Raw genomic sequence first — 276289 nt, forward strand, 5'->3', positions numbered from 1 at the left:
TAAAAACTTCCTGATAACAGTGTTGCCATCATGGCTCAAAGGAAGCAAATCTGACTAGCATCTGTGAGGACACAGGTTTGATTCCTGGCCTCGCTCAGTGGGTTAAGGATCTGGAGATGCTGTGAGCTGTGGTGTAGGTCATAGAGGTGGTTTGGATCTGGCTTTGCTGTGGCTGAGGCGTAGGCCGGCAGCTACAGCTCTGATTCGACCCCTAGCCTGAGAACTTTCATATGCTGTGTGTGAGGTCCTAAAAAGCAAAAAAAAAAAAAACCTTCCTAAAAAGATGTCAAGATGCTGTTGTTGAAAAAAAAAAAAAAAAAAGATGCTGTTGTTCTTCTACTCATCCATTAGTACATTAAACATACCAATGTTGGAGTTCCTATTGTGGCTCAGCAGGTTAAGCACCTGGCATTGTCTCTCTGAAAATGTGGGTTCGATCCCTGGCTTCACTCAGTGGATTAAGGAGTTGGTGTTGCTGCAAGCTGTGGCATAGTTCTCAGATGTGGCTTGGATCTGGTGTTGCCATGGCTGTGGCCTAAACTGCAGCTGCAGTTCCAATTGGACCCCTGGCCCTGGAACTTCCATATGCTGCAGGTATTGCCATAAAAAGAAAAAAAAAAAACAAAAAAAAACCTAGTTTTTCCAAAGTCCCCCAGTTCCTTGAAATATGTGTTCAGGGTGAAATAAATTTAGTAAAACACTATATTATATCCCTTTCTTGATTATGTTTATAATTTATGTTATGAAATATTATAAATTAATATTAAAGTCTGAGAACATCTGCAGTAAAAGAAATCTGCTTAATTTTGTTTAGACTGTTGTAAACAGTAAATACTATATGAATTGCAATTTTTTTTTCTTTTTTGTCTTTTCTAGGGCTGAAGCCATGGCATATGGAGGTTCCCAGACTAGGGGTCCAATCTGAACTGCAGCTGCTGGCCTACACCACAGCCACAGCAACAGGGAATCTGAGCCGAGTCTGAGACCTACACCACAGCTCCCAGCAATGCCAGATCCTTAACCTACTGACCGAGGCCAGGGATCGAACCCAAAACCTCATGGTTTCTAGTTGGATTCATTAACCACTGAGCCACAACGGGAACTCCTGCAAATTGTAATTTGAATGTTGCTTTATACATGAAACCTTTCAGGACTCCTATGGGCAATAGCCAGTGTGCTCACCACTGAATTCACATAGCTTGAAGCTACACTCTAAAAGCACTGTAGGAGTTCCCATTGTGTCTCAGCAGTTAACGAATCCGACTAGGAACCATGAGGTTGTGGGTTCAATCCCTGGCCTCGCTCAGTGGTTTGGGGATCCGGCGTTGCCCGTGAGCTGTGGTGTAGGTCGCAGACATGGCTGGGATCCCATGTTGCTGTGGTTGTGGCGTAGGCTGGTGGCTACAGCTCAGATTGGACCCCTAGCCTGGGAACCTCCATATGCAGTGGGTGCAGCCCTAGAAAAGCCAACAAATAAAATAAAAATAAGAAAAATAAAAGCACTATAAAAATTTAGTTTCTCTTAGTATTATGATGAAATCTTTTGATTGTAAGCAATAGAAAATTCATCTCAAACTGGCTTAATTAAGGGAATTTACTAGTTAACTAAAAACTCAAAGCTTGGTCCTCAGTGTTGAGGCTCAGTGATGTTATTAAAGACTTGGTTTCTTTCCATTTCTTCTAAACTATTTGGTTTTCCAAAGTTTCCTCCTTCATGATCTCCATATGGCTGCAGCAGTTTCTAGGAGGGCTGCATGTGTTTCCCTCACTCTCATTGGAAGAGAACTTCTCTCACGGAAGCTACTTCAGAATAGCAAGGAAGAATCTTTCCCAGAAACCCCAGCAAAAGTCTTTTCATACCTCACTGGCCTGAATTTAGATCACTTGCCAATCGCTGACCAATGCCCATGGAGACGGGATGTGCTGTGCTTAAGCCAAATAGGGTCTATCTTGGTGTTGAGTGTTAAATCGGCTTCCTTGGAAGCTTCCAATGTGATTATACATAAGAGAATATGGGTACTTTTTCTAAAAGGAAGGAGGAATAGACACTGGTCAGCCAAAACCAGTAAAAATCTACTATATGATGCTTATCATATTCTGTTACTTCTGTATTAATTAATACATGTTAAGTAATCATTCTGTATGAACTTTCTTCACACAAAAGCTTGTATACAAATGTTCATAATATCAATATTCATAATAGCCAAAAAGTGGAAAGAACCTAAGTGTCCGTCAGCTAGTGAATGGATAAACACAATGTGGTATATCCATACAGTGGAATACTATTCAGAAATAAAAAAAGAGTGCAGGAGTTCCCGTCGTGGCACAGTGGTTAATGAATCCGACTAGGAACCATGAGGTTGCGGGTTCGGTCCCTGCCCTTGCTCAGCGGGTTAACGATCCGGCGTTGCCGTGAGATGTGGTGTAGGTTGCAGACGCGGCTCGGATCCCACGTTGCTGTGGCTCTGGTGTAGGCCGGTGGCTACAGCTCCGATTAGACCCCTAGCCTGGGAACCTCCATATGCCGTGGGAGCGGCCCAAAGAGATAGCAAAAAAAAAAAGAGTGCAGCACTGGTACTTGCTGAAACATGGATACAATTTGAAAACATTATGCTAAGTGTAAGAAGTCACAAAAGGCTACATATTGTATGATTCTATTTATATGAAATGTCCAAAAGAAGCAAAACCATGGAGACAGAAAGTAGAATACTGGCCGGAGGCTAGGGGGAGGGAGAAATAGGGTATGGTTGCTAATAGGTACAAGGTTTCTTTTGGGCATGATTAAAATGCTCCAGAATTAGATAATGGTTATTCTTGCATAACTTTCTGAATATACTCAAAACCACTGAATTCGGAGTTCCCATCACAGCTCAGCGGAAATGAATCTGACTAGTATCCATAAGGATGCAGTTTCCATCCTTGGTCTTGCTCAATGGGTTAAGGATCCAGCATTGCTGTGAGCTGTGGAATAGGATCTCAGATGCAGCTCGGATCTGGTGTTGCCGTAGCTATGGTATAGGCTGGCAGCTATAGCTCGGATTCCTGGGAACCTCCATAAGCCAAGGCTGTAGCCCTAAAAAGCCCTAAAAAAACAAACAAAACCCCACTGAATTATATACTTTAAATTTAAATGGCAAATTTTATGGTTTGTGAACTATATCAATTTAAAAATATATATTCAGAGGAGTTCCCTGGTGGCCTAGCAATTAAAGGATCCAGCCTTGTTACTGCTGTGACTTGGGTCACTACTGCGGTGCAGGTTTGATCCCTGGCCTGGGAACTTCTGCACGTCATGGTGTGGCAAAAAAAATTTTTTTAATAAATAAATAAATGAAATTTAAAAATATGTATTCATATATACCTTGAAGTTAGGAGCTCATTTTCCCCTTTGTTTTTTCTTTTTCTTTTCTTTTTTTAAAATTTCTACTTATTTTTGGCCACCCTTGAGGCATGTGGAAGTTCCCAGGCCAGGGGTTGATCCCACGCCACAGCAGCTACCTGAGCCACTGCAGTGACAACACTGTATCCTTAACATGATGCACCACAAGGGAACTCCTCTCCTTTGTATTTTCTTTTTTTTTTTTGTATTTTCAATAACTGCTTCCCACCAACCCTAGTGTCTTACACATAGCAAGTGCTCAAAAATATTTGAATGAATGAGAGGAATATTAAATTGAAATTATTGATTATCATTAGGATCCAGAAAGACAGCTGCTTAGTTCTCTCTTTAAATTAGCAATGCAATAAATTCATTTGAGTAATAAAAAAAAAAAAAGCAATGCATGTGAGTACAGGTCAACATCTTTGCAATTAAAAAGTCTCTTCAGGGAAGTTCCCGTCATGGCGCAGTGGTTAACGAATCCTACTAGGAACCATGAGGTTGTCGGTTCGATCCCTGGCCTTGCTCAGTGGGTTAAGGATCCAGCATTGCTGTGGATCTGGCGTAGGCCGGAGGCTATAGCTCTGATTCGACCCCTAGCCTGGGAACTTCCACATGCCACGGGAGTCACCCTAGAAAAGGCAAAAAAACAAAAAATAAAAATAAAATAAGTATTAAAAAAAATAAAAAGTCTCTTCAAAGATTATTCTTCACTTTTATTGATTTATCTTGCAATTTGTCACTTGTACAGATACCATTCGGTCATATACCTTACAGAATTGAGCTGGTGAGTCCACATTATCCTCAATTTCCACAGTATTTATTTTCCTGATTTACTCGTAAAAATTATTTTCATTTAACTTTCAACATTGAGAGCAAACAGTTTAACTAGATCTTTGAATTTTCGTATAATACTTGCACTGGGAGTTCCTTGGTGGCCTAGCAGTTACAGGTTTGACATAGTTACTGCCGTGCCTCAAGCTGGATCCCTGGCCTGGGAACCTCTGCATGCTGTGGATGTGACTATTGCATTATTTTATTTTATTTTTGTTGCTTTTTAGGGCTGCACCTGTGGAATATGGAAGTTGCCAGGCTAGTGGTCAAATTGGAGCTACAGCTGCCGGCCTACACTACAGCCACAGCAATGCCAGATCCGACCTCGTCTCCAATCTACACCACAGCTCATGGCAACACAGGATCCTTAACCCACTAATCGAGGCCACAGATTGGACCCACATCTTCATGGATACTAACTGGGTACGTCTCTGCTGAGCCACAATGGGAACTCCAATACTTGCATTATTTCAAAAAACTATTAAAGTGTGAATTCCCATTGTGGCACAGGGGAAATGAATCTGACTAGGAACCAGGAGGTTTTGGGTTCGATCTCTGGCCTCGCTCAGTGGCTTAAGGATCCAGAGTTGCTGTGGCTGTGCTGTTGGCCGGCAGCTGTAGCTCCGATTTGACCCCTAGCCTGGGAACCTCCATGTGTCTCCGTTTTGGCCCTAAAAAGCAAAACGAAACAAAACAAAAACTATTAACTTGGGTTTGTTTCCTGCTCACAGGGCTTTAGTCATATTAGCACTATCCAAGTTAATGATCTCCGTACTTAGCTCCATAAAGGCAGGATGTGGAGGAACACATATGTGCAGGTGGAATTATTAGTGATGCCAATGATCATAAGTCTGAAGAAAGGGAAGATCAAAATAAGTTTACCTTCTAGGTTCTTTCTGGTTTTACTTAAATTGGCCACTCTACCTTTTCCTTGCCCCTCCCAGTTTATAAGTAAGATATGGAGCTTGCAGCTCTGCTATTCAGAATCATTAGATAGTTTTCATAGCCCTTTGATCTCAAAGGGTGGATGAGGTATATAAGGCACCAATTTTTGTTGGTTTTGATTTGAGATGTCCAAGAAGTTTTCTGAAATTATGGTCCTTCTACCCATGGATGCTACTTTTAAGAACTGACAACACTGTGGCCAATAAATCTCTCTTTTTTGAAATTCCTTAGCTACAGAAGTCCTTTTTTATTCTTTTTTTGCAAACTTCTATATTTATTTTTTACAAATTTCAATTCTACATAAAAATGGAAAGAATAGTGCAGTGTCCATGCCACATACATTTCACCTAAATTTATCAATCGTTGGAGTTGTCGTTGTGGCGCAGTGGGAACAAATCCGACTAGGAACCACAAGGTTGCAGGCTCGATCCCTGGCCTCACTCAGTGGGTTAAGGATCTGGTGTTGCCGGGTGCAGCCCTAAAAAGACAAATATATAAATGAGTAAATAGATTTATCAATTGTTAACAATATTGTCTTATTTATTACATATATGTATATATATAACAATACTTTAGAAGTATATACATACATACCTAAATTTTTTTTTTTGTCTTTTTGCTATTTCTTGGGCCGCTCCTGCGGCATATGGAGGTTCCCAGGCTAGGGGTCTAATCGGAGCTGTAGCTGCCAGCCTACGCCAGAGCCACAGCAACTCGGGATCCGAGCGGCGTCTGCAACCTATACCACAGCTCATGGCAACGCCGGATCGTTACCCCACTGAGCAAGGCCAGGGACCGAACCCGCAACCTCATGGTTCCTAGTCGGATTCGTTAACCACTGCGCCACGACGGGAACTCCTAAAATTTTTATTTTATGGAGTTCCCTGTTGGCTCAGCAGATTAAGGATCCAGTATTGTCACTGCTGTGGCTCAGGTTGGATCCCAGGCCTGGGAACTTCCACATGTGGCACAAGGGAACTCCTGTTTGTTCATTTTTGAGATGAGGTAACAATATTTGAAGAGAAATGGTAGTTTGCCTACTGATCAGGAGGGGATGAAACCCCGGCTGACGAAATAGCATATGAAAAAGCACAGGAATAGAGCGTAAGAGGGTATATTAAGAGAACGGCAAGTAATTAGGTATATTAGAGATTCCAGTCGTTTCTCCTTTGCTCACATCCTCTTCTTAGGAATCTGCTCCCTCTCAAGGCTAATATTTATTGACTACTCTATATATTGAATGACCCCATACCTCTGGCCACATGACTAGGAATTGGCCCTTAAATGGAGCTAGTTAAATTTTCTATTTCAGGAATAAAGTAAACTGAATAGATTTCTTTGTTAGTAATGGTAGATTATATAGTTCAAGTGAATCCTTCTACTGAAGACAGCTGAACAAACTGGATAAAACCTAAAAAGCACCTTCTAGAAGCAATAAAATGACAAGACAGTGAGGAATCACTCAACCAAGATTATGGATAGGCAAGGAATTTGGAGTGATGAGCCTGGCACTCATATGCTTTTGTCTGGAGACATTTACTGATTCTGAAGTAACTGGGGGGATTTCCCGTTGTGGCTCAGCGGTTAATGAACGTGACTAGCATCCATGAGGACTTGGGTTCAATCCCTAGCCTTGCTCAGTAGGTTAAGGATCCAGCATTGCCATGAGCTGTGGTGAAGGCCACAGATAAGGCACGGATCCCATGTTGCTGTGGCTGTGGCATGTGCTGGCAGCTACAGCTCTGATTGGACCCCTAGCCTGGGAACCTCCATATGCTTCAGGTGTGGCCCTAAAAAAAAAATTTAAAAAAAAAGTGACTGGGATGCTAAGCTGTATTTTTGGCAGCCTTGTGAGTTTATGGGGACAAAAGTTGGAGTCTAGGAGCCATATAAGGGTAACCTGATATATCACCCTCTGCTTTGGCTCACAAATTTAAAACACTGCACTGTAGGCATAAGGGAGCACTAGAAGTAAACTAACACTTATACAGATTGCAGGCTGATTTCAATCATCTAAAGAACCCGGGAAAATATCAAGCCTTGAACTTGTATTAAATTAACACTAATTGGAGTTCCCGTCGTGGCTCAGCAGTTAGCAGACCTGACTAGCATCCATGAGGATGCGGGTTCAATCCCTAGTCTTTCTTGGTAAGTTAAGGATCCGGCATTGCCATGAGTTGTGGTGTAGGTTGCAGACATGGCACGGATCTGATGTTGCTTGTGGCTGTGGCATAGGCCGGCAGCTACAGCTCCAATTGGACCCCTAGCCTGGGAACCTCCATATGCCGTGGTGTGCCCCTGAAAAGACGAAAAGACAAAAAGTCAAAAATTAATTAATTAACACTAATTGCTAGTGGCAAGAGCAAATAAAAATCCTCTGTAGAGGAAAATATTATCATCCATGGCCTGACACTATATATATATATATATATATATATATATATATATATATATATATTTTTTTTTTAAATACAGTGTCCAACACAAAGATAACCAGGCACATGAGGAGACAAGTCACCATGAGGAAGGAGAGAAATAACGGATAATATAAACAGACCCACAGGGTCCCTGATGTTATAATGACTGGACACAGACTATAAAACAACTCTGTTTACTATGTTCCAGGAGATAAAATTTAAACTTGAAGAATTTGGCAGAGAATTAGAGACTATAAAAAGTGTCATTAAAAAATATAGATCTGTAAGTAAACAAAATAGAAACTCTAGACTGAGATAGTGGTAAGCACTGAAATTTGTAGGATCAGAGAAATTCAAGTCTGGTGACCTTGTTGGTCCAACTGCAAGTTCAGGAAGAAATACAGAGAGAAAGAGACATGAGAAAACATGTGACCCCAGAGAAAGAAAGATGCATGGAGAGAAAGCTACTTGCCTATTTTCAATTCAGCCTCTTCCCACTACAAATAATGCAACAGTCAATACCTTTGTACACATATGCATATGTACTGGTGCTTTTATTTCTATAGAAAAGATCCCATTAAAAGGATATATTGGAGGAGTTCCCGCTGTGGCTCAACGGGATCTAAAGCATCTTGGGAGTGCTGTGACACAGGTTTGATCCCTGGCCCAGCACAGAAGTTTAAGGATCCAGCATTGCGCACCTGCAGCTTGGGTCCTGATTGCGGCTTGGATCTGATCCCTGGCCCAGGTACTCCATGTGTGATGGGGAGGCCAAAAATGAAAAAAAATAAATAAATAAATAAGAGAGAGAGAGAGGGGGAAATATTGGAGTTCCTACTGTGGCATAGAGGGTTAAGAATCCAACTCCAGCATCTTGGGTCACTGCAGAGGTGTGGGTTTGATCCCTGGGTGGGCACACTGAGTTAAAGGATCCATAGGTCGCTACTGCCACTTGATTTCATCTCTTGCCTGGGAACTTCCATATGCCATTTGCAAGACTAGCCACAAAAATAAGACAAAACAACTCACTTTGGAGTTCCCTTCATGGCTCAGCAGTTAGCCTACCCGACTAGGATCCATGAGGGTGCTGGTTCAATCCCTGGCCTTGCTCAGAGGGTTAAGGATCCAGCATTGCCATTAGTTGTGGTGTAGGTCACAGATGCCACTTGGATCCCGTGTTGCTGTGGCTGTGGTGTAGGCTGGCAGCTGTAGCTCTGATTTGACCCCTAGCCTGGGAACTTCCATATGCCACAGGTGTGGCCCTGAAAAGCAAAACAAACAAACAAAAAACCAAAAAAAACCCCAACTCACTTTGCCATTATTCCGAGTTCTTCTGTGGCTCGGCAGTTTAAGGACCTGGCACAGATATGCAGCAGCTCCAATCACTGCTATGATACGAGTTCCTGGCCTGGGAGCTTCCACATGCCACAGGTGCGGCCAAAAATTTTAAAAAGAGGAGTTTCCGTCGTGGCGCAGTGGTTAACGAATCTGACTAGGAACCATGAGGTTGCGGGTTCAGTCCCTGCCCTTGCTCAGTGGGTTAACGATCCGGCGTTGCCGTGAGCTGTGGTGTAGGTTGCAGATGCAGCTCGGATCCCGCGTTGCTGTTGCTCTGGCGTAGGCCGGTGGCTGCAGCTCCGATTCAACCCCTAGCCTGGGAACCTCCATATGCCGCGGGAGCGGCCCAAGAAATGGCAAAAAGACCAAAAAAAAAAAATTTTTTTTAAAAGATATGTTACTTTTTTTTCTTTATTTTTTTTTACAGCCACACCCATGGCATATGAAATTTCCTATTCTAGGTGTTGAATTGGAGCTGCAGCTGAGCCACAATTCACAATTCTTGCACAGCCACAGCAATGCCAGATCCAAGCCACATCTGTGACCTATGGCAAAGCTTGCAGCAACTCCATACCCTTACTGAGTGAGGCCAGGGATTGAACCTGCATCTTCATAAATACTAGTTGGGTTCTCAACCTGGTGAGCCACAGTGGGCCTACAAGACAGGCTTTTTTTCTTTTCTTTCCTTTCTTTCTTTTTTATTTTTTTCCAACCCTGCAGCGTATGGAGTTCCTGTGCCAGGAATCAGATCTGAGCCACTGTTTCAACCTACTCTGCAGCTGGATCCTTAACCCACTATGCCAGGCTAGGGATTGAACCTACATCTGCATGGATACTAGTTTGGTTTGTTATCGCTGAGCCACAACAGGAACTCCAAATACCATCGAAATTTAAAAACTTTTTCCATCAAAGGACATTATAACAGGGTAAAAAATAGCCACTGATCCCATTATGCCACAACAGGAACTCCAATGTTTTGTATATTTTACCATGATTAAAATAAATCTATTTTGTATTTCCCTGACTACTCTTTTTTTTTTTTTTTTAACAAGTTTTGAGTTTATTTGAACAAAACTTAATTTGGGTTGGGCAGCACCAAACTGGAAAGGGGTAGGGGCTCTCCACCAACCAGAGCTGTGGAAAGACTTCTAGAAAAAATGTACAGAAGCAAAGAAAGGAATCTGTTTATTGGCTATAGTTTAGAACTTAGTTGGCTTAGAGCTTAGTTGCCCATCTGTGATTGGTTGTCCTTAGGTTTTAATTTCTTTTTAAAAATTACTCAATGAATTTTATTACATTTATAGTTGTACACTGATCATCACAATCAAATTTTATAGCATCTGCATCCCAAACCCCTAGCTCATCTCCCCACCCCCAAACCTGTCTCATTTGAAAACCATGAGTTTTTTAAAGTCTGTGAGTCAGTATCTGTTCTGCAAAGAATTTCACTGTGTCCTTTCTTTAGATTCCACATGTAAGTGATAGCATATGATGGTGTCTCACTGTCTGACTGACTTCACCTAGCATGTTAATTTCTAGGCCCATTCATTTTGCTAAAAATTCCAGTATTTCATTCCTTTTAATGGCTGAGTAATATTCCATTGTGTATATGTACCACATCTTCTTGATCCACTCCTTTGTTGATGGACATTTAGGTTGTTTCCTTGTCTTGGCTATTGTATAGAGTGCTGCAATGAACATTGGAGTACATATATATTTTCAAATTATGGTTTTCTCTGGATAAATGCCCAGGAGTGGGATTGCTAGATCATTTGGTAATTCTATTTTTAGTTTTCTGAGGAAACTCCATACTGTTTTCCACAGCGGCTGCACCAAATTACAATCCCACCAACAGTGTAATAGGGTTCCTTTTTCTCTACACCCTCTCCAGCACTTATTGTTTGTAGACTTTTTGATGATGGCCATTCTGGCTGGTATAAGGTGGTACCTCATAGTGGTTTTGATTTGCATTTCTCTAAAAATTAGTGATGTTGAGCATCTTTTCATTTGTTTTTAGCCATCTGTATGTCTTCTTTGGAGAATTGTCTGTTTAAATCTTCTGCCCATTTTTTGATGGGCTTGTTTGTTTTTTTGGTATTGAGCAGTATGAGGTGTTTATAAATTTTGGAGATTAATCCCTTGTCAGTTGCTTCATTTGCAAAGATTTTCTCCCATTCTGTGGGTTGTCTTTTCATTTGTTTAGGGTTTCCTTTGCTGTGCAGACTTTTAAGTTGAATTAAATCCCATTTGTTTATTTTTGTTTTTATTGTCATTACTCTAAGAGGTAGATCTGAGAAGATGTTGCTGTGGTTTTTGTTGGAGAGTGTTTGGCCTATGTTTTCCTCTAAGAGTTTTATAGTATCTGGTATTTTTTGGGGTTTTTTTTTGTCTTTTTGCCATTTTCTTGGGCCGCTCCCGTGGCATATGGAAGTTCCCAGGCTAGGTAGGGGTCGAATCAGAGCTGTAGCCACCAGCCTACGCCAGAGCCACAGCAACGCAGGATCCAAGCCACGTCTGCGACCTACACCACAGCCCACGGCAACGCCAGATCCTTAACCCACTGAGTGAGGCCAGGGATCAAACCCACAACCTCATGGTTCCTAGTCGGATTTGTTAACCACTGAGCCATGATGAGAACTCCTATAGTAACTGGTCTTATATCTAGGTCTTTAATCCATTTTGAGTTTATTTTTGTGTATGGTGTAGGTGTTCTAATTTCATTCTTTTACATGTGGCTGTCCAGTTTTCCCAGCACCACTTATTGAAGGGGCTGTCTTTTTTCTATTGTATATTCTTGCCTCCTTTGTCATAGATTAGTTGGCTGTAGGTGTGTGGGTTTAATTCTGGGCTTTCTATCCTGTCCCACTGATCTATATTTCTGTCTTCATGCCAGTACCATATGGTTTTGATGACTGTTGCTTTGTAGTATAGTCTGAAGTCAGAGAGCCTGATACCTCCAGCTCCATTTTTCTTTCTCAGGATGGCTTTGGTTATTCTGGGTCTTTTGTGCTTCCAAGAAAACTTTGAGAGATTTTGTTCTAGTTCTGTGAAAAATGTCCTTGGTAATTTGATAGGGATTGCATTGGATCTGTAGATTGCCTTGGGTAGTATAGTCATTTTGATAATATTGATTCTTCCAATCCAAGAGCATGGTATGTCTTTCCATCTGTTTGCGTCATCTTTGGTTTCTTTCATCAACGTCTTACAGTTTTCAGAGTACAGGGCTTTTGTCTCTTTAGGTAGATTTATTCCAAAGTATTTTATTATTTTTGATGTGATGGTAAATGAGGTTGTTTCCCTAATGTCTCTTTCTGATCTTTCATTGTTAGTATGTAGAAATGCAATTGATTTCTGTGTATCAATTTTGTTTCCTGTGACTTTACCAAATTCATTGATGAGCCCTAACAGTTTTCTGGTAGTGTCTTTAGGATTTTTCTAGGTATAGTATCATGTCATCCTTAAACAGTGATAGCTTTACTTCTTCCTTTCCAATTTGGATTCCTTTTATTTCTTTTTCTTCTCTGATTGCCATGGCTAGGACTTCCAAAACTATGTTGAATGGTAGTGGCGAGCATGGACATCCTTTCCGCCCCCCTGATTTTAGCAGGAATTCTTTCAGCTTTTCACCATTCAGAATGATGTTAGCTGTGGGTTTGTTATATTGTGGCCCAGAATGTGATCAATCCTAGAGAATGCTCTGTGTGCACTTGAGAAGAAGGTGTATTCTTTGGATGGAATGTCCTGTAAATATCTATTAAGTCCATCTGGTATAATGCTTCGTTCAGGGCCTGTGTTTCCTTGTTGATTTTCTGTCTGTATGATGTGTCCATTGCTGTAAGTGGAGTGTTAAAGTCCCCCACTATTATTGTGTTATTGCCAATTTCTCCTTTTAAGGTTGTTGGCAGTTGCCTTACATATTGAGGTGATCCTATGTTGGGTACATATATATTTACAACTGTTATATCTTCTTCTTGGATTGATCCTTTGATCATTATGTAGTGACCTTCCTTATCTCTTATAATATTCTTTATTTTAAGGTCTATTTTGTCTAATATGAGTATTGCTACTCCAGCTTTCTTTTGATTCCTGTTTGTATGGAATGTTTTCTTCCATCCCCTCATTTTTACTTTGTATGTGTCCCTAGAAGTGAAGTGGGTCTCTTGAAGACAGCATATATATGGATCTTGTTTTTGTATCCTTTCAGCCAGTTTATGTCTTTTGGTTGGGGCATTTAGTCCATTTACATTTAAGGTAATTATTGATATGTATGTTCTTACTGCCATTTTATTAACTGTTTTGGATTTGTTTTTGTGGCCCTTTTTTCTTCCCTTCTTTAGTGTTGTATTTGAGTCGATTTTTCTTATTTGTGTGTGTATCAATTGTAGATTTTTGGTTTGCAGTTACCCTGAAGTTTTGATGTAGGAGTCCATATATATATACGAGATTGTTTTAAGTTGTTGGCCTCTTAATTGAAAGTGCATCTCCAGTGTCCTGCATTTGTACACTCCTCTTCTCACGATTTCTGATTTTGGTAGCATATTTGTGTATGGATGACTTCTTACCTTTACTGTACATATACCTTTACTGGTGGGCCTTGTCATTTGTAGTATTTTTTTTTCTAGTTGTGGCCTTTTCTTTTCTGCCTAGAGAAGTTCCTTTAGTATTTGTTGTAAAGCTGTTTTAGTGTTGCTGAATTCTCTTAGATTTTGCTTATCTGTAAAGCTTTTGATTTTGCTTTCAAATCTGAATGACAGCCTTGCTGGGTAAAATAATCTTGGTTGGAGGTTTTTTCCTTTCAACACGTTAAGTATATTATGCCACTCCCTTCTGGCCTACAGAGTTTCCACTGAAAAATCTGATGATAACCTTTTGGGGTTCCCTTGTATGTTATTTGTTTCTTTTCCCTAGCTGCTTTCAATATTTTCTCTTTGTTTTTAATTTTGGTCAGTTTGATTAATATGTGTCTTGGGGTGTTCCTCCCTGGGTTTATTTTATATGGTACTCATTGTGCTTCCTGGATTTGAGTGAGTAGTTCCTTTCCCATGTTAGGGCAGTTTTCAGCTATTATCTCATCTAATATTTTTTCTGTCCCTTTCTCTCTCTTTTCTTTTTCTGGCACCCCTATAATATGGATGTTGGTGCATTTAATATTGTCCCAGAGTTCTCTTAGACTGTCTTAATTTCTTTTCAATCTTTTTTTTCTTTTCTGGTTCTGCATCAGTGATTTCCACTAGTCTGTGGAAATTCCACCTCACTTATTCATTCTTCTAACTCCTGTGTTCTGCTATTGGTTGCTTCTAATGAATATTTTATTTCAGTTATTGTATTTTGCATCTCTGCTTGCTTAAGTTTTAAATCTTGTGTTTCTTTGCTCAATGTTTGATGTAAATTATCAACCTTTGCCTCCAGTTTATTTCCAATGTCTTGCATCATCTTCAACATCATCAGTCTAAAGTCTTTTTCCTGGAGGCTGATAATCTCCAGATCACTTAGCTCTTTTTCTGGGGTTTTTTCTTGCTCCCTTATCTGAATTATAGTTCTCTGCCTTTGCATTTTTTTTTTTGGTCTTTTTGCCTTTTCTAGGGCTGCTCCCACGGCATATGGAGTTTTCCAGGCTAGGGGTTGGAGTGGAGCTGTAGCCACCAGCCTACACGAGAGCCACAGCAACACGGGATCTGAGTTGTGTCTGCAACCTACACCACAGCTCACAGCAATGCCAGATCCTTAACCCGCTGAGCAAGGGCGGGGACCAAACCCATCAACCTCATGGTTCCTAGTCGGATTTGTTAACCACTGCACCATGACGGGAACTCCTGCCTTTTCATTTTTATAGGTTTTTGGGGTGGTCTCCTTTTTGCAGACAATAGAATTGCAGTCTCTCTTACTTCTGATGTCTGCTCCCCTTGTGGCTGAAGTTGGTACAGGGGCTTGGTGTAGGCTTCCTAATAGGAGAGTGCCTGCCACTGGTAGGTGGGGCTGTTTCCTATTCCCCTGGTGGGAGGGGCTTTGTCTGTGGGTGAGATTAGAGGTGGCTGTGTGCCTGGAGGTCTTTAGGCAGCCTGTTTACTGATGGATGGGACTGTGATCCCACCTAGATTATTTGGCCTGGGGCTTCTCAGAGCTAATGGATGGGGCCAGGTTTTCCCAAAATGGCCACCTCTAGAGGAACACATGCTGCTTTGCCTCCAGTGTCCTTCCCCCACAATGAGCCACAGTCACCCCCTGTTTTCCCAGGAGATCCTCCAAGAACTGCAGTCAGGTCTGACCCAGATTCCTATGGAAGCTCTGATTTGCCCTGGGGCTCAATGCACATGAAAGTCTGTGTGCACCTTTCAGGAATGGGGGTCTCTGTTTCCCCCAGTCCCATGGAGCTCCTGTGCCCACCCCCACTGGCCTTCAATGTCAGATGCTCTGGGGGCTCTTTCTCCCAATGCCAGGTCCTCAGGTGTGGGGACCTGACATGGAGCTCAGAACTCTCACACTTATAGGTGTGTCTCTGTGATACAGTTACTTTCCAGTCTGTAGGCTTCCCACCTGGCAGGTATGGGGTTGCTTATATCTCATAATTTCCCCTCCTACATCTTGATGTGCCTCTTCTTTGTCTTCTGGAGTAGCATATCTTTTTTTTTTTTTTTTTTGCTTTTTAGGCCACACTCAAGGCATATGGAGGTTCCCAGGTTAGGGGTCTAATCAGAGCTACAGCTGCCGGCCTATGGCAGAGCCACAGCAACACCAGATCTGAGTTGCATCTGAGACCTTCACAACAGCTCACGGCAACGCCAGATCCTTAACCCACTGAGTGAGGCCAGGGATCAACCCGCAACCTCCTGATTTCTAGCTGGATTCATTTCTGCTGCTCCATGACATGAACCTTAAGTAGGATATCTTTTTGAAAGTCCATTTAGTTGAAGGTTGTTCAGCATTTGGTTGTAATTTTGTTGTTTTTATGAAAGAAGGTGATCTCTAGTCCTTCTATTCTGCCATCTTAATCCAATCTTCTCGGGTTTTTCCTCCTTGACTACTGCTAAAGTTGAGTATCTTCTGTTTTTTTGAACATTTGTATTTCATCTTTCTTTCTCTTTTTTTGCTTTTTTTTATGGCTGCACTCACAGCTTATGGAGGTTCCCAGGCTAGGGGTTGAATCAGAGCTGCAGCTGCCGGCCTATGCCACAGCCACAGCAACGCCAGATCCGAACTGGTCTGTGACCTACACCACAGCTCAAGGCAATGCCAGATCCTTAACTCACTTAGCGAAGCCAGGGATCGAAGCCAAAACCTCTTAGTTCCTAGTTGGATTTGTTTCCACCGTGCCACTATGAGAACTCCACATATTTCATCTTTCATAAATTGTTTGTTCTTATCCTTTGCCCAGGGTCTTTTTCCCTGCTGGATTGTTTATTGTTTTGTTATTAATTTTTAGAAGTTTTTTTTAATATTATTAACCCTTTGTCTACAAGGATTTTTCTTCCATTTGATTTAGTTTATGGTATCTTTTGGTATACAAAAATGGTACCAAGGGCCCACCACCATTATCACGTGAATTTTATGTAATGAGAGGTGGGCAAAGCAGGTCACAGAAGATAGGCTGCTGGATAGAAAACCTAACTGGTGGCTACTACATGAAATTTTATAAAGATGTGGCCTTTCCAGCAAAGAATTGCAAAGAACTGTCAGGAGGCAATGGATATGGGTGCTGTTAGCTACCTGAGTTATGGTTTACTTGTCACCATTCACTATTAATTACTCCAATCATTTATTTATTCATTTAACAAACATTTATTAAGCAGCTATAACATACCAAGCACTGTATTATAACAGACTACAAAAATAAGATGTAGTTCCTGTTTTTGAGAGGCTCACACTGTATTTGAGGAGGTAGAAATGTTAAATCACCAATAATAGCAACAAAATGAGTACCACACAAGAAAGTTGATGATGCCTCATGCTAGGAAGCTGTAGACCTAAGAAGTGCATGGAGGGAGTTCCCGTTGTGACTCAGTGGTTAACAAACCCAACTAGTATCTGTGAGGATACAGGTTTGATCCCTGGCCTTGCTTAGTGGGTAAAGGATCTGCCATTGCTATGAGCTGTGCTGTAGGTCGCAGACACAACTCAGATCTCTAGTTGCTATGGCAGAGGCCGGCAGCTGCAGCTCTGATTCAACCCATAGCCAGGGAACTTCCATATGCTGCAGTTTGGGCCCTAAAAAGCAAAAAAAAAAAAAAAAAAAAAAAAAGCCAAAGACAGCACCCAATCTTTAGAAATTAATTAGAGGAAGAAGAGGATCCGACCAAATTTGAGGGGTGGCCAAGGAAGCGAAAAAGAAAACTAGGAGGATGAAGTGTCCTAGAAGCCAAGAAAAAAAATTACTTGAAGCAGAGAGTAGTCAACAGTGTTGAGTACCATTAAGAGGCTGAGATGACGGTCGAGATGAAGGTTGTAATGACCTGCGTAAGGGAGTTTCAGTAGAATGCTGGGGACAAAGCCTAGGTTTGAACGGATTGAAGAGAGGCTAAAGATGAGAAAGTAGAAACAGCAAATACAGGCAAACCCCTTTGAGAGGTTCTGTAAAGAATTAGGATGATAGCTGGGAGGGGGTGGTAGGTCAGGGAAAACTTGAAAAAATTTTAATAGAAGCAAATGTTTGAATAGATTACATCACATGGTACAAAACTGTAAAGGTACAAAAGGGTATACAGTGAAAAGTCTCATTCCCACACCTTTCCCCCAGTCCAGGGTTTTCCTCCCTCAGTCCAGTGTTTCCAGTCTCTTATGAATCCTTCTGGAAATATCAGAAGGATATATATATATATATATATATATATATATATATATATATATCTAAGAATGTATATATTTGTCCACTTTCCCTCCTTTTAAACAAATACACAAATGGTAGCTCACTGTGCACACTGTTTCTGCCCCTTGCTTTTCTACTTATCAACATATTTGGAGACTGTTCCACATAGGTGTACGAGAAAGTCTTCTGCTTTCTCTATTTATGGTTGGATTGTTATAATTTATTTATTTAATTAATTTATTTAATACCCTAGTGATTCTTAGGTTGTTTTCAGTCTTTTGCTCTTACAAACAAAGCTGCAATTTTATATATAGGTCTTTTCACATGTGTGGCAATATATCTATAGGGTAAAATTATTCAGAAGAATTGTTGAGTCAAAATAAGACAGGGATCGAAGGATTTTTCAATATCTGCAAATCAATCATGTGATACGCCACATTAACAAACTGAAGAATGAAAACCATATGATCCCCCAATAGATGCAGAAAAAGCTTTTGACAAAATCCAACGCCCTCTGTTTCTTTTTCTTTCCTCTTTCTTTATTTCCTTCCTTTCTTCCTCCTTCCTTCCTTCTTTCCCTTCCTTCATTCCTTCCTTCGTTCCTTCGTTCGTTCCTTCCTTCCTTCTGAATGGTGAAAAGCTGAAAGAATTCCTGCTAAAATCAGGGGGGTGGAAAGGATGTCCATGCTTGCCACTACCATTCAACATAGTTTTGGAAGTCCTAGCCATGGCAATCAGAGAAGAAAAAGAAATAAAAGGAATCCAAATTGGAAAGGAAGAAGTAAAGCTATCACTGTTTGCAGATGACATGATACTACACCTAGAAAATCCTAAAGACACTACCAGAAAACTGTTAGAGTTCAAATTCATCAATGAATTTAGTAGTTACAGGATACAAAATTGATACACAGAAATCAATTGCATTTCTACATATTAACAATGGAAAGGGAGGGAGTTGATGATGCAGGAGAGATTGAGGAAAATTTCAGGAGCAAAGTCTATGACTAGGCTAGAGGGAAGGGGATACAAAGCCTAAATGGGATGATTGGCCTTTAATAGGAACAGGAACATTCCTCCCTTTGTTACAGGAGAGAAGACAGAGAATGTGGGTGCTGATGTAGGTAGGTTGGTGGATTTGGTGGTGAGAGGATGAGAAAGTTCTTATCTGATTACCTATTTTTTCCCAGGGGCATAAAGGCAATTTGTTAGCTGAGTGCAGGGCAGGAAGGGGTGGGAAGGCCTGAGGACGGATGAAAATTTAGACAGTTTAGAGGTCTTGTTGGGTTAATATTCTAGTTTCTGTTCATTTTCCCCACGTTGGGACAAAAGACAATTTATTAATTTTTTTTATTGATATAATGATTCAGTCTGATGGAATGATTTTGCTTCCCTTTAAAAACTCCTTTATTCTTGGAGAATGCTTCATAAAATTATAGTATAAGTGACTTTGGCCTCAATGTGCTATGCATGAGTTCCTAATAGAGTGAGTTTGTCTTCAAGAGGTGTTTGGGTTCACTCTGGGGGTTTTTTTGTTGTTGTTTTTTTTGTTTGTTTATTTATTTATTTATTTTGTCTTTTTGCCTTTTCTAGGGCTGCTCCTACGGCATATGGAGGTTCCCAGGCTAGGGGTCTAATTGGAGCTGTAGCCACCAGCCTACGCCAGAGCCACAGCAATGAGGGATCTGAGCCTCGTCTTTGACCTACACCACAGCTCACGGCAACGCCGGATCATTAACCCACTGAGCAAGGCCAGGGATCGAACCCGAAACCTTATGGTTCTTAGTCGGATTTGTTAACCACTGAGCCACGATGGGAACTCCTGGGTTCACTCTTTGGATAACAACTGAAAACTTCACAAATAATTCATTTTCTATACTTACCACACAGTTGCTAAAATCTTAACATCTTGGGCTTGAGTTATTTGCCTTCTCTTTGTTCCCCTGGCATGTGTCCCTAAAGAGAGAATTTGATTGGGTTGATTTACCATACTTAGTACTGAGTACTGCTTTTGAATGCTAAACTACTGCTACTGCCTTAGCAGTTGGCTAACCTATATGTAGTTGCCTTTGGCTAACCTGTATGTAGTTGCCTTTGGCTTATGTCTTAGCCACTGGTTAATCAGCTGTGATAACAGGGTTTGTTTCATTCAAAACAGGTTATATGAGTGATAGCCCTTGAGCAGGAGAGAACAGTTTGGATCACCTTGCTTAGAAGGGGTCCCTATACCTGGCAAGCCTAGATACAGAGCAGAAATCAATGAAATAGAAACCAAGAAAACCATAAAAAAGATCAATTAAACTAAAAGCTGGTTCTTTGAAAAGATCAGCAAAATTGATAAACCCTTAGCCAGACTCATCAAGAAAAAAAGAGGGGGGACTCAAATCAATAAAATTAGAAATGAAAAAGGAGAAGGTACAACGGACATCACAGAAATACAAAGAGCATAATAGACTACTACAAGCAACTATATACCAATAAAGTGAACAACCTAGAAAAAATGGACAAATTTTTAGAAAAGTGCAATCTTCCAAGACTAAACCAAGATGAAATAGAAGAGATGAATAGACCAATCACAAGCACTAAAATTGAAACTGTGATTTAAAAACTTCCAACAAACAAAATTCCAGGATCAGATGACTTCACAGGTGAATTCTATCAAAAATTTAGAGAAGAGTTAACACCTATCCTTCTGAAACTATTCCTAAAAATTGCAGAGGAAGGCACAATCCCAAACTCATTCTTTGAGGCCACCATCACCTTGATACCAAAACCAACGATACCACACAAAAAAAGAAAATAAAGGCCAATATTGCTGATGAACATGGGAAGCAAAAATCCTCAACAAAACACTAGCAAACTGGATCCAGCAATGCATTAAAAGGATTGTACACCATGATCAAGTGGGATTTATCCCAGGGATTGAAGGATTTTTTAATATCTGTAAATCAATCATGTGATACGCCACATTAACAAACTGAAGAATGAAAACCATATGATCCCCCAATAGATGCAGAAAAAGCTTTTGACAAAATTCAATGCCCTCTGTTTCTTTTTCTTTTTCTTTCTTTCTTTCCTTCCTTCCTTCCTTTCTTCCTCCTTCCTTCCTTCCCTTTCTTCCTTCTTACTTCTTTTTTCTTTCTTTGTCTTTTTAGGGCCTCACCTGTAGCATATGGAATTTCCCAGGCTGGGAGTCGAATTGGAGCTACAGCAGCTAGCCTACACCACAGCCAGAGAAATGCCAGATCCCAGCCATGTCTATGACCTACATCATAGCTCATAGCAAAGGTGGACCCTTAACCCACTGAGTGAGGCCAGGGATTGAACCCATATCCTCATGCATGCTAGTCAGGTTCATTACTGCTGAACCATTATGGGAACTCCCCAGCACCATTTCTGATAAAAACCCTCCAGAAAATGGGCATAGAGGAAACTACCTCAACATACTAAAGGCGAAATATAACAAACCCACAGCTAACATCATTCTGAATGGTGAAAAGCTGAAAGAATTCCTGCTAAAATCAGGGGGGTGGAAAGGATGTCCATGCTTGCCACTACCATTCAACATAGTTTTGGAAGTCCTAGCCATGGCAATCAGAGAAGAAAAAGAAATAAAAGGAATCCAAATTGGAAAGGAAGAAGTAAAGCTATCACTGTTTGCAGGTATCATGATACTACACCTAGAAAATCCTAAAGACACTACCAGAAAACTGTTAGAGTTCAAATTCATCAATGAATTTAGTAGTTACAGGATACAAAATTGATACACAGAAATCAATTGCATTTCTACATATTAACAATGAAAGATAAGAAAGAGAAATTAAGGAAACAATCCCATTTACCATTGCATCAAAAAAATAAAATACCTAGAAATAAATCTACCTAAAGAGACAAAAGATCTGTACTCTGCAAACTATAAGATGCTGATAATAAAAGAAATTATAGATGGCATAGACAAATGGGAAGATATACCACACTCTTGGACTGAAGGAATCAATACAGACAAAATGACTCTACTACCCAAGGCAATCTACAGATTCAATGCAATCTCTATCAAATTACCAACGGCATTTTCCCCAGAACTAGAACAAAATATTTTATTTATTTTCTATTATTCTTTTTATTTTTATATTTTTTGTCTTTTAGGGCTGCACTTGCAGCATATGGAGTTTCCCAGGCTAAGGGTCAAATTGGAGCTGCAGCCACTGGCCCTTGCCAGAGCCACAGCAACATGGGATCTGAGCTGCGTTTGTGACCTACACTACAGCTCACGGCAACGGCAGGTCCTCAACCCACTGAGCAAGGCCAGGGATACACCCACGTCCTCATGGATGCTAGTTGGGTTCATTAACTGCTGAGCCAACTACAGGAACTCGCTAGAACAAAATATTTTCAAGACCCAGAATAGCCAATGCCATCCTGAGAAAGAAAAGTAAAGCTGGAGGAATCAGACTCCCTAACTTCAGACTATTCTACAAAGATACAATCATCAAAACAGTATGGTACTGGCACAAAAACAGAAATATAGATCAGAGGAAAAGGATAGAAAGCCCAGAATTAAACCCACGCACCTTATGGTCAACTATGATAAAAGAGGAAAGAAAATGCAATGGAGAAAAAACAGTCCCTTCAATAAGTGGTGCTGGGAAAACTGGACAGTCATATGTAAAAGAATGAAATTAGAACACTCCCTAACACCTACACAAAAATAAACTCAAAATGACCTAAGTATAAGACCAGATACTATGAAAGTCTTAGAGGAAAATATAGGTTGAACATTATGACATAAAGCACAGCAATATCTTCTCAGATCCACACCTAGAGTAATGACAATAAAAACAAAAATAAACAAATGGGACCTAATTAAACTTAAAAGATTTTGGCACAGCAAAGGAAATCCTAACAAAATGAAAAGACAACCCACAGAACGGGAGAAAATATTTGCAAATGAAGCAACTGACAACGGATTAATCTTCAGAATACATAAACACCTTCTGCAGCTCAATACCAAAAACAAACAAACAAACAAAAACCATCAAAAAATGGGCAGAAGATTTAAACAGACAATTCTCCAAAGACATACAGATGGCCAAAAAACACATGAAAAGATGTTCAACATCACTAATTATTAGAGAAATGCAAACAAAACCACTATGCAGCACCACTCTCTACCAGCCAGAATGACCATCATAAAAAGTCTAAAAACAGCAAATGCTGGAGAGGGTGTGGAGAAAAGGGAATCCTCCTATACTGTTGGTGGGAATGTAAATTGGTGTACACTATGGAAAACTGTATGGAGATTCCTCAAAAAAACTAAAAATACAACTACCAAATGATCTAGCAATCCCACTCCTGGGCATCCATCCAGAGAAAACCATGACTTGAAAAGATACATGTACTCGAGGGTTCATTACAGCACTCTATACAATAGTCAAGACATGGAAACAACATAAATACCCATCAACAGAGGAGTAGATAAAGATGTGGTACATATTCGCAATGGAATATTACTCAGCCATAAAAAGAAATGAAAAAATAGCATTTACAGCAAAATGGATGGACCTAGAAACTATCATGCTGAGTGGAGTTAGACAGTGAGACACAAACATCATATACTATCACTTACATATGGAATCTAAAAAAAGGATACAGTGAATTTATTTGCAGAACAGAAACTGACTCACAGACTTTGAAAAACTTATGGTTACCAAAGCAGACAGGTTTAGGGGGAGAGATGGCCTGGGGGTTTGGTATGGAAATGTTGTAAAATTAGGTTGTGATGATGGTTGTACAATTATAAATATAGTTTTGTTTTGTTTTGTTTTGTCTTTTTGCCATTTCTTGGGCCACTCCCGCGGCATATGGAGGTTCCCAGGCTAGGGGTCGAATTGGAGCTGTAGCCGCCAGCCTACGCCAGAGCCACAGCAACTCGGGATCCGAGCCGCGTCTGCAACCTACACCACAGCTCACGGCAACGCCGGATCATTAACCCACTGAGCAAGGGCAGGGACCGAACCCGCAACCTCATAGTTCCTAGTCGGATTCGTTAACCACTGCGCTACGACAGGAACTCCATAAATATAGTTTTAAAAATAATAAAACAAGTTTCATTTGCAACAAATAAAAAAACCAATTTTGGAATATTTTCATCATCCCTAAAAGAACCCTCCTACCCATTAATCACACCCATCCTATCAATCCCTACACAACCACTAATCTTTTTGTCTCTACGGATTTGCCTATTCTGGACTTTTCACATAAAGGAATCATACACTATGTGATCTTTTGTGACTGCATTCTCTCACTTAGCACAATGTTTTGAAGTTCATATAAGTTGTAGCATGTATCCTTTTGATTGATGAATAATAATTTCATGGTTTGAATATACCATTTTCATTTATCCACACATCAGTTGATAAACATTTGGGTCGTTTTCACTTTTTTTTGTGTGTGGCCTTATTTTTTTCATGGGTGCGCTTGCAAGGCATGGGAAATTCCTGGGTTAGGGGTCAAATCGGAGCTGTAGCTGCCGGTCTTATCCACCCACAGCCATGGCAACTCAGGATCTGAGCTGTGTCTGTGACTTACACCCCAGCTCACAGCAATGCTGAATCCTTAACCCACTGAGTGGGACCAGGGATCAAACCCAAGTTCTCATGGATAATAGTTTGTTACTGCTGAGCCACAGTGGGATCTCCTGTGTGTGGATTTTTTAAAATTTTTTATTGGAATATAGGGAGTTCCCATCGTGGCTCAATGGTAATGAACCTGATTAGTATCCATGTGGACTCGGGTTTGGTCCCTGGCCTCACTCAGTGGGTCAATGATCCAGAATTGCTGTGAGCTGCAGTGTATGTCGAAGACATGGCTCGGATCCTGCATTGCTGTGGCTGTAGCATAGGCCAGCAGCTACATCTCTGATTCCACCCGTAGCCTGGGAACTTCCTTATGCTGCAGGTGCAGCCATAAAAAGACAAAGGACTCAGGTTCAATCCCTGGCCTTGCTCAGTGGGTTAAGGATCCCATCTTGCTGGGAACTGTGGTGTAGGTTGCAGACATGGCTTGGATCTGGGGTTGCTGTGGCTGTGGCCAAGGCCAGAGGCTACAGCTCCGATTCAACCCCTGGCCTGGGAACCTACATATGCAGTGGGTTCAGGCCTAAAAAGACACAGAAAAATTTTTTATTGAAATATGTAGTTGACTTACAAAGTTAGCAGGTGTACAGCAAAGTAAATCAGTTATATATATTCCTTTTCAGATTCTTTTCCCATATAGGTTATTAAAAAGGACTGATAAATTTCCCTGTGCTATACAGTAAGTCCTTGTTACCCATTTATTTTATATACAGCATTGTATATACATCAATCCCAACCCCTTAATTTATTCCTCCCTTTCCCCTTTGGTAAACGTAAGTTTGGTTTTGAAATCTTTGAGGTTGTTTCTGTTTTGTAAGTTCTATTGTACCATTTCTATTAGATTCCACATATTGATGATTTCATATGATATTTGTCTTTTTTTTTTTTTTTGTCTTTTTGCTATTTCTTTGGGCCGCTTCCTTGGCATATGGAGGCTCCCAGGCTAGGGGTCTAATCGGAGCTGTAGCCACAGGCCTACGCCAGAGCCACAGCAACGCGGGATCCGAGCCGCGTCTGCGACCTACACCACAGCTCATGGCAACGCCGGATCGTTAACCCACTGAGCAAGGGCAGGGACCAAACCCGCAACCTCACGGTTCCTAGTCAGATTCGTTAACCACTGCGCCATGACGGGAACTCCTGATATTTGTCTTTGTCTGACTTACTTCGCTTAGTATGAAAATTTCTAAGTTCATCCATGTTGCTGCAAATGGCATTATATCATGCTTTTTTACAGCTAAGTAATACTCCTTTTATGTGGATTGTTTTCGCTTTTTGACTATTATGAATTATGTTACTGTGAACACTCATGTACATCTTTTTGCATACAAGTTTTTGTGTGGACATAAATTTTTGTTTCTCTGGGATATATATCTGGAAATATCTGGAAGTGGAATTGCTAGGTCACAGGGTATGTTACTTTTTGAGGAACTGCCAAACTTGCCCAAGATGCTGGATCACTTTATATTCCCACCTACAATATATGAGGGTTCCAATTTCTCTGAAACTTCACCAACACTTTTTTTTAGGGCCACATCTGGGGCATTTGGAAGTTCCCAATCTAGGGGTTGGAGCAGAGCTGCAGCTGCTGGCCTACCCCACAGCACCACAGCTCATAGCAATGCCAGATCCTTAACCCACCTATCGAGGCCAGGGATGGAACCCCTGTGCTCATGGATGGATACTAGTTGGGTTCGTTACCACTGAGCCACGATGGGAACTTCTCACCAACACTTGCTATTATCTGTCTTTCTTTTTCTTTTTCTTTTTTGGCTGTTCCCGCAGTATATATGGAAGTTCTTAGGCCAGGGATCAAATCTGAGCAGTGGGTATGATCTATGCCACAGCTGTGGCAATGCCATATCTTTAACCCATTGTGCCGCAGTAGGAACTCACTGTTTGTCTTTTTCATTATAGGCATCCTAGTGAGTGTGAAGTGGTATCTTATTGTGGTTTTGATTTGCATTTCTCTAAAGGCTAGTGCTATTGACCACCGTTTCTTTCTTGTTGTCTATTTACCTATCTTCCTGGGAGAAATGTCTATTGAAGTCCTTTGCCCATTTGAAAAATTTGGATCATCTGTCAACATTGTCACTGCAGCAGCCTGGGTCACTGCTGTGGTTCAGGTTCGTTCCCTGGTCTGGAAAATTCCGCATGCTATGGGCACGACGAAAAAATTAAAAAACAAAAAACAAAAAAACAACAAAAATGGAGTTCCCATCGTGGCTCTGCAGTTAATGAATCCAACTAGCATCCATGAGGACACGGGTTTGATCCTTGACCTGAATCAGTGGGTTAAGGATCCAGCTTGCCATGAGCTGTGGTGTAGGTTGCAGACCAGCTCGGATCCTGATGGCTACAGCTCCGATTTGACCCCTGGCCTGGGTACGTTCATGTGCTGTGGGTGCAGCCCTAAAAAGACAAAAAAAGGAGTTCCCGTCGTGGCGCAGTGGTTAACGAATCCGACTGGGAACCATGAGGTTGAGGGTTCGGTCCCTGCCCTTGCTCAGTGGGTTAACAATCCGGCGTTGCCGTGAGCCGTGGTGTAGGTTGCAGACTCGGCTGGGATCCCGAGTTGCTGTGGCTCTGGCGTAGGCCGGTGGCTATAGCTCCAATTCAACCCCTAGCCTGGGAACCTCCATATGCCGCGGGAGTGGCCCAAGAAATAGCAACAACAACAACAACAACAATAACAACAACAACAAAAAGACAAAAAAAAAAGACCAAAAAAAAATTCTGGAAAAAAGTGCCTTATCAGATTAGTAAAAAAAAAAAACTGTCTCCCATATCATAGGTTGTCTTTTCATTTTCTTGATTGTGTCATTTGCAGCAAAAGGTTTTTCATTTTGATATAGTCCAATTTATCTATTTTTTTTGTTGTTGCTTATCTACTCAATGTTTTGAATTCCTCTCCTCTCAGTCTTTCTCGAACCTATTTCGACCAGGCTTTTGCCCTTACCACTTCACCATAATTACTCTTGGTAAGGTCATCAGTGACCTCTATGTTGTTAATCCAGTGGGCAAGACTCGGCCTTCTCTCTCTCTCTCTTTTTTTTTTTTTTTGCCAGGAGTGTGACAGCCTAATGTGAGCTTTCAGTTTCTAGACCAGAGAATGAACCCAGGCCTCAGCCGTGACAGTATCAGTCCTAACCATCAGACCACCAGGGAACTCCCTCAGCCTTCATTCTTATTTGACAAAGTTCTTACCTCCTCCTTCCTGAAATACTAGGCTTCTAGGATAGTACGCTCTCCTGGTTTTCCCCTGCCTCACTCACTGACTCCTCTCTTGCTGGTTCCTCCTCATCTCTCTGACTTACTAAATGTTGGAGTGCACCAGCCTTCGGCATTGGATCTGTTTCCCTTCCCAACTTTTTACTCTATTGGATTTTTCTTTTTTTCTTTTTTTTTTTTGTCGTTTCTAGGGCTGCTCCTGAGGCATATGGAGGTTCCCAGGCCAGGGGTTGAATCGGAGCTGTGGCCGCCAGCCTACGCCAGAGCCACAGCAATGCGGGATCCGCGTCTGCAATCCCTAACCCACTGAACAAAGCCAGGGACCGAACCCACAACCTCATGGTTCCTAGTTGGATTCGATAACCACTGAGCCACGACAGGAACTCCCTGTTGGTGATCTCATTCATCCTGGTGGCTTTAAATATCATCTACAGGCTGACAACTCCCTAACATATATCTTTGGCGCAAACTCTCTACCTAAAACATTCTTCGCCCAGATATCTGCATTATTCACCACCTGCTATGGACTGAATTTTGTCATTCCCCAGCCCCACGTCCTGCCAGTTCATATGGCGACACTCTAACCTGCAATCTATACTATTTGTAGATAGGGCCTTAATGAAGGTAATTAAGGTTGAATTGATCTAATAATAGGATGAATGCCCATATGAGATACCTGAGAGCCCTTCTTCTCTCTCTCCCTGTCTCTCTCCCTGTCTGTTTCTTGCTTCATGTGCATACATGGTGGAAAGGCTATGTGCACACAGAACAAGAAGGCTACCATCTGAAAGTCAGGAACCAGACCATGATGGAGTTCCCTTTGTGGCTCAGCGGTAACCAATCTGACCAGGATCCAAGAGGACTCAGGTTCAATCCCTGGCCTCGCTCAGTGGATTAAGGATCCTGCATTGCCATAGCTGTGGTGTAGGTTGCAGATGTGGCTTGGACCCCAAATTATTACATCATGGTCCGGCAGCTGCAGCTCTGATTTAGCCCCTAGCCCAGGAGCTTCCATATGCCACAGGTGTGGCCCTAAAAAGACAAGGAAAAAAAAAAAAAGAACAAGACCATGCCGACTCCCTGATCTCTGATTTCCAGCTTCCAAAACTCTGAGAAAATAAATATCTATTGTTGAAGCCACCCAGCCTGTATTATTTTGTTATGGCAGCCAGCCTGAACTGACTAATACACTCCACATTCTTAAGGTTTTTGCTTAGATGTTCCCTTCTCGCTAAGGTATTTCCTCAGTATCCTATTCAAAGTTGCAACCCCACCTAACCCTGGCATTGTCTTCCCCCCTTTCCTGCTTTATTTTTCTCTAATGAATCATCTGACATATTATATATATGTATGTATACATAAATTTTTTTGCCTTTTTTTTTTTTTTTTAGGGCCAAACCCACAGCATATGGCATTTCCCAGACTAGGGGTCCAATCAGAGCTACAGCTGCCGACCTATACCACAGCCACGGCAATGTGGGATCCGAGCTGCGTCTTTGACCTACACCACAGCTGACGACGCTGGATCCTTAACCCATTGAGCAAGGCCAGGGATTGAACCTACAACCTCATGGTTCCTAGTTGGATTTGCTTCCGCTACGCCATGACAGGAACTCCTACGTAAAAATTTTTATTGTCTGTCTCCTACCACTAAAATGTAAAATTTTAAGGCTAGAGACTTCTGTCCACCTTGTTTGCCTCTCTTGCCCTAACACCTAAAATAGTGCCAGGCAAATCACAGGCTTTTAAAAAAATGCATGAATGATTGCCATTGTAGTTTGAGGACATATAATGAAATTGGGTATATTAAATTCGGATGTGATCAAATTGGCTACTTAGACTTCAGGCTTTCATGGTTACTTCTTAGGAACTGTAAATTAAGTTTTGTTGGCTCTATCAGTTAACAAAATTCCTTTCCTCACGACCATTGCCATGAAAGACTCCCGGTGAGCAAGCCACAGTTGGAGCTGAGATGGTCTTTATATCAACATCATATAAACAGCATCCAATCCCAGAACATTGTGTTTTTATGTTCCATTCAACACCGTGTGTAAACTGGTGGCTCCTCTGATTTTGTTGGGAGCACCTCTAAAAAGCTGTGTAGTCGGGAGCTGTGTAGTTCCCATCCTGGCACAGCGGAAACAAATCCGACTAGGAACCGTGAGGTTGCGGGTTCAATCCCTGGTCTCACTCAGTGGGTTAAGGATCTGGCGCTGCCATGAGCTGTCGCAGACACGGCTCAGATCTGATGTTGCTGTGGCTGTGGTGTAGGCTGGCAGCTGTAGCTCCGATTGGACCCCTAGCCTGGGAATCTCCATGTGCCCAAGTGCAGCCCTAAAAAGCCAAAAAAAAAAAAAAAAAGCTGTGTAGTCCATTGCTGGCATTACTGTGCCCTTCTCTTTCTGGCTAGATTTGGTCTAAACAAAAATATTTGAACTTGAGAGTACTAGCTTAAAAGTTGTTTTTGCTTTTTTTATTTTTACCAAGGACTGTGTTTCATACTGGTCATTATATTTTGGCAATAAAATAGGCTTGTTTTTGTTATTTCTTTGTGGAAATTATTTGTATATGGAATAAGAACGTCATCAGCAGTCAGAAAGACCACCAGTGAAAGACACTATTTGGATGATAGAACTCTATATAGATACATCAGTACGAATAAGTTATACTAGTAGCCATTGCAATAGAAACTGTAAGCAACAGGAGAAAATTAATCCATTCAACCCTCAGTCAGCTCTAAATCAACTGATACTCTTGAATTAGTATGTATACTTATTATGTAATTTGTATAAGCAGCTTTGGTTTAAGTCAGGACAGATCATGTTTGATATGTTCTAGTATAACTTGATACTTTAGAAGTATTTTTCCCACTGAGAATGACTTTAAGAGTTCTCTTGTAAATTCCCACAGTAACATAAAATAAAAATTAATTTTAAAAATATCTGCTGACGTTGACATCATAATAATGGTATTTGCACCCAGAGTGGTTTATGAGTATTACTATAAATACAGTCTCAAGGCATTTTGCTCTGGACTTTACTATCCCACATGTCAAGAATCATCCTACTCCTCTGTTATTGGTTGTACTTTCTGTTATTTTTGAATGGCAAGCTCTCTCAAGGGAGCCCTTCCAATTGCAGAATCTGTACCTAGCTTTGCTGTTTCAGCATGAACATGAATTGATTAATCCATGGGTCCATGTTTTATGGAATGTGTATTTCCTGTGTTCTCCATCTACCAAATTGGAACAGCATTTGGACGAGAAGTTGATGCTACTATGCTTCCACTGATTTACTCTCTCTCTGAGTAGGAACTTTTATTTAAATTCGGTTTGGTCAAGCAGCATTATTAGAAGGCTGGGTTTTTTTGTTTAATTGTGTTTAGCTGTGCCCATGGCATATGGAAGTTCCCTGGGTCAGGTATAAAATCTGTACCACAGTCATTCCACAGCAGCGACCTGAGAGCCATGGCAGTGACAATGCTGATTCAGTATAGCTGATGATTCCATAACGAAGCAAAGAATCCCCAAAACTTCAATACTGAGTGAAATAGCATAACTTCATGTTTTTTGTTTTTGTTTTCAGGGCTGCAGGTGTGGCATGTGGAAGTTCCCAGGCTAGGGGTCGAGTCAGAGCTGCAGCTGCCAGCCTACGCCAGAGCCATGGCAAAGCCAGATCCAAGATGTCTGCGACCTACACCACAGCTCAAGGCAACACCGGATCCTTAACGCACTGAGTAAGGCCAGGGATCAAACCTACATTCTCATGGATACGACGCAATGGGAACTCCTTTAAGTCTTGAGTTCCTGTTAAGTCCACCCTTAGTTATACCACAGATTGATCACTTCTCTTAGTTTATCCTTCAGTAGCATTTACTGAATACCTTTGTGGCAGGCACTTGCAAATGCTGCAGATACAGAGGTGATAAGCTAAGATCGTTATCCTCATGGAGCTCACAGACTGCCAACTATTACTATGTGTGATAATGCTACAACAGAGGCACATAAATGTTTTAATCCTATGTAAAGGATGATTTGGGGAAAGACACTATTATAATATACTTTAGGGATACAAAACATTGGGAATCAATCATTTTTGGGATTCCTTAATTTGTTTGTTACTAGATATTTACTAAAAAAACATTTGAGGAGTTCCCATCATGGCTCAGCAGAAATGAATCTGAGTAGCATCCATGAGGATGCAGGTTTGATCCCTGGCCTAGCTCAGTGGGTTAAGGATCCAGCATTACTGTGAGCTGTGGTATAGGTTGCAGATGTGGCTCAGATCCCGAGTTGCTGTGGCTGTGGTGTAGGCCAGCAGCTACAGCTCCGATTTGACCCCTAGCCTGGGAACCTCCATATGCCTCAGGTGTGGCCCTAAAAAGAGAAAAAAAATTTGAATGCTTCCTGTGTGCTTGGAGAAGTTCTTGATGAAAAATTAGATGTGGTTTCTGCCCCAATGAAGGAGATAGTCTGACATTAAAAAAACATAAATTTAGATATTTTCAAAGCTAAGAAATTAAGTTCAAGGTTTTCTGCAAGACTACAGGGAATTTAGATGAAGGAAAGCCACTAAGAATATTGCATGTCATCTATTGGTGTATAACAATTTCCAAAATTAGAAGTTTCAGGCAACAATAAACATTTATTATCCCATATAGTTTCTCTGGGTCAGGAATACAAGAATGTCTAAGCAGTGTGGCTCAGAAACTCTCATGAGTTTATAATCAAAATGTCAGTCAAGGAGTTCCCTTGTGGCTCAGTATGTTAAGGACCTAGTGTTGTCACTACTGTGGCTCAGGTCACTTCTGAGGCATGGGCTGATCCCTTTATTTCCACACTATCCTACTGGTTATAGCAGGGATGTTCAGCATGGGAGGGGGCATGAATACTAGGAGGTAAGGACCATTGAAGGCCATCTTGAAGGCTGACTACCACATATATGAATCTCCAAATACAAGTGTGCTGAAATCAAACTTTTCAGAAGAACCCAATGCAGCCATTTTATAAACAGCATCTGTTCATGTTACTAGGGTCATATTCAACAGCATATCAGTAGAGGATCTGCATTGATCCTGTTTCCTGCTTAATTAGGAAGCCCACTTCTTCCTATCTTTCTTCCCCACTTTCTTCCAGAAATGTTTACGGAGTACCTACAATCATTAGGAGCTCAGTTATGCTCAGAGAGATGTGAAGACAGAATACCTGCCCTCAGCATCCCTGCTGTGGCTCAGTGAACCCAACTAGTATCCCTGAGGATCCCTGGCCTTGATAAGTGGGCTGAGGATCCAGTGTTGCCATGAGCTGTGGTGTAGGTTGCAGACTTGCCTGAGATCTGGCATTGCTGTGGCTGCGGAGTAGGCCAGCAGCTACAGCTCCGATTTAACCACCACTGGCCTGGGAACTTCCTCACCTGTTTAGGTGAGGTCCTAAACAGCAAAAATAAATAAATAAATAAATAAATAAAATTAAAATTAAAAAAAAAAAGAATGCTTTCTCTCAAAGTGCTTATGTTCTGGTGAAGATAAACTTACAGTACAAATGTAGCAATGGAGGCATGAACAATTAGGCTGGAGAAGAAATCTCTAAGTAGAGTAGGATTCAACAAACCATACCTCATGGGCCACATCTAGCCTATAGGCTATTTTTGTTAAGTAGAGTTTTGTTGTAGTACCTGCACTCCCCTTCAGCTATTGTCTATGGTGGTTTTTGCGCTACAACAGTAGAGGTGAATCACTGGGACAGAGACCTTATGTAGCACTTTCTTTGCTCTTGTTTTCTAAAATGTTTACTATCTGATTCTTTTTTTTTTTTTTGTCTTTTTAGGGCTTCACCCCCAGCATATGAAAGTTCCCGGGTTAGGGGTTGACTTGAAGCTACAGTTGCCAGTTTACACCACAGCCACAGCAACTCCAGAGCCCAGCCGTGTCTATAAACTACACTGCAGCTCTCAGCAATACCAGATCCTTCACCCACTGAGCAAGGTCAGGGATAGAACCTACATCCTCATGGATAATAGTTGGGTTTATTACTGCTGAGCCATGACAGGATCTCCCTACTATCTGACGTTTAGAGGAAATGTTTGCCAATCTCAGATTAGAGAAATTAGAGGCTGCTTCCCAAATAGGTGACATTTGAGATGAGACTTGGGAAAGCCATGGGGGTCTTTCTGCTGAAGGGAGCAGTGTGAAATAAAGAATGAAGGCATATGCCATAATACATTGGAGAGGAGACTTTATTGGTGCAAAACGACACTAGGTTAACCACGCTGTCAATCACTGCAGCTTACAATTATAGGAAGAGAAGGAACAAGACACTGACAGGAAAACATAAGACGCAGCATCAAGATGGCACCATAATTATGGCTCACATCCTCACTTCCCTCTCCTCCTCACATGAAGATCCAAAGCAAAGATTTCATTGGTGAATTTTGGCCTTTGTTAAGTTTTAGTTAAACTGAGTTTTGATCACAACTGAGTTTTGGCCCCAACTTTGATGTTGTAGAAGTTTTGAGGAAAGGAGAACCCCTAGAGTCCCAACCGTCTTTACCACAATGAGGATGAGACGCTTCATGTCTTCTAGGTAGAAAGGCAGTAGGTATAAAGAAGGTAAAGGAACTGACAAAACTTTAAATCTGAAAATCTGAAGGGAAAATAAATTCATAATAAAACCCACTCAAGGGAGTTCTCTGGCGCTGTGGGTTAAGGATCTGGTGTTCAGGGAAGTGGCTCCGGTTGCTGCTGTGGTGTGGGCTTGATCCCTGGCCCAGGAACTTCCACATGCCATGGGTATGGCCAAAAAAACCTTTTTAATAATTAAAAAAAAATTAAAAACCCACCCAGGGATGGAGTTGGCCAGACAACCATGGATCTCTGAAGCCAACTGGGTAGTAGCAATTTGGGCAGAAACTATAGTACAGTAGATACAGATATATAGATAATATATACAGATATATAGATAATTATAGCATGAAACTAACCTAAAGCAGAAGCAGAAAATGGAAGAAAGAACATGAGTTAATTGAGACACACTGAAATTGGTGTCTGTTGCAATTAAAGGGAGGAGTTCCTGCTGTGGTGCAGGAGGTTAAGGATCTGGTATTGTCTCTTCAGCGGTGCAGGTTCGATCCTTGGCCTGGTGTAGTGGTTTAAGAATCCAGCATTATCAGAGCTGTGGCACAGGTCACAGCTGTGGATTGGATTCTGTCACTGGCCTGGGGAACTTCCATATGCCATGGGTGCAGCAGAAAAAGAAAAAAAGAAAAAAAAATTGAAGGGAAAAAAGGAAGAAAAACTAGAGAATTAAAGACTTCAAAAGTTGCTGAAAATATTAAAGAACAGAGAAATGCACAATTCTCATTGCCATTTATTCATTAGGGGACTCTGCCGCGGACTGACTAACAGAGCTTGTGAATGGCTCCTGTGGTTCAAGTCCTCTCTTATATCATCACAGAAGACCTTGTTCCCTTTGAGCAAAGTTGACCCCTCTCTATATCTTTCAATAACAGATGTTTTAGGAAATTGCCTAAGATTTACTCTTATCCCACTACTCCTGTATTCATTCTCAACAAAGTCTCAACTCTGTATTGTATCAATACAACATTTGCCATTGCACCCTGAATGGGGTGTTCACATCCCTGATTGCCTAATATTTGGCTATTTGACTTTCAGCAGGTGGTTTTAGATCTGCTCTTATAGAACTCAATCCTGGCCTTTAAAGCATTTGGCCTTTGGTCCCAGCTGGGCTACTCTAGGTTACTCCTGGCCCCTCCTTCAGAGGGAGATTCTAGCAACTGGGAAGAACCACTTCCACTTTATCTTCTAATAATAATTGCTGATTACAGGCACAGCTGTTTGGTTACATTTATTACCAGCAGGACCATTGTCAAGTTGGCCACAAAAACCCTGCTGAATATACGCTGAATAATCTCTTATTACCTCTGAGCAATAGTACAAGGAAGATACCTAGACTTAACAGAAAGGATGCAGACTTTGAGATAGTTTTCTAGGTCTGGGTACCAGATGGAGGGAAGTGGGTAAGAGGTAGGAGATGGGCACCTCCAGTCCTTAACCTCCTCATTTATCCAGGGACATCCAGGTAGTCGAAGTTTCCCTTGCCCACTCCTGTCCAAACTCTGCTGCTCCAGAGCAACCTGGACCAGATGTGCCTGTGACTGAGCTTTGACCATGCAATTGAGGTGAAATCCTTAAGAGAGGGCAAAGCAGTGATATGAAAGGAACCAAGTCCCTGATTGACCAGGTGCAGCAGAGCTGCCTGCTGTTCAGCATCTTCCAGACAGCTGTTTGAGAAATAAACTTCTGTTTTCTTTTTTTTCTTTTTTTTTTTTTAGGGTTGCATCCGCGGCATATGGAGGTTTCCAGGCTGGGGGTCTAATCGGAAATACAGCTGCTGGCCCACTCCACAGCCACAGCAACGCCAAATCCAAGCCGTGTCTGGGAACTACACCACAGCTCATGGCAATGCCGGATCCTTAACCCACTCATCAAGGCCAGGGATTGAACCCAAAGCCTCATGGCTCCTAGTCAGATTTGTTTCTGCTGCACCATGACGGGAACTCCTGTTTTCTATTTTTTTAAAAAGAAAAAAGGATGGAGTTCCCATCATGGCTCAGTGGTTAACAAATCCTCCTAGGAACCATGAGGTCGCAGGTTCGATCCCTGGCCTTGCTCAGTGGGTTAAGGATCCAGAGTTGCCCATGAGCTGTGGTGTAGGTCGCAGACGCGGCTCAGATTTGGTGTTGCTGTGGCTCTGGTGTAGGTGGGTGGCTACAGCTCTGATTCGACCCCTAGCCTGGGAACCTCCACATGCTGGGGGTGCGGCCCTAGAAAAGACAGAAAGACAAAAAAAAAAAAAGAAAAGAAAGAAAGAAAGAAAAAGAAACAGAAAAAAGGATGCATTCTCTTGATTCAAGGTTGGATTTAAATATCAGCTCTTACACTTAATATTCCTGTGACCCTGGATAAGTCCCTTAATGTCTATTAGCTTCAGTTTTCCATAAATGTAAAGTAAGGTTGTTAGATACTTCACAGCACTGTTCCAAGTATAGGAAGGAAAATATGTACACCTGACACACAGTGGACACTCAATTTTAAAGGATAGCTCTTACATTTCTAAATTGAATACATTGATGTTAACTTAAAACTACAACTGAGGGAGTTCCCTTCGTGGAGCAGTGGTTAACGAATCTGACTAGGAACCATGAGGTTGCAGGTTCGGACCCTGGCCTTGCTCAGTGGGTTAACGATCCGGCGTTGCCATGAGCTGTGGTGTAGGTCGCAGACGCGGCTCAGATCCCGTGTTGCTGTGGCTGTGGTGTAGGCCGGCGGCTACAGCTCCAATTCGACCCCTAGCCTGGGAACCTCCACATGCTGTGGGAGTGTCCCTAGAAAAGACAAAAAAAAAACAAAAACAAAAAAACTACAACTGGGGCCTTTTTCCTATCATAAAAAAGCCACTGTCTTTGGAAGATTCCTTGCGGTCTATAAGAAGATCCTTAAATCCTACCAGGTTTTTAAGTTACTGAGGTTTTCTTTATGCCCATATTGGAGGGACTAGTGGTTTGAAATTAGGAGGAGCTAAAAAGTATAGAAACAAAGGAGAAACTTTCATGGAAAAAAATCTATCTGACTGAATTGTGTTAGCGGAAGAGTACTGTGATAACTCAGTTTCCCATAGAAGATAATTTATCCAACAATTTAGGGCACCTGTAGGGGAATTGAGGAAGCTGGAGCAAGTAAAAAGGAACAGTGAACTGCCGTTGAAAGCAACACTACCCACTTCCAGGAAAAACTCTCAGATTCAAAAACTATTTGCTCTTACTTTATACACAATGTTAATAAACGCAGTTATCTGGTTTCCTAGGGCACAGGATAGGAAGAAGACTGCAAAGCCAGGCACCTAGGAAGTAGCAAGTGGTACTAATAGCTGAACAAAGGAGGGGGAAAAAACAGAAAGAAAATTATTAGGTGTACAGAAAAGAACACAAAAACACACTAGCTTTCTGGATAGAGCAAAGAGCCTAGCTTATTTTACTGTTTCCCAAAGATGTAGTACTTTCCGCTCTATTTCCTAATGCTAATAATGACCAAGAAAGTGAGAAGAGCTTTGCTATACATTTCAAGAAGTCAGGGATCTATTTTATTTAAAGTAATATTTCAGGGAGTTCCTGTTGTGGCTCAGATGGTTTAGAACCTGACTAGTATCCATGAGGATGTAAGTTCCATCCCTGGCCTTGCTAAGTGGGTTAGGATCCAGCATTGCTGCAAGCTGCAGTATAGGTCACAGATGTGGCTCAAATTCTGTGTTGCTGTGGCTGTGGTATAGGCCAGCAGCTACAGCTCTGATTCGACCTCTAGCCTGGGAACTTCCAAATGTTGTGCATTGGACCCTAAAAATACACACACAAAAACTTTCAGAGTCCCTTGGTGGCTCAGCAGGTTTGGAATTCAGCATTGTCGCTACTGTGGCTTGTCTTGCTTCTATGGATTGGCATACTTCTGTGGCTCAGGCTCAGTCCCTGGCCCAGGAACTTCTATCTGCCTCCAGTGTGGGCCCCCCAAAAATTACATTAAAGGTAGATTTTTATTTTTATTTATTTTTTATCTAAAAATTATTATTATTATTTTTCTTTTAGGGTTGTACCCGCAGCATATGGAGGTTCCCAGACTAGGGCTCAAATCAGAGCTACAGCTGCTGGCTTACACCACAGCCACAGCCATGCCAGATCCAAGCTGTGTCTGCGACCTACACCACAGCTCATGGCAATGCTGGATCCTTAGCCCACTGAGCGAGGCCAGGGATCGAACCCACAACCTCATGGTTCCTAGTCGGATTTGTTTCCGCTGCACCACGACAGGAACTCCCTAAAAAAATTCTTTATTTATATACTAGATGTATAGGCTGGAAGCTTAAAGGTAAATTTTTAAACATCTTGTATTTAATGGGATTAGATTCAATTATTTAGAAAACTAATTCAGACTTGTCACATTCTCCAAAGGTGTTAGATAAATGAAACTTCTAAATTGTAATAGCAAAGTCAGAGTAAATACACACCTGTTTATGTTGACAGGTCTTCTAAGTGGGTCTTTAGATCTAGATGGGTGCTTTAACCCCCAAGCTAGAGAGAATAAATAATACATTCCTCTACAATCTGACTAACAGGAAAAGTGTGACAAGTTCTCATTGGTATGCCCAACTCCCTGGAAGAAAAAAAGAGTAGAAAATAGGAAAGGTATGTAACACCTTGTTCTGAGTTTCCAAGGGTTAAAGAATGACCATACAAACAAAATCTCAAGTAAATTATATACGTCTTAAAAAAATGAAACTATGTAAATTAGTGAAGATAGTATATAAGAACAATTTCTAAGCAATGCCTAATACATATAAGCTATTGTCTAAGAATCCAATAATGTCACTAAGTCCATTAATGCTTATTATTCTCACCCTTTGGGATACCTCTTTGGCTCTCAGGGGGTTATTCATTATTCAAAGGTCAAAGTTAGTGGAAAGCAGAAGGTTCTGCAAGGCTACCAGCCAGAAACACATGAGACTCTTGGCTTTTCTTCCTTGCTGTCCAAGACAGGAAGGTCTTTCTTGCCTGCTTCGCTCAGAGAGGGCAAGATTCTTCAAGACACACTAAGAGAATCAGCCAAGAACATGACAGTTCTGTTAGGGCTGCTGTCTACTGTTATATATCCTCCCTCCATCCCTTCTATAGCAAAACCCTATGAGGGCTGGAAACTTGTCTGCCTTATGTACAGCACAGGGCTGGCATGAGGCAGCATCCAAACATGTATTTATTTGCCTGCACCCATGGCATGTGGAAGTTCTCTGGCCAGGGACTGAACCTGCCTCACAGCTGTAACCAGAGCCACAGTAGTGACAATGTTGGATTCTTAGCCTGCTGAGCCAAGAGGGAACTGCCAAACATCATTTCTTCCTTCTCTCTTTCCTTCCTTCCTTTCTTTCTTTCCTTCTTTCTTCTTTAGGTTGAACCTATGGCATATGGGAGTTTCCGAGCTAGGCTTGAATTGGAGTCACATCTGCGATCTGCGCCACAGCTTGTGGCAATGCTGGATACTTAACCCACTGAGGGAGGCCAGGGATTGAACTTGCATCCTTATGGATACTAGGTCAGGTTCTTAACCTGCTAAGCCACAACGGGAACTCCTCCCATACATTTCTTGAATGAATATGATAGAGTGCCAGTGAGAGCTTGAGGAACTTGGAGCCTTAATTTGGAAAGCCTTTCCTAGGAATAAGGGCAGGACCTGGGTTATATAAGCTACTCATGGGGGTACAGGAGAGTGTACAACAATCTGTAATGGAATTTGTATGCCCCCAAATGAACTCAGGCAAGGTCCCAAATCCAGGCATGAAGGCATGAGCATCCAGGGAAAACGTTTTTGTTAGCGTGCTAGTTTCTCTTTGAGACTGATAATTAATGTTTCATAACAAAAATTTGGCTTTGGGCAGCTTCATTTATTAAGGAAGAACATCTTGATTTTGGAGAACAGAAAACCATTTTCCTTGTTTTGCTCTTCCGTAGGGCAGAATGTTTAGACTGACTCTCTTTTTTATAGAAGTAACTTAGCATACCCAAATGTCTAAGTACACAACTGTTAGTGCTGCTGGAAGTGGCGAGAGAAAACAATCCAGGTAGAAATGTGTGGGGAGAGATGTTTAGGTTCCTTATTCTGTGAAGAATCACGCAGGGAAATGAAAGTGAACTGAAGAGCGGAAGAGAAATGGGAGCTAAAGAAACAGCCAAGAATCAGGAAGAGAGATTGCAAAATTGAGCCCCCTTTAGCCCCAAATGCATTTGCACTGGTCTCTTCTCTGCCTTTGGGTTGTTCGGAGGTGCCAGGCATGCATTGCCACTTGGCACACACTCGACCTCTCCTGGTCACACTCTGTCATGAGCCACAACCTTGATTTCTGTGGAAACAGTAAAGAGATGGGCTCTCAGAGAGGAAGATAGTGCCTGACCCAGTGTCCACTACTTCAAGAAACGGGCATAAGGTGGCAGCACTGGTAGCACCTGCAGGTGCTGTGGAGAGAAACTTGGCCAAAGGCCAGCTCTACTTGAGCTGCTAAGTTCTAGGGAAAAGATGGAAAAGGGAACTCGGTTAAAGGGTTAAAGACCTCCTTACTAGGGTATTTATTGATGGGAGGTAAAAGGCTTCTCCTGGGGGAGCAGAGGCACCCAGGAGCTCTCTTGGGAGGAGTGGGTGATGCGGTCACATTGCCTGGCAGTCACACATCTTTAAAAGAATAACTGCCACTTATGAAGAAGGTTTGAGACAGATTGATGAACCACATGGATGAACCTTGACAACATGGTAAATGAAAGAAGCTAATCGCGAAACACGTATATTGCGCTTGTATGAAATGTCCACATAGGCACATCTATAGAGACAGAATATGTAGATTAGCAGTTGCTTGGGGCTTAGCCCTGGGGACAAGGTTGAGGGGGGACGGCTAAAGGGTATGAGGTTTCTTTTTAGGGTGATGAAATGTTCTAAAATTGACTGTGGTAATGCTTGCACAACTCTAAATAAGCTAAAAACCATCAGTGGACAATTGTAATTGAATCTCAATAAAGCTGTTACTTAAAAAAAATGAAAGTTTTGTTAAAAACAAGAGAGGAAAGGTTATAATGTGAGTGCATTCTTAAACTTTCTCTCCTTCTCTGGTCCTTTGATGACTTCAATAGGGGTAGGAGGTATTCCCTTTTCCAGAAATCACCCTTCTCTAAGCCAGTGCCTCCTAAACTTTTTTTTTTTTTTTTTTTTAGGGCCAATGGTGCGGCATATGGAGGTTCCCAGAGTAGGGGTCCAATTGGAGCTGTAGCTGCTGGCCACAGCCACAGCCACAGCAACACCAGATCTGAGCTGCGTCTGTGACCTACACCACAGGTCACAGCCATGGGCCGGGATCACCAACCCACTGAGCGAGGGCAGGAATAGAACACCCATCCTCATGGATTCTAGTTGGGTTCGTTTTCGCTGAGCCACCAAAGGAACTCCAGTGCCTCTTAAACTTTAATTTGCTTACAAATCACCTGGGGATCTTGTCAAAATGCAGGTTATGTTTCTGAAGGTCTGAAATGGGCCCTAAGATTGTGCCCCACTAGGAGTTTCTAAGAAGCTCCTAGGTGATCTGACGGCTGCTGGTCCTGGAATTGCGCTTGGAATAGAGACTCTAAGAGACTATGAAATTCTACTTTATTCTTCGATTTAGTTCAATATAATGTCAGCTCTGAAGTGAAGTTAAAATGTCAAGTAAATTTTTTTTTTCTTTTTTGTGGTCTTTTCTAGGGCCGCACCCACAGCATATGGAGGTTCCCAGGCTAGGGGTCTAATCCGAGCTGTAGTTGCCGGCCTATACTGGGGCCACAGCAACACGGGATCTGAGCCGTGTCTGCAACCTACAGCTCAGCTCACAGCAACACTAGATCCCCAACCCACTGGGTGAGGCCAGAGATCGAACCCGCAACCTCACGGTTCCTAGACGGATTCGTTAACCACTGAGCCATGATGGGAACTCCGCCAAGTAAATATTTTTACTCTGACCTTATTTTGACTTGCTAACATATATATGATGCTTCTAACAACAGTTAATACAGGTATCTTGAAAAAGCACTTTACTAACATTCTGAGATTTATTATCCATTTTTATTGAAAAGTTCAGGATTTGGAATTTGTGAGAGAGCTGAGTTTGAATCCTGGCTCTATCATTTAGCAGTGTCAAGGTCTTAGACTATTTGAGTTTCAATTTCTTTGTTTATAGAATGCAGATAATAATACTTATCTCAGTGGATTTTTTTGAGTACAAGAGACTGACTATATGAAATACACATAACAGTCACTTGAAAAAGAAATAGTATTATTGTCATTAGATCTGTTCGAGGTGGAAGATCTACTCCACTTTCCTTCTCACATCTTCATCACTCCATATTTTCTTTTAAATCTCCTAAATCTTGAAATTTTGGTTGTGTGGGAGATACTTCTCTAAGATTACTTTTCTTCATCTGCTTGAAGAAGACATTGTTTAGAGCTCTAGTAAAATCCATAGGGAATACAATTTTTTTTTTTGGCTCTTCCCATGTCCTGTGGAAGTTCCCGGGCCACGGATTGAACCCATGCACAGCAGCAACCCAACCCACTGCAGTGACGACGCCAGATCTTTAACCCACTGCGCCACAAGAGAACTCATGGAATACAATTTTAATACATAGATATGGGCTTTCTTTTTTGTATGTGGGGGGGAATTGGTTCTGATATTAAGGGATTCAAAGTAAAAGTTCAGGATTCTTTTTTTAGGGCCACAGCTTTGGCATATGGAAGTTTCAAGGCTAGCTATTGAATCGGAGCTGCAAGCTGCCAGCCTACACCACAGCTGCAGCAATGCAAGATCTGAGCCACATGTGCAATGTACGCTGCAGCTTACAGCAATGCCAGACATTTAATCCACTGATAGAGGCCAGGGATCAAACCCACCTCCTCATGGACACTATGTCAGGTTCTTAACCTGCTGAGCCACAACAGGAACCCCAAGTTCAGAATATTTAATAAGGAAATTTGGTCCCCCCGATTCTCTCTCTATCTTTTCTTTTCTTTTCTTTTTCTTTTTTTTTTTTTTTTTGGTCTTCTTAGGGCCACACCTGCAGCATATGGAAGTTCCCAGGCTAGGGTTCAAATCGGAGCTGCAGCTGCCAGCCTATACCAGAGCAATGCCAGATCCCAGGCACATCTGTGACCTACACCACAGTTCATGACAATGCTGGATCCTTAACCCACTGAACAAGGCCAGGAATGAATCCAAGTCTTCATGGATACTAGTCAGGTTTGTTACCACTGAGCCATGATGGGAACTCTGGTCTCCCCTGATTCTCAAGTGTGAAACTGAAATAATTCAATAGCAATGATTTTTATTTCTGTTGAAAAAAAAATTCAAACTGAGTTGTTTAATTTCACTTTAGGGCCTCAGTTGTTTTCCTTTTCCTTTACAGGTACAGCAGGCGAGTTCTCCTAATGCCTGGCCCTCAGGGAAGCTTACAGAGAGGCAATTTGGAAAACCCTGTTTTGGAATTGAGCTGATCCTCAATAGCTCCCTGTGGAAGAGGGATTCCTGCTGTAAATGATATGACATCACAGGCACACAGCATGGGCTGGAGTGAGGACCGCTTCTTCCTACTTGTGGATCTCTGACCTGAGAAGTTAGGTGAGTACCAGGTGCCGTGTCATAGAATCGCAAGAGGCTGCCCAATGTATTTGCTTCCTTTTGCTTTTATATACTTCACACTTTTCTTTCTGTTTTTTTTTTTTTTGTGTGTGTGTGTGTGTGTGCACCCACGGCATGTATAAGTTCCCAGGTCAGGGACTGAACATACACCACATGTCAGTGACAATGCTGGATCCTTAACCCACTGAGCCGCAAGAGAACTCCTATTTTTTCCACTCTTAGGCTGACTTTATCTCCTTGATTTTCCTGGTTTCCAAAAGAAAATGTGGCAAATACTAATTATTACTGGCAAGTTCCTGGCATGTAGCATTAGTGAAATTCATTTCTTCCTTTTTGTTATTCTTTTTCTTTTTGAACAGTTTTGTAAATTTAACCCCTGCCAACACATTTCCATCACTGTGTACTCAGCATCACCTATATGAAGGCCTAAGCAGTATGGAGACTTAAGAATTTGTTTCCTCCTCTATTTGTTTTTTAAATTATAAAAGACTCTAATGCTGTCAGCTGGTAAGTGTTTAGAGTTTAAGATAAACATCACTCTAAGATCCGTAAATACTGCAATAGAAAACTGGTTTTGGAGATGCTAAAAACAAATTTAAAAATTTGTTTTGTAGAGAATTCTGTTGAAGACATGTTTTCAAATTTAAAGGAGGAAACAAGGGCTTTTACCTCTTCAATGCAACTTTGAGCATTTAGAGCTTCTTTATTAATTGTTCTGCTTTGTGTCACTACTGCATGAGGGGCTCAGAAAGGCTGAACTAGAGACATCAACCCCCTGAAAGGGACAGCCACATGTTCATGGAGTGAGGAAGTGCTAGCTGCTGGCCAGGGACTTCCCAGGTCACTAATTTTGAAACCCCCTAAACATTGATCTTAAAGATCAAATTCTTTTCTTCAATAGCAAGGATCAAAAGGTTGGAAGGCTGTATCCTGTTTTCTCATCCAGCACTAGGATTCCAATGAAAAGTTCCAATTAAGTGGACTCTAAGTCGGCTTGTTCTTTCCTTTCTCATCTGGCCAATTAAGGACATGATTTGATTTGGTGTATCTTAGCCATCCATTTTGGTGGACAGTTGTTTCTCTTGCCATAAAGACCAAAGACCATTCTAAACCCAGAATCAGCCAAATAGGTAAAACAAATATCTCATTAATTCCTCATAGCTGCCTCAGGAGGTCTGGGTTCCAATGGACACAGGAATCCCTGGCATGAGCGCTGTTATGTACAGGAGTCTGAGCTTTGAGAGCCGCCAAGGTGGCACAGATTATGCCTTGTGGGCATTTTTATGCCATTTAGTCCAAGTACAATTATACATGAGCACCTATGTGACACTGAAACAAAAAGAGAGAGAATAGAGAGGAGAGGAGGAATGGGAGAAATTATCTTCTCTTCTCCTCTAAGGGAGAAAAATGACTAAAATATAACCTGAGTGTAAGAATATTAGTAACATTAATAATAATATCTTTGATAATTAGGCAAGTGATCTCAGAGCAGTTTTTTTAGTTTTTAAGTTTTTGGTTGTGCCCGTGGCATGTGGAAGTTCCCAGGCCAAGGATCAAACCCACAACACAGCAGCACTCAGAGGCGCTGCAGTGACAATGCTGGATCCTTAACCCACTGTGCCACAAGGCACTCTCTCAAAGCATTTTTTACATCCATCATTTCCTACTAGTCACCAAAATCTCTTTAAGGTCCCATATGATGCCATGTTTTAGGTTTTTCCCTGTTTCTCTTTTCTCTCTCTTTTCTGGCTACACCACAGCATATTGGAAGTTCCCGGGCCAGGGACTGAATCTGAGCCTCAGCTGCCACCTATACCACAGTTGTGGCAATGCCAGGCTGGGGATCAAAGCCTTGCCATCACAGAGACAGTGTTGGATGCTTAACCTGCTCTCTTTTCTCTTTATTCATCAGCTTTCTTGGAGAAATGAGGGATCTTGACCTAAATGCTAGGAACTTATAAATTTTGAAGGAAAAAGCCCTATGCTATTTTGCAGCTATGTCTTTCCTGTTAGCTAGACATCAATCGTACACTGTATTTTATGAGGGGTACAAAGGTAGTACCTATACACAGCAGAGTAATTGTCTGAGAAGCTTCCACATAATGAGAGGATTGACATCCAGAATCAAAAAGTGGAAACTTCTAGACTGGTTTCAAAGCATCAGTGAAAAGACAGTCATTTGACTCCTAGGAAACCTCTGCTCTGATGCTTCTGATCATACTCAGTCCATATGATTAGACTTTGCGAGTCTATTTGAAATCTTGATCATTATAGTTTATAAATGGATATAAATTGGAAATCTGACTTAGAATGAAAGTTTGGGCCTTTGTCTGAATTTTTTTTTTGTCTTTTTGCCTTTTCTAGGGCCACTCCCTCGGCATATGAAGATTTCCAGGCTAGGGGTCTCATCGGAGCTGTAGCCGCTGGCCTATGCCAGAGCCACAGCAATGCGGGATCCAGGCTGCGTCTGAGACCTACACGGCAGCTCATGGCAACGCCAGATCCTCAACCCACTGAGTAAGGCCAGGGATTGAACCCGCAACCTCATGATTCCTAGTTGGATTCGTTAACCACTGCGTCACAACGGAAACTCCTGAAATGTTGAGATACTCTCAGACTGTAGGCTTCCTGCCCTGAGTATTTGGTAGGTCATCTTCCTTTAACTCCTGTCTTCCCTTTCCTCGTCCTCTACCCCCAATCACTTCCAAGAACACCTGTAAGAGAGTTTTCATGGTCTTTGTAGTATGTCGTTCCTACAAATTCCCTCTCCTCCATGTTTTTGTTCTGTTTCATGTAGTTCGGAAAATGCCAGTGTAGAATATGTTTGGCATAACCCTAGGCCTGGCCAGCATCTGTAATCCTTTCAAAACACACACACACACACACACACACACGCACACACGTGTGCGTGTGCGTGCGTGCGTGTGTGTGTGTGTGTGTGTGTGTGTGTATTCTGGGGTTGAAAGGATAGAATTAAAAACCTTAAATAGAAATGTCCCATGCCCCTAATTATCCAGGTTCCTTCCATATTTTAATTGTTTAGAAAATGTTTCTCTTATTATTCCTGTTAAATATTTCTCATATTTTGGCATCACACACCAAAACATGATGTCAGAAGTGTGTATGTTGCGGGAGGTGGGCAGACAGGTGGAGGTGAAGGAGAGACTAGGTCAGGTAGTGTAATGTGTGCAATGGTGAAGAATTTACTAAATTAATTAATCTTTAATTAGCAGATCACTGAGGATATGAATCACTCACTGGCAGTCAAAAGGTGATGTCAGTGACTGGTTATGGCTCAGCATGAGTGCTTCCATTTGCTACTGTATTTCATCCTGGTGCTATTGCTACTGCAGGGCTCTCCTGTGAATTTTGTTTTATCTTTGGCTGTGCCCACAGCATATGGAAGTTCCTGGCCCAAGGATTGAACTCATGCCACAGAAGTGACCCAAGCCACAGTAGTGACAGCACCAGATCCTTAACATGCTGAACCACCAGGGAACTCCTCTCCTGTGAATTTTATTGTGGGATTTTAAAAATGTCTACTGCCAAGGATAGCATTAATAAGCATTCTAGGAGATAGTTGGAGAAAGGAACAAGGTACTTCATGAAGCTTATAAATATGGCTTTGGACTGATCTTATTGGCAAGAATCATACTCTTTATTTTTAGTTGAAAGAATAGCATGCTCACAAGAGTTCTGAGCCTAAACAGAAGACCCATTTGGTGGAAACTGGCTCAGAACAACACATGTAACTCAAGGATTGCTGAAGAAGGGTAGGTGCGTAGAATAAAGTTGCTTCATCTTGAAAGGTGATATTCAAGGCAGAGACTGTGTGACCTTGGTCAACAGTATCTGATTAAGTTTACAAAACGGTTTCTGCCCAACCTCATTGTAATAGTTATAAATTATAATAATGATGGGTTACTAAAATCCTCAGTAGCCACTCAGTCTCCAATCGCATCTCTAAGCTTTTTCTTAGAGAATATCTTATGAAGGCCATGCGGTACCTCAACTCTCCTGATTCCATCTTGGAAACACGGGTGGCTAGCTCATAAAAAACCAGAGTTAGGTGTAGAGTCAACTAGAATTCTTCTTTTCTAGACTGCTTTGGATTTCCAACTTCAGCTGGGATAAAGTGAAACACCATCAGCCGTGAGCTCCAGGTTTCGCTGAACAGTGTGCCATGTTTTTAGGTAACTGTGATTGACTGGGGAAAAAAATACTGAAATGAGCTCTTGGATTTTTTTCTGAGGTCAAAAGGGACTTCGTATTAAAAAATGTGTATTCTGTATCCTGATCTTGGTGTTTGGAGCAAAAATAGTACCTGATGTTGTGTGATATTGTGTACTCTTTTGTTTGAACATGGTTTGTGGATGTGCTCTATCAATGAAAACATATCGTGGTGGAGAGAAGAGTGTGTGTGTGTGCCTCAGTGCTGTTTTTAAATGGCCTGTTGGATAGGCTTGCTGAAGTGTGTTAGGTTATTTCTCCTTTGTCTCCTTCTCTCCCTCCACAGCAAGGCTGGGAGAACAACAACACACTTGTATGCGGGCTTCCAGTAGTCTCTCTGGAGGGGGTAGGCCAATAAGAACCAACCTGCTGGTCCCCACCCCCAGCCCCTCTGGTAGCTTCTGAATCCAGTTTCAATGTTGTTAAATTTCAGGGCAGAAAGTGATAATTTGGAAAAGTGCCAAAACTCACTGTAATTTTTCCTGGCATCTTTCCCTTGGTGTCACTGGTTAAGTTCTGCATTTCACTGAAGTACTATGCCACTACTACTACTGCACCCCACAACAGACTCTTTTTTTGGTCCACTTTTATCTTTGGAAGAAGTCTTTTTATCTAGGGGTAGATGGGTTTAAACTCTATTAAAGCTAGTCAGAATGCTTTCCCTTAAGGGCCATTCGCTTCCTGCCTTATGCCTAATAGGTTCCTTTGGATTTTCTTTGATTCTTACATAAAAAGCCTAGGATGATCAGGCTTGAGTATCCTCTGGAAGTGGCTGTGTTGCACACTCACTGTTTCAGCCTACTATCCTGTTTCACAGGACCGCATGCCTGTCTCCCTCCATTTTGTCAATGCTCACTGGGTTTTTCCTTCTCTTTTCAACTCTCTTCCATAGAACTTGTGTTGGAGCAAAAGACTCCATTCCAGATCCATTCCACAGTTGCTATGAGAAACTTCCCCACTCTCTGACTTTTTTCCTATCTCAGTAAAATGGCAGTGTAAGAATGCTTTATGCAATCAGGCTGAAAGAAATACCCACCTAGAATATTTGGTTTTCCTTCTGATTTTCTTCTGCACTCTCAACTTTCAAAAATTTCCCTTACAATCATTTTCCATGTGTGAAATTTGCCTAGACTGGTTTTAAAGAGTAAAGCAGAACAAAAGCAGTTTATACTGTCTTAATATGGGAAATCAAAGATAACAGACTTTTCCTGTTTCTGAGCAATACCTTCAGTATTAAGACTGGTGACGTTATTTTTCCTCGGTAATGTTGTCAGTGTGTTGTTAGTGTTTAGCTCTCCAAATCTAAAAACAGCTTTGTGTAATAAGTACCAAATACAGAATTGTCAAGTGTCTCCTCCGATGGACTATAAAGTGCTTTTCAAGCTTCATTGTAAGTAGGTTTTTCATATATGCACTATTTTTGTAACAGTTGGTGAATACAAACCTTCAGTGAGACTCAGCAGAAATACTCAAATTCCTGATCTGCCCAGTGGTTTTATAAAATTCCAGTCCAGGTCGGTTTGTCTTTAAAATATTAATAGTTTTACTCTGTCTTCTGCAAAAAAATAGTCGGCAAGCTCACTGATGAGATAAGTGGATAAGGAGAATGTATATATTAGAGCGTGAGAGAGTTGGTACATTTTCCCTTATGTTAAACTGACTCTGATGTTTGTTTAAAACCCCCCACCAACCCCAGGGCCAGCCTGGACCTTTATTTACTTTATTTTATTTTTAATTTCAGTTTTTGGGTAGGTGATGATGAGGGTAATTCTTATTTTGTACTGGTACCAAAAAAGCAAACTGACTTATGCCTAAGGGTGTTTTTGCAGAGCTACTCCTCTGACTGGGGGGGGGGGAAGCCTCATTCAGAAATTAACATTTCTCAAAATGGGTTCCTTATTATTCTAAAATGTAAATTCCTTCAAATTATTCATTTGAAAACTTTGAGATGAATGGAAAAAGATAAGCAGTTGTTGAGTGCCCACCATGCTTGATACCTCTGGGGTTTGGCTCCTTTGGAATCCTAGATGCCGGGCAGGCAAAATTTTACCAAAAGCTGTTGAGCGCCATTCGGACTCCATCCCATCTTTCTCCGTGGTGATCCAGTTCGTATCTTACAGCTCCCTCCTGGAAGCCGGTAACATAATGAATTGCCTTGACTCTTGCTTCAATCCACTTTCCTCGCTTAATATGCAGCCCAAAGTTTTGCAGCTCGCTGTCAGATGGTAGTGCTAGACTTTCACACTGCTCCCAAAGCCTCCGCTGGGGCTGTTTCGGAACACGGAGTTACAAACTTTAAGAAACAGACAGCTCCAGACGTGAATCCATGCCAGGCTTTGAACTCTGCTTCTGGCTTCCGTCAACTGACGTAGTTGCCCTTTTGCTCAAACTCGCAGCTCCAGTTCGCACTCTGGAGAGCTCCGCTGGGTGTCTGCTCTTTGCCGAGGCAGGGATGCGTGTGGGGGCAGAACCCTGCGCTCCACCAATTTCCCGCGCCTTAATTCAGAACCGAGGCAAACCCTCACTCGGATCCCCGGGCTTAGGCGTTTTCCTTCAAAAAGAGTGAGGAAAGGAAGGAGCCGAGCTCGATCTTTTGTTGGCTGAATTTTGTATTTCGGACACTTAGGGGAAGCAAATTGCAAGAGAGGAAGGGCTGTCCTCCCTGCAAACGTTTCCCTCTCTAAGCTAACCCTGCAGGCCTCGGTTCCACATTTTGCAGTTGACTGTTTGGATTTTAATAGGTTGTTCCCTTACCCTCAGGCCCAATCCACGCACACTGTGCAGCTGGATGAAATAAGTGCACAGCCTCTGCCATTTTCAGTCGGTCTGTCCTGGCAGCCCTGCCCCCTCCGCTGCGGCAGCCGCGGGAGTTAAAGCTGCGCACTGAGAACTTAGCCCGATCCTCCGGGCTGGAGATCCAGTCCGCGTTTGCCAACTGCCGTGTGGTTGGGGACGGCGATAAGAACTCTCTTGTGAGGGAGCGAGCGAGACTTTAGTCCGGTTTCCATGTCAACGATTCGGTCCATATTTGCCATCAGGCTGTTGGTGGCAGAGGCGCTTTCGTGCGGGTTGTGCTGTCCTAGTCCTAGTTCTTCAATCTGCGCCGGGATTCCTGAGCTGCCTGGGTGTGGGGTTAAAAGGCAGGGGCCGTGGGGGATAAAACTCCACCGAGGGGAGGACCCACAGCCCCAAACCCGAGACTCGCAGCTCGGGCCAGCCACGTGCCCAGCTCCTCCCCTCCCCCCTTGCCGCTGCCATGGCCCTTAGGGAAAGCTGATGGGCCAGTTTCTAAGAAAGTTCCCGTCAACTCGGCAGTCCCTGGAATAGTGGTGTGGGGCTCTAAAGGTAGAGGTGGAAGAGGACTATAAAGGATTTGCGATTTTTTTTTTTTAAGTGGGAAAGGAGAAACGTTACATTATCGCCTCCAACCCAGGTGCATAGATTTTTGTGCACTTCACTGCTAGATAAAAATGGTGGCTGTTTTCAAAACAGCGTGCCCACGTGTCGGAAAGAGATTTTGGCACTTTCCAAATTTCACAGCCATTGAAGAAAGGGGATGGGGGCTTCCTCTGGAGGCAGATTTATTCTGGCTTACAGATTTTCACTGGGCTCCAGGTTTCTCATTATACTCCAGCTCTGAAAATGGCAGGGTAATTGCATGTAAAAAATTCCTCATTTGTGTGCAGGACTCAAGACTGTTTGCCAGCTCAGAGGCAGTTTATTAAATAGCCAAGCTCTATTTATGAGGCAGCCTATAATTTGGTTTCTAGGACCTAATGCACCAGGAGAGTTGTTGCCCCTGAGGACTATGAGTGAAAGGAGGGCACTGGTCCATTCCAGTCAGTCAAAGCCTGGCAGGCCTGTTTGGCTCTTGGCTTGGGGGGTGGGGAAAACACCACTCTTAGAGTAATAAGAAGGTGTTGCCTTTTTAGTGTAAGATGCTCTTATGTTGAGTTTAGGTTTTGGAAATTATTCAGTGATCTGTGGCATGGCCAGTACTCTCGGGCCTGCAGAATCTGGAAGTTCTAAGATAATGGTTCTATGTCCATGAAGTCTCTATTTACAAAATCTGAGGGGGAAAAAGGCCCTGGCATCTAGTGACTAGCTGGTCTGGCTTCTTCCAAGGCAGGTTTGGGTTTGGTGAGGAGCTGGAATCCCCTCTGGCTTTTGTAGCCTGTCATGTCAGAGCATTCCAAGTCAGCCACAGGAGGAAAAGTCTGTTGCTGGTATTTTGTGGGGCCTGTGGATCTGGAGTTTTCTATGTACACCTCCGGTTCATCAGCATCTCTTAGAATGTAAACTCTGAAGACTCTTTACAGTGGAAGATAGAAAACAAGTTGGAGTTGCATCTGTTTAGACTGCCCATTTTCTGGAAGGAGAAAATGGTTTCCCTCCATTTGGCCATCCCTCTTCTGCAGTGGTTCCTTTTAACATTCAGGTTCTTCTAGTCCCTGGAGCTTCTTCTGTGGTCTGTTTACAGTCTTACAAGTACTTGTCTTTGGAGACTAGGGCTCAAGTCCCCCTTTGTGGAGCTTGTGTTCTCGTGCTAAAATGCTGTCATGTATCCCCAAAGTAGCTTCAGTGGTGACCATTTTAAGTCAGTGTTAAGATGCTCAGCTTTGATCTCAAACCCATTCTGATATTCTGATCTCATTGTTGGATATGGCACAGCTTGACTGCTTTTTTCCTTTTTAATGTTAAGTAAACGGGAAGCTTTGGGGACTCTGCTACGTTTTAAAGCCACCCTCCTCTGCCCTTTGACAGGGCAGTCTCAAGAAGTCTTAAGATTCTGTAAAATGGGGATAATGGACCTCATGCCCCCAGGGCCTTGTGAGGACCAGCTAATGAGGGCAGAGGAGTGGGAAAACTGAACGTCTGAAACAGTGATCTGTCATTTCATGCAGGTTGCAAAGGGGATAAAAATGTAAGGCTCAGCTGGGTCTTTGGAGCGGGTTTGCAAAAGGCTTTGAAGAAGCAAAGTGCTGTAGAGGTGCTAAGTAGCAGCCAAGAGACCAGGCTGGCTGCCAGGGGGTCAGGCCCGGGCCGAGGCGGCCGCGGTCTCGGGCTCAGGCCAATTTTGCAGCCGCGAGTAAAGTTCACACTGCCCGCTCACCTCCGCGCGGCCTGGAAGGGACCGACCCGGAGAAGAAGGAACGCCGGGAGGGAGGCGACACAGGCTCCGGAGAGGCATGAGCTCCGGGCCGGGTTTTCCCCGAAGCTTCGGCGGCGGCGCTGCCGAGCGAAAGCGGCAGAGGGCCTGCCGTCGCCGCGGCTGGTTCTCTCCCCTCCTCCTTTGTAAGGGGAAGGGAGCGAGTCCGTTCCACGGCCTGCGCCCGCTCCGCGCTCCGTTCCGGGTTTGCCAGGCGGCCGCGACGGCGCTGGGTAAAATGGCAGTGCTGAGCCTCGTGTCGGAGTGAGGGGGACTCGGAGGAGAGTGGGGCGCTCTAGCCGCTCACTCCGGCCGCCCGCCCGCTCGCTCGCCCGCTGCCGCGCAGCAGCCTCAGCCCGCGCCGAGGCCGGGGAGGGGAGGCAGGACGCCCGGCCCGGCCCACGCTCCGACTCTGCCTCCCGGCGCCGGGGCTGCTGCCGCGCGCCCTCAAGCCCGCCCGTCCCGGGTCCCCCTCCCCCCGCTCCCTCCCTCCCCGCCCCCCTCCCCCTCGCCTCCCTCCCTCCCCTCCCTCCCTCCTCCTTTCTCCGGCAGCAGAAAGCGGAGAGTCACAGCGGGGCCAGGCCCTGGGGAGCGGAGCCTCCACCGCCCCCCTCATTCCCAGGCAAGGGCTTGGGGGGAATGAGCCGGGAGAGCCGGGTCCCGAGCCTACAGAGCCGGGAGCAGCTGAGCCGCCGGCGCCTCGGCCGCCGCCGCCGCCGCCTCCTCCTCCTCCGCCGCCGCCAGCCCGGAGCCTGAGCCGGCGGGGCGGGGGGGAGAGGAGCGAGCGAGCGAGCGCAGCGCAGCAGCGGAGCCCCGCGAGGCCCGCCCGGGCGGGTGGGGAGGGCAGCCCGGGGGACTCGGCCCCGGGGCGGGGTGGGAGGGGGGGAGAAGACGAAGACAGGGCCGGGTCTCTCCGCGGACGAGACAGCGGGGATCATGGCCGCGCAGGTCGCCCCCGCCGCCGCCAGCAACCTGGGCAACCCGCCGCCGCCGCCCTCGGAGCTGAAGAAAGCGGAGCAGCAGCAGCGGGAGGAGGCGGGGGGCGAGGCGGCGGCGGCAGCGGCCGAGCGCGGGGAAATGAAGGCAGCCGCCGGGCAGGAAAGCGAGGGCCCCGCCGTGGGGCCGCCGCAGCCACTGGGAAAGGAGCTGCAGGACGGGGCCGAGAGCAATGGGGGTGGCGGCGGCGGCGGAGCCAGCGGTGGCGGCGGCGGGCCCGGTGCGGAGCCGGACCTGAAGAACTCGAACGGGAACGCGGGCCCTAGGCCCGCCCTGAACAATAACCTCACGGAGCCGCCCGGCGGCGGCGGTGGCGGCAGCAGCGATGGGGTGGGGGCGCCTCCTCACTCAGCGGCGGCCGCCTTGCCGCCCCCAGCCTACGGCTTCGGGCAACCCTACGGCCGGAGCCCGTCTGCCGTCGCCGCCGCGGCGGCCGCCGTCTTCCACCAACAACATGGCGGACAACAAAGCCCTGGCCTGGCAGCGCTGCAGAGCGGCGGCGGCGGGGGCCTGGAGCCCTACGCGGGGCCCCAGCAGAACTCGCACGACCACGGCTTCCCCAACCACCAGTACAACTCCTACTACCCCAACCGCAGCGCCTACCCCCCGCCCCCCCAGGCCTACGCGCTGAGCTCCCCGAGAGGTGGCACTCCGGGCTCCGGCGCGGCGGCGGCCGCCGGCTCCAAGCCGCCTCCCTCCTCCAGCGCCTCCGCCTCCTCGTCGTCTTCGTCCTTCGCTCAGCAGCGCTTCGGGGCCATGGGGGGAGGCGGCCCCTCAGCGGCCGGAGGGGGAACCCCCCAACCCACCGCCACCCCCACCCTCAACCAACTGCTCACGTCGCCCAGCTCGGCCCGGGGCTACCAGGGCTACCCTGGGGGCGACTACGGCGGCGGGCCCCAGGACGGAGGCGCGGGCAAGGGCCCGGCGGACATGGCCTCGCAGTGCTGGGGGGCTGCTGCTGCCGCGGCTGTGGCGGCCGCCTCGGGAGGGGCCCAACAAAGGAGCCACCACGCGCCCATGAGCCCTGGGAGCAGCGGCGGCGGGGGGCAGCCGCTCGCCCGGACCCCGCAGGTACATGGCTGAGTGGGGAGGGGGCTGGGGCGAACGGGGTCCTGGGAGTGGGTGGCAGCGGCGGGGAGCAGGCCCGAGCCGTGGTTTACCCCCAGTCCGAGGTCCCCACTGCTGGGGAGCTGCCATTGTCTGGCTCTTCTCTCTTAAAATGGCTGCCTGTCTGCCTTCCTCTCTTTCCCTCCCTTCAGCCTTTGTGTGGGGCTTTCCCTGAAGTGTCTGCTCCCCTTCTCCCTCTACCCTGGTCCCTTCCAGCTCCGGGGGTCTTCAAGGGGGTGCGGGGCAGAGTGTGCAGGAAAGGGCACAGCCCGAGGTGAGGGGGTGTTGGGGGGTCAGGATAGGGTGTAGGCAGTGCTAGGAGCTCGGGAGTTGAGTGAACAGTTTCTTGCTCACCTGCCGCTCTTCTCTGCCCGCCCCCCCACCTTCCTCTGGGCCGTCCCCTAAGTGTGCTTTCGAGGAGGGGCCCCTCGGGCTCGGGGGGACCTCGAGGTTGGGCAGGGGCCTGCTTGGGGGCAGCTAGAGGCCGGCTGCGGTTCACCCAGGGCAGCCCGGGCCGTCTCCTGTCTTAGTCTCTGTCCGCCCAGTGGCCTGGGCTTCTCCCTGGAAGTGCTGGTAAACAGCTGAGTGATTGGAGTAGTAAGTGCAGATTGCTTTGGTTTGGGATTTGAATTATGGAGGTAAAATCCTTCTGTCAAAGCCAGGAGACAGTTGGTCTTAGGTTGACATCCTATCTGTGATCTGATTGGCTCCCCATCTCCTGCTCTTGGCCATTTATAATTGCCTCTGATGTAATGGTACAACAATCCTGATGAGCTCATAAACTTTTACACTCTGCTTTTCTGCCAGTGATAACCCAAACCATCGCTGCCACTATCTGCTTTTTATTCCAGAGCTGAAATTGGCTGTGACCTTGAGGAGGGAGGTTTAAGCAGCAATACTGTATCAGCAGGAGCAGAGCCCCAGACAGGCTGCCCTTGTTACATTGTGCCTGAAACAAAAGAGGAGGCAGTGGCATTTTGCTTGTACCTTGGATTTATTTTGCTTGTTATGTTTTATGCAGCCTGAAATAGATTCTGTGTTGTCAGAACACTAGCTGAGTTTTTCTCTACAATGGGTTTGCTGTTTGTTTTGGTTTTGTGACTTTCCTGATGGTATAAATGACTTCTTTGATGGCTCTGAAGATGTGTTTGTCTTGAGTAATTTTGACCCTGTTCGCTTTGCAGAATTGAAATTATTTTACTGAGCTTCTTATTGAGTGGCAAATGTGGGATCTTTATCCAAGGGGGTAGGAGAAAACTTTCTGAGAACTGGAAGCTTTCTGAGAGAATTTCATATTCAAGTGTTGTGTTTTAAGGAAGGCTGGCCTCGTTCTTTGTTTACGTGTTGAATCTTGTTAACACTTTCTTTTGTTAATTGAACTTTGGGAGAGCAGCTCAATTTAAAGGGAAGCTGACATCTTTCCTTGATGAAGATGGTCTTGAGAAGAGGGACTATCTCCTAAAGGCTTGGTTTGGTGAGATTTATCATTTGTTCCTGGAATATCAAAAAGACTAGTTTTCTGTTTTGTCATCGGTCGTTTTAGAGTTTTGAAATAGAGGTTGACCAATTTTCTTCTCTGCATTTTAAGTTCCATTTATTTGTATCTTCCAAGAAGATAAAGATATGATCTACAGTGATATTTAAGATTTGCTTAGACATTACAACTTTTAGGTACATTTTTATGCATTCTCTTTTATTCCGTGCTTCTAACCTCTTCATCATGTTCTGTCTTCAAGGCTTTGGTCAGGCATATTTGATATTCTGTGGAGTTGTCTATCTTTTCAAAGAGACGGGGAAAAGCTCCCTTATGTCTGCCCTCCACCCCACCCCCCCAAGCAGTACCAAGTTGTACTTTGTGCTATGAGATGTTTTTTTCACTTGCACGGCCTAATTAGATGTATTCCCTCCCCATCCTAGAACTGGTTTTCTACTCTTTCGTTGAGCTGGGAATTTTGAAAATAGTTGTGTCAGATGGCAGGTTTAGAGCTCTGTGCCCTGACTCCATGTCTTTCATAATGTTCTACATCTGGGCAAGAAATAGGGGATTTTTAAATTGGATTTAGTGTCTGAGGCATAAATTTTGTCTTAGAAAACAGAACATTCTCTTGTCTCTGGGTCATATCTCTTTCTCCTCATTTCCCCCCCGCCCCCTTTTTTTTTTTTGCAGTGTTGAGGGGAGGCTGAGAAACTATCAAAAGAAATAAAATAGTTTGGGGTATGTCAGGCTCATTTAAACACAAAAGTTAATTTGAATTCTTTCGGCTTCGGAATATTCAAGCAAATGCTTTTTTTTTTTTTTTTTAAACCAACTTTTGCCATATAACGATTTGTTTTTCAATCATTAAATATCTGAGCATTTTTCCTATGTACTAGGTACTATGTTTTCTGCTGGGTAAATGGTAGGAAAGTAGATACAGTCCCTGTTTGGAAGCTTGTCTGTTCTGCCTTTGGGTGAATTTTCTGATTCCTTTTAATGTTACCAGGGCTGGCACTTACACAGTATACAGTCCTATTTTATTTCAGTTCAGTTACCTACTCCCCTGAGACCCAGAGCATAGGCTGGTGAGCATTCACTTGTAGAAGAGACAAGATGCAACTCAGGGTTTTGTGGGCTGCTTCAGGTATGTCATCTCGATGAGAGTTGTAAGTGGATAGATTTTGTTCTGAATTCCTTTTTGCTGCTTAAGGATAAACCTCTTGTCAGACTATTCCTAAGCAGTCTTAAATAATAAGGTCTTGCTCTGTCCTCTTCTTTCCCTACCTCAGTCTCGAATTAGGATTTTCTTTTGCAGAGATTTGATTGACACAGCTAAGGTAGTAATGTTCTCATTTGACTCTGCCTTTATGAAATAAAGATTAGGTAAGTGTGTGTGTTGAGGCTGTGTTTTTTTCACAGGTGCTAGGAAGATCCCAGAAAACAAAACTTTTCCTTTATGCCTTTCCATAATTGGTGTTGTCTCAAGGTGTTGAATCCTGTTAGCGATGAGATATTCTTGAGTTAGCTATGTGCTTAGACCTTGTGTGAAGCCTTTTACTTGGGATGCTGTATTACCTTGACGGTAGTACTAGCTCATCAAAGTAAAAACTGGAATAGAGTACGTAGTCTAGGATCAAGATGGATTTGATTGTGGAAGTTTGGCTGTTAGTTCCTGCTATGGAAATAACAAATGATGTTTCTGACTCCTAGGAAACAAATACAGGAATCCTGGGCTTATTATGGGAATGCCTACTGGCAGAAATTCTGGGCTGGCTGAAACACAGGACTCTTGGAGTGCTCTCAAGTAGGAGGTACCAGGAAAACCACACCGAGATGGCACTTAGTTGTGAGGGCTTCATGTTTCTCTGCTTTCCATGAGAGAACTGGGGGTGATGGGGGTTGGGATGGGGGTGAGAGAAGAAAGAAAACAGGACCAGGGTTGGCCTTTTTATATTGGTCCCTGTGAAGAACTTTTTTTAAGGTTCTTTTCTTTGTATATGACACAGAGTAACTATGACAAGTGGCACATGCTGTAACAGGATGTCTTGGATTGCATTAAACATTCATATATTAGATTGACTCCAGTAACTTCTGCAAAGTCAGTGAACCTTTTTTGAAATGTGGAAATAAATTAACAAAGTATTGGTCAGGGCACTTTCCCATTCCTGTCCCCCAAAAGATTGTATTGATTGGCTTTAGATTGCAAAATTCTAGGTGCAACTGAAGCATACAAATATGGATAAAATGTGGTATTCAGAGTAAATTGGCACTGAATAGTTCTTCCTGCCAGTGAGCTAGGATGATACCTCAGTGTCTGAAATGGAGTCCTGGTTCCCTTGGCTTTTGTCTCTGTGTTGTTCCTTGTTTAGGTTGATCATTATCATTACTGATGCGCATAGAGTTGTGTTTGGCATCAGGTAGTGAGAGGTAAAGAGCACAGGACTTGGGGAGAAGAGGCGCTTTGGTTCCACATGTAGCTCTGGGTTAAGATGTGTAACGTGGGGCAGGGCATTCGCCTCCTCTGTTTCATTTTCCCTTCATCAGTAAAGTGAAGTTGATGGACTGCATAACCTCTGATGCTGCACATCTGACTGTGCTTCCATTCCTGGCTTGTTAACAAGGGAGCTTCTTTCTGTACCTTTTTCTGATAGAAATCTTGAGACCATCTTTTTTCCCTAGGCCCAAGTTACTCAAGGCTGTTTTCTCTTGAGGATTTATAGGAACAAATTCTGAATAGTTGGGAGCCTGTGGTCTGTGGCCCTTCACAGAGAGAGCCCTACCAGACCGTTTTGCCTTGAAACTGTTACCTGTTTGTCATTAGTCATTGCATCTGGCTGGTGGTTTTAAAACACTAAACAGTAAATGAAAAATTAGGCGGGAGTTCCCATTGTGGCTCAGCAGTAATGAACCCAACTAGTATCCTTGAGGACTTGGGTTCGATCCCTGGCCTTGCTCAGTGGGTTAAGGATCTGGCATTGCCATGAGCTGTGGTGTGGGTTGCAGGCATGGTTTGGATCCCACGTGGCTGTGGCTGTGGTAGACAGCTGTAGCTCTAATTTGACCCCTAGCCTGGGAACTTCTATATGCTGTAGGTGTGGCCCTTAAAAAGCAAGAAAAGAAAAAAAGAAAATAGACTTCATTAAAGTAAGACTTGAAAAATAGTTCCTTCAAAATCTACATGACAGGATTAGAGTAGGAGTGGGGTAAGGAGTGGGTATTCATAAATTCAGCATTAACACTCAGTTTCTTTTGGGGGGATAGGAAGGTAATGAGAGATAGCATTAATCTTTCCAGACTCTTCTGGTGTTCAGGCAGGTCTAGGTCTGGTTTGGGCAGTTGGTTGTAATCTGAGTGCCTGAACTTGCCCTGTAAGTTTTGCTGAGAAAGGAGCAAGAGTTCCTGAGACTAGACCAGGAACAGGAAAAGCTAAGCATTTCAGGGTCAACTTCATAGGTGTATTGCCTTTTCTCATACCCCTATTTTTTGTTTGTTTGGTTTGGGTTTTGGTTTTTTAAACTATGTGGTGTGGTTTGCCGGTGGTCTTGAAAATGCTGTTCTTTCAGCTGTTCTCTAGCATACCTGAATTTCCAGTCTTTCTCCTCCTGGTTTAGTAGTTTAAAAGTGTAATTCTGGCATTTTAGAGGTGTGTGAGAAGGAAGCTTTCCTTTATGAAAGAGGGAAAAAGGTAGAGGGAAAGGTGTTTGATAATTCTCTGCTTGACACAGCAGCTTCTTCACTCTGAAGGAACCAAATGTTTCAGAGCGTTGTGTAAATACTTGCTGAGCTGTCAATATGTACCCAGGAGGTTTCTGTAGTAAGATGTAAACGGCTCTATAGAATGTTTGACAGGCAAATTAATAAACAGTTTTCAAGCAAAGATAGTGTGGTGGAATAAAATAACATTGAAGAAAAAGACTTGGGGATAAGGAAAAGAGGGTAATGCTGGGGGCTGGGGCTGTGGGTGGAGAGCATGAAGATAAGAAGAGATGATCTAAAAGAGATTTAAAGTGAAAAAGATGCTGCCCTGGAAGAGAAGCCTCCCCACCCCTGGCTCCATGCTAAGATCAGGACACAGGAATCCCTGTTCAAAATTGATTGCAATTTCAGAGTGAAAATAAACAGAAGTTTAGAAAGAAGGGTGAAGTAAATGCGCTCCTAAAACTTGGTTTATGAGACTGTGAGCTTTAAATTTAAAGCCTTGTCCTTTCAGAAAGGTCTTCTCGTTTAGTGAGGTTTTAAGGTTGGGTTTGAATTTTTGGAATGCCAAAAAGGAGAAGAAAAGATACTACAACTTCACTATTGTCCTCAGCCTCAGTTCTGCGTTGGCTCTCCGGGTTATAAGCCCACTCCAAGGGCCAGGTTTATTGATAAGGTTTTTACTGGACTCTTGTGTATCACTTATACATTAAAATTAATGCCCCAGGTTCCTGGGTCAGTACGAAGTCCAAATGTTTGGGGACTCACTAAATCCTGCCTAAAGGGTTATGTGGGTAGATTCAATCTTTGTTTTTGAAATTGCCTTTTTAGGATTAAAAATATTTCTGGGTTCCTTTAGTGAAACATCCTTTTTATGGAGGAGGAAGTATTCTAATATTTTAGCTGTCTGCCTATTGTACTCTGCTTTGGTTGCCTTGTGAGATGTTTTACTTTGTCAAAGTCCCTTTTTAAACTTAATCCACTGACTCTGACACCAGTTTTCTTCACAAGTAGTGAAGTGTTTTTTAGGCCAGAGTCCTGGAAATGCCTTTTGACTCAGTGTAGTAGTAGGGAATATGAATGTAATTATGGCTCTGACCATAATTTTTAGTTAGGTCCAGCTAATTTACTAAAGGCTATCAGTTTGTTTTAAAACAAAATACAAAAACTTGGGTTGACACGGACATTGGTTGCTTTTCCCAGTATAGTGTTGGGAAAGGGATTAGAACGTTAGGCTTATTGCTGAGAGCATGAGTCCTGTCTAGCTTAGGGAGATCTGGAGATTCAAATGGGAGTGGGAAATAGCTCTAAGCGAACACATTGATCAGAAAGTAGGGAGGGACTTAAAAGATAGAGGCACTATCTCCAAAGGAATTTACTTTTCTTGGAGAAGCATGCTTATGTGCACACATTTGGAAAGCGGGCACAGCAAGGTTTTATAAATGGATGTAGACCAAACTATAAGCTGAAGGAATCAGAGAATAAAGAGCAATCAGATTTGGTTAGGGTAAACCTGAGACAGCTTTTCAGAGGCAGTGATTTGTAAAGTTAAATGTCCAAGAAGGGAAAAGTTAAAATATTAATGTGCTTTTTCATAATGCTATTCTGAGTTCCCTGGGCTTTGCAGAATCCAAATTACACATCCATCCCCAGACCTGTAGTTGTCTCATTCTAGTGACTTTGAAAATTTGGACTGTAACCGTAAAATTCCATGAAGGAGTGGTTTCAGGGTCTTAGTGGTTCCTGTGGTTATGTGGGGGCTTTTAGTACAACCTGCCAAGTTCTCAGCAGTTCAGGGGCTCTTTTGTAGTAATTTTGGGATTGGAAAGTTGTGTCACCTTTAGAGTTGTGTGCCCTGGACAACTCTACAGTGACGGTGGTTCAGCTTTGGTTAGAGAGCCCAAGTTTTCTTTCTTTTTGTTTTTTTGGAAGTTAACTGGCCTTTCTTAAAACAGGAACCATGATGTACCTGTTGGGACTCTTAAGGCTGCTGTTATTTCTGAAGATTTGGGGGCTGTGCTCAGGTTGAGTTGCTCGGAATCACACATTATATTGAGGGTTATTGGGTGGGTAAGTCCGCACATCAGCAGTTTGCCCATCTGTTCACAGAAATGGCATTTAATACTGCTTTTGATTAGGTTGGCTATGGCCAAGAAGCTCATAAAGCTGCAAACACGTACTTACTCCTTATGGCAGCCTCTGAAATGTAGTGACTTTGGTTTCTCTTTACCTGTTGGTCCATGTGTGATTGGACCACCTGTGATTTCTGGCACTTTGAAAAAGGCTGTAAGTGGATGCTTAACAGCTGAAATGCATGGACTGTCCAGTGCCAAGCTACTACAGTGCTTCCACCTGGAAGAGGAGGGTTACACTGTTAAAAGTATGGAGTGCTGAATATAGATTCTAGGTTAGAAATATCCCTTCCAATATCTTTGCCTTGCTGTTCTGGCATTTTGCAGAAGTGAGTTTCCAGTAACTTAGAATTGGGCACCAGTGGTGTGGTGTGTAGGGGCTTGAGACGAATTCCTTTGTCAGTCACGTTTTATAGAAACCCAGGTGAGGTGAATGTTGACTTGATCACTAGGGGTATTCTTCTCTGAACTTGCTCTTCCCCCTGTTTAAATGGATAGCATTAGTTTTTATTGAATTTGAAGGGACATATGAGTGAACTTTTGTTTGTTTTTGTTAGTCATTTGTTCATACTAGAAGATGGTCTTGGGACAGGTTGAGTCTTTAGACCTATTTTATTTTATTATTTATTTATTTATTTTGTCTTTTTGCCATTTCTTGGGCCGCTCCCGCGTCATATGGAGTTTCCCAGGCTAGGGGTCTAATCCAAGCTGTAGCTGCCAGGCTACGCCAGAGCCACAGCAACGCGGGATCCGAGGTGCGTCTGCAACCTACACCACAGCTCACCGGCAACGCTGGATAGTTAACCCACTGAGAAGGCCAGGGATCGAACCCGCAACCTCATGGTTCCTAGTCGGATTCGTAAACCACTGCGCCACAGCGGGAACTACAGGTTGAGTCTTTATTTCTCAGTGGCTTCTGCATTTTCTAAGGGTGGACTGCAGTGGGAAGAAGCCTAGTGCCAAGAATGCATTCCAACATGCTGCATGGTAGGAAATTTGATCCCTAAAATGTTGACTTAGTGTTGGTTATGGTACATATTAGAAATCACTCAGTAATCCAGGACAGATTTTTGTTGCCCTCCAGGAAGTTAATGTTGATAGGAAATACTAAGGGGCTTTGGACACCAGGCTGTGTGCTCTTTAGGCCCAGAGTGCTGCTTGAATATGAAGAGGAAATGTGCCATGTGCTTTTTCCCTCTTTTGCACTTGGGCTTCCTTATGGCTTCATTGCTTCTGGGTTCCCAAATCTGCAGTGTTAGGTATTAGACTTCCTCCTCCCTTGGCACTAGCACATTCATAAATTTTTTTTTTGTGGCTTATCACAGCAGCCAAGATTTTTGTGTGCTTTTTCCTCTTAAACTTGCTATCTTTCAGCTTGCTTGTTTATAGACATCTCTGTTAAAAGGAACTCTCCTGTTCAGATCTAGCACCAGCATAATGGCAGCAGGGTAGTTTAGGGATTGGTGTGATATCAGTCATTTGAAAACCCATTTGCTTTGTGCTTAGTGTTTTTTATTTTGCCTCCTGTTTTCCTTGAGGTCACAACTTGCTTGCCAGGCATGAGTGCATCTGGGTCCAACTGTTTATTCAAAACTGACTGGTGCCTGGTGTACTTTGACTTTAAGAAGAGTGTGAGTTCAGCCACGTGGTAGAGGATTAAAGGCTACATCGTGCTGGGTGCTTCCTTTTAGAGGAAACAGATCTGTCTTTGAGCTCTTCTTGCCCAGTGATTTCCCCTCTCTCGGATAGACCTTATTACAGCTTTCTCTTATCCTTAAAGAACACGTTATCTGAGCAGAAATGCTGGAAACTGGTTGGCTGTTTGTTACTGTTGTCTTCTCTTGTGAATACAGATGGCTTACCCTTTTGCCTTTTGGATAAGATTCTCTTCAGGGCCTAAGGTGATGGAGTTTCATTAGTTGTACCAGCATTAGTTTAGGAGGATGAAACTTTTTTGTTTTTTCCTTTTTCAGCCGTACTTGTGGCATATGGAAGTTTCCAGGCTAGGGATCGAACCAGCAACACCACAGAGACAAGCCGGATCATTAACCCACTGCGCCACCACAGCAGGAACTCCAAGGAGTAAAAAACTTGATGATTCAGATTTGGATAACGTGCCTTTCATCTCTGGTCTTCCGATGTTTTACCTGTTTAGGAATCTGGACTGCCAAAGATAAAGGATTTGGGGATCAATTCTCTCTCTTTTTGAAAATCTTTGTTGTGACCTTTATTTATTTACTTATTTAGAATGATTATAGATTCATGGATTTTTTTTTTTTTTTTTTTTGGCAATGCCCACACATTTGAAAGTTCCCAGGTCACGGCTTGAATCTGTGCCAGAGCAACGACCCGAGCCACTGTAGTGGCAGTGCCAGATCCTTAACCCACCAAGCCATTAGGGAACTCCAAGGATGATCAGTTCTATAGGTAGTTTATCCACAACTTTGTCCTGGGCCAGGGATAGGCCAGGGAACCTCACTGAGTTCCCCGATTTGAAATGATGATATCTTGGGTGTGAATATTAGTGATAACTTCCCTGTATTTGAATATTTACTATGTGCCTGCCAGATGCTATGTTTGGGTCTCTCTGAATTTCTTCATTTAATCTTCAAGACCATGAAGTGGTTTCTGGTGTTACTCCTCCCACTTTACAGATGAGGAAGTAGAATAAGAATGAGAAATTTTCTCCAGGACAAAAAACAAGTAAAAGGTAGAATTTAGATTTGAATCAAGGTTTGTCTGATTCTCCAGAGCTATATAACATTATAAAATACTAAATTTGCTTCTCCAAAGTAAGTTACTCAAGCAGTAGAGCTTATTGAGACATTATTTTTGCAATAGTCTAGAACTCTTAAATGGAGTGAAAGACTGAAAAGACTTTAGTTACAATTTGACATTATGCCTAGATTTCTGTCCCATCTATCTCTTCCATTTAGAATTTTATTTGGGTTTTTAATGAATGGCCATATGATCCCAGTGGTAAGAACTGGCAGCATTTTGTCCTTAGGCCCTTTCCTCTTTGGGAGAGATCTTTGAGAGTGGGGGTGGAGCCCTTCACTTTGATCTAAGTGAGAGTAACTTGCAATATGAAAATATTTACGGAGTGATTTTACTTTCTAGAACTCAGAGCACTCACTAGAGAGATGAAGTTATTGTCTTAATTTTCCACTTGGGGAATGTGAACACATAAAAGGTTAAGTGCCTCATATGAAGTTTCACAGTAGTCAGCTCTAAAAGTGAGATTTAAAGGTCCCTTAAGCTGTGCGACTTCAGACAAGTCACTTAACTTCTCTGAATCTGTATCCTCAACTGTATAAAAAGGATAAATACCCACTTTGGGTTATAGTAAATGTTAAATAATGTATGTGAAAGTATTTATTATCAAATAAAATTTTGAACACAGCTACTAGTTGGTAGAGGCCTCTGCTTGAGAGGGGGATAGAGTTGAGTGGTTAAAGACAGCATTAGTCTTTGCTGAATTAAAAGCTATCCCCATAGTTCTTAGCTACATCTGAGTTGTTTTAACCCTTTAAAGAAAAAAAGAATAAAACCTAACATTTTATTAAGCACCTGTTCTAGTTGAGAGGTACATTAATTAGTGCAGTGGTTCTCAGTGCAGTCCCTAACCTTCAGCATCAGCATTACCTGGGCCCTGTTTAGAAATGTAAATACTCATTCAGACGTACTGAATCCAAAACAATGGCAGTATGTTTTAACAAGCCCTCCAGACCATTGTAATGTACGCTCAAATTTGAGAACTACTGGATTTATGCACTTATGTTCAGCTAGGCTGCAGAGTATATCTGAATTACCTGAGGGGTTTCTTCCAAATTAACCAAAAACTAATGTTTATGTATCTGCCCCTCCCATGATGCTGAAAGTGTTATTGGTTGGAGAAAAGGTTAAAAGTGTTAGCGGGAATTCCTCTTGTGGCTCATTGGGAAACGAACCTGACCAGGAGGATGGGGATTCAATCCCTGACCCTACTCTGCCGTTGCTGAGAGCTGTGGTGTAGGTCAAAGACAGTGGCTTGGATCTGGTGTGGCTATGGCTGTGGTATAGTCTGGCAGCTACAGCTCTGGTTCGACCCCTAGACTAGGAACTTCCATATGCCGTGGGTGCAGCCCTAAAGGGGAAAAAAAAAAGTGCTTGGGGATGGGAGTAAGAAAATACTTTTTTAAGGTATTTACCCCTTCTACTCAGGGGTAATGACAGACTCTTGTTTCATCACATATCTGTTTATAGGACTTGGGGACTCCTGCCTTCCATTTTTCTCTTTCTCTTAGTAATTTGGTGGCTCAGCATGAGGATAATCTGAATCCGTGGTCCTGGTTGTTTGATAAAAGTGGAAAAGCTCATTTTAGGATGGTGCCCTATAGTGGTCTCCAAGTATGACCAGTTGAGAAAACTGCCCAAAAAGTGATTCTTAAAAATGTTATGCAGAGGCCAGTGTTACAGCATTAATTAAATGTCATGATGTCCTTTCTGCTCATAATGGCCAGAAGATCTGAAAAGAGGGTCTTTGGTGATCTGGTGATCTCTCAGAAAACAATCCTTAATGGCTTTTCTCTGTCTCTCATCCTTCATCCCCCAGTGCCTCAGTGGCCAGCTTGAGTTTTGCTGTGGTTTCTTTCCTAGGGTCTTTGGTTGTGAAGTCCTAGTAAATAAACCCTCGACTCCTGACAAGTTATCTCATCTCTGAAGTGGATTGGGTCTCTTTGAGGAATGGACATTAGAGCCAAGACTTGTTTCTAGTTGTATGACTTAATAAATAAGGATTGTACTTGGCACAGAAATGAAAGTTACAGAAGTGGTTGGATAGTAAATATTAATGATGCAAAAAGACCAAGTGGAGAACCAGTGTTCTAATTAGTCCATGTCGGCTCTCTGAAAACTTGACGTGGTTTCTGAATCCTTCCCATTAAAAACAAGATTCCTGTACCAGACCTCTTTTCCCTTTTGCCTGAGAAGGGAAGCTGTGATCACCATGGCCCTGCTGCAGTGAAGGCAGAGTCTTCCAGGAGGCAATATGCTAACAGTTTGATCTATGACTTGTTATTTGTACAGATGAATACTCTAAAATAGTCTTATTGCATTAACCACTGAGCCACCTCAGTAGCAGTAGGGAGTTTTTTGTGTTTCTGGATTCTGGATTCACTTTATCATCCCTCTGCCATTTAGCTTTATTTTCTCTGTTCTTTTTTCATTTTTCATTCTCTCCTTTGGTGTCTAACTCTGTTAGTAGAATGCAAAACACACGGAGACCTTAGTAACTTTAACACACCAGAGCTGGGCTGTCTTTAAAAGAACTGGAGATGCAGTTTATACCACTTTGAGATCAGCATCATTTCAGTGAAGATTCCTGGTATCTGCTTACCTCTGTTGGAGTGGCCTGGCTAACTGGAGGCAGGGCGTGCCTTGTCTAATTAACTAATAAACAGAAGTTCCTTAAGTGGGATTTCTGCCTCTTCTCTTTTCCCACTTTATTGTCTTTGGTCTGGAGACTGTTTCTTAGCCTTCCTTAATCTGTTTTGGGGGTTCTGTTGGTCCAGGACAGATTTGTAACATTCTTGTTTTTCTTCCTAGTCTGTGATTTGAATCATCTGCTTTCCCAGTGCAGCTTTGAATTGGCTTCTTTAAAACCCCTACATAAAGCCTCAAGTGACCAATGTGTGGCCTCATTATGGCATTTTAGTTTAAAATAAAATGAGATTGAGATAGCTGGTTTCACCCACCCAGACACATCTACCAGAGGGAAATTCTGTTTGCCTTGAATAAGACAGTCTCAGAGTGTATAAGCCAAAACGGACATTGGGTGGGTTAGGGATAAATTTTAGCTAGATTTCCAATAGCTTAACATGCCAAGTATCCATCCCAATTTGATTATACTGGCCAGAGATAGCATATAAAGAGGAGAGACGAATAAGCTTCAGAAAAGACAGCTGGTAATTTTGGTCTGGTTTCATGTATTTCTGGTATAAATGATGAAGCCAGAGCTCTTCTGTACACATTTGTGTGGACAGTGGTGTAGAGGAGGTTGATACCAATGTGCTTGTGTTGCTCTGAAGAGAATTGGAGTATCTATAGGACTCTATAGCTTTTCATTTAGGGAACTGCTGACCTTAAAAATGCCTGAGGATTTAGGAGCCTCTGTAATCTTAATAAGATTGGCTGTGCCCTTGGCCATTCTTTAACATGTTTTATTGTGCCTATTATAGTTTAGAGTGGACTTGGGACCAAGTGAAAGGCTGGCATTTTTGGAAAGTGGTCCAAGGCAGTCCTACGAATTAATGAAATAAATAATGACACAGTTGCTGCTTCTCCGGTGTCTTTATCAAAATACAGGACTTGATTGGACTGGTGACAATCAAAGCATGATAAACAGAACCCCTATGACGCGTAAGTCAAGTTCTTATAGCTAAGTGACATGTTGCAGATAGCTTTTTTCGTATAGAAGGAAAAACTTTGGCAGAACGTAGAAATGTGTGCTTAGAGAAATTTAGGATGTTTTTATATAACCCATGCCAGACCAGTCCAAGTTTGGAGTTAGAAATAAATTAAAAGGAGTGGGGAAAAAGCTTTTTAAAGAGAGGGCAAAGAGGCTTTAAAGTTTTTTTGGCTAGGAGCAGTTTTTGCCTTTGCCTTTGCCTTTTTTGTTTGTTTTTGAGCAAGTTATCTGAAAAAGTTTAATATATGGAAGTGGGAGGAGCATTTTAGAAACCAGGTCAGAAAAACTAGGTGTGATTTAGAAGTGTGTCCTAATTGAAAAGTTTATATGTACTCTCCTGGGTAAAGCTCTGTTTGTAAGGTTACATGACTCTTACCTCTCCATGTATCCCTTAAGTGTACCTTATCAATTCATGATACACGACACAAGGGAGAAAATATCAAAAAATTATGACCCGCTCAGTTTGGCTTCACACTAAAGTCCTTTCCCTAGAAGCACCAAAGAATGGTTTATGGGAGGAAATACTTTTTTTCTGGTGTCAACTCATACCACCTCATGTGGGTAGCAGGGTCAAGTCTTGTGGCAAAGCTTTTTTCGAAAAACCCGTGAGTACCTGCCTACCATTTATCAGTTGCTTACAGTAATGCAACAAATACTGAATGAGCTTCTACAGTGTTTCAGGCACCAGGATTCATAATGCCTGCCTCTAATATAAATAATCACAAATAACTATATAATCATAGTTGTAATTAATGTACTGGGGAAGTGTACTACCTTCAGTAAACTATTTTCCAACTATTTTATAAAGTGAATTTTTATTTATGATTATCTTGGCTAGAGGGTGGCTTTGACTTTTGGGCTATTGGGCTGGGTACCAGTCAGTTCTGATTCCCTTTCCCTTCACTGCTCCAGGGTCAAGTGTTACAGGAAATTCTCCATCTCAGATTGGACTTGTAATGGGCTAGAGTCCATTGTTTCTCAGCGAGGCCCTTCTTTGTGTGGCGATACATTGCAGGACATTTGGCATCCTGCTCCCCAGGTAATAAATGCCAGTAGCACCACAGAATCTCTGATAACCTAAAAGGCACTTCCGTACATTTGTTTCCAAACACTTCTCCGGGGCTAGTATTGCCTTGGTTGAAAGCTATTGGGCTTTATTGTCAAGATTCTTGGAAGGAGCTATTGAACAAATTCCTTTGGGAGAAAGTAGGTGGAGATGGAGAAATGGAATTGGTCAACCCTTTAGGTGTCTGACTTGTGTGTTCTTGTTTTTTAAGTAGAGATTTTGAAACTGCTTTCAGCTCCATTCTGCTTTTTCTCCTATTGAGGGTAAAGAGAGGGAAGTAATTTGTTAGCTAACTTCCAGTTGACCATTTTGGGTTTCTGGTCCTGAGTGTATGGAACCAGAACTTAACTGTTCTGGTTTCTAAGCTTTATTGCTAGAAATTTTGGAGTTGTGTAGGGTGATAACATTTTTGGGTTCTAGAGTAGAACCCAAATTGTGCAGTCAATTAAACACAGACACATGCCTACCTTGTATAGCCTTGTAGCTTATATATTCTAATTTAGAATATAAACATTAAACAAGATAAATAAGTAAACTTTAGCATATAGCCTTAGTAACATGTGCTCAGGAGCAAATAGAAGTGTGCAGGATTGAAATTTTAAATGAGTTCATCAGGGGAGGCCACGCTGAAGTGAGATTTGATGTGAAAGAGAGCTATATTAATACCTGGGAGAAGAAAGAGTATCCCAGGTGGAGAGATCAGTGAATCCAAAGGCTCTGAGGCTGGAGTGTGTCCACCTGGCTTGAAGAACAGTATTTTGTGTTGTTTTGTTTTGTTTATAATGTATTAACTCATTTCACTCCATCCTGCTATCTCTGCTCTGTTGATGCAAACTGAGGGATAGAGAAGTTGAAAGCATTGTGGAGGTAGAGTTCTTAGAACTGACCATGTAGAGCCAAAGCATTTCCTTTCAGCATGAAGGAGCTTAGGAATTGCAAGACCTCTAGAATTTCACTTTCTCTTATACAGTTCCCTTTCCTTTCCTTTTTTAAAGTAGGAAAGTTTGTTTTACAAAGATCTCTACTTTCCCAGAGCTTCTGTTCTTAGTCTAAGATACAGACAGTGAACAAGGTAAATAAGTAAAGCATATAGTATTGCTAGTGATACATGCTCAGGTGAACAAGACAGTTAGGGATTGGATATAAGAATTTGGGAAGTCATGGCTTTGCGAATGCTGCTTATTTGAGAATATGAGGTCCGTTACCGGTTTTTCTCTATTGGCCAGTCACTGCCCTCTTCAGACCATTGTTTGGGTAAGGAAACTGAATGTGCATCTGAGTTCTAGAGTCACTCTGCGGGACATGGGAGGAGCTTTGGAAGTAGTCCGTGTAGCCCAAATGCTCCTGGACTGGATGTGAGAATTGCCCAAGGAGATTCTTGGCCCCATCCCAGAGCTGCTGATTCAGAACCTGGAGGGCAGATTTCAGGTGTGTAGCTGAGGAGATTAAGGTACAACCTGGTTAGTCCCCCCTGCCCTAGCTGGTCAGATAAGTGGGATCGGAAGCTAGGCATTCTCTCAGTCTAGGGAACTCTTTTCACCATGTTGTACTGCTGCCTTACTGTTGAGATCAAAAAGTTGTAAAGAAGAGTATGTTTAATTTTATCAAATGGCATTTTGTTCTCATTTGATCATTTTCTTGGGGTCCTACTGATATATTATATCCTTGGGTTTTAAATAGTACCTTAAGAAGAATTCTTTGTCAAGAAGGTGTGTTTTAGAGCCATTTGTAATTTCATTGGAAATTGAGAGAAATTGGTTAGCTAAGTTTGGTCTTCCAAAAAAGTGATCTTTATCATTTTTGGGTGAGTTCTTTCTCTTTGAAAGGTGGCTAATAAAAGTGCTGTGGATAAGGAGAAGAACTTTATCATTTATTGGGGAATTTATTAGTTTGATGCTTTAGTTGCTTTATTTGAAGAGCTCTGTCAGGAACCAAAGAAGAAATAAAGAAATATCAGCCACCTGGTTGTCGTTTTTCTGTCATGCCTCTTTTGGGTAGACAGCTGTCAGGTGGCTATTACAGTTGTCTCTCATAATCTGTTTGAGTTTTGTAGAAGATTCAATGACTCTTATTACTTTGGTCTCTTTTTTCCTACCCTTAGTGAGTTTTTTCCTGATCTTCTGGTTTGGAAGGATGGAACAGTAGGCTAAATATCTCTGAACCAGGGAGAGAGCCAGGCCTCTTTTCTTGATCTCTATCACTTTAGAGACAGAATGTGGGTTAGAGTGTCCTAAGTCTGTTGTCTGGTTGTAGCCCCTCCTAAGGGCTACATCAGGTTGGTGCTTTGGGTGATGTCTTTGAAATGGGTTCTTACTGAAAGGGAGAGCATGCCCTGATGTTCTAGAATCATTTCTATCAACAGAGTGAAGTAAGTAGAATGTTTCATTGATTATTATTTGTATTCAACTTTGTATTCAACTTGGACACTAACGGAACTTTTTTTTTTTTAATGGCTGCACCTACAGCATGTGGAAGGTCTTGGGCGAGGGACTGAATCTGAGCCACAGATCTGGCAACACCTAATCCTTTAACCTGCAGCACCTGGCTGGGGATCGAACCCATGCCTCTGCAGTGGCCTGAGCCAATGCAGTTAGATTCTTAACCCACTGTGCCACAGTGGGAACTCCACAAATGGAACTGATAAAAAGTTAAAAAACAAAAAAAACCCTATCTCTTCAGAGTGGTAGTTACGAACTAGTTGTTAGTAATTCCTCTCTCACTGTTGGCATATGATCAGTTTGTTTAGAACTGAAATGAAAGAATTGTTTTCTATCTCTTGTAAAGTAGAGAAATGGAATGTGATTCTCAGGTTGTGAATGATAAGAAACATAGGCTAAGTGGGTCTGATTTCCTGGATCAGGTGTTGGTATATCCAATGAGAGATTTTTACTTTCCTATCATTCCTTAAGCTTCAGGAAATCATTAGAGATATCTGGTGAGGCCAAGCAGGAGGCTAAAAATCTCTTATTGTCCTGGGTAACAAACAATGGGGAAACAACTGTTTAAATGAAGGGGGAAAAAAAAAGGAATTTTCTTATTTTAGGAGGGTCTGGGAATAGAACTAAACAAGCAGGTGTCTGGGAGAACCTCATTTGGGGTAGAACTCCTTAACCAGTCTTCAAAGCCATGAAGTACTGGAGGAGTAAGAAAAGACAGGATGAGGATACAGATGTCAGAGTGGCTAGGGAGGGGGGGCACAGTGAGAATGGCTTATGCTGGTCAACTCATGTGTACCAGGGTGCAACGGGCTGTTGTCTTTAGGGAGGTCTACTCCTAGGCCTTCCTCAGAGCTGAGTGGGGCCACGTGGAGCTTGCAGGAAGCGGATAGTGGGTTGGTTGCAAGAGGCCTTAACTTTTATATTTGTCCCTGCTTGAAATGCTCCTTAATAAGGGAGGGTCCCAAACGGGAACTGGATCAACAGCTGCCGCCTGTCCCTGTAATCACAGGAAGCCTAGCCGGGTGCCTTTGTATGGGAGCTCCACAGCCAGACAATAGTTTGTGCTGGCGGGGCCATGTGGCGGCGAGTCACGTGACCTGGGGCTGTTTTCTGCCGGGGTCCTTACCCATCTGTTCTCTCGGCTCTTTCTGGGTTATCAGGCGCCAGTCCAAGTCCTCCCAGGCAGCCAGCTTCATGGCCAGAGATTACGAGCACTAACCTTCCTGGCAGGGGCGGTGTGGCTTCGAGTTTATGCAGATTAGCCATGTGTTTCTCACTTCAAGGCGTTCCACAGGAAAAGCCTTTTCCTGTGTTTGGCTCTCAGTGGGCGGTTCCCAGCTTACTGTACTGGGACTCAGCAAGCAGCAGGCGTGCACGAGAGGGATCACAGTACACTGGCCCCCTCCCATTCCACCTCCAGTGCTACGTCACCACAACACAACCACTCGGCTCTCATACTGTTGGTGTCATTCATTCGGTGCCAAGATTGCTTTAAAAAATTCCCTTGGCCCCAGTTCAAACAGGAGTACAGCTGGGATGTGTTAGATTTTAGGCAGTCTGCCCTCAATTTGAGATGAGTTATAAATAGCAGTGCCGACTTCCTTAACTACCGCTCTCTGAGGTAAAATGCAGGTTAATTACTGTGGGAATCAATTAGGGGGTTCTTTCGGTTAAAGAGCCAGGGATGCTTTTTTTATTGTTATTATTAAAAGTCATACAACAAATCTGGCCAGGAATAAATTGGAAGCACAAGGAGTAAGAAATAATATTTTATTGTCCAAAATCCAAGATTATGGCCCTAGGTTTCTAATGGCCTTAGCTAGTTGGCATTTAGGGTGATAGGACAAGTGATAGTCGGGACTTCTGCTTTCTGATGGACACGTTTTTTTGGCAGTCCGCCCATCCCTCTAGTTGTGTACTTGCTGGTTCTTGGGTGCTAAATCTGGCTCCTCAGGTTTGCATCCTGGTTACTTCCTTTCTGCATCTTTGGATTGGGACTGAAGCCTTGAGCTTTCCCCATTCGGACTTTAAAGAAGATTAACTTTCTCTTTTCTGGTGCCACTGTTATGTGGTGTGGTGCATTTTGGTGAACAGAATCTTTCACTTGCAAGTTGAAGTCCCTGGCCCTGTCTTCTCTGCTCTCTTCTCAATCAGTTGTGATCAGAAGTTGGAGGATTTGAAGTTTAGGGTGTTGTATCTCAGCAGCCTTTATGGTCTTTATGGCTTTTGGTGCAGTAGGAGTTTGTGAGGGATTCCATTAACCCTCTTGTCTGGAGGGGCTTTTGATGCCATTTGCTTAGAGCAGGGGAACTCTGTGCAAGTAGTTAGTCTGTAAGCTGTTTGTTCTGAATATATTCGGAGGAACCAACCTACTAGGCATCCTTGCTTTGATGCCCTTAGACTGCTTTTTTTTTTTTTTTTTTTGGTCTTTTTGCCATTTTCTTGGGCAGCTCTTGGGCTGCTCTCGTGGCATATGGAGGTTCCCAGGCTAGGGGTCTAATCGGAGCTGTAGCCACCAGCCTACGTCAGAGCAACAGCAACGTGGGATCCAAGCCGCATCTGCAACCTACACCACAGCTCACGGCAATGCCGGATCCTTAACCCACTGAGCAAGGGCAGGGATCGAACCCGCAACCTCATGATTCCTAGTCAGATTCGTTAACCACTGCGCCACGACGGTAACTCCATAGACTGCATCTTTTGATGCATTTCATTTGGCAGGCAGTTTTGTAACACGTCCGATGATCTGGAAAGGGGTAAGTGGTGAGTAGAGATGGGAGTTTTCTTATGGCTTTTTTCTCCTTTTTTAATTTTATTTTTTATGAACACAGGAGAGTGTGTAGCAGGGGGCCCGACTTTCCTGATCAGGGAGGCAGCATTTTCCTCTCAATTATGTGTCTTCGTGGCAGAGCCTTTGCTTTTGAAGTGTAATCACAGTAATCTACTCCTGTGGTTTCCCATTGAAAGGATTTCCTCTCCATCTTTTCCAGAGTGGAATCTCTGGCTCTTTGGTGTTTGGTGTGTCCCATTCCCTGCCCCTTTCTTGGTGCTTGCAGACTGCTGATGCTGGCTTTTCTATCTTGCATGTCGCAGGAATTTTTCTGGTCTGAAATTGCTACTTTCCATTAAAACAGATTAGTGAAGATATAAAGTCCCTTTTTTTGTTGTGAAAGATTGGAAGATGGCATTGTATATATAATGCATCTATAACTGCAAATGACAAATCTTTCACAGTGGTTTTCAGTGTCAGAAGTGTGAGTTAAGGTCCCTGCCCACCTCCCTTTCTGATAATGAGCAGATGTTCAACTTTGACATGAGACCAGAGTAATTTGAACTGAGAATATATTTTGATTCGCTAAGCTGTATATTCTGTTGATTATAACCCTTTGGTGAAAGGAAGGAGTCAGAAATCTGATGTCCAGGAAAGAGAAGTGTCCTAATTTCATTTTTAGAATAAGAATTTCCTTATCATTTATATTTAGTCTGCAAGGAATTTCTAAAGTTAATGGCCTGTGTTAAACAAACAAAAAAGTTAATGAAAGAATCCTTGAACCCTTTATTAACTAGTGGCATTGTAATTGAGCAGTTCTCTATGGGGAGTATAGGCTCCCTGATATGAGAAAGGAAAAAGTAACTTGCCTTTAGCTTTTTGTTTTTGAGCTCTGTGTTTGGGGTTGCCTGTGTGGTTTAATGACCTTTTTGGTTATAGGATGGCACATGAGATTCTTCTCAGAAGTGTGTGCTCATTCTTCCTTAGCTATTTGTTCTACCCTTCCCTCTTCCTTTTCAGTCCAGTTTCCATTTTTTTCCTGCCCTGGAAGTCATGACCTGGTTTAGGAATGCCCCTGGATCCTTGAATGATTCTGCATTGGCTACATTGTTTGACCTGAGCTTTCTCTCATAGTATCTCCTACTCACTTGATACATCTAAGTTAATGAGCCCTAATTCTATGCTTGGGGCCTTTGGAGGGACTTTGAAAATAAAGTACCTGATTCCTGACTTGCCAGGACAAGTAAGTGCTAAACCTATAATTCTGGCGGATTTTACAATAGGACATTTAGAAATATGCTAAAGAAGTGTCTTCAAAGTGGCTTCATGTGAAGGGTTTCTGCTTGTGGAAGCCATCATGGACAGAAGGCCAGAGCAGGGTACCATGGCCGTAGAGCTGGACATGTGGGAAGTTTGGCATGAAGCTGAAGAATGTGTAGAATCAGAGCGCACTGTGGCAGACTTTAGAGCCAGGCAGAAGCCCTATTTATTTTTATTGATAATGGCAACTATTCATTGGGCATTTAAGTACCAGGCACTTTATAACGTATGTTATATGCATCTTAGATAAAGAACTGATGTATTTGAGGTCAGGCAATGATAGAGTTTGGATTTGAACCCAAGTCTTTTGGTTTGCTGTGTTATTTGCTCTTTCTATTTGATACTGTACATGATGTAGTAGGTAGGAATTTTGGAGCTATTGTTGAGCAGGGAGAGGAGAAAATGATTCAAGTATTGCTTTAGAACTATGTGGTCCAGTATGATAACCACTAGCTACAAGTGGAGTTAATTAAAAGTAAATAAAAATCAGTTTTTCAGTCACACTAGCCATATTTCAAGTACTTAATAGTCACACAACACAGAAAATGTTATTGGGCCAATGTTTTTCTAGATCACTGGTTCTCAGCTAGTAATGTATATTAGAATCATCCAAGGATCTGAAGGGGCTTGGTTGGAGGGAGCTGAAGTCTTTCCAGACCCACTAAATTGGAATATAGGGAGAGGGCCCGGTATTTGTAAAGCTTCACAGAAAATTTCAATCTGTAGCCCTAGCTAATAGCTATTGACTGTTCTAGAAGTTCCATAGTAACCATGGTAATGACTGTCCCTCATGTGCTGTGGGAGACATAGACAGACTGAGATACCCAGAGTGGCCTGGACTCTGTTCGGTAAATGTACTCTCTTCACCGGGGGCCACATGGACAGCTGCAGTCTAGAATGAGATGAGGATCTTGTGGTTATATGTGGCGTGATGTGGCCACGTGAGCCTCTGAACTCTGTAGGAGAGAATGGTGATGTTTTGGCTCCATTGCCAGGTGTATCTAAGGACGACTGCATGCTGTTTATTACTCACTAGTCTGGTTATTGAATTTGAACTTCCTAAATAGTCCGTGTAGTTCCAAAGCTACCATTGGGAACATTATGGGAGTTTCTGATACAGAGGCAGGGCTTGGGCAAAAATTGTTTAGTTATGTTTGTTGGAAACAGCACTTGAAATAATATTAATATGTAGTAGGAGCTCCTGTTGTGGTGCAGTGGGATCAGTAGCATCTTGGGAGCACTGGGACGTGAGTTCAATCCCTGACAGGCACAGTGGGTTAAAGATTTGGCATTGCTGCAACTGCAGCTCAGATCTGATCCCTGGCCTGGAAGCTCCATATGCCTCAGGATGGCCAAAAATGAAAATAATGATAATATTAATATGTAGTGGTGATTTGGGACGCCATTTTACTATGATTCTTACAGTTTAGAAACTTGGAAGGTGTTCTCATCATTGTTACCTTTTAATCTGAGGTTTCAGCTGCAGCGTAAGAGAGAACTTTGCTTCTGCTTTTTTTCTGTTGATATTTCAGAATAGTCTCTGTGGCTTTTTATCTTATCCATTTTCCTCATGACAGCTCAACTTCCTCTATCATAAAACACTTAGGTAGTACTCTGCCAAAAAAAGAGAGAAATACGTACAGACAACCAATTGATTCCCCCCCCCCCCCCCCCCCCCCGATTTTGGAGGGATTTGTGTTCTTTTGTAAGGTTGTAGAATAACAGGAGCTCTCGCTATGGTGCAATGGGATTGGTGGCGTCTTGGGAGTACTGAGACCTGGGTTCAGTCCCCAGCCTGGCACAGTGGGTTAAGGATCCGGCATTGCCACAGCTTCAGCTTAGGTTGAGACTGTGGCTGAGATCTGATCCCTGGCCCAGGAGCTCCTTATGCTGTGGGGCAGCCAAAAATGGGGGGGGGGGGGATTATAGAATAATAGAACAGAACTGGAAGGGACCCTAGGTGTAATCTAGACCAGTGCTGCTTCAAGTGTGGTGATCCCTGGACCAGCAACATCAACATCACCTGGGAGTTGTTATAAATGCATATCCTGGACCCAACCCTGGACCTACAGAATCAGATTTTGGGGTGGGTTGCAGCAGTGTGTGTTTTATCAAGCCCTCCGGGTGATTTAGATATATTCTGAGGTTTGAGAACCACTGAATTCCTTAATTTGAAAGTTTATGATATTTGGGTCCAGAGTATTAATATCCGCTCCCCATCCCCAATTTAAGATTCAGTTTTCAAGTTTTATGTTTTCCAGGCCTACTTTGCAACTTGGGTGTATCTATTTAAGATGCCTAGAGACAGTCCCCTCTCCCCTCCACGCCACCAATAGATGTAGGTAGGCATTTCTGGCAGGGGAAAGTGTGCTGGGGCTCTGTCTTGTGTAGCTCTAATAGGCTACAAAGTTAGGTCAAAAAGTGATATGAATTGGTTGATCCTGTTGCACCACAAAGAGCTGAGTGATACGTTTGTAGCCAAAACCTATGAATGGAACTTTGAGCTTTCATTATTCTGTCTTTTTTTTTTTTTTTTTCCTTTCCTTTTTAGGACTGCACCCACGGCATATGGAGGTTCCCGGGCGAGGGGGTCAAATCGGAGCTACAGCTGCTGGCCTACGCCAGAGCCACAGCAACACAGAATCTGAGCCATGTTTGCAGCCTACACTACAGCTCATGGCAACGCTGGATCCTTAACCTGCTGAGCGAGGCCAGGTATCAAACCCGAAACCTCATGGTTCCTAGTCGGATTTGTTTCCCTTGTGCCACAACGGGAACTCCTCTATGTCTTAGATGTAAGTTCTACCCTCCTTGCACCCTCAAGCTCTTGAAAATTAAAGGAGGTGATCTTTCCAGTTGATTTGTACAAGGCTCTAAGTAAATTCAGAGTCACAGTTTCCTTAATGGCTGTAACGTAGCTATGTTACCCATTTGGAAGAAAAAACAAATTTAGGTGCTTGTGCTGTGGTGCAAGTGGGCTATGGATGTGCAAGGAAATAAAAGATTCCACTATTTAAGAATAAAAACATCTAGATGCTTGAGTATTTAAATTCTCAACCACAGTATTGAAGCATCATTTTTCATGTTCTTGAACAAGATCATGGCAGAGTATAGCAGCACCATCCCCTCCCAGCTAAAGTGCCTTTGTTCTGATTTCCCGCACCATAGAGTACATCTATTCGTTTTTCCATACTTGGCCTGTCCCGTGGATCTCAAGTAGTACCACACTTACAAAATAGTATATAGCTACAAGATGCTTTCACAAACTGGTGGTATTTCCATGTTACATATGACAAAATCAAGGTTCTGAGGAAAGGTTAAATGATTTGCCCAAGGGGTTACTGGGTCTGTACCATTACTTTTTCATAGTAACTGTTTCTCTTTGTAGCATATAGACCTATATGCTTAGGTTTGTGTTCACATTGGTCGGAGGCCATCACAGCTTCAGGTTAATAAAATGCTCTTTATTTTGTAGCCATCCAGTCCAATGGATCAGATGGGCAAGATGAGACCTCAGCCATATGGCGGGACAAACCCATACTCGCAACAACAGGGACCTCCATCAGGACCGCAACAAGGACATGGGTACCCAGGGCAGCCGTATGGGTCCCAGACCCCACAGCGGTACCCAATGACCATGCAGGGCCGAGCGCAGAATACCATGGGCGGCCTCTCTTATGCACAGCAGGTAGATGGTGACTCCAATTTCCTTAATCCTTGTTGTTGTCCAGGATCTCATCTTGAGCTGTAGAATCAGAATGTGTCTTTGGTTTCCAAACGTCTTGAAAGGAACATAGGCCAGCTGAATCTTAGTTACAGTATGCTACTTAAAAGGCCAAGTTGTGGGCACCATTGCATGTATGCTCAAGGAAAACTGCTCCCTGGCAGGCTCTGCTTATCTGTCTTATTCTGTGACCTGGCTGGCCTCCTTGTACTCACTGAATGGTAATCTCTGAAGGAAGTGGGAGGCAAGAAAGGCAATGACTGAGCACCAGTCCACTGCTACAAAGAAAAGTCATTCCTACCATGTGCCCTGGGACAGAAGGCTTGCATGTTTCTCAAGGCTTTCAACATATAGCTGTGTGGTTTAAAACAAATGTTTAGGGGTTAAGGATCTGACATTACCGCGAGCTGTGGTGTACGTCTCAGATGCGGCTTGGATTTGGTGTGGCTGTGGCGTAGGCCAGCAGCTGCAGCTCCAATTCAACCCCTAGCCTGGGAAATTCCATGTGCTGCAGGTGTGGCTGTTTAAAAAGAAAAATAAATAAAATAATGTGAATGTTTAGGAGTGGTGGCTCAATGGGTTAAGGACTCAGCATTGTCACTGCTGTGGCATGAGTTGTTCAATCCCTAGCCTGGGAACTTTTGCATGCCACAGGTGTGGCCAGAAAAAAAATGCATGTTTAGAAGGGACTAGGACGACTAGGTAGCAGAAAAGGAAAGATTGAGGAGTAAAGATGCTAACAGTGCTGTTACGAATGTTAAGATTTTCCTCCCCTCCTTGTCTGGCCATCCACAGCATTATCTTTTTATTATCATTTTTTGTTTTGACAGCACTTTCTACAATTTATCCTTGAGTGATAATCACACTAAAAATGGTGACGGATAAATATAAAAACCTAAGATTTTAAAGTATGCCCTTAAATACAGTCACTTTTTTTTTCAATGAGAAAATGGAAGAGAGTTGGGGTGGTTATTATTGGTCTTTTCTTTTCCCCCTACTTGCCAAACATATCCACAGTACCTAGAGTGGTTCCTGGTACAAGCAAGCAAGTAGGCTCTCAAATACTTTTTCAAGGAAGACTAAATGAAAAAGAGAAGCACGGTAGTTTAGTCTTTGGCATACCACCTAGATTACTAAACTCTAGGTTTTCAGGTGGATGAGGCAGGTTGCTGTTGACTATTTGTTGTGGCTAGGATACAGATTTCTAGCACTTATAAAGACAGAATAGGCTATGATAAAAAAAAGAGTAGGCTCATTGGTGAAAACAGCTGCTCTTGAACTAAGCTGTCCAAATATTAAATAGTGTAAATTTTCTGTGGATGAGTATAGTCCTCTTGTACTGGTAACCAACTGGTAACCCAACTTGGCTGTCCTTTCTGGCTCAGTTTAACAGGGTGGGTAGAAAACCCTAGGCCTTCTAAATGTGAGGCTTGGCTTGCCTGCTTTCTGTATTCATCAGGTAAAGCTATATCAGGACATAGCTTCTGATAAACTACCAGAAGTATCAGTGCTAAAAGTATCCTTTTCTTTCCTACAGATTCCTCCTTATGGCCAACAAGGCCCCAGCGGGTATGGTCAGCAGGGCCAGACTCCATATTACAACCAGCAAAGTCCTCACCCCCAGCAGCAGCAGCCACCCTACTCTCAGCAACCACCATCCCAGACCCCTCATGCTCAACCTTCATATCAGCAGCAGCCTCAGTCTCAGCCACCACAGCTCCAGTCATCTCAGCCTCCATATTCCCAGCAGCCATCCCAGCCTCCCCATCAGCAGTCCCCGACTCCATACCCCTCCCAGCAGTCCACCACCCAGCAGCATCCCCAGAGCCAGCCCCCCTACTCACAGCCGCAGGCACAGTCTCCTTACCAGCAGCAGCAACCTCAGCAGCCAGCATCCTCGACGCTCTCCCAGCAGGCTGCGTACCCTCAGCCCCAGACTCAGCAGTCTCAGCAAACTGCCTATTCCCAGCAGCGCTTCCCTCCACCACAGGTAAGATGCCCCTTCCTCTTGCCCTTCCCTGTGTGTGACCACAGACGGTTTGGGGGTTGGTGTCATAAGAACTTTGCCATCCAGATTGGTACTCTAATGTGCACTTAAAAACCAATTAAAATCTGGGTAAACATGCTAACTGGATTGATTGAACTAATAAAGGCATAACTGCATAGAAACCTGTAGCTCTCCTTATTGATAAAGTAGGGCAATGGAAAGTTGCATAGACTAATAAAGATAAGGGGGCTGATTTTTTTTTTTTTTTTAAACTTAGCATTCAGAACTTGAGCATCCAAGTGAAGTTGGGTTTTTGGGGTTTTTTTTGCTTTTTAGGGCCGCACCTGTGGCATATGGAGGTTCCCAGGCTAGGGGTCGAATTGGAGCTACAGCTGCTGGCCTACACCTCAGCCACAGCAATGCCAGATCCAAGCCACATCTGCAACCCACACCACAGCTCACAGCAACACCGGATCCTTAACCCACTGAGCGAGGCCAGGGATCGAACCCACAACCTCATGGTTCCTAGTCGGATTTGTTTCCACTGTGCCACAGTGGAAACCCCTGGTCTTTTTAAAAAACAGACACTTTGGGATGCTGTATTATACATTCATTCCAACTGCTGTTCATTCTGCTATTGCTCAAAATATTCTGGACCCCTTCATTTGAAATTGCCATCAGAGCTGACATTACATCCTTTAGAATATTCTCAGTGGTGGTAGCAAATCCTTTTATTTTTTTGAGACTGGATTTGATTTTGGGAAATATCAGATTTCTAAAATTCATTTATTGCCATGTCTATGAACAAGGTAGGTGATAAAGTCTAAAAATAACAATTTGGGCTTTATTCTTTAAAGAGCAAAAAGAGGAGAAATTACTGAGTGATGATAAGTCCACTAAAGATTTTGTTCATTGGTGGCATTGTTGGAATAATTTTCTCATCCCCAGGTGTGTCTTTAAAGGAAGCAATATTCTTTTTTTTTCTTTTTCTTTTTTTTTGGTCTTTTTTTGTCTTTTCAGGGCTGCACTCATGGCATATGGAGGTTCCCAGGCTAGGGGTCAAATCAGAGCTGTAGCTGCAGGCCTTTGCCATAGCCACAGCACTGCTGGATCTGAGGCGTGTCTGAGACCTACACCAGAGCTCATGGCAACATGGGATCCTTAACCCACTGAGCAAGGCCCGGGATTGAACTGAATCTTCATGGATACTAGTTGGGTTCATTAACCACTGAGCCCACGACGGGAACTCTCCCGGAAGCAATACTCATTTTAATGCACAGGTTCTAATGCGAGGATTTTTTTTTTAATTAATTAGGCTCATTCCTTGATAAATATAATTTGTAGTTAGCCAGACTTTAGCATTTATCCCCAAGGAACAGCTTTCTGTGGGTGGTGATAAATGGTTAGCAGTGCCATCAGAAAGGGTTTTACGTCCACTTTTGATGCTCTTAAGAGCCACAGTTTGTATTTTTCTGCTTTTGGATAATATTGTGTGTGATTGGGCAGTCATTCACACCCAGCTTCCCCTGTGTAAGAAAGTCCCATAGCTGTTTCACCGTGAAGCAAGCTTGCCTGGTTTATTAATACCAGACTCTCACAACTTTTGTTTTTCTTATTTTAGGAGTTATCTCAAGATTCATTTGGGTCTCAGGCATCCTCAGCCCCCTCAATGACCTCCAGTAAGGGAGGGCAAGAAGATATGAATCTGAGTCTTCAGTCAAGACCCTCAAGCTTGCCTGTGAGTATTTCTGTCACCTTCTAAAAGATGATGGGGGGAGGGGGAGTTCCTGCTGTGGCACAGTGGGATCCCAGGTGTCTTGGGAGCCCGGCCTGGCACAGTGGGTTAAGGATCCGGCATTGCTGCAGCTGTGGCTCACATTGCAGCTGCAGCTTGGATCTGACCCCTCATCCCTGGCCCAAGAACTCCATATGCCATGGGGCAGCTGATAGATAGATAGATAGATAGATACACACATACATACATACATACATACATAGATACTTAGATAGATACATAGATAGATAGATAAAAGATGAGGGCAGAGAGGAAAGCAAAGAAAACCAGTTTCTGATTGGATGTTTTGATTATATTCAGCTAAATGAATTCCTTGAATTCAGGCTCAAAAATCTGAAAGGAATTTATAGACCGCCCTTATTATGGTTTTGGTTTCCTGCCCAGGGAAGAATATGTTTGTGATCTCTAGAGATCTAGACACTGTTTAAAGTTTGTTTTAAATCTTGGGCTCTTAGGTGTGGGCTCAGGTGAAGGACAGAGAAGATGGAGATGGTAGAAGCACTGTCTGCCCTCCATCAAAGTTGAAAGAAGCCTCACTTTTTTTTTTGTTTTGGGTTTGTTTGTTTGTTTGTTTTTTGTTTGTTTGTTTTTGCCACTCCCTAAGCATGCAGAAGTTCTGGGGCCAGGGATCAAACCATGCCACAGCTTTGGCTTGAGCCATAGCAGTGACAACACAGGATCCGTAACCCACTGCTCCACCAAGGGAACTCCTTTGGGTTTTTAATCCTACTTTTGAGGGCTTAATTTTTTAGTGTTTGTCTTAGTGTTTCGCTAGAAGACGTGCTTTCAGCATGGATTGTCACATTGAGCATGGGTGGAATAAAAGTGGATGTTCTAGTTGTTGTTTTATGTGAATAGGTGCTTTTGTCTAGTATAATGCTTGGTGCCTAGACGCTCCCTCGCTTGATTAGTGTTTATAGAATGGACTGACTATCCTGAGAAAGGCGATATGGTCCGCTGATTAAGAGCTTAGGCTCTAGAGTCAGAGTTCCTGGGTCTGCATTTTAACTCTGCCACTAACTCTCTAGCCTTGGGCAAGTCACTTAACCTCTCCATACCTTAGTTTTTGCATCTAAAGTAAAACCGAAAGTGGAGAGATTAGCATTAAATAAATTAGTATGAGGAGAGAGTTCTGGTGTTTGTAGGCATCCCATGAATGTCAGCTGTTATCATCATCATCTTAGAGGGCATGAGGCTTGTACTTGATACTCAAAGGCAGTTAACACCAACTATTTAATAGTAAGATGGTTCTGGAGACATTTATCTTTAGTCTTAGGTCTGCCACTGCTTGTGGGCAAGTTACTCAGGCTGGGCACAGGAATAAAACGGGCTGCTCTGAAATCTAGTAAGACTATAGGTAGCAAATGCTTCATTACAAATCTGGCTTCAGTTAGGAAGTGGAAATTCAGCCACACATGCCCAGATAAGATTCTTTTGAAATTTTGATTCTACTTGGATTTGAAGCTTGTCTCTTTAGTTATTCTGACTTCAGAGAAAATGGTTTTTTGAATCTCTAAGGAATAGATAGGAGGCAGGAACTCACTTCATCATGAAGCCTCCATGGCTTCCCCTGAAGATCTGTGCACCATAACTTTAGTAGGGCAAGGTCTGTGGAGTCCCTCAGCACCTGTAATTCAGGCTTCCCAGGCTGTGGGATGAATAGCCATTGTCAGACGGGATTTCTGAGACTGTAGACTTTGTCAGCTGAGGAATTGGGGGAGGAAGTGTCTGAATAAGACTGTCACTCTTTGTTCCCTTCTCATTAATGTCTGTTGCAATCCTCTTCTGCATCCTGAACTTCATTGGAATGTGCTTTTTAACCTGATTCAGTCAGAAATATATAACTACTACCTCATCATATATGGTCTATGGGTAAATCTAGGTGAGGTACTGTTGTAGCAAGAAACCTAATTGGTATATTTCTTTCAATGCTCTAAGTTGCTCCTCATAGTAAGTTTCTACTTATTCCTAGTGACCTTTTGATAGAACTGTATTTGATAGTTTCAGTCCTGAGAAGCCTAGTGTATGTATATTTGCATGTCTTCTAAGGGCTTGAAAGTCTTACACTGTTCAATCCAAGAGCTAGATCTGATCTACTGAGGTGAAGATGCTGGTAGCCTCTTAGGCCCAGGGGAGGGTTGTTCCTGGGTAGTCTGTCACAAGGAACATTCTCAAATTCAGGCTTCTACTATAGATTCATCCAGATGGGTCATTTGCTCTGTAGTAGAAGCTCCATGTGGGAGGTGGGCTGGCTGGGTTATTGGCATCTTGTTTGTTGAATTGCTTTTTATTCCTCTGCTACTTGGACCAAGAAACAAAAGGTGGTTTATTCTTTGGAATTTTGGTTTGATGCTAGATTTGCCTAGCCAGGTTGGGTCACACAGCTGATGAAAAGAGTCAGGATTCCCTGCAAGGAGCCCTCTCCTGCCTTGCACTGCTGTGTTAAGGGAGCCCTAGGTTTGCCAGTGTATCCCTCCACTCAGCATATGTTTGTGTTTGACTCTGGAGCAGATGCTGTGCTGACTGGAGGGCAGCTCCTCCAGTTTTCACATCCCCCTTTACCCATTTAGCCCTAAAGGCATTTTGATTGAGACCCTTGATTTAAAGACTCAGCAAGGCTTCTGATCCTTATTATTACAAAAATTAGATTTAGAGGAGTTTTTGCTCAGCTATTAATGCCAAACCATTTAGCTACTATTATCCTGATTATGTTAACCCTCTATTTAAAATCTCAGTTATTTTTCATTAATCTTAGAATAAAATCCAAAACCTTTAATATTACCAAAGCTATTCCCCCCTCCCGTTTCTGATTTAGTAGGTTTGGAGTGAGGCCTAAGAATGTGCGTTTCTAACAAATTCTTAATGCTACTGATGCTGTTAGACCAGGGGTGATACTTTGAAAGCCTCTGCTTCATCCTTTTTTGCTCTCTGCCTTCTCTCAGTTTCTTTTTTTTTTTCTCAGTTTCTATAAGACCACTTACCTTCCCTGCTTCCAGAAGCCCTTTGCACGCAGTCTTCCCTTTGCCTAATATACTTTTTCTCCTAACTTTTCCTGCTCATATTTCAGACTACATCAAGATCTTTTCTTCAGAAAACCCCTTTCTAATCAAACTTCAAAACTCAGCTTAGGAGTTCCCATTGTGGCTCAGCAGTTAGTGAATCCAACTAGCATCCATGAGGACGCAGATTTGATCCCCAGCCTCACTCAGTTGGTTAAGGATCTGGCGTTGCTGTGAGCTGTGGTATAGGTCACAGACATGGTTCATATCCTGTGTTGCTATGGCTGTGGCGTAGGCCATCTGCCACAACTCTGATTCGACCCCTAGCCTGGGAACCTCCATATGCCGAGGGTGCGCCCCTAAAAGAGGGGGAAAAAAAAAGACAAAAAACTCAGCTTAAGTGACTTCTGTGATGCCTTCACTGACTAAAGGCAGTTTTTATTTTATTTGCTTTTTTTTTAAGGATCACACCTGCAGCATGTGGAAATTCCCAGGCTAGGGGTTGAATCAGAGTGGTAGGTGCCGGCCTATACCACAGCAACGTAGGATCAGAGCTGAGTCTGTAACCTATACCACAGCTCACAGCATCATTGCTTCCTTAACCCACTGAGCAAGGCCAGGGATTGAACCCGAATCCTCATGGATTCTAGTTGGGTTCGTTTCTGCTGAGATACAGCAGGAACTCCTATTTTACTTTTTTAAAAGCCTACAATATTTAAGACACATGAAAAGGTATAAAGAATAATTAGATTTCTGGTACCCATCTTTTGAAACCAAACCTTGCTGACACAGGTAGAAGCACCTTATTTATATAGCCCTTTAGAATCACTTCCCTATCCTTGTACCTAGAGAGGCACAATCTTGCATCCGAGGTGTTTTCACTCCATGTTGCTAGAGCATTTTGTTGATACCTCTACCTAGTTGAGTCTTTTCCACTAGACAGAAAGCTCCTGGAGAATAGGCATTGTATTATTGACCTCTGTGCCCCTGACACCTATCACATGATGACCAAACCAGTGGTTGTCTACCTTTGCTGCATGTTAGAATTACCTGGGCAGCAAATAGTCTTTGAAACCAATGGCCAGGGTTCACAGAATTCTGATTTGTTTGATGTGGGGTGGGTTTGGGCTTTGGTACGGTTAGAAGCTGCCCAAGTTGATTGTGATTTACAGCCCCAATAGAGATCCACTAGTCCAAACTGTGTCAGGTTCCTTTCATTAATAATAGACTGTCTTAGCACTGATGCTTCTTGTCAATGCTTATCTCAAGTATAATTTCAGTCATTATTTAATGCAGGCTCAGTGAGGGCAGACTTGCTTTTGTCTTGTTCATTGCTGTCATACTCTGGCATGTACTAGGCTCCACCTCTTCGAACAAATAAACCGGAGCAGATTCATTGATTATCCACGAAGTGTATGGCTGACGGGACAGTTTGACCATGTTACCAGATTATTGTTTTCACTTGCCTTTAGAGCAAAGGGCACCACACATTGTTGTAGGACGACCCAAACTTCATTTTAGAGAATGGATTAGAGTTCCTACTGTGGCATAACAGGTTAAGGATCTGGCATTGTCTCAGTGACAGTGTGGGTTCTGTCCCCAGCGTGGTGCAGTGGGTTAAGGATCTATCGTTGCCACAGCTCTGCCCTAGGTCGCAGCTGTGGCTTGGATTTGATCCCTGGCCCAGGAACTTCGCTATGCCATGGGTGCAGATGAAAAAGAAAAATACAAATTTAAAAAAATTAGAGGTGTTCCTATTGTGTCTCAGTGGGTTAAGAGCCCGACATAGTGTCCCCAAGGATTCAGGTTCAACCCCTGGCCTTGGTCAGTGAGCTGAGGATCCGGGAATGCCACAAGTTGCAGAGTAGGTTGAGAATACAGCTTAGATCTGGTGTGGCTGTGGCATGGGCTCCAGCTGCAGCTTCGATTGGACCCCTAGCCTGGGAACTTCCATATGCAGCAGATGTGGCCCTAAAAAGAAAAAAAAAAAAATAGAGGGTGGGTTGATTTATCTGTGCTTACTGACAGGTGGTCTTAGGAAGAAATAGGGTTAGTATTTGTCATTATCTTGTAAAAAAATATCCACCATTTCACCTTATGTTGAGGTTCTTGTATGAGCAAATCTCTAGGCATGTTATTAAATCTTTAGTTTTCTTTATTTGGGAGCAAAAGCTGTAAGGGGCTCATCTGAAAATTGGTGTCTGACTTTTGATTATAGTCATTTTTGAGAGTGACTTGGAGTTGCATCTTGAAAAACTACTATTTAAATGATTCGTCCAAGTGTATGTGGTTTCCTTGGAGTAATGACTGCTGCCCAAACTTTTCTTACTAGGCACATTTGTAAATTTACATTTTAGTCTTGAAAGTGTACCTGGGATAGAGTTTCCATTTAGTGGTAGAAAATGGTTGTTGTATAGGATTGAAAGCCTTGACCTGGAGAGGTTAGCTAGATCACACTGCTTCTCAAACTTTAGCATGCATTAAGAATCATCTGGTGATTAATTAGTACACAGATTTCTTTTTTTTTCTTTGCTTTTTTTTAGGGCCACACCTGTAGCATATAGAAATTCCCAGGCTAGGGGTTGAATTAAAGCTGCAGCCACCAGCCTATGCCACAGTCTCAGCAACGTGGGATCTGAGCCACATCCACAGCTCATGGCAATGCTGAATCCTTAACCCACTGAGCAAGGCCATGAATCGAGCCCACATTCTCATGAATACTAGTTGGGTCTGTTACCACTGAGCCATAACAGCAATTCGCAGTATACAAATTTCTGGCCTCTGTCCAGGGAGATTTGATTCATTAGTTGTGAAGTAGGACCTAAGAACTTGCGTTTCTAAAAAGCTTTCTGGTGGTGCTGTAGTTCTAAAGACCACACTTGAATAACAATGAGCTTTGGTAGTCCTTAGAAAAAGGAAGGAAAAATTACTAGATTAGATAGCCACAGTAGCAACATTAGTGGTCGTGGTGACTTACACTATAGTTTGAATCTTGATGATCAAGGAGAGGGTTGCGGGTTGAAAATGGTTGAAGTAAAAGACTCTTAAGAGATGGACTGCCTGCAGCTGCGGCCCCCTGCAGTTTATTCCTGGGTTAGGGCAGCCCTTGAGTTGCCAGCACTACCTGAGCTCTCTGTTGTGTGGCACTCATCACTGGATCTCTTCTATAAGTTGGTCACCAAATTCTAGTCTACCTCAGTAATGGCTTTTTCTTTGTCTGTCTGTCTGTCTGTCTGTCTTTCTTTCTTTCTTTCTTTCTTTCTTTCTTTCTTTTTTTTTTTTTAAAGGCCACACCTGCAGCATGTGGAGGTTCCTAGGCTAGGGTTGAATTGGAGCTACAGCTGCCAGCTTACACCACAACCACAGCAACACCAGATCCAAGCTGCATCTAGGACCTACACCACAGCTCACAGCAACGCTGGATCCTTGGCCTACGCAAGGCCAGGGGGTCAAACCCGAAACCTCACGGTTCCTAGTCGGATTTGTTTCTGCTGTGCCACGACGGGAACTCCCGTAATGGCTTATGAATCCTGTCCTTCCTCATTGCCTTTCAGGCCCCCGTTATCTCTCACCTGGTGTTTTGCTACAGAGTCCTAACTGTTCTGTTTCTTTTCCCTCCAAGTCTATCCTCAACATAAACACAAAAGTGATCATCTTAAAAAAATCAAATTTGGAAAGTTACACTACTGCTTTGGGTTTTTTTGTTTGTTTGTTTTTTGTAGCTATTTCTTGGGCCGCTCCAGCGGCACTTGTCTTTTGTTGTTGTTGTTGTTGTTGTTGCTATTGTTGCTATTTCTTGGGCCGCTCCCGTGGCATATGGAGGTTCCCAGGCTAGGGGTCGAATCGGAGCTGTAGCCGCCGGCCTACGCCAGAGCCACAGCAACGCAGGATCCGAGCCGCGTCTGCAACCTACACCACAGCTCACGGCAACGCCGGATCGTTAACCCACTGAGCAAGGGCAGGGACCGAACCTGCAACCTCATGGTTCCTAGTCGGATTCGTTAACCACTGCGCCACAACGGGAACTCCCTGTTTTGTTTTTCAATGGTTACACCCACAGCATATGGAAGTTCCTGAGCCAGGAATTGAATCCAAGCCACACCTGGGAACTGTGCCCCAACTCCGACCATGCCAGATCCTTTAACCCACTGCGCTGGGCCAGGGATCGAACCTCCGCTTCTGCAGGGACCCAAGCCACTGCAATCAGATTCTTAACTCACTGCACCACAGCAGGAACTCCAAGCTACACTACCGCTTTAAAACTTCTGGCTACTCATTGCCTATAGATTCAGGCCCAGGGGTGACATGACAAGTTCCTTGTGATCTGGAGGATTGAGGGTATTTTAAGAAGAAAAAGAAAAAAAATATTCCCTGTCTCTGGAGTAAAACCTGGCACAGTTTGCTGTGTTGTTAGAAGGTGGATAGGCATGAGACAGAGGTTGAACTTTGATGACTTCTCAGGTAACCTGGATTCTTAAGTCAGTGGTTCTAAATATGGTTGCAACCCTCAAGAATCCTCCTTTGTTTCACTAGTAAAATGGACAGAAGAATGTACGCCTGTATGTTACAACAAGTGTTGTCAGAGTTTGGTGAGGTCAATGATGCATTTATGTCTAAATAATGGAAGACATCATGGCAGAAGTTTAGAATGAACTGGTTATGGGTGTATTGGGGTGGTTGGAAAGGAAAAGTACAGCCTGAGCAGAGGCTCAGTGGGGGTGGGATGCAGTATAGATGACAGTGGGTCAGGATCAGGCTTCCTGGGGTAGGGGGTAAGAGGAAGGAAAGGTAGATCACAGGGGCTGGAGCCCTTGTAGACTAAGTAAGCCATTTGGATCTGATCTTACAGGCCTGCAGATGTGTAATATAGGCAATAACATGATAAAATGAATGTTGTACAAAAAGGATCCATTGGTATATAGTATGGTTTGAAAAGAGGGATAGTCTGCAAGCAAGAGGATAAGTTAAACTGTTGAAATAATTGTACTGTTCAGTGGAGTTCTGCCTCTTTGTCTCATTTACATAGCTTCTTACCCCTAGTTGTGAGATGCAGAGTAAAGAATCTATAGAACTGAGAATAAGTGGCTTCTACTCGCCAGAAAATTTAAGTCTTGATTAACTGGAGGAGGGGGAAGGGAGAAAGAAATCTCATTGACAGAAATAGAAAGGTTAATAGGAAAACTCATTTTTGAGGAGAATTTAAGTTTCATATAAGTTTTAAGTTTCATTTAATGTCTAAAAACAAATGCATAGACGCTTGTTGGAGATAGGCTAAAACTTGGGTAAGAGTGAGTCTGAATAGAGTTTGAGAGTTGTCTGCATAGTGGTTAATAATTAAACCATGGAATGAAGTTAAACCATGGACTAGTTAAGCCTCACAGGCTATGCAACATGGAGAGAAGAGCCAAATGGAGCCCTGGACAATGCCTTTGGTCACTGAGCAGAAGTGCCCAACACGTAGGGGGGAGAGATAAGAAGAGGACCAGGATTATGTCATATATCTGGAAGATAAAGAAGGGACAGAGATGGTCTGCATAAAATTTATGTTTCAAGGAATATAAAGTTGGATGTGTCATGAAGTAGGTTATTGGGATCTTTCTGAGATAGGGAGAGGACCTGATTTCTGAAGGCCTGGGAGGAAGGAAATGAGCAAGCAAAGAAAAGGGATAAAGGTAAAGAGTGCTGTTGAAAAGCATGGAAGGAAGAGGCAGCTGAAATCAGCCTGAATTAATTCCTCAACTTCATCTCAAAACCCACATGTGTATAAACCATATAGATATATAATGATGAAGATTCTGGCAGAACATTAGCAGCGTACAAACAGGGACATCTTTCAGGAGTTGTGAGAGAAGGGAATCAAGGGCACTGAGTTAGCTTAAAAGGGGCACTATATCCATGAAAAAGTCTTAGAGGCTGCTGTTGAAGATCTGGACCATACTTGTTTGCTCTGGTTAGGTAGGAGCGGAAGTTCTTGATAATCAGGAATGAGGTGAACAGGAATAGGATTTTCAATGTCAAATTATCTAAAGATATTCTTTTATCACTTGGGTTTCCAAGCCCTTCTTTGGATTTCACTTAACGCCAAAGTAGCTATTAGCATTTATGCTTTACTGCTGTGATGTTCTCAAACTCTTGAGAGCTTGGGTTACAGTGATCTGGAAAGAGGAAATGGGAGGGAACTCTTATAGAATCTGAATCTTAGAGGGCAAGAGTGAGATCAGGAAAGGATCTACAGCCAAAACCAGTCCTCCTTGAAGGGCAGGAATTGATATGTACTGAGTTGAATAATCACTCCTATTTTACATAAGAAATCAAGAGTCAGAACTAGGATTTGAATCCAGTTTTCTCTGATGTCTCAGATGAAATATTTGCTTTAGCCTTCCGCTCAGCAGAGGAAAGACATGGAAAATGTGATTCTCTCTTAATGTTTAGCCAGAAGCTTCAACGCTTTATTTTAACATTGACTGGACTTGTCCTAAAAGAAAGAGTATATAGATGGATTTCCATTTCACTTTCGTCTCACCAGACTTCTCTGTGATGGAAACATAAGATGAGTTATGAACTGAGGGACAGGCAAGAGTGGGGGAAGAAAGATGGCCAAATCTATAGGTCAGGCCTTCTGAAGGAACTAACCAATTAGGGAATCACCTGCAACAGTGAAAAGTTGATGAGGAAGTTCCCACTGTGGCTCAGCAGTAACGAACCTGACTAGTATCCATGAAGATAGATGCGGGTTTGATCCCTGGCCTTGCTCAGTGGGTTGAGGATCTGGTTGTTGTTGCCAGCTGCAGCATAGGCCCCTGACACAGCTTGGGTCTAGCATTGCTATGGCTGTGGTTGTAGGCTGGAAGCTGTAGCTCCGATTGGACCTCTAGCCTGGAAGCTTCCATATGCCTCCAGTGTGGCCCTAAAAAAAAGTTGATGAGAGTGGTTCTTTGCTTCCCTTGTGTTGGATGGGAGCAAGCCTTGTTCTGTGCGCCCCCCCCCCCTTTTTTTTGTAAACAGTGTCCTGATTAATGCTAAAACTTTAACCAGTTAGATCCTTGATACCAAAAAATTGTGGTCCATCATCTAGCAACAACAAATATCACCTGGGATCTTGCTAGAAATGTAGATTCTTGGGCTCCACATCAGCTTTATTGAATCCAGTACTGTGTTTTTCCTTTTTTTTCTTTTTCTTTTTGGTCTTTTTGCCTTTTCTAGGGCCGCTCCCACGGCATATGGAGATTCTCAAGCTAGGAGTCTAATCGGAGCTGTAGCTGCTGGCCTATGCCAGAGCCACAGCAACATAGGATCCGAGCCACGTCTGCAACCTACACCACAAGCTCACGGCAACGCCAGATCCTTAACCCACTGAGCAAGGCCAGGGATCAAACCCACAACCTCATAGTTCCTAGTCGGATTTGTTAACCACTGAGCCATGACAGGAACTCCTGAATCCAGTACTGTTAACAAGATCTCCACATGATTCGTGTGTCTTACGGTTTAGAAGCAAGAAGGGGTTAGACCCTGAGATCTGAAAGGTAAAATTTTTCAAATGAACTATCATGCCAGAGACTTTGGAATACATTTTACCAACTGTGTCTAGTAAACCAGTTGGTTTGTGGGTGCTCTGGGGGCTCTGACTCCCCATGCTAAAGTCCAGACCCAATTGTGGAGCCACGCACAGCTCCCGGCATACCTCTGCAACCTCATCTTATCTGCTCAGGTACCTTAAGCTCCTCAAAACTCCTGGGTCTTGCTTAAAATGTGTGTGTCATGTCTGCTCCCCTGCCTTTTTAAATGCCCAGCAAACTTCTTCTTTCAAAACCTAGCTGTGAAATACCTCCTCTGGGCCTTCTTCCCCATTTTCTTCATGTTAGCCTAGCATTATGCTTGTACCTCTGCTTGAGCACGCTGGCCTGTGTCTGATGCCTATGTTAGGCAGATACTTAGCAAACCTTTGTTTTGTATCGCCTAGGGTCTTGCTACCTACCTGAGCCTAGGAGCCAGCTTTCTATCATCTAGGATCATTGGGGGGCACAGGGTGACAAATTCTTTAAAGGCTTAAAAAACTGGTGCATTTAAAAGATTTTAATTTTACACTGTTTGTGTTACCTTTTGTCACATTTCATGGTAAGAGGAGGCGGGGCCAACATTTTTTACCTAGGTTTTTGATGGCTTATTTTTAAAAGGCGAACAGAAATGCCGCTAGCATTCTGGTATCCAGAGAAGCTGGGCCATTCTGAGATTGGTGACCTGTTTTCTTTTATCTGTGTATCTGTGCTTGCTCCCCCTGAATTGTAACCCAGGTGCTCTCACAAAGTCTCAAAAAGGAAATCCCCACCCCCTCTGTCATATCTGCCCAGACTTTTCAGAGCAGCTTGTACCCTGTGCAAGTAGCCATCCCTTCTCTAAATCGCCAGTTCTCTGGCAGGGCTAGCCAATCTGCTTCTCCATCTTAGTCACACTGCTTCAGTCCTGATGCCTGCTGGAGCCTGTGCTGCTTACAGCAGATTACTGTATGCTTGTTCCTGGGCCTGTTTCCTGTTTCTATTCTAGTTGCTGGTGGCTCAGCTCTGCTTCCTGCCTGTGTGTCTCACACAGATTCCTCTTGCTGGAACCTTTTGCTTTTTTCAGAACAACTTCAGTCTGAAAACTAACCTCTAGGGTGATGGGTCCTGGGTTCTGTTAGCCTACTGAGGACTGGTGGGAAGTACCCTGCCCCAAAGCATGCCACTTGGATCTAAGCTTGTTTTTCAGTTTGTCCCCAGTCCTGCTACAGGAAGTGGGTGATTCGTTACTTCAGCCAGAAATTGGTATAAGAAGATAAGCTGGGATCTTTTTGGGGCAAAACTTGTCTTCACTCATTAGCTATGCAGGCCTGTCAGGACTATGGTGCCTTGGTTCTTTCCCACCTGGAGCATATAAGCTTACTTTTCTGCTGCTGAGGAAAGCAGTTGGTACCCTTTCTAGCCCAAGCCCAGAGACTATTTATTTGGGATTGGGCAGGTAATGCTATTATCCTCAGCAGGGCAAAAGTTTGCAGAGAATATATAGATGGAAAGGAAAAGCATGTGCTGATGCAGCCTTCCATCTGTGTGAGCAGTTCAAAACCCCCATCCCTGGCCCCCCTGAGCTTAAGAGTGGGAAGGAAAACATGCAAGAAGATTGTCCTGGACACATGTATGTGAAAGTTCTAGGCTTTCCCATCTTATCCATTTTCCCCAGAAGACTTTGACTTAGGGAATAAACTTTGTGAATGATTCTTTTCTTTCTCTGCTCTTTTGGGATCTTCTGATTATACTGTTTCAGATAGAGTGGTTCTAAGCTGAACCTAGGTCATACTAAACTCTAGGTGAATTTAATAGAGAAGGATTTAACATTGGAAATTAGGGGGATTGAAGGAACATGCTCTAGACTTGTCCTCCAGGTATTGGGATCTAGACCTAGATTTGACCTACCAGAGACACTCCAACTTTTAAGCCACTCTAAATCTGCTCTCCAGGGATTGGTGAACTGGATTCAAGAAGCCACAGCTGCTGCTACTGTAGCCAGCACCCAGTTAACTGAAAGAAAAAACCAAAATGTTCCTGCAGAAACAAGTCAGAGTCAGAAGTATGGTCTCTGCCATACTTTGATCTAATATTGAGTGTGATTCTAATTAGCAGAGCCCAACTTGTATCCAGAACCCATCTGCAAGGGATTCTGGGAAATGTAGGTTAAGCTTAAGCTTTTTAACTTCTGTAGTTGGGAAGAGTAGGATGGAGTCAGCATGAGCTTCTCCACACTGACATAAACACTGCTATTCTCCCCACCAATCTTTCCTCACTTTGCATAGCTGAAGAACCCAAGCCCCAGAAAAAGTGAAGGACTTGCCCAAGGTCATTCAGTAAAGGAGAACATTGGGTTCCCTGACTTCTAGCCCATTACTTTTATTATTAGGGCCAACTCCTATAAAAGATGAGCAAAAAGCTCCTTTAAGAGAAGGGGGAATGCCATATTCAGAAAACAGACTTTTTTCCCCCATATTTTCTCCTATTTGAAGAAAGGGAAGGGGGGGAGGTATGGAGAGATGGGTTGAGACTTACAGCAAAGGTAGTGATACAGTAGCTTCTGGATTTAGATCTGTTCCCCAGGAAGATGTTAGGAAGCATTTACTCTAGAAGGATAAAACCTCAAAAGCTAGAATTTCCTGAAATTCCTGAGTCAACATATAAATGAACTCAGTTGCCTTGGTGACAGTAGCTTTCCTCCATCCACCTCCCCTTCTCCTTCTCTCCTGTTGGTGCTTTTATAACCTTTTGCAAGGCTGTCTGGGAGACTACCTTAGTGAAGTACATGTCCAGCTTCTTCCATTGTCCTTCTCCAAGACCAACCAAAAGCCAGATATGTGATTGCCAAGCTGTTTCTTGTCTTTCTGGTGGTGGGAGTAGGGGAGGCATTGGGTCTTGGGCTTTTTGAGCAAGACATAAACCAAGTCCTCCTAGAAATTCTTTTCTCTCTCTTTTTTTTTTTTTTTTTGGTCTTTTTAGGGCCGCACTTACGGCATATGGAAGCTCCCAGGCTAGGGGTCAAATCAGAAGCTGTAACTGCTGACCTACGCCACAGCCACAGCAATGTGGGATCTGAGCCTCACCTGTGACATATAGCACAGCTCATGGCAATGCCGGATCCTTAACTCCCTGAGCAAGGCCAGGGATTGAACCCAAGTCCTAATGGACGGATATTAGTTGGGTTCGTTTCTGCTGAGCCACAATGAGTACTCCTTGGGGGGGGGGCATGCCCATGGCATGCAGAAGTTTCTGGGCTAGGGATCAAACCTGTGCCACAGCAGTGACCTGAGCTGCTGCGGAGACAATGCTAGATCCTTAGCCCACTGAGTCACCAAGGGACTCTTAGAAATTCTGGTCTTTACAGAAACCATTAGGGACCCCCTGCACCAGAGTGAGAATCTTAGTCCCAACTTGGTCCAGCGAGGAGGCCTCCTAGGTAAGGAGCTATGTTAACATACCTGATAAATCAAGCATAGAATTAGCTTTTTTGTCTTTCTCATATTTCTAAGGTATTTTCTATCTGAAAGCTCTGATAAAGCTAGTATGTGCTCTAGTGCTGTCTCTTTGGGAGCCAGTGCTTGATCACTTGCTCCTTCTACTTCTATGGCCTAAACCTATTCCATCCTCCCTGCCTGGTGTCAGCATGGAATTGGCTGGTATTATGACATAATCTGTGACTGCCATGAGGCCACACCTCTGAGCTGTTAGCTTGCTTCTCATTTGACCTTTCCCAAGGGAGCTAAGAAGCCATGCCTTATTGAAGGTGGGAACTAGGGACTGAAGGCTCAAATTGAGAATAGATCTGTCCCTTAAGGCCAGCTTTGATGTGGGAAGAATACTGAATATTGTTTACTGAAATGAATGAAGTTAATTTCCTGACATTTGGAGGAAGGTAAGAGAGAAAGCAAGTTTCAGGTACATTCAGAGGATCTCTGTTCAGAGGAACAGTTATCAAGAATATTCGTGTCCTCACCCCCACCCCCACCCCCGTCTTCTACTTTTAGAACTTGACTGTGTCTCTCCCTGTGTACAGAGTTGGTTTTTTTGGTTTTAAGGCCTTTGGAACTGATGGCTGTTTTTTTCTGGTTTAACATTCTTGCCATCCCCCAGTCTCAGATTCGTTTGTCTCACCTTCTCTCCCCAAATCTTTGAACTTTATCTAGACCCGTAGGACATGGTAGGGAAGACCACTAGCAAATGTAAATTTATGGCTTTATTTATTTATTTATGTCTTTTTAGGGTCACACCCTTGGCATATGGAAGTTCCTAGGCGAGGGGTCGAATTAGAGCTGTAGCCGCCAGTCTGTGCCACAGCCACACCAGATCCGAGCCACATCTGCCACCTACACCACAGCTCACGGCAGCTCATGGCAAAGCCGGATCCTTAACCCCCAAGTGAGGCCAGGGGTCAAACCTGCATCCTCATGGATACTAGTCAGATTCATTTCCACTGAGCCATGACGGGATTTCCAAATTTATGGCTTTAAATAATCAAACCAAGGAGGCCATCCTGCACCCTAGACCTTGGTCTACACTGTGTTCAGCATAGTGCCAACTTGACCTTCCCCACTTGTGCGATTTACATCCTCCTTGCTTTGGGATTGCTATAATTATGAGGAGCAGCCAGATGAGGTGGAAGCCTAAGATAGTACCTGCTCCCCCTTATACTCCTCAGACCTAGAATTCTGTCTTCTCTGTGTTCCTTTCTTTCTCTTACCCTTTTCCTGCTCTCCTGGCTCAAGTTCTGGGAGCCAGCTGATGATCATGATGGAACAGTCTGTGTGGTTGGCCTTCCTAACAGGGAATGCAAGACTTGGAGAAAGTAGGGAGTTCCTAACTTCTCTGCCTTCTCTAGCTTTACGGTGCTCATTTCCTGCTGGGATTAGAACAGCCCTATTCCATAAATATGCACTGCTCTTGACTGCTCTCAGTCCCGGCTCTGACCTAGTTTCATCTTTTTCAGATTTGAGTCTCTTAGCTAGGATACTGTACGTTTTTGGCCAAGAGGTGGTTTATAGATAAGACATTCTTTCTCGGCCCAAGTGAGAAGCCTTTATGGGGGCGGGGAGGAATGTTGTCGAAGGCTGGTCAGGTAAGTAACGTGGATATTATACAGATCTGATCGGGTCTGTGACAAGCTGGAAAGCAAGGTTTCAACCCATTAATGCCCTCTGAGAGTTCTAGGATATAAATTTTTTTCACAAAATGGGAACCTGGATTTTTATATGGAAAACATCTGAATTATTAGAAAGGTCTCTATGAGAATGTTGGGCACTGGATTATTAGGTTCCCTAGGGCCTGTGGGTCTGCCTCTGCAGCTTCATTTGGATTTCCCAGGTAACTCTGGTTCCCTTGAGCTGGTGCTTAGAATTTTTCTGGGAGTGGGGACCAGCTTTGGGAAACACCATCTATCTGTTCCCAATCCTCATTATGGTTGGTGTTTTATTGGTTTGGGAGGGGAAAGTGTAGGGGTGATGTTGAGCAGAAGCACTCAATGTGATTAAACCTCTAGCCAAGCAGATCTGTGGGAGCAGAATATCGACCCCTGGAAAATCAATGGCTGCTGCAGTGGCTGAACTGCTGTTTGCAGGGGTGCCCACTGCAGGAATTCAGGCAACCCAGCAGTCTTTTCTTTCTTCTCCCCGCTTTTCACCTCAGCACTGCCCTCAGCCTCCACCTAGAGGATCAGATCTACCTTAAGAGATTTTGCTGAGGTAGATTAGAATAGTAGGTTCTCAAGTTTTTGTAATTAAATTGAAATTTCTCCAGTGACACAGAGCCCTGCCTCTCAATAGCCTCCTTTCCAGAGGTTCCTTCCCTGCACTGAAGTTCTATGGAGAACTATCCTCCAAATGGCCAAGGCCCTTTCGGGGTTGTACTTTTTCAGGTTTTTTTTGTTTTTGTTTTTTTGTTTCATTTTATGGCCACACACACAGCATATGGAAGTTCCTGGGTCAGGAATTGAATCCAAGCCACAGCTGTAGCAGCTGCAGACCCTGTAACCCACCAAGTCTGGCAGGGGATCTAACCAGCACCTCCACAGCCACCCCCACCCAAGCCCTTCCAATCAGATGCTTAACCCACTGTGCCACAGCAGTAATTCCTTTTTTGGTTTTAAATAGGAGAGTCAATTCCTTTGATGCCAACAACTCAAGAGTCCCTTCCTCACTGTGAAGATCTAGAGTAGAGAGTTAGGGTGGGGCAATGACTGTTAAAAGAAAGTGAGAGACTAATAGAGACTGGGTCTAAAAAGGGTGCTTTTGAGTAGTATTTATCAAGCATTTTGTCTCTTGTGTGCCTGGCATTTTTCTGGTCACTAATAACATAGGAGAATATAGCCCCACAGGCTAGTGGGGGAAAGGGCAGATTCAGCACAGTGCCATGAGTCCTGTAACACTGGGTCTATAGGATGTAGCAGGGACTCTGGGCCCTGCCTATGGAGTGAGGGTGAGGGGTCAGGGAAGTTATTGGAGGCGTTACTCCCACAAAGCTGTTCTCACCTTTGAAGTTCCCAAGGCAGAAAACAGTTTTAGTCTATACTTGCTGCACCTATAGTGCAATTTCTAGCAATTGGTCTTCCCACCCAGTCCTCTTTGATGGCTGGGAAATGGGCCATCCTGCTCTGTCAGGGGGGAGTTCTCTTGCCCCATTGTTGAAGCATGCCTGTGGGCAGGGGGTTGAAGCATGCTTGGCTCCTGCCCCTGGAAAGAGGTTTCTCATATTGTAGTTTGGGAGTTGAGGCTCCTGAATGAGACCCAGTGGTCCTGCAGTTGTAAGGGTGGTTGCTGGGCAGGGTGAGGAGGAAAGTGGGATGGTTTGAAGTGATCTGAGGTGAGGCCACCTAGAGGCCAGGAATGTTTTGACTTCTCTCTCTTGGCCACACCCTCCTTCTTGCCTGGTAATAGGATTAAGGCACAGGAATACCAGCAGAGATCAGGTACCTACCCTCAAGGGACTTAACCTCCTGTCTCCCAAGATTCTAAGATTGTCTCCCAAGATTCTAGGTCACTCTCTCCTCCCCTTACCCCTCTGTATATTAAATACGCTTCTGAGGATCCACAGGTGAAGAAAAGTGCTATACTCTTCAGTTTAGAAAAAGTAGATTTACATTAAGATAGATTATAGGTGAAAGGGCTGACTTGAAATAACCACGAAAGAAAGTTTAGAAAGGAAGAGTGATTTAGGAGGATGAGTTGCTAGGAAAGAGGGGAACACATAACATTGTAGACTTGTAGAGTTGAGTTATTTAGTTTGTCTTTCTACAGAAAAACTAAGTGATACCTAGTGAGGTTCGTTAGCCTCTTTGAGTCATACTGTAGCTAATTCCCAGCATGTCTGGGGACAGGTTGTAATTTCTGAGCTTTTTGCTTCTTTGTTGAAATGGGGGTGATACCTACCTCAGAAGATGACTGTGAGGATGAAATGTGAGACAGCCATATACCTTAGGGCTGAATACATGATAATCACATATTCATGTCAGTTCTGCTTCCCTTAAAGAGGGAGACACCAAAGGACATGCTTTATTCTTCTTTCCAGCATCCTTTGAATTTGGAGATTTGGTCTCCCAGAGCTTTATTTTATGAATTTGTGTGTGTGTGTGTTCTTGTTTTTTTTTTCTTCTTCTTTTTAGGGCCACATTCACAGCATGTAGAAGTTTCCAGGCTAGGGGTCAAATTGGAGCTGCAGCTGCCGGCCTACGCCATAGCAATGCTAGATATGAGCCGTGTCTACAACCTACACTACAGCTCATGGCAACACTGGATCCTTAACCCACTGAGCGAGACCAGGGATCAAACCCGCATCCTCATGGATACTAGTTGGATTCATTTCTGCTGTGCCACAGCAGGAACTAATTTTATGAATTCTTACATGTTAAAATATATAGGGGATTTCCTTTTGGAGGTAGGCCCCTGAAAAACATTCTGGAGACAAGTAGACCTTTTCTCACTTTCTCTGCTGTGCATTCCCTACCAGGCGCCAGAAGGTACCAAGAAGAAATGATGCGTTATTCCCAGAATAATAGCTTGTAGAAAAAGAGGAAGGAGTTTGGTGAGAGGATTTTGGAAACTTGGGGTGGGGGGTTAAATTCTCTAAACCTTTCCCACAGCAATTTCTACGGTTCCAAATAACGAGCAGAGTCCAGGCAGGAGATGGGCCTAAGCTGGAAGGCTAGTGCCAGTCTCTGCATCTTTTCTTCCCCCTCCTTACCGCCTGCTTAAACCCCGACTTGGAAGTAAGAGGCAGCCTTTTTATGTGTTTAGTCACTCTTGGCATTTCAGCAGCATCGGCTAGCCTGCTCTCTAGAGAGGGATAGCATTTAATCTGTTAGACAGTGAGCACTCATTGGAACAACGGTGTAGCAGTTCTGTCTAACTCCGGAATCCCCGCTAGTCTGGGTGGGTCAGATCGCTCATCCTTCCATTTAGCAAAAACTGAGGAGAAAATGGAATTATTGTACTGAATATTTTTTAGAAGTATTTGGTAGAGGTAGCTTCTTCCTCCCCTGACCCTTGACAAATATGTTTCTTAAAGAAAGCTTTATGAAAAACCAGGTCTCCCCAAAACTTATTAGCCTTAAGTAGTTCCTCAGTTAAGTTTGTCTTTCCTTAAAGTTTGTCAAAAACTGTTGCCTCCTTTCCTGTCATCTGCCTTTCTTCAAAGGTTAAGTTTCCCAGCCTCTTGTGTGTTCTTCTGGATTTCCTTCCCTGGCCATGGATCTGTTAGGTTAGGCAGGCGGGAAATACCTGACAAATTGCCAGTGCAGATTTGGTCACTTCAGGCTGTGCATTTGGACTTTTTGCATCCAAGAGTCATGATTTAAATGAGTGTGGCTAAATTCCAAGGTTCTGGAGTTCCCGTCGTGGTGCAGTGGTTAACGAATCCGACTAGGAACCATGAGGTTGCGGGTTCGGTCCCTGCCCTTGCTCAGTGGGTTAAGGATCCAGCGTTGCCGTGAGCTGTGGTGTAGGTTGCAGACGCGGCTCGGATCCTGCGTTGCTGTGGCTCTGGCGTAGGCCGGTGGCTACAGCTCCGATTCAACCCCTAGCCTGGGAAACTCCATATGCCACGGGAGCGGCCCAAGAAATAGCAACAACAACAAAAACACAACAACAAAAAAGACAAAAATAAATAAATAAATAAATAAATAAATTCCAAGGTTCTCTCTCTCTCTCTCTCTCTCTCTCTCTCTCTCTCTCTCTCTCTCAATACAAGCGTGTGTGCAGGATCACCTGCGATAGGTGGTTTCCCTGCCAGTGGTCGGCACAACTTGGCAAAGGCACTTCACAACTGAAAGAATACAAGAACTCCAGCTGGGGGTGGGGGGGTAACATAGCTCCATTTCACCAAGATTCGGCCAAATTTGTGAGAAAACCTTGATTCCGAGCATTGCTGTGAGCTCGTTCTTTAGACTTGCTTATTGATGTTATTTAATCTGCTCAGCAAAATGAGCTGTTCGTATCCTTGTGAGTCTCTGTCAGGAGATTGTTTAACCTCCCTCTTCTAACCCTGATCTGGTATCTTCCTGCTTGAAAATGTACTTCATCAGACAGCCAGTTCATGTTAGAACTTGCAGCCCTTCCTGTGAGAGTGCTAGCAAAACCCCCCTCCCTCCCCAACACACACACACACACACACACACACACACACATACACACACACACACATCCTCAATGAGGTATGGACTGTGTGATTTTGGGCATGGTTTTGTTGTGGTGTGAAGAGAAGGTGTTAGCTACTAAGTTCTGTTTGTCAGCAGAGCCTGACAAACTCATGCTGGCACTTGCTGGGGCTGGGCAACCAATCACAGCTGGAACGGTTATCGTCATGGAGTCCCTGTGGGCTTCCTCTATCAGGTCACATCCCAAAATAACATTGGGCAGTATTTCAAGTGAAGAAACGAAGGCTTTCGGGGCTGTAGCCAGCCTGGAGTGTGAGATTCTGTGTGAAATAGTTGGACCTGCTCCAGCGCTTTTGATCTGCATGGTAGATGAGCAATAAAATGCATGAAACACGTTGGAAACACGTGAGGAAATTCTCCCTGGCCCTGCTGCTTCCTTGGAACTGGCAGGGCACTGAGTGGGCTGAGCCTCACCTCCCGTCCCCAGCAGGATTATGCTTGGAGGAAAGCAAACCTGGGAAGAGAGATCTTTCCACTTCCAGGGCATTGCTACAATGCTTTCAGCAGTCCTCCTAGAAGGCATCTGTTAGGTGGGCCCTTTTGAGAGAACTGAGAACCTGAGTGCTGAAATGCTAAAGGTGGCCCCACCAGGGAACAATAGGGGCTTGAATTGATTGAACTTTGTGTGATAAGTGTGTTATAGAAAGCCGAAGTTGTTAGGCATATTGAAGTCTGACTCAACAACCAGACATCCGGCTTTTCGTGGAACAAAAGACCTGAAAAACTGGCTTTTTGTAGGGTAGAAAGCAGAGGTGTGTCCTGTGCAGTAAGTGGATGTGGAATTCGGGGCAATATCTGTTCATGTAGATAAGGACTGGGGAGACTTCTTTTGGAGTCTTCTGCCTTTACCAGTCCTTCTCACTTCCTAATGAAAACATTTACTGTGATTAGCCACTGGGACTGATGGGTATGTCTTACATCTTGTGCTGCTGTGTATGTTGTCGTATGTCTCGTTCCAGGGTATTGCTGCTGGTATTGCGTTTTCCATGTGGCCCTGACCATATGGTGCCAGCAGAGTTTCATGCAAATGCCCCAGGGGTGTCACAGACTCAGATTTGTTCAGGCCTCTTGTCATATAAGTGAAAAAACTGAAGCCCAGCTTATTGCTAGCTTGCCTGAGGTCGCAACTGATAAGTACCAAGAGCTGGGCCTTGGTCTCCTAACTCAAGGGTATGATGCTTTTTCCTCAGTCCATATGATTGAGGAAATAATAGCATAATGGAAAGAGAATTAACATAGGCTTTGGGGTTCAGCAAATCTGGGTTCAAAGTTTAGTTTTTGCCACTTGCCATTTGCCAGATGGCTTAGATGTGTAACCCAGTCTCTCTGAATATCAGCTTTCTCCTTTTTAACATGTTAGTGGTAGAAGTCTCGACTTCCAAGAATTGTAGAAAATGAAGTAACTCCATAAAATGGCCAGCATATCTCAGATGCTCAAGTGATAGTTATTGTCAGTATTAATGTAAATGTAATGTTCCTATGCTAACTTTCTGGTTCTTTTTTAAAAAGTCAGCTTGCCCCATGCTGACCATCTGATGAAAATGACAATTTGAGAGACTGGCCTCACACCAGCCAAATGAGAGAGAGAAGATTAATGCTGATTCTTTCCCCACTATTATTCTGAGGCCCAGGCATCGCAGCCCACGTGGGCTGCTGTTGACAGTGGTTCAGCTAGCACTTTTTCTCCAAGGAACTCAGGACATTTTTCCAAAACTGACAGCTCTCCTCAGAGTGACTCTGAAGGAAGCCAGCTTGTTGCCACCACAGGTGCCTCTGGGGCCCTGAGAGCCCAGCCCCAGAGGTTGCCGGTGTTTTCTTCAGGTTCCTGGGATCCCTCAGCTGGACTAGGACATGCACTTACAGAACCTGGTTTTTTAGCAGAAGTATGGCTGGAGGAGCCTCTGCATCTGCAGGCCCCACCCTGACCTTATAGAAATGGTTAGTGGGTTGGTGGGTCCCCCCCACTTTTTTTCTTTTTTTGCTTTTTAGGGCTGTACCCATGGCATATGGAAGTTCCCAGGCTGGGGGTCGAATCCGAGCTGCAGCTGCTGGCCTACACCACGGCCCCAAGCAATGCCAGATCCAAGCCACATCTGCTACCTACACCACAGCTCACGGCAACACCAGATCCTAACTCACTGAGTAAGGCCAGGGATCAAACCCACGTCCTCATGGATACTAGTCAGGTTTGTTGCCGCTGAGCCATGATGAGAACTACCCCCCCTCCCCCCGCCTTTTTAAATTGATGTGTAATTGACATACAGCACTATATTGGCTTCAGATATACAACATAATGATTCAGTATTTGTATATATTGTGAAATGAGTGCTACCATGAGTCTGGTTAACATCCATCACCCACATAGTTACAAATTTTTTATAACTGGGAGTTTGTGCCTTTTGATTCCCTTCACCCTTTTCTCCCACCCCATCTCTGGCACTTACCAGTCTGTTCTGTGTGAGCTTGGTTTTTTGTTTTGTTTTAGATTCACATATAAGATGAGATCATATAGTACTTGTCTTTCTCTGCCTTACTTATTTCACTTAGCATAGTGCCCCAAGGTCCATCCATGTTGGAATGGCAATCCCAAATGGCAGGATTTCATCTTTTTATTTTTTGGCCGTGCCTGCAGCATGTAGAAATTCCTAGGCCAGGTATCGAACCCACGCCATAGCAGCAACCTGGGCTGCTATAGTAACAATGCTGCATCCTTAACCTGCTGCGCCACAGAAGGGTTTTGTTTTTGGTTTTTGGGGTGTTTTTTTTTTTTTTTTTTTTGGTAGTTGTACTTTTTGAGGAACCTGCATACTATTTCCATAGTATCTGTATCAATTTATATTCCCACCAGCAGTGCATGAGGGTTCCCTTTTTTCCCTGTCCTTTCTTGTCTTTTTGTTAATAGCCATCCTAACAGATGTGAAGCTCACTGGTTTTGAATTGCATTCCCCTGGTGATTAGTGATGTTGAACATCCTCCTTTTTTTTTCTTTTTTTTTTTCCCCCTGCTCAGTTCCTCAGAAGGTCTTCAAGAATATACACCAAAAGGAATAGGGATTCCTCTATTGAAGGCAGCAGAAAGAAAGCAAAGGGGGACTTTGATTTTACCTATTCTATCTGAACTGTTTTTACCTGGAGAATATTCATGTTTTACTTGTTTAATTAAAGACAAAAATGTTTAAAACAATTTTTCAAGACCATTTGAAGAGTTTTTGTCTTATGGATGGACCTTTGTTTCCTGTTCTGTTCCAAAATATGCTGATTTCTTTTTCCTCTAAGCAGGTAGCTTTTATTGGCAGAAACTGGTGGTTTGATAAGGAATTGAGACTATGGGAACGAATACTGAGGGAAGCTACTGGTTCCTAAAACAGCATTAGACTGAGGTTTCTGTTGCAGGCCAGGGCTTTACAAGTTGCTTTCAAGACCTTTTCTGGCCTGTACAGTTGACTCCTCTTGTCATCTTAATGCTTCTTTGAGTTTATGCTCCTCAGTTCAGAAGCCAGGTGTCCCTGGTACAGCTTAGCCCTCAACGTGAAGAAGGAATCCTCCTCTCTTGGGATGAAAGCTCCAGGTACTTTCGTCCTTTGAGAAGAAAGGGGCCCTTTGGTATTACCTAGAGGTGGGCTTCTTGAGTTCTCTTCCAAGCTGGGACCAATTCTTACTGCATTTTTAAAGCATGCTATAGTGTACTGGGTCTGCTTCTTATAGACAAGCTAGCATTTTCAGACTTCTCAGCTAACAGTGAGAGCTGGACACACACAGATGCACACCTAACTACCTGCCTTGCCTTCAAGGCTAGCTTTGTTCCCATAGAACTCAGCAGAAATGCTTCCAGCTTAGAGAAGTAACCAGCTGGTTTGCAAAAGGTCCAACCCAACCTGGATACTTAGGGGAGAGCCTAAGAGGTGCTGTCTGATCTCCAGTGTTATTGTCGTACTCCAGGGTCAGAATCACCTCAGACTGATCTTTGCAAGATGAGCTTGTTGTGGGTATAGGAATAGACTCAAATCAGGCCATTTTGGATTTCCTTCATCTTCAGATATGTCTCTTTAAGAAGACTCTTTTTTGTAGGGGGTGGGCTGTGGCATGTGGAAGTTCCCGGGGCCACAGTTGAACCTTGCCACAGCAGCAACATGGACTGCTGCAGTGACACCGCCGGATACTTAACCCTCTACATCACAAGGGTACTCTGAGAACTCTTTTCTTAACCGTTTGAGTATTAGGATTTTCCCAGACCTGAGCCCCTACCCAAAGCTTTCATCTTTTTTTCAGGGTATAGTTAGTTTTCTGCCTGAAGTTATTAATGTGGTATTGTGAGCAAGTAGTATTGCTGGAGAATGAACTTGAAGCCAGGGGGTGGGATTAAGGGGGCATTTCCTGGGGTGAATATTTTTCATATTGAGCTCCTGATTGCTAATCTTGGGGGTTACTGACCTAGAGTGAACTCTTTACCGATTAATTCAAGACAAGCACAACCCCTAAATAAATACCAAGTTCTCATTGAAAAAGTCAAAACTAGAGAAAAAACTAGGTTTGTTCAGTTGGTAAACATTTGTTCATCCCTGTTGTTGGCCAGGTGTTAGGAATATAGTCCCAGATCTTCTTGGCAGTTAAGGAATTGTCTGTATAGTATATCCCTTTCTTACCTCCTACCCCTTATGTTTTAAAGTATGGTAACTTGGAGTGAGTTCTTGGTAAATATAGGTTATAATAATCTAACGGAGAGAGGATCTGTGAGCGCTGCCCAAACTTGTTAACATTTTCTCGTAGATCCTGGTGCCATCTTGGCAATGTTTTAAGTTTTCCCATTGGAAAAGAACTAAAGTCTCACTGTAAGAGCTGCTCTCTTATGACTATAGAAGTCGGTGCTAGGAAAGAAAATGAAAGTACTAGATCTGCTTCTGGTAGATAGACTAAGGGTCAACAAACCATAGCTTATGGGCTAGTTACTTGTTTTTGTAAATTAAGTTTTATTAGAACACAGTCACATCCATTTCTTTATGTATTGTCCGTGACTGCTTTTGCACTGTGATGGCAGAGTTGAGTAGTTGTGGCAAAGACAGTATTGCCTGCAGAGTTGAAAATATTTTCTCTCTGGCCCTTAATAGAGAGTTTATCATATGTAAGCTATAGTATCATGACTACATAATATGTGCGGTGCGTTTACTTTTAAAAAAAGAAAATGTTTATCATGTAGTAAGATTGTTGAAAGAAGAGTCTTTTTGCCTAATACTGCTAATCCACGTCCTTGTATGTATGTTCCAGGATCTGTCTGGTTCAATAGACGATCTCCCCATGGGGACAGAAGGAGCTCTGAGCCCTGGAGTGAGCACATCAGGGATTTCCAGCAGCCAAGGGGAGCAGAGTAATCCAGCTCAGTCTCCTTTCTCTCCTCATACTTCCCCTCACCTGCCTGGCATCCGAGGCCCCTCCCCATCCCCTGTTGGCTCTCCTGCCAGTGTTGCTCAGTCTCGCTCAGGACCACTCTCGCCTGCTGCAGTGCCAGGTACTCTCAAGTGCTGGGCTTTGGGGAGAGGGAAAGAGGACTGGCCCCCAGCAATATATGGGAGTCCCAGCCTTCCACTGGCAGAGAGTTTCTCTTCAGCATTTGAAGAAAGACAATGGGAGCCCTTTGGCTGGATCCTTCTGTATATGTGATACTAGGAGGTTCTTGGCCTTCCCAGGAGCCATTTCCAGTTCTGAGTTGACCTTCTAGCTAGAATTTCCAGGCATAGCCATGATTGGCTTACTTCTTTCTCTGTCTGGAGCAGGCAACCAGATGCCACCTCGGCCACCCAGTGGCCAGTCGGACAGCATCATGCATCCTTCTATGAACCAATCAAGCATTGCCCAAGATCGAGGTGAGAGCCTGGGCTTCAAGGGAAGGGCAGAGGGCAAAGGCAGCTTTTGATTGATTTTCTCTGCAACAGCTTTTGGAAAGATATATGACCATGAAGCTTCAGACAATCCCAGCAACAGCTTGTGAAGTTTGGATGGGCTTGGCCATGTTGGTGGCTCCAAAATTATGCTTACCCACTGTTATTCTTTGTTGTTCATATGTTTTGATGGATTCCCCCCTTCATTGTGCCTAATTTGGTCAGGAAATACTGAATACTCAGCACCAAGTCTTTACACTTTAAGTCCTACACCTTTTTTCTTTTTTCTTTTTTTTTTTTTTTGTCATTGCTATTTTTGTTTTTTCAAAATCTCCAGGGCATGCCCTGGTTAATGCTATTGTCGCTTTAGGGGGTGCCTAAAAGGGCACATAATTATATAGCAAAAAGATAAAGGCTTCGTGCAGGTATTTGCTAAAGAAAATGTAGATGGAGTTCCGTTGTGGTGCAGTGGATTAAGGATCTAGCATTGTGACTGTATTGGCCCAGGTCACTGCTGTGGTGCAGTTTCAATCCCTGGTCCAGGAACTTCCATATGCTGTTGGGGCAACAACAACAACAACAAAAAAAGTACATGATAAAGTCCTAGGATAAGGGAGAGCATTTGTTCCTGTTGTACCAAGGTAATAACTATATGGAACTACTCACAAATAGGTTACATGCAGAGGAACCCACAGATGCCACAGTACAGTTCCCCCCAGCCTGGCTCAGCCTTATCTCCACGTCAGCCTTCCGGAGGACAGATGCACACAGGCATGGGCTCCTACCAGCAGAACTCCATGGGGAGCTATGGTCCCCAGGGGAGTCAGTATGGCCCACAGGGTGAGTATACTACCCAGGTAGGAGTACATGGAGGTGAGATGATATGGTGGGTTATAAGAGTAGGACTCTCCTTTGCCTTAAATCCACCAAGTTCAGGCCCTAAAGTAGGGCAGGACTGCCGTCATGGAAGAGTCCTTGAATATCCCTGAGCCTCTATTTCATCTGTAAAATGGGGATAAGGTATTTAGCCAAAGACTGAGCACAGACAATAAATGATAATTATTTATTTATTTATTTTTATTTTTAGTAAATTATTTACTTTTAGTAAATTAGTCCTAATAGAATAGATTTTTGCTCAGAATCAGCCCTAGATGGATCTAAAGCTGAATGTCTTACACAGAGCTTAGGAGATGAATATGTAGAAAGGAAAGGATTCTGGGAGTTGAAAGACCTATATACATATAGCAGCATGGTCGGCCTTGCCTACCAGCCAGCCTTGCTCTGTGCTGTGCTGCCTTGAAGATGAGGGGACAACTGAGGCCTGCCTTTGACTGCTCCTGACCTCCCCTTTACTTTTTTTTAAAGAGACCCTGAAGTGGTTTTGTTTTTTATTAAGTAGACTTAAGGTTGGTCTCTTTCCAGACCAAATATTGAATGATTCCCATTGTTTATTATCTTTGGAGTTTTAGAGTTGAGTGATACATTGAGTTGCTAATTTGTCACTAAACCAAGTCTTTGCATCTTCTCTCCTTCCCCTTCCAGGAGGCTATCCCAGGCAGCCAAATTATAATGCCTTGCCCAATGCTAACTACCCCAGTGCAGGCATGGCTGGAAGTATGAACCCTATGGGTGCTGGAGGTCAGATGCACGGGCAGCCTGGCATCCCACCTTATGGCACACTCCCTCCAGGGAGGATGAGTCATGCTTCCATGGGCAACAGGCCTTATGGCCCTAACATGGCCAATATGCCACCTCAGGTTGGGTCAGGGATGTGTCCCCCACCAGGGGGCATGAACCGGAAAACTCAAGAAACTGCTGTTGCCATGCATGTTGCTGCCAACTCTATCCAGAACAGGTAAGGCTTGGGAAGTGAAGAGGGTATCAGTGCAGGGAGACAAACTGTAGGCATTCAGGTCATTGAGATACTTCTGGACCTAAACCATGTCATCTTGGTAAATATGTGTTTTATTGAGAGCTCTTTAGAAAACTAGGTTTCCTTATGGTGAAAAATAGAACAAAAATGCTGATTTGTAAGCATCTTAGATTGATCTCAAATTTCACATGACCAGATATCATATATAAAGAACCTTATAAAACACATGTTATTTTGATTAGTAAAGTGAGTCTTCAGAGTTTCTTCATTTCTTCTGGCAATGTAGATTCTTGGTTTTTAAAAGGATTTTTAATGATACACATGATTTGGGTCTGTGGTGTGAGAAATACAGGATGGTGAGGTTGTGGTTTGCCATTTCTTCCACTGTTCTTTGTGGTCCTGTGTATTTGACTCTGGTGCAAAAGTGCAGAAGGCTCATGTGATTTGGTTTAATGACTTCAAGATTCATCTCTTCTTCCTAGGCCACTGACTTCAGTGACTATGATTCTGCTGTTTTGAAGGCTCTGTGTACCCCATTGTTGGGGCTTATAATTCTTAAAGTGACTCTTAACTGAGATGTTGATAAACCAAGATAGAATAGAGTGACTTTAAGGAGGTGGATTTGGTGTAGTACTTCTGAGCGAAGGAGGCACAAAGTGTGCAATAGGCCCATCAAGAAAGAATACAAAGCCCGTCTAGGTGCTATGCTCTAAGGGGTCCTATTTGGTTGGGGTGACCTGACAGTGTGATAAAATTGAGCAATTGATCTAGGCCTTTTACCATAGAGAGAGCCCATACATGGAAACATAGCTTGACTTTGGAGATGCCTTCAAGAGAGGCAGTGCTTAAGAGACACAGTAGGGCTCCATTCTTCAAGAAGTGTATCCTTTAGATCCGGCGTTGCTATAGGCTCTGGTGTAAGCCAGCAGCTACAGCTCTGATTCGACCCCTAGCCTGAGACCCTCCATATGCCGCAAGTGTGGTATGGTCCTAAAAAAGACCAAAAAAAAAAAAAAAGTGTATCCTTTAAAATTGAGCTTTGATTTCCTTTTGGGAACTTGAACCCATTTAGAACATTTTGTGTATGGAGGTAAAAGATAAGAATATCTGTGAGACCCATAAACTTTTTCCTAGTAAGCCTAACTAGATGATCTTGGTTTACATTACCCGACTTAGCTTAAGTCCAGATCTGAAAGTTCAGTGTCTCAAATTCTTGTCTCTCTCTCATGCTTTGCATCTTCTTTCTCAGGCCACCAGGCTACCCCAATATGAATCAAGGGGGCATAATGGGAACTGGACCTCCCTATGGACAAGGAATTAATAGTATGGCTGGCATGATCAACCCTCAGGGACCCCCATATCCCATGGGTGGAACCATGGCCAACAATTCAGCAGGTAATTCCTAGTCATTGCTCATCCCTGGGATTTTTTCCAGAAGTGTCAGATGTCACAAACCTATTGGACTTTTTTTCTCTTTTATAGGGATGGCAGCTAGCCCAGAGATGATGGGTCTTGGGGATGTCAAGTTAACGCCAGCCACCAAAATGAACAACAAGGCAGATGGGACACCCAAGACAGAATCCAAATCCAAGGTAATGATTTATATCTTGACTTCTCAACTTTCCGTCCCCTGCTTTCAGCAATAGTAAGGAAAAAGAAAAGAGGGTGACTAGCAGGCCTTTTATGACAAAGACTAGAAAATTTTGGAAAGGGCTGCTTTTGTCTCTTCTTACCATGAGTTTTCCCAGGATAATAGTGCCTTGACTTAGATTCGACTCAGCCTAAGGAGCCCTAATGTAAATAGCATAATGTTCTTAACAGTTGTCTGATACGGAGGAAATGCCAGGCCTACAGTGTAAAAATTCTCTGTACTGCTCTCTCTGAAACTGTGACCCCTATCCTCACACCGTGATAGATGGTGTATGCCATGCTAGTTGCTCTTCTCTTCCTGGACCTCACTCAGAACAGCAGGAATGGTTGGTGCCCTATGTTCTATAAAGCAGGGAGAAGAGACAGATGGGGTTTGGGTCCTTAGCCTCTCTGAGTTGGTCCTGAACATGCTGTCTTTTGGACTATCTGGCATTCTGGGGACCTGCTCAGTATTTGAGTAATTTGAAACATTTCAGCCCTTCGTCGTACCTCATTTTCCCTATCTTATAAAGTAGGGGAAATAAAAATCACAGCTGCTCCTCCTGTGGACCTTCACCTCTGGCTTCTAGACCCTTTTAGGTTATCATCCTATCTTGGATAGGATAATAGCCAAAGTAATTCAAGCAGGTGGGAGACCTTTCCTTTCTTGAGAGGAGGAAGTTTCTTTTCATTGTAGTCCATTGTTTCAAGGTTGTGTTTTGAGTTTCCTGAGTTTTCTGAAACAGTCTGTAAAAATATATGCAGGCTCCTGGGTAGTGGTGTGGGAGTAGTAGTGACACTGATGTCAGGTGGACAGTGGTGTGACCATTCAGTCCTGCTATACTTAAAAGCCATGATCTTAGGCATGGCCTCCTTGTGTCTTTTAAGAGAAAGATAATTAGTAATACCAGATGTGTAGTCAGTGTTAGCTTCCTTCCTTTACAGGAAGGTCTAGCTCCCTTTTGGTTTTTGCAAAGGCAGGGCAGGTGTTAGTGACCTCCCCAGAATAAGAAGCTTTACCACTGCCATAATCGAGGGGCTTCTAAGACTCTTAGCATAGGCTTTGAATCTGACCAGTTCCTATGAATCTTGACCTGCCCCTTCCAGAAATCCAGTTCTTCTACTACAACCAATGAGAAGATCACCAAGTTGTATGAGCTGGGTGGTGAGCCTGAGAGGAAGATGTGGGTGGACCGTTACCTGGCCTTCACGGAGGAGAAGGCCATGGGCATGACAAATCTGCCTGCTGTGGGTAGGAAACCTCTGGACCTGTATCGCCTCTATGTGTCCGTGAAGGAGATTGGTGGATTGACTCAGGTGAGTTCCTAGCACCTGACTTTCCCTGTGGTTTCAACAAGCCTCTCTCTAGGTACTCAGTGGCTTCACTGGTGCCGTGTGTCCCACAGGCACATCACCTGTTCCTGCTTTCTGAGACCTCTGGATAGTATGAAGTATCAGCAATAAGTTACTATGTATCCAGAGTCCCCCTGGGGTCCAAAAATAGGACAAGTCTGTGGGCATTCTGATTCCCTGGCAGGCAGTTTGGCATAGTAGACATGGGAAAGGTTCCGAGATGGGTCTGGGTTTGTATTCTTTCTTAGGATCAAGGTGTATAACCACTCTGAGCACTCATTTTTCTTACTTGTAATATAAGGACTTTGCTAGACTTTCAAAAGCTTGAAATAATCAAACAAAGCTTTCAGCAAGATTTTTGCCACATAAATTGGTCTGCAAGATGGTACGAGGGTAGCCAAAGTAGTTGCTGATCCTTTCATTTTAAAAAGTTTTCCAATGGAGACAGAGTTCCAGGAGCTACTTCATAGAAAACAGTCTATGAAGGAAGAAGTAAGTGGGAAATCATGTTTTGTCTGTATGGGAGACGTAAGTGAATGGATTAATCTCTGCTGAAAACTTTAAACTGAGCACCACCCTGTTTCCCTTGCCCTAATACCTTACATCTTTGTTTTACACCCAGCCCAGGAGGCAAACAGATGAGGCACCTCTGGCAGACAGCGCACTGTGCCTTGCAAACTTTCCTCCAATGTTATGTTCTGTAGTCATCATACCAAGAGCCTGCTATTGGATCGGAGTTTGTGGCTGAGCTGAGGGGGAGGTGTGGTAGGGAGGGGAGTATTCCAAACCTAAATCAGAAGAGGAAAACAGCTGTCACCAGCAGAAAAGAAAATGATTGGAATGAAGCCAACCAAGAGTCAGTTGTGAATTCCTTCTCCCTCAGGCTTTATTCCCCTCTCCAACAAAGGAAAATAAAACAAGACACGTGTACACCGCCACATAACTGGCGTGGGAAGCAAAGCCATAGCAGGTTTCTGAGGTGACCCTGGGCTCATTCCCACCAATCTCCCTGGTGTTGAGTTCCCACTCTCAGGCCTCTCCTACCTGTAAGGACAGGGGGCATTGGGTTAGGTTTGGCATACTTTTGATTTCTTAGGCTTCTGGAGCCACTGGACCTCAGATGAAGTATGAGGGAATCCTAAAGGCTGGGTCTGTCTTCTAGTTTGCAAAAGGTTTCCAGACTTTTGGCTGCTATGATGTGCTTGAAAAGTTGAGAGGAGAAAGAATGTTTTGTTTTGTTTCTGCTTTTCAGGGCCGTACCTGCAGCATATGGAGGTTCCCAGGCTAGGGGTCTAATCAGAGCTGTAGCCACCAGCCTGTGCCATACCCACAGCAATGCCAGATCCGAGCTGTGTCTGCAACCTACACCACAGCTCACAGCAACACTGGATCCTTATTAACCCATGGAGCAAGGTCAGGGATCAAACCTGCGTCCTCATGGATACTAGTCAGGTTCGTTAACCACGGAGGCATGATGGGAACTCTGAAAGAATGCTATTATAAGTGAGTTTTTGAAGGATCCAAGAAGGCAAAAGATGAGTCCTGAGCTATTCCTGAAGGATAAGGATTAGTAGGGCTTAGGTAGAGTGATGGGCCATTCCAGCTGACTGGCCCAGATGGCATGAAGACGGGAAAGAGTCTGGAAAATACCATACCCTACCAATGCCACCTCTAACCTGCAAGACTCAGCTCAGATGTTACCTGCTCTAGGAAGCATTCCTGGTCATCTCCTCCCGTCCATCTAGGTTGTTCCTCCCTTTGCTACCTTATCACTCTTCTTTCTGGTGTCACAGGTACTAGATCAGCAGATATCAAAACATACTGAACTCCTTGTGGATTGAAACTGGAAAGCCAGTGTTCCCAAACCTTTGAGAGACAGGCTAACCACATGGTGGATGAATAAACATAAGGATACGTGAAGAAGGAGACCTGCCTGGCTAAAGCAGAAAGACTAATTGTAGGGACTGGGGACTGGTCTTGATCAGTGTGTTCTGAAGCTGAGGAAAGGAGGCAGAACCATAGGCTGGCCACTGGGAAGGTCCAAAAAAAAAAGTCATAGGGCCTGAAGCATCTCCTGGACAATCAAGACAGTGACTGGTAAGGGAAAGGAGCTTGTAGTTATATATTACTGAGATATAGGGAGCAGTAACGCAAGAATGTCAAATTTGCAAGGAGCCCCACATTGAGGAAAAAAATCATGTATGAAGACCCCTAGTTTGACAAAGTAAATCAAGTAGAGTGGTCATTGATATTGCCACACGACTCCATTTTATAAAATGTTAATTTTTATCAGTGCATTTAGAATATGATTTGGGGCGTTCCATTGTGGCTCAGTGGGTTAAGAACCCAGCATGTTATCCATGAGGATGCGGGTTTGATTCCTGGTCTCACCCAGTGGGTTAAAGGATCCTGTGTTGCCATGAGCTGTGGTGTAGGTCACAGATGTGGCTCAGGTTCATTGTGGCTATGGCTATAGGCTTAGGCCAGCAGCTGCAGCTCTGATTCAACCCCTAGCTCGGAAACTTCTATATGCCACAGGTGTGAACTTTAAAGAAAGAAAATTTTACAAAAAAAGAAAGAAAAAACAAATAATTTGGATCCGATGGTGGTTTGCACATCATTTTTCAACAGTACACTTGAGTAAAGCAAAGCCCACACTTTCTGAATTCTGTTCTAATGGTCATGTGAAGTTTGTCCTGTTTTGAATAAGCACTCTCTGACAGTTGCAGTGATCTATGGATAGAGCTTGCTGAGGGTAGAGGGAAGCTATGGGTTTAGTGTTTGTTGTGGACTATCCACTAAGCGAGGTTAACTTTTGTGATTAACTGAGAACTGTGGTTTCACAAGGTGAATACCTTATAGCTTGGTGGGGTGTGGAGTTTATGGGCAAGAAGACCAGATGGAAAGTGTACCCTAACTCTCCTGGTTGGTTGTACAGGTCAACAAGAACAAAAAATGGCGGGAACTTGCAACCAACCTCAATGTCGGCACCTCAAGCAGTGCTGCCAGCTCCCTGAAAAAGCAGTACATCCAGTGTCTCTATGCCTTTGAGTGCAAGATAGAACGGGGAGAAGACCCTCCCCCAGACATCTTTGCAGCTGCTGATTCCAAGAAGTCCCAGCCCAAGATCCAACCTCCCTCTCCTGGTAAGGATTGGATGAGTAGCCCCACAAAGGCTCACCTTTCAAGGGTCCAGGCTTCTTATTCACCTATGCCTGCCACCAGGGATGTGTCTTCTGCCCTGACTACCAGAGTTCAGCATGTTGGCAGAGCAAAGACCAGGCAATGGCGACTCCCTTGGGAGGTAGTCTGCAGCAGTCTTTACGTTTTAATTTTCATTGTGCACCTGGCATCATGCCAAATGTTTGTAAACTAGTGAGTGGGAGGGACACTAGAGGAGTTGGAAATCTAACAAATAGCAGTGAAGCAGGGCCATCTGGGAGCTTTGGCCCACTGATGTCAGCGCCTTATAATGCAGCTCAGACTAGAGTCCTGAATTCCCCAGGGGGCTGACATGGTAATGAATGGAAAAGGGAGGGGGTGGGGAGGGACTATGAATGGAACTCTCTGCTGGGAATGCCTCTGCCCACCCTCCTTTCTGAGAGAAGGATGGGGCCTGGACAGGCATGGGGAGGGAAGAAGGCCAGGCCTCCTGGAAGGTGGGTGTAAACACATGTGCCCTGGTATTGACCTCTGAGGGTGTAATGAGTGCCTGAGATGACTCATCAGCTGGGGAGGCCTAAGCAGTGGGATATTTGCTGCTGGGAATGGTAACTAATGGAAACATTAATTACTGGTAGTTCTGTGTTCATCAGCTTAAAGGAACGTTGGAACCTGAGTGGTGACACTGTGCTAGATGCTCGAGAATAGGAGTTCCTAGGCTCTGAAAGTGTTCTCTCTGCGGGTTTGGGGGCAAAATGGACACCCCCACCACCACTACCACCACTCACCATTCCAGGGCCTCTGACTGGGAGTTTGTCTACCAGCATTACAGGGTTTAATAGCTTAGATAGGGTCCTTGGGAAAGTAAAGAGTAGTCAGGGAAGCTGACAGAGACTCAAGGAGTCACCAGCATGTGGATGGCGTCGCCACACCACTCCTGCTCTCCAAATGTGAATTGTGGCAAGAAGCAGTAAAGCCCCAGATTCTCTTCTTTATTACTGGCCTTGAGATTCCCTGCTGAGAAGGGTGATAGACAGCTCTAGCCTCATAACAATCTTTTTCATAGAGATTCTGGGACATTTGTGTGTTTCTGTGAGGGTTAAATGCTTTCCTGCTTACCCTGCATCTCTGTCCACAGCGGGATCAGGGTCAATGCAGGGGCCACAGACACCTCAGTCAACCAGCAGTTCCATGGCAGAAGGAGGAGACCTGAAGCCACCAACTCCAGCATCCACACCACACAGCCAGATCCCCCCCTTGCCAGGCATGAGGTGAGGCCAGGAGCAGGGGCAGGTGCTTTGGGGAATCCTGGGCCCGAAGTGCATGAGCTCCTGTGCAGCTCAGGGGGTCCCTGGTCTCCCGACCAGTGAACCCATATGCCTCGCGTTATTGGAGTAATAGCTTTGTTTGGGGTCTAATGAGCTTTCCTCACTCTTGAGCAGGAGCAATTCAGTCGGGATCCAGGATGCCTTTCCTGATGGAAGTGACCCCACATTCCAGAAGCGGAATTCCATGACTCCAAACCCTGGGTACCAGCCCAGTATGAATACCTCTGACATGATGGGGCGCATGTCCTACGAGCCAAATAAGGATCCTTATGGCAGCATGAGGAAAGGTGACCAACTGCAGTTGGCCTTGTGTCCTTCAGGACAGGGCCAGGGGATGGGGGGATATCTTGAGAGTGGTTCAAGGTTCCTATTGAACCATCCTCTGAGATGAGGCACTTCTGGACCTAACCCCCTCCTTCATCCTCCTTTTTTATTTCCTGCTCTTCACCGTGTCACCCCTTTACACACCTCTTTAGATCTGTTTCAATCCTGTCAGGAAAATAGTTGGAACAAACCTGAGCTCTGAGAGGTCCTTGGCCTTTGGGGCAAGCAAAGTATAGGTTGTTAGGCCTGCTGAACAACCACTTTGCTCACTGTCTTCCCTTTTGCTCTCAGCTCCAGGGAGTGATCCCTTCATGTCCTCAGGGCAGGGCCCCAACGGCGGGATGGGGGACCCCTACAGTCGAGCTGCCGGCCCTGGGCTGGGAAATGTGGCGATGGGACCTCGGCAGCACTATCCCTATGGAGGTCCTTATGACAGAGTGAGGTAAGCATGGCCCCCACTCCAGTCCCACCCCAGACCCCACTGCTAGCACGGACTCAACCTGCTTCTCTGCTTTTTCTTTAGGACGGAGCCTGGAATAGGACCCGAGGGAAACATGGGCACTGGAGCCCCGCAGCCGAATCTCATGCCTTCCACCCCAGACTCGGGGATGTATTCTCCTAGCCGTTACCCCCCACAGCAGCAGCAACAGCAGCAGCAGCAACGGTGAGTAAAGCTTGGTCTCGGTGCTGCTGTGGCTAAGGCTTTTCGCCATCCCACCCTGATCCTCTGTTTCTCTCCTTCCTGCAGACATGATTCCTATGGCAATCAGTTCTCCACTCAAGGCACCCCTTCCGGCAGCCCCTTCCCCAGCCAGCAGACCACAATGTATCAGCAGCAGCAGCAGGTGAGAAAGGTAGTGGGTGGGATGACACGGGTTCCTCTGAGAGCCAGTTAGAAAACTAGGTCAAAAACTTGAGATGGTTTGGTGTTCTTCTCCTTCCCAAATAGCCAGTTCTGTCTAAAGAGCCAAGCCCTCAATCTTCTCCCTGTTTGGAGTCTAATCCAGTCTCTAGTTCTCTGCAAGTGTTAGAGAAACAGGCCTTATTTTGATTTTTGAACTTTGCTACATTTTTCTACGTAGAGCAAGGGAGAGCCAGAGGGAACAAAGAATGGTTCTTACTTTCAGAAACAATTTCAAAAGATAACGTGTAAAGGTGATTCTTTTGTTCCCATGGAATCTGTGTCCCCTCCTCTCTCAGAGGGGCAGAAGTAAGCCCAGCACATGTCTGATGTAGCCATCTTATCAGCTGTAGGTCTCCTATCCCCGGGTTCAGAGTATTAATTTCCCTTCTGCTTGTCCCTATCTTAGAATTACAAGCGGCCAATGGATGGCACATACGGCCCTCCTGCCAAGCGGCACGAAGGGGAGATGTACAGCGTGCCATACAGCACGGGTCAGGGGCAGCCCCAGCAGCAGCAGTTGCCCCCAGCCCAGCCCCAGCCTGCCAGCCAGCAACAAGCTGCTCAGCCTTCCCCTCAGCAAGATGTGTACAACCAGTATGGCAACGCCTATCCTGCCACTGCCACTGCTGCTACTGAGCGCCGACCAGCAGGCGGCCCCCAGAACCAGTTTCCATTCCAGTTTGGCCGAGACCGTGTCTCAGCACCCCCTGGCTCCAATGCCCAGCAAAACATGCCACCGCAGATGATGGGCGGCCCCATACAGGCATCGGCTGAGGTTGCTCAACAAGGCACCATGTGGCAGGGGCGTAATGACATGACCTACAATTACGCCAACAGGCAGAGCACGGGCTCTGCCCCCCAAGGCCCTGCCTATCATGGCGTGAACCGAACAGATGAAATGCTGCACACGGATCAGAGGGCCAACCATGAAGGCCCATGGCCTTCCCATGGCACACGCCAGCCCCCATATGGTCCTTCTGCCCCGGTGCCCCCCATGACAAGGCCCCCGCCATCTAATTACCAGCCCCCGCCAAGCATGCAGAATCACATTCCTCAGGTATCCAGCCCCGCTCCCCTGCCCCGGCCAATGGAGAACCGAACCTCTCCTAGCAAGTCTCCCTTCCTGCACTCTGGGATGAAGATGCAGAAGGCAGGTCCTCCAGTACCTGCCTCGCACATAGCACCTGCCCCTGTGCAGCCCCCTATGATTCGGCGGGATATCACCTTCCCACCTGGCTCTGTTGAAGCCACACAGCCTGTGTTGAAGCAGAGGAGGCGGCTTACAATGAAAGACATCGGTAAGGAGACCTCCTTGATTGGGTTGCTGAATCTGCCCCTTTGCATCTTGTTCATTGTTCTCTCTCCATCCCGATGTTCTGGATGAGTTAAAAGCAGGTCCAGTGTTGACTAAAAGAGAGTCCAAGAACTTTGGGTAAGGAAGAAATCATCTGATATCAGGCTTTACTAAAGGAATCGCCACACAGTGATGTCCTAAGAGAGCTTAGAAGCCCTGAGGGGCAGATGTGTGTCATCTCCCAGATGGGAACTGCCTCTCACCATGTGTTCTCTTCAGAGTAGCCTGACTGATGAGCCAGCTCTGGGGTGGGAGGGCCCCTGCCAACCTGGGCTTGGTGGATGGACGACGTGGAGGTTTATTTCAGGAACCCCGGAGGCATGGCGGGTGATGATGTCCCTCAAGTCTGGGCTGCTGGCAGAGAGCACATGGGCATTAGACACCATTAACATCCTGCTGTACGATGACAACAGCATCATGACTTTCAACCTCAGTCAGGTGAGTACAGGTGCCTGGGGAAGATTGGGAAGGCCTAGGATCTTCTTGACAAAGACAGTGCTAAGCGACCAGGGAATTAAGCCATCCCTGGTCAACATGGTCTCCTCCCACTTGTTCTCTGAGACCTTTCGAGCCAGTACTTTGCCAGCAGCCATGGGCCCCCAGTACTGAGAACAGCAGTAATTACTGTTCAGTCAGGATTGACTTCAAAGGAAATTTGGGAGGAACGTTTTGATATTGATAAGAAATGTAGATTCTGTTGATGTCAATGAGGACACTAGGCTACTAAGAAGAACCTATGGTCTATATCAGTGAGCAGAGCAGTTTCTTTATTTTCCCTTTTTTTTTTGTCTTTTTGTCTTTTTGCCTTTTCTAGGGCTGCTCCTGCGGCATATGGAGGTTCCCAGGCCAGGGGTCTAATCGGAGCTATAGCTGCTGGCCTAAGCCAGAGCCACAGCAACACAGGATCTGAGCCGCGTCTGCAACCTACACCACAGCTCATGGCAACGCTGGATCCTCAACCCACTGAGGAAGGCCAGGAATCGAACCCACAACCTCATGGTTCCTAGTTGGATGATTCGTTAACCCCTGCGCCACGACGGGAACTCCTTCCCTTTCTTCATCCACCCTAAGTACATGAGGTCTTTGTTGATCTCCTTTTCCTAAGATACAGAATGGGAAGTATAAAGAAGGGCGGGAGCGGGGAGGGTGGTGAGCAGGTGATGTTCTTGCAGAGGTCATTGTTCCAGGTCTTCCCTCCATTGGATACTCACCTTGAGTTTCCCAGCTGGGAAGAGTTTCTGCTACACCATCCTACCCTTTATTGATTTGTCAATTGATTGATTTGATCATCCTAGGTACCTTCCAACTGTCTATCAAGGAGTTGACTAGGGGGCATTGTTATTAATAGTTAACCATTACTGTGCCCTCGCTTTGTGCTAGGTTCTTCATATTTTCTTTTGTGTCATTACACAACAGCCTTCTGAGGCAGATGTGGCCACTTAGAGATGAGTAAATAGGCTCAGAGTTTTATATTTGCCCAGGTTCACCCAGCTGTTAGCAGTCTTTCTGAATCCAAAGCTTGCCTCCCATGAGAAAGAAAAGGAACAGATATTGATTAATTTCCATAAGCCAGACACTTGACATACTCCATTTAGAACTTAGAACAACCCTATAAAGTTTAGGGATTTCTATCATTTTTAATGGAAAGGTGGAAAAACTACAGATTAGAGTTTAAATCACACAGATAGGTCCTGGAAAAGCCAAAATTCAAACCTAGATCTTTTTAATTCTGAAGCCCTATTTTTTCTTTTCTGCTATACTCTTCAGCAAGAGACTAATCTGACTGGAGATTAGTGTTTTCTCTGTATAGGATCTAAGCTGGAATTTGGGTCTGTCTAGCACCAGCTTGGAACAGTGTTTGGAGAGCCTAAGCCTCACACCACTCATCATGTTGCATGATGCACAGAGGTCTAGCCTCCTGCAGTGTCAGGGAGCTTGGGGAAGAGAGCACATGAGCATCTCTCTATCCTGCAGTGTGTTTGGAAGGTGTCATCCCACCATGCCTGGCCTTGGGCTCCACTTGTCAGTGGGATGTAGAGAGCATCCTAAGAAGGAGAGTGGCAGTAACCAATGGCTGGGAAACTGGGCCTGGTGAAGAAAAGCAGAAATTGGTTGGGAAAGAGGAGCCTAGAGCTGGGTGGGGTACAGAGTTGTTGGTCAGTGTTTCCATGATGCTGGATGCAGGCGTATGTGAGGGTAGGTTGGGCAGAAGGAAGAACTTGGTGAGAGGCAGGAAAGAGTTGAAATGATTTGCTTCATGGAGAGCCTTTGGGAAAGGAGAACTCTGACTCTCCCAGTGTTACAGACATCTCAACTAGAAGGAAAGGGGGTAAGATTAGATAGAAGACCTGACTCCTCTTCTTATCCAGGAGTTCCCTCTGTGGTGCAGTGCGTTAAGGATATGACTACAGTGGCTCGGGTAGCTTCGGAGGTGTGAGTTCAATCCCCAGGCTGGCGCAGTGGGTCTGGGACCTGGCGTTGCCATGGCTGTGGCTTAGATTCAGTCCATGGCCTGGGAACTTACATATGCCATGGGTGCAGCAAAAAAAAAAAAAAAAGATTGTCTAAGCTCACTTTACTCACTTACTGTATTTCCTGTTCTTTCTCTTTTAGCTCCCAGGATTGCTAGAACTCCTTGTGGAATATTTCCGACGTTGCCTGATTGAGATCTTTGGCATTTTAAAGGAGTATGAGGTGGGTGACCCAGGACAGAGAACACTACTGGACCCTGGGAGATTCAGTAAAGCATCTAGTCCAGCTCCCGTGGAGGGGGAGGAAGAAGAAGACCTTCTAGGTCCTAAACTAGAGGAGGAAGAAGAGGAGGAAGTAATTGAAAATGACGAGGAGATGGCCTTTTCAGGCAGGGACAAGGCAGCCTCAGAGAACAGTGAGGAAAAACTGATTAGTAAGTTTGACAAGCTTCCAGTGAAGATCGTACAAAAGAATGACCCGTTTGTGGTGGACTGCTCAGATAAGCTTGGACGCGTGCAGGAGTTTGACAGCGGCCTGCTACACTGGCGGATTGGTGGGGGGGACACCACTGAGCATATCCAGACCCACTTTGAGAGCAAGACAGAACTGCTGCCTACCCGGCCTCATGTGCCCTGCCCACCAGTCACCCGGAAGTATGTCACAGCAGTAGAGGGTACACCAGGGACAACAGAGCAGGAGGGTCCCCCGCCTGATGGCCCTCCAGAAAAACGGATCACAGCCACTATGGATGACATGTTGTCCACCCGGTCCAGCACATTGACAGAGGAGGGAGCTAAGAGTGTAGAGGCCACCAAGGAAAGCAGCAAGTTTCCATTCGGCATCAACCCAGCACAGAGCCACCGGAACATCAAGATCCTAGAGGATGAACCCCACAGTAAAGATGAGACCCCACTGTGTACCCTTCTGGACTGGCAAGATTCCCTCGCCAAGCGCTGTGTCTGTGTCTCCAATACCATCCGAAGCCTGTCGTTTGTGCCAGGCAACGACTTTGAGATGTCCAAACACCCAGGGCTGTTGCTGATCCTGGGCAAGTTGATCCTTCTGCACCACAAGCACCCAGAAAGGAAGCAGGCACCACTAACTTATGAGAAGGAGGAGGAGCAGGACCAAGGGGTGAGCTGCAACAAAGTGGAATGGTGGTGGGACTGCTTGGAGATGCTTCGGGAAAACACCTTGGTCACACTCGCCAACATCTCGGGGCAATTGGACCTCTCCCCCTACCCTGAGAGCATTTGCCTGCCTGTCCTGGACGGACTCCTACACTGGGCAGTCTGCCCTTCAGCTGAAGCCCAGGACCCCTTCTCCACCCTGGGCCCCAACGCCGTCCTATCCCCCCAGAGACTGGTCTTGGAAACCCTCAGCAAACTCAGCATCCAGGACAACAATGTGGACCTGATCCTGGCCACGCCCCCCTTCAGCCGCCTGGAGAAGCTGTATAGCACCATGGTGCGCTTCCTCAGTGACCGAAAGAACCCTGTGTGCCGGGAGATGGCTGTAGTACTGCTGGCCAACCTGGCACAGGGCGACAGCCTGGCAGCCCGTGCCATTGCAGTGCAGAAGGGCAGTATCGGCAACCTCCTAGGCTTCCTAGAGGACAGCCTTGCTGCCACACAGTTCCAGCAGAGCCAGGCCAGCCTGCTCCACATGCAGAACCCGCCCTTTGAGCCAACTAGTGTGGACATGATGCGACGGGCTGCCCGTGCGCTGCTCGCCCTGGCCAAGGTAGACGAGAACCACTCGGAGTTCACGCTGTATGAATCACGGCTGTTGGACATCTCGGTATCACCGTTGATGAACTCATTGGTTTCACAAGTCATTTGTGATGTACTGTTTTTGATTGGCCAGTCATGACAGCCGTGGGACACCTCCCTCCCTGTGTGTGTGTGCGTGTGTGGAGAACTTAGAAACTGACTGTTGCCCTTTATTTATGCAAAACCACCTCAGAATCCAGTTTACCCTGTGCTGTCCAGCTTCTCCCTTGGAAAAAAGTCCTATTTCTCTTTTCTCCCTGCCCCCCACTGGTCCCCACCTTTTTATTCCCTGTCCTCACTTTACTCCCCTCAGGACCCTGCCCTATTTGAAAAGACAAAAGCTCTGCCTACATAGAAGACTTTTTTATTTTAACCAAAGTTACTGTCGTTTACAGTGAGTTTGGGGAAAAAAAACAAAAAATAAAAATGGCTTTCCCGGTCCTTGCATCAACGGGATGCCATGTTTCATAACTGTTTTTAATGGTTAAAAAAAAGGAAAAAAAATACAAAAAAAAAAAAACCTGAAGGACAAAAAAGGTGACTGCTGAACTGTGTGTGGTTTATCGTTGTACATTCACAATCTTGCAGGAGCCGAGAAGTTCGGAGTTGTGGACAGACCCTGTTCACTGGAGAGGCCTGTGCAGTAGAGTGTAGACCCTTTCATGTACTGTACTGTACACCTGATACTGTAAACATACTGTAATAATAATGTCTCACATGGAAACAAGAGAAAACGCTGGGTCAGCAGCAAGCTGTAGTTTTTAAAAATGTTTTTAGTTAAACGTTGAGGAGAAAAAAAAAGGCTTTTCCCCCAAAGTATCATGTGTGAACCTACAACACCCTGACCTCTATCTCTCCTCCTTGATTGTATGAATAACCCTGAGATCACCTCTTAGAACTGGTTTTAACCTTTAGCTGCAGCGGCTGTGCTGCCACGTGTGTATATATATGACGTTGTACATTGCACATACCCTTGGATCCCCACAGTTTGGTCCCCCTCCCAGCTGCCCCTTTATAGTATGACAAGTTAACAAGTTGGTGACCTGCACAAAGCGAGACACAGCTATTTAATCTCTTGCCAGACATCGCCCCTCTTGGTGCGATGCTGTACAGGTCTCTGTAAAAAGTCCTTGCTGTCTCAGCAGCCAATCAACTTATAGTTTATTTTTTTCTGGGTTTTTGTTTTGTTTTGTTTTCTTTCTAATCGAGGTGTGAAAAAGTTCTAGGTTCAGTTGAGTTCCTGATGAAGAAACACACAATTGAGATTTTTTCAGTGATAAAATCTGCATATTTGTATTTCAAACAATGTAGCTAAAAAACTTGATGTAAATTCCTCCTTTTTTCCTTTTTTGGCTTAATGAATATCATTTATTCAGTATGAAATCTTTATACTATATGTTCCACGTGTTAAGAATAAATGTACATTAAATCTTGGTAAGACGTTTGTGAGGTTTTTATTGTTTTCAAATTATTTAAAAGATTGACCTCTTGAGGGTTTGGGGGAGCAGGTTCTGCTCTTGCAAATCTCCCTTGGTATGTTCTCTTCCTAAATGGTGGCATCTTGGACCCTGTCATTTCTGCACCATATTCCACTTGACCTTCCACCTCTGCCGTGTAAGTAAGTCTGAATTTAAGAAAGCTCTGAGATATTTCACCTGCAAGAGGAAGTTCTAGGCATAAAACTTCATTAGCTTCTTGAAATAAAGTGGGTTTAAACAGCCAAAGAAATGGATGATAATCTAGGGGGAAAAAATTTGGAAATAATTAGCAAAGGGAAAATCTCTGTTTTTGTTATAAATATTCAACAATGAGACATTTATCTGGAGGCAGCCTCTAACTTAACCATTTATTTTTCTGGACTGGCTTTCTTCCCTGATTCCAGATTAGGGCATTCAGATGCCTTCTTGACATCTCTGGAAGTTTTAATTTGAACACACTCGAGCTAAAACACCCTGTCTTCCCCTAGAAACCTGCTTCTCCTATAGTTTTCTCAGTAAGCAGCAGTTCCATCGCTTGGCTAAAAATATCATTGACTTCTTTCTTTTCCACTTGCAGTCTGTTAACACTCTTCAAAAAGTAATCCTCAGACCAGCTACTGCCACTGTAGTTCAAGACACCATCACATCTTGAACTCTTAAAATATCTTCCAAACTGGCCTCCCTGCTTCTGCTTTGCCCGGTATTTGAGCTTATTCTCAACATAGCAACCAGAACGTTTAAAACCTAACATCAGAAGTTCCTGTCGTGGCTCAGTGGTTAACGAATCCTACTAGGAACCATGAGGTTGCTGGTTTGATCCCTGGCCTTGTTCAGTGGGTTAAAGATCCAGCGTTGCCGTGAGCTGTGGTGTAGGTTGCAGACGTGGCTTGGATCCCGAGTTGCTGTGGCTCTGGTGTAGGCCAGCAGCTACAACCCTGGCCTGGGAACCTCCATATGCCGCAGGAGCAGCCCCAGAAAAGGCAAAAAGACCAAAAACAAAAACCCTAAGATCAACATCTTTTTCAGTGATTCAGCCTTCCTCTGAGTAACAGTCCAGATCTTTATAATGACCTACGAGGTCATCACTTATCCATCCTGCTGTTACCACCCTGGTCCCCTCTCTTTTCTCATTGTTCATTCAACCATGCACAGCTATTCCCACCTTGAGACCTTTGCACTTACTGTTCCTCTGTCCAGAATACTCTTCCAGATAACTGCATGGCTCAGATCCTCATCTCCTTCAGGTCTTTGCTCAGATATCATCTGTTTCCCTGCTTTATTTCCCTTCTCTACTTGATTTTTCTTTATAGCACTGTTACTATAAAGAAAATACAGTATTACACATACCTATTGTTTTCCGCCATAATTAACAGAAGTTCCCAGAGGACAGGGAGAACTTAATTTTGTTCACTGCTATATCCCTGACCTACAGCACAGCCTGGCTTCTCTGTTCCATCTCCTTCCTTAGGGAAACCATGCAGTAGTAACAGAGGAAATGCTATTATTGTGGACACTTAGAAATGAAACTTGAAACAATAGCTTTCTATTGAGTACCTACTTTTTTACCAGACATTGTACATCAAGTAATTCCACAGCAGTCCCGTGCCTGTGAGGTCGGTATTCTGGCTCCCATTTTATAGTTGAGGTAAGCAGCTTGTTTGAGCTCACACAAAGTTATCCCTGACTCCAAGTCCCATGCTTTTCCTAATACACCACACACCACCTCCTTCCTGGGGTGGAGGATAACCAGAAGTAACTGAATCTAGCTATGGAGCACCACAGGCAAGATTTTTTTGTTGTTGTTGTGTGTAGCATGAAGTAAAACTCCCAAGAATTTCAATCAAGTGTTTGTCAAAATAAAGTGTGGTTGTTCATAATGGTAAGGGACAGGAATGAATACTTCGTATTTCTCCATTGAGAGAGGGGGGAATAGAGACAATTGGCTAAACTTTGTCAACTAGGATGCCTCCCTAGGACTCTTCTGGAAAAAAAACCAAATGGCAAGCTTTTCATATCCATATTTTGGTAATAGTGCTAATGGCTATTTTGCTCTGGGTTTCTTTTAAACTCCAATTTCTAGTCTAGAAAGTGCATTTCTGGGCTGTGTGTGGAGCATTACCTAGGAGTTTGGTTTCCTGGGTTCCTTTCATCTGCTCTCCTGCAATGCAGGAGGAGCCCAGCCTGGTCTCCAGTTTCTGACTGGAGTTACCACAGGCCTAAAGAACAGCTAGCCACTGAGCTGTGAGTAATTTGCTTTTGAGAAGTAAATAGAACCTCGCCAGTAGAGAACCCAGGGGTGTGGCCAGTAGTTCTTTTCCCAGGCTCCTCCCTTCCCACCCCCTAAATGACCTTAACCTTCTTTCATAGCTGGAGAGCAGCCAAGTCCAGCCTAAACAATACTCTCAACCTCATTGGCTCTTTTGCCTTGCAGCTACCACCACCCCCAAGTGGCTAAGGCCCTTCCCACTAGACCTTTTGGTGGGGTCAAGGTTTTGTAACTATTAAAAGGCAAACACCAGAGTTCCCTTGTGGTGCAGCAGGTTACAGATCTGGTGTTGCTGCAGCGGCCTGGATCCCTGCTGTGGCACGAGTTCAATCCCTGGCCCGGGAACATTCACTTGCTTTGCAGGTGGCCATCCTCAAGTGATACATACATGGCTGAGACTTCTGGTAAACGTCCAAGACCTGATTGGTGCCATCCTCTAGTTTTAGGATGGATGCGTCATCCAGCATCCTTGGAAACTGCCAGCGAATGCCCACAAAAAGTATCCACACAAAAAGTAGCATAAAGGTCTGGTAAGGCACAGCTGCCTGTCATCAAAGGCATTAGTCCTGCCCACTAACAGTTGACTGACAGAGTCAGAGGCCAGTGTGGTCATTTTTGTCCCATAATGATGTGGCCTCAAAGCCAAGATCAGGATTAGCTGTGCCATCTTTCCCATCAGATTAGAGCCATGGAAAGTTTAGTGTCTGGAAACTGAGTTACTGAGAGATGGCCAAGGCCACATCCAGATGTGGTGACAGAGCAAGGCAAGGCAGCTACGGAGAAATGCACTGTCTAGTTGCTCCAGGGAAGTAAAGTGCTCCACAAGAACTACAAAACTTCCTTCACATCTTCAGTGGGAAAATCATTTGCTCCACTTTTTGTTTAGAGAGTTATAATAGCCCATCTTTATCAGCTCTTTGTTCAGGTCTTTTCAGCTAAGACCTGAATGTAGTGGGCTGGCCAAGGGATGGTTGGCAGTGAAGCATTTCAAGCATGGTAAACAGCAAGATCAGAGCCAGGCAAGTTCAAGAAACAGAAATGTAACTCTTACATTCTAGGACTCTACAAATAGTAATGCACCGCTTGCATTGTTCAGTTGGGAATTTGAATTATGAGTTTTTCTTGGTTGTGTAGGATATTTGCTGCTGCTTTTTTTTTTTTTTTTTTTCCTTTGGTATTTCCTTCTTAATATAAGTGGCTGGGTGGTGGAGAATCATTTGGGAGCCCTAGGATACATGTCTGCCTCCCTGGCTCTCCCACAATGCTGGCCGCTCAGCTGGTTCCCCGTGTAGATACAGGCTCCATTTTAGCTGCAGACTCTAAGCGCAGACTGGAGAGAGCTGCCTCCTCCACTACTTACTCACAGCCTTGGAGGCCCAGAATCCCCCTCCCATCCCACCTAGTCTTCTTCCATTCTGATAAGCCAGAGCTTTCAGAGCACGAGATTCAGCTTCCTTGTTTTCCAGTCGGAGCAGGAGCCAGAAAATGAAACAGGAAACAGAGCGGAAGAGGAGGGGGGTGGGTAGTTGAGAAGGAAAGGAAGGAGAAATTGCAAGAAAGTAGAGCTGAAGATCTGAAGGATGACAGCTGAGCTTTAGAAAACATTCTGACTTGTCAGAAGAGGCCTCTGTCCTTTTTACAAGTAGATTTTTGAGGAAACTTGATGTGGACAGAGGGAACCTTAAGAATGCGTGTCTTTCTCACAAAGGAAGGATAGTTCATTTCTCAATTTTGTTTCTGCAAACAGAGTGCTGCTTGGAGCCTCATAGACTTCTAGAGATTCAAGCCACAACCTTAGGCCCCAGTCAGAAGTGTGCCCCACAGCTTTGCTGATTCACTCACATGCCTCTGGAGCTTTTGAGAACAAGATATGTCACCATAAAACCTGGGAGAAGAGTACATTTTACCCCTTCTCCAACACACCAGGATGAAAATGTGATTTATCCACCTTAAACGCAACAAAACCTGAGGAAGTTTAGGTCTCAGGACCTAAAATGAGCAATAAAGAATCAAAAGATCCAGTCTCTGGCCCCCACAGAACTGCTGTGGGCTAGTTGTCATTGCTTGGAGAGATAGCAAACAGCTCTTTTGTTCCCACCCGTCTTAGCTGCTGCGGAAGATAAACCCCTCCCTCAGCCAGGGCTGTGGCCAGAGGCTAACACAGACCCTAGCTTCGTTTGGAGGGCAGATAACTGAAACCACAGAGGGCTTTGGAATCCTGAGAAATGAGAAATCCACCAACGGAGAAGGATTTATTATCTATTTCCTTTAAGGAGGGTGCAAAGTTGTTCTAACAGTTTCCGTTACAGGGGCACCAACTGGCCGCTCCTCCCTAACAGACAGTTTTGTTGAGTTAGCTTCTTCTTCTTTTTTTTTTTTTTTTTCTTTTTTGGCCCCGCTTCCTACGAGAGAAACTGCTTGAAGGAGTCCTGGGGCGGGGGGGGGGGTGTCCTCTAAAGTTTCCTTCACCATCCTCATTAGCCACCTGAGCTGGGACTGAGGACCGAAGCAGGACAGAAGGTCTTTAGTAGCTGGAGGAGGGGAAAGCCAGGGGGAACCCCCACTTTCTTCACAACCAGGACGCACGGTGCCGCTGCTGGCCACAGAAACCCCAAAAGGCTTCTTTTTCTATTCAGAGAAGAACAGCTATTGCTCCAGGCCCTGTGCTGACCTGTTGTTGCCGAACAGCAGGGAAAGTGCGGCTCGGGCTTCTGCGAAGAGGCCGCAGGGCAGCCCCCAACTCCGAGAGCCTCGGCCCACAGGGGAACTCAGTTGGTGTTTGCAGGGCGGAACTGGGCCAAGAGCATCGACTCTAAGCCAGCAGCCCCGACGGGCTAAATGAAGGCGGGGGAAGGGGCTTGAGGAGCTGGAATTCCTCAGGTGTCACCAAGGCAGGAAGGTGCCAATGCGGGGGTGGGGTGGGGGTGGGGTTGGCGCGGAACCGCGGGCTCCGCCGTCCCCGCCCCACTCGCCCGGAGTCAACATGGCCGCCGCGGAGGGGGGCGGGGCAGCTCAGAATCCCGGCAGGAGCGGGGCGGGGCCGCCATCGGCGGAGCCAGTGCGCAGGCGCGACCGCTCGGGGCCCCGGATGGACGAGCTAAGGTTCGGGCCCCGCCTGGGAGGTTGAGAGCAGCGGGTGCTGGGGACCCGGCGCCAGCTTGGGAGCCTAGAAGTTCCAGGGGGAGGGAAGTTGTCAAGCGGAGGCCGAGGGAAATGAGGCGGAGGCCGCGAGAAGCGAGGAGCCCCGCCCCTCCGCCATAGCGGCCTCCCAGTGCCGCCTCTTCCTTTACAGCCTGCAGCCCGCCCCTGCCTTCCGGCTCTAGGCCGGACCGGGCCCCACCGGTTCCCTCGGGAGTTAACCGCTGAGCCGTGTCCCCTTTGTGGAGAGGAGATACCCAATCCCTGGTTGGGACTATGTCCGAAAAGGAGAACGCTAGAACGGGCTTCGGACCCGGCTGGGCTTGGAAAAGATGGCCTCTGCCTCGCGGCAGCTAGCAAAACCTCTGGTCCTGAGGACCCTGGGTCAGAGCGACCTCCCTACCCCATAGAGGATGTTAATCTTACCCAGAGAAACTAGGGCTCCAATTCCACAGGTTTTCCTATCGGCCCAGATTGGGCCCTCCCTGCCTTGAGTACAAACAGCAAGAGCTTGCGCTGTCAGACAAGTACTGGGCTTGGAGACCCGGCTTGTAATCCAGTTTCTGGAAGACTGCAACCCTTTTGGCAGGAGTGAGGGCTGGTAGACTATGAGGTTTCAGAAAAAAAAGGAAAAGAAAAGACGTTCTCTTTAAGTATTGCTTTGGCTGTGCCCCCTGACCCCAGCGAGCCTCAGTTTCCACATCCATAAAATGGCGATTGTAATTACACAGGCCTCATGGGGTGTAATGAGATCTCTGGTGGAAAAACTCTGGAGATATTATTACCCTGGGTATATTTATCTCACAGGAAAATAGGGTAAAACTGGTTGCTCTCTAAGTGCCCTGCCAGTTCAGAATCTGTGATTTCGTTAGAGGGGTTGTTGGGAAGTGAGGCCCTCAATGAGCAGAGAGGGAGCACACTGGTTTTATTTTCACTCGGTTTACCTGTAAGTTAAGGGTAGGCTACACGTCTTCTGTTGTCGCTGGGTCTAGAGCTTGACTCTAGAGAGAGGAAAGGAAGAATGGAAGCCTGGTGAAGAGGCAGAGGTGGGTTACGTGCTCTTCTGTTCCCAACTCCTCTGCATGTGGGTGGGAAGTGAAAGAAGGGAAAAAGTGAATAAACGCTAGGATAGGCAACTAGCGGACGTGTGAGACTGGCTGTGCCTGTTTCCGCGAATCCTTTCGATTCAGCGAGTCAGATATTGGAACTGTTGGGTAGATTCACAAACTACCGCTGCTCTCTGGGGATTTCAGAAGCTTGCTTTTGAACTGAATTTTGATGAGCAAACCCGTGTGGCGTTGGGGGCCCCTCCCTTCCTCCTGGCCTCCTGGTGATGGAGTAAGCAACAGGCGCCCCCTTGTGCTGAGGAAGGAGAACTGTTGCTCATGGCAGGTTTTTCTGGAGATACTGTATTTTCCTGTGGCTTTTGTGACTTCTGTCGTTTTGCTCTCAGCGTGAGATATGGTGGGAGGAATACTCGGAGCAGTGATTTTTATATCCGGAGCCAATGAACTGGTGAAGCTGTATCTAGTTCTTGCCAGTTCCACTCAATCAGAACACAGGCTCAGAATGCCTGTTTGTAATGCTAGGCCCTGAGGGTATAGTTGGGAGCAAAATGGACAAAAGCCCCTGCCCTCATAAAACAATGTAAATAAGCAACAGCAATAAAGATGACCAGGCAGAGTGTAACGAGAGCATATCACATAGTCTAGTGAGGGTCAGAGAAGAATTCCAGAAACAAGTGATACCTAAAAGTTTGATAGGTATTAACCAGTTGGAAAGAAAAGTTTTCCAGGCCACATATGTGGCATATGGAAGTTCCTGGGCCATGTTCTTTTTTTTTTTTTTTGGCTTTTTTAGGCCCGCGCCTATGGCATATGGAGGTTCCCAGGCTAGGGGTCCAATCAGAGCTACAGCTGCTGGCCTACACCACAGTCATAGCAACGCCAGATCTGAGCCACGTCTGTGACCTACACCACAGACAATGCTGGATCCTTAACCCACTGCGTGAGGCCAGGGATCAAACCTGCAACCTCATGATTCCTAGTTGGATTCATTTCTGCTGCACCACAACAGGAACTCCCAGATTCTTTAACCCACTGGGCAGTGCAGGGGATTGAACTAGCTGCCACAGCAACCCCAGTGGCTACAGTCGGGTTCTTAACCCACTGTGCCACAGCGGGAACTCCTAATTTCTTAGTTGAAGTATTTTTTTCTTTAGGGTTCATTCTTCACCCCAAGTTGATGAGCTGCCTCTGATGCTCTTGCCCTCTGTTCTATTTGCAACTGGTTCTGTAGGAACCATTACTAACTCTTTGAGCTCAAGGAATTGTTAAAAAAAAAAAAAAAGCCTTCAAGTGCATTCTTTTCCTCAGAATGGCTTTGTGATTGTTTATGCATTGCTGCCATTCCAACAAAGAGATGGGAAATAACAGTTTTCTCCATCCGTAGTAGTCAACTTTGTCGTCCCTCTAAGTTTGTTTTAGCAATGAGAGCTGGCTGAAGTCCTGCTGAGTGGTGGTTTTCTTTTCCTTCTCCACTTAATTTAACAGACCAGCTGAACACACATCAGAGAGCTTAACTAGAGTGTGTAGTCATTATGGTCTTCCAGTTCAGTTCCATGCCCCACTTTGGGGACTCTGGTTTGGGACCTAGTTTATTATTCTGGGCAAGAAGAAAAGGGCACACCCCAAATAATAGCAACCACAATATAGATTCAGTAGTACTTTTTCACAACTTTAGTCTATTTCGCCATCATGACAATTTTGTGAGACAGGCAAAATAGTCTGATCCCATTTTATACACAGAGAACTGAGGCTCAGAAGGACTAAATGAGAACTAGTGAGTGACAAAGCCAGATCTTGAATCCAGGTCTTTAGTTCCTGCATAGGGGCACTGAACAGGCTTTAAAGGTTTTCTGTGAGCTTAACTTTCCAGCTTCATGCCTATCGTGTAACTTCCCTACAGGAATTCAGTGTGATCCCTTCTGCCTTCAAGACTCCTCCCCCTCATCTGGGCAGTTGGGTGGTTAAGTCTGCCATAATAATGCCGAAGGAGGGGTTTCCATGAAGAATGCTGTCAAGAATTTACTTTCTGCCCGTGTGTGACATTTCTTCCTTGCATTTTGGAGTTTAGAAGCCTGAAGGAGCTCAGTCCTGGAAGCAGCCCCTCTGAATTCCTGGTGGTGAGAGGATGTGGCCCCTGGACCCATCCCTGAAAGAGGTGCTGGGGTTTGCCGTCGGCTGCCGTGTCCTGACTCTGGTGTTGCAGGTCAGTCTCTGATCTTTTGTCCTGAACGTGCTATTGCCATATGACTGGGCTAGATGCTAAGAATAGGCCTCATCTTCTTCCCACTTCTGTAGATGTGCCCCTCTATGTGGTTAGAACAAAAGAGACTAGACCTTCTAGCTGAAAAGTTGTCAAGACTCTTAGAAATGGTCTGTTCATCCTTATTTTACACACACAGTAGCTGAGGCCCAGAAAGATTAAATGCTTTCTTTTTTCTTTGGCCACGCCCACGGCCTGTTGAAGTTCCTGGGCCAGGGATCAAACCCAAACCACAGCAGTGACAACATCAAGTCCTTAACCTACTACACCACAAAGAAACTCCTTAAACTGCCTTCTTAAAGTCACAAGGCAAGTTTAGAGAAGGGCCAGAGTCAGACCCCATGTTTCCTTACTCCAGACCAGAGGTCTTTCCATCAGACCATGATGTTCTGTGACCAGAGATGTCTCTAGGATATGACAGCTCAAACCCTGCCCTGGGTCCCCTGACCAGGAGACTGAGCACTGTGTCTCAGTCAGTTGAGTGGGGGAGAGGTGGCACTGCCCTGAGACCATCTGTATATATTTGTTTAGTCAGCACTGTCTCTATCTCTTCCCCCAGCTGTGTCCCCTCACTGTCTGACCTCCACACGCCCCCCAGAATGCATTTCCCCTTCTGTAATGCCCTTTCCCTTTCAAGGCTGCGCTTGATACATATTTTAATCAATCTTCACATATTATGAATTATATATGGAGCCTAGCACAGGGCCCAGTGCTTGGTAGATCCTCAGTATCTGTTATTGTTGAATGTATGTCAACACCCTAGGAATGTTTTATTAGCATATTATGTGTGCCTTTCATCACAAGCACATTCTCTCTGAGGCTCCTAGCTGGTTTCTTTGCGGAAAACTTTCTTCTCTCCTCCCCCACTGCATGAGGCATAACAGTCTCTGCTGGGTCCCAGGCTTAGTTAAAAGTGTCTTCAACTTGGAGACTAGGCCTGTTGTCTGTCACCCCTGTCCCACTTGTTTTCACTGTTTGAAGTGGCCTGATAAAGAAACTGGCCACAAAGAGAAAAGCCTTAAAAAATGAAGTTATACTCCCGATGCCAGTCTGGGAAGACTGACTTGATAATGGCTTTCAACCAGCATCAGCTGAGTGATTGGCAGAACTAAAGGAGCAGTACTGTGACTCAGCATCTGGGATAGCGTTCCAGGACAGCTGGGTTCTAATTCAGATGGTGATTTGGAAGCGATCCTCTATACTGTTCACTCAACCGCCAAATTTTATTAAGTTCCTTCTCTGTTCATAGAACTATGTTAGGTGGGAGTATAAAAGGCCACAATCTCTTTTCCCTTAAGTAGCTGACAATCTAATGGGGCAAAAAGACATTTAATAATAATAATGCTATTTCATTATCCCTCTCTCCCTCCCCTTCCAGCTCTAACGCTCATGCCACCAGGTTATATCCCCAGTTCCCCTTCATTGTTGCTGACATCTCTGTTAGTGACAGCTCATTCCTCTTCATTCCTTGAAGGTTTTAGCTTCTGATTCACTGTTGCTCTTTCCAGCACTGCTATTTATTTCCTGGTGCTTTCAATATTAAAAAAGCTGATATATCTGACCACAGTCTCCTATCTTTCCAGCTCACTCCCTCCACTACCCCAGTTCTAATGGTTCTTCCATTCCCTCAGGACTTATGATCCATTGGTTCTACCACAGTTTCACTGTCCCTCACCCACCTCATGGCTTCCGCACCTCTTCTTACCCAACTTTGATTCCATGGTCCACCATACATACACATATAGCTCACTTGCTCACTTGCTCTCTTCTTGCTATTTCCCCATGTGCTGCGAGTGCAGCCCTAAAAAGCAAAAAAAAAAGAAATAAAAAAATTAAGATGGTAATTTTAGTTTACACAATTAAACAAAAATACTGGTTCTTCTTTGTCCCACAGGCTTTCTTCAATGCCATCATCCCAGACCACCATGCAGAAGCTTTCTCGCCTCCTCGCTTTGGCCCCTCCAGCTCTGTGGACCAATTTGTAGAAGGTCTCCTGGGTGGTCTCTCTCACTGGGATGCTGAACACTTCCTGTTCATTGCTGAGCATGGCTACCTGTATGAGCACAACTTTGCCTTCTTCCCTGGTTTCCCCCTGGTCCTGTTGGTGGGGACTGAGTTGCTGAGACCCCTGTGGGGGTTACTGAGCCTACGGAGTTGCCTACTAATCTCAGTAGCATTGCTCAATTCCTTGTTCTCTGTGCTGGCTGCACTCGCACTTCATGACCTGGGCTGTCTGGTTCTGCACTGTCCCCGCCAGGCCTTTTACGGAGCACTGCTCTTCTGCCTCAGTCCCGCCAATGTCTTCCTGACAACTGGTTACTCAGAAGCTTTGTTTGCCCTCCTGACATTCAGTGCCATGGCGCAGCTGGAAAGGGGCCGAAGCTGGACTAGTGGACTTCTCTTTGCCCTTGCCACTGGTGTACGCGCCAATGGGCTGGTCAACGTCGGCTTCCTCGTGCATTCTCAGTGCCGAGGCTTTTTCTCTTCTCTCACGATGCGGAATCCTCTGAGGCAGCTCTTGAAGCTGATGGGCTCGGTGTTTTTGTCAGTCCTCTCACTTGGCCTTCCCTTTGGCCTCTTCCAGTACTATGCCTATACCCAGTTCTGTGTTCAAGGCTCAGCCCACCCCATCCCTAAGCCCTTGCTGCAGTTAGCTTTGGACAAGGGCTACCGAATCGCTGAGGGAAATGAGCCACCTTGGTGCTCCTGGAAACTTCCCCTAGTATACAGTTACGTCCAGGACATCTACTGGAATGTTGGCTTTTTGAGATACTATGAACTCAAGCAGGTGCCAAATTTTCTCCTGGCTGCACCAATGGCTGTACTGGTTGCCTGGGCAACTTGGACCTACGTGACCACCCACCCGTGGCTCTGCCTTACGCTTGGGATGCAAAGGAACAAGAACAATAAGAGCCTAGAGAAGCCTGACCCTGGATTCCTCAGTCCTCAGGTGTTTGTATACCTGGTCCACGCTGCAGTGCTGCTGCTGTTTGGCAGTCTGTGCATGCATGTCCAGGTGAGGTGAGCTCCTGGCTGGGAAAAGGTGTGAATACTTGTGAAACCCCTAGTCAGGGACAGGGAAGACAACTAACTTCTCCCATTTGAGTGCCCTCTACCTAACTTAATCATTCAACAACTGTTTGAGGGTGTTTTTAATGCCAGACTCTGGTTTAGACCACTGAGGATTGAACATGAATAAGATTGCTGGAGTTCTCGTCGTGGCTCAGTGGTTAACAAATCCGACTAGAAACCATGAGGTTGCAGGTTTGATCCCTGACCTCACTCAGTGGGTTAAGGATCCAGTGTTGCCATGAGCTGTGGTGTAGGTCGTAGACGCGGCTCGGATCCTGCATTGCTGTGGCTGTGGTGCAGGCCGGTGGCTACAGCTCCAATTCGACCCCTAGCCTGGGAACCTCCATATGCCGTGGGTGCGGCCCTCAAAAGACAAAAAAAAAAAAAGAAAGAAAGAAAAGAAAAGATTGCTGCCCTACTGGGTCTCATGGTCCAAATGGAGAGACAGACGTTTAACAGGTAGAGTTATGGTGCAATGGGATGGAAGAGGAGTTGCTGTTTTGAGGTGTAGTATCATGGAAACCCAGAGGAAAAAGTAGCTAACTGGCTGAAGGAAGTGAGAAGGACATCATATTTAGTTTGGGTTCTGAGTAAGAAGGAATTCCATTTAAGAAGCAGAGGAAGAACATTCTGGACAAGTGGAAGGGCATGTGCAAAGCCATGAGAGTTGTGAAAGGACCTGATTTGATTGAGTTACAGGAAATTACAGGAATAAGCACAGAGGGTGTCTCTGGGACCTTGCCCTGAATGTCTGCTGGAATGTTGACTTTCTGAGGTACTCTGAGCTCTGGCAGCTGCTCCATTTTCAGAGGCAATATCTTGTGCAGTGTTTGATTGGTGATCAGACTAGAGAGGGATGGGAAAGGTTTGATCACAGATTTGATTTTTTTTTGCTATTCCTGGTTATGGCCCCACTTTCAACAGAACCCCAAGGAAGCCTTTTTGTCTCCATGCTGACCACTCCTTGGCAGTTTCTGCCTCTTGGAGGCACACATTGGCTGTTTGTAAAGTTCTCTGAACTATGTGAATAAGAGACACAGGAGAAATACAAAGTAGCATTCTGAGTTTGTAGCTGGATTAGCTACTAGAGTGAGTACCAGCAAAGCTTAGAGTTTCCAGGTTAGATGAGGGAGGCCATTTGGAGCCTTGGCTCCGAACGCCCCCAGGAGGGACAGTATTGCACCACAGGATCCCCTGCCCCTGTCCCTCTGCTTTGCTGTTCCTGTGGGATGAGGGACCCACCTCAGATTCCCAAAGTCCCATGTCTGAGCCTAAGGTTTAGAGAGCCCACCCACTGAGTTTTTAGTATTGGTTGGACTATTATCATGGTAATTAGTCTGTAGCTATGCTTATTTGTAGCACTGCAGTCATCTGGTTGGTGTCATGCACAGCTTTATAAGGCAGATCCTAAGGTCTACTGAAAAAAAATTTTAATAGGGCCATATCCGAGGCATATGGAGGTTCCCAGGCTAGGGGTCAAATCAGAGCTACATCTGCAACCTACACCACAGCTCACGGCAATGCTGGGTCCTTAACCCACTGAGCAGGGCCAGGGATCAAATCCACCTCCTCATGGGTACTAGTCATGTTCATTACTGCTGAGCCACAATGGGAACTCCTCTACTGAATTTCTTTTCCAGTGAAATACAGTAGTAGTCATGGAGCTATATCACTCAGCTGCAGGGAAGCCCCAAGCTCACCAGTTTGAGGCAGTGACACTCTAGTAAACATGTGGGTTTCCCTCCCTCTTATAATTTCCAGGTTCTCACCAGGTTTTTGTGCTCCTCGACTCCCATTGTATACTGGTTTTCAGCTCACTTGCTTCACGATCGAGAACCACTGCTGAGATCCCTAAAGACTGTGCCTTGGAAGCCTCTTGCAGAAAACTTTCCACCAGGACAAAAGGTCCCCAGAAACTCTATCGTGGGACTCTTGTACAACTGGAAAGCTTGTTCTCTGGTCACACGATGCATTCTAGGCTACTTCCTGACTTACTGGATCCTGGGACTACTCCTACATTGCAACTTCCTGCCTTGGACATGACCTGGAGACTGAGGGGACAGGCTTGAAGCAGACTTAACCAGGATCTGAAAGTACACATACACTCTGGGGCTGCCTGTGCTGCCCTGGAATCTTAACTCTATCCATTAGACCCTCTCTCTCTCTTTGAAGGTTGGTTGGGAACGGGAGAAGTGTGAGCCTCTAGAGAGCCTCTTCTGGGCCTGGCCATGGCAGATTTTAGAGTAGAAACTGTTTTCTCTGTAAATGAAGAAATCTTACTGCAAGTCTAAAGTACACCTAGATCTATCTTGTCTATCAACCATGGCAGAGATTGTCTTAAACTTACCACCACCCACATATCAATTTAAATGTAAATTTCATCAAAGGCTCTAACTGCTAAGTTGGGAATAGTTCACATGTGTTGGTGGAGGGCAGTGGAGGGGCACTACTAAGTAAAATGGGACCATCTTTTCTAAATGGGACATTGTTTCTTTTTTTCTTTTCTCAGGCACATCTTCCGCCTATGGAAGTTCCCAGGCTAGGGGTCAAATTGGAGCTGCAGCTGAGGCCTACACCACAGCCATGGCAACACCAGATCAGAGCCACATCTATGACTTATGCTGTGGCATGGAGACAGTGTTGGGTCCTTAACCCACTGAGCCACAATGGGAACTTCTTGGGACATTGTTTCTGATGATTTTTGCCATGATTTGTTCACTTATTTATATGAGAAATCTTACAAAGATATGCAAATTAAACAACTTTCAGTTATATCTGCAATGAATTACCTTTTTATTTTCTTTTATTTATTTATTTAGTATTATTTTTTTACTTTTTAGGGCCACACCTGGGGCATATGGAAGCTCCCAGGCCAGGGGTCGAATTGGAGCTGCAGCTGCTGGCCTACACACAGCCACAGCAATGCCAGATCTGAGCCACATCTGCAACCTACACCACAGCTCATGGCAACGCCGGATCCTTAACCCACTGAGCAAGGCTAGGGATCAAACCCACATCTTCATGAACGCACATCTTCGAAACCCGCTGAGCCACAACAGGAACTCGATTTTATTTTATTACTGTTATTTTTTTGGCCATGCACGCACATGCAGAAGTTCCTGACCCAGGAGTCCAACCTGCACCACAGCAGTGACCTGAGCCACAGCAGTGGCAACACCAGATCCTTAACTGCTAGGCTACCAGGGAGCTTCAGCCTTTTAAAAAATAATATAGGAGTTCCTGTTGTGGCTCAGCTGGTTAAGAATCTGACTAGTATCCATGAGGTTGCAGGTTCGATCCCACGCCTCCCTCAGTGGGTTAATGAACTGGCATTGGCTCAAGCTGCTGTGTAACACGTCACATATGCAGCTTGATCTGGTACTGCTGTGGCTGTGGTGTAGGCCGGCAGCTGCAGCTCCGATTTGACCCCTAGCCTGCGAATTTCCATATGCCGAGGGTACAGCCCTAAAAAAGAAAGGGAGTTCCCATCGTGGCTCAGCTGAAACAAATCTGACTAGTATCCATGAGAATGCAGGTTTAATCCCTGGCCTCGCTCAGTGGGTTAAGGATAATAATACAAATTAAGGGCTGAGGTACTACCACGTGCTCTGCATCCACACTATATTTGGACATGAAAGGTTAATTGATACCAAAAAATTAATAGTACAAGTTACTTGGGAAGAAAAAGTCATGGTAAGAACATTGCACAAGAAGGAAGGAGACCTGGATTCTGGTCCTCCCAGTAAACGCCCCCACTTACTAGCTGTATGACCTTGGGAGGGTTTTCAGAGCCTGAGTTACCTCTTCTGAAACTAAGGGAAATGATACTATCCTACTGGAGAAAATATCCAGTTCTCCTATTTCCAGCATTTAGAAGAAACTCCCCCTTCTTGGGTGCAGCTCTGAGGATTAACTTAAGTCATCTTTCCTTTGAATGAGGGAGAGCAGTGACACTTGGGCAAATAAGACTCCTTGTCCTGTGTAAGTAAACCTCCCTGGGGCAACTAAATGATCAGTGTGGTGACCAGTTTTCCAGCCCAACCCAAATGCCTGTGCTTGCTTGATTGGTAGACAAGGGTCAGAGGAGCCTGTACAACAGCGTGAATTGATAAATTATGGCTAAGTCCAAGGTTGAATGAAATAGTATCTTCCTCACCCCTGTTTGGTTATGGGCCTGTCTCTATAATAATAGTAAAACCTTGACCCTTGCTGAGGTATTTTTTCTCGTTCTTTGAGCTAGATAAGAGGCTCTGCATTATCACCACTCATTCTCCATTTGAGCCAAAAATTCCAACAAGCAGAAACTTCAAAATAGAAAGGTAATCATAAGCAGCTTCTGGAGAGCCCTGAGAATTGGAATTTTGACACGCTCCCTCTGACCATGACAGAAAGCTAAACTTGCCAGCTGAAGGGAAGCTCCTGGCTGAGCCCCAGCACCCTCTGTTGGAGCTCCCAGTCAGCCTGGCCAATAGGCATTTCCCATCCATTGCCCCAGCTTCAGCACAGCTGAGACAATTTGGTCCAGAGTCAAATGCTTCTGAAAATGTACACACAGATCAGGGCAGCCCTCTGCCTTCTGCCAAGACACCCGAGTGCCCTTCTTGGCAAAAGACGATCACCTCTGCCCTAGTGTCCCTCCAGTTGGCAGAAGCTATTTCCTCCCTCCTCACCAACAGCTGCAAATCCGGGGACTTCCATCCTGGGTGCAGGAAGAGTTTAGGTTCTGCCTGATTCAGCTCTTTATTGTAGAGGTAGCAGCACTAGATTGTTTGCACTCATGGATTCTCCTCTTTGCCTCTTTTTGGGGGATAATCAGTACTGATTGTTCCCCTACTGGAAGAGGTGACTCAAACTCCACACGGTAGGGGGTGATTTCACTGTGCTGGCAGTCGGAATTTTACCTTCCTACTATATCTCATCAGCACCAGAGATAAGTGATTTCAGAAATGGTATAAAAGGGAATCTCTTCTTAATACCAAGGAACTAAATGGCTCTGGCATTCTGCAAAAACCATTCTGGTTACAGCTGATCACAGAGGAGATAACTGACGACCCCAGCTAAGTGGGCACACCTAGTGTGACCTGGAGATGGACGCAATTTTCTCTCTGACCTTGGCGGGATCTAGCTGCTGGTCTCTAAGGATCTAAGGAATGGGCTGTTTTATAGCCAGCAGCTGTCCTTTTACTATCCTATTAACAGTCTTTAATAGTCTGGGAGAGGGACATGAAGGGCCTGAGGCAGGAAGCTTCCTGTTTACCCTGAGTTCTAACAATGCTGCAGCTGGGTTGGGCGTCTACAATTTCAGAGAAAAGTCATTTCCTTTTGAGACCCAGCTAAAACAGAAACCAGACGCTTCATGTACCTAGAGGTAGATTTTTTTTGTTGTCCTTTAATGAAGGTGGGAGGAGAGGGAGTGTTTGACAGGTCTTTACCAGTCCCCCTGGGGGGAAAAAAAAATCACTTATTCTCTTGAACAGACCCTCTCACCTTCATCTAAAAATGTAGTGTGTGCAGGCTCATGGGATGTGAAAATAGATTATTTCACCAATTGTTTATTAATGACTATTTTAGGTGAATAAAAATGTCTCTCCATGCCACCTGTCCTCAAATAGCTGTCAGAGTTTCTATGTGAAACACAGGAACATTAATAACAGGAAAAAAAAAGTGATAAATTCTGGCGAATGAAGAGACAAACTTCTTGCTCTACATCTTTCTGCTTGAACTTTTTGTTTTTTTTGTTTTTTTGGGGGTTTTTTTTTTTTTTTTGTCTTTTTGCTATTTCTTGGGCCGCTCCCTCGGCATATGGAGTTTCCCAGGCTAGGGGTCGAATCGGAGCTATAGCCACCGGCCTATGCCAGAGCCACAGCAACGTGGGATCCGAGCCGCATCTGCAACCTACACCACAGCTCACGGCAATGCCAGATCCTTAACCCACTGAGCAAGGGCAGGGATTGAACCCGCAACCTCATGGTTCCTAGTCAGATTCGTTAACCACTGCGCCAGGATGGGAACTCCTACTTGAACTTTTTATGATGAGGATGAATTAAAGTTTTACTTGTATGCTTGGGAAAAGGTAAGAGTGGTACAGAGTAAGTATTCTGTAAATTCATACAAGATAGAGATCCCTTCCAGCTTGGAATACTTAAAATGACTTTATGGGGTATGCCCTTTGAGCTGGACGTAGAAGGACAAGTGGGATTTGAAAGTTAAGGGCAGAGGATGAGTATAGGGGGCAGAGAGAGCTCAGTTTGGGTGGGAATTTTCTTCTTCTTCCTCTTTTTTTTTTTTTTTTTCTTCCCCTGTCTTTTTAGGGCCACATCCGCAGCATATGGAGGTTCCCAGGCTAGGGGTCGAATTGGAGGTGCCAGCCTACACCACAGCTACAGCAACGCAGGATCCGAGCCGCGTCTATGACCTACACCATAGCTCATGGCAACGCCAGAGCCTTACCCCACTGAGTGAGGCCAGGGATTGAACCCACCACCTCATGGTTACTAGTCAGATTCGTTTCCACTGTGCCACAACAGGAATTCCAAGGTCATTTGCTATCAAGGTTAAAGGATGAGAGAAGCTATTGAATTTCAGGATTAGGGATCTCTTTTTTTTTTTGTCTTTTTGCCATTTCTTGGGCTGCTCCCACGGCATATGGAGGTTCGAAGGCCAGGGGTCTAATCGCAGCTGTAGCTGCCAGCCTACACCAGAGCCACAGCAACTCGGGATCCGAGCCGCGTCTGCGACCTACACCACAGCTCACGGCAACGCCGCATCGTTAACCCACTGAGCAAGGGCAGGGATCGAACCCCCAACCTCATGGTTCCTAGTCGGATTCGTTAACCACTGCACCATGACGGGAACTCCTAGGGATCTTATTCAGAGTAGGTTAACTGCTATAACAACTGCCAACATTCAGTGGCTTAATAGTAAAGGTTTCTTTCTTGCTTACATCATAGTCTAGTTCAGGTTTGGGGAGGGATACCTGTTCCACCAGATCATTTGGGAGCCTGGCTTCTTCCATTTTGTGACTCTGCCCTCCTCTAGATGCTCAGAGTCCTCTGTTAGCAGAGAGGCTTGAAGGAGGCAGATCTGGAAGGGTTGTACATCATTTTTACTTTCGTGCTGCTGGCTAGAATTCAGTCATATGGCCACATCTATCTCCGAGGGAGGTTGGGAAGTACAGTTGCCAAATAAAATACAGGATGCTTAGTTAAACTTGAATTTCAGGTAAATGACAAATACTTTTCCCAGTATAATTATGTTCCAAATGTTGCATGGGATATCCTTATACTAAGAAATTCTTCATTGTTTATCTGAAATTCAAGTTTAATTGAGCAACCTGTATTTTTATTTGCTAAATTGGCAACCCTAGGGGGAAGTGAAGTCTGGCTTCAGGTTTAGGAAGAAGAGAACACAGCTATTTGTGTGTCACAGTCTGCCTCAGTCTGTCTTTCTGAGTCAAATATCTGTTTCTGTCCTTCTCGCAGAGAGAACACACCTCTTCTCAAGGAAGAAAACCTCAAATCCCATCTAGTCACTATATTCAGCTCCAAATCTCAATCCGTTTCATATATGGTTCCTTAAGGTGATTATGAACTAAAGAACCAAGTCGGGAGTTCCTGTTGTGGCGTAGTGAGGACGAATCTGACTAGTGTCTGTGAGGATTCGGCTTTGATTCCTGGCCTTTCTCAGTGGGTTGAGGATCTAGTATTGCCTTGAGCTGTGGTGTAGGTCGCAGACGAGTCTTGGAACCCACATGGCTGTGCTTATGGTGTAGGCTGGCAGCTGCAGCTCCTATTTGACCCCTGGCCTGGGAACTTTCATGTGCTGCAGGTTCGGCCCTAAAAAGCCAAAAAAAATTTTTTTTAAATGGCAGTTCCTGTTGTGGCTCAGCGGAAACGAATCTGACTAGTATCCGTGAGGATACAGTTTCAATCCCTGGCCTCACTCAGTGGGTTAAAGATCCGGCGTGGCTGTGAGCTGTGGTGTAGGTCATAGATGCGGCTCAGACCTGGTGTTGCTGTGGCTGTGGTGTAGGCCAGCAGCTACAGCTCCAATTCAACCCCTAGGCTGGGAACTTCCATAGGCCGTGGGTGCGGCCCTAAAAAAAATTTAAAAAAAAAAAAGTAAAATAAATAAATAAATAAAATATACTAAAAAAATAAAGAACCAAGTCATCCATACCCCACAAACAAAATATATAATGATAGAGCAAGAACAGGGTAACCTCAGAGTTCCTGCTGCAGTGCAGTGGGTTAAGAATCTGACTGCAGTGGCCTGGGATGCTGTGGAGGTACAGGTTCAACCCTGGTGCACTGAGTTACAGGATCCAGCATTGCTGCTGCAGCTGTGACATAGGTCGAAGCTGAGGCTCGGATTCAATCCCTGGTCCAGGAACTTCCATATGCTGTGGGTGAGGACACCAAAAAAGAAGAGGGTAACCTCGATATAAACTCTTGCTTGGAAAAAGGAAGAATGGAAGATATGTAACAGTCACTGTTCCAAACAGTTCTGAATCCCTAATGTTCAGACTTGTCAAAGCCTTCTTCCCTGGCTGGGAAAGTTCCTTGATGAGCCCTGATTTGCTCTAAGAGAGACTCCTTTGTCCATTGTTCTGCACTGTCTTCACAGCTCCTGGCTGAGCCCTTTGGCTTGTTTATCCTCCATGGCCACATCATAGATGGGCTTTGAGAAGTACGACCTCCCGAGTTAGGCTTTCACAGCCCACTGCCTGCTGATGTGAGTGTGCGGGCCTAAAAGTTATTCTAAGTCTTAGCCAGGGGAGTTCTTGTCATGGTTCAGCAGTAACGAACGAACATAACTAGTATTCATGAGGATTCGGGTTTGATCCCTGGCCTCATTCAGTGGGTTAAGGATCTGATGTGAGCTGTGGTGTAGGTCTCAGACTTAACTTGGATCCTGTGTCACTGTGGCTGTGGCATAAGCTGGCAGCTGTAGCTCCACTTCGCACCCTAGCCGGGGAACCTCCATATGCCATGGGTGCGGCCCTAAAAAGACAAAAAAAAAAGTCTTGGGCAGGCAAAGGCCTGTGTATGTGAGGGGGTGGGAGTGGGAGAGGTAAGATAATACTTAACATAAAATTTATCATTTTAACTGTTTTTAGGTATAAAGTTCAGTGGTATTATGTATATGCACATTGTTGTGCAATAATCACTACTTCAAGATTCATCCTTATTGTACCATGCGTCAAAATTTCCTTTCTTTTTAAGGCTGAGTAATATTTCATTGTTTGTATTAACGCATTTGGTTTATCCATTCATCTGTTGATGGATATACTTGGATAGCTTACACCTTCTAGCTATTATGAATAATTTTGCTATGAGCATTGGTAGATAAATATCAATTAAGTCCTTGTCTTTGGTTCTTTTTAGTATATACCCAGAAGTATATATTGCTGGATCATATGTTAATTCTGTTTAAATTTTTTTAGGAACTGCTATACTGTTTTCCACAGCAGTTGCACCATTTTTTACTCCTACTAGCGATGCACAAGGGTCCAAATTTCTCCACATCCTAACGCTTATTTTCCTTATTCTGTTCTCTCTCTCCCCTATTTATTTACTTATTCTTACTACTAACCATCCTAGTGGTTGTGAAATGGTATCTCACTGTGGTTTTGATTTGCATTTCCCTAATGATGAGGGTCTTTGTGTGTGTGTGTGTGTGTGTGTGTGTGTGTGTGTTTCCGCCCTGTGACATTTGGAATTCCCCGGCAAGGGATCAGACCTAGGCTGTGGATTAAACTTGTATCTTGATGCTGCAGAGATGCCTCCAATCAGCATCCATTAGGAACTCCTCACTAATGATTAGTGATGTTGAACATCTTTTCATTTGCTTATTGGCCATTTGTATACCTTTGGAGAAATATCTAGTCAGATCTTTGTTCATTTTTTTTTTCTTTTTCAGCAGCACCAAGTGGCATATGGAAGTTTCCAGGCCAGGGATCAAATCTGAGCTGCAGCTACAATCAACACTGCAGCTGCCTTTGCCCATTTTTATTTATTTATTTATTTATTTTTAATTTTTTTTGTCTTTCGTCTTTCTAGGGCTGCACCCCTGGCATATGGAAGTGTTGATGTTACAATTCGAGTTCAAAGGCAGTCTACTGGCAGAGGTTCCCAGGCCAGGGGTCCAATCGGAACTACAGCCACCGGCCTCAAAACACAGCCACAGCAATGCCAGATCCGAGCCACGTCTGGAACCTACACCACAGCTTATGGCAACGCCAAATCCTTAACCTACTGAGCAAGGCCAGGGATAGAACCTGAAACCTCATGGTTCTTAGTTGGATTGTTTCTACTGCACCACAACAGGAACTCCCCTTTGCCCTTTTTTTTTGTCTTTTTTTTGCTATTTCTTGGGCCGCTCTCGCGGCATATGGAGGTTCCCAGGCTAGGGGTCCAAACGGAGCTGTAGCTGCCAGCCTACGCCAGAGCCACAGCAACGCAGGATCCGAGCCGAGTCTGCGACCTACACCACAGCTCACAGCAACACCGGATCGTTAACCCACTGAGCAAGGGCAGGGACCGAACCCGTAACCTCATGGTTCCTAGTCGGATTCGTTAACCACTGCGCCACGACGGGAACTCCCCCTTTGCCCATTTTTAAATTGGATGGCTTATTGTTGACTTGTTGGAATTCTTTACATATTTTGAATATTAATCAGATATATGATTTACAAATATTTTCTCCTATTCCATGTGTTGCCTTTTCACTATGTTGATAGTACTCTTTGATGCACAGAAGTTTTTAATTTGATTAAGTCCAATTTATCTAGTTTTTCTTGTTGCCTATTCTTTTGGGGTCATCTGAAAGAAATCATTACCAAATCTAGTATCATGAAGATTTTGCCTTATGTTTTCTTCTAAGAGTTTTATAGTTTTAGCTCTTACGTTTAGGTCTTTTTTTTTTTTTGTCTTTTTGCCATTTTCTTGGGCTGCTCTCGCGGCATATGGAGGTTCCCAGGCCAGGGGTCTAATCGGAGCTGTAGCCACCAGCCTATACCAGAGCCACAACAACGCTGGATCCGAGCCGCGTCTGCAACCTACACCACAGCTCACGGCAACGCCAGATCCTTAACCCACTGAGCAAGGGCAGGGATCGAACCTGTAACCTCATGGTTCCTAGTCGGATTCGTTAACCACTGCGCCATGACGGGAACTCCTTATGTTTAGGTCTTTATCTATTTTGGGTTAATTTTACAATGTGGTTTAAGGTAAAGGGCTAACTTCATTCTTTTTTTGGTCCCACCTTTGGTATGTGCAAGTTCTTAGGCCAGGGATCAAACCCACATCACAGCAGTGACCCAAGCCACTGCAGTGACAATGCTGGATCCTTAAACTGCTGAGTCACAAGGGAACTCCTCTTAACTATCTTCTTACACATGTAATCTAGTTTCCCCAGCACCATTTATTGAAAAGGCTGTCTTTTCACCCTTGAAAGATCTTGGAGTCCATGTCAAAATCATTTGACTGTATATGCAAGGATTTATTTCTAGGCTCTCTATTCTATTCCATTGATCTATATGTCTGCCTTTATGTCAGTAAAATACTGGGGTTTTTTTGTTTGTTTGTTTTTGTCTTTTTTTGCCTTTTCTAGGGCCGCTCCCATGGCATATAGAGATTCCCAGGAGCTGTGACCTATGCTGCAGCTGCAGCAACATGAAATTTTGAACCCACTGGGCTGGGTCAGTGATCGAATCGGCACCTTCACAGAGACAACCCGCTGCATCACAGTGGGAACTCTAAGTCTACTGGTTTAAATGTTAACATCATTTGAAAAATACCTTCACAAACATCTAGAATATTTGATCAAATATCTGTGTACTGTGGCCTAGCCAAGTTGACACACAAATTAGCTCAAGAGTTTTCTGTTCTATTTGTTTCTGGTCAGATCTATGTGACATAACCACACTCAAATTCTTTCCCAGATAGAATTCTCAAGCTGTGTATTTATTTCCTCATCACTCCCTTGTCTTGTTCTCAACATAGGGCTGGCTACACTGATGTCATGTGACATAATAAGTGGGAAGGCCACACTCCTTACCTAGAGTTTGCCTTAGAGGTGATCACATCTTTCAACTTGTGTTGTTCAAGACCTTTTTCAATCTTATACAACTTGTCATCCAGAAGCAGTCACCTTTTCTGACCCTGAAGAGGGCCCATCATTTCTGGATTTTCTCTATTTCCTTCTCATCTCTGCTTGAAAACCAGATAATTCTCACCTAAATTCACCTCTTTCTTCTAATACTTTATAAATGCAACCGTGGTAGTTATTAAGTTATTGTCTCTCAGCTCCAAACCCACTCTACTACTTTCTAGTATGAGATAGTGGAGCTGGGACTCTGCAAATCACATAGCTGCTGTCAGCAGGCTCTGTATTTGGTTCTGCCAATAAGGGCCACTAGGGGGAGATAGTGAGGTCAGAAGAGGAAGAATGGACTCCTTTCTTCTGTTTGCTTCCTGTTCCTGTGAGGTCACCCTAGCAATGCTCCTTCACCTTGGCAGCTGCAGTTCCTTCCCATAGCGGTAGCTGAATCCACTTTGCAGTTTGTTCCCCCAAATTGCAGAACCAACTTCATGGTGTCCCAGTCAGAGAATCGGCACCATCTGGGTAGCATCTCTTTCTCAGGTGTGTTGGTCCCTCCTCCAAGTTCAGAGACTCCAAACGTCAGCACCAGACCTAGGGGTGTGAGTTTCAGCTCTGTAAGCCCCCTCTTCTAAGTTTCTAAGTTTTAGTAATTCCAAACTCCTCCCTTTTTTCTCCCATCCCTAGCTAGGAGTTATAGAGTCTTCCTGCTTTTTCTGCCTCCATGCTAGCTCAGTTTTCTTCTTACCCTTTCAGTTTTCTAGTTAACAACTTTACATCTAGTTAACCGTTCTTTTTTTTTTTTTTTTTTTGCTTTTTAGGGCCACACCAGTGGCATATGGAGCCAAAGCCAGCCTACACCCACAGCCACAGCAACGCCAGATCCGAGCAGCATCTGCAACCTACACCACAGCTCACAGCAACGCCAGATCCTTAACCCACTGAGCAAGGCCAGGGATTGAACCCTCAACGTCATGGTTCCTAGTCGGATTCGTTTCCACTGTGCCACGTCAGGAACTCCATAGTTAACCATTCTTCATATTAAATAATTTCCTCTGTCCAATGACTGGTGTGGTTTCTGTCTCATTGTTTGGACCCTCACTGATACAGAAATTAGTGCTAGGAGGGGCCCCAGGAAATAGACCTCAAAAGACGGGATTAGGAAACCAAGTTCCTGTTGTGGCTCAGTGGTTAACGTATCTGACTAGGAACCATGAGGTTGCGGGGTTCGATCCTTGGCCTCGCTCAGTGGGTTAAGGATCCGGTGTTGCCATTGCCGTGAGCTGTGGTGTAGGTGCAGATGCGACTTGGATCTGGTGTTGCTGTGGCTCTGGTGAAGGCTGGCGGCTTCAGCTCTGATTAAACCCCTAGCCTGGGAACATCCATATGCCATGGGTCCTAGAAAAGGGCCCTAGAAAAGGACAAAAAATAAAAAATAAAAAGGAGTTCCCGTTGTGACACAGTGGTTAACGAATCCCACTAGGAACCACGAGGTTGTGGGTTTGATCCCTGCCCTTGCTCAGTGGGTTAACGATCCGGCGTTGCCGTGAGCTGTGGTGTAGGTCGCAGATGCGGCTCGGATCCCGTGTTGCTGTGGCTCTGGCGTAGGCTGGCAGCTACAGCTCCAATTAGACCCTTAGCCTGGGAACCTCCATATGCCGTAGGAGTGGCCCAAGAAATGGCAAAAAGACCGAAAAAAAAAAAAAGAAAAAAGAGAGAGAGAGAGAGAAACGTGATGCTGCTAATCCATGGCATGCTGTGGCAACATGATTAATCAAATTATCACCCATGGTTATTTGGGATGAAGTGCCAACTAAAGCAAGTGCCTTGGGGGCCCAAGTGGTTGTTGCCCTTGACTGTTGTGGCGGTGATGATGACTACAGGGACTTTGTATGGGAGGGATTCTTCTGAATGCATCAGAGTTCTCACAGAAAGAAAATGACAAGCTTGGGTCTTTAAACTCTCAGCTCAAGTCATGGTCAGAGAGTCATGGCCCCAGAGCTTCCATAATAGCTATAAAAGAATCTCTTATTTCTTGTAGCCACCAGACTTATTTGCTACAAATAGAACAAAAATATGGTGAAAGTTGTAGAATTTCATCAGGTGAATTCAGTCTTACTAAGCCTTTCCTGTGAAGGAAGTGGGACCCTGAACCTTAGGATGGAGATGTCTGGTTTGACCCTTTTCTGGGTTCTCAGGGGCTCCTCCATCCTGCCGGCCGGCAGATGGGGAGGAGAGGCTGATCTCTGGATCCAGCGCTTGAGAGTTTTATGGGACAGTCTGTTATTTCCACTCATATTCCACTAGCCAGGATTCAGTCATCTGTCTGTAGGAGAGACTGGAAATTGTATTGTTGAGAATGAGTAGTTTATGCCACACTAAACGGGTCACTAGTGAGATTTAAGAGAGAATTTTTAGGGTAGTCACATAGAGGCCAAATCGTAAAAAGAAATGAATAAATGGCAAGGTAGTAGTAGATACTCTTAGAGTAGCTAATGAGATGAGTTTCCACTGTGGCACAGTGGCTTAAGGATCCAGTGTTATTTCTGCCACAGTGCCAGTTGGATCCCTGGCGGGGTGCAGTGGGTTAAAGTTCCAGCATTGCTGCAGGTGAGGCATAGGTTGCAGCTGAGGCTCACTTTTGATCCCTGACCTGGGAACTTCCTTGTGCCACAGGTATGGTCAAAAAAGAAAAAAGATAAAAAGAGTAGCTAATGAGACAGAAAAAGATAAACTTGAAGCTGGAAGCTAGAGTGAGGCGGTACCTAAACACAGAAAGCTGTTTCTATTGTTTTTAGTTCAGTTTTTCTTTTCTTTTCTTTTTCTTTTTTCTTTTTTTTTTTTTTTGGCTTTTTAGGGCCACACCTGTGGCATATGGACATTTCCCAGGCTAGGGGTCGAATCAGAGCTATAGGTGCCAGCCTACACCGCAGCCACAGCAACTCAGGATCTGAGCCGAGTCTGCACTGCGCAGGGCTTCGAAAGCCACTGAGGAGTCTCTCTCTCTTTTTTTGTCTTTTTAGGGCCACGCCCTTGGCATATAGATATTCCCAGGCTAAGGGTCAAATCAGAGCTGTGGCCGCTCACCTACGCCACAGCCTCAGCAATGCCAGATCTGAGCCATGTCTGTGAACTACACCACAGCTCACAGCAATGCCGGATCCCCAACCCACTGAGAGAGACCAGGAATCAAACCAACACCCTCATGGATACTAGTTGGATTCATTCCACTGTGCCACAATGGGAACTCCTTTGCTTTTTAATTGACAGAGGAGACTTGGGCATGTGTTTGCAGTCTCAGTGAACAGGAAGAGAGATAGGATATGAGTGGAGGGTTGGCTATGGACAGAAAGAGGGCTACATCTTTAAGATGAAAGGAAAGAATAGATACAAATAGACAAATCATGAGATAGGAGGGAAGCTGACAATCAAGCAAGATAGTTTTGGTTTCTATAAAGTGACAAGGAGCAAGAGAAGGTTTAGGATTGGAAGAAAACCTAGTTGAGGTGGGACAGGAATCTGTACTTGAACCAGTATGTCCATGACTTTGTTTCATGCCCAAGGAGCAAGAGGGGAAGAAGCCAAACAACATGGTTCATTCCAAGATTGGGCTCATCAAATCCAGAACCTTTAGCACCAAGGGCATGGTTGAGTGGCCTTTGGCGTGTATAACAAGTAGTGATCTCCCTTTTTTTTTTTTGTCTTTTTGCATTTTCTAGGGCAGCTCCCACAGCATATGGAGGTTCCCAGGCTAGGGGTTAATTGGAGCTGTAGCCGCCGGCCTACACCAGAGCCACAGCAACACGGGATCTGAGCCACATCTGCGACCTACATCACAGCTCACCACAACGCCAGATCCTTAACCCACTGAGCAAGGCCAGGGATTGAACATGCAACCTCATGGTTCCTAGTCGGATTCGTTAACCACTGAGCCACAACGGGAACTCCCAACAATGAGCGATCCTTGAGGTCACTGTTACTGCCTTTCTACCCCTCCACATCCCATATTCCAACTTCCTCTCTTATTCTCTCCTATTCCAGTCTCCAACTCTCTCTTTACCTATACATTTCTTTAGGTTTTCCAGTAACCCCAGTGTGGTGGACAGACCCTAAGGTGAGCCTCAGTGATTCCTGCCTCCCGGTATTCACTCATTTGTGTGATCCTCTCCTCTTAAGCTCAAGTGGGGCTTGTGACTTGCTTCTAACCTGTAGAATATGGTGAGAACGCTGGGCTGTCACTCCCGTTACATAGGTAAGTTAGGTTATATAAAATTGGGTGTTAGCAGACTGGAGCTAGAGCCTCTCCTCGTGGGCTTGGCGAAGTAACTGGCCATACTGGCGAAAACCACAGGGCAAGGAGCTGTGTGACCTCAAGGAACCGCAAGTGGCCGCTGGAACCCCAGAGAGGCCTCTAGCTGACAGCCAGCAAAAATCCCAGCCCTCAGTCAGAAGTCACAAGGAAATAGGTTTCTGCCAACAAAACCTGAGCGGGTTTGCAGGTGTTCTCTTCTCCAGCTGGGTCTCCAGAGGGGCATGAGCCTTGCTGACACCTTGACTGCAGCCTTCTGAGACTGAGGAAAGGACTCAGCTAAGCTGTGCTGTAGCTTCTGAACTGGAACCTGTGAGATACAAAACCTGGTGTTTTAAACCACTAAATTTGTGGTAATTTGTTACCCAGCAATAGAAAACTAATACACTCGGAATTCTTGAAAAACCACTGGGGCCCTGTGGTATCAACCCTGCATTAGGTGATAGGAAAGCTGGACCGCAGAGCTGGGCGAGGGAGGACAGAGGACCTGCCGTACTTCCTCCTTTGGCACGTTGAACTTCAAGACCGTAGTGAACAAGCCACTCGCTTTCAAAGCGGATTGTGTCCCCTTCTGCCCCCCTGCCTGCCTCCCAAATGCCTGTCCAGCAAGTCATCAGAGATGGGTAAAGCCTGACCCTGGAAATACAGATGCCCAGAAGTAGATCACGAAATCCACCTCTCGAATCTCGGCGCTTGGCACGGTGCCTGGCACACAGGGGACGCCCGACAAAGGATTTAATCGCAAAAGAAGAGAAAGAGTCCCGAACGCGCCTCTGCTGCGCCATCCTTGTGCAGCAGGCATCGGGCGGCAGGGCATTGGCCAGGGCCCTGGGGTCAGGACCGGGCCGCTGGCCCGTGCGCCATCCCGGCCCCGGGCGGAGGGGGCGCTGCGGCGGGAGGCCGCGCGGGGCGGGGCAGGGAGGCGTGGGGCCGCCCCCTGCGAGCCAGCGCCGCGCGCGCCGCCGCCGCCGCCGCCGCCACCGCCTCCTCTGCTCGGCCCCGGTCCCGGTGCGGCCCGGCCGGCCCGCGGGGCGCGGAGCCGAGGTCCGCGGCTGGCCGCATGAAGGACTGCGAGTACCAGCAGATCAGCCCCGGGGCCGCTCCGCCGCCCGCCTCCCCCGGGGCGCGGCGCCCCGGCCCCGCCGCGCCCCCCGGCCCGGGCCCCGGGCCCCCGCCGCCCGCCGCCGCCGCGCCGCGCTGGAGCGGCAGTGGCAGCGGCAGTGGCAGCGGCAGCATCGGCCGCCGCCCGCGGCGCAAGTGGGAGGTGTTCCCGGGCCGCAACCGCTTCTACTGCGGCGGCCGCCTCATGCTGGCCGGCCACGGTGGCGTCTTCGCCCTCACGCTGCTGCTCATCCTCACCACCACCGTCCTCTTCTTCGTCTTCGAGTGAGTTTGGCGGCGCCCCGCGTCCCCGCCCCCTGAGGCGCCCCATCCCCTCCGGTCCCCTTTGACCCCTGGGGCGCACCCCCCTTGCTCAGGCCTCGCTGGGCGCTCCAGCCCCTTTGGTCCCCTGCTGGGCTCTCCCACCTCCCGGGGCACTCTGCCCTTCCCAGCACCTGCCAGGCTCCTCCCGGGCCGCATCCTCCCTGTGCTTCTCAGAATCTGCCCTCAGGCCTCTCCAATCTCCTTGCTTATCTTCTGTCTGTCCTTCCGGGTCCCCTCCAGCCCTCCCAGACTGGTCATCCTCCCATGCTAGTTTGGATCGCCGTCTAAGCTGGTCCCCTCCGGCCCCTCCCTAGCACCCCCATCCTTCCCTGGCACTCTGCCTTTGCTGGCCTCTGCCAGGAACATGGCCCTCCCATGTGCCTCGAGGCCCCCATCCTCTCTGCGCTCTCAGAGCCTGCACCAGGCCCCCCAGCTCCTTGGATGGATCCTCTCTCCTCACCTATCCTCTTGCCTGCCTTCTAGTTTCTTTCGGACCCCTTGGGGCATCTTTTCTTTATATCCCTTCCAGACAGTTTTTGAATTTCTTCCTTATCCTTTGGCCATATTCTCCCCTTTGAAATTTCAAGGCCATCTTCCAGGATCCCTCCAAGGTCCCTCTAGGTCCCCTCTCCACTCTCAGCACCGCCCCCCCACCCCTGTTTTCCCCTTGGCCATTCTCTCTCTAGGCCCTCATGGGCCACTCAGGCCTCCCCTTTCCTCTCCAGCACCTTCCTTATTTTTTGTTCCAGAGCTTCCTGTCCTTCCCCCTGCCTCCCCCAGTTCCCCCAGACATCTCCCAGGCCCCTGCCCCCCACCTCCTGACTCCTGGCTTCCTTTCCCTTCCCAGCGCTCCGGAGCACCCTCTGTCCTGTTCATGGCAGGAACAGCTGCAGTGCCTTGCTATTTTTCAAGAGGCGAGAATATTTTCATGTGACAGGTCATATTTGTCCCCGTGGGTTTTTGACCTCTTCATAACCCCAGGGACCCAAGATTAGCCCACACAGTATTCTCCATGTCATGGATGGAGGAGGGGATGCTTGTCGCTTTACCAGGGTCACATGTTGGTATGCAGAGTTTTCCACTCTACCCTTGGTTGCTAGCTTGAGCCACCTGTGTCCTGATTTCTTGCCCACCTACCCCATACTACATGAACCCCACTTTCCCCTCCTAGTTCTACCGATCCTCTGTGGTCTTAGTTATACAGGTGGCTAAGAACTCCATCTCTGCAGCTAACAGAGCTGGTTAAATCTCGGCCCCATCATGCACGCAGTGTGTGACTTCGGGGCAGTCACCTCACTTCTCAGATCTATAAGATGGGGTTTATAATAGTACCCACCCCCTCAGGTTGTCACAAGGGTAGCGTGAAGTCATGTACATAAATTTTTAGCTGGTAATAAGCATATCGGGAGCTATTACTTGTCATCACCAAAAAACCCTTCCCAAGGGCCATGATAAGGCTGCCACAGAGACACTGGTACCCTTTCCAGTGGCCAGATCATATATCTGCATCCTTGGGTTTCCCCTTGAAGCAAGGTGAGGACTTCCTACAAATTAGCTTCTCCCTTTCACCTTTCCTTTCTGACTCAGGGTGGATAGAAAGTTCCAGGATAATTTAACAAGCAGAAGCTCCGGAGAGCCCCGGGCCTCCAGCATGACCCTTGGGCTGAGTTTCAGATCCACCTTGCTGGCCCATCCCATGTGGCTGCTTTGAAAGTGTTTTTTTCCAGCATCCCTCCGGCTCCCCCCGGTCCTCCCAGCCAGGGCTGCAGCCGAGGCAAGAGGAAGCGGCGCTTGCCAGGGTTGGTCCCTGTGACCCTGCAGTGTGGGATTCGGGCAGTTCAGCAGCAGGGCCTTCTCTGGGCTGAGGGGATATTGTCACTAGAGACAGATTTGTCTCTAGAGAGGAGGAAGCGAGGACATCTGGGTTCCGGGAGAGCTCGTGAATCATCTCGTCCTTGTCTCTGCTCCTCCTCACTTGGGGTGGTGGTGTGGGCAGGAGGATTTGGGTTGGGGCTGGACTGGGGTGAAAGCTCAGTGGGTACCTGGCGTATGGGACGCTGTTGATGAGGGTGTTGGAGGGCAACAGGCGCTCTGGGGCCTCTGCTGCCACGCGTGGTTTTCCTCGCTGCTGGGTTGGGTGCATTGTCGCGCAGGCCTCCCAACAGGGCTCCCAGATTCTGCCCTCTGCCCCACCCCCACACAGCAGCCAGCGTGTCCCTTTCATTCCAGGTCAGATCCGAATATTCCCTGGCTCTCCAGATAAGAGCCACAGCCCTGGTGGTGGCCTCATCTCTGTCCCCATCTCCTCCCACTGCCCCCATGCTTTCCCTCCCAGGCACATTGGCTTCCTCACACCCTCCTACCTCAGGGCCTTTGCACTGTTTGGGAACATCCTTCCTTCAGACAGCCTCATGGCTGACTCCCTCACTTTCTCTTGTCCTTCCCAGACCATCCCTTTAACCTAGGAAACCGCCCCTCTCCCCTCTGCCCTGACCTACTCACTGAAGCACTTGCCAACACCTGACATACCAAAGCTTTTTGTTAGCTTCTTGCCTGTCCCTCTCCATGAGAACAGTTCTCCCTGTTGTATCCTCTGTGCCTAGAACACGGCCTGGTATGTAGTAGGCATTTGACACAGTAAATACATAATCATACAATATAGCAAGTACCTTCACTTGTTGGACAATGGACAGAACATTTGCTGGGAGCTTGGAGACCCCAATCCTGTCATTGCCTGGCTGGGCAACCTTGGATCTGGCTGTGGGCTTTGGAGTCCTGCTCTGTAAAACTGGGGGGCTAGGACGTGGTGTTTCTGAGATTCTACGAGTCTCAGACTTCACCTCTTCTCCATCTCCCAAGAAGCCTGGTTGTACATGAGCTGGTCGAGTTGTCATATGCATATGGGTGACATGCAAGGACCAGCTCTGTTTGAGACTCAGACCTGGGGACCTTGAGATGTTTGGAGCAGATCATGGCCCACGTAAAGCCCTTGGTTTTGGCAGTCTCTGCTTCTTCAAGGGAAGGGTCTCTCAGGAGGCCAGAGCCTCTGACAACAGGGATTCCAGAAATAGGGCGTAAGATGCCCACAGGTTTAGAGTTCCCGTTGTGGCTCAGCGAGTTAAGGACCTGACTAGTATCCATGAGGATGAGGTTTAATCCCTGGCCTCCTCAGTGGGTTAAGGATCTGGCATTGCTGTGAGCTGTGGGGTAGGTTGCAGACCTGCATTGCTGTGGCTGTGGTGCAGGCTGACAGCTACAGCTCTGATTCAGCCCCTAGCCTGGGAACTTCCACATGCCGAGGGTGTGGTCCTAAAAAAAAAAAAGATGCCCACAGGTTTGCCAGAGCCTTGCATAGGGTGTTCTAGCACACTTGGGTCAGGGGGCCTGATAGAACCAACTGGGGACACCAGCCCTTGGGTGACAGTGTCAACGGCTGGACCATGCTCTTTTTCCCCTTCATCTGGCTGACCCTACCTAGTCTTTGGGTTTTAGCTTAGGCATTATCTCCTTCAGCCCATCTTTCCTAACTTTTCTACTCCTTTCCCCTTCCCCATTATAACAAGCAAAGCCCTGTGTGGCAATTCTCTGTTTACCTGTCTGTTTTCCCCACTAGACCCTGAGCCTCACTGAAGGAGCAGGGGGACTCTTATCTTATTCACTGCCACTATCCCTGCTGCTTGTTAAGGGTATTGCCTTTCACATGGAGAGGGCTTCCATCAATATTCATGGAGTGACTGAATGAGTGAACATGGTTATGAATGGTTCATCCCGAGGGACAGTCCAGCCCTTAGGTAGTGGCTGCCTGGAGTGCTGTGTTTGGAAGGATTCTGAGGGTGCAGCCAAGGGCAGAGGTTGAGTGCTGGGATCTGTTGATCATATCTGCCTGGAGTTCAGGGAGACAGTGCAAGGATCAATGAGCGCTGCCTCTCTAAGCACTGAAGGGCCAGTGCTGCACTCACCTAGGGGCCGGGCCTCTGCCTTGGGGGACTGGGGTGGTGGTTGCCAGTTTGACAGAGCCTGCCTGGTGCTGCAGCCCTGTGCCCTGGGCAGCCCTGGGGTCTCCGCTCATCTCATTCTCCCTCTCTTTTTCTAGCTGTCCCTTCCTGGCCCGCCAGCTGACCCTCGCCATCCCCATCATCGCTGCCATCCTGTTCTTCTTCGTCATGAGCTGCCTGCTGCAGACAAGTTTCACCGACCCTGGGATCCTGCCCCGGGCCACCGTCTGTGAGGCAGCCGCCCTGGAGAAACAGATTGGTGAGGCTCCCGCTCCAGCCGCAGCTGGGTCCCCCAGCTCCACCTTTCTTGATCTGAGAGGAGATCTGATTTTCTCTTCCCACGCTGTGCTAGGAACACTGTGCTAGCAGGGCTCCCGTAGTGAGCAGGGCAGGCTGGAGCTGACGTAGAGTGGAGAAAGCAGAGGGTAAGCACATGAGCACATAAATAAGAAATGCTAGCACGAGAGGGCTGGTGTTGACAGCTGGATGGTACTGAGTACTTAGTGGGGGCCAGGCCCTGTGTTTATATGCATGATCTTATTTCATCCCCAGAGATCCTGTGAGATAGGTCCTGTTGTTATTCTCCTTTCATTTTTATTTTTGTCTTTTTAGGGCTGCATCCCCAGCATTTGGAAGTTCTGAGGCTAGGGGTCAAATCAGAGCTATAGCTGCCAAATCAGAGCTATTGCTGCCGGCCTACACCACAGCCACAGACACACCAGATCCAAGCTGCATCTGTGACCTACACCATAGCTCTTGGCAACACCAGATCTTTAACCCACTGAGCAAGGCCAGGGATCGAAGCTAAATCCTCATGGATCCTAGTCAGGTTCCTTACCGCTGAGCCACAGTGGGAACTCCCTATTCTCCTTTTAGTGATTAATTAAATTGAGCCTCACGGAAGTTAAGTAAATGGTTGAAGGCAATATGCTAAGTAGAAGAGCTGGGATGAGACCCTGGGCACTCTGACCCGAACCCCTGCTTTTAAACATTCATACACATTTATTCCTTCATTCATCAAACATTTATTGAGCTCCTACTATATACCAGACACTTTTCCTTTTTGGCATTTGATAAATCAAGTTTATTTCACTTTGGCTAAAATAGTAAATATATTCCTGTACAAAAAAATGTTCAAAAACTTTATGTAGGAGTTCCCATTGTTGCTCAGTGGTTAGCGAACCCAACTAATATCAGTGAGGACACAGGTTCGATCCCTGGCCTCTCTCAGTGGGTTGAGAATCTGGCATTGCCAGGAGCTGTGGGGTAGGTCCCAGACCCAGTTCTGATCTGGCGTTGCTGTGGCTGTGGTGTGGGCCAGCAACTGCAGCTCCAACTCGACCCCTAGCCTGGGAACTTCTATAGGCCACAAGATGTGGCCCTAAAAAGCAAAAAATTTCAAAAAATAAGAAAAAGAAAGAAAGACAGTCAAGGAGTTGCCGTCATGGCTCAGTGGTTAACAAATCCGACTAGGAACCATGAGGTTGCGGGTTCGATCCCTGGCCTCGCTCAGTGGGTTAAGGATCTGGCATTTCCGTGAGCTGTGGTATAGGCTGGCGGCTACAGCTCCCATTAGACTCCTGGCCTGGGAACCTCCATATGCCGCTGGAGCGGCCCTGGAAAAGACAAAAGACAAAAAAAAAAGAGAGAAAGACAGTCAACAATTAAATATCTAGGCTGTTACAGAGAAGAGGAAAGCCAGGGGATGGAGGCCTAGAGCTGGAGGAGGGTGTACGATTTTTAAATGGTTGGTTGGGATGGGGGGCTTATGAAGTTGGTGACATCTGAACAAAGAAGGAAAGGCCTGCAGAAGTGAGGAGCTGAGCCTCCAGGGTCTCTGGAGGCAAGCACAGTGGGGCGGGGAGTGGGCTCATCTCGATTATGGTCAGGGAGGCCCTTGGGAGGAGGCGGCATTGAGACGAGCCCTGAATGGAGTGATGGAGCCAGTAACATGTGGTCTGGACACAGTGAAAGCAAAAGCCCGGAGTGGCAAACAGACTGGCATGTTTCAGGAGCTGCCCAAAGGCCCATGTGACCAGAAAGGCCCTTGGTGCCTCCCAGAGTACTGCATGGGTGCCCAGCGGACTGGGCACCGTGGCCAGGGCCTTAATCTCAGCTTGCTCCACCCCAGTTCCTTCCTGCTGAGAAGTGACACAGGTATTTGCACACCTCAGGTTTCCGGTCCGTGGTTGGCTCTTTCCCCTAACTGGATGGCTGTCAGACAGGCTTTTAAATACCCAGCTGCCTCTGAAGAGACCTGGCAGCCTGTGAGTGGCAGAGCCCTACTGCATCCATCCTGGAAGTCATTCCGCCAGGCCTCTGGAGCAGCTCAGGAGGGCGGCCGGGAGGGCAGAGAATGTCTCCGGCTCTGGTCTGCCCTCTGTCTCATTCTCTGCCCAGGCCTGCCTTCAGCCACGCCCTCGGTTGCCCTCTTCCTCTGCCTGCATCCAGCTTCCTTCCTTCCTTCCCCGCCCGACGCTCAGCCTCCAGGCTTCTGCTCCTTCAGAATCCTGGTCCACGGGCAGCAGGGGAGGCTCAGCGCAGCCCTGTTTCTCCTCCCTCCAGGTCAGAGTGCTCAAGAGGCAGGATTACTGTCTAGCTGAGCCCGGGAGCAGAGATCTGGCTGCCTGGAATTCTTTGGCCTCCAGGGAGCTGTTTGGGTCTTACTGACAACAATAAGCCCCTGAGTTTGGGGAGAGCTTGACCATGCCGAGTGCTTCTCATCCATTATCCCCCCTGATCCTCACCACAGTCCGGCCCTGCTGATGAAGAAACCGAGGCAGAGGACCCATGGCCGGAGCATGTGCCTTGACTCCCAAGCCCTATGCTTTCTCTTCTGAGTGGCGGTAGGGACACTCGCCCCCAGTCTTCCATGGCCACACTCTCTTTATTCTTAGGTCTCAATTCAAGTGTTTGGGAAGCCTTTGTGACCCCAGTTGGGCCACATCCTCTTGACACATTGCCAGAGCACCTTGTCCTTCCCTCTTGGCCCTGTGCTGCATAGTGGCTGTTAGGCATTGTCAGGCAGGCCCAGTAGCCTTTCCTGGATGGTGAGTGTCCTGTTCACTTTGTCTGCCATCTGGAGGGACTCAGGGGCCTTGGCCTCTGTGGAGGTTCTCCTTGCTGTCCCCTTGAATTCCTCACAATTAGGCTTTATGGGTTTGGTCATCTATGTGTTAATTTATTCCGACCGATGGCAGGGTGAGGAGGCCAGGGGGAGGGAGAAGAATCTGCTGTGAGCCCTGCCCTCTGCTGGTTTTCAGGCTACAGCTTGGTCCAGGGTGGAAGGCCTGACTGGCCGCTACACATGAGATCAGACTTTGGAAGAGGATCAAAGAAACCAGAGGAGTGTCTTCTGCCTAGAGAATGTGGGGAGGCTTCTTGAGCCAAAACATAAAATTTGGGTGGAGTTCAACCACAGGAAGGCATGCGAAGGGAGCCCCCTGAGCAAATGGAGCAGGAAGAGGCGAGGATGCAGTGGGAAGAGGGGCAGGCATGGGAGCTGAGCAGGCCGCGTCAGCTGCACTTGAGAATTTGGAGGATGGGGTGAAGTCAGTCTTGTGGCCCTTGAATGTCAGGGTCAGAAACATCCCCTGGAGAACAATTCCCAAGCCTGGAAAGTGGCATCTTTGGGGCTTTTGAATTGTAAAATTGAAGCTGCTTCTTTTATTTTATTTATTTATTTTTAATTTTTTACTGGCCACACCTCTGACTTATGGAATTCCCCAGCTAGGGGTTGAACTGGAGCCGAAGCTGTGGCCTACACCACAGCCACAGCAATACCAGATGTGAGCCACATCTGGGGCCTATGCCACAGCTTGCAGTAACGCCAGATCCTTAACCCACTGAGTGAGGCCAGGGAACCAACCCCATCTTCATGGAGACAGTGTTGGGCCCTTAACCTGCTGAGCCACAATGGGAACTCCTGAACTGGAGGCTTCTAATCAGAGTGAAACGTATTTTCTCTTTTTCTTTCTTTTATTTTTTTGTCTTTTTAGGGCCACACCCATGGCATATGGAAGTTCCCAGGCTAAGGGTCGAATTGGAGCTGAAGCTGCCAGCCTACACCACAGCCACAGCAACACAGCCTCATCTGTGACCTACACCCCAGCTCATGGCAACACTCGTCCTTTAACCCACTGAGCAAGGCCAGGGATCGAACCCATGTCCTCATGGATACCAGTCAGGTTTGTGACCACTGAGCCACAAAGGGAACTCCGAAACATATTTTCCTAAAGAGGACAAAAGTCCCTGAGCCTTTTTAGAAGGTCGGGGGGGCCAGCTCTAGGATGGGCGGTGCCCTTCACATAAATGCGAGGTGATTGCCAGGCTGGGCCCATGCAGGTGGTGCAAGCTTCTTGCTTCGGTCCCATAGGCCAGCAACTCCAGCCGCACAGGATCTGGTCTAGGGCTTCCATCTGGCAAGGACCTTCTGAGGCAGGGTGACCAGCTTCTCCCAGTTTGCCCCCGACCCTCCCTGTTTTGGCATCGAAAGCCTCGTATCTTGGGAAACCCCAAAGTTGCAGGCAAACCAGGCTGCTGGTCACCCTGGTCTGAGGTCCTGACCTACTGGCTGGTGAGCTATGCAGCGGGACCCCCTGGGGGGCCACTGCTCTGGGCACTTGGAAAAGGAGCTCCTGGTCTGATGGGAGATGATAGAAACATCTGAATCCATGTGACAGACACTCACCTAGCCATGGTTCCCACTCACACAGCAGACAGAGGCCACCTCTCCCTCTGCAGCCTCACTGCAGGCCACGGACCGCACCCTGTCTCCAGAGCATCTGCCCTCAGGTCCTTCTGAAGCCCACTGGCCTGGGGCACACGCGCCTCATTTTCCACCTAGATTGGCTCAGGGCTCCGCTGACCAGGCGCCGACACCTATCCTCTCCCTGCAGTCATAGTTGTCTCTCCACGATTCAGATTTGACCCCAGCCCTTCCTGGCTCAGAGTTTGGGTGACTCCCTAATGCCCTCAGCAGTATTTCCTGAAGATCGATCATTGGAATATAACCTTCATGAGTTTTGCCCTTTCTGTACCTCACTTTGTACCTTCCTTGCTTTCGTGTGTTCCTTTAAATGGCTTGATTTTAGGGAATTCCCTGGTGGAACAGCCTGTTAAGGATCTGGCATTGCCACTGCTGCAGCACAGGTTCAATCTTTGGCCTGGGAACTTCCGCAAGCCACAGGTGCGGCCACAACAAAAACTACAACAGAAAAGATATGGCTTGCTTTTAAATGTATTTCACAAGGAAAATTTATACCACTTTTGTTAGCAGAAGCCACATGCTCTAAATAGAAGATAATCATAAAAACAAAAATGTACCAATGTTACAGAATTCTTAGTGGCTGCAGTTGTCTGTGGAAGGCAGTCACTTTGAGGCCTGTGAGGATCATAGGAATTAAAAGTTGAGACTTGGTGGAGTTCCCGTCGCGGCTCAATGATTAACAAAGCTGACCAGGAACCATGAGGTTGCAGGTTCGATCCCTGGCCTCGATCAGTGGGTCAAGGATCTGGCGTTGCCATGAGCTGTGGTGTGGGTCGCAGACGTGGCTCGGATCCCGAGTTACTGTGGCTGTGGTGTAAGCTGGTGGCTACAGCTCCGATTAGACCGATAGCCTGGGAACCTCCATATGCCACGGGTGTGGCCCTGGAAAAAGATAAAAAAAAAAAAGTTGAGACTTGGCGTTCCCATCATGGCTCAGTGGTTAATGAACCCAGCTAGTGTCCATGAAGACGCAGGTTCCATCCCTGGCCTTGCTCAGTGGGTTAAGGATCCGGCGTTGCCATAAGCCGTGGTGTAGGTCACATATGTGGCTAGGATCCCACGTTGCTGTGGCTGTGGTGTAGGCCAGCGGCTGCAGCTCCAGTTCAACCCTTAGCCTGGGAACCTCCTTATGCCACAGGTGTGGCTCTAAAAAGACATATATATATATAGAAGTTGAGACTTGAAGAGTTCCCATTGTGGCTCATCAGTAGCAAACCCAACCTAGTATCCATGAGGATGCAGGTTTGCTCCCTGGCCTTGCTCAGTGGGTTAAGGATCTGGCATTGCTGTGAGCTATGGCGTAGCCACAGACTTGGCTTGGATCTCACATCAGTGTGGCTGCAGCTCCGATTTGACCCCTAGCCTGAGAACTTCATATGCCACAGGTCTGGCCCTAAAAAGCCAAAACAAACAAATGAACAAACAAAAACTTTAAGTTCCCATTGTGGCTCAGTGGGTTAAGAACCCGACTGGTATCTATAAGGATGCCAGTTCAATCCCTGGCCTCGCTCAGTGGGTTAAGGATCTGGTGTTGCCATGATTTGTGGCATAGATCAAGGATGTGGCTCAGATCTGGCATTTCTGTGGCTGTGATGTAGGCTGGCAGCTGCAGCTCTGGATTCCCGGGAGCTTCCATATGCCTCAGGTGCGGCCCTCAAAAAAGACCAAAAAAAAAAAAAAAAGTTTTGATTTTCACCTGGAGAGAGTCAGGGCTTGAAAGAGAATTGAGGAGTTCCCGTTGTGGCGCAGTGGTTAACGAATCCGACTAGGAACCATGAGGTTGCGGGTTCGGTCCCTGCCCTTGCTCAGTGGGTTAACGATGCGGCGTTGCCGTGAGCTGTGGTGTAGGTTGCAGACGCGGCTCGGATCCAGCGTTGCTGTGGCTCTGGTGTAGGCCGGTGGCTACAGCTCCGATTCGACCCCTAGCCTGGGAACCTCCATATGCCGCAGGTGCGGCCCAAGAAATAGCAACAACAACAACAACAAGAGACAAAAAAAAAAAAAAAAGAGAATTGAAAATGGAATGGCTTTCTCATCATGTGATTATCAGTGTTGCTTAGTGTCCCATCCTGAAAACAAACCACCTCCCGGTTTCCTGGGAACAGATCATCTCCCACGTCCCTGCAAGCTCGCCCTCGGAGGCGCATTCACCTGCGTGTGGAGGCAAAGCTCCGGCCCAGGCTGCCCTGCTCACCTTCCGCTCCCTGGCTCCCCAGCCACACTGCACATTAATGCCTCTAGGCCTTGGCCTTGACCCACAGGGTCCTCTCTGCTGCCGAGCCCTCCTCCCTCACTCCTTGAACCCGGGGTCTCATCCTTTCCCTTCTAGCTGCATGGCCGCCTCATCCCTCATTGCTGTGACTGCTGCCTCTTGTCCCCACCCCATATATTCCACTCTGAGAAGGCACCAGGAATGCCGCTGATGGCCCAGTGCTGGGTTACACCTTTACGTCTCCCTTACAAGGTGGATGTTATTACCGGGTGAGGAAGCTGAGGCTCAGAGAGGTTGAGCGACTTCCTCAAAATCACAAGCTAACAAGTGGGATGGCCAGGTTTCACAACGGGGTCTTGCTGGCCCCAGGGCCACCACACTTGACTCACAGAGCCTCTTGCACTGACTAATGACCCACCTCTCCCGCTCACTCTGCCTGCAGGCTGTTCTTCCTGTATCCCCAGGCCTGCCAGCCAGCCTGTGTGTGGTAGGGGTTCCATAAGCCTCTCGAATGAAAAGAAATGGTCAGGTGGGGGATACAGTGACCCAGTGCTCACAGCCTGGGCACCGTGGCTGACCTCAGGCTGGCCGGAGGCTGGGCGACCTCTCCCCAGGGGGCTTCCCTACCGGCCCCTGGGCTTCAGCAACAGGCAGGGCGGTTCAAGCCCACCTGCAGAATGCCTGCCTGCTCCTCTCTGGGGCTGTGGTTGGGTGAAGGGACTGGTCAGGAGGAAGGGGTGGGAGATTCGCTTCCTTCTCCCCACGCCTTTGGTGAGGAGGAGCCTCCCCCATCACCACGTCCCCGGGGGCTTTAGTGTCCCACGTGGAAGGCAGCAGGAGGCCTTTTTCTTCTCTGGAAGAGCCTGCCACAGGAAGATCCCTGTAGTAAGTAGATCTTCGCTTCCCTTAGGGCAGGGATAGCATCTCTTATTACTCCTCCCTTCATGGCCCCAACAGCTATTTTCTGAACCTGATGAACAAAACAGCCATATTTGACTCACCTCTGTGTTCTTGCCTCCTCCTTCCCCCACCTGTGCCCCAGGCCTTGCATACCTTCCTGATGTAGTTGATGCTAGCGTTTGAAAGAATGAACAGATGAATGCCTTGGAGGACGGAGGGTTCTAATTTCAGCCCCACCTTTTACTATTGAAGTCGGTAAAATAGGAGCACGTGTCCTCTTGCCCAGCCCAGAGCATTTTTTGTGTGAGACAGGGAATGTCAGTGTGCTCCGCAAATGGTTTTTCTTGGGTTTCCCTTATGGCACAGTGGGTTTAGGATCCAGTGTTGTCACTGCGGCAAGTTTGATCCCTGGCCCAAGAGCACCGAATGCTATAGGCGCAGCCAAAAAAAGAAAATGGTTTTTCTGTATTGAAATGTAAGAGGCTTGGAGTTCCCATCATGGCTCAGTGGAAACAAATCTGACTAGTATCCATGAGGATGCAGGTTTGATCCCTGGCTTCACTTAGTGGGTTGAGGATCTGGTGTTGCCGTGAGCTTTGGTGTAGGTCGCAGACGCTGCTCAGATCCTGCGTTGCTGTGGCTGTGGCAGAGGCTGGCAGCTGTAGCTCTGACTCAACCCTTAGCCGGAGAACTTCATGTCCTGTAGGTGCAACTAACTGATAAAAAGAAAAGGCAGTGGGACTCCGCTGGCTAGTAGCCTCCTTGCAAAGCCTCCTTTGACCCATCTCCTCTTGGGCCCTGCTGGTGGTGACTTTACATGCAGGTGGCATCTTGTGCCGGTGTGGCCCCTTTTTCTCTTCTCTGCCTCTGGCACCCAGCAGCTGGAGGGAGCCGGCTGTGCAGAGCCCCACTTGCTGTTGGAGTTCTAGAGGGGAGGAGGCCTGGCTGCTGGAGGCAGAACGTACTGGTATGAGTTCCCTTCCTGTCTTGGGGGAGAGGCGCGGGCATTCCTCAGCACTGGGAGGGCCTTTGGGAATCCGGTGAGGGGATCCAGCGATTTCTCCCTTAGTCCTGCAGAGTCCTGTGGCTGTCCTTCACACACAGATGGGTTTTTTGTTTTTTGTTTTTTTTCAAATCTCTTCATAAATCAGTTGTTTGGAATAGAGTGTTCCATAGAAACATCAATGGTAATAATGGCTAATATTTATTAAGCTCTTGACAGGTGCCAGGCACTTTGCCAAACCCACTTGATGCCCTCTCGCCCAATCCTCCTAACAGCACAAGGAGGTGGATTTATGTCCCATTTTCTTTTTTAGCAGAGGAGAGCACAGAGAAGTTAAGCAGCTTGACACATGTCACACGGCTAGTAAGCGATTGGGCTGAGATTCACACCCACATGGCTGTCTGGTTCCAAAGCTTATATCTAAGCCTGGGAGGCGACGGGGGGCAGGGGCAGGCGCTGGGCCTTGGGCCTGAGGAGCAGGCTGTGGACTAGGGTTTGGCGTGATATCAACAGTTTTGGAAAGAGCTGGGGGGTTCTACACAATGGAGTGTCACAGCCTGAGGTGTTTGTCAGGACGCAGGGCTGGCCTTGCAGCCTCTCCTCCAGCCCTCGTCGCAGCCCTAGGAGAGTGAAACTGTCTTGTCTCCATTTTCTGGATGAGGAAACTGAGGCTCAGAGAGGTGAAGGAACTTCCTGACATAGCAAGTGGGTAGTAAAAGGGGGATTCGAACCCAGTGTTTGTTCCAGACTCCAGAGCCTGTGCCTTGCTGCCTCTGATGAACACAGCTACTGGTTAGGACTCACCAAACACCTGTACTATTTCTGATCCTTATAGCCCTTCAAGGTAGTTGCTGTTATTTATCTGCTTTACAGATGCAGCAACAGGTTCGCTGAGGTTAAGCAGCTTCCCCGATGGCACCGGCTCATAGATGGGAGGCTCAGGATTTGAACTCCAGGCCTGCCTGTGTCCGAAGCAGGTTTTCTCTCCCCTTGGCCTGCTGCCACATGGTTCATAGGCCCGGGACGGCCGGTTTGTTCCTCTGTCCCTGCTCTCGAGAGCCATAGGGTGCAGTTGAAGAGACAGTGTACACACACAACTGTCCTGTCACAACTCAGCATGGAACAGAGCGTGTGTTTTGTGCTGTGTGAGGCCCAAGAGCCCCCTCGGCTGTGGTGGTCAGAGAGGCTGCTGACAGGGCCCGGCGAGTCCTGGTGAGCAGAGAAGGGAGGCCTGGGCTCGGGCACAGGGGCAGGAAATTGGGGCAGAGCTGTGGAGAGAAGCTGGGAGTGGAGGTTGGGCCTGACTGTGGAGGCCCCTAGTATCGGGACAAGAAATTTGTCCTTTTTTTTTTTTGCTTTCTAGGGCCGCTCCCGTGGCATATGGAGGTTCCTAGGCTAGAGGTTGAATCGGAGCTATAGCTGCCGGCCTACACCACAGCCACAGCAACGCAGAATCCTTAATCTGCTGAGTGGAGGCCAGGAATCAAACCCGCAACCTCATGGTTCCTAGTTGGATTCGTTTCTGCTGCACCACGATGGGAACTCCAAGAAATGTGTCCTTTACCTTGTGTTTTAGGGAGACCAGGGAAGGGTTTCTGAGCTGGGAAGTGACCCCAAAGGGAGTTATTTAGAGGAATGTGACAGTGTGTACCAGGGGGGTGAAAGGCACAGGGGCTAGGAGCAGGGAATCTCCTGTGGAAGCTGTTCGGTGATGTGGGTCTGGCCTGCGTTAGGGTGTTGGGAGTGGAGGGTAACGGGTTTTGAAGGAAGAGCCTGTCCAGACCTTGCCACTGGCCAGGCCCGGATGACAGAGAAGGAAGGGTCTGTACGGAGACTCCAAACTGAGTTCTCCTGCCTCTGCCACTCAGTGGCTGTGCATCCTCAGACAAATCCCCTAACCTCTCTGGGCCTGTTTTCTCTTTTGTAACTGAAGGAGTTAGAACAGAGGCGTCAGTGAAGCCACATTCATCAGGTATCTGCTCCATGCCAGGGGCCATATTATATGCTCTTAGAGGCTCCTTTTAGCCCTTGGATTGTGCCATCAGCAGAAATAGGGAACCGGGCAGGGAAAAACACCACTCATCATGACACTTTAAAATTTACAAAAAGGCCTCAAGCCCAGGCTTTGGGAACTGGCTTCACATACTGACTCTGCCACTTACTCACTCACTGTGTGGCCTCAGGCAAGTCACTTAGTCTCCTAAGTGACTCCTTATCTCCTGGGGCTGTTATCAGATTTGAAGGGGAGGGTTCTCTTGAGGTGCAGCAGGTTAAAGATCTGGCATTGTCACTGCAGTGGCTGGGGTGGGTTCAGTCCCCAGTGGGGATGGCAGGCCAGAAACTTCCAAAAAAGAAAAAAAAAAAAAGCCTCAGTGACCTGTTTCTCTCTCTTTTGTGTATTTAGGGCCACACCTTTGGCATATGGACGTTCTCAGGCCAGGGGTCGAATTGGAGCTGCAGCTGCCGGCCTATACCAGAGCCACAGAAATGCGGCATCCAAGCTATGTCTGTGACCTACACCACAAGCTTACGGCAGGGCCAGATCCTTAACCCACCGAGTGAGGACAGGGATCGAACCCCTGTCCTCTTGGACACTAGTTGGGTTCATTACCTCTGAGCCACAAGGAGAATGCCTTTGTCTTCTCTCTCTCAGCAATTCTCTCTTTTTTTTGGTCTTTTTGCCTTTTCTAGGGCTGCTCCCACGGCATAGGGAGGTTCTCAGGCTAGGGGTCTAATCGGAGCTATAGCCACCAGCCTACACCAGAGCCACAGCAACACTGGATCCGAACCACATCTTCGACCTACACCACAGCTCATGGCAACGCCAGATCCTTAACCCACTGAGCAAGGCCAGGGATCAAGCCCGCAACCTCATGGTTCCTAGTCGGATTGGTTAACCACTGTGCCACGACGGGAACTCTTCTCTCAGCAATTCTATGAGCTGATAATAACAGTGCACACTTCTTCTTCCTCTTCTTTTTTTGGTCTTTTTGTCTTTTTAGGGCAGCACCCACAGCATTTGGAGGTTCCCAGGCTAGGGGTCCAATCAGAGCTGTAGCTGCTGGCCTTTGCCACAGCAACAGGGGATCCAAGTTGAGCCGATGACCCACACCACAGCTCACAAAAACACTGGATCCTTAACCCACTGAGCAAGGCCAGAGATTGAACCCACGACCTCATGGATACTAGTCAGGTTCATTAACCACTGTGCCATAATGGGAACTCCAGTGCACCCTTTTTTTTTTTTTTTGTCTTTTGCCATTTCTTGGGCCACTCCCTCGGCATATGGAGGTTCCCAGGCTAGGGGTCGAATCAGAGCTGTAGCCACCGGCCTACGCCAGAGCCACAGCAACACAGGATCCGAGCCTCATCTGCAACCTACACCACTGCTCGTGGCCAACGCCAGATCCGTAACCCACTGAGCAAGGGCAGGGACTGAACCCGCAACCTCATGGTTCCTAGTCGGATTGGTTAACTACTGCGCCATGATGGGAACTCCAGTGCACACTTCTTAAGCATTTGTTTTGTGTTACTTCATATATATTAGCTCATTTAATCCTCACAACAGCCCAGTGATCAAGGAAGCAGAGGCACAGAGAAGTTAAATGATTTGCCTTATCACATATCTAAAAAATGGTATCATGAAGAGAAGCCCCACTAATTAGAGGTGGAGCGCTAGGATTCATGTCCCATTCTATCTCTTATTCCCATTTTACAGATGAGAAAACTGAGACTCAGAAAAGTTCATTTGACTGCAGCCTCAGACATAATCACCCAGTGGCAGAACCAGTTTTCAGAGCATGTCCACTGGCCTCAACCTCCCTGCCTTGACCATGCTACCATTGCTGAGGAAGAGCTGCTCAGATGCTTAGTTCCGTTTTAAACATGTTACAGTCAAGGTGGTGGTAAAACAGCCTAGCAAAAGTCTTGTCGGTAGCTAGGAATGTGAAACACAAATCTGCTTCACTGATAGATGCCAAGCGGCTAGAATGGTGCCTGGCACATGGTAGGCGCTCAGTAAGTGATTGCTGGGGACAAGTAGCCAAACTGGACCTATTATCTGGGGAGTTGATCCAGTGGAAGAGATGGCTGTGAATGTAGCCAGAGACTGGGGATCACAGGAAGCCCCATTTGACACTCAGAATTCTGTTCAGGAAGGAGCCATTGCTCCGGGAAGATTGGTCCTTTATGGCCAAGGGTACGAAGGGGTTCCGAGGATAGAATTGTGGGTTTGCATAGAGCTGACCCAGGTTCAGATTCCTCCGCCAGCACACCCACCTTGTAACTTCAAACAAGTTACTTTCTTTTCTCTTTTTCCTTTTTCTTAGATTTTTACTGAAGTATAACAGGCTTACCAAAAGTATACAGATTATAAGTGTTCTGTTTGTTGAGCGTTCATGGTTGGAACACACACATGTAATTAGCGCTCAGATCAAGAAACACTGGTGTCCCTGGAGCCGCCCCTTGTTCCCCTGCGTAGTCTCTGTCACTGCTCCAAGGATAACCACAATCCTGACTTTTAACACATAGATTACCTGTTTGTGAACATTTTATGCTCGGCCGTGGGTTTTCTTCACTTTACACACATTTGCGAGATTCATTCATGGTGTTGTGTGTAACTGAGGGTCATTTATTCGCATTACTGTAGAGAATGCCATGGTATGAAGAAACTACAGTTGGTTTTTTTTTTTTTTAATCCTTTTTAGGGCCGCACCCACAGAATGTGGGGATTCCCGGGCTAGGGGTTGAATTGGAGCTATAGCTGGTCTATGCCACAGCCACAGCAATGTCAGATCGGAGCCATGTCTGTGACCTACACCACAGCTCATGGCCACCCCGGATCCTTAACCTACTGAGCGAGGCCAGGGATCAAACCTGCATCCTCATGGATGTTAGTCAGATTCATTTCTGCTGAGCCACAACGAGAGCTCTGAACTACAGTTTTTATCCATTCTACTATTGATGGATGTTTGGGCTATTTTGAGGATTGTTGCTGTGAATGTTCTTGTACATGTCTTTGGGTGCCCATCAATTCTTGCACGTTTCTGCTGGAAAGATACCCAGGAGTGGGATTGTTGGCAGGCAGACAGTTGTCCAGAGTGGTCACGTGAGATTTCTAGTTGCTTTACATTTGTGTCAACATTTGAGAGAGAGATTTTTTTTTTACATTTTAGCCATTCTGGTGCCTATGTACAGGTGGCATATTGTGGTTTTAATTTGCATTTCCCTGATGACTAATGAGTATGAGCACTCTTGCATGTGTCTGTTAGCCATTTGAACAGCTTCTTTGATGAAATGCCCATTTGAATCTTTTGTCCACCTATCAATTCAGTCGCCTGGCCTTTTCTTACTGACTCATAGGAATTCTTTGTGTGCCCTGGATACACATCCTCTGTCCTGTGTCAGATAAACATATTGCAAATATCCTCTCCTAATCTGAAGGTCACCTTTTCATTCTTTTAATGATATCTTGACATGAACAGACGTTCTAAATTTTGGTAAAATGCCATTTATCAAATTGCATTTTTGGATTTCCCATCGTGGCTCAGTGGAATTGAATCTGACTAGCATTCATGAAGATACAGGTTCGATCCCTGGCCTTGCTCAGTGGGTTAAGGATCCAGCGTTGCTATGAGCTGTGGTATAGGTCACAGGCTCAACTTGGATCCCACATTGCTGTGGCTGTGGTGTAAGCCAGCAGCTGTAGCTCCGATTGAACCCCTAGCCTGGGAACTTCCATATGCTACAGGGGCTGTCCTTAAAAAAAAAAAAAAAAAGCGTATTTTTGATTAGCCCCTTTGTATCTTATTTTTAAAAACTTTGTCTACTTCGGAGCCATGACGTTGTTCTACTTTTCTTCTTTTTTTAAATCCAGAACATTTGCATTGAGAACTGCAGTCTATCGGGAATTGAATTTGGGTTGGGGGAGGGGGCAGGGGGTACAGATACACCTTTTTTCCCATTTGTGCGTCCAGTGGACCCTGCAGTGTTTATTGGGGGGGAGACTGTCTTCCTTCTTGGCTACAATATCACCTTTGTCCTGAACCACAGTACATGCTGGGTCTGTTTCTGGAGTCCCTGTTCTATTCCATTGGTCACTGTTTCTACCCTGTAACCCGAACCAGGCTGTCCTGATTGCTCAGGCTTTGTCGTAAGTCTTAATGTCTTGTCCTATAAGACCTCTAGCTTTTTTTTCAGGAATGCCTTGGCCATTCTTGGCCCTTTGCATTTTCTTTTGAATTTTGGAATGAATGTGTTAATTTACACACACACACACACACACACACACACACACACACACACACACACAACCCCCTGTGATTATGTTGCATCTACAGATTAGTTTACAGATAAATAATCCTTTTCTAATGTTGAGTCTGCCAATCCATGAACATCACATATCTCTGGGAGTTCCCATTGTGGAACAGCGGATATGAATCGGACTAGGAACCATGAGGTTGCAAGTTTGATCCCTGGCCTCGCTCAGCAGTTCCGGTGTTGCTGTGAACTGTGGCGTAGGCCAGCAGCTGTAGCTCCGATTAGACCCCTAGCCTGGGAACCTCCATATGCCATGGGAGTGGCCCTAAAAAGAAAAAAAAGAAAAAGAAAAAATCACATATCTCTGTATTTCTTTTTCTCTTAAAAAAATTTTATTATGAAAAATTTCAAACACTCAGAAAACTGGAAAGAGATAGTACAACAAATTCCTGTACATTCAGCATCTAGATTAAATAGTTATTAAATAGTTATTACTAGTGGATTTTATTTGTGTTATATACACACACACACATAATACTTTTTTTTTTTTGTCTTTTGTCTTTTCTAGGGCTGCACCCACAGCATATGGAGGTTCCCCGGCTAGGGGTTGAATCAGAGCTGTAGCTGCCAGCCTATGCCACAGCCACAGCAATGCAGGATCTGAGCCACATCTTCGAGCTACACCACAGCTCATGGCAACGCCAGATCCTTAACCCACTGAACGAGGCCAGGGATCAAACCTGCAACCTCATGGTTCCTAGTCGGATTCGTTAACCACTGAGTCATGATGGGAACTCCCTTTTTTTTTTTTAAGGGCCACACCCAAGGCATATGGAGGTTCCTGGGCTAGGGGTCAAATTGGCTGCTGGCCTATGCCATAGCCACAGCAATGCCAGATCTGAGCTGTGTTTGCGACCTACACCATAGTTCATGGCAACTCCAGATCCTTAACCCACTGAGCAAGGCCAGTGATTGAACTTGCGTCCTCATGGATACTAGTTAGATTCATTTCCACTGAGCCACGATGGGAACTCCACACACATAATTCTTATAAACCATTTTATAGTAAATTCTATACAATCATAGACACTTTACCCATAAATACTTCAACATATATCCTCAAGATTTAAGGATAGCCTCCTATGTAACAATTCCATTATCACATTTAGGAAAATTAATAACTCCCAGATTTCTAATCTGTAGTCCTTTTCCCCCGTTGCCCTCCAAAACTCATTCATTGCTGTGTTTTGTTTCGTTTTTGAAAATAAGATCCAATCTAGGGGAGTTCCTCTTGTGGCTCAGTGGTTAACGAACCCAACTAGTATCCATGAGGATGCAGGTTCCATCCGTGGCCTTGCTCAGTGGGCTAAAGGATCTGGTGCCGCTGTGAGCTGAGGTGTAGATCATAGGCGTGGCCTGAATCTGGTGTGGCTGTGGCGTAGGCTGGTAGCTACAGTTCCTATTTGACCCGTAGTCTTGGAACTTCTATATGCTGCAGGTGTGGCCCTATTAAAAAAAAAAAAAGATCCAATCTAGGATCTTAGCATTTCATTAATTTACATCTCTTAAATCTCTTTTAATTTAGAACCATCTCCCTTCTGCTTTTGTAAGGATACTGACTTAATTGGGGTGGGGTGGAGCACATCCATAGTGTGGGCAAATTCCCAAGCCAGGGATCAAACCCTTGCCCAGCAGCAACCTGAGCCGCTGGGTGACAATACCGGATCCTTAACCTGCTGTGCCACAAGGAAAATCCTTGACAGTGATTTTTGTTGGAGAGCAGATCAGTGGATGGCCCACATTCTGATCTGATCACATCTGATCATTTCTTCCTGGCTTTACTCTCATTGTATATGTACGTTGTCTCTCTGTCTTCTGAAGCTCCTGGAAGCCGGGACTTAGATCTAGGCTTGTTTAGCTGCAGATAAACCTCACTGAGCCTTCCCAGGCCTCCTTCTCTGATGGCCCTTCTCAGAGTGATGAGTGAACAAGTGTGTAAAGCCCAGTGCTTGGCACATAGCACGTCTCAGTCAGTAGAAGCAGCTCTTGAGATCTGTCCCCGCCTTAGGTAGGCATCTTGCCCCAAAGTTTGTTTCCCAGAGGCTTCTCTTGTCCCAGCCAGGCAGCACTGGCTCCCCCACCGCCCCCGACTGGGGCTCCTGGCTCTGGGCTTGGCCACCCCCTCCACCTGTCTCTCTTCCCGTTTTCAGACAACACAGGCAGTTCGACATACCGGCCGCCCCCTAGGACCCGTGAGGTGATGATCAACGGGCAGGTGGTGAAGCTGAAGTACTGCTTCACCTGCAAGATGTTTCGGCCACCGCGGACCTCACACTGCAGTGTCTGTGACAACTGTGTGGGTAAGTGGAAGGCAGTGAGGAGGGATGGGGGAGCCCTGAGAGTGATGCAGCCCTGGAGCCAGGGAGTCACTCACGGAGGCTGGGGGGTGCCTGAAATGTCTGAGCAGGACGTGTGGTTCCCCAGGTTTGCTCTGACTGAACAGAGGCCACGGGGAGGGCCTCTGGGTCACCACTGATGTCTCGGCTTCAGCCGGGATGGGTAGATTCCTTCTGCACAGCTCTGAAGTGTGGGGTGGACACAGAGACACCCTAAATCCTCCGGGTCCCCGGTAGGTCCAGGGTGCCAGGAGCCAGAGACAGGAGCGGTGACATTCTAGGTACATTTGATTCACCGTCCAGCCGCCCAGGGTTAGCTGCACTGAAAGACTTTGGTCTGATTCCCAGGATTTGGAGGGACAAGAATCTAGGAACCAAGGAGTTCAGGCTGGTGGGGTGGAGAGGACACAGCCAGGGTTGGAAGCTAAGCTCCTGACCCACAACTGCAGTGGTGGGTAGAGAACCAGAGGCTGTTTTGTCCCTTCCCCCGCTCTCCAGTGGCCAGGCGGCTCTGACGGGGACCGAGGGAGTGCCCCAGAGGGTGTCGTAAGGGAAAGGCCCTGTGAAAGGCTCCAGGTGAGCTGAGCCACGGTGACTGTGCACAGTCCCCAGGGCGGTGAGCTCATCCCACCAGCTCAGCACTCCCTGAGCAAGAGCACAGAGGGCAACACCCCAGGGTGGCAGGCAGTGAAGTGGGTGACTCAGTGGGCATCATTCATCCCTGAGAATCCGCCTCACCCACCCTCGAGAAGGGCGCTGGCCTGGGCCTGAGGCCTGCAACAGGCTTGTGACCCACATTCCCACAGGGGACTGTCTTCACTAGTCTGGGTGTGACCCCACCCCCAGGGACATAGTGTCAGTGTGATCTCAGCCCTCTGACAGGGCCTGCGATGCTGGTTCTCCACAAGTTCCATAGCGGCCCAACCCCTGCCTGATCCTCTATTCCAGAGCCAGGGCCAGGGGTCACTGGTTGTCGGCCTGGGGCCAGGATCAAAGGCGGGGCAACCAGTATTTTCTGTGCATCTTCTTTGTACGGGGCACTGCCAGACCCTGGGATGCAGCTCAGGCCTGCTCCCTGCTCACAGTCGAGCAGGGGTACCTGGCCAGCCCACTAATTGTCAGTCACCATGGAGACACACATGGGCAGGGTGCCGCAGAGGGTAAGTGCCAGGGCAGCAGAGCAGATGACAGGGGCCTCGCCTTGTCTGGGGCTGGAGGAGATGTTCTCAAGGAAGTGGCCTTGCAGCCGCACGAAGGGAGAATCACCCTGAACCAGGTAAAGGGATGAGGAAGAATGTGCGAGGCCTTGGGAACCTGCTCGGAGGTCTAGAGGCCGGAGAGTCGGGGTGTGGAGAGAGCGTGGTGTGAGGACGCCCTGGCCGCGGCTGGTCGCAGGCCAGGCCGGCGCTAACCCCTCTCCCCCGGCCCTTCTAGAACGGTTTGACCATCACTGCCCCTGGGTGGGCAACTGTGTGGGGAGACGGAACTACCGCTTCTTCTACGCGTTCATTCTCTCCCTCTCGTTCCTGACGGCCTTCATCTTCGCCTGCGTGGTCACACACCTGACGCTGCGTGAGTTGGGGGCGTGGGGGCCGCGGTGAGCTCAGCCAGGTCAGGGGCTGTGGTCCCGGTCTCTCTGAGCCGTGCCTTCTGTCTCCTCCTCCCCAGGCTCTCAGGGAAGCAATTTCCTCTCCACTCTGAAGGAGACACCAGCGAGATATCCTTTGTCGTTGCTGTTGTTGTCGTTGGTGAGGGCGCCCTGGGGGGACCTGAGCCCCCTTCCCTGGGGTGGGTTCCTACAGCCCACCCTGCATATGGAGGGGCCGAAGCTTGTTCTCTAGAATCCGATATACCTGCTGCTTCTGTCCACCCCGGGGCTGTAAGAGCTGATTCTGAGTGGGCTGTTGTGAGGCCGGAGAACTCTCAGGAGCCACAGCGCCGTCCTCCTGTAAGACCCCAGGCTCCCTGGACCAGGCCATGTCCGTGGCTCTGGGCGCTGGGAATCCTCAGTTCCCTCTACGGTCCACCACCCCGGGCTCGTCCTGCTCTTGGGGGCGCTCCCGAATCTTCCCTGGGGCCCCGGAGGTGATCTGCTAAGTGGTGACTGGGCCATAGGAAAGTTACAGACTTAACATCCTTTCTGGGCACGTGGCTCCACGAAAGGATGGGTGAGAAAGGCTGGGCTGAGTAAGTTCCCAGGAGCAGAGAGGCTCCCAGCCCTGGTCTCCGTTAGGTCCTTGACTGCCCCGCTCACCGTGCTGGAGTTGGTGATCTGCTTCTTCTCCATCTGGTCCATCCTGGGCCTCTCAGGGTTTCACACTTACCTCGTCGCCTCCAACCTGACAACTAATGAAGACGTGAGTAAGGCCGGAGCAACACCTCGTCCCTGGGCCAGAACCTGGGAAGGAGGCAGGGCCTCGGGAGCCTGGAGCCAGCTGTAGGGCAGCCCCAACTCTCCGACTACCGGGGCCCCTCAGAGGGAGCTGGGCTTCTCCCAGTGCTCACAGCTGGGCCCTGGGAGACCCAGTGCAGGCTCCCGAGGCCCCCAGTGCCTCGGCTCCTCGAGGCAGGCCCCTGAGCTTGCTCTTTCTCTAACTGCACAAGAGCAGCACTCGCACTGTAACCGTCCTTACATCTGACTGGCTTACTGCTTTCGCAGAGTTCTTTCAATTTCCATCATCTCTTTGAGTCCTTTTGCCAGCCCTGAGGCAGAAGGAAGAGGGATGCTTTTTCTCCATTTGATGGCTGAGCAGCTTGCCCCAGGGCCACACAGCTGAAAAGGGACAGAGCCAGGGTTGCCCTCAGGAGCTTGCTGTGCCTCACCACACTGCACTTACGGACAGCAGGAATGTGACAGTCCTCAGGATGTCCTGGGACTCCCTAAGGCGTCCTTAGTTGGGGGGCGGGATGTGGGGTGGCCAGGACAGAGGCCCGAGGCTGCATAACCTCCCAACCTGCTGCCTTGTAGGTCTCTACCAACAAGCATTGTTTGAGCACTCACTGTGTGCCCAGCCCTGGACCAGATCTGACCTCCCCTGTCCTCCCAAACAATACAAAAGCAAATGAGAGCATCCGTTCCAGGGCCAACATCTGATACTGCTCAGAGGCCCATTGACCAACAGGAAATACATTCCTTGACCTCAGCCTGTCATTTGGGGAAATAAAATTTAACACACATGATAGGGTATCATGTGATGGGTGATTGGTACAGAGCAGAAATGACATCAGCCAGCATCTCCCAAGGTGGTTTCCTGGGGGCTGTTTCAGCAGGATATTGCTAGGGGTTAAGGAAAAAGGGTGTCATGACCAAATAAGTTTGGAAAACTCTAGGTTAAAGTCAAGCAGGCGTCCTTTACCAACCATCCCCCCTCCCCTACCCCGTGCCTTTGATAGCTGGCTCCACAGATCCAGACGTGGGCAAGGTTTCAGCTAGAGTTCTGACAGTGCTGTCAGAGAGTTCCCTGTTTTGCAAATGAGGGTTGAGACTCAGAAAAGGGTGGTCTGTCCAGGGTCATGCAGTGAGTCTGGAGCAGAGCCAGGGTTCATAGCCCGGTCAGCCTGGGCCCTGTGGCTTTGCATCACCCTTCCTCTTGGGCGGCTGGCAGAGAAGGAAGGATACACCCAAAAAGTTTCCTGTGGTGACTTCTCTTGGGCTCTCCGTCTTCTGTCTGGGTTAGGGCCCCCTCTTCTGGGTGCCCCCCCAACATCCAGCAGTCCCTCATATTTTCACTGAGTGGCCTGGGTTAAAGGCCCAGTCCCTCCAATAGTCTAGCCAGAATTGATTTCAGAATTTGCTGGTTTTTCACTGTCTCTAGAACAAACGAAATGAAGGGAAGTACCTGACCCAGACTTCCTTCCTGCTTGCAGATCAAAGGTTCGTGGTCCAACAAGAGGGGCGGTGAGGCCTCTGTCAATCCCTACAGCCATAAAAGTGTTATCACCAACTGCTGCGCTGTGCTCTGCGGCCCCCTACCTCCCAGGTAAGTGTGGGGGAGCAGGGGAGAGGTCACAGGGCCTGGCCTGGCTAGCGGAGGTGGCCCTGTGAGTCCACTCCTCTCAGGTTCTGGCATCAGCAGACCTCTCCCCACACCACACATGCCCTCTTGTCCACCATCCCTTGCTGAATGCACTCAGGACATTTGTCACCTAAAGAAATTCTGTAGTGGAGTTCCCGCTGTGGCACAAAGGGATTGGCGGTGTCTTGGGAGCGCTGGGATGCAGGTTTGATCCCTGGCCCCGTGCAGTGGGTTAAAGATCCAGCTTTGCTGCAGCTGTGGCTTAGGATGCAACTCTGGCTGGGATCTGATCTCTGGCCTGGGAACTCCATATGCCACGGGGCAGCCAAGAGAAAAAAAAAAAAGGAATGCTGTAGAGAGTTATAATTTGTAATCACATGTGCTCAGTGTAGGTAAAAAAGTAAGTACAAAATATTAAAGAGTATTCGATAGCACAGGTAGTCTTCCACCCCAGGGGTAACCACAGTTAATGTTTTGGTGGTGCTGGTGCGTATGGCTGGACTGGGTGAGAGCCCTTCTGGCTTAGCCAGGCTGGGAGGTGCCCCATCTGTCCCAACACTAGGGGGCGCCAGAGTGCCGGATTGGGAGTTAAATTGCGGTGAATTGGATTGGGGGGGGGGGGTTAGTGTTGATAGTTCCCCACACATCACCACCTCCTCCGGGCTAACATGCCTGTCACCCATCCTGTGTCATGGGTAAAGGACAGTGGCACTATCTCTCAGCACCCTTTCATCTTGCATTTCCCCTCAGCTGCGCCTGGGTGCCTAACAGAAAGCTGAACAGTTTGGATTAACAGTGGATAAGTTCTGTGGCCAGAAGCCAGATGTCCAGAGTACAGAGAGGCCCTTCCAGAGGGAAAGGGTCTCTTGCTCACAAGTGGAGAGCAGCTTCCCTTTCCTCAGCTATTCTAGGGCTGGGTCTTTTCTCTCAGCTGAGAGCTGGACCCTGCCACCCAGGCCCAGGCCTGGAACTCGGGTGTGAGTCAGGGTCCTCACGTGTCCCCCTTGTGTTTTGGAAGCCTGATCGACCGGAGGGGATTTGTGCAATCAGACACCGTGTTGCCCTCGCCCATCAGAAGCGATGAGCCAGCCTGCGGAACCAAGCCCGACGCCAGCATGGTAGGAGGCCACCCCTGAACCGGGCTCAGTACTTGCCACCTGCTGGCTTGTCTGCCCCTCCGCACTCACCTGCCGCCCTCCACACCTGCCAGGACCCTCCCCATTCCACCTGAAGGGAAGCAGAGCCGCCAAGGACTTTCTGAGTCTTTTCGTATTTATTTCCCATCCTGCGTGGCTTTCCCCACACCGTGCCATGGCTGTACCCTCGGCTCCCCAAACCAGGTTCCCACAGCCTGGGGCCCTAGATTCCCCCAGCTGACCAGTGGCAGGAGTGACAGGAGAGAGAGGCCGAGGGCCCTGAGATCGCCCAGGGGACCATGCCAAGTCTCTGCCGTGCCAGGGTGAGCCCTGTGTGAGTGAGGGTGCGAACTGAGTGTGACGCCTCCCTGCAGGGAGCTGCTGGGCCCTGCTGAGCCGGGGTCCATGGGGCAAAGCAGGACGTAGGAGCAGGTGGCTCTGGACAGCAGGCCGTCTGAGAGGACGCCTCCGTGGGCTGCTCTGGTCTGTGGGCTCCTTCATTCTCGTTGTGACGATCATTATTCTTTCTTCTGTGTTTTGTTTTTTGTATGGAGTTGGTCAGTGGACTAGAGCTGGTAGCAAGGGCAGAGTTGGGGCCACGTGGCGGGCAGCCTGTGTCAGAGGAAGCTGCACAGTCAGCCAGGTGCCTGAGACCTCAGCTCCTGCATGATTCCCGGACAGCACACTAGGAAGTGGGGGCCTCGCCCTCTCTCTGCCCACGAATGATTCTCCAGGGCCCAGCCTGGCCCCCACCTTTCTCCCAAATGAGGTTTGGGGATAGGAAAGTTATACTCATGCTGGCAATACTTGAAACGGGTTTATTAATGCTGGGAATTTTGCACAATTTTATAGACCTCTTTTCTACATAGCATTTTTTAAATGGAAGAAGAAAAAGTCAGCCACATTGCTCTCTGTGTAGTGCCAGGTTAAGAGTTATAGGAAGGCAACTTGGTTTGAATAAGTTTATTACAAGAGACCTTCTGGCTGTGAGTGAGTGTGTGTGTGTGTGTGTGTGTGTGTGCACGCGCGCGCGCCCTTGTATGAATGTTGCTGGTTCCCACTCCCCCACACACCCCCTGGGTTGCCTCACTCCCCGCCATCCCCCTTGGGCGCCAGCCTGAGCCATGGGAACAAGGAGTGTGTGCATTGGTCACTAGAGACCCCCGGGCTCGTGCTGCAGTTCAGCCCCATCCTACCTTTCCCTCCTCCTTGGACTTCAGACGAGCAGTGGCTGGGACTCAGCCACCCAGCCCCCAGGTCAGGCTTCCAGCTGAGACCTGCCCAGACAGGCTGAAGCCTGGCCAGGTGGATGGGGTAGTGGCTGTGGGGAGTGGCTGCCATCCCACAAGCCACACCCCCTCCTCAAGTTCTAGGTATGGGACCCAGTGCCAGGGGCTGAAGGACCGGGAGCCTCTGCCAACCAGAGGCCTCCCTCCAGAGAGAAGGAAGGAAGGAACAGGGTGGGCCGAGAGGCAGGAAATTGTCCCTTTATCCTCTTCCGGGGCCTCTCCAGTAGGCGGAACCCCTTGGAAAGGGACCTAGGAAGTCCTGCTCCTTGTCCTTCCTTGCTCCAGAGCCAGGGGGTCACAGGCAGCTGAGAAGCGGCAGCCACAGAGAGCCCCCTCTGGGAGAAACAGCTTCCCTCAGCCTCAGGGCCCTGGGCCTTGCTGCAGCGGCTCTGGGAGGTGGGGAGGAAGCTGGCCAGAGCAAGGGACTCTGACCCGCCTTTTATTTAAGCCAGTATTCTTTGTTTCTGCTTGTAATAAAATTTTTGTTTTTAAGAATTGATTTGCTTTGGTTTGGTTTTTGTTTGCTCTTCCTTTGTTGAGGCCTCAGCTGGCAGCCCTCTCTTCTTTCAGCCACACTGGGTCTTTCCTGGGGTGACAGAGAAGGCGGTGGCCCAGTGACGTGGCTAATGGTCCCCGGTCCTGGCTAGTCTGTCCACTGGAGGCTGAGCAGATGGGGCTGCAGCCAGGCCCCCCGTGGGCATGTAAGAGAAGGCCATCTTGTCCCCGGTTTGTCCCCTCCACCTTCCCCTGCCTCGGGGGCCTGGAGACCCCTACGTTCTACCTCAGTGTCTTTCCACTCTGACCCCCCAGCAACAGCTCAGCTAAGAAATGGTTTATAAGACATTCCAGTTTGCGAGCCAGAGCCTCCCTGGCCACTACCCCCGCCTGGGCAGCAGGGCCCGGCCAGCCACCTCGTAACACTGGCCCACCTCTCTGGTATCTCCCCCAGGAGGACACATGTCAGGATTTTGCCATCTCCTGCACAGCCTGAGGGTTAGCTGGTAAGACTGTATCTCCCCTGTCAGCCAGCACTGCCCGCTCCCCCACACACCGTCTCATCCTCATCGCATGCCTCACCAGCCCCATGGAGCCCATTCATCTGTCTGGTGTGTGGTGTGGTGTGTGTGCTGGCGGTAGTAGGGTTCCCAGGGCTCCCCCCAACGCAGAAGGACCGGGGCGTGGGGCCAGGGCTAGGAGCCCAGCCCCGCTCGGGACTGAGGCTGTGGCTTCGTGCTCCGCAGCTCTCCAGCTGGAGCAGGAGGTGATGGGCGAGGTTGGGGAGGATGGCAGACCGCCTTGGAGGCGCTGGGGCCTGTTCTGGTGGCGTCCTGGTGTGCAGGGGCCCTCGACCACTAACCCTGTGGCCTGGCTTTCTGTCCCTGCCTCCCTGCTGAGCTTTCTGTCACCTGCCCATCTTCTCTCCTGCTTTGTTGCCTGCCGCCCGAGCCTTGGCCCTTCCGTGGGGAAGAGGCCGGTGCTGTGGCACCCCAGCCGGCCTCCTCTCTCCTCCCGATCTCGCTAACCCTCTCTCTTCTCCTTCTTTGCTGTCCTGCCCGGGATCTCCAGTGTGTGCGGGGGCTTAAGGACCTCCTGAGGACTGCTGCTCTCTGCCTCTCCGGGAGCGGCCTGGGGGGAGCCAGGCACCCAACACCTCTGCCTGCCTAACCCACCCGTATGTGGCCCGTCTGCCACCGTCTGTGCCTACAGGGTCTGCCCCTAAGCCTGCCCCCCCCACCCCCGCCCATGTGCTCTCTAGGGCCCCACCCCACCCCATAGGAGGCAGGGGCTGGCCTCTCTGCCCCCGCCCCAGCTCCATGCGGCCAGAGTGTAGAAAGCCATAAAGCAGCTGTCAGCACAATGATGTAAACTCTGCTGAAACTCGCCCTCCCCTCCTCCGCTCTCCTTCCCCTTCCCCAGATTTGTAAGGAGTCAAGACTCTAGGAATCTTGCCTTACAGCCTGCCCACCCCCAGCATCAGGCATAGCCCAAGTCCAGCCAAGCAGGTTTCTTCAGGAGCCGTCTGGGGTGTTGATGACGCTGTTGAACAAGTTTGGTGACTGTTCTAAGCACAGCTGGTTGACACTGTTCCCACGGCCCCCCACCCCCCCCCCCCCTGGAGCAGCCCAAGGAAGATGCTTGCACCCTTTGCTCCAGGCACCAAGGGACTGAGCTCACTCCCACAGCCCCGTGCTCTTCAGAGGAACTAAATGAAACCAGGCCGGCCTAGGAAATCTGCTGAGCCCATGGCTGGGGGCTGCTTTTCTGCTGTCCTATACCTTTTTTAACCAAAATAAAGATTTCCCTCTTCTTGCCGTACCCTTGGCTGTCTGCTACCACCTTCACTTTGGGGTCTAGGGCTGGGGCCTGTGATGAGTCTGCAGGCGAACATCCGGCTTACCCTCACGGCCAGCCTTGTCACCTGGTCAGTACTGTCCTGGAGATTTTAAAAAGAGGTGCAGTGAAGCCAGAAGTGACACAGAATGGCTAGGCGTTCCTATTGTGGCTCAGCAGAAATGAACCTGACTAGGATCCATGAGGATAAGGGTTCAATCCCTGACCTCGCCCAGTGGGTTAAGGATCTGGTGTTGCCATGAGCTGTGGTGTAGGTCGATGTCGCGGCTCATACCCCACATTGCTGTGGCTGTGGCATTAGGCTGGCAGCTGCAACTCTAATTTGACCCCTAGTCTGGGAACTTTCATATGCTGCAGGTGCAGCCCTAAAAAAAAAAAAAAAGAAAGAAAAAAGGCAGATGGAGTGTTGTCTTCATTCTCCCCTCCAGAACTCCTGGTCTCAGTTCCTGAGACCTTCAAGCCTCAGCTGACCTCTGAACTCAGCAAGGTCCCAGACCAGGCTGGGACAGAGGGTTTAACTCCAGTCTGGGACTGTCACACCCCTGAACTGAGCCCAGCCCAGGTAACAGTGGAACCTTCCCTCTCCCCCGCTGCCATCCCAGATTGAGGTACATGCACAGTATGCTACGAGCTAAAAGATAATTAGAGCGGCCATTTAGCAAGGGCTTGCCAGGTGCCAGACCCATTCTCTCACCTAAACCTGTAAGGAAGGTGATGTCAGCCTTTTTTCAGATGAAGGAATTGAGGCTCCAGAAAGGCACAGGAATTGCCCTGGGTCTCCCAGCTGATACATTCAGGATTTGAAACTGATCTCTGTGCCTGGAACTCTGACCCTTCTGCACCAGCCAAGGAATGACTAGGGCTGCTTTGGGGGGAGGGGATCTCAGAGAGAGAAAGCCTGAAATTAGGGAATGTCATTGGGAGCCAGCAGGGGGCTTAGAGATGCTCTGTGCTGGCATCCGTCCATGTTCTAATAGGGAAACTGAGGCCAAAAGGCAGGAAGGGACTTGCTCAAGGCCTTGTAGCAGAGCTGGGATGCAGTCCCACACCTGGACCTGATTCCATTCTCTTTCCCGTAACTTCTGTATCCTAGACTAGCCTGGCCTAGGACACAGAGGAGACTGAACAGCAGTGCCTTGAGGAGAAAAGGACTCAGCTGAGTCACTTAAAAGTAATATCTCTCCCAAAGGCAACCAACTAGTAGAGTGAGCTTTTAGCTGAATAACTGAACTCTTGTTCATAACTAACCAGGGGAGAAGGTGCCATAGTTTCCTCCAGTCATGTGTTTAATTGGATCACTCCAAGACCGAAAAAATTCCCAAGGAAGTTCTTTCTGGAATCTAACCAGAGTCCATCCTGCTACAATCGGAGCCCTGTCCTTGTTCTCAGTGGAGGAGGACAGCAGCTGGTTGCTGCCTTCTCCATGCCACAACCTTTTAAGTCCTATTACCAGCTAAGAAGGCCTTGTTGTCTGTGGGACCAGAGGCCTTGGTCCTGCTGGTAGGAAGGATGCTGTATGGGAAGGTGGGAAGTAAGCAGGCAGGATGAGGAAAGCCCCTTTGGCTGCAGCCCCAGCTCCTGTGCTGCTGACTAAGGCGGCGGGTGGTGGAACTCCAGGCCCTGCCAGGGCCTGCTGCCTCCTGCCTGCCTGGGAAATGGAGGCCTGGAGGCAAAGGGAGGTGCCTGAGACAGGAACTGAGTCAGGACCGACAGGCTAGAGCGGGCAGGAGGTCTTAGGCAGCCTGGCTCCCAGATTCACCTCTGAGCTTCAGCAGGGGAGGGCGAAAAGGCTTTCTTTGCTCTGCCCAGAGCTGTTGTGTGAACCACCACCAGGTCTCCCGGCTTGAGGGGGAGGAAGAGAATTCTTCCTTCCTCGATACAGAAGCAGCTCCAAAATTCCTAGGCCTACCAGGCCCTGCCTTCCAGGTTTCTAGTGTTGTGAGATCTCCAGCTTTCTTTCCCCCAGGACTTGGGACAGCCCGAGCTGGATGACTAGTACAAAGCAAGGCCCTTGAGGGCCCAGGGCCTGCAGAGGCCAGAGGAATGTCTGAGCTGGAAAGGGAGGAGGCAGCGTTGAGTGAGTGCATCTGACCAGTCCTTCATCTTCTCTCCTGCTGGGCAGGGTCTGGCCTTCAGCTGAGGCCTGGTTTGGGGCCCTTCGTCATAGCAAAGAAACCAGCTCCATATTAGTGCTTCGAGGGTATGTAATAGTAAGATTCAATGGATTTTTTTCACATGATATTAATACTAATTGCTTTCCATCAACTCATTAGATCCTCACAAGAGCTCCATTTTATAATTAGGAAAACAGAGGCTCACAAAGGTTAAGTCACTTAGTCAAAGCCAGAGCACCTTGTAAGAACCGAACCGAGGCAGTCTGACTCCAAAAATACTAGGCTATTCTGTCTCTCTTAGAAAACTAATATACAGTCACCACTGACAACCTGAAGACATGAGGAAAAGTAAAAGAAAAAAAAACAAAACAAAACACTTAGAATCCTACTATCTAAAGATGTGCGTGGTAAATTGGTATTTTTGTGTATTTCCTTTCCATTGTTTTCTGTGTCAGGGATCCGTTTTGAGCAAAGCCTTCAGAAGTTTAAGCCTAACATCCCTGTTGCTTCCTTCCTTGGAAAACCTGTAGCATCAGCTCAGACGTGTCCCTACTTTTCCTTCAAAGATGCACCTCTCCTCTTTGAGCCTTAGAGCTCTGGCTCCGGGAGGGAAGGGTGAGTGTTCAGACACCAAGAAAAACTGGGAAGGGACAGGCCCCTGAAAGGGTCCTGGGTCAGGGATGAAACTGGCTGGATCCCAATCAGAGGAGCCTCACCCCTGAGCCCTGTCTGGGCTTCGGCTAGGGCTGGAGCAGATAAAAAGGAAGCCATCCTTCCAGGTGCAGTGCCAACAACTATAGGTGAAATTCTTGGCTGACACAGAGACAGCACCCCAGCAAACAGGGACAGAAGATTAGCAATAGAGAAGTCTCCATCTCTGAGGCCTGTGCCAGGGGTCAGAGGTGGGGCCATGGTCAAAGGGAAGGGGCAGGGAAACTTCTGAGAGAGAGGCTGGGGAAGGAGCACTCAGTGGGGACTGCTGCCCCTAAAACAAAATGGCATGTGTCATGGCTGCCTCCTTTTTCTCAGTTCCCCCTGCAGCAGCCGTACTCGGCTGAGCACCCAGGCGGCCTTCTTCCTAGCCTCTGACAAAGGGCAGGCTGATTCAGGCAGGAAAGTGGGACAGCTAGTGAGCTGGGTCCCCACCCTCTGTGAGCCCCACTGATACATGATGGCAGGTGGCTTGCGGGGCGGGGTGGTGGTGGCAGGTGACCTGGCGTGGAGAGCCAGAGGGTAAGTCCTCACACAAGTGGCAACAGGCCACCAACTTGAAAGGGAAAATTGTGCTGTGATGGGGAAGGTATCCAAAAAACCTACTGGGTGACTAATTACAAAGGCTGGGCTGGAGCGTCAGAGGCTGCTCGTTAAACACCTCATTAAGTGGCACCCTGAAAGCTGCCACCTGTGCATTCTGGGAGCTCAGAGGGGATGGGACCTGAGGGGGAGAGAGGTGTTGGGGGGTGGGGTGTAAGCATTTCAGGTAGACTCCAGAAGAAGCCCACATCTCCCTTCTAAATACAGTCTGGAGCTCACAAGTCAGAAGCCTGAATGGGAGAGAAGTCCAACTTAGTAACTGTGTGACCTTGAGCAAATCTCATCCCTCTCTGAGCCTCAGTATTCCCCTCTCTACAGTGGGAGTAGTAGCCACAGCCCTGCCCATCTCACCAAGATAGCAGGGATTAAGTTAGACCATGGGTATGAGGTGCTTGGGAAACTACAGCCCTACCTAGACAATGAGTTATTTCACCTAAACCAGTGGAGGAACCACACCCGGCCAGATTAGGCACCCCCTTCTCCTGCACCTGGCTTTATGGGCTCTGCCTAGGCCCAGAGTGCCAGGTAGCTGAAGCCATCCTGAGCCCCAGGAAGGATGCAGTGAAGAGGGATCTGATTTGAGAAACTGGGGCAGCTCCCTAACGTGTGCACCCATATAATGGAAGCCCAGACCCAGAGGCGGCAGCCTGGAGCCTGGAAAGGTATCGGTGCAGGTGGAGCCAACGCCCAAATTTCTCCTGCTGACAGTCAGGATGACTCACCCCCCCACATCCCAGCCCTTTTACCTTTAAGGAAGAGCCGGAAAGGGTGTGGGGGGAGGGGGGAGAGGAGAGGGAGGCAGGTCCTGGGCCCGCCCTCTGCCCCTCCCCACCCTTCTCTGGGCCTGGCCTTCCAGCCAAAAGGCAGGCAGGCAGCCGGAGAGGCGCAGAATCCGGCCTTGGTTCCGAGGCAGCCAGTTAGCTCTCCACCTGCCCATCTGTCTGTCCCCAGAGCCATGGAGAGAGCCAGTGTGATCCAGAAGGCCAAGTTGGCCGAGCAGGCTGAACGCTATGAGGACATGGCAGCCTTCATGAAGAGCGCCGTGGAAAAGGGTGAGGAGCTGTCTTGCGAAGAGCGCAACCTGCTCTCAGTGGCCTACAAGAATGTGGTGGGTGGTCAGCGGGCTGCGTGGAGGGTCCTGTCCAGTATTGAGCAGAAGAGCAATGAGGAAGGCTCGGAAGAGAAGGGCCCTGAGGTGCGAGAATATCGGGAGAAGGTGGAGAAGGAGCTCCGGGGTGTGTGTGACACGGTGCTTGGCTTGCTGAACACCCATCTCATCAAGGAGGCCGGTGACGCCGAGAGTCGGGTCTTCTACCTGAAAATGAAGGGTGACTACTACCGTTACCTGGCTGAGGTGGCCACGGGGGACGACAAGAAGCGCATCATCGACTCGGCCCGCTCCGCCTACCAGGAGGCCATGGACATCAGCAAGAAAGAGATGCCGCCCACCAACCCCATCCGCCTGGGCCTGGCCCTGAACTTTTCTGTCTTCCACTATGAGATCGCCAACAGCCCAGAGGAGGCCATCTCCCTGGCCAAGACCACCTTCGACGAGGCCATGGCTGACCTGCACACTCTCAGCGAGGACTCCTATAAAGACAGCACCCTCATCATGCAGCTGCTGCGGGACAACCTGACGCTGTGGACGGCCGACAACGCTGGGGAAGAGGGGGGCGAGGCGCCTGAGGAGCCCCAGAGCTGAGCCGCACCCCCCGCCCTCCCTGCCCTGCCCTGCCTGCTCCAGTCCCCTACTCTTGGCAGAGAGGACTTGTATGGGGTGGGAAGCCCAACCCTTCTCCCCAGATGCCCTGCCCCAGCTCAAAAAGGCTCCACGGAGAGGAACCAGCAGAGCTGAGGCCACCTGGAGCCGGAGGATTCCAAGCTTCCTGCAGCTGTCAGGTGCTCCGACCACTGGTCGTCCCACCCTGACCCGCTCTCTGCACCCCGCCCAGACCCCTCCCCTGAGCCCAGCCACTTCCTCCTGATTCCCCGCTCCTGCCCTGCTGCCTCTGGATCTTAGGAATTGAGGAGTGTCCCACCCTTGTGGCTGAGAGCTGAACTGTGTGACGGAGACAGTAGATGAGAGAGAGCGAGAGAGCGCGCGCGCGAGCCCTAGAGTGTGTGTGTGTGTGTGTGTGTGTGTGTGTGTGTTTGTGTGTGTGTGCGCGCCTACGCAGCCAACAAGACCGAGGATGAGAGGGAAATCATGTCTGCTGGGTGTGACCATGTTTCCTCTCAATAAAGTTCCCCTGTGACACTCCTCCTGACTTTTCCAGTTATTGCGGAGGGACGGATCAGGAATAGGTGCATGATTTACAGAGACCCTGAGCTCCCACAGGGCTGGCTCAGTGACCTGTAGGCAAGACTGGAAGCCAGTGACTCCAGGAGAGAGGCTGAAGCTCCAGCTCTCACCATCAACAAGCTGGTCTGATCTCGGAGGGTGGAGGGGTGGCGGGTGAGCGCAAAGGCGGCTTTGAGGTTCCTTTGCCGGGTTCGTGGGGCGGGAAGCTGAAGAGCTCAGGTGTGAGGAACAGGCAATCAGTGCAGTCTCAGGTGTGAGGTCTGAAGCCAGCGCCGCAGGGGATCGCTGTGGTGAGCGGCGCAGAACACCCCAGATCTGAGAGCGGGAAAGTCTCAGGTGCTCAAATCTGAGCGGAGGGGAATACGACCTGGGGCAGGGCTATGACGCCGCCATTAAAAGCCCAGATATGAGGACTGCCCCCAGCGTTCGGAGAAGGGGACAAAACGACATGGGCCGGTGAGGAGGAGGCGAAGGCTAAGTGGGAAGGGCCGCAGGGAGAGGGTCAGGTCTTCGCCCGCCAAAACCACAGCCTCCGCTCCCAACAGCAACTTGCCTTTCGCTTGGTCCAGCCTTCACAGTAGGGGGCTGGGGGCGGGCCCGAGGCTCATGTCATCCAATCACGGGAGGGAGCTGTTCAGAGGGCCGCCCCCGGGGCCTCGCTGGCCAATAGGGGAGTGAGCGACGGAACGCGCGCAGTGCGTCTTCCTGCCACCTCCCACCCCTCACCCTAGCCGGGTCGGCACCCTAACGCTCGGCGGGTCTGAGGTGCCCCTGCCACCAGCTGAGTGCCAGGGGCGGCGCTTTCCGGGTTTCAGTCGGACAAGTTGCCACCCGCCCGGCCCAAGAGCTCAGCGTCCTGAGAGCGGCGGGACAGGGCGAGGTTCTGCGGAAAAATCAGTTCCTGTCCTTTGAGTCATCCGCTCTACCGGCGGTGGTTGGGCCTGGCCGGGCGGGCAGGCTCGGCGGGGCAAAGGCCACCAAGGCCTCCCTACCACACCAGAGTTCAGTCAGCCCTGAACTGATGGCCAGAAGGCTTGGCTGTCTCTGACTGCCTTTGCAACCTTGGGAAAGCCATTATACATCCGTGGGCCTCAGTTTACCCTTCTGTATCGTAAGGGGTTTGGATTAAAGGCTCGCTAATGAAAAATGTGGAGTTAAAACTGCCTGGGTTTGACTCCCAGCCTGTCTGGCCAAGGCTCTTAATCATGCTTACCCTTTGCTCTCATTTGTAAAGTGAGGATTCAAAAGTAATACCTTCCTCTTAAGAGTTGCTATGAAGTTTGGGGAGGTAAATACATGTAAAGTAGCCCATAGTGGGAGTTCCCATTGTGGCTCATTGGTGATCAACTCAGATGGTATATATAAAGACCTGAGTTCTATCCCTGGCCTTGCTCAGTGTATTAAGAATCCTGCGTTGCCATAAGCTGAGATGTAGGTTGAAGACACGGCTGTCCTCTGGCCTTGCTGTGGTGTAGGCCCGAAGCTACAGCTCCTGGGAATTTCCATATGCCGCATATGCCGCACCCAAGGCTCTAAGGAGCTCCTGCAGCTGCCGGTGGGGCTCGGAGGTTAATGAATTTGAATAGCATTCATGAGGACGCAGGTTTGATTCTGACCTTGCTCAGTGGGTTAAGAGTCTGGCATTGCTGTGAGCTGTGGCGTGGTCACAGACACGGCTTGGATGCTGGTTGCTGTGGCTGTGGTGTAGGCCAGCAGCAAGCGTGTGGGTGTCAAAGTTCCAAACAGGCAGAGATTTTGGTAGAGGGAAGTGACTTCCCCTCAGCTCTGAAAGTGAACTGGTTTCTTACCAGACAGGTCTGGTGACTTTCTCTTAATGGGGTAGGTCCTGGGAAAGGATATTCTTTCTTCTGTTCTCTCAGAATTTGACTTTTGCCTTCTCCCTCTATACCATTCATGGTTGTCCTCTATGGGGAAAGAAATGAGCTACCTTAAGGTAGCGTGTTGGTGTTGACAGATTTCAAAAGCAGATGCTGTGGATTGGAATATTACCAGCTCAGACAACTAGCTATGAGCTGGCTTAGGTACCAGCTTCCGAACTGAGTCCCAGACTTCCCCCCCAATCCCTGAAGCTTTTTAAATGTCACCCAGGGTAGAGTCTCAGCATTTCTTGCTGTCTTTTCCCGGCCTAAATTTTACATTTAAAAATTTTCAGTCCTACTGCTAATGGATACGGGATTTCTCTTGGGGTGATGAAATATCCTGGATTTAAATATTGGTATTAATGCCACAACTTTGTGAATATATTTAAAAACACTGAACTGTAGGAGTTCCCTTTGTGGCTCCGTGTTAACGAACCTGACTAGGACCCTGAGGATGCGGGTTCAATCCCCGACCTTGCTCAGTGGGTTAAGGATCTGGCATTGCTGTGAGCTGTGGTGTAGATTTCAGATATGGCTCGGATCCCACGTTGCTGTGGCTGTGGCATTGGCTGGCAAATGTAGCTCCCATTCAACCCCTAGCCCGGGAACTTCCATATGCCTCGGGTGTGGCCCTAAAAAATAAACACACTAAACTGTACACTTCATGTCCAACAATTTGCCTCTTTTTTTTTTTAAACTGTGCCAGTGGCATGTGGAAGTTCCCCAGGCCAGGGATCGAACCTGCACCATAGCAGTGACACTAGCCACTGCAGTGACAATACCAAATCCTTTTTTTTTCTTTTCTTTTTTTAGCAGCTGCACCCATGGCATATGGAAGTTCCAGGGCCAGGAATTGAATCCAAGACAGCTGCGACCAACATGTTGGGTCAGGGATTGAACCTGAGCCACTGCAGTTGTGTTCTTTTTGGTCTTTTTAGGGCCACCCCTGCAGCGTATGGAAATTCCCAGGCTAGGGGCTGAATCTGAGCTGTAGCCACTGGCCTACACCACAGCCACAGCAACTCAGGATGAGAACTGCACCAGCCACCTACACCACAGCTCACAGCAACCCTGGATCCTTAACCCACTGAGGGAAGCCAGGGATGGAACCCGAGTCCTCGTGGTTACTAGTCAGGTTTGTTTCCGTTGAGCCGCAATAGGAAAAATTATGCCCTTATTTTTTAAAAAAGAATGAATAAATGGGAGTTCCTGTTGTGGCGCAGCAGAAATGATTCTGACTAGTATCCACAAGGATGCAGGTTCAATCCCTGGTCTTGCTCTGTGGGTTAAGGCTCCTGTGTTGCCGTGAGCTGTGGTATAGGTTGTAGACGTGGCTTGGATCTGGCTTTGCTGTGGCTATGGCGTAGGCCAGCACCTGTAGCTCCAGACTTCCATATGCTGCATGTGAGGCCCTAAAAAACAAAACAAAAAAACCTGGAAACCAAGTGTCAGGCACTCTTTTGTAGGAATGGAGATACAGCTAGTTCCAGGATGAAGAAAGACTGTCTATCCAGAGATCCGGCTCACAAAGGGTCAAGGAACCCCAGGCCTAGCCTTTCTTACAGCCTGATTATCCCCCAAGTAACTGAGGCCCAGGGCCTGCAAAAATCTTTCTCTCCCAAGAATTTGAGCTGTATATAGAAAATTTGCAACCTAAAATTTTCTAGAGGAAGTATCTACTCTTCTCCCTCTTAAATGTAGTTCCTCCAGAGAGCAAAGTCCGAATTGGCTCTGCAGATCCACAGGAGTAGGTGATGGAAGGCAAGGCACTGAGGTTGAGGAACCTTCTCAGAACTCACCAGAAACCCTAGGGAGACCAAGGCACTGGGGTCACGGAGGCCCCTGTGGCTCTTTCTAGAAAGGCAAGATATTCCTACACAGATACACACACACACACACACACGAGTCCAAGTGTCAATTGCCTTTTTGGGAAAATCTGATTTCAGATGCTTGCACCAAGATTGTTCTTCTGACCAAAAGTGCTCCACTCCTGCTTCTTCCTAGAGAACAGAATACAGTAATAAGAGCAGCTGCCATGACTGCTGTGTGTGGCGGTTTTATACCTTAATCCTCACAGCAATACATATTATCTCCTTTGCATACGAAGAGACTGAGGCTCAGAGCAGCTAAATAACCTAATAACCAATGTTATACAATGATTTATGTGCCCAAGGAGTGGAACAGGTCTGACTCCAAGGACCATGATTTTTAAACTACAATAGCTTTTTTTTTTCTTTTTTTCTTTTTGTCTTTTTATAGGGCTGCACCCGAGGCATATGGAGGTTCCCAGGCTAGGGGTCGAATTAGAGCTGTAGCTGCTGGCCTACGTACGCCACAGCCACAGTCATGGCAACACAGGATCTGAGCTGCATCTGTGGCCTACACCACAGCTCATGGCAACGCCGGATCCTTAACTCACTGAGCAAGGCCAGGGATCGAACCTGAAACCTCATGGTTCCTAGTCGGATTCATTAACCACTAAGCCACAATGGGAACTCCTACATTAGGTTTTTTTTTTTGTCTTTTTTTGTATTTTCTAGGGCCGCACTCACGGCATATGGAGGTTCCCAGGCTAGGAGTCTAATAGGAGCTGTAGCTGCTGGCCTACACCACAGCCACAGCAATGCGGGATCTGAGCCACGTCTGCAACCTACACCACAGCTCACAGCAACGCCGGATCCTTAACCCACTGAGCGAGGCCAGGGATCAAAACCGCAACCTCACGGTTCCTAGTCAGATCTGTTAATCACTGAGCCACGATGAGAACTCCTACATTAGCTATTTTTAACTGTGTTCAGAGGGTTCCCCAGAAGCTGCCACAGGACAGGAGCTCAGCACTCAGGGTTTCCCCTGTTTCCACACACGTTGGCTAAAATACCCACGTGTGTCTGTTTTGTATATTGGGAGTTTCATGAGTTAAAAATAAGTTTGAAAAGAACCACCTTAATGCTATGCTGCTACTGCTCCTATTTCGGACTTTCTAAGAATCAAGAAAGCCTTTTTCTTTTTTGTCTTTTTAGGGCCGCCCCCTGGGTATGTGGAGATTCCCAGGCCAGCGGTCCAATTGGAGCTACAGCTGCCGGCCTATACCACAGCTCACAGCAATGCCAGATCCTTAACCCACTGAGCAAGGTCAGGGATTTAACCTGCAACCTCATGGATACTACTCAGGTTCATTAACCAATGAGCCACGATGGAAACTCCGAGAAAGCTTTTTATTCTCCTTAAATCTAACGTCCCCCCAGGGCCTGGCATTTCTCATTTAATCTGTCTTAAATGAGAAAAAACTGTGTGGTGGACCAATTTCCTGGCTTGTTCATCAAGTTAAGATTTCCTTAACCTGATTCCATCCTTTGTTGCTTTTCAGTTCCTCGCCTCGTTCACGGGACGTATGCCGCCCTGATCCCTGTTGTGTGTAAGAGGAAAGCAGGTTTCTGCAGGGGCGTAGGTCCCCCTCCTCTCACAGCACCCCCAGGTCCACCCCCCCCCCCCAGTCAGGAGCCAGGAATGTCTGTGGAGGCAGCGGACAGGTATGTTGCCCTGGGGGTGTCAGAGGGCTGATTCATCTCTCATTGCCAACCATTCTTCTTCCTACTGCTGAGAAATTGAACACGTTTTCTAGAGAGACAAGGGGGAAATCCCAGACTCTGAAAAGCATGGCGTCTATACTCTGTGGCTAGGCACAGTATTGAATACATCAGATTATGGTGTGCAATAAATATTTGTTAAGAGAGAAGAAGAAGACACAGTCCCCTCCTCCCGTTCCTCCTTCAGACTAAAGCTAACCTGAAATATCTTTGTCTGACTCTAGAGGGGACTGGGTTTTCACTCAGGATAGATTATGTGACCACTGATATGACTGATGAGTTGTCCCAATATCCCTTCTCTGCTCTTTCTATGACTCCACAAGTCAATGCGGAGGCTCCGGGGTTAATATATAGGAAGAGGCAACAATTCAGTGTGAAGGGGAGCACACCGTTTTATTTTATTTTTGCTTTTTAGGGCTGCACCCAAGGCACATGGAGGTTCCCAGGCTAGGGGTTGAATCGGAACTGTAGCTGCTGGCCTACACCAGAGCCATAGCAACCCCAGATCCGAGCCGCATCTGTGACCTACACCGCAGCTCAAGGCAACACCATTTCCTTAACCCACTGAGTGAGGCATGGATCAAACCCACATCTTCATGGATGCTAGTTGGGTTCTTAACCTGCTGAGCCATGAAGGGAACTCCTCCTACACTGTTTTAGATTGGCTTATTTGGGGTAACTTTGAGGGGTCTCACCTCCCTCCTCCATAGCTGCTTCAAGGGTTTGGATGGGGAGAAAAAAGTGTAAACCTTGCTTTGTATTCTAGGCCAGGGCATTTTACCAATAATTATATTTTTAACCTCATTTGGGCTCCAAATCCCTAGCCATCCCCTCATCATCCCTCAGGCTTAGGCCACCTGGACACCTGGGCTTCTGGGGCTGTATGAAGTTAGCTTTCTCCTACTCTCAGCAAGCCCGCTGCCATTAACATATGCACTAATCTGAGACTCTGCCTTCCAAGGGGGGGACAGGAGAGGAAGTGAGCAGCCCAGACTAGGCTGGGTAAAGGCTCAGCAGCCAGGGGCGAGAGAGAAAAGGGAGTGGAGGGGAGCTACGCCCGCCCGCTTGATAGGGAATTTCCCTCCAGGAATCTGAGATAGTTGGGCCTCCCTTCTGCTTTCAAAAACGGGGTGGGCCTTAGCCGTACTCCAGTTCCTCTCAGGAGTCTTGAGAAAGGACAGAGGATTTCAGACCCTAATGAGATCCTAATCTTCCCACAGACCCTAATGGGATCAGACTTTCTATTCCCAGCCAATGGTGGATGAGTGTTCTGCTGCTTCAGAAACAGCTGAGGGCAGACTGGCTGTGCTGCAGCTCTGTGGCTTCAGGGTGTCACCTCCACTCCTAAGCCTCTTTGTCTGGGCTGGAAGCCTTTCCAGTTACCTGTGGTCTCTGACAGGTTCCAAACACCAGCTTCCAATCGTTGGCGGGCGCGGGGTGCCCATTTCCAAGCCAGGAAATGCAGACTCTCCCAATGTCAGGGAGTGGTTAGCGGAGATGACCCAGAAGCTCCCTCGGAAGGCGCCCGGGGATGGTCTCCTCCCTCCAGAAGTGGTTCACGAGGTCGACTAAGTGAGGATGGAGGTGAGAAGGGCACTTCCAGGCAGTGTCTGTGAGGTGTAAAGCAGGAGGTGTTTTGGCAACATGAATCCAGAACCTAGAAGACCGTCTGCTGTTTTATTTCTAGGACTTTATCTCAGACAAAGATGTTAATCATGGCACTATTTATAATAGCAAAAAATTGGCAATAACTTAAAGGCTAACCATAGGACTTTGGATAAACTGTTACAACAATACCAAAAAATATTATCATGTAGATATTTCAAGTCTATGTAGGAGTTCCCATTGTGGCTCAGTGGTTAGCAAATCCGAATAGGAACCATGAGGTTGCAGGTTCAATCCCTGGCCTTGCTCAGTGGGTTAGGGATCTGGCGTTGCCATGAGCTGTGGTGTAGGTCACAGATGCGGCTCGTATCTGGCGTTGCTGTGGCTCTGGCGTAGGCCAGTGGCTACAGCTCCGATTAGACCCCTAACCTGGGAACCTCCATATGCCGTGGGTGTGGCCCTAGAAAAGACCAAAAAAATAAGTTAATTAAAAAAATAAAAAAATAAAGTCTATGTAAATATAAATAAGAATGTCATATGGAAGTTCCTGGGCCAGAGACTGAATCTGAGTCACAGCTGTGATTAAAAAATGGTCTTTAGGAGTTCCCATCGTGGCGCAGTGGTTAACGAATCCGACTAGGAACCATGAGGTTGCGGGTTCGGTCCCTGCCCTTGCTCAGTGGGTTAACGATCCGGCGTTGCCGTGAGCTGTGGTGTAGGTTGCAGACACGGCTCGGATCCCACGTTGCTGTGGCTCTGGCGTAGGCCGGTGGCTACAGCTCCGATTCAACCCCTAGCCTGGGAACCTCCATATGCCGTGGGAGCGGCCCAAGAAATAGCAAAAAGACAAAAAAAAAAAGTGGTCTTTATATCTTTAATTACATGAAATAATGTTAACAGAAAAAAATAGGTTACAAAACAGTAACATATCCCACACATATAAATGCTATAGCTATCCCTTTGAGTGTATAGAAAAGAAAGAAAAAAAAATATATTTACATAGTCGAATAAAAATTTTATCGTAAATATTTTTGATTATTCATGTGTGATGGGATTATGGATGACTTTTCCAAGTTTTTTTACTTTTCTATTTTATTTTTTGGCTGCAGCGGTGGCATGTGGAAATTCTGGGCCAGGGATTGACAATGCCAAATCCTTTAACCCACTGAACCACTAAAGAACTCCTGACTTTTCTGGTTTTGTCAGGAAAAAAAAGAAATCTTGGAGCTCCCATCGTAGCTCAGGGGAAATTAATCAGACTAGTATCCATGAGTATGCGGGTTTGATCCCTGGCCTCGCTCAGGGGGTTGGGGGTCCAGTGTTGCCATGAGCTGTGGTGTAGGTTGAGACGCAGCTAGGATCCTGCTTTGCTGCGGCTGTGGCATAGGCTGACAGCTCCAGCTCTGAACTGACCCTAACTTGGGAATTTTCCATATGCCACAGGTGCAGCCCTAAGAAGAAAAAAAAAAAATTTTAAGGACATTTGTCATATGCCGCCAAACTGAGGATGGTCTTTCCCTTAACCTACACATTTCACACTGAACAGCCTTGACCCAGGACCCAGATGCCTCTGCTTTTCTGCATTGTGCTGTCCCTTCCCAGTAATGACAGGGGAACAAAATCATGTTGCTACCAGTGGGAGGATAGAAAGCACCCTTGCTGTCACACCAAGGCCTGAAAATAAAGTTTGGAATTATTTCCATCCTTCTCCACTCCATGACTGCTGAGAATAAATGCTGGAAGTGTTTGCATCTGATGCCATAAAATTGTAAACGACGCCTTTCTTCCCACTGGTGTGCTTTAGTCAGTGCTGGGGCCTCTGGGATAGGGAAGCACTGAAACCTGTGACCACAGCTACTGATACTAGTTTCAAAAACACAGCACCTACCCTCACAGCCTGATGAGGGATTTGTCCAGCAGCCTGGGCGTCAGGATTCGTGGGCTCCAGGCCCCATAGGGCTCATAGCCAGCCCCAGGCGGTGCCTCCTGGCCTGTTTCCCTGGCTTGCACTGCTGATACTCCCCACCTACTGTGTACACTGTTAATAGGGGTCAGGTGCTTTGAACTCCTCAGATGAAAGAGGTGGGGGAAGTAGCACCCAGTTATTATCCCCCATCCGGCCAGGCATGGGAGCGGAGGTTGGCTGCTTTCATACTGTTCCAGCCTGAAGAGCCTCCTCACAGCCCCTCGCTCTTCTGTCTTCTGCTCTGACAGCCAAATCTGAGAAGCAGATTGGCCCCATATCAACGCCAAGTCAGAACAGTTTTTCCTGGAGTTCCCATCATGGCACAGTGGAAACAAATCTGACTAGGAACCATGGGGTTGCGGTTCGATCCCTGACCTTGCTCAGTGGGTTAAGGATCTGGTGTTGCCATGAGCTGTGGTGTAGGTCCCAGACACGGCTCGGATCCTGCATTGCTGTGGCTCTGGTGTAGGCTGGCAGCTGTAGCTCCGATTAGGCCCCTAGGCTGGGAACCTCCATATGTTGCAGGTACAGCCCTAAAAACCAAAAAAAGAAAGAAAGAAAGAAAGAAACTTCTTCCTAAACTGCCCAAACCACCAGTCATCTATATCCTCCTTGATTTATGATTCAGTAATACTCTACAGGTATCTAAATTCTCATTGGAGAAGGGCTATGACTTTCCACCATAACATACTCACCAATTAGGAAGTCAGCAAAGTGAATTATGAGAGAACCAGGCTGACTGAAGTGCAAACTCATCTTTCTGTTTCCTCACTGTAAAGTGGGGCTTACTTATATTCCCCATCTCATCTATATCTCTAGGGGTTGCTGTGAGAACCACATGAAGGCTGTGTGTGCAGAAGCTCTTTGTAAAATGCTAAGCCCTTCCTATGCGTTAATAGGACTGAACGTCTGCAAGTAAGACTTTGGGCACAACCGCCATCTATCGCCTGCCTCCAGGATACAGCAGAAAAAAAATTTAAAAACAAGCCTGGGATGCCACCTACTGGTTGAAAATATGAATTGCATCCAAACACTTGCAAAAAGATCCACCGGAAGCAGACACGACTATTTCCAACTTCAAGCCATCTTAATTTTTACCAGGGCCCTCATGACATATTATATGCTAATCATTTTCTTTAAACAACTCATTTTGTATAAATAAGTTTCATTTTATTTTTATTTATTTATTTTTGTATTTTTGTCTTCTTAGGGCCATACCCACGGCATATGGAGGTTCCCAGGCTAGGGGCCTAATCGGAGCTACAGCTGCTGGCCTACACCACAGCCACACCACATCTGAGCTGTGTCTGTGACTGACACCACAGCTCACGGCAACACTGGATCCTTAACCCACTGAGCGAGGCCAGGGATCGAACCCGCAACCTCATGGTTCCTAGTCGGATTTGTTTCTGCTGCGCCAAGATGGGAACTCCCAATAAATTTTATTTTAAAGTCAACTTCTAATCACTACTATAAATGGAAAACTAGTTAACGCTTGCCCCCCCAAGAATAAAACCCTGAAATAAATACAGTGAAAATAAAATATAAGATCTGTGAGGAAGTTTTAGCTATGAAAGCTCAAGCTTGAGGCTCATTGTTAAAACTGAAGATTAACAAAAGCACACAACTTGAGACTTGAGAGTCAACCCTCTACTATGATCCTGTGGTTTAGGGGTAAACCACTGCCCTGTGTGAAGAAACAGGACTCTTCTGGAGTTCCTGCTGTGGTGCAATGGAATTGGTGTTGTCTTGGGAGTGCTGGGTCGAAGGTTCCAGCCCTGGCCCAGCACAGTGAGTTAAGGATCTGGCGTTGCCGCAGCTTCGGCTTAGGTCACAACTGCGACTTGGATCTGATCCCTGGTCTGGGAACTCCATATGCAGAGGGGCAGCCAAAAAAAGAAGAAGAAGAAGAAAAAAAAAAGGCAACAGGACTCTTCTGAGGAAAGGTGACATTCTCATGTTCCCAAATTCCTCGGCCTGGATGGTTGAAGAAAAGTTTGGAAGCCACAAAAAGTAGAAAATAAACTCTTGTATTGTAGCATGTTCCATCACAGCCCAAGCGGAGCCAGTGCTGGATTCCTGCTGGCAGTGCCCAGAGCACTGAGAGTGCTCTGCTTGGTGACAGGTCTGGATCTGGCCGAACTCCTCTGCAGGGCTGTGTATCCCCTCGCCAGTCTCCCCCTGTGAGGGCTGCTCTTGGATCTGCAGCCTGCCGCGCAGTCTGCTGCTCCCTGGAAGCCACCATGCTCCCCAGCGCTGGGTTGTGCGTCCTCCTCCAACAAGAGCCCAGCTTGTTGCTAGAGCTGCATGGCCTCCTGCTCCACTGGCTGGTCTGAGGGCGCCAGGTACTTCTCCTGGAGGCCCAGGGTGCTGATGGAGGGCTCGTCAAGGCTGATAGCATGGGCAAGGATGGGGAACTGCTCTAGGCAGGATCTCGCCTCTACTGATGCTCACCCTCCAACCAGGCTTGGCAGGTTCCTCCCCTCCTGCTCCCTTCCTCATAATGACAGCTTCTGGCCACGGGGACCAGCTGGACGCGAGCAGCCTCTCAGAGCTTCTGGCCCCCAAGATGAGAGGCATCCACATGCCTCTTCTGCACACGGCTGAGGAGCAGAGGACAGGAGAGCACTATACCCTCTGGCTCCGTGCAATGGCACATGCTCTGGAGCCAGGCCGTGGGGGTTAAATCCTGAGTTTGTCACTTCCTTTTACTCATTTGTAAAACAGGGTCATGAGGATCAAATGAGACAGCAAATACAAAGTGCCCACCATGGCAACTGGCACTCGGTAGCTGCCTGCTATTTGTGATTTCCCTGCTTCTGCTAAAGGAGGGACCTCAACAGAGATCAAAGGAAATAAATTTCTGCTTGGGCCAGAGGGGGCCTTCTAGTGCTCTCTAGGTCAGCAGGAAAGATACCCATCAGATGCCCACAGCAAGAGACAGGACACTGCCAGTGGAGTGTGAGGCTGGCCGGCCCGAGGTCCGGGTCTGGCGCCTGACTAGGAGGTGGGGGCAGACCCCATGGCGGGGTTGGCCACCACGGCTCTTATCCTAGAGGAGACTCCAGTGTCAGAGCCTGAGATTCCGCAACCAGGTTCCAGCGCACCCCACGGCCCCCTCAAGCACAGCGTGGCTGCCAGCTCCCATCCCCTCCGCCCGCGTGACGAACTTGCCCTCTCCTCCTCCTTCCTCCCCTCAGGAACCACAACCACCCTGACCACTGTCTAAACCAGGAATCTGGGAGCCTAACTTCTGCTCCACCTCCTTCTATCCCGTAACCACCTGGCCACCAGCTCTGGTTGTCTATCTCCTTAATATTTTTCCAGTCCACACCCTTTTCTCTATTCTCACCTGGAGACTAAAAACTCCTCAGTCTCCAATCACATTCCTTAAACGCTCTTTCCACACATGGAGATGCTTTTCAAAATGTGCATCTGATCGTGTCACGCCCTGCTCCACAACAGTGTGCTGGTTCACACTGGCCACCCACAGGCCGAAGTCCACCCTCCTCCACTGCCAGCCCTGCCCACCGCCCCTGTACCACTCCATCCCTTTCCCCTTCACACTCAAGACACCAGGCAACCAAACCCCCTGCCTCTCTTCCAAATGACCAGTGCCCTCTCATGGCTGGGCCTCCGTGTTTGTTGCCCCTTCCGATCAACAGCCTCCCTTGTCCTCAGGTACAACCGACCCTGAAGCCTTCTAAGGGACGTCACCAGCGAGCCCACTGGGCAACACAGAATCAGTCACCTTCAAGGGCAGCTGTAGTGATTCTCGAGCCCCACGCCTCCCCCGTGGCGAAGGCTGGCGAGCAAGGATACGAGGAGAAGTGGAAGTCCGCTCCCACAGCGGCAGACATCATGGCCTCCAGGCTCCGCTGCTCCTGGACCCCGAAGCAGTAGCCATTGGCTTTATCCACAGCCTGCAGGACCCGCTGGATGCTCTCCTTGTCCTGGGCAGGGAGGAGAGGAACAGTGCTGAGTGAAACAGAGGTACATGGCATTGGGGTTGTGCCCCACTGCTTGCAGTCTCCAAACACCCCACCTGATCTTGCCTCAGGAAGCCCCTGTACATGCAGCTTCCTTGGCCTGGAGTAGTTCTTCGTGTCCCCAGAGGCCCGGCTGCATCCCACCCTTCCTGCCTAGCAACCCACCCAAATTAGAACAGGTAAATTCTGCTCTGCACTCCCACAGTCCCCAGGTTATCCCTCCGGTAGCTGTGATCCCACCATCTTACCATTATGTTACTGACTCAGCTGCCTCGCCTACTTGACTGAGCACCGCTACAGGTCAGAGCCCTTTGTCAAGGCCTCCCCAGTACTACGTCTGGCACAGGACTCAGCTAGCAGTAGGCACCCAATAAATATGCATGGGACCTATTCAGTCACCCCATAAAAGTGCTAAGAATGGTCCCTACATCACCTGATAGGAAAAAGACATTTAAAATGTACAGTCCTTAGCACAATGCCTAGCACAGAAAGGCTCCCACAGTGGTCACTGTTACAATTAATGTTATAGGGTTCACCTTTTTTTGTTTTGCTTTTTAGGGCCACACTCGTGGCATATGGAAGTTCCTACACTAGGGGTCAAATCAGAGCTGTAGCTGCCAGCCTACACCACAGCTACAGCAATGCCAGATCTAAGCCATGTCTGCGATCTATCCACAGCTCACGGCAACACTGAATCCTTAACCCACTGTGCGAGGCCAGGGATCGAACCCGCACCTTCATAGATCCTAGTCAGGTTTGTTACCGCTGAGCCACAACGGGAACTCTCTCACCTCTGCATCTTAGAGGAGAAAAGTGTGGCATTAAACAGGGAACAGACAAGTTTGCTTAAGTCCACCCACTGCAGAAAGGAATCAAACATGCACCTCTATCTCCCAGGTTACTTTTGTAGGGTGCAAGGTGAAAGGCACAAGGGTTGAGTGCTGCTTTGCAAAGTCAACAGGCAGTTGCTCATCTTGAAGGAGCCTCAAAGACTTGTCCCTGGCTGGTGACTTTCTGCCATTTTCACACCGAGGAGGGAACATGTGTACGGAGAACCCAGTAGAACAGAACAGGTAGGGCCAAAGCTTGGTCCACCCTCTACTGGAATCCCACCCACCAGTGGTCTTGAAACCATGGAGACTGAATGGTAGTCAGACCCAGGACAAAGACCATTGTTTGAGGCCTCAAAGCTTCCTGTACCCTTGGCTTGATGAGGTCCTGGGCACTTTAGAGCCAGTAGTCAGGGAGAAGGCCTCTTGGTACCCAGTACAGGCACACCTGGAGAACTGCAGGTCTGGTTCCAGACCATTGCAATAAAGCAAATCTCAAAGTGAGTCACGTTCACACTTATACTATAGTCTGTTAAGCATATGATAGCATTTTGTCTAAAAACACAATGTACATACCTGAATTAAAAAATACCTTATTAGTAAAAAATGCTAACCATCATCTAAGCCTTTGGTGAGTTGTAATCTCTTTGCTGGTACAGGGTCTTGCCTCCACGTTGATGGCTGCTGACTGATCAGGGTGGTGTTGCTGAAGGTTGGGGTGGCTGTGGCAATTTCTTTTTCTTTTCTTTTTTTTTTTAGGACCGCACCAGTGGCATATGGAAGTTCCCAGGCTAGGGGTAGAATCGGAGCTTTAGCTGCCAGCCTACACCACAGCCACAGCAACGCGGGATAGTTAACCCACTGAGCAAGGCCAGGGATCAAACCTCATGGATACTAGTCAGGTTCGTTACCACTGAGCCACAACAGGAACTCCTCTTTTTTTTTTTTTTCTTTTTCGACCGCACCCACAGCATGTGGAAGTTCCCAGCGCCAGGAATTGAACTCGCACCATGGCAGCAACCAGAGCCACAGCAGTGACAGTGCCAGGTCCTTAACCCGTTGAGCCACAGAGAAACTCCAAATAGGGTCTCTGAAGGTTTCTGTTTTTGCGATTTCTCTTTTTTTCTTTTTTTTTTTTTTGTCTTTTTGCCATTTCTTGGGCTACTCCTGCAGCATATGGAGGTTCCCAGGCTAGGGGTTGGATTGGAGCTGTAGCTACCAGCCTACGCCAGAGCCACAGCAACGTGAGATCCGAGCCGCGTCTGCAACCTGCACCACAGCTCACGGCAACGCCGGATCGTTAACCCACTGAGCAAGGCCAGGTTTCGAACCCGCAACCTCATGGTTCCTAGTCGGATTCATTAACCACTGAGCCACAACGGGAACTCCTGTTTTTGCAATTTCTGAAACAAAACAACAATGAGGTTTGCTACATTAATTGACTCTTTCATGACCAATTTCTCTACAGCATGCAATGCTGTTGGACAGCATTTTACCTACAGTAGAACTTCTTTCCAAACTGGAGTCAAGCCTCTCAAACCTTGCTGCTACTTTCTCAATTAAGTTTACATAAAACATTCTAAACCCTTTGCTGCCATTTCAACAATCTTCACAGTATCTTCATCAGACGTAGAGTCCATCTAAAGAAACCACTTTCTTTGCTCATCCATAAGAAGCAACTCCTAGAGTTCCCTGATGACTCAATGGGTCAAGGATCCTGCGTTGTCACTGCTGTGGTGTGTGGCGAGGGTTTAATCCTTGGCCCCAGAACTTCTGCATGCCAAGTGTGGCGAAACAAACAAACCAACAAACAAAACAACTCCTTACTCAAGTTTTTTCATAAGGCTGCAGCAATTCAGTCACATTTTCAGGCTTCATTTCTAATTCTAGGTCTCTTGCTATTTCTACCACATCTCCAGTTATTTCCTCCACTGAAGTCTTGAACCCCTCAGAGTTATCCATGAGGGTTAGAATCAACTTCTTCCAAACTCTTGTTAATGTAGATATTTTGACCCCCTCCCGTGAATCATAAATGTTCTTATTTTTATTTTTTACTTATTCTTTTTTTTGGCTACAGCATGCAGTGGCTTGAATGTGGGAGCTCAGCTCCCAGAGCAGGGAATGAACCCAGGCCACAGAAGTAAAAGCAGAGTCCTTACCACTAGACCACCAGGGAACTCCTCCGAATGTTCTTAATGGCATCTAGAGTGGTAAATCCTTTATGGAACATTTTCAATTTACTCTATCTAGATCCATAAGAGGAATCACTATCTATGGCACCTACGGACTTACAAAATGTATTTTTTTTTTTTTTTGGTCTTTTTAGGGCTGTGCCCACAGCATATGGAGGTTCCCAGGCTAGGGGTCGAATCAGAGCTGTAGCCACCGGCCTACACCACACCCAGATCCGAGTCATATCTGCAACCTACACCATAGCTCACGGCAATGGCGGATCCTTAACTCACTGAGTGAGGTGAAGGATTGAACCCGCATCCTCATGGATGCTAGTCAGATTCATTTCTGCTAAGCCACAACAGGAACTCCCCAAAATGTAAATCTTAAGACTTGAAAGTAGGAGTTCCCACTGTGGCTTAATGGGTTAAAAATCTGACTGAAGCAGCCCAGGCCGCTGCAGAGGCACAGGTTCAATTCCCAGCCCAGCACAGTGGGTTAAAGGATCTGGCGTTGCTGTAGCTGTGGCCTGGATTCTATTTCTGGCCCAGGAACTTCCTATATTGCAGGTGCAGCCATTAAAAAAAAAAAGATCACTGATCACAGGAAATTCCCTGGTGGCTTGTCAGGTTAAGGATCTGGCATTGTCACTGCAGTGGCTCAGTCTCTACTGTGGCATGGGTTCAATCCCTGGCCCGGAAACTTACACATGCTGCAGGTGCGGCCAGAAAAAAAAAAAGTGCAGTGTAAAGCAACAAGTGCTGATAGAGAAGCCATACCACCCCCCTAAAAAAGGCAAAGAAAAATTCGTATTTTTTTTTTTAAAAAGATCACTGATCACAGATCATCATAACAAATAGAACAATAATGAAAAAGCTTGAAATGGTATGAGATTACCAAAATGTGACAGAGACATAGAGTGACCAAGTGCTGTTGGAAAAAATGGCATCCATAAACTTGTTCAATGCAGGGTTGCCATGAACCTTCAATTTGTAAAAATACTACAGTATCTGCAAAGCACAATAACGTGAAGTGCAATAAAGTGAGGTGTGCTTGTACCTGGATGTTGAGAGGGATGAAGGAGACCAGGCTGTAGTCTTCAATGAGCTGCACGAGTTTCTCATTGAGCTGACGATAGTGGCGGAAGAAAGGATCAGAAGCCAGGTGGTCAAGCAGGTAGGAGAGGTCCAGGACCTCTGTGTAGTAGTCCAGGTTGAAGGCTAGGAAGAGAAACCGGTGTTCAGCTGGCATCAGGCAAGACTTGGGGACAGGGGTCACGTTTTCTTTCTTTCTTCCTTTGTCTTCATTCACTCATTCCACAAATACTTGCTGAGGTGTGAAATGAAATTACTAAGAAGAAAATACTTGATTTCACTTGTTGGCTCTGCTATTTACTTAGCTGGATGGACAGGGACCCGCCTCCTGGGGCTACTGTGAGAATTAAATGCTGTAAACCCCAGTGCCTGGTATAAAGTAGTGCTTGATCAACAGTAGTTAAGATTCAACATGTACCAAGAACAGTGCTTGGTCCCTGCCTCATGAAGCTCAAGGTCAGGCAGCACCCCCAGGACCCGGCACACACACTGTTAAGTACTCTATCTAGCAGGTGCCCTCTTGGGAAAATCACTTTCCCTTTCAGGGCCAGTTCCTTCCTAGTGTAAAATGACCAGATGAGACTAGATGACTCAGGTCCCTGACTCCGTTCTATGAGTACAAACTTCCCACTAAGAGAAGGAAAGTGGGCCTCCCTGCACTGTTCCTTTCTGCCTGGAAGACTCCAGCACCTGGGCGACGCAGCATGTCTGTCCCAAAGTGAGCCAAGGGAATCAGGCTGTCGGGGATCCGTTGACTCAGCCCCTGAGCTCTGCTCCTGCCTGCTCATCAGTTCTAACTAGAAACTAACAACCCTGTGGCTGCAAGGAATAAAGTCCTTGGCATCCAATAAACAGCTTGGATGCCTGAAAGGTATGTTTCTCACTGAGAATGAAGAAACTGGAGCCAAGTACACTTGGGTTTAGATTTCATTTCGGCTAACATATTAGCTGAATGACTGACCTTGGGCTCTTCATGTAAAGTCTCTGGGGCTCAAATACCTGATCTGGTTTGTACCTCAGTCTCCTGTGAAGATGACTGGAAAAGAGTCAGAGCTAGAGATGCAGAGGAGCAGCATGGAGCCATCCAGGCTGGAGATGTGAAGGGGAGGGGGGCTTGGGAAGACTGCTAACCTGGGCACAGACAAAATGTGGCTGCTGGGCTTGCTAAGAGAGGCACCAGGACTCTGAGCTGAGGTGGCCCCTCTAAGGTGCTGACATCCCTTCATGTCCTGACTAGCAGCCAGTCACCCTTCCTGAACAAGGCCCTGACACTTCACTATCCCCACAACCTCCCTTCCTGCTCACTGCTTGTCATTTCAACTGTTCCTCTCTAGGTTACTTTGTGGCTGGAGATGCTATTTAGGGAACTGATGTCCCCAGAGCAGCAGAGCACTAATCGTGCAAGAAAAAAATGCTGGCTGGAGTTCTCGCTGTGGCACAGTGGGTTAAGAATCCAACTGCAGGGAGCTCCCATTGTGGCTCAGCGGTTAACAAATCCGACTAGGTTTTGGGTTCGATCCCTGGCCTCGCTCAGTGGGTCAAGGATCCGGTATTGCCATGAGCTGCGGTGTAGGTCGAAGAAGCGGCTCGGATCCTGAGTTGCTGTGGCTGTGGTGTAGGCCAGAGGCTATAGCTCCAATTAGACCCCTAGCGTGGGAACCTCCATATGCTGCGAGCGCGGCCCTAGAAAAGACAAAAAAAAAAAAAAAGAATCCAACTGCAGAGGCTTGGGTTGCTGTGGAGGCATGGGTTTGATCCCTGGCCTAGCTCTGTTGGTTAAGGATCTGGCATTGCTGCAGTTGTGGTGTAGGTCGCATTCAATCCCTAGCCTGGGAACTTCCATATGCTGCTGGTGTAGTCATTTAAAAAAAAAAAAAAAAAAGCTGGCTATTAGAACCCCTGGGCAATGCCCTTGTCAGCTTGCCTCTCCCCAAGTCTTTCCCATCTTGATAAATGGCGCCTTTGTCCACTGGTTCAGTCAGAAACCTGAGAGTCATCCTTAATTCCCCTGCCTCTATGTCTAATCCACCAGCAAATCCTATTTCTGGAGTTAAGTTCTGAATCTATCTACTTTTCTCCATTCCCAAGACCACTGCCTGGGCTGTTGCAAAATCTTACTATAGGATCTATAGGTGCCCCTTTTAATTCACAAAACAGCTGGAAGGATTTTTCCAGTTCATGCTGTTTCCTTGCCTCATATTCATCAATGGCTTTCTTCTCTGTTTTGACAGTACAGGTTCTGGCCCCTACTAACCTCTCTGACCTCATTTCCTACCACCCTTCCCTGAGCCACTATCTCAGCTACCCCGGACTCACCCAACTTCCCACCCCCTTTTCCTAGAACACAAAAAGCTCTTTCCTGAAGGGCCCTTAGTGGTCCTTCTGCCTAGGAACAGTTCTGCCTTGGCAGGCTCCCACTCACCATTCTGGTCTCAGTTCAGATGGTACTGTTCACTCTCCTCACTCCCAACCACTCATTGTTCCATTACTTACTTCTAATTCCTTCAAAATACACATAACCGGAGTTCCCGTCGTGGCGCAGTGGTTAACGAACCCGACTAGGAACCATGATGTTGCGGGTTCGGTCCCTGCCCTTGCTCAGTGGGTTGACGATCCGGCGTTGCCATGAGCTGTGGTGTAGGTTGCAGACGCGGCTCGGATCCTGCGTTGCTGTGGCTCTGGCGTAGGCTGGCGGCCACAGCTCCGATTAGACCCCTAGCCTGGGAACCTCCATATGCCGCAGGAGCAGCCCAAGAAATAGCAAAAAGACAAAAAAAACAAAAAAAAACAAAATACACATAACCATCTGTAGCCATCTTGTCCCCCAAAACCCAGAACAATATCTGGCACAGGGTGGCATAAAATAAATGGGCAGGGGTCAGGACCTGCCTGTGGCTACTCCCACCAGGCCATGCATGCATGGTTCCTGGAAGCAGCTACCTTCAGCTGAGATTTCTGCTCCAGTGCAGCCCAGATGCTTCTCTGATTTTTGCCTGCCAGGACAGGAGCTCTTACCCAGCTTCCCATAGTGTTCAATGAGGTCCATCTTGGAGAGGAGGTTGACATGGGGGAGCTCCACATGCAGCATGGTGGCTAGGGAGGTACACAGTACTGAAATGAACTTGGCAGGGTCTGTGCAATAGTGAGAATCCACCAGGTGGACAGCAGTCAGCTGGGAGGGAAGGAAGAGACAGGGTGAGAGTGGCCTTGGGAGGCAAGGAACATTAGGGCCTATGTCTCCCCATCAGACCGGGGACTTCTGAGGACAAAGGGCAAATCTTCCCATTAGTCTCCTCCTGCTTATGTTCATTCTAATAGTCAGAGTCATCTCCTTATCCCAGGAAATATGGGGCATTTCTTTCCTGCAGGCAACTGGTACAATTCCCACTGCATCTGACTCTATTCTTTAACTTTCTTTTGCCCACCAAGTCACAACCACCATGCCACTTTCCACATAACCCTTTCCATACTTTCAATAATTCTAAGTTGGGTACTAACACATTCATTATACAGATGAGAAAACTGAGGTTCAGAGAATGAAACTGACTTGCCCAGGACCACACACCGAGTCAGTGGTAGAGCCAGAATTCGAATTCACACTTGTTTTACTTCCGAGCAATTCTACCCCATACTTAGCTATGGGACATGGGGGCGTGGCATCTGTCCTCTCCGTCTCAGTTCCTCCATCTGCAAAATGGGCCAGATCCCAGACGCACCCTGAGGTCCCACTGCGTCATCTGGGAGAAGATGCTGCGCAGGGCTCCGTGGTGTGTGCAGAGCTCCACTTGACCAGGGCAGTCAAAGAGGAAGTAGTGGCCGCGAAGGGGGTCGAGTTTCGCGCGCAGCCAGTCCAGGTTGGCCTCTAGGTACTCCATGCAGTACAGCAGACCGCCGTTGGGCCCCAGCTGCAGCTCGTCCATAACGTCGCTCAGGCTCACCAGCTCGCCCACATCTACGGCGCACTCATATGGCTGCCCCTCGTTGGCCGGGTCCAGGTTCACCACCGCCACGCGCCGGCCCAGCGCTCGCAGAAACTCACTCATGCCCAGGCAGTACGTGGTCTTCCCCGAGCCCGGCGGGCCGATCACCGCTTGCCCAAAGGCCGTGGTCTGAGCGGCCCCTGCCATGGGCGGCACACGGCTCAGACAAGTGAGAGGAAGTGCGTAGCAGACAAGTTCAGAGAGGAAGCAAGGGGGGAGCCGCACCGCAGACAATAGCCGAGGGCAATGGGTTCCCCTAACTGCACTTGGCTGGGGACTGGCAGCGATACCCGGAGGCCGCCTAAGGAGAGAGAGCTGGAAAAGGCGCGCTGTAAGGGTACCAAATGGCCAGGCACTGACCAGACCAGCACCCGACTTCCGTACAACGCCGGAAACAGCGGGGGCCGGAGAGGAAGTCCCGCCTTTACAGTGACGACATTGCTCGGCGCCGAGGGGCGTGGCGACGCAGAGGCATGAGGCGTAAGCAGGTCCAGGAAGAACTTTTCAGGGTTTTCCCCCCACCTTCCGCCAAGCCCAAGTTAGAAGAGGAGAAATTCGGTAATACACTCCTTTATTCTCCCATTAGGTCTCAGACTCGGGATAACTGCCTTAGACTCTCCGCTGCCCGGTCCCAGCCAGTTAAGGGGAGAGGCGAAGGAGGGCCGGCCCCCAAACCGTCTCTTCAGAGCGCAAATCTCTTCCATGTCCCTTTTCCCCTCCTTCTGGGCTTCGTGGCGACCTCCCTACCCCTCCCCATGGAAGTTGTGCTGGTAATCTCAGGCAGTTCGGCTTTTCATCGTACTGGGGGAAGCAACAGGAGCAAGCCCAAACAGACCAGGGTTAGGCGGCCACCAGGGAGAGGTCATTAAGCCGTTTCATCAAAAGGGAGGATTGGGGGCTTTTTGTAAAAATGCCCCTGAGGTAGACAGCCAGGAGGCAAGTTCTAAAAAAGCATCCTGAACAGGCTAGGGCAGATTGCTGCTCCCAGAGTTCTTTTTGCTTTGGCATTAGATAAGGCCGTATAGAGGGCTGCCACTGTGCAATTATGAGTGATCCTGATTAAGCCCCTGGACCTGTCACTCAGGCTCTGAAGGGCTGTCCAAGGCACAGCTGGAACCTCTCACAAAAGCCATGTCTGTACGAAACTTCATACTGGTGGGTGGCTGGCGGCGGAGCAGCGACTCCCCCTGGTCCTGGGGCAGGGGCTCATCATAGATGGTGGAGATCAGCCCCAAGCCAGTTCCACGGGGTCTCTTCAGTTGCCCAAATGGCTGCAGCTTCTCTCCATGGTACCTGGATTAAAAAGGGCTCTCAGTGAGAGGGCAGCTCTCTTACCTCAGTAAAGGGGTTGGAAAGGACAGGAAATAGCTACGCGTATATAGTCTGTCCCAAAGACAAAGCATTTAAATCTAAATCTTTGCTCTCCAGCCCCCTTATCCATTTATAGATAGCACCAACAACTAGGGGCCTCACCGCTTGCATTTTAAACAGTAGACAAAATTGAGAACAACTGTTACCACTCTGCATCCCTAACAGCAATCATCCAGGCTACACTGCTCAGACTTGGGGGAATGACTCCTGCAGGAGATTAATGATCCTATCAAGCCTGAGATCTTGGTCTTGAAAAAAAACAGTGCCAGTCCTACTTTTTTTCTTTCTAATTCTGCTTTGAAAGTCATTCCCTAGGGAGTCTCTAGCACCTAAGCCAAAACCAGAGGGCAGGGGGAACCAGGGTAGAGTTGAAAGGCTCCCTTGGGCTCCCTGGGAAGTCCCTCAGCCATACTCACCCCAATCCACGCTTGCATCTGGGATGCTGGCCATCACTATCCAGGGCCTCAGGTACCCCTGAGCACTGGCTGCCCAGGCCCTGGCCCTCAGCCCAGCCCTGCCGCTCCATCACCTTCCGCCCAATGCCCTAGAGAAAAGGGAGAGAACTCAAGAGTTGGGGCTCCTGTGGGGGCTCAAGAAAATAGGGGTAGGGAAGGAGAAGAGAGGAGTCAGTGGGCTGGGCACAGTGCTCACCTTGGTGTGGCGCTCGAAGGTGCCCACCTGGTGCCTGATCACAGAGCCAGCCTCCTGGCCATCACGGAGTCTCTGTTCCAGACGCATTTGGACAGAGTCTTGGGCGTCCTTGTCTCCACCATCTGAGGAAGCAGAGCACAGTTTGTGGAAGGGCTTCTCTCAGCAGAAGTGGGCGGAAATCAGGTTTCCAGGCTCTCCTCACAAAATTTATGTATTTGTCTTTATGGTGTGTTATTACTTTTATTATTTCTCTCATTAGACTGGGAACTTGCCAAGAGTAAGAACCATGGCTGCCCCATTTTACAGATAAGGAAATTGTGCAGAAAAGTCATGGAGCTAAAAAATGAGAGATGTAATTAGGACCAGGTCTTCCCCTCTCACCGCCCAACCCCCCAGGTCATTTTTGACTCCAGAATCTAAATTCTTAACAGAGCCTGAACTCCTGACCTGCCCACTTTTCTAGAGCCTGCCTTTCAGAGCCAGAGCTCCCTGAGGGCTGTCCCCACATGTCCTTACTCCACAAAGAAAGGAAAAAGGCTCTGCCCACCAGTGCTTAATGCGCCAAACTAGAGATGTTTTAAGAGAGGAGCCCTCTCAGTGGGCTACCCCAGTCCTGCCTCAGCCTCTGCTAAGCAGACCTGGTAAAGTGTCACAGCAAGGTCAGGGCACCATTCCACCTCCCAGGACTGCAACCCCTGGCCCAGTACCTGCATCATAGTACACACTCATGTCCACATCCCAGTCATCAGCTGTCTGTTCATCAAAGTCTGCAGATAGAAAAGCATCAAGCAGAGTAAGTGAAGGACTCTTGAGTTAAATCTAGTCTTAGACATTCTAGGACTTGGGGCTTTTAATTGTGTTTTCAAATCTCTCCTCTGGGAGGGGCATTCAGAATTTGCAGGAGGACAGGTCTTCTCCACCCCACTGATGCCCCACCCCTAGAAAGGATGACTGGTCTCTCACATACAACCAAGGTAAACCCCTTCCCTAGCTCTTTATTTGGGCTCAGTGCCAGGGAACCCACTGCGTGGGGCAAAGCACCCCGAGCGAAGGCAGCAGGGATCAGTCCTGCCCTTGCCCTTGTCCGGTGCCTGCATTACCTCCTTCCTCCTCCTGCCAGAACTGGGCATCAGTGTAGAACACCAGACCGGAGCCGCCCTTCTCCCACTTGAGCTCGATCTCCTCCTCAAAGAGCCGCTCAGTGGTCCGCTCCTGCCTGGTCACATCCTCATGCAGTGCTTCGTGCCGCTCCCACTCCTCACCCCGGTCGTCATCCTAGGAGACAGAGGGGAGAGGTGACCTGCCTGTCCAGCTTCTTGACCCCATGACCACAAGGAGGGCAGCTCAGGGCACAGGAGGTCCTGGAGATGGGACCTCAGATCCGCTCCTTCAAATTTCTGAGAACCAGCACACTTTGGGCCCCTGAGGCCTGACCAACACACCTCTCCATGCCCTGAGTGTTCCTCAACCTACCTAGCCCCTTCCCCCCACAAGCCTGACTCCCTCTTCTGCCTGTGCTTCCGACATGTTGTTCTCCTTGCCTGCGTATCAGCCCTCCACTCCACCACCTCTTCGCTTGGTTAAATCCTCCTCATCCCTCAAGTTCTACGGCCTATGTGAAGCCCCGTACCGGGGCCCACAGTACCCTCACTGGTCTCTGAACCACTCAGTGCTAATCAATACACAGTTTACACCTTTTTTTTTTCTCCCTTTTTTTAGGGCTGTACCTGCGGCATATGGAGTTCCCAGGCTAGGGGTCAATTCAGAGCTGCAGCTGCCAGCCTATGCCACAGCAACACCAGATGTGAGCCAAATCTGTAACCTACAGCACAGCTCGTGTCAAAGCTGCTGGATCCTTAGCCCACTGAGCAGGAACAGGGATCGAACCTGCATCCTCATGGATGCTAGTTGGGTTCATTACCACTGAGCAACAACGGGAACTCCCCATTTTATGCCTTATACTTTATGTCACAAAGAGAAAAGGGACAAGAACTGATACCCATTGTCTACTGTGTGTCAGGCCCTTCATATACCTTAGCTCCTTTAATCACCCCAACAACCCTGTGAGGTAAGTACTATTATTCCCATTCTGTAAGTGAGGAAACCTCAGTTCAGAGGTTTGCCCAAGATAGTACACCAAGAGAGGGACAGAGCCAGCATTCACATCCATGCCATACCATATATCCTTTCCAGATGCGGGTTCTCTCTCTCTAGGGAGATTTAAGGCTCCTGGAGGGAAGGAAATGGGTCTTAGAACATCTCTGGAATCCTGCACTAGCCCCTGTTTTTATAACTGCTTGACTGGACTTGTGGAATGATGGGATGACTCCTGGATTGAAATCTGGGGGGCCCTTGTCCCAGTTAAACTCCAGGAGGCCTCAGGAAATCACTGTTGCAGAGGAGGTGCTGGAGAAAAGGCAGGACAGGACCATACTGAGGATGTGGTCCAGATGTGTTAGCAACTGTGAGCTGGGAGCTTTGAAGACACTGGTCAGTTACATTTCACCCAGAGTATGCACTTAAAAAATTTTTTTCCCAGAATTCCCGTTGTGGCGCAGTGGAAACGAATCCAACTAGGAACCATGAGGTTTCGAGTTTGATCCGTGGCCTCGCTCAGTGGGCTAAGGATCTGGTCTTGCCGTATGCTGTGGTATAGGTTGCAGACGTGGCTCGGATCCCGTGTTGCTGTGGCTGTGGTGTAGGCCAGCAGCTGTAGCTCCGATTAGACCCCTAGCCTGGGAACCTCCATATGCCCTAAAAATCGAAGGGAAAAAAAAAAAAAAAAAAGGTTTCCCAACAAATCGCACCTCTCCTGATTTTATGGATGAACAATCAAGTTTGGAAAAAGAGAATAAATGACTATTTCATTGATAAAGCTAGAGTGGAGGCTAGTGTTCAATCCACAGACTCAAGGTCAGAAAACAGAGGCAGCTTCTCAGCCACTTAATGAAAGCACAGAGGTTAGATAAGCAGTGGAGGGGACTAGGTTCACATCTCAGCTCTGCCTCTACTTCTTTTATTTGGCTACACCCATGGCATGTGGAAGTTCTTGGGCCAGGGATTGAACATGTGGCACAGCAGTGACCCAAGGTACTTCAGTGCCAGTGCTGGATCCTTGACCCACTGTGCCACAAGAGAACTCCTGCCTCTACTTTAGATGATCTTGTCTCTTGGTAGATTTCACCAATGAAAGGACCCCCACTGCCTTTCATTTCTTCTGAGGGAATGAAAACACCCCTTCAAGAATCTTTCAATAATCAAAACCACTCTGAGGTACCACCTTATACCAGCCAGAATGCCCATCATCAAAAAGTCTACAAACAATAAGTGCTGGGGAGGGTGTGGAGAAAAAGGAACCCTAGTACACTGTTGGTGGGATTGTAAATTGGTGCAACCACTGTGGAAAGCAGTATGGAGATTCCTCAGAAAACTAAACATAGAACTACCATTTGATCCAGCAATCCCACTCCTGGGCATCTATCCAGAGAAAACCACGACTTGAAAAGACACATGCATTCCAATGTTCATTGCAACACTATTCACAATAGCCAAAACATGGAAACAACCTAAATGTCTATCAACAAAGGAGTGGATCAAGATGATGTGGTACATATACACAATGGAATATTACTCAGCCATTAAAAAGAATGAAATACCAGCATTTTTTGCAATATGGATGGACCTAGAAACTATCATGCTAAGTGAAGTCAGCCATACAATGAGACACCAACATCAAATGCTTTCACTGACATGTAGAATCTGAGAAAAGGACAGACTGAACTTCTTTGCAGAACAGATGCTGACTCACAGACATTGAAAAACTTATGGTCTCCAGAGGAGACAGTTTGGGGGGTGGGGGGATGTGCTTGGGCTGTGGGATGGAAATCCTGTGAAATCAGATTGTTATGATCATTATACAACTATAGATGTGATAAATTCATTTGAGTAATTAAAAATAAATAAAAATAAAAAAATAAAAGACAAAAAAAAAAGAATCTTTCGATAAAGGCTCTGGCCCTTCTCCCCAAAGAAACACATACTTCTATATGCAAATGAAGTTTCACCTTCAACGTTGGTGAGTTCAAAGTCTTTGGACCCCAGGTTTATAATTTTTTTTTTGTCTTTTTTGTTGTTTTTTTTGCTATTTCTTTGGGCCGCTCCTGCGGCATATGGAGGTTCCCAGGCCAGGGGTCTAATCAGAGCTGTAGCCACCGGCCTACGCCAGAGCCACAGCAACGCGGGATCCGAGCCGCATCTGCAACCTACACCACAGCTCACGGCAATGCCGGATCGTTAACCCACTGAGCAAGGGCAGGGACCAAACCCGAAGCCTCATGGTTCCTAGTCGGATTCGTTAACCACTGCACCACAGCAGGAACTCCCCAGGTTTATAATTCTTGTAACAGACAATTGAAGAATGGTACTACTGATGTCCTGGCCTCTCTAAGATGCAGGCAAGGACAAGGTGGCTCTCTGTACTCACATCATCTGAGTGTGATTCTTCTTCCTCTTCCTTTTCTCTTTCTTCCTCCACCTCTCCACAGGGGCTGGCTAGTACATCTGCCAGGCAGGTTCCCTGGGGTATTTCCTCACCCTTGGCTGTGTATACAAGCTCTTCCTGCTCCACAGTCTCTGTGTCCTCATACTTGAAAGGCACATTGCCATAGCGCCGGGAGGAACCTGTCTTGGGGAACTGGAGCTGCAGCTGGGTGATGATCCGAGGGGGTAGGCGGCAGGCCCGGATCAACTCCAAAAAGACCTGAAGGGGAGTCCCCACATTCCCTCTGGGCATCAGCACCGGTGGGTTCAACTCTGGCAGTTGTCTCAGGTCGGCCAGTGTGAAGGCTTCACTTGTAGCCTTCCGACTCTGCAGTTCTTTCCGGGTCTTGAAGGGAAAGGAGTCCAGACCTTGGGAAGCAGAAGGAAGAATGGCTCTTAAAACCTAGAGGTCTCCAGCAACACTTGAGCCAGAAATCAGTCAAGGTTTAAATCCTTTAGCCTAATGCTGTTCTCCCCTTCAGACTTTTCCGGAATCCCATCCTCTGTTCCCTGACCAGAACCACCTAGTAATTTCATGCCATTTCTCATCACCTCGGCCGAGCTCACAAGTTTCTTTCAGATCTGGTTCCTGTTGACCTTTTGATTCTCAACTGCCAACAACCCCCACCTCCTGCACACCCTTATATCATACGTTTCAATCACACCAATTTTTTTTTTTCTGCCTCCGGGCAGCATATGGAATTCCCAGGCCAGGGATAGGATCCAAGCCACAGTTGCAACCTACACTGCAGCTGTGACAATGCAGGTCCTTAACCCAATGCGCCAGGCCAGGGATGGAACCTGTGTCCTGGTGCTGGTCCTGTCAAGTTGTGTCACAGCAGGAACTCCTCAATCATGCCAAACAATTTAACCTGCCCTGGAAGTTTCATGGGCTTTCACATCTCTGTCTGTGTCTTTGCAAATGCCATTTACTTCCCCACGAACTCCTGTTTATCTTTCAAGAACCAGAAGAAAAGTCACATTTCCTGATTCCCTCTAGGAAATCGGTTTCTCCCTCCTCTATCATCTCACAGCAGTTGGTGATAGAGCACAGGTTCTGGAGTAAAATGCCTGATTAGTATTGTGACTCTGTCACCTTGGGCAAGTAACATAACTTCTGTATCCTTCAGTTTCCTTATAAAATGGATAACAGTCACTCCCAACTTATAGGATTGTTGTAAGGAGTCAATTAGAAAATGCAAGGCCTAGGAGTTCTCATTGTGGCGCAGTGGAAATGAATCTCACTAGGAACCATGAGGTTGTGGGTTCAATCTGTGACCTTGCTTAGTGGGTTAAGGATCTGGTGTAGGCACAGACGCGGCTCAGATCTGGCATTGCTGTGGCTGTGGCCGACAGCTGTAGCTCCGATTAGACCCCTAGCCTGGAAACCTCCATATGTCGTGGGTGCAGCCCTAAAAAGCAAAAAAAAAAAAAGGAAGAAAGAAAATGCAAGGCTTAGAACAGTGCCTAGTACGTGTACAGGAATAGTTAACAGGACGGCATCTCTTTGACAACTACCTTTTTTACAAATCTATCTTTCTCTCTGGATTCTAAGCACAAATTATGTCCAACTCTTCTCTTCATACCAACTAGAGTCACAGTAGGTCTAGTAGTATTGGCTAGATTTGTTGAATGAATGAATGAGAAGATTCTGCACTGTGTTTTCTGTTTCCCTATCAAACTGATCTCCCATGAAAGTGAGAGCTATCCAGAGAAAAGCGTTTGTCTCTTCATGGGCATTTTGCCAAGAGAAGACTGGTGAGGAGCAAGAGAGTGCTACAAGAACAATATCCGATTTCCTTTTCCTCCTTCTGTATCAGTGCAAGATCAAAAGGGTCTCAGAAAGGACTTAATAAATTGGAAAAGATCATCAGAATAAGACTCTTTCCGTCTCCCCCACCCCCAAATTTTACTAACGTGAAGTTGAGCCTGAAGCTTTGTCTAGAAATGAGCTAAACTCCCGAAGAGCCCTAATGAGAGACTTGACTTATTCTCATCACTCAGGAAAGATGCCTCTGTCCCAGTGCCTGCAAGCCCAGTCTATTATCTGTCCCATCCGTACCTGATGTCTCAGTAGGTAGTCGAAGTCTGCGGATGACACAACAACCAGGTAACCAAGTCCCCTGAGAATCCAGCCACCGGCGGCCCGAGTACATGCGGAGAAACCTCTGGGCCTGAGCTTCCCCCCGTACGGAGACCACGCAGCAGCAGGTGTGGGGCTGGGCGGGAGTAGAGTCCTGAGTGGAGAGAGCGCGGGCATCTTTGACTGAAGTCTGGGCGAGACCCTGGCCGAGAGGAGTTAGGGCAGAATCCGGAGGAGCCCGGGAAGGGGCCCGCTCCGGCCGATGCCGGTAGTGGAAACAAATGAAGCCACAGCCGCGTTGTTCCCGGAACTGGCTAAAGTAATTCCGTAGCTGGGCTGAACGCAACGCCGAAGGGATACCACTCACTATCAGATAAACTGCCGCCTCTTCCTCCGCCTCGCTGGACACTGCCATCTTAGATGTCACATGATCGGCTGGAACCAATTCTCGCGAGAACATCGCGAGCTGCGCTGAGGCGTTGCAATGCGGTGTAACCTGTGATTAGTCCGCGGGGCTGGTGAGTGTGGGACCAAGGCTGGGAAGGTACTGGTCGCTTTCCACAGACAAGCCGGTGATGATGGATAAAACTCACCCGAGAAAGGAGGTTACAACGCTCTTTCATAAGGCTCTAATGATCAAATTAGAAGCCTGAGGGAGGGACAGTGTTTAGGGTTTTTAGCTGCTGGGGATCCCCCAAACTCAATCTCAGTTCTTTATCACTTTAGAGCCTTTCAGTCGTTAAAACATTTTTCTTCCAGACTGTATTGATGAACTCCCAACAATCAGTAAGAAAAAAATTACCCAATTGAAAAGTGGGCCGAAGACACCTTCACAAAAGAGAAACACATCCCATTAACAATGGAAGATGCACAGTCTCAATCCTCCGGGAAATGTAAAGAGACCCACTTCTCAGCCATCAGATTGGTAAACATTTTTTTTTTTTAATAATTTTTGGTCCCTCCGCAGCATATGGAGTTCCCTGGCCAGGGATCGGATCACAGCCGTAGTTGCAACCTAAGCTTCATTAGTGGCCACCTGGATCCTTAACCCACTGTGGTGGCAGGGGCTCGACCTGCGTCCCAGCACTCCCAGGACAGCGGGAACTCCCTCAAATCCTTTTTTAAATCCTGATGATGTAAAGCAACTGGAGCCTCCATATGCTGTTGGAAGTGTAAACCGGTACCACCACTTTGGAAAACACTTTGACATTACCCTGTAAAAGTGAAACTACATACCTTTTGACCCAGCAATTCCACTTCTATTTACATACTTTGAAGAAATTCTTGCATATCAGGAGATATACTGACAATACTGAATCTTGCTCAAGCCTTGTGATCCTAGAAGCAGCAAAAGTTAAGAAACCCCTCCCACCCATTTGTGTTCCAGAACATAATTTACTGCAAAGAAACAAAAAAAAAACCCTTTTCAATACCTTCCTTCTCCCTATTGCAATATTTCCTTTCTTCCCTTGTAATAATAATTTCAAAAAACATCTCTCCTTGTTAAGTCCAGATTTGTTCTTTTTTTTTTTGTCTTTTTAGGGCAGCACCCTCAACATACAGAGGTTCCCGGGCTAGGGGTCTAATTGGAGCTGCAGCTGCTGGCCTATGCCAGATCTGAGCTGTGTCTGCGACCTATACTACAGCTCATGGCAATGCTGGATCCTTAACCCACTGAGCAAGGCCAGGGATCAAACCCACAACCTCATGGTTCCTAGTCGGATTTGCTAACCACTGAGCCACAATGGGAACTCCCAGATTTGTTCTTTATTTGGCATATATATGAATATTTATAGCTGCAGGGTTTGAGAGCAAAACCTGGCATTCAGGACTAATCAGTTCAGGTATATGATGTTGACTGAAGATAAGCCAGTCAGAAAACACAGAGTATTCCACTTTATATAAAGCTCAAAAAATACAGATCAAAAAACATTTTTCGAGGATACACAAGTAAGTATGCTTTAGCATCATAAAAGTAATGATTACCCCCAAATTTAGGGTAATTATGACTTTTGTGTGGAGGTGATAGATTTAGAAAGAGACTTCAGGAGTTCCCCTTGTGGCTCAGTGTGTTAAGAACCTGATGAGTACCCAGAGGATGTGGGTTTGATCCCTGGCCTCAGGGGGTTAAGGATCCGGCATTTGCCACAAGCTTTGGCCTAGGTCACAGATGTGGCTCAAATCTGGCAGATTGTGTGGCTGAGGCATAGGCTGTCAGCTGCAGCTCCAATTCAGACCCTAGACTGGGAACTTCCACGTGCTGCAGGTGCCACCATAAAGAGAAAAAAAAGAGAGAGACTTCAGAAGTTGATGGTGATAATGATCTATGGAACAATGATGGGGGTTCATTGTATTGTTATTCTTTATTACTTTACATGTATTTTATAAATGTTTTGTTTTACTGAATATTTAATTAAAAATCTTAAAAGGGAAGGAGTTCCCGTCGTGGCACAGTGGTTAACGAATCTGACTAGGAACCATGAGATTGCGGGTTCGATCCCTGGCCTTGCTCAGTGGGCTAAGGATCTGGCGTTGCTGTGAGGGCGGTGTAAGTTGCAGACGCGGTTCGGATCCCTCGTTGCTGTGGCTCTCGTGTAGAGAATCTAGCCTGGGAATCTCTATATGCTGTGGGAGCGGCCCTAGAAAAGGCAAAAAGACAAAATAAATAAATAAATAAATAAATAGAATAAAAATTTTAAAAGGGAAAATAATATTTCAAAAAGCAATAAAGGCAGTGGTCACATCGTGGTGATCACATATACACCTACTCAAGAAGTAAAAAAATGGGTGTTCTTGCAGTGGCACAAAAGGATTGGCAGTGTCTCAGGAGCACTGGGATGAAGGTTCACTCCCTGGCCCAGCACAGTGGGTTAAGAATTTGGTGTTGCCCCAGCTGTGGCTTAGGTCATGACTGCAGCTCACATCTGATCCCTGGCCAGGGAACTCCATATACCCTGGTGGCCAAAAATGAAAAAAAAAAAAAAAGAAAAAAGAAAAAAAATTTAAAAATTTTAACTAGCATCTGGGTAATTGTGAATAAGGACAACATTGTATATGGTTTTAAGATCTGCTGATGGGGGGTTCCCATCATGGCTCAGTGGAAACGAATTTGACTAGCGTCCATGAGGACTCAGGTTTGCTCCCTGGCCTTGCTCAGTGGGTTAAGGATCTGGTGCTGCTGTGAGCTGTGGTGTAGGTTGCAGATATGGCTCAGATCTGGTATTGCTATGGCTGTGGTGTAGGCCATCGGCTACAGCTCTGATTTGACCCCAAGCCTGTGAACTTCCATATGCCGTGAGTGTGGCCCTAAAAAAGACAAAAAGAAAAATCTACTGATGGACATATAGATTGTACGCCACTTTGGTAAAGTATCGAGATCTACTCAAGTTGAGAACACATTCTATGGCTCAGTAATTCCAATTCTTTGTTTGGCCACACCACACCCACAGCGTGCAGAAATTCCCAGGACCAGGGATGGAAACTGTGCCACAGCAGTGACCTGAGTCATAGCAGTGATAATGCTGTATCCTTAACCTGCTGAGCCACCAGAGATCTCCTCAATTCTTTTTTTTTGTCTTTTTAGGCCACACCCATGGCGTGTGGAAGTTCTCAGGATAGGGGTTGAATTGGGAGCTACAGGTTCTGGCCTACAACACAGCCACAGCAATGCCAGAACTGAGCTGCAGCTGTGAGCTACACCACAGCTCATAGTGACACTGGATCCTTAACGCACTAAGCAAGGCCAGGGATTGAACCCTCATCCTCTTGGATACTAGTCAGGTTCGATACTGCTGAGCCATGACTCGAACTCCCCCAATTCTTGTTATATAGCAACAGTTCTGCAAATATCCGTGCACCAGAAAATGTGTGCAAGAATGATCCTAGCAATATTTGATGAACTAAATATTCTCTAGAAGTATAATGGATAAATACATTGTAGTGTAATAGGAATTTTACAACAGTGAAAATGAATGGGTTACTGCTACAAGAGCATATGCTGAATCTCAGATATTGAGTAAATGAAGACAAACACAAAAGAGTTCGTGCGATATGGTTCCATTTATATAAAGTTTATGCAGTTTATATAAAGTTTAAGCAATCTCATTTATGATGTTGGAAACCAGGGGTAGTGATACCCTTTGGAGAGACAGTGATGGGGAGCGTTTCTGGGGTGTTGTTAATGCTCTATTTCTTGAGCTGAGTGGTGGTTACTGGGTTCCATTCATTTTGTAATAATTCCTCAAGCTATACATGTATGATTTGTGTACTTTTATGTTTAGTCACAACTATATATACAGGGACTTCCCATTGTGGTGCAGCAGAAACAAATTGACTAGGACCTGTGAGGTTGCAGGTTCTATCCCTGGCCTCGCTCAGTGAATTAAGGATCTGGTGTTGCTGTGGCTGTGGCATAGGCTGGCGACTACAGCTCCAATTTGACCCCTAGCCTGGGAACCTCCATGTGCCATGGGTGAGGCCCTAAAAAAAAAAAAAGCAAAAAAAAAATGTAGGCAAATATGGTTAGGTAATTGATCAATACAAGCACTTTGTTATTATCTTGGGTTTGTGGTGTCTGTGTTTTCTGTCAGCTTATTTTACTTTGTAATTTGTTAGGATTTGTTTTCTCATTTATTAAGTATTCATTTTCACACCTGATTTTCTATTCTTTATTTTTTTTTCTTTGTAGGGTCACACTAGCAGCATATGAGGGTTCCCAGGCTAGGGGTCAAATCAGAGCCACAGTTGCTGGCTAAAGCCACAGCCACAGCAGCGCTGGATCTGAGACCTGCACCACAGCTCATGGCAATGCAAGGCCAGGGATCAAACCTGCAACCTCATGGTTACTAGTCGGATTGTTTCCACTGCACCACAACAGGGACTCCCCTCTATTCTTTTTTTTTTTTGTCTTTTTTTTTTTGCTATTTCTTGGGCCGCTCCCCAGGCATATGGAGATTCCCAGGCTAGGGGTCAAATCGGAGCTGTAGCCACCGGCCTACACCAGAGCCACAGCAACGCGGGATCCAAGCCGCGTCTGCAACCTACACCACAGCTCACGGCAATGCCAGATCATCAACCCACTGAGCAAGGGCAGGGACCGAACCCACAACCTCATGGTTCCTAGTCGGATTCGTTAACCACTGCGCCACGACGGGAACTCCTATTCTTTTTTTTTTAGCCAGGCCCATGGCATGTGGAAGTTCCCAGGTTAGAGATCAAACCCATGCCACAGCAGCAACCTGAGCTGGATCCTTAACCCACTGCATCAGAGGGGAACCCTGATTTTCTATTCTTAAAGACGGCCCTACAAAACTGTATAAGCTTCAGGGCCCTAAGACCAATATTCACTAGTGGCCTTTCTTACTACCCTTTTTAATTTTTTTAATCTGAAGCATATGGAAGTTCCCAGGCTAGGGGCTGAATCGGAGCTGTAGCTGCCGGCCTACCCCACAGCCACAGCAATGCAAGATCCGAACTGCATCTGCAGTCAATACCACAGCTCATGGCAACGATGGATCCTTAGCCCACTGAGCGATGCCAGGGATTGAACTTGCATCCTTACGGTAACTAGTCGAGTTCGTTACTGCTGAGCCACAATGGGATCTTCTTACTACCCTTTTAAAGATGAGAAAACTGAGGCCCAGAAATATAAAGTGACTTGCGCTCAAGGCCCAAGGTGGCTCAGTTAAATAATGAAGAAGGGTTTGGACCCAGCCAGTCTGACCCTAGAGTCTCCTTAGAGGGGATGCTCTGAGGACCCAGTGAGATAAAAGGATGTTAAAGCAACTTTATATATGGAATGATTAAGATTGTTATGTTATTGTAATCACAGGAGAGATATGTGCCTGTCTGCTGGGGCCTGTTTGCCTTAGTTCCTTAGGCAGAGAAAAGGGGGAGCAAAGTCTAATATATGCTAGAAACTGCTTGGAATCTGATGCCTCGGACCTCACTATGTCCTCACAGCTGCCCCATAGGCAGGTATTGTCTCAGCTGAGGATCCTGAGGCCCACAGGAGATTTGGGGTTCAGCCCACAGTCACACTATTGGAAAGTGATAGAGCCAGGAGCTGATGCCAGGGATGGCAATGGCTGCCCAGTAGTGTGTTAGCAGAAGGCTTGCCAGGCTGGGCTTGCCAAGGTCCACAGATATGACACAGCCAGGACCGTCCCAACAGCCCTCCCGACGTCAGAAACAGATGCCAGGGACAGAGGAGGCGTGTGGCTGGCTGGCAGCAGAGCAATGTTTCTGCCCAGATCACATGGGCAACATCTGCAGACCAAGAAGCAGAGGTGGGGGCCCAGGTGGTCATGAGCTCTGGGAGACCCAGGCCCCACAGCTCTGGCTGCCCAATTGGGCCAGAGGGTCCAGGGCAACAAGTGAGGATTTTGGAGTCAGACTGATCTGGGCTCTGTCTCTTCTCAGTGGTTTGAACTTGGGCAAGTCACTTCACCTCTTTGAGTCTCAAAAAGTAAGAATCTTGGGAGCTCCTGTTGTGGTTCAGTGGGATAAGAAACAAACTAGTATCCATGAGAATGCAGGTTCGATCCCTGCCTTGCTCAGTGGGTTAAGGAAACAGCCTTGCCTCAAGCTGTGGTGTAGGTCACAGACTTGGCTCAGATCCCGCATTGCTGTGGCTATAGTGTAGGCAGGCAGCTGCAGCTCTGATTTGACCGCCTGGCCTAAGAACTTCCATATGCTGTGGGTGTGACCTTAAAAAAGACAAAAAAAAAAAAAAAGGTTTGGAATCTTATAGGGCAGCTCTGAATAAGAGAGTGGAAAGTGCCTGGCATGTAGTAAATAGCAGCAGTATTTCATTATCATTCTGCAAAGGCTTCTCAGCAGATATAGCCCTTCAGGGTCTCCAGGAATCCAGGCTGGGGAGAAAGACTTCTTAAGGATCTTATTCGTGCAGGACCCCCCAGAACTGGAGTCAGAGGAAAGGGGCCTCCTTGACTGCAAAGTGGGCAAAGTCCTCCCAGCCCCCCAGGGTCCTGGCTCCCTTCCCTGCGGGTTGTTCCTTACTGACAACAGGAGCAGGGCCCCAAGGTTAGGCAAACAAGCAAGTGATAAGGCGCTTCCAGGTTGGGCCTTGTGTTCAAGGCTTGTCCAGGTCTGGGGCTGGCTTCCCAGTCGAGCAAGAGTCCTGCTGGCACCAACAGGGACACCTGCCACGGCCACCTGCAATCGGGTGCAATCATGCACCTGAGGCCTTGGTGCCCTGGTACAGCCTGGGTTAATGACCCTGTTTATCCGCTTGAATCATCTGACAAAGGGCAGCCCGGCCAGCAGGCAGGCGGCTCTTGCCCTGCACCCACCGCTTCATTGACTGAAGCGATACCAGAGCCACGTGGAGTTCCAAGGCCCCCTCCCCCCTCACTTCCTCACCGGTCCTGCCAGGGTCAGTGTGTGTTTCTTTTTTTTTTCAATGAACATGACTTCTGGAGTCAAGGTTGTTGGGCCGTTCCCCCCCCCCCGCCCTCCCCCATGGGGGGATATAAATAGCACCCATAGCACAGAGCAGAGGGCAGGGGAGAGCCGGAAGGAAGCAGGAGCAGAGCCTCAATCATGAGCTCCAGGCAGCCAGGGACCTGCCCATGCCAGAGTGCAGCAGGCCGCCCAACCATTCTGTATGCACTTCTGAGCCCCAGCGACAGGGACCGGCCGTCTGTGCCCCCAGCCCGCAGCCACTGCCTGTGCAGGCAGCACCGGCCTGTCCGGCTCTGTACCCCCCATCGCACCTGCCAGGAGGCTTTGAATGTTCTGGCCAAGACGCTGGCCTTCCTCAGGAACTTGCCGTCCTTCTGCCAGCTGCCTCCCCAGGATCAGCGGCAGCTGCTGCGGGGCTGCTGGGGTCCCCTCTTCCTGCTTGGTTTGGCCCAAGACATTGTGACCTTTGAGGTGGCTGAGGTCCCAGTTCCCAGTATACTCAAGAAGATCCTGCTGGAGGAGCCCAGCAGCGGCGCAGGTAGTGGCCAGCCGCTGGATCGGCCCCAGCCCTCGCTGGCTGCCGTGCAGTGGCTTCAGTGCTGCCTGGAGTCCTTATGGAGTCTGGAGCTGGGCCCCAAGGAATATGCCTACCTGAAAGGGACCGTTCTCTTCAACCCTGGTGAGCTCCTAGACACTCCTGGATGGGGGACGAGGCTGGAGGGGGCCAGGGCTCAGCCAGGAGGGTGCCTTCTAAAGGCTTGACACCCATTGTCTTTTTTGGGTCCTCATTATCACCACCAAAGAGTCATCTCACAAAAGGGGCTCAGAGAGGCTAAGTGACTTGCTGAAAGTCACACAGCCAGGGAGGGGCAGAGCAAGGATGGGAATTTGGGTTTCTTCACTTCAGCCACTCTGCCCCAGAACCTTGTCCTGACCCTCAGGGAAGGCGGGAGTCCCGGAAGGGAGGGTGGACGGACACAACTGTACCTCAGTCATGTCTTCACCAGCTGATCACATGAAGACATTCTGAAGGTGCAAGTCCGTGTGTCCAGAAAGACCATGCAGAGAAGAGGAATGAAAACGAGGGATGTGGGGGAGGAGAGGGAGGAGTCTGTGTAAACTTCAGCCGGGAGAGCACAGATAGAGGTAGTGTCTTTGTTATCTGGAGAGCATCTAGATGAGAATGTCTCCCCAAAAGGCCTTCATGGGATACATTATCAGAGAAATTGTTTAGAACAATAGTAACAAATACTCATATTACGCTTACCGTATGTTCAGTCCAGTGCTAAGGGTTTGACATGTACTGGCTCATTCAAACCTCATAACAAGTCTAGGAGATAGGTTTTTATACCCATTTTATCATTTTGTTATCATTATCATTATTATTATTATCCTTATTTGCCTTTTTGTCTTTCTAGGGCCGCACCCATGGCACATGGAGGCTCCCAGGTTAGGGGTCCAATCGGAGCTGTAGCCGCCCACCTATGCCAGAGCCATGGCAATGCGGGATCCGAGCTGCATCTTTGACCTATGTCACAGCTCCTGTCAGTGCCGGATCCTTAACCCACCAAGGGAGGCCAGGGGTCAAACCTGCATCCTCACGGATGCTAGTCGGGTTCGTTAACCGCTGAGCCACGACGGTAACTCCTATCATTTTATTATTTATTCCCATTTTACAAATGAGGAAACAGAGGCACAGAGATTGAGTAACTTGCCCAAGGCCACATAGCTAATAATGATAGTGTGGGATTCAAACGCAGGTGGCCTGGGTCTTAACCATTGCTCTATACTACCTCACCATAAAGGAGCAATGAATAAAGTGATGGATAAGTAACTCGAGATAGAAATAGGGTCCCAAAGGCTGAGCTGGTGGCCTCAGGTCTTGGGCCAGTCTCATCCTGTGGTGTCGGAGCAGGGTCCTCACCAGCCCTCTTTGCCTTCTCTGCCCGCAGATGTTCCAGGCCTCTATGCCTCCTCCCACATCGGGCACCTGCAGCACGAGGCCCACCAGGCACTGTGGGAGGTCTTGGAGCCCTGGTGCCCAGCAGGCCAAAGCCGCTTGGCTCGTGTTCTCCTCGCAGCCTCCACCCTCAAGTCCATTCCGCCCACCCTGCTTGGGGACCTCTTCTTTCGCCCTGTCATTGGAGATGTTGACATCGTTGGCCTCCTCGAGGACATGCTTTTGCTGAGCTGACCTGCTCCAGCCCAGGCAGAGATCAGGTGGAGGCTGGCAGCACTGATTTGACCTGGCTGTCCCCAGGGGTGAGCCGGTGCTCCCAGAGGGGGCAAGCCTGGACAGCGAGCTCTCGGCTCCCCAGTAGCAGCTAGTCCTGGCCCAGCCAATTGGGCTACACCCTATCTTGGCCTTCCTTGTTTTGGGCACCGTGCTCCAGCTGTCTGGCCAGCCCTTGGTGGTCCCAGGACCTTTGGGCCAAGACTCCTGTCTCCTCCTGGGATGGGGTTGGAAAGTCTGACTGCTCACTGGGTCAGGAGTCCTCCTGACTTTGTACAGAACTGACTTAAGTTATTGGTTTTTGTAATAAAAAGTGTGACACACATGGAGCCTGACGCTGTATTTTGTACATGTGGAGGGGACCGCCTCACCTCTGGGGTTACCCCGCCCTGCCCCTATCGGAGGGAGCCCCTGAGGAAGGAACTCTAAGTGTACAGCGATCAGACCTCTGGAAACTGGAATTTTAACATATCAGAGGGGAATGATGATTTCATTTCTGGGGATGCGATTTATTTTGCATGGGTCTAAATCCAGGGGGCAGTATCAGTTCAAGACTCCCTCACATCCTTGACTTTATCTTAGAAGGTAGTGGGTATCTCTCCCTGCCCCCATCCCCTGCTGACCCCCTCCCCCAGCTCCCGTCCCAGGCTCCCTCTCACCTCAGTGAGAATTGCATCCCAGCCAATAAGGAAAATGAGGAGTTCCCATCGTGGCAGTGGTTAACTAATCCGACTAGGAACCATGAGGTTGCAGGTTCGATCCCTGCCCTTGCTCAGTGGGTTAATGATCCAGTGTTGCCGTGAGCTGTGGTGTAGGTTGCAGACGTGGCTCGGATCCCGCATTGCTGTGGCTCTGGCGTAGGCCGGTGGCTACAGCTCCAATTTGATCCCTAGCCTGGGAACCTCCATATGCCGAGGGAGCGGCCCAAGAAATGGCAAAAAGACCCAAAAAAAAATAAATAAATAAATAAGGAAAATGAAACAGACCATCTCCAAATTGAAGCAGACAGTTTCCTGGAATTTCTGAGGTGGTTATTGATTTGCTTCCCTCATTCCTTCAGCTGACAGAGGAGGGTGGTCCATTGTTTCCCCAATGAGAGGGGACAAGGGCACCCAGGGCTGGCCTGGTAGCTGTTAGGAGGCCAAGACAAGCTGAGGTTTATCTGCCACACCAGCTGTTTAAGTCTGAAACACTTCCATGCCAGTTGGTTCACAGCCACTGCACTGAGCGCCCCTGTATTTCCTCCCACTGCCCCTCTGTGCCGGCCCTTCTCCTGGAACCCATCCCCGGGTCCAGCACCTAGAGAGGCAATGCTTGGCATAGCCATGGCCTCTGGGACTGTTCCATTCAGTGCGTGGCTTGCGTCTGTTCTGACTGGTCAATGTCTGTGCCTCACTGTTTGTTAAACATTTTGAACATCACCCAGGTCAGGGTCACTGCCCTGCAGGGGGGGCAGGAGGGAACGATAACAACACACATGCCCATAGGACCCCCTTCAGGCCTCCTCCTTTCTCCAGCAATGAGGCCTGCCCCGGACCAGGCCTCGCCCCCCTCACCACCAGTTTGGAGTCTTCTCACGGGGGGGGGGGGGGGGGCAAGTTAATTATTACTCAACAAGAGGTCATTCACTCAGGGACAGCAGTCTAGGAGTTGTCATTCAGACTTCTCCCCAAGGCCCCTAGGAAAGGGACCACAACTGAATCGGCTCACACCTATCATGGGCACCCAGTGCCAATGGCAAGGGCAACCTGTCCCTTCCCCAGTCACCCACTCACCACTCACCCAGCATAAAACAGAAGCATGCAGCTCTGACCTCACAACAAAGACACACACGCAACTGAGACCTACAAGTGTCTCACACCCAAAGTCGGTACAACTCAGACACACACATGGAGGTTCCCAGGCCAGGGGTTGAGTCGGAGCTTTAGCCGCTGGCCTATGCCACAGCCATAGATAGCAACACCAGATCTGAGCAGAACCTTCGATCTTCACCACAGCTCACGCCAACACCAAATCCTTAACCCAGTGAGCGAGGCCAGGGATCGAACCTGAGTCCTCATGGATGCTAGTCAGATTCATTTCTGCTGAGCCACGGTGGGAACTCCTGTCTCTCCATCTTCTATAGTTCACAGAAAAAGGAAGAGCGGGCCCCAGCGTAGGCAGACCTGTGTCTGCACATCTTCAGGGTCTACCCAGAGCCCGCCAATCTGGGCCAAACTACTCTGCCTGGCATTTGGGGTCTCAATCACCCCCTCTTCTTATGGTGACCCCAACATCCAACGTCCTCTCAAGAAGGCCATGTCCTGCTCAACAACTCCCCCAACAGCCAGGACCCAACCATCCCCACCTAGAGACATCCTCTAGAGCCCAGCAACAAGCCCCGCATCCCTCCATCCCTCCCCCCTCCCCCAGAACTCGGCCCCAGGAAGCCCTCCCTGCCCGGCCCCTCCCACCCCTTGGGCCCCTCTCACCTTGTAGTCCCAGGAGGCAACCCTTTCAGGAGCAGAGGTCTCCCAGAGGAGCCAAATCCAGAAGTTTCCGGGATTTTGAGTCGTTCTGTCTTCTGTGTCCCTTCCACCAGCTGCCTCCATGCATTTATTGTTGCACCTCTCTGAACCCTCGGCTTGGGTCTTCCTGCCTCTCACCAACCCCTTCTTCCAACCCCGGGCAGCCACTGGAAAGTGCTCCCCTCAACCTGCCACCCCAGCCTTTTCCCTCAACTTACATAGTGTTTCCATCATCAAAAACAGATTCCTCATTAGTCCTGCCTTGCCCCTTTGCAAATTTCTCCCCTATCCCTCCACATGATTGGGGAGCATATGTCTCTTTCTTGTCTGTATCTCTTGAGTCACTCCCTGTGCCCTACCCAAGCCTTCTGGAGGAACATAAAGACCAATCTAGTAAAATTAAAGAGAAAGTGATAATACAGTTTAATAAGGATAATACGCTTTCTCCCTGAGACGGCAGGGTTTCCAAAGGTGGGAGCGATGTCTCCACTACCAGTACCTTAGCAGCAAGAACTGTGTCTCATCGACCTGAGAGGGCGGAGAAAGAAACAGGTTCAGACAACTTATTCAGGGTCTGGACTGATCACCATCTGTGCTGGGATTTGAACTCAGGCCTGTGTGACTGTGGAGGACGGGCTCCAGCCACCAGCACTGGCTGGAGTGAGTCATGGCCAAGATCAGGTTGGAACCGGCTCAGCCATTGTTTACTGACTAACTCTCAGCTTGATCCCCATCCTCAGGCCCAGCCAGGGATGACTCACTAGGGAAGCAGGAGAGTGGCTATGGCTCTGGATCCACGTTGGGTACCATTTTATCATCATCATTATTTCTACCTTCATTAGTCAACCCATTGACTGCTTATTAAGCACCCAGACTGCTGACGTGTCCTGTGCTGACACACCCTGCCCTTGGTGCAGTCACATATCTTAGAACCTATGATGACAGCAAAAAGCCAACACCCACTCTTTTTTTTTTTTTTTTAAGAGCTGCATCCGTGGCATATGGAGGTTCCCAGGCCAGGGGTTGAATCAGAGCTACAGCTGCTGGCCTACGCCACAGCCACAGCAATGTAGGATCCAAGCCATGTCTGCGACCTACACCACAGCTCACGGGAACTCCAGATTCTTAACCCGCTGCATGAGGCCAGGGATTGAACCCAAAACTTCATGGTTCCTAGTCAGATTCATCTCTGTTGGGCCACGATGGGAACTCTCAACATCTGTCTTGATGTCTGCTTGTACCAGACCCAGTGCTAGATGCTGAGGGGCACACAATAAATAAGATATAGTCCCTGCCTTCATTGCATACCCTATGGCAGAGAGAGACACATGAGAAATTGTAACACAAAGTGCTCTGAACTTTGGTAGAGGGACATCCAGCAGGCAGCAGGGGCTCAGAAGAAGTAATGAAATCTGCCTGGAGGTGGGAAAAATGCTTCAGCCAAGTGGTGACTTCTTGGAGCTAAAGAGATTGAGTAGGGCGTTGCCAGGCAAACAAAGGAGGTAGGCATTTCAGACAGAGGGAATGAAAGTGCAAAGGCACAGAGGTGGCAGAGTTCAAGGGTGTTTCTCCAACTGCAAGTGGTTTGGGGTAACTGGGGCCCGGGGCAGCCAAGAGAAGAGCCTGCAGAGGTGAACAGGGACCATGTCACAGAATAAGGCAGAGAGGCAATTCCAGTGAAAATGGTGGTGGCAGCAAGGCTGAAGTTTCAGGGAGTCAGGGTTAACAAAGAGGACCACCCTTTCCTGGCAGTGTCATTCTGAATAGCCACTAAGCAATAACCAGCTAACAGTTATTGACAGCTGTGCTTTATTTATGTATTTATATGCTTTTTTTAGGGCCACACCCACGTCATATAGACGTTCCCAGGCTAGAGTTCGCACTAGAGCTGTAGCTCCCGGTCTACACCACAGCCATAGCAAGGCAGGATCCGAGCCACATCTGTGACCTACACCGAAACTCACGGCAATGCTGGATCCTTAACCCACTGAGCGAGGCCAGGGATTGAACTTACATCCTCATGGATCCTAGTCGGGTTCGTTAACCGCTGAGCTATGAAGGGAACTCCTGAAAGCTGTGCTTTAAACACGCTACATGGATTATGTTATTTGATTCTCACAACTCTATGCTGGAAGTACTATCATTATCTCCATTTCATAGATGAATAAGATGAGGCACTAAGAGTTTAGGTAATTTGCTCAAGGAAATATCATAATCAATTATAAAGTAATTATTACAGGGTTAACCATAGTAGAATCAGGGTTTGAGCTCAGGTGGTCTGGATTTAGGGCCTACGTTGTTTTTTGTTTTTTTAATCCTGTATTGCCACACCTGCAACACAGGCCACAGCCATGAGGTTGCAGGATTGACCCCCGGTCTTGCTCAGTGGGTTAACGATCCGGCGTTGCTGTGGGCTGTGGTGTAGGCCGCAGATAAGGCTCGGATTAGACCCTTAGCCTGGGAACCTCCATGTGCTGCGGGAGCGGCCATAAAAAGACAAGAGACAAAACAAAAACAAAAACAAAAAACCTACGTTATCTTGAGTCTTTGAAGGTTAGAGATGATCAAGTGGAAAATAAATGACAGAACTTACACTCCTTCCTCTCCCCATCTCACTGTAAGGCAGAATGAGAGTGAAAATGCAGTCTTAGTTACCTTCCAGTTTAAGTTTTTAATGAGAAATCTGGCCTGTCTGTTCCTCAGGGAAGTGGCCCAACAACTTTCCCTGGAGAGAGTCCCTAGCCACAGCTGGTGGCATATCCCCACGTAAGTGCCAGGAATATTCATGCCATCAGTGATGATTTACTGAGAATCTACTCTTCATTGAGCATCATGCAAAGTCCTGGAAACTTCACCCAACAAAGGGCGACTGTGTGTAATCATAAATGCATAACTTCTTTGGTCATCTAATAGCTTTTCCAGAGCACACCATCTTTGTCTTGGTGTGAACTGTTTGCTATAAAATACTTTTTTTTCAATTTTCAGATTGTATTTATTATTATTATTATTATTGCTTTTTAGGGCTGCATCTACATCATAGCTCACGGCAAGGCCAGATCCTTAACCCACTGAGTGAGGCCAGGGATCAAACCTACATCTTTGTGGATACTAGTTGGGTTCGTTACCACTGAGCCACAACGGGAACTCCCCTGTCAATGATTTTTATTTTTATTTTTTGTCTTTTTCTTTTTGGTATTTCTTGGGCCGCTCTCACGGCATATGGAGGTTCCCAGGCTAGGGGTCGAATCGGAGCTCTAGCCGCCGGCCTACGCCAGAGCCACAGCAACGCAGGATCTGAGCTGCGTCTGCAACCTACACCACAGCTCACGGCAACATGGGATCGTTAACCCACTGAGCAAGGGAAGGGACCGAACCCGCAACCTCATGGTTCCTAGTCGGATTCGTTAACCACTGCGCCACGACGGGAACTCCTCTTTCTTTTTTTCTTTTCTTTCTTTCTTTTTTTTTCTTTTTTTTCTTTCTTTCTTTCTTTTTTTTTTTTTTTTAGGGCTGCACCTAAACTTCCCAGGCTAGGGGTCAAATAAGAGCTCTAGCTGCCAAGCTACATCACAGTCACAGCAACACCAGATCTGAGCCACATCTACTACCTACACCATGGGTCATGGCAAAGCCAGATCCTTTAACCCACTGAGTGAGGCCAGGGATTGAACCTGAGTCCTCAGGGATACCAGTCATGTTTGTTACCTCTGAGCCACAATGGGAACTCCTATTGATGACTTTTACAAATAAATTTCTGCAGTGAGAACAGAGAAATGATTAAAAATTTTTTTTTTTTTTGCTTTTAAGGGCTGCACATTTGACATGTGGAAGTTCCTAGGCTAGGGGTCGAATTGGAGCTATAGCTGCCGAGCTACACAGCCACAGCCACAGCAACTCAGGATCCAAGTCTCCTCTATCACCTACTCCGAAGCTCATGGCAACCCTGGATCTCGGACCCACTGACTGAGGCCAGGGATTGAACCCACATCCTCATGAATACTAGTTGGATTCATTTCCGCTGCACCACAATGGGAACTCCCAATTCTGTCTTTTCTCTTGCAAGAAAGGTTGATTTTTTTTTTTGTCTTTCGTCTTTTTTTTGTTGTTGTTGTTGTTGCTATTTCTTGGGCCGCTCCCGCGGCATATGGAGGTTCCCAGGCTAGGGGTCGAATCCGAGCTGTAGCCGCCGGCCTACACCAGAGCCACAGCAACGCGGGATCCGAGCCGCGTCTGCGACCTACACCACAGCTCACGGCAACGCCGGATCGTTAACCCACTGAGCAAGGCCAGGGACCGAACCCTCAACCTCATGGTTCCTAGTCGGATTCGTTAACCACTGCGCCACGACCGGAACTCCTGATTTTTTTTTAAGTTGAATTTTTTTTTTTCTTTTTTCCTTTTCTAGGGCTTCTCCTGCGGCATATGGAGGTTCCCAGGCTAGGGGTCTAATCGGAGCTGTACCACCGGCCTACACTACAGCCATAGCAACTCGGGATCCAAGCCGCGTCTTCGACCTATACCACAGCTCACGGCAACGCCAGATCCTTAACCCACTGAGCAAGGCCAGGGATGGAAAGAAAAAGAAAGAAAGAAAAGAAATTTTGAAACCAAAAATCATGGAGATGTAGACTCCATGATTTATCAGGGTCAGTAAAGGCCTCATAGAGGAAGAGGCATTTGAGTTGAGACCTGATGGGTGAAAAGTTGCTGGCAAAGGGCTAAGAACTAGGACATGGGATTTGAGGAAGTGAAAGCAGCCAGGAGGGAGCCTGGTGAGTGAAGATGAGGTCGGAGAGGTGGACAGGGCCCTGATGGTGCTGCTCCTTGGGGTCCATGGTTGGGAGTTTGGAATTGATCCTGGATGCAACAGCAATCCATGAAGGGCTCATTTACTTTTATTTTTTATTTTTTGGCTGTGTCTACAGCACATGTAAGTGCCCGGGGCCAGAGATCAAACCGGCGCCACTGCAGTGACCCAAGTCACTGAAGTGACACTGCTGGATCCTTAACCTGCTATGCCACAAGAGAACTCCCATGAAAGTCTAGATTTTAAGCAAGGGAGTAACAAGACCTGGATTATCCTTAAGAGCGATTGCTCTGGCCATTGAGTGGAGGATGGACTACAAAGGGACAAGGAAGGAGGTAAGGAGAGCAGTGAGGAAACTCTAGGAATAGTTGTCAAGCAAGAAATGATGCTGGTTTAGATAGACTACACGTAGCAACTGTAACTGCACCTTGCATCACATAGCAAGGTGATAAGGAGAGAGAATCAGGATACACTTTGGAGGAAGAGCTAAAAGGACTTACTAATGCATTAGATAAAGTCACATTTTGGCTGGTCCAAATGAAAAGATGAGTGGAAGTTTGGGCTTTTGCCAGTTGGTGCTTGAAGGGGCCATTTAGCTTGGAGATGACTTTGGGAGAAATTAGTTTGTGTGTGTGTGTAAGAGTCTCAATGTTGGCTATATTGGCTTTTATTTATTTATTTATTTATTTATTTGCTTTTTATGGCCGCACCCATGGTATATGGAGGTTCCCAGGCTAGGGGTCGAATCAGAGATACAGCTGCCAGCCTACGCCAGATCTGAGCCTCGTCTTCGACCTACACCACAGCTCATGGCAACGCTGGATCCTTAACCCACTAACAAGGCCAGGGCTCGAACCCGCAACCTCATGGTTCCTAGTTGGATTCGTTTCCGCTGCACCATGATAGGAACTCCATGTTGGCTTTTAAAAATAATTTTTTTTTTTTTTTTTGGCCAAACCCTTGGCATATGGAAGTTCCCAGGCTAGGGGTCGAATTAGAGCTACAGCTGCCGGCCTACACCATAGCCTCGTCAATACCGGTTCCTTAACCCACTGCAAGGGGTCAGGTCAAACCCACATCCTCATGGATACTAGTGGGGTTTGTTTCCACTGAGCCACAACAGGAACTCCAATAATTTTCAGATATTATAGAATATCCATTAAGAGTTCAAATTTGAAATTGTCTCATAAAAGTATTGTTATTATGTTTAAATATACATAGCAGGAGTTCCTGTTGTGGTTCAGTGGGTTAAGAACCCAACTAGTACGCACGAGGATGTCAGTTCGATCCCTGGCCTTGATCACTGGGTTAAGGATCCAGTGTTGCCATACACCATGGCATAGGTCACAGACATGCCTCGGATCTGATGTGCAGCTGGCAACTGTGGTTTGATTTGATCCCTAGCCTGAGAACTTCCTTGTGTCACAATTTCGGCCCTAAAAAGAAAAAAAAAAACCATAACAGTACATTTACCATTTTAACTTTTTTTCTTTTTTTTCATTTTAGGGATGCACCCACGACATATGGAAGTGCCCGGGCCAGTAACCCAAACCGCTGCATCTGGATTCTTAACCCACTGTGCCACGGTGGGAACTCCCCATTTTAACCATTTTTAAGTTTATAGTTCAGTGGCATTAAGGACATTCACATTGATGTGCCATCATTTCCACCATCCATTCACCAGCCTTGGATGAGTTTTGGAATATCTGTTAATTATCCAAGTGGAGTTGTCCAGGGGCGCTGTCCAGGAGGTAGGTAAAGAGATGGTCCTGGCGCTCAGGAAAGGTCTGGGCGAGGTACCATGAGTATAAATAGAGAGGAAAAGAGGAGAGGGTAAATGACAGAGCCCCCAACATTTATAAACCTGGGTAGATCAGAACACGGAGAAGGAGAGTTAGTGAAGTGGGAAAAAAAACCATGTAAGTGTGAGGACATGCAAACTCTGTCAGTCTGCTAGGGCTGCCATAACAAACTATTACAGACTGACTTGACAACAGTAATTAATTTTATTACAGTTCTCCAAACCTGGAAGTCCAAGATCAAGATGTTGGCAGGTTTGCTCTCCTCTGAGGCTTCTCTTTTTGGCTTGCACATAGCTGCCTCACGTGGCCTTTCCTCCACTTGCTCATGAGTCCCTGGGGTTTCTTTCTCTTCTAGTAAGGACACTAACTATTTTGGATTAGGGCCACATCTGTATGAATTAACTCTAATTACATGTTTAAATACCCCTATTTCCAAAAAACAGTCACACTGGGAGTAACGGTTTCTTCTTAATTTTTTTTTTTTTTTGGCTCTTTAGGGCGGAATTGTGGCACATGGAGGTTCCAGGCTAGGGGTCGAATCTGAGCTGTAGCCACCGGCCTAGGCCATAGCTACAGCAACTCCAGATCAGAACCTCATCTGGGACCTATACCACAGCTCATGGCAATGCTGGATCCTTAACCCACTGAGTGAGGCCAGGGATCAAACCTGCGTCCTCACAGAAACTAGTCATTCGTTTCTGCTGAGCCGCGGTGGGAATTCCAAAGAGAGTTAGGGTTTCAATATAAGAATAATGGAGGAATACAGTTCCATCCATGACAGAAGCCTAGGGAAAAAATTGTTTCTAGAAGGAAGAAGGGGTCAACTGTGTCAAATGCAGCTGAGAAGCTGAGCACTGTAATAGTGCTTTACTGGTTTTGGCAATAAGTAGGTCATTGTATCCTTGGTCAGAGTCTTAAGTAAAGACCAGAGTAAATTGAGGAGAGACGGAAGGTGAGGAAGTGGAGAAACAAGTATAGCAAATCTTTTTCAAGTTTTGCTATCAAAGAGATTTTAAAATTGGGATAGGAGTTCCCGTCGAGGCTCAGTGCTTAACAAATCCGACTAGGAACCATGAGGTTGCAGGTTCGATCCCTGGCCTTGCTCAGTGGGTTAAAGATCCGGTGTTGCCGTGAGCTGTGGTGTAGGTTGCAGATGCGGCTCGGATCCCGCGTTGCTGTGGCTCTGGCGTAGGCCGGTGGCTATAGCTCTGATTGGACTCCATATGCTGCAGGAGCAGCTCAAGAAAAGGCAAAAAGACAAAAAATAAAATAAAATAAAAAATAAAAAAATAAAATTGGGATGGTAGGAGGAGAAAAGTTTGTGTGTGGGGTCATAGAAGAATAAAAAAAGAAGTGACATTAAAGTATATTTGTAAGTTAAAAGGGATGATCCAGAAGAAAGAAAATTGTGATGCAGATTCATTGAGTACCAAAAAAAAAAAAAAAGTGATGCAGGAGAATTAGGAAAGGATAGTAAGAGTAGAATCCCTGAAAAGACTAAGATGGTGAAATTCAATACAAAAGTAGAGGGTTTGGCCTTAGATGGCTGGGGTCTGTCCCGCACATGAACAAAAGTGAAGGTCGAATTTAGCACTCATTACATAATTTGCATGAACCAGAGCAAAATGACAATGCGGGGTTGGGGGTGGGGCTCTTGTTAAAAAATATTAAGAATATCAGGACTGCAGCAGAAGAGCATTAACCCCAGCACCAAGGGACTTTCTAAGTCCGGGTCCCCTGCGACTGCACAATTTGTATGGAGTATGTGATGACAACAGGGGTAGGCTGTCTTTTGGGGCAAGTCCCTTCTCCTTTCTGGGCCTCAGTTGGCTGATGGAAAACTTGGAAGAGATGATTAAGAACGCTTTACCGTTCTACAAGCTCAGCGGTCACTCTCAAGGCGTAAATTCAAAGTTTGTGCTTTTTCAACTTTCAGGCCCGCGTGATTTGAGCCCAGGGTTTTCTGGAAGGCTCCAAAATGTTCCTGGTGACCATAGCAACTCACACCAAACTCAGAGGCCTTCGACTCCGCCCACCGCTCACGGACGCGCTCTTTGATTGGCTCAGCAAGTCGACCAATGGTCAGTGAAGCGGGCTGCTTGCCGCACGGTCAATGGCCGCTGGCCACAAGGGAGGCGGGAGGAGAGAGCAGGCGGGCGGGCCAAGGCAGCGAGGCGCGTGCGTGTTTCCGGCTCCGCTGCGGAAGGCGGAGGACTGAAACCGTTGCACCGGACGCGACCCGAAGGCGCCGAGAGCGCGGGACGCGAGAGCAGAGCTCAGATTTCGGAGCGTGGCTAGCAGCTGGCAAGATGGGTGGAGACCAGGAGGAGGATCGTTTCGACGGCATGTTGTTGGCGATGGCGCAGCAGCACGAGGGAGGCGTGCAGGAGGTAACGACCCGCTCGGCATTGGCTTGGCCTGGCCCACCCAGGCGGCCCAGCCACTCTCTTTCCTCCCTTCGCTGCCTTCGAGAGACGAGATCCACCCCTGGGCCTTGCGGGCTTTAGGATCCCGCATTCTCATTGCACCCCAGCTTATAGTCTGGCCTCCCCGCCGCAAGTCTTGCGCTCGGACCAGTTCTGGGTCCCTGGGGCCCCTCAGTAGTTACCATCTTAACAGCTCTGGCATCCCTTTATCTGCCCCTGGGAAGGCCCTAGTCTTGGAATCCCTTCCCCCTCCTTAGTCTCCAACCTGCTTCCGGCCCTTTTCCCCTCTGGTGGCCGCCCCCAAAGAACATCCTTTAGGATGTTCTAGGCATTGAGATTTGCATGTACCAAGACTTGGGGCGAGCGGAAGAATGTATGCGATGTGTGGGGGTGGGGGGGGTGATATTAACACGTGGTCTTTCTAGGTCTTGAATGAGAGAATAGGAGGCGTGTTTTGCATTTCCTAACAACTTGGACTGTTTCCTGTCTCCAAGCTTCAGTTTCTTTCTTTGAGACAGAGCTACGAATCCTTACTTCCTGAATTTGTAGGAGAGTAGTGTCTTGAAGTGAAGGACAGTGAAGAATTCTCGGTAATCAGACTCGAACATTCAACAAGTGTTTGTTGAGTAATTGATGTGTGCAAGAACATAATTCATGCTTAGTGACCAAACCCAGTAACATGTGTAGGAAAAGGATAAGGACCAACTAGTAAAGATTCTGGAGTTGGTTTTTTGGACCATGGAAAGTTAAACGTAACAAAACCTATCAAGATTAGTCTTTCTTTAAAGAAACTGAAGAAGCTTGCCCAAGCTCATCCAACAGGCTCCTGGCTTAGAGGGGACCAGAATCTTTAGGCCAGTGTGTGTTTTCCACAGTCCATTGTTGATTCTGTGTCTCATTGGAGCCTTCCATTCCCATTCTCATTCAGGTCCCTGTGGGAAGAATGCTACTAATTTGCAGATATGAAAGTCTCCCTTCCCCTACCCCCTAAATTGTTGTTGCACCTGGATTTGGAAGTGAGTTCATTTTTGAGTGGATTGAAAAAGTGTCCAGAAGCAGGAATTGAAACTGTTGAGATAAATTCTAGCGTCAGATTTAGAACCTCTCACTTGGGCAAATAAAAGGGCTTATTTATATGTGCCAACCCTCAGTCATCACTAGATCTTTTTGCTCAGCAAAAGTTTTCTGAGCATGCACTCTGAGCCAGGTCTGGTGCCAGGCCTTGGGGATGTACACAGAGTCATGGTTCATGGTGCCTACTTGTGAGGAGCTCTCTCTGTGGCCGAGGTTCTTTAGCCAGATGCTATTAAGGACCTCACCTGCATGTCTTCCTTTGGTCCTCTCAAGGATCCTCACCTATATCTCTAGAAATTGGTCCTGCTGCTATTTTTGTTTCATAGAGTTAAGACACTGTCCCAAGGTCACAGAGCTAATGTATATCAATCTAATGGCCAAAATGATGCTCTTTTTTTTTTCCTTTTTAGGGCCACACCCATGGCATATGGAAGTTCACAGGCTAGGGTTTGAATCAGCTGCAGCTGCCAGCCGATGCCACAGTCATAGCAACGCCAGATCCAAGCCATGTCTGTGACCTGCACCACAGCCCACGGCAACGCTGGATCTTTACCCCACTGAGCAAGGCCAGGGATCGAACCCATGTCCTCATGAATATTAGTTGGGTTCATAAGCACTGAGCCACAACGGGAACTCCCAAACCGACGCACTTAACCACTTGGCTGCACTGATGCACCCAGCCAGAGTTAGCTGGTTTTGGAGTTCCCTGGTGGCCTGGTGGTTATGGCCCCAGTGTTGTCCATGCTGTGGCTTGATTTTGATCCCTGGCCCCAGGAACTTCTGTAGTTAACCTCCCTCTTCCCCTCAAAGAAGAAAACACCAGAGTTAGTTGGTCTTAACCTTCTTTGAAGTGGCCTTCTTTGTTCTCTCCTTCCAGCTCTGCCCTAGTAACTCAGCCAGCGCCACTCTGGATGGGCTTTTTTACATGGAGAGGAAAGCTAGGCCCCAGGCATTTCAAACCTGGATGCAGTGCCCCATATCCTCAGGCTGCTTCTAGCATCACAAAAAATGTGAAATACACATATGCATGTACACAAGAAATGAGAATTCTCCCTTTCTGTTGCTCTAGATCAGGTTAGGTTAGGCTTCCTGGCAGAAGTAACTAAGGCAGGGCTGTTGGGGGGGATGTTTTCCCAGTTGGGAGGCTCAGGGTTGAAATGGTCCAGTCCCAAGTTCCTTCCTAGGTGAAGGAGGTTGCTTGTGTGTGGTTAAGGGGCTCCCTGTATGGCACCTCTACAGCTTCAGTCTTTTGCCTTCTGTCTTTCAGCTTGTGAACACTTTCTTCAGCTTCCTTCGTCGCAAAACAGACTTTTTCGTTGGAGGAGAAGAGGGGATGGCAGAGAAGGTGAGTGTTGGCGAGCTTACCTGGCCTTCCTCTGGCATAATAATAACCTTTCGCAGAAGTTAACACGCCAAGGGCAAGAGTTGGGGAAGGAAAGCATTTACTGTCATTTATTGAAGTCCCTTTCCTTGCCAAGTGCTTTATCTACCCTGCTTTCCATGGTCCTTTAGCAGTTTGAGAGGGGCAGCTGTTACTATCTCCGTTTACAAAGGAGAACGTTGCTCCGAGTTATGAGAGACAGGTTGGAACCAGAGTCTGTTGTAAAACTGCCTTCTGGCCCTGGCACCACGCTTCTTGGTTTCTTTTCTACTGTGGAGGTTTTATCTAATTACCTAGCTGGGAGATGAGAGCAGGCAAATGTAAAACACTGAGCTTAGAAAAACAGATGTCGGAAAAATCAAAACCTACCAATCCTAGTCTTGCCAGATGCTTGTGACCCAAAGTTCAAGGATTTGAGAATTGCAGGGGGTTTTTTTGTTTTTGTTTTTTTTAACCGATGTCTAGTTGATTTATAATGTTGTGTTCGTTTCAGGTGTACGGTAAAGTGATTTGGGTTTTGTGTGTGTGTGTGTGTGTGTGTGTGTGTGTGACAGTGAAGAAGTGATGGGTGTTAGGGCACAAGTCCTGGGAGCATAAAATGGGGGCTCCAGGAAAACTTCCTGAGGAAGAGGTGCCTGCGGTGCGAAGGCTGAGTAAGACAGCAGGCAGAAGGGAGAGAGATGAACAATATCCAGACGTTACATCTCAGAAGTATCCCGGGGATGACGGTAGCTGCCACGTGTTGGATGTTTGCTGGTCCCTCTTAGACCCTCCCTGCTGTGCTCCTTAGAGTCACCTCTTCCCCAGGAGGTTGGTCAGACCCTCAGGCAGGCAGAATCCTGTCCAGCCTTCTCACCTGGTCTCCAGTGGTAACACGCTAACACCTTTATGTTGAGCACCTACTGTGCGCAGGGCTGCCAGATACATCACTTTCAAGTCCTTGGGTTAAGAGCTCGGCTCTGAAGCTAGGTGTCCCCTCTCCCTGCTTGGCAGCTGTGTAGCGTTGGGTGAATCGCTTCCCGATTCACTTGGTTTTCTGTAAGACAGGGATGCTCTTTCCCTCATGGAGCTGTTGTGAGGATATAAGGAGGTAATATAGTGTGGCTGGCATATGCGAATACAAGTTCACAGTCTCCTTTTCAGACCTCTTGGGGTCAGGAGCATTTTGAGACGTAGAATTCTTTGGCTCTTTGGAGGCCATACGGAGTATATACTGTCCATCATATGCAGGACCCCAGTCTGGGGGTCAGGAGCGGCATCCTGGAATGAAACATGAATATTTCCGCAGAGAAATATGTATCAATATTTATACCACGTGGGAGATAATGAAGACTGTAAATATCTTCACGCTACAAACTTAGAGAAATACAAACGCACATTTAGTTTTTATAGTCTGGGGCTAGGAATTATGGATTGGAATAAAGTCATAATGATCACATCAGTATGTTACTGACAGAGAAAAGACAAATGGACTAATTACTGACAGAGAAAAGACAAATGGACTAACGAAGCAGAATAGAGAACCCAAAAAGGTCTTGCACGTATGAGGATTTAAGATGGGTCCAGTAAGGTAATTCAGTTCAGTAGGCAAAGGATGATTTAATAAGTTGTGCTGCTACTACTGGCTATTTATCTATAAAAAATGTAACATCTGTTTTACTCATATCTAAAAATAAATTGCAGCTCAAAAGAACCTCTTAAGGAAAGCTAGGAAACTAAGTATAGTCTTCTGTGGAGGAGGCCTGACAAGGATAGAAATCTGGAAGCTATATGGAGTTCCTGTCGTAGTACAGTGGTTAATGAATCTGACTAGGAACCATGAGGTTGTGGGTTCGATCCCTGACCTTGCTCAGTGGGTTAAGGATCTGGCGTTGCTGTGGCTCTGGCATAGGCCGGTGGCTACGGCTCCGATTTGACCCCTAGCCTGGGAATCTCCTTATGCCGTGGGAGTGGCTCAAGAAAAGGCAAAAAGACCAAAAAAAAAAAAAAAAATCTGGAAGCTGAAGAAGAAAAGGTAGCTGTTGGCCTCTTCAAACACAGGAAACGTGTAGCCAAAGAGACTTAATGACATCTAAAGTCTATTGAAAAGAAGTAGATTTGGGAAAAAAAAGTGCAATGGAGAGGACAGATAAAATTTAATAGCCAATTCAATATGCAGGGACTCTTGTAAATTGACATGAAAAGGATAGACAGACAAATGGGCAGTTCCAAGAAAAGCATATGAAAAAATGCTTAAATTTACTAGTAATCAAGGATATGTAGGAGGGAGAAACAGTGAGATGCCCTTTTTTTCTTGTCAAATTCACAAAAATATATTTTTTTAAATTGCTTATAGAGTTGTGTAAAAAAGGGTACTCTTCAGACACGGCTGGTGAAAGTCATATCAGCTCTTTAAAAACTTTATTGGAGTTTACTGGTGGCCTAGTGGTTAAGGATCTGGTGTTGTCACTACTGAGGCTCAGATTCCATCCCTGGCCTGGGAACCTCCACATGCTGCAGGAGCGGCCAAAAAAAAACCCCTTTTGGAGTTCCCGTTGTGGCTCAGTGGTTAACGAATCAGGCTAGGAACCATGAGGTTGTGGGTTCGATCCCTGGCCTCGCTCAGTGGTTAAGGCTCTGGCGTTGCCTTGAGCTGTGGTGTAGGTTGTAGACGAGGCTCCGATTTGACCCCTAGCCTGGGAACCTCCATATGCCGAGGGAGTGGCCCTAGAAATGGCAAAAAGACAAAAAAAAAAACAACCAAAAAACCCCCCCAAAAACCCTTTTTATTATAAAAGATGCTCAACATCACTAATCATTAGAGAAATGCAAATCAAAACCACAGTGAGCTGTCATCACCTCACATCCATTAGGATGGCTTCCATGAAAGCCCCAGGAAAATACCAGGTGTTGGTGAGGATGTGGGGAAATTGGAACTCTTGTGCATTGTTGGTGGGAATGTAAAATGGTGCAGCTGCTGTGGAAAATAGTATAATGGTTCCCCTGAAAATTAAAAAATAGAACTGTCATATGATGCAGCAATCCCACTTCCAGGTGTATATCCCGGAAAATCGAAAGCAGGGTCTTGGAGTTCCTGTCATGGCTCAGCAGTAACGAACCCAACTAGTATCCATGAGGACCTGGGTTTGATCCCTGGCCTTGCTCAGTGGGTTGGGGATCCAGCGTTGCATGAGCTGTGCTGCAGGTCACGGATGTGGCTTGGATCCCATGTTACTGTGGCTGTGACGTAGGCCGGCAGCTGTAGCTACAGTTTGACCCCTAGCCTGGAAACTTCCATATGCCTCAGTGTGGCCTTAAAAATCACCAAAAAAAAAAAAAAAAAGAGGCAGGGTATCAAAGAGAGATTTATACTTATAGCAACACTGTTCATAACAGCCAGAAAGTGGAAGCAACCCAAGTGTTCATTGATAGATGAGCAAGATGTCAAATATACATATAATACGTTATTCAGCTTTTTAAGGGGAGACAGACAAGAGCACCTATTGAATGATTTCATTTATGTGAAGTTCTAGAACGGGAGTATGTCTTCTTCCTCAGATGTGTTCCCCACCCCCATGGTCAGGTTCAGGACCTCATGCCTTTGGGTTTAGTTTATTTTTTATTTTTATTTTTTCCTTTTTACGGCCATACCCATGGCATATGGAGGTTCCCAGGCTAGGGGTCAAATCGGAGCTGCAGCTGCTGGCCTACACCACAGCCACAGCAACACCAGATCCGAGCCATGTCTGCGACCTATACCACAGCTCATGGCAATGCCAGATCCTTAACCCACTGAGTAAGGCCAGGGATTGAACCCACATCCTCATGGATACTGATCAGATTCATAACCCGCTGAGCCATAGTGGGAGTTCCCTGGGTTTAGTTTAAATCTCTCTCGGGCATCTTCCCTGACTAGGCAGGTGGGAACCACTCTTTATTCTCCTGTCACCCAGTTTCGGTCAGGGAAAGCTGCGTTCTGTTGTGCTCAGGTCTGCCCACTGTGCAGTCTGGGGCCTGTCTTTTTTTTTTTTTTTTTTTTTTTCCGCTATTTCTTTGGGCCGCTCCTGCGGCATATGGAGGTTCCCAGGCTAGGGGTCAAATTGGAGCTGTAGCCACCGGCCTACGCCAGAGCCACAGCAACGCGGGATCCAAGCCGCGTCTGCAACCTACACCACAGCTCATGGCAACGCCGGATCATTAACCCACTGAGCAAGGACAGGGACCGAACCCACAACCTCATGGTTCCTAGTCGGATTCGTTAACCACTGCGCCACGACGGGAACTCCGGGGCCTGTCTTCTAGAACCGGCAGCCTTCCTCACCCCTCCCTTACTCTGCCGGCCGTGCTTCCCAAAGATGTGTCCGATGACAGAAGCTTGGCTCTCACAGCCTGCTGGGTCACTTCTGAGTAGGCTGTGCACTCCCAGGTGTCTCTCTGGGGCTGGGCACAGACACTGGTGGGAGGAGGGGTTAGAGGCTGCTGTGATTGGCCTCGACTCTGCCTGGTGCTTCAGCTCTGCCCTCACCTAACCTCCAGGAGCCAGGAAGGAACAGGACAAATGGGATGCAGCATGAGATGGCCCTGTTCCTACCTCCCCTTGGCCACTGGTAGGCAGATGGCTTGAGTTCAAGGTCTCCCTGATTAGGGACTTGGAACTAAGCCCTCTGGTGACCAAGGCCCTGTGATGGAACAGCCTCTGCTGGTATAACTGTCCCATGACTGATCCCTTCTTTCGACAGCAAAAAAGTGGTTCATTTTTTTTCTTACACACACCTCATTTTCTTAACCCATTTGGTTTGGGGGGTGCTTTTGGTGCCCTTTAGCCTTGAAGGGTGTGGAGCTACTGCATTGTGGCGTAAGGTTTGAGGATTGGGAGTAGCAGGAGGAACTGGCATCAAGTGATGAGAAGCCACAGGGCATTTGGCAGAACCCTAAGAGCCGACTGCAGTGACCCTGTCCGGTGGGCACCTCAGCTCTTGCAGATCCCTTCCTCCCTTCACCTCTGGCTCAAGATTCTTGAAAGACAGTTTGTTGACCATTGGTCATGTGGCGTGTGCCCTGCAGGGCCTCCAAGTGTGTGGGGCAACACTGAGTCGGGTTTCCTACGTTGGATAAGGTCCTGGGCCTGCCAGAGGTGAAGGGGTGACATTTAAGAGACACTAGAGCTGGCCCTGGAGTGTGAGTAGGAGTTTGTCCCTGGGAGTAAGGCAGGGACATGCTAGGCAAAGAACAGCTGTGTAAGACTGCTTTTAGCAATGATAAGATAGAAGCACAGAGATGACCTCGCGGTCACACAGGTAGAAGGAGTAGACTAGGCTCTCAGATGTAGGTATGACTCTCAAATATGCAAGAGAATTGGCCAGGGGCCTTGTTAAGAATACAAATTGCTGGGCTGTACCCCCCCCCCCCCGAATTTCTGATTCTGTAGTTCTGGGGTGGGGCCTAAGATTTAGCATTTCTAATAAATTCTGGGTAATGCTACTGCTGTGGGTCAGGGGGACCACACTTTGAGAGCTGCTGTTGTAAAACACGAGGCAGAACAGTTTCTTCCACTGCATTTTTGTTTCATTTTGTTTGTTTTGGCCACGCCTGTGGAAGTTCCTGAGTCAGGGTTGGAACCCCAGCCACAGGAGTGACAACTTAATCCTTAACTGCTAGGCCACTAGGGAACTCCATATATCTTTCTAGCAGAGAGGGTGCTTCTCCCCACCCTCCACCAGCTGACACCGGGTTAGCCTCAGCCAGGCAGGGAGTGTTGGGAAGCTAACAGTTCATAGGCAGTTATGATGTGGCAGGGACTGTGCCAGGTTCTAGACAAGTGTCTGTCATATTCAGTCTTTGTGACAGCTGATGAAACTGGGGCTTAGAAGGTGTTGAAGTTGTTCACTTGTCCAGGGCCACACAGCCAGACAGGTGACAAGTGTTGGGGTGGCTTTTGGGGAGCAGGAAGGCCAGCAAGCAGGAAGTGGGTTGGAAGCATCCTGGGAAGGCGGTGTGGGAGAGGAATCACTTGAAGTGGATAGCTTGCAGACTGAGGAGAGGAAGAGACGAGGCCATTTCCCTCAAGAAAGCTCTTTCTGGCCACGAGAGCTCAGGAAAGACTTTTCAGAGGGATGGAGGCCGGAGTTCTCCTTCCAGCAGCTTCACTTTGAAGTGAAGGACTTTGGGACACTGCTTTTGGGCTGCACAGCCTCCCGGTGAGGCAGGGACTCATCCTCGCGGGTAAGGAATCCGAAGCTCTTACAGGTTAAGTAACTTGTCAAAAATGCAATGGCTAGTGTGTGATTAGAGCACTAAAGCCTGGATTAGAACTCGGATTGTCCAGCTTCAGTGTTGGGTCTTTAAGTAGTTGCTGTTTATTGAAGCAGATACTTTGTAGGTATTCTCATTATGACTCAATGAGAAGAGGTGTATATTAAATCTCGTTTTATAGAAGCTCCCACTGTGGTGCAACAGGATTGGCAGTGTCTTGGGAGCACTGGGATGCAGGTTCGATCCCTGGTTGGGCAGAGTGGGTTAAGGATCCGCATTGCCGCAGCTGCAGCTTAGGTCGCAACTGTGGCTTGGATCTGATCCCTGACCCAGGAACTCCATGTGCTGTGAGGCGGCCAAAAATGAAAAACAAAAACAAAAAACTCCCTACTTTATGGACGTGGAAACTGAAGTTCTGAGTGCAGTGCCTTGCCCAGGCGCTCAGCAGACGAGGAGACTGGCTTCATGACTTGGGACATGTCCCTTCCCCTGATGCCTCTTCTTCTCTCCTTCCCCAGCTTATCACACAGACCTTCAACCACCACAACCAGCTGGCACAGAAGGCCCGGCGGGAGAAGAGGGCTCGGCAGGACACTGAGAGGCGGGAGAAGGCAGAGCGGGCAGCCAGGCTGGCCAAGGAGGCCAAGTCCGAGACCTCTGGGCCCCAGATCAAGGAACTGACTGATGAGGAGGCCGAGAGGCTGCAGTTGGAAATTGACCAGGTAAGAGTGGGCTTCCTGCCCCCCGGCTCCCCAGTGGTACCGTAAGCAGAGACCTTCTTGCCAGCTGTTTTGCCCTTTGCCACAGAAAAAGGATGCAGAGAATCATGAGGCCCAGCTCAAGAATGGCAGTCTTGGCTCATCAGGGAAGCAGGTGAGGTGGCCTGGCGGTGCCCGGGACTAGCAAGGGGCTTGGGAACGTCCGGGGACTCCACCCTTTCTCTGGAAAGCCCTCTCTTCCCTCACCCCACCCCTCCCTTAGCTTTGGGGATCCTCCCCTACTTCAGGATCCCACATTGGACCAAAGTGGGTTAAAAAGCCCGAAATCCACTGGCTTAAGCCTTGGCAGGAATGCCCAAGAGCCAGAGAGGATGGTGCCTGTACAGGTACCAGTCAGGAGGGCTGGGCTCTGTGGGCCCAGCCTGGCCCTTCGTGGCGGGTTCCTCTGACACAGCGGAGTATATGCCCCTCAGGGCTCCTCCCACTGGCTTGAGTTTGGCTTCCCACATAATCCTTGGGGCCCTTATTTGCTTTCTGGAGGTTCTAGACTGAGACTGGGGACACAGAAAAGGGGATCGTTTGGCAGCCTGATTTTATTTTAGAATATTCTTGTTCACGGCCACCTCATGAACTTCCTTTCTGTGCTGGGCTTTATTCCCCAGTGCCTTGACTTGGACCCCCTGCTGGGTCCCCTGGGTCCATCTCTGACTGTCACTGTCCCCCAGCTGGGTCCTTTGTCACATGGTATAACAGTCTGAGCTCTTAGGCAGAGATCAGAACAGGTTTTACCTCCAGCTCCCTTGGGCCAGGCACTGGGCAGGGCTCGCAGGTCTGTTTTATCTTGTGTGAGCCCTGGGCCTGGCCCAGTGGGGTCCAGTCAGGTCTGTCAGGTAAGCAGCTGAGCACCCTGACTATGAGCAGGAGGCCGAGGAGGAAGAGGAAGAGGAGGACGAGAAGGACAAAGGGAAGCTGAAGCCCAACCTTGGCAATGGGGCGGACCTGCCCAATTACCGCTGGACCCAGACCCTGTCGGAGCTGGACGTGAGTGTAGGGGTTGGGGGGTGGTGGGGAGGATAGGGAGCCAGCCTGGGGCCCCTCCTGACTGCTCCTGCCCTGTGCAGCTGGCAGTCCCCTTCCGTGTGAACTTCCGGCTGAAGGGGAAGGACGTGGTGGTGGACATCCAGCGGAGGCACATCCGGGTGGGGCTCAAGGGCCAGCCGGCGGTCATCGAAGGCGAGCTCTACAACGAGGTGAAGGTGGAGGAGAGCTCGTGGCTCATTGAGGATGGAAAGGTGGTCACAGTGCACCTGGAGAAGGTATCAGAAGCCCGCCTCCTGGCCTGTGTTGTGACGGGATGGGGGTGGGAGGGAGGACCACTGTGCTGGGGGTCTGATGGACATACTGTATTTAATCCCCACAACAAGACGTTTAAAGTCGGTCTGTGTCCTTTTAAGAGTCAGGAAAGGAGGGAGTTCCCATCGTGGCTCAGCAGTTAACGAACCTGACTAGTATCCATGAGGACTTGGGTTCAATCCCTGGCCTCGCTTAGTGGGTTAAGGATCCAGCATTGCCGTGAACTGTGGTGTAGGTCACAGATGTGCTTTGGATCCCATGTAGCTGTCGCGTAGGCCGGCAGCTACAGCTCGGATTGGACCCCTAGCCTGGGAACCTCCATATGCCACAGGTGTGGCCTTAAAAAGACCCCCCAAAAAAAAAGGTCAGGAAAGGGAGAACTCAGGGATTTGCCCAGGTTTTACCTCTAGGAGGGAGTGGAGTCAGGATCAGAACAGTCTTTAGTACCAAAGCCTTTTCCTTTCCATTAGGTTTGTGCATGTATTCAATTCAACAAATACCGGAATACCTACTAGACTACGTGCCAGAGACTGTTCTAAGTGCTGGAGAGAGAACAATGAACAGAACGTAGAAAACCATGCCTTCAGGGAGCCTTGTTCTCTCCCTCGTGCCCTCGGAGAGCTGGGGCACAGACACCCGTACATGGACGTGGTCTCTATAAGTTGCCAAGGGCCCAGCAAACGCATCCCATGGCATGTCCGGCCAGCCCAGCCTGCCTGATGGCCTTGGCTGCCTCTCCCTCACCCTCTGTGCCCTTGTGCTTACATGCTTTTCCTCCCACCTGCAGTGTCCTTCCCTGCTTTTTAATGTGGCTTACTGCATGTCCTTCAAGGCCAAGTCCACGTGTCCCTCTAACCTCTCTCCCTCCACCCTGGATGGAGACTCCCTCTGTACTTTATTCTTTCCCTTATCGTGCTGATTTGTGACCGTCTCCCCCAGCCACCGGGGAGGGCAGAGGTCTTGCCCATCTGTACCCTTGGTCCCAGCGCAGACCTCTGTGGGCACAGGGTGCAGGATGTGGAGGGGAGAGAGTTTGGTTCTGGAAGGCTTGGAGGCTAGTTCCCAGGGCACCGAGCGAGCTCCCACCCATCCCCCGGTGGTCCTCTTCCTCCCAGATCAACAAGATGGAGTGGTGGAGCCGCTTGGTGTCCAGTGACCCTGAGATCAATACCAAGAAGATCAACCCTGAGAACTCCAAGGTGAGTTCTGGCTGGTGGGAGGAGCTTCAGGTGGGAGGTGAGGGGCCCAGGTGGCCCCAGAGCTTCACCCGTCCGTGTCACTGCCTGCCCCCAGCTGTCAGACCTGGACAGTGAGACCCGCAGCATGGTGGAGAAGATGATGTATGACCAGAGACAGAAGTCCATGGGGCTGCCCACTTCGGATGAGCAGAAGAAACAGGAGATTCTGAAGAAGTGAGCAATTCAGAGATGGGGGTCTGGGGGTGGGGTCTGGCGCTTGGACCTAGGTGACAACAGCGAGTATGTTACTGAGCAGAACACAGGAGCTGCCCTGCCCCTTCCAGGATGAGCCAACCAAGTTTATGGCTTAATAGCCTTGGCTTGCCTCCCCTAATCACTTGCTGAGATCATCTCGAGGGCAAGGCCACCTCAGGTAGGAAGGGGTAACGGGCGGTCATTGTCGCTGACAGAAAAACAGTGCCAGCTTGGCATCTCAGCTTCCAGCCTCAGGGGCCCAAATGGTCCTCAGAGAGAGCCCTGGGGCCCCGCTGCTCGGCCTGGTATCCAGCTGGCCGAGAGTTCTGAAGAGACTAGTCCTCACGTGGGGGCTGGGAGAAAGGGACCGACTTTCAGGAAGAGGGACGGCCTGATTCACCTTCTTCCTTCTTTCCCTCCACAGGTTCATGGATCAGCATCCAGAGATGGATTTTTCCAAGGCCAAATTCAACTAGCCCCTGCATTCGCCTCCCAGAACTCTTGGGTCTGAGTCCTCTCAGCTGCGCCCGTCTTCTTTTCCCACCCTTCCCTGGGGCTTGTGGGCCTCGGTGCTGGGCAGGCACAGGGCTGGCCCACACACAGGTCCCAGGGCGTCATGGGAAAAGGGCTGGGGCCTTGGGGGGTGAGGTCCTCCCCAGTTGGCCTGCTGTTACACATTAAAACTATTATTTACCCAATTCCACCTGTGTCCTCTTCCCTCTGGCCTTTCCCTGGGGGCAGGCCTCTTAGGGCTGCTGCTGGGACCTGGGGGCTTGGCTTCTAGCCCAGGTTCTGCCATGTGATCTAGAGCAAGTCCTTGCTCCTCTCTGGGGCTCAGTTTCTTATTACTTAAACAGGATTCAAACAAAGCTTTCAGTCTGTGTATCATCCTGAGCAAAAGTGAGTTTTTCTGGCTGTAAAGGCCAGAACATATGTCAGATTCTCAAAAGAGGCCCATGACTCAGCAAAGTTTAAAACCAGCGGGATTTGATTGCATTTTCATCTCTAAGACCATTTCCCACTGCACTGGGTCTGTCCTCTAGCCCTGAATCAAATGTTTCTAAAACTACCCCCTTCTTTCCCCAGGGACAGAGAGCAGGCTGGGGAACTGCCCAGACCTCAGATTGCCTTGGTGTGTGGTGGGATCTGGCTGGGAAGGCAGAGGGTGAAGCCCGGTGGGGCCCTCCTGTACGTCTCTGACCTGGACCTCTGCAGATTTTAGGGCTTCTCAAAGTCAGCCGCTGAGGTAGAGGTGCTCGATTCTGCCCCAGTCCAGCCACTGTAGCTCACCTCTGTCCTACTTTTGTGAGAGAGTCCAGGCCACTGTGCAGGGTGCCGTGGAGGATATGGTTATAGCAAGAATGTCTAGGTTGGCTTGCCTGGTGTACTCTGCTCTGTGGGCCATGGGTGACCTCTGAATTTTTGGAACACAGCATATCTGTTTTTGGCATTTCAGAATAGCTCATTAAAGGCTTAAAAGAAGCTATGCAGTGGGGGGTTCCCTGGTCTAGTGGTTGGGACTGGAGTTCAATTCCTGATCTGGGAACTGAGATCGTACTTGAAGCCACTGCAACGCCAAAGCCAAAAAAAAAAAAAAAAAAAAAGGCAGCTATGTAGTGTCTGGCTTTGCCTGTTTACCAGACATAAAGCCTTTTTTTTTCTGGGGATGCCAGAAATGGTGTCCAAAGCTGAGATAGTTGGAAAATAGTGCCCTAGGGCCCAGGCTAAAGTGCAAGGACCCTGTACCTACTCGCTCGGCTGCCTTGTCATTTTTTCCTTTCAGCCATGCCTGGGCCGGGGATCCAACCCACGCTGTAGCAGTGACAGCTGAGCCATTACAGTGACAACACCATCCATCACCTACTGCACCACAAGAGAACTCCCCACTGTGGAATTTTTAATCAGAGAGGCCTTAACCTGGCCCAGGAAAGGGCCAGGTTTTATCACTGATAGTGGGCCCTGTGGTCATGGCCACTAGGGGGCCATCCAGTGTGTCCAATAGGAAACTCTAGACAAAAACAGTTGGTCTAGTCACTCTCCACATGGTGCCTGTGGGGATGATAAAAAGGGCTGGGAACACTGCAGGTAAGGTGGGGGCAGAGGAGGGTCCTGGACACTTAGCTTATTCATCAGTTAAGGCCAGGCTGGTGGGTCTGCTGTGGCCTCACCAAGAGGATGAACACCCCTGTGTGTGAGGAGTAGCCAAGAAGGATCCTTCTGAACCCAGCTGGGCTCTGATGTTCAAACACGAAAACCCTGCCTCCACCCAGGGCAGGTCAGCTTGCCAGCTTGGGGCAAGATGGCCATGAGGCCAGTTTCGGGGTGCACAGCTACCATTCCTAGCTGTGTGATCCCCTAAGTTCCTTGACTTCTCTGAAACCCAGCCCCTGTGAAAGAAGAATGGCCCCACTCCAGGGTGGTTGGGAGTGCCAAGAAGACACCTGTGGATCACAGTGCTGTCAGCATCCAGGAGAGGTGGAGGGAGCGTCTAGTCTGAGGCTGGGTGGGGGCTGCTCGGGGACTTGGGGAAACTGCAGGGATGGCCAGCCTTCAGGCAGTGAACTGGGGCAGCAGGGTCCAGGCAGGCCTGCCTAGAAGGACCTCTCGACAATGACCGAAACCACTTGTTCAGCCCTTCTCGGGTGCAGACACTGTGCTTGGCACTATCTCCTGGAACTTACCAGGAGCCCGAGCAATGGTCATCACTGCTCTCAGGTTAGCCTTCTTGCCTCAACCCCACAGCAGTAAGCCGGGCTGGGCGGCCTATCCTGTCCTACTCTGGGCAGCAGTCAGGCAAATGGGGCAGAAAGGACAGTATTCACAGCCAAGATGAGCAAACGGACGTCTGTTAAGTTTGTGGTATGGTCATGTTAGCACGTAGGACATCACTTGAGAACCACTCAATAGAACACAGAGTGGGCACTGCCCACAGAATTCCAGAGGCCCTGCCTGCCTCCCAACCCAATCCATTTAAGACAAGCTTCTTTTAGCTACTACCCCGGCTCCCTTTGTCCCAGGGAGGGGGAGGTTTGCATGATTGGTTAGGGAGTGTATGTTACAGGGGGAGCATGTATTGGGGAGAGTCGGGATTCAATCCCGGAAGTTAACTCCCCTCCTCAGTCTTTTTTTCCATGACCCAGGCTGGGTTCGGGCCAGCAGGGGACCCAGGGAGGTGGGCACCATGGCCCCGTGAAATGCATGTTGTCCAGGAACCCATCAGTCAAGGAGGGAGGAGCCAGGGTGGGCACTGCACCTGGGCTCGTGGCCTTGCCTTCCACAGAGGGGGGTTCTGGCCCCTCTCTTCATGCTGTAGTCTGTGCTTCTCTCAGAAGGGGTTGTGGCCACTGGGCCTGGCGAATGTTAGCAGTACACCTGGAGCAGGGGTGCCCCTGAAGAGTCTGTGTCAGTGCCCTGGAAGGACGAGTCGTGGCTGGTGGGGTATCCTGAGGGGGAAGGGAGGAGGAAACAGAGGTTCAGAGACGGGGAGGGGCTTGTCCAGGTCCCTCGGGCAGGGAAAAGCCTGCTGAGAAGGAGCAGAAGGGGACTTGAGCCTGGGTCAGCCTGATCCTGGCTCGGTGATCTGCTCAGTTTCTTGACCTCTCTGAACCTCCAGTCTCGCTCTTTGTAAAGGGTAATGACCCTGCTCTCAAGGGGCTTATCATGAAGGCCAAGAAGACAGCAGTAGAAACCACACAAGGCACCTTACCAGCAACAATGGATGCCCCGCCACCTCCCGCCCTGCCCTCCACTCTCCTCTCTAGTGACCTGGGATTAGATGCAGGTTCTGGGCGCCTGCCCCCTGCTGCCTCAGGGGCATCCCCCAAAATCTCTCCCAGCTGAATCTTTAAGCCCTCTTGCAGGATTGGGATGGGGTATGAGGCTGCTCAGGCTTCTCGTCCCTTTCTGATCCCGTCGTCACCCACCCCAGGAGGAAACCAGGAGAGGGGAAGGTGGGGGACCCCTAGGGCAGTCCCCTCTCCTCTCTGCATTCCTCATGTCAGGACCAAACCTGGGGCTCCATAAGGCCTCAGCTTCCTGGCGATGGCATCTGCGGTCGTCTCCTGGGAGATCTGCACCGTGAGTTCTAGGGAGGGAACAGGAAGGGGGCAGTGGTCATTATCACATCCTTTCAGCCCTACTCCCCACTTCTGCCCCCAGCCCAGTGAGGGAGGGGCCAATCATTCCTGGGCTGGGCTAGAGAAAAGATATTTTATTGTTATTATTTTTTGTTTTTTAGGGCCACACCTGCAGAATATGGAAGTTCCCAGGCTAGGGGTTGAATCAGAGCTATAGTGGCTGGCCTACTCCACAGCCACAGCAACATGGGATCCAAGCTGCATCTGCAACCTATACCACAGCTCACAGCAGATCCTTAACCCACTGACCTAGGCCAGGGGTTGAACATATGTCTTCATGGATGCTAGTCAGATTCGTTTTCACTGAGTCAAGACAGGAACTCTGGGAACTCCCTGTTTTTTAAAATTTTGGTTTTTTTTTCTTTTCTTTTTAGGGCCATGCCTATGGCATATGGAAATTCCCAGGCTAGGGGCTCAATAGGAGCTGTAGCAGTGGGCCTATGCCATAGCCACAGCAATGCCAAATCTGAGCTGCGACCTACACCGTAGCTTATGGCAACGCCAGATCCTTAACCCACTGAGCAAGGCCAGGGATCTAACCCACAACCTCATAGTCACTAGTCAGATTCTTTCCCAATGCGCCACAATGAGAACTCACTTTTTTTTTGGATCTTTTTAGGGCTGCACCTGTGGTATATGGAGGTTCCCAATCTAGGAGTCCAATCAGAGCTCTAGCTGCTGGCCTACACTACAGCCACAGCAACGAAGAATCCAAGCTACGGCTGTGAACTACACCACAGCTCACGGCAATGCCGGATCCTTAACCCACTGAGCAAGGCCAGGGATTGAACCTGCATCCTCATGGATGCTAGTCAGATTCACTTCCACTGAGCCATTATGAGAACTCCAGGAACTCTCTGTTTTTAAAAATTAATTTTTCTTTTTTTTTTTTAGGGCCACACCTGTGGCATATAGAAATTCCCAGGCTAGGGGCTGAATAGGAGCTATAGCAGCCGGCCTATACCACAGCCACAGCAATGCCAGATCCAAGCTATGGCTGCGACTTGCACCACAGCTTAGGGCAACACCGGATCCTTAACCCATGAGCAAGGCCAGGGATCAAACCTGCATCCTCACTGACACTATGTCAGGTTCTTAACCCTCTGAGCCACAATGGGAACTCCAAGAAGAGACGTTTTAAACAAAGATACACATAACGTGTGACTGTGTGTATGTGTCTGTGCAGTGGTGGGTGAGGGTTTTGGCCAGGATATGCCAGAGGTCCGAATTCCTGTGGGTTCCTGGGTTAATCAGGCTAGGCCTGGAAGCTACTCTGGCAGGTGGTAGCAGGGAACAGAAAGAGCCTATTAGCAGATGTAGAGGGGTTGAGAAAAAGGGGAAGGAAGAGCTGGAACCAGCCAAGGGGTAGACCCACAATAGCCAAAGACCCCAGTGCAACCCTCCCCGTCCAGAGCCTCCTTCACTCTGCCCCTTTGCCTTGTGGAACTCTACCTACCATCCTGGCTGAGCCCTGAGCCCACCATGGTCTCATGGCCACTGTCAGGGGCAGCGGCAGCAGGGGCAGCTGCCCGGGTTGAGCGCCCCTCTGTGGCCTGGGGGCGGGCACGGCTCTTTCGGGTACTGATGCGAATGATGCCGCGAACCAGGCGGCCCTCAGCATCCTGCTCATCCAGATGGTAGTCCTGGGTGATGCTGCTGATAAGGTCCGAGATCTTACTGGTCTTCTCCAGGAACACAGTGTCTGAGGTGCACTTGGCCAGCTCGTCGATCTGGTGTACACTGAACAGCTCCGTCAGCTTCTTGAAGATGAGCACATCGATCTCGCGGCTGGACATGGAGCCACTGCCTATCTCAGGCAGGTCCAGGTCCGACTCGTGGAAGGAGTAGTATTCCTCGGAGCCACGGGGGCTGCTGGCAAGGGTGCTGGGCAGGCTGTGCCGCATGGATGGGGGCTCGGCCAGTGGCTCCTTGCAGCAAGAGTCTGAATCCGGGACTGGGGAGGTGGCGCTGCGGTAGGGATACACAGGGATGCCTTTGAGCTTGACGTCAGGGTAGCTGAAGCTGCTGCCCATGGCCGACTTGAGCCGCTGGCCATCCCGCCGGCTGGGAGGGGCACGGTCAGGGCTGGGGGGCACTCCATTGTGCTCCTTGGCCCAGCTGGCTTCAGCAGTCCCTTCAGGGGAGTCCCCAGCTGACAAGCAGGGGCTGCAGCCCCGCGCACAGGCTCCACAGCGCTGGAGGCAATCCCGGCAGCGGCGGAAGCAAAAGGCGGCCCGGCACCAGTCCCATACCAAGGGCCGCCAGAGCATGCAGCAGGCTGGGGGCTCAGCAGCCTGCTCAGCAGAGCCGGAGAGGAAGGTAAGGCTCTCCGGCCCATGGTGGCCAGGGTCCTTGGGGTCTGGCCTACGGGTGCGGCGGCTTGGTGGGGCCCGGGATGGCTCATCATATGTCTCCAGGCATAGCTCTGCTGGTCGCTCCCAGGGGCCCAGGCGTGGGGGCCCAGATGACGGGCGGGGGTGTCCAGGGCGGGGCATGGCTCATTGCATGGTTTGCTGTAGCCAGGGACCTGTGGGGGAGAGGCCAGGAAGGAGTCGGGATCAGAGGTCAAGGGCATACTCCTGTGCTATGTCCTGAGGAGCTTCAGACTTCTGCTTTCCAGGAGGTCTGTGAGGTATTTGGGCCCAAGCATGCCCATGAACCCTATCTAGTATACCTTTGCTCTCTTGCTTCCCAAAGAGGACGTTCTCTTTGTGATCTAATCTACAAATCAAAATCTCCTGGCACTTCACACCCATTGGGATGGTTACTATTTTTTTTTTCCTTTTTTGGGCTGCACCTATGGCATGTGGAAGTTCCCAGGCTATGGGATGAATTGGAGCCATAGCTGCGAGCCTACCCCACAGCCATGGCAATGCAAGATCCAAGCTGCATCTGTGACCTACACCGAAGCTTGCAGCAATGTAGGATCCTTAACCCACTGAGTGAGGCCAGGGATCGAAGCTGTATCCTTACGGATACTAGTTGGGTTCTTAACTGCTGAGCCACAATGGGACCTTTGGGACGGTTACTATTGAAAAAGCAGAAAATGACAAGCATTGGAAAAGATATGGAGATACTGGAACACTTGTGCATTTCTGGTGGAATGTAGAATGGTTACAGCTGCTGTGGAAAACAAGTATGGAGCTTCCTCAAAAAGCTAAAACAAAATTGCCATACGATCCAGCCATATTACTTCTGGGTATATCCCCAAAAGGAATGAAAACAGACACTCAAACAGATATTTACACAGTAATATTCACAGCAGCATTATTCGCAATAGGCAGAGATGGAAACAACCCAAATGTCAGTGGGTGGCTGGCAGAATAAGCAAAATGTGGGAGTTCCCCTCGTGACTCAGTGGTTAATGAACAGGACTAGTATCCATGAGGACGTGTGTTCAATCCCTGACCTTGCTCAGTGGGTTAAGGAGCCTGTGTTGCCATGATCTGTGGTGTAGGTCACAGATGCAGCGCAGATCCCACATTTCAGTGGTGCAGGCTGTGGTGTAGGCCCGAAGTTGTAGCTCTGATTCAACCCCTAGCCTGGGAACCTTTGTATGCCACAGGTGTGGCCTTAAAAAGACCAAAAAAAAAAAAAACCCAAAACCAAAACAAAACCAAAAAAACCCATACACTGGAATATTACTCCACCCTAAAAAAGGAATGCAATTCTGATATACTATATAACATAGATGAGCCCGGAGACTTTATGCTAAGTGAAGTAAGCCTGACAAAAAAAGGCAAATATTGTATGGTCCCACTTATACGAAATATCTAGAACAGTCAAATTCACAGAGGCAGAAAACAAAATGGTAGTTGCTGGGGGGCTGGGAAGTTAGTATATAATGAGTAGAGTTCCAGTTTGGGAAGATGAAAAAGTTCTGGCAATGGGTGGTGGTGATGGTTATACAATAATGTGAAAGCATTTAATGCCACAAGACTATAAGGTTAAAGTTACTTTTTAAAATTAAAATGGTAAATTTCATGTAATGCATATTTTACCATATAAAAAGAAAAATCTCCTCGGATCTCGTTCCTGGGCAATGGTCTCCCCATTTCTTCGCACTGTTGGTAAGCGCCCCCAGCACAGAGCCTCTGAGGCTGCTAACAATGCCCTTCCACGAGACTTGCCACAGAACTGATCATTACCGCCTTTCCTGTCTGCCCTCTTCCTTCAGATCAGACCCTGGAACCGACAGGTCCTCGGTCAATGTTGCAGCCTGGCTCAGATTTGCTTTCCTATCAACATTTAACACCAACCACTGTTTTACTTCCTTTGATTAGACATGAAAGTCAAGCCTTGGAGTTCCCACTGTGGCACAGTGGGTTAAAGATCTGGCACTGTCTCTGTGGTAGCACAGGTTTGATCCCTGGCCTGGCATAGTGGGTTAAGGATCCAGCATTGCTGCAGTGCAATGTAGGTGGCATCTGTGACTGGGATTTGATCCCTGGCCCAGGGACTTCCATATGCTGCAGGTGTGGCTGAGAAAGCAAGCAAGCAAGCAGGCCAAGCCTCAAAATAAATACATCTTCTTTCTGTTTTTGACTTGGTTGCTGGCTCAGAGCTAAGATTAAACTGAACCTGGTCCTGTGTTAGGGCACAGTAGAACCCAAAATGAATGAACTCTGTTCCTGTAATTCACATATGGTTTTATCGGGAAAACAGATGCTTAAAAGCTAATAAGTTGGAACAAATAGGATATATGCAGCTTCATGGGAGTAAATAACCCTGCCTGTGGGAACATTTCACAGTATTGTATTTGGGAGGGCCCCTGATTACATGGAGGGGTTTGCTGGGCAGTAACTATCCTTAGCTTGGATCTTCTGAGACATTAATCCCTTAACTTTTTATTTATCCCTGATTTAATGGCATTAGTGTCCTAGAACTGGTGATGGGAAAGGGACTTGGGACTAGACCTCAGGATATCTGTATTCTAGCCCCAGTTCTGGCTCTAATAGGCAACGTGCCTTGGGCAAATCAGTGCCATCTCCCTAAAGAGTGCCACTAACATCTCTCACCCAGACACTGTACTGTCAAGGCCCCCATTCTGGCTACCTCGATTCCCTTCTACTTACTGCAGCCATTGAGAATTTAAAAAACAACAGCAAATAACACAAATCTGGAGAAACTTGTCAGACACCACTTAAATCAAAAGATCACAGTTAATGTGTTGTTTTTTTTGGTCACACCTGTGGCATATGGAGGTTCCCAGGATAGGGATCCTAACAGAGCTGTAGCCGCCAGCCTATGTCACAGCCACAGCAATGCAGGATCCAAGCTGAGTCTGTGACTTAACACCACAGCTCATGGCAATGCCGGATCCTTAACCCACTGAGCAAGCCAGGGATCAAACCCACATCCTTATGGATACTAGTCAGATTTGATTCCACTGAGCCATAACGGGAGCTCCAACATTAACATTATTAATAATGGGACAAACTGCCATGATGTGTCTCCTGATACTATGCACTAAAGAGGATACAGCATCACTTATGGAATATTCCTGCCAAAAATGTATAACCTGAATGTAATCATGAAGAAACATCAGACAAGCCCAAGTTAAGGCGCATGACAACTAAATGCAATGTGTGATCCTGGATTGGACCCTGGATCAAGAAGAAAAACTGGTGGAGTTCCTATCGTGGCTCAGTGGTTAACGAATGTGACTAGCATCCGTGAGGATGTGGGTTTGATCCCTGGCCTCGCTCACTGAGTTAAGGATCCGGAGTTGCTGTGAGCTGTGGTGTAGGTTGCAGGCGCGGCTCAAATCCAGAGTTGCTGTGGCTCTGGTGTAGGCCGGTGGCTATAGATCCAATTAGACCCCTAGCCTGGGAACCTCCATATGCCGCGGGTGCGGCCCTAAAAGGACAAAAGACAAAAAGACCGAAAAAAAAAAAGGAAACTAGGTAATTGGTAAAATTTAAAAATAGACTTTATATTATTTAATAGTATTATGTCAATGTTAAATTTCCAATGTTAAATGTCTGCAACTTAATCTCAAAGGTTGCCCCCAAACAGAAGGTTTCTGTGTGTAGACAGAGACAAGGCGGGGATGTTAGCCATAGTGAATGCGAATGAGGAGGATACAGGAATTCCTCATTTCTGCCACTCTTCAACCTCTCCCCCAGCCCCACTCAGCCCTCCTCCCAGGACCCACCAGAACCTCAAGCAGATGGGAAGCCCTCTTCTCACCGCCTTCTTTCTGCTGGGCTCTTGGTCAGCTAAGTTGGCCTTGAACTCGGTGTTCAAGCCTATATGACCCTGAGGGGCAGGGACTGTAATTCCTTTCTGCCTCAGTGCCTGGAACAGAGTTGGTATATTAAATACTTCAGGGGACGGAGACATTCTGTCTGACCTCTGGGTAGAACCAGGAGCACTGGGTAGAAAGAAAAAAGATTTAGGCTCTAGGCTGACCAGAGTAGGGGGAGTAGAGTCTGGCAAGAGTAGGGGTGAGGTTCCCCTTCCAAAGGTGTGCAAATGGAAATTTTAACAGGTGACTTGAAAGTCCCACAACCCAGAGAGGCAAGCGGTTTAAACCCTTTGCCTTGGTTTGAGCAATGCTGGGGTGGGTATGGATTCATTCGTTCACTCATTTGACAAATATTTTACTGACAGCCTACTATATGCCAGACACTTCTAAATTCCGTGGATACAGTGGTAGAACAGACCAAATTTCCTAACCTCAGGAGTGTGTATTCTGGTGAAAGAGTTAATTATTGATAGCTTACATTGTTCTCAGTAAATGTATTGAACAATTAATTCTCATAACCCTATTTGTGGGTAATTATTGTTGTTATTATTATTATACTGAGACACAGAGAGGTTAAAGAAGTTGTCCAAAGCCACACATCTATTTGAATGCAAGTGGCCTTGCCCAGACACTTATCCACTACCCCTTCCCATCTGCTACTTGGAAGAAGGGGACAGTCAAAGTGGTCAGCTGCCAGCTCCATGGATAAGCCTGTGCCCAAGGAGGGCTCAACCTTTAGATCAGAAGTGTGGGTTTCCACCCCACTGAGCTCTGGGGGACATGAGTTTGTCAGAACATCAAGAGGTTACTGATCAAGGTCTGGGTTATTGTCTCCTCCTCCACCTCCAAGGTTTTAGGAGTTGCTCCTATTCATTAAATTCATCCAACATTTTTTTTTTCTTTTTATGGCCACACCATGGAAGCTCACAGGCCAGCCATCGAATCAGAACTGTAGCAGCTGACCTACGCCACAGCCACAGCCACACTGGATCTGAGTGGCATCTGTGACCTATGCCACAGCTTGCAGCAACGCCGGATCCTTAACCCACTGAACAAGGCAAGGAATCGAACCTGAATCCTCATGGGTACTAGCTGGGTTCTCAACTAGCTGAACCACAACAGGAACTCATACCCAGTAAATACTTACTGAGCTCCTACCATGTGCCCAGCACTGCGCGAAATGCTGAGGAAATAGTTGCGAATGGGCCAGAAACAGGCTCCAGCTCAAAAGGACTTTTGCTTTATTTAACACTCACGATTGCCCTGTATCACATCTCTACAGGTCAGGAATCTGAAGCTCAGAGAGGTGAAGTGACTGGCCCAGAAAACACCTAGCTGCAAAGGAGTGGAGCTGGATTTATACTGTGGTCTGCCAGACTCGGGGCCCCCTGTACTTTGCTCTGTGCCATACACCCTGAAATGCAGGTGGGATGGAGGAAAGGGGTCGGGGGCAAGACCTGGGGTAAGGACAGTGCCTAGCCTCAGTTTCCCCCTTCTCTCTAGGCCCAGAACCCTCCTAAAGTCAATCTCAGCCCATTCTGTCCCAGCTGTATCTCCCCCTTGGCTGCTGCAGCCCCACCTCCCAAATCCTAGAACTCGAGTCACGAGGTGTAGTGAGGGGAGGGGCCCTGCCCCTGTTGTGGCCTGGGGCAAGACTCCTGGCTTCCTTTTCTCACCTTTAACAAGGCTTGTGAGGAATATCTTCATGGGCTACCTTGAAGTTTAAATGAGATATTGCTACAGGGGCCTTAAAGCTGAGCCTGGCACCTGGGAGGGGCTGGGTCACTGGACGCCCCAAGGCAGGTATCCTCTTCAGGGTCAGAAGCTCCCAGGCCCCAGGCAAGCCCTCCCCAAACTCTAACTGATGCTCTCCCCTGCCCCCTAGTCCTCCGAGGACACACACTTTCCGAGGTCTGTTGCGGTACCATCCCCTTCCTCCGAAGGTGCCTTAGACAGGCCTGACCTCGCCAGCCTCTGTCCTACAACCCCGCCCCCAGTGCCCAGCCGGGTCCTGCACACCCGGCGGAGAGGGGCATCCCAGCCCTGTTCACGAAACAGCCGTCGGCTCTCGCGCCTGGCATCCGTGAACCCTCGTTCTCCTGCCCCAAAGGCTCAGCCGCGACTCCCACAGCCGCGGGCACCTAGTCCCTGAGGCAGGAAAGAACCAGACCCCGGCACTGCCCCTCGGACTAGCACAGCCTCGCCACCAGTAATGCCCTCGGGCCAAGCACCACCCTCTCTCCAGCCGCAGGGGCCCTCCGCCGGCGGACGGACCCAGCCCTTCCGACACTGTTCCTCGGTATATGCACCGCTCACTATCTCCTGCTGCCCCCGACCCCCCGGGCGAGCAAGGCTCCTACGCCAAGCAGCGCAGCCCTAAGGGCGAACAAGGCGCCCCCTTACCCCAATCTGCCCGCCCAGTCCAGGCGCCCGCTCAGGCCGCTCCCCGGCCCGGCCCGGCCGGCCCGCGCACCCCGGAAGTGGGAGGGTGGCCCCAGAGGAACCGACCCCGGGCCCCTTGCCCGCCCGGGCGTAGCATCGGGGGTCTCTCCAACCTGGTGTCTCCTTGCTTCGCGCCCCCTCGGGTCCGCGCGGGGCTTACCTGTCCCGCCAGGTGAGCGGCCTCCGGCTGGGCCCCTCCCCCCGCCCCCCGCGCCGCTCACCTGGTGCGCAGGTGAGCGTCTCGCGGGAGCGCTGCACGGGCCGCCGCTGAGGACACACTTCCTGCCTCCGCGAAGCGCCGCCGCCGCCGTTTACCTGGGCGGAGGCTCCGCCCCGGGAGCCGGGCGGGCGCGGTGGCCGTGCTCTGGCGCTATGCCTGCAGCCGCCCTTGGCTAACCCGGGTGAGCGGGGCCTGGCGGGCACAGTGGTCAGACGCTGAGGCTCAGTATTCTCTCCAATTAAATGGGTAGACGGTGCCAGCACTCTCTGAGCGCCCGCGGAGCGCTTGCCAGGCCTTAAAGGCTCAGCTCTAAGAGCTTGTATCCTGGGTTGCCTTCCCTGACCCTTGTGCCTGTCCAGTTTTCTGTTATATAGAGCAGTTCTTTGTTTTTTGTAACTTTTTTGGTTTTTTGGGTTTTTTTTTTTTTGGTCTTTTTGCCTTTTTTTAGGGCCGCTCCCGCGGCATATGGAGGTTCCCAGGCTAGGGGTCTAATCGGAGATGTAGCCATTGGCCTACACCACAGCTCACAGCAACGCCGGATCCTTAACCCATTGAGCAAGGCCGGGGATCGAACCCACAACCTCATGGTTCCTAGTCGGATTCCTTAACCACTGCACCACTATGGGAACTCCCTAGAGCAGTTCTTTGTAGTCATTATCGTAGTACTCAGCACAGTATTTTCTTGTTTTCTGTCTTCTCCTCTGACTAGGGTATGGTCTTGTTCCCAAATACTCCAGGTGCCCCGCACAGGACATGGCACATACTAGGTGCTCAGCAGATAGTTTGTACTGAGTGAACTGCAGGGTTCTGATTTCTCCCTTTGTCCTGAGGCAGAATTGGGGGCCTAGTTCCTAAGCTTTGTTTAGTTCACCTTCTCTGTTCCAGGAATCTGCAGAGGAAGACAAGAGCCTCTGCTCTGGGGCCTAGGAGCAGGGTGGAGAAGGGGACTGGGCTGTGTAGTCTGAAAGACATCTCAGATCAGCAGAGGTGGCCAAAATGGGCCATGATTACTGCATCTCATGGAGTCTCTACAGGAGGCGACATCATTGGGTGGCAAGAGTCAGGGGTCAGATTATCCTGCATTTCTGCTCCCCTTAATAACAACAAAGCACCAATAAACAAGTGACTTTGAGGGAACATCTCCAGGATCTGTGCTAAACCCTTTACTTGCATAGTATTATTTAATCCTTCCACTGAGGATAACACTGCAAGTTTTATCATTCCTTTTTTTTTTTCTTTTTCTTTTTAGGGCTGCACCTGCAGCATATGGGAATTTCCCAGGCTAGGGGTCAAATTGGAGCTGCAGCTGCCAGCCTATGCCACAGCCACAGCAGCGCCAGATCTGAGCCATATCTATGACCTACACCACAGCTCAGGGCAATGCTGGATACCCGACCCACTGAGTGAGACCAGGGATTGAACCAGCATCTTTATATCGGTTTCTTAACCTGCTGAACCACGACAGGAACTTCATTCCCATTTTACTGATGAAAAACTGAGGCTTAGGAAGGGAAAGTTATTTGCTCGGGCAGTTAGCCCACATGGTGTGATTTTGCACAAGGCATTTTCCTTCCTTAAGCTTAATCTGTGGCGATGATAGTACCTCTCTCCATCTGGGAGCATTAAAAAGATAATAGATGCAAAGTGAGTAAAATATATGGGAAGAGAACGCTGGGGTAAGGATTGGTATGTGGGAGGAATTCAGTACTGCCTAGCCCCTCCCCCTTCCAGGTATACCAAAGATATGAAACCTCCCAACCCCAAGTGGAGATACTTCCAATGAGGACAGAGTTCTTTGTCTGCCCTGTTTGGGTTGCCAAGCCCCAGCTAGGGTGCGACACTCCTTGGAAGCTAATTCCCATGGCAACTAGGAGGTTTCCTTCCCTATCTCTCCTCTCGGGGCACCATTGTCTCATTCCACAGGTGCCTTGCCACGGGCACACAGTAGGTGTTCAGTTTCCACTAGAGACTCTCCATGGCAGCCCCTCCCGCCGCAACTGGTCCACATTCTCACCTGGGGCAAGTAGCCATAACCTTAGTTGGAGATCAAAAAGTGAGTCACATCATGTACAGTTGAACATCTGTATTTCCAAAGACCCAGTAACTGCATTCCCGGGCAACAGCCACAAAAATTGCACACATACACCAAGAGACACGTGCAAGAATGGCAATAGAAACCTTATTCACAGTAGCACCAAATTGAAAACATCCAAAAGCCACTGACAAGAGCTGTAGAAATGTGGAATGATGATATCGTGGTAGAAATGAAGGAAAAATAGCAATACGGCTGGATCATGGTGATGTAATACTGAGTGAAACAAATGCAAGTCCCAGAAGAGTACATGTGGAATGGTATCCTTTTTGTGAAGTTCAAATACAACTAGAACTACTGTATTTAGGCATAATATTGGGTTGAATCACACGGAATTGCTGGTTTTTTTTTTTAACCTATTTTGACCTATGAAAGTGGCAAATTCATAAGGTTAAGCCTATTTTATGTGTGAAAAAAATATTTTATAAAAAAAGCAGGAAGAGGAGTCCCCTTCGTGGCTCAGCGGTTAAAGAACCCAACTAGGATCCATGAGGATGTAGGTTCGATCCCTGGTCTTGCTCAGTGGGTTAAGGATCCTGTGTTGCTGTGGCTGTGGTGTAGGCTGGCAGCTGCAGCTCCGATTAGACCCCTAGCCTGGAAACTTCCATATGCTGCCACAGGTGCGGCTCTAAAAAAAAAAAAAAGCAAGGTGAGTTCTCACTATGGCACAGTGGGTTACAGATCCAACTTCAGTGGCTCAGGTCACTGCAGAGGTGGGTTGGATCTCTGGTCCTATGCAATGGGTTAAAAGATCAGGCATTCCTACAGCTGTGGCTCAGATTCAATTCCTGGCCCAGGAATGTCCATATACCTTGGGTGCAACCATTAAAAAAAAAAAAAAAAAAAAAGCAAGCAAGACAATGAGGAGCACAGAATCCAGAATAGTGATTACCTGGCGTGGGGTAGTGGAAGGGTGAGGGAAGATGGGGAACCCATAAGTAGATTTAATTTTTAGTGATGTTCTGTTTCTTTGGGTTGGAAGGTGGATTAAGGGACTTTCATTTTTTCATTCATGAATAATTAATGAAAAAAATAGAAATTTATGCTGTAACTAATTAGGGGCACTGCCACTTGCAGAGTTTTCAAGGTAGTAAAATGTAAGAGTCTAGAATCTTATTTAGTTTTTTTTTTTTTTTTTTTCTGGTCATGCTCCCAGTATGTGGAAGTTACTGGGCCAGGGACTGAACATCAGCTACAACAGTAACCCAAGCCATAGCAGTGACAACACCGAGTCCTTAACCTGCTGGGCCATCAGGGAACTCCAGAATCTTATTTAGTTTTTTCTGCATTCATTTATTCATTCCTCTTTTTTTTTTTTTTATCTTTTTAGGGCCGCACCTACTGTATGTGGAAGTTCCCAGGCTAGGGGTCCAGTCGGAGCTACAGCTGCCGGCCTACGCCACAGCCACAGAAACATCAGATCCGAGCCACGTCTGTGACCTACACTACAGCTCACAGCAATGCTGGATCCTTAACCCACTGAGCAAGGCCAGGGATCCAACCTGCAACCTCATGGTTCCTAGTCAGATTCGTTTCTGCTGCGCCACGACAGGAACTCCCATTTATTCATTCTTTTTAAAAAAATAAGGGCATAATTTTTTTCTTTTTCAGGTGGCACGTGGAAGTTCCCAGGCCAGGGGTTGAATCTGAGCCAGAGCTGCGACTTATGCCACAGCTGCAGCCATGCTGGATCCTTAACCCATGTGCTGAGCCTGGGATTGAACCAGCACCTCTACAGGGACAAGCCAGATCATTAACCCTCTGCACCGCAATAGGAACTCCCAAGGCATAATTTACATACAATAAAATTCACCTTTTTAGTGTACGGTTCTGAGTTTTAAAAATGCATACACTTGCATAACCATCGCCACAATCAAAATATAGATCAATTCCATCGCCCCCTCAATTCCCCCCAAACCCTCCTGCAGTCAGTCAGTCCTTCCTTTCAACCCCAGCCCTTGGCAACTACTGATCTTTTTTTCTGTCTCTATAGTTTCGCTTCTTCCAGAACATGTTTAGTAAAAGTGCCCACAAAATTCTAGTTCTGTGGTATTTAAAAGGCTAGGGATTCGTAAGTAGGAACATGATGACTAAAGCAGCTCAGAACTACTTTCTTTGCATAGAAAGAGAGAAAAAAAAAGAAAGAAAAAGAAAAGGAAAAGGGTAGGACAATATGATCTCTGAACCTCACCCTCTGATGTGCGAGGGGACCTTTCTCTGGATCCCCAGCCCTGCCTGTCACCAGCTGTGTAGCTCTAGAGAAGCTACTTCCCTTCTCTTCATCTGTAAAATGGGATGATAATATTTCCCCCTCTGGAGTATTTTGTGGAGTACAAGGTAGCTGTTATTCTAATCGGAGCCACACTGAAACCTCTCTCCTTCTCGGCCCTTCTCCCTCCCACAGGCAAACACACTGGCTCTGTTCCTAAGGGCCCATCCCCCTGCCACCGTGCATATTGAAAAAACTTTGCCCAAAACTGATGACACTGTAGGTATATTTTTGGGTTTTTCTCCGTTTTTTGGCCACATCCACGGCATATGGAAGTTCCCAAGGATTGAACCAGCAACACCACGGAGACAAGACAGAGCCTTAACCTGCTGCGCCACAGCAGGAACTCCCAACACTGTAGATATATTGAAGACTTGGAAACAGGGATTCAAACAGGTACTTAAATGCCAAGGTTTCATTGCAGCACTAGTTACAGGAGCCAAAAGGTGGAGACAACTCAAGTGCCCATCAACAGATGAGCAGATCAGCAAAATATGGTATATACACAATGGAGTGCTTTTAGCCTTAAAAAGAATGACGTTCTGATACATACTAAAACATAGATAAACCTTGAAGACATTATGCTAAGTAAAATAAGCACACAGAAGACACAGAAGAACAAATACTGTGATTCCATATATATTAAATATTCAGGACAGATTCATAAAGACAGAAACTGGAGGTAACCAGGGGCTGGAGGGAGGGAGGAATGGGCAGTTATTGCTTCATGGGTACAGAGTTTCTCTTTGGGATGATGAAAAATTTGGGGAATAGATAATGGTAATGGTTGCACAACAGTGTGAAGGTAATAAATGTCACTGAATAGTACACTTAAAAATGGGCAAAATAGGAGTTCCCGTTGTGGTACAGCAGGTAAAGAACTTGACTAGTATCCATAAGGATTCAGGTTCGATCCCTGGCCTTGCTCAGTGGGTTAAGGATCTGGTATTGCTGTGAGCTGTGGTGTAGGTGGCAGACTCAGCTCACCTCGGATCTGGTGTTGCTGTAGCTGTGATATAGGCCAGGAGCTACAGCTCCAATTTGACCTCTAGCCTGGGAATTTCCATAGCCTGCAGGTGTGGCCCTAAAAAGGAAAAAAAAAAAAGATTTTTTTTTTGTCTTTTCAGGTTCCCAGGCCAGGCGTTGAATTGGAGCTGCAGCTACCAGCCTACACCACAGCTCATGGCAACGCCAGATCCTTAACCCATTGAATGAGGGCAGAGATCGAACCTGCGTCCTCATGGACACTAGTCGGATTCATTTCCACTGAGCCACGATGGGAACTCCACACATTTTCTGTATTTATATGTTTTACCACAATTAAAAAGGCCTCCAGTGATGACATTCTTTGACAACAAAACAAGGCAACTATGGGTCTAACATTCAGCATAACAAAGGAAAGAAAAGTTTTTTGGAGTGAAATTTCCAGGTAATCACCCACTTCTCCTGTGTACCTCTCTTGACAGTTTACAAAGCGAACATTTTAAGTTTTATCCTTGCAGCACCCTAGAGGTAGCCATTGTCATATTGATTTTACAGAGAGAGAAACTGAGTCACATCAAGGTTCCCAAGACTACACTGTGCCTGAGAAGTGCAGCTGAGTGGGAACCCAGTCCTTCTGGCTCCCAGTAGCATGCTCCTTATTGTGCCTTCCTCCTGGCCCTTCAAGCTATGTTTGGGTTTCTTTCTAAACAGAAAGCCCTGCCTTTTTAATCATCTAAGCTCAGCTTTGCCGCTTGGCCACAACTGGGGACCTTTGTCCTGATCCTCTGTTTCTACCACTGCTGCTCCGTTCTGTTCAGCGTTTACTTTTCTGGTCTACTACCCAGGCTGCCATGCAGGCTTCTGGACTGGTGACAGATGGAGGGGGAGAGGGAAGTGTCGAGGATGGCTGGGGCCCTAGCTTGTGATACTGGATGGATGGAGATGACTGGGGAGGGAAAGTTTGGGGTGTAAAAGTGTAAACTTGGTGTTAGACCTGTTGAATTTAAGGATTTGTGAGGTAGCCAAGAAATATGATTACATACGCGGATGACATTCTGAGTGACATTTATTTATGTGTTTGTTTATGTATGTTCTTATGGACGTATAAGATTTACAATGTTGTGCCAATTTCTGTTGTAAAGCAAAGTGCCTCAG

The 276289-nt window shown here is 47.3% G+C and overlaps 9 protein-coding genes and 1 long non-coding RNA gene across 17 annotated transcripts; 6 read left to right on the top strand and 4 right to left on the bottom strand.

Annotated features, from left to right (window-relative positions):
- The first annotated feature begins 54091 nt into the window (after positions 1 to 54091).
- On the top strand, positions 54092 to 127869 carry ARID1A (AT-rich interaction domain 1A). Its single transcript, XM_047792766.1, has 20 exons — positions 54092 to 55286; positions 80145 to 80357; positions 81931 to 82383; positions 84002 to 84118; positions 109650 to 109890; positions 110156 to 110245; positions 110933 to 111100; positions 111803 to 112115; positions 113383 to 113528; positions 113616 to 113725; positions 114870 to 115079; positions 118054 to 118261; positions 119416 to 119548; positions 119720 to 119892; positions 120221 to 120371; positions 120453 to 120593; positions 120678 to 120774; positions 121240 to 122131; positions 122495 to 122625; positions 124801 to 127869. Exons 1-20 carry the CDS (start codon positions 54156 to 54158, stop codon positions 126529 to 126531), a joined length of 6849 nt encoding a protein of 2282 aa, XP_047648722.1. The 5' UTR covers positions 54092 to 54155; the 3' UTR covers positions 126532 to 127869.
- Positions 127870 to 133197: 5328 nt separating this feature from the next.
- On the top strand, positions 133198 to 142486 carry PIGV (phosphatidylinositol glycan anchor biosynthesis class V). Of its 3 annotated transcripts, XM_047792773.1 has the most exons (5): positions 133227 to 133277; positions 134265 to 134359; positions 136449 to 136583; positions 138535 to 139656; positions 141474 to 142486. In XM_047792773.1, the coding sequence occupies exons 3-5, from the start codon at positions 136506 to 136508 to the stop codon at positions 141753 to 141755; spliced, it is 1482 nt and encodes a 493-aa protein (XP_047648729.1). In that variant the 5' UTR covers positions 133227 to 133277; positions 134265 to 134359; positions 136449 to 136505; the 3' UTR covers positions 141756 to 142486. The 3 variants fall into 3 exon arrangements, with proteins under 3 accessions (XP_047648728.1, XP_047648727.1, XP_047648729.1); XM_047792772.1 differs by lacking the exon at positions 134265 to 134359 and having other exon boundaries at positions 133198 to 133277; XM_047792771.1 differs by having other exon boundaries at positions 133212 to 134359.
- Positions 138014 to 156981, bottom strand: LOC125133996 (uncharacterized). 2 transcript variants are annotated; one of them, XR_007136540.1, is made up of 3 exons: positions 156800 to 156981; positions 156298 to 156433; positions 138014 to 138441 (listed from the first exon to the last, which is right to left on the bottom strand). It is a non-coding gene; the product is annotated as an uncharacterized LOC125133996 (long non-coding RNA). The 2 variants fall into 2 exon arrangements; XR_007136539.1 differs by lacking the exon at positions 138014 to 138441 and adding an exon at positions 152078 to 152408.
- A 126-nt stretch (positions 156982 to 157107) lies between these two features.
- On the top strand, positions 157108 to 187246 carry ZDHHC18 (zinc finger DHHC-type palmitoyltransferase 18). 4 transcript variants are annotated; one of them, XM_047792775.1, is made up of 9 exons: positions 157111 to 157509; positions 161642 to 161802; positions 178895 to 179044; positions 180515 to 180652; positions 180749 to 180797; positions 181335 to 181437; positions 182948 to 183060; positions 184115 to 184214; positions 187088 to 187241. In XM_047792775.1, the coding sequence occupies exons 1-9, from the start codon at positions 157184 to 157186 to the stop codon at positions 187184 to 187186; spliced, it is 1239 nt and encodes a 412-aa protein (XP_047648731.1). In that variant the 5' UTR covers positions 157111 to 157183; the 3' UTR covers positions 187187 to 187241. The 4 variants fall into 4 exon arrangements, with proteins under 4 accessions (XP_047648733.1, XP_047648731.1, XP_047648732.1 ...); XM_047792776.1 differs by lacking the exon at positions 187088 to 187241 and adding an exon at positions 186471 to 186527; XM_047792777.1 differs by lacking the exon at positions 181335 to 181437 and having other exon boundaries at positions 157108 to 157509; positions 180749 to 180828; positions 187088 to 187246.
- A 4910-nt stretch (positions 187247 to 192156) lies between these two features.
- Positions 192157 to 193561, top strand: SFN (stratifin). Its single transcript, XM_047792779.1, has one exon. It carries the CDS (start codon positions 192257 to 192259, stop codon positions 193001 to 193003), a length of 747 nt encoding a protein of 248 aa, XP_047648735.1. The 5' UTR covers positions 192157 to 192256; the 3' UTR covers positions 193004 to 193561.
- Positions 193562 to 204655: 11094 nt separating this feature from the next.
- GPN2 (GPN-loop GTPase 2) lies at positions 204656 to 215120 on the bottom strand. Of its 2 annotated transcripts, none has more exons than XM_047792783.1 (5): positions 214443 to 215117; positions 213742 to 213898; positions 210692 to 210852; positions 206464 to 206594; positions 204656 to 205011 (listed from the first exon to the last, which is right to left on the bottom strand). In XM_047792783.1, the coding sequence occupies exons 1-5, from the start codon at positions 214851 to 214853 to the stop codon at positions 204939 to 204941; spliced, it is 933 nt and encodes a 310-aa protein (XP_047648739.1). In that variant the 5' UTR covers positions 214854 to 215117; the 3' UTR covers positions 204656 to 204938. The 2 variants fall into 2 exon arrangements, 1 of the variants encoding a protein (XP_047648739.1); XR_007136541.1 differs by lacking the exon at positions 204656 to 205011 and adding an exon at positions 208075 to 208251 and having other exon boundaries at positions 206532 to 206594; positions 214443 to 215120.
- A 140-nt stretch (positions 215121 to 215260) lies between these two features.
- Positions 215261 to 223801, bottom strand: GPATCH3 (G-patch domain containing 3). Its single transcript, XM_047792781.1, has 7 exons — positions 223330 to 223801; positions 221212 to 221636; positions 217829 to 218003; positions 217436 to 217495; positions 216729 to 216850; positions 216494 to 216621; positions 215261 to 215999 (listed from the first exon to the last, which is right to left on the bottom strand). Exons 1-7 carry the CDS (start codon positions 223763 to 223765, stop codon positions 215783 to 215785), a joined length of 1563 nt encoding a protein of 520 aa, XP_047648737.1. The 5' UTR covers positions 223766 to 223801; the 3' UTR covers positions 215261 to 215782.
- A 7083-nt stretch (positions 223802 to 230884) lies between these two features.
- NR0B2 (nuclear receptor subfamily 0 group B member 2) lies at positions 230885 to 233320 on the top strand. Its single transcript, XM_047792784.1, has 2 exons — positions 230885 to 231454; positions 232728 to 233320. Exons 1-2 carry the CDS (start codon positions 230914 to 230916, stop codon positions 232967 to 232969), a joined length of 783 nt encoding a protein of 260 aa, XP_047648740.1. The 5' UTR covers positions 230885 to 230913; the 3' UTR covers positions 232970 to 233320.
- Positions 233321 to 244305: 10985 nt separating this feature from the next.
- On the top strand, positions 244306 to 257439 carry NUDC (nuclear distribution C, dynein complex regulator). The gene is made up of 9 exons (XM_047792786.1): positions 244306 to 244514; positions 246892 to 246969; positions 253755 to 253958; positions 254044 to 254109; positions 254877 to 254996; positions 255077 to 255271; positions 256424 to 256507; positions 256602 to 256720; positions 257166 to 257439. Exons 1-9 carry the CDS (start codon positions 244434 to 244436, stop codon positions 257215 to 257217), a joined length of 999 nt encoding a protein of 332 aa, XP_047648742.1. The 5' UTR covers positions 244306 to 244433; the 3' UTR covers positions 257218 to 257439.
- Positions 257440 to 259589: 2150 nt separating this feature from the next.
- On the bottom strand, positions 259590 to 269850 carry KDF1 (keratinocyte differentiation factor 1). The gene is made up of 4 exons (XM_047792785.1): positions 269730 to 269850; positions 262334 to 263404; positions 260751 to 260825; positions 259590 to 260184 (listed from the first exon to the last, which is right to left on the bottom strand). Exons 2-4 carry the CDS (start codon positions 263370 to 263372, stop codon positions 260102 to 260104), a joined length of 1197 nt encoding a protein of 398 aa, XP_047648741.1. The 5' UTR covers positions 263373 to 263404; positions 269730 to 269850; the 3' UTR covers positions 259590 to 260101.
- Between the last annotated feature and the right edge of the window lie 6439 nt (positions 269851 to 276289).

This window comes from Phacochoerus africanus, chromosome 8, assembly GCF_016906955.1.
Source record: "Phacochoerus africanus isolate WHEZ1 chromosome 8, ROS_Pafr_v1, whole genome shotgun sequence".
NCBI classification, from domain to species: domain Eukaryota; kingdom Metazoa; phylum Chordata; class Mammalia; order Artiodactyla; family Suidae; genus Phacochoerus; species Phacochoerus africanus.

Excerpts from the sequence above, each read along its gene's own strand:
- ARID1A (XM_047792766.1), top strand. The coding sequence starts at position 54,156 with ATGGCCGCGCAGGTCGCCCCCGCCGCCGCCAGCAACCTGGGCAACCCG. Across the intron at positions 110,246-110,932 it reads AAGCATTGCCCAAGATCGAG|GTTACATGCAGAGGAACCCA; the intron begins GTGAGAGCCTGG and ends ACTCACAAATAG. Across the intron at positions 120,775-121,239 it reads TGTATCAGCAGCAGCAGCAG|AATTACAAGCGGCCAATGGA; the intron begins GTGAGAAAGGTA and ends TCCCTATCTTAG.
- PIGV (XM_047792772.1), top strand. The coding sequence starts at position 136,506 with ATGTGGCCCCTGGACCCATCCCTGAAAGAGGTGCTGGGGTTTGCCGTC. Across the intron at positions 136,584-138,534 it reads TCCTGACTCTGGTGTTGCAG|GCTTTCTTCAATGCCATCAT; the intron begins GTCAGTCTCTGA and ends TTTGTCCCACAG. Across the intron at positions 139,657-141,473 it reads GTCTGTGCATGCATGTCCAG|GTTCTCACCAGGTTTTTGTG; the intron begins GTGAGGTGAGCT and ends TATAATTTCCAG.
- ZDHHC18 (XM_047792775.1), top strand. The coding sequence starts at position 157,184 with ATGAAGGACTGCGAGTACCAGCAGATCAGCCCCGGGGCCGCTCCGCCG. Across the intron at positions 161,803-178,894 it reads CGCCCTGGAGAAACAGATTG|ACAACACAGGCAGTTCGACA; the intron begins GTGAGGCTCCCG and ends TCCCGTTTTCAG. Across the intron at positions 184,215-187,087 it reads CCAAGCCCGACGCCAGCATG|TGTGTGCGGGGGCTTAAGGA; the intron begins GTAGGAGGCCAC and ends CGGGATCTCCAG.
- SFN (XM_047792779.1), top strand. The coding sequence starts at position 192,257 with ATGGAGAGAGCCAGTGTGATCCAGAAGGCCAAGTTGGCCGAGCAGGCT.
- GPN2 (XM_047792783.1), bottom strand. The coding sequence starts at position 214,853 with ATGGCAGGGGCCGCTCAGACCACGGCCTTTGGGCAAGCGGTGATCGGC. Across the intron at positions 210,853-213,741 it reads TGAACACTATGGGAAGCTGG|CCTTCAACCTGGACTACTAC; the intron begins GTAAGAGCTCCT and ends TTCTCTTCCTAG. Across the intron at positions 205,012-206,463 it reads GCGGACTTCCACTTCTCCTC|CACCCTGGGCCTCCAGGAGA; the intron begins GTATCCTTGCTC and ends GCCCTCCATCAG.
- GPATCH3 (XM_047792781.1), bottom strand. The coding sequence starts at position 223,765 with ATGGCAGTGTCCAGCGAGGCGGAGGAAGAGGCGGCAGTTTATCTGATA. Across the intron at positions 221,637-223,329 it reads ACTACCTACTGAGACATCAG|GTCTGGACTCCTTTCCCTTC; the intron begins GTACGGATGGGA and ends CTGCTTCCCAAG. Across the intron at positions 216,000-216,493 it reads AGATGCAAGCGTGGATTGGG|GTACCATGGAGAGAAGCTGC; the intron begins GTGAGTATGGCT and ends TTTTTAATCCAG.
- NR0B2 (XM_047792784.1), top strand. The coding sequence starts at position 230,914 with ATGAGCTCCAGGCAGCCAGGGACCTGCCCATGCCAGAGTGCAGCAGGC. Across the intron at positions 231,455-232,727 it reads GACCGTTCTCTTCAACCCTG|ATGTTCCAGGCCTCTATGCC; the intron begins GTGAGCTCCTAG and ends CTCTGCCCGCAG.
- NUDC (XM_047792786.1), top strand. The coding sequence starts at position 244,434 with ATGGGTGGAGACCAGGAGGAGGATCGTTTCGACGGCATGTTGTTGGCG. Across the intron at positions 254,110-254,876 it reads TTGGCTCATCAGGGAAGCAG|GAGGCCGAGGAGGAAGAGGA; the intron begins GTGAGGTGGCCT and ends GACTATGAGCAG. Across the intron at positions 254,997-255,076 it reads AGACCCTGTCGGAGCTGGAC|CTGGCAGTCCCCTTCCGTGT; the intron begins GTGAGTGTAGGG and ends TGCCCTGTGCAG.
- KDF1 (XM_047792785.1), bottom strand. The coding sequence starts at position 263,372 with ATGCCCCGCCCTGGACACCCCCGCCCGTCATCTGGGCCCCCACGCCTG. Across the intron at positions 260,826-262,333 it reads CTCAGGGCTCAGCCAGGATG|AACTCACGGTGCAGATCTCC; the intron begins GTAGGTAGAGTT and ends TTCCCTCCCTAG. Across the intron at positions 260,185-260,750 it reads GAGGCCTTATGGAGCCCCAG|GATACCCCACCAGCCACGAC; the intron begins GTTTGGTCCTGA and ends CTTCCCCCTCAG.